Source organism: Coenobita brevimanus, chromosome 28 (genome assembly GCF_032717465.1).
Source record: "Coenobita brevimanus isolate Jiangsu-jjx chromosome 28, ASM3271746v2, whole genome shotgun sequence".
In the NCBI taxonomy this organism is placed as follows: Eukaryota; Metazoa; Arthropoda; class Malacostraca; order Decapoda; family Coenobitidae; genus Coenobita; species Coenobita brevimanus.
The window spans coordinates 10,767,332-11,005,527 of NC_136981.1; the positions used below are offsets into that span (position 1 = coordinate 10,767,332).

The window sequence follows — 238,196 nt, forward strand, 5'->3', positions numbered from 1 at the left end:
CTCCAAAGCCTTCAATACCACTAAGAATATGAACCCCTTACTGTACAACCAAAAAGGTGCCACAGAACATTCTAGCTGATAGGAGCTAGTACAGGAACACATTTTTGGAAGTGATTAACCAGATACCTAACCATCCAGATAACTGATTAACATCGTGAATCCAGTGACATACCTCTTTAGCATATTCTTGCTACTAACAAACAATTTTATTCTTTTTGGGAAAGTACCCTTGTTGTGAAAGAGATAAAGAAACTATCTTACTCCTCCAGTTCAAGAAGTCTCTCCTAAGCCGAAAAAAAAGAAGCAACAATAAACTGCAAAAATGTCATCAGATTGAAGAGGTTAACCAGGAGGCTCAGCAGGTAGAATTTACATGTAATTCTCATCTAAAATTACAGTATTTATATAAGTTTGTGCCTGTTTTCTCCTTGTTTGCAGTCTGTCCAGCTTCTTTATACTGTACAGTATTTCTATACTTCTGCTCTCAATTCAGTACTGAAGTGTAGAGCATGAAATAGAAATAAATTACTGGGATGCTGTATATTATATACCATTGCCCAGCATTAGGGTTTCCACACCTTGAAGCAGGTAGTACAGTAAGGTGCTTTTTTTTTTTTTTTTTTTTTTTTTTTTTTTTGAACCTCAACCTTTGTCATCAAGAGACTGGGCCCAATTTATTCCTGAAGCATATGATTACTGATAGGTAAATTATTATTTTTTTTTACACACATGTGTTTCCTGAGCTGTGAATATATTGTGTTCAGAAGTAAAGGTGTGTGATTATCCCAAATTTCAATGGTGCCATCACAAGCAGCAGTCAAAACACCTCCTCAGAGAATATCAGTCTGGTTCAAACTTGGAATGCCAGTTAATGCATCCCCATGGCTGTATATGTATGTAACAAAACTCAAACCCTGACAAACATTTTTCATATAACTTTACATATGCAGCCACTGGTGTCCAATAGCTTTATATCATGTTTGGTCCATATTAATATCCTCACAGGGGGTGTTTAAGCCAGAACCTGTGATGAGAAAACCATTGCAGGCGATGGTGAAGCTGCCATGCCTCCAGCAGGGCACCAGCGATTATAGAGAGCAAGAGTGTAACTTCTGTGTCAGTGCAGCAGGCGTCATTTTGTTTAATTTATAGAGGGTTTGTATGCATATGCCTTAGTCATCTAATGGTGGCTCTCCACATTGCTCGATCTCTAGCAGCTTTTTTATTCCATAACCGGAATAAAACTGAAGTTCCCACCCCCGCGGGAAGTCCAGGGAGGGGAGTCACAACACTCACTCCAGGAAGGACCCACGGCCCAACACCCACCCCAGGAGGAGACCACGGTGAGGTGCACAGGGAGAGCACAAGGCCTGGGTGGGATGGGCCTAGGTTGCCCACAACCCTGTGCCCCTCTTCCCCTCAACCCGGCCACCAGCAGGAATGCCGTCCTGGCAGACTACATCGCAGCCGGGCCAGCCCTCGCCAGGATCGAGGTGGGACTTGTCCTAGTACAGTTCCAAGCAGCACTGCAGTGATGGCCATGGTATGCACCAGGAAGGAAGAGACAGCCACTGTACACACTTCGACTGCAGCCGATCCTGGGAGCAGCACAGCGGTGACGGCCACTGTACACACAGGGAAGGAAGTGACGGCCACTGTGCGCCCTTCGTCTGCCACCTCCCTAGGGAGCAGCCCCACGGTGGCGGCCACTGTACGCACCGGAAAGGGAGAGACAGCCACTCTCCGCTCTTCGGATGTTGTCTCTAGGGCCTGTGGAACAGCAGTGACGGCCACTGTACCATCAGGAAGGAAGGGACAGCCACTGTACGCCCTTCGTCCACTGCCCTTGAGACTACCGCCTTGGAGGAAGTCCCTGGCTCGGCCCACCACCCATCCAGAGGCCGAGTGGGATGCTCTTCTCTCTCTCCCCACAGGTGCAGCCCCCCAGAGGAGTTGCAGCTAGAGGAGCTGTGGTGAGGGCCCATCATGAGCCTGGAGATCTGTGCCCTGCAGCCAGCTCCTGGACAACGGCCTCTGCTGACAGACTCCACAAGGAAGGGACACCACAGGCAGCTCCTGACGGAGGCTCAACCCTGTGAAGACCGCAGCCCCCAGACACCCAGGGGCACCCCTAGGACTCCGGGGTGTGACCTTCCCAGCCCCACCAGCAGGAAGCCCTCCTCCAGGAGCAGGCAGAGGCAAGCACACCTGCCTGCCCTGTTCAGCCCCAGTCCAGAGGTCCGCCGTCCCCATCGAGGCCCCACCAGGGAAGGGCTTCCCGCCACGCCAACCAGCAGCCCTATCTGGATGACACCGCCTCTGGCAGCAGTCCCATGCCTCCTAAGGGAAGGCACACCTGATGAGCTACCTCCCACGCCTGGGCACCACCTATAAGCAGGCCAGACCCACAGCAGCCCTGGCCAGAGCCTACCAGCCTAATTGTGTTCCCCCTTATCCTGTCTGTATACACTATTGTCATTGTACTGTACTGATTGTAGCTAACATAATATACGTGTAAAGTTGGTCAGCCGAGTTTTTATGCCCTGTTCCTCTTGTGTATTCTAGTTCCAGTCTCGAAAGAGAACCCCGGTTCAGTAGCTAGTGTTCTAAGGATGAGAGGTCGACCTAAGAACACCTAGCATAACAAAAATAACAGGTGGAGTTGAATCACAGGCCCCACCTGCACAGCCTCGAGCCCAGATAAGGGGTACAGGGACAACCTATCATCCCCATCCTAGCCCACAACTGACAGAGCTTGCCCCACAATTCCCCTCCTGTCCACGACTAACTAGCAGTGACAAGTATTTTCAACCAAATACCCTTGCTGGTGCCAATGCCTGTGTCGTAGTAGAGTATGATGTGTGATGTGTAAAGTTCATATCATGCAGTGTACAGTGGACATGTTGAAAAATATGAACAGGAAAGTATGTTAGACTGCTCTGTGTAAGTGGCAATTAAAAAGCAGTATAGTGCCCCAGGAGGCCCCCTGACACCCCCACAAGGAGCCCATAGAGGAGCAACGACTAACTTGCCTAATCCCGGGCTCCTACGCTCCTCATGGGGCGGCATAGGATTGGATGATGGATGGACGGATGGACTTTCCTTTTCAGGTTGCTTTACGTTGAGTAACAAGCCTAATGGTTTCCTGTAAGCCAGGAAATCATTTATAACGCCGTACCTTCTCGCTGATGTGGTCAGCCGGAGATAGTCTGTTATTGATAATCACACCTAGGTCTTTCTCTCCTTCTGATGTGTATAGGGTTTTATTTCCTAACTTATAATCCCAATCAGGTCTTTTTCCACTTTTACCAAACTTGATCACATGACACTTGTCCATATTGAATTCTATTTGCCATGTACTACTTCATTCATGAAGTTTATTTAATTCTTCTTGTAGCTCTTTACAAGAGTCTGTGTTAGTAATTCTCCTTTATATTTTTGCATCATCTGCAAACATATTCAGATAGCTCTCATTTCCAGTGTTACTGTTTATATCATTTATATACACTAAAAACATGATTGGTGCCAGCACTGAACCCTGTGGTACTCCACTAGTCACTTCTTTCCATGATGAGTAGTTTCCTCTTAGTACTGTCCTCATTTCTCTTTTTATGAGAAAGTCTTGCATCCAACAAAACAGTTTGCCTCGAATTCCTCCTTGATGGTACAGTTTCCATAAAAGTCTTTGGTGTGGTACTGTGTCAAAAGCTTTCTTGAAATCTAAATAGATACTGTGTGTGTGTGTGTGTGTGTGTGTGTGTGTGTGTGTGTGTGTAAATATATATCCTTAACATACCAACTATGCTAGAAAGCCAGAGAGATTGGAAGAAAGAGAGGAAAGAGGAATGGAAGGATTGAAGAGGAGGCAGGAGGAGAGAGAGGGTGGAGGGGAGGAAGGGGGTCATGGAGGGGAGGGAGAAGGTAAGGGGGCAAAGAGGGATGAGGGATGGAGGGGGAGGGAGGAGGTAAGGGGAGAAGGAGGGAGGGGGGAGGGAGGAGGGAAAGAGGGGGAGAGGTGATGGAGGAAGCGTGCTTTTCAGGGAGGAGTGGAGAGAAAGACAATAGGTGGAAAGACAAGAAGAGGAAAGAAGGGTAAGGAAATAGAGGAAGAGAAAAAAGTGAGAGGGAGGGGGAGTAGAGGAAAGGAGAGAAGAAAGAAGGGATGTGAAAGGAGGGAGGTGGGGGAAACACACGAGTTAGTGGAGGGGGGGGAGAACGAGCGGGGGGAGGGTGGGAACAAGTGGGAGGAAAGAATTTGGGAGGAGGTGGAATTCTCCGGCTTTTGCTCAGTCAGCGTTGAGCTTTGACTGGTGAAGGTTGTCTACTACTTTGGTAAGATAATTTTCCTTTTCCTTTCCATTAAATTACTCTTTATGGAGACAACGATTTTTAGTTTGTACTGTAAACACTTCTGAGTAGTTTCAAAGCTTACTGAGATCACTGAAATCGTAATAGCGGACAGTAGAGGGGTAATAAAGCTGTATGTGAAGAGGGTGAACGTGTAGTTTGGGGGTGAGATTGTGTGTGAGTTTGGGGTCGGTGTGAAATTCAGGTACTGGGTATGGATTTTTTCAGTGTTTATGGATGTATATATACAGTATATATTTTGGATAGCTTATAAGGATTTTTTTTTTTTTTTTCCAGCATGATGTCGGGGTGTATAATTTGACCCCACTTCCCAGTTTCCAGGCAGTTCTCTGTTGAGGGCTACCACCACGGCTATCACAACTACCACCACCACCACCACCACAACTAGCTCAACCACAACCATCACTTTGGAGGGAGCATAACAGAATTCTAATTCGGTGAGTATGCTTAAGACTTTTCAGTTTTTTCTATTACCTCCGCCAACAATGTTGGTAATTCACCTATGTTTGTTTATCCAGACAAAAGTTCTGTCCAAAAGTTCTCGATGAATTCAATGAAACTGTGGAAGGGTGGGCCGTGGGCCAAGAAAGGATTGATTAAATTTTGGGGCGGATCCCGAGTCGGATCCGGACCCATGGCATTGGCGGAGGTATGCGCACTTGAGTGCTTTCTAGTTATTATTATTATATTTGCTTGCCTCTTGCACATGGCTTTTCTGGTAGGTTTAGGTATTTTTTCACAAATTCAAAAAATCATATGGTATGGCAAATCTCGCCTTTTCAGTTAGTTTATGGCCAAGTGTAGCCAGACTGAGAATTCTGACTAGTAACCAGTGAAAGATCCCCAACCCCTTTTTCAGTTCGCTAATGGCAGTGTAGTCAGACAGGGAGGGTAAGTGACTATAGGTATTTCACAATAACATGGCCCAGATTTTCATTCTTTCGTAACCTGTTTCACATAGCTCTTTGGCAGGACAATGGTATGGCTCTACATTCTTCACATAACACTTTATGACCATCATATTCTAGTATTATGTATTACAACTTGACATTCAGGAGGGAGAGAGAGCTTTGTTAGGCCAAGTTAGAGTAAAAGCAGTAAGGTAACCAAGGACTCGTTCCCAACTCTTAACTACGGTGCATCAAAGTCCATGCCATCAGATCATCGTATTTTTTATGGGAGTGACCCATTGGCAGAAAAACCGGCTATCGGGTATCAAAAAACTACTGCTCCCCCTTTAAAAGCTTAGCTGTATCAGAAACATATTAATGATGCTCTTCACTTTAACTTGGTCCAAAATATCTCTGCATCTTGAATTTTGAATTGAAACAGTAGATGAAAACTAGAATGATCACGAAGTAATGTGGAATGAATAACTGGTTGTAGCATTATCTTGTTCTGCCACTGAACAGTGTGAGGTGGACTTGATAAGGTAAAATCTAGGACAAGCAGAAGGCAGAAGTATTAGTGCTATCCACTGTATAACAGCATACTCTAATTGTAACTAATTTGTCTTACATTTCCACAGTCATTGCAGTGGTGTTCCTATGGTGGACTTGGGTTCGTGTGGGTGAAAACTAAGTATCACGAGAGCCTTGCTCCAGAGAGAGGGCGGCCTGATTCTGGTTCGAGGAGCGATGGGAGACTCCATGGAGAACTCTAGTGAGGGACCTCGTAGCAGAAGTCAGTTCGGATAAGTACAGTACTGTAATGCATTTTTTACCTGATAACTTCCCTTATTTTCAGCTGTTAGTGTAGTCAGGTAATAATGAAAGGCTAAATAGACCAAGAACTCATTCCAACATTATAGCCAAGAATGAGATGGAGGAATGGAGTGGACGGGTGGGAGAAGGGATGTGAATTGGAGAGGTCAGCCAAATGGTTGATGTAGAGGCAATTTGTTTGCCACCCCCCTACGGGATTAGGTATCTGGCGATAGAGAAATAACTGGATATGTAGGGGTGTTAGTTATGTCCAGGGAAAAGACAGGTTATGGTAACCAAGGAGTCATTCCTGCCTCTGTAATATGAAGTTTGTAAAATTTTGTGTAGTCAATTGCATACTGAAGTTGTGGGAGTAGACCAGTTCCATTATCTGAACCTCCTTTCCCACCCTAGGGCAGGGTGAGGAGTAGCAACAACCAGACAGCCCAAATTTGCCCAGTCAGTGGGCCACGCTTCCATTTACTCGTCATTCAAGCTCTCGGAATCCTGGCTCTGATACGCCAAAAAAGTTTCACCACATTCTGTAGCTTCACATAAACGTATCCGATAATCAGTCCGAATGCTGTCATGTTAAAAAGGGTGCCAAATCCCTGATCATGAACTTCTCAACATTAATCCAGACGGCTCGATCTTTTGTCAGTACCTGGCCTCAGACTTCCTTACATCTTTCTCACTCATCCAATATATCCCTCTACCTTCTCCTTGGCCTACCTCACCTCCTCCCTCCTTCAAATTAGCCCAGATATATCTTTTTCACCACTGTTAGCCTTTCTCTCCATGTGACCATACCATCTCTGTACACTTTCATCGATTCTAGTATCCACAGACTTCTAGTGGTAAGACAATTTTTCTGTTAAGAAATTGAAATGAGAATTTTTTTTAGGCTTAATTTGCTGTGGATTTGTGCTTTTGTATTTTAATATATCTTAATGCCAGAATGTTACCACCTTGCCTATACACCTTTGCCATAGCACATCTTTGAGTAGCCTAATTATATTTCATTTACATACAGATGACAGTTAACAGGATATACCTAGACCACGCAAGAAATATTACACTGTTGTGGTTGAAACTTTGACCTAATTGTTTTATCCAGTGTGGGTGAGAGCAGAGGTAAAATAAATATGTAGGTGCAGTAAAACAGAAATTTAATGTGGTCCATTTCACTAGACATGTGAAGAGGATGGAGGATAACTGGAGGATGAGAGGTGTGAACGTTTGAGAATAGATCGAGAGGAAGGGGTACATTGAGATGGTTTGGGAATGGGGAGAGGTTGGAGGCTGACAAATGGTTGCAGGGTGTGAGTGGAGTGAATGGTGAGGGTGCTGAGGGTAGAGTTGAAAAGAACGGGTAGACCGAGAAGGGGTAGACTGGGATGGTTTGACAGGATGGATGGAACCTGAAGTTCTGTGATAAGAAGGTAGGTTGAGATGGTTTGGCAATGTGGAGAAGATGGAGGATAACTGAGTGCAGAGGGTGAGATGTGTGAACGTTGAGGGTAGAGTTGTACGAGGACTGAAAGACCTGGGATGGTCATAGTGAGATCTGAGGGATATGGGGCTGAACAGACAAGTTGCTGCAGACATAAGCAACTTGAAGAGCTGCCATTAGGTGAACTAGGCCGATGTATGCAAGCATCTTGGAGCCTTTATAAATGAAAGAATGAAGGAAATGTTGGCTAACTCTCCCTCTTTCTGAACCGTGCCTCATCCCATCCATAGGCAGGTAAAGAGGCTGAGATGATGTAGATTTAACTACTCCCCTTATTGTGTGTTTTCTCTATCCTTGCTCTCTGCACCCTGCCTCACCCCATCATTAGGTGGAAAAGATCAGGCTAAAGGAAAATTAAGATTTTCACTAGATAACTCACATTTTGCATTAGCTTAACTTGAATAGGGAAGTAACATTATACTGTTTAAGAAAGAATTGCACTGGTTACTATGCGAATTTAGGTATGAATATTTTTCACATAAACTTGACTAGAGCCCTTAACTCGGTTGTGGGTTCATGCTTAACGACACGTGAATCTGAGAGGCTTGAGGCTGAAATTACCCTTCTGCAGTCCACCATCCTCCTTTTGAGAGAGATACATGCCTGTATGGCAAGAATATTGACTTAAGCCTAGAGATGGATGGGTTATTATATAGCCTTCAGTTATGTCCCACCGTATATGATTTAACTAGTGTTGAGGTAGCAGTGTCATTGTAGCTAAAGGGTTAATGAATTCTAAAGCATATTTGTACTTCAGGGCAGTTGGAGGGAAGGGGCAGCTTGATAGCAGAGAAGGCCACCCTTGCTTGGTGTCACCACCACCACCACCACCACCACCCACCTTTGATATTGGGGAGCAACTCAGCTGGATACTAAAATGGTGAGTACTCTAATGTATAATAGCTGCTTAATCATTTAGATGCTAATCTGTTGAAATATCCATTGATAGGCCTATAGTGGAGTGTATTGTACATCAACCTGTATACTTTTCGTTAATTTATGCAATGTTAATAGCTTTTGCTAACTGCCAGTTGGTTGCAAGTCTTTCCCCAGTAGGTGCTTTTATAGTTGGAATGTGCCAAAGCCTATAGTTAATTAGTTCAGGAAGCTAAATTTGAAATAGCATTGCTGAAGTCTACGTACTCACACTTGCCAAATGGAAACATGTATAGCTGTGTGTAGTACAGTAGTTAAATGAGAAGGCTAACAACCATATAATATCTGGAAATTATCATTATCACCCGTTCTACCTTGTATATGTTGCATACTTAATTTTTCTGTGAACTTTTAATAAGTTTTGGAGATTTGGAACAGGTTATAGCCATTATTACCCATCACTAAAGGAAATATCTCCAAAGCTGGGTAAAACCATTGGGTGTTGGCAGGAGTGAATTACAACAAGTGACATGATTCCAGGGGTTGAACCAGTCGGCCTCAGACCCTTGCATTTGAAAGGGACTGCAGTGTCGTGATAGTAAAGCCTTGTCCTCCATGTGATTTTTTGATTTTCCATGTTGCAATGGTACCTTTAGCTGCTTGTCTCGGATTTAAATTGTATCAATGCTAATTTCGGACTGTGCTCTCATCATACACCCTTAAATTGGAAAACACAGCCTTCATTAACCCTATAAGAGTCATAGGTCCTCCCTAGATGTAAAATGCATGGTGGTAGCAAGAATTAAAAAAAAAAAATTAAACCACTAAGGAAGAGCTACTATGGATGCTAAGGAATTAGAAGTATATCTGCTTGAATTCATCCCTTGGCCAATTTGAAATTTGAACAAGGTAGATTGCAGGCTTAAGTTGCCCCTCTTCTGCAGTCCACCATCCTCCTTTCAGGGGATAGGGTAGTAGTTAAGGTATGTTCCTATAACCAGGCAGTTAAGAAGCTGCTATATCAGGCGCAACAGAAAAAGATAATAATAATAATCTATCTATCTATAGCCCGACGCCCTAAACCCGCAAAGGGGGGCCGCAGACAAAACGCCTCCAAGTCGCTCTGTCACCCACCATTTGACTACCCTCCCCCCAACTCACTCCCCCTCCCTCATATACCTCTCAACTCCATCCCTCCACCTCATCCTCGGTCTACCTCTCCGTCTCCCTCCCTCCACCTCACCTACAAACACCCTCTTAGTCAGTCTTTCATTCTCCATTCTCTTAACATGTCCAAACCACGTCAGTGTATTTCTCCTAATCTTTTCAACCACATCCACATCTACCCCACAGCGTTCCTTCACTTCTTCATTCGTCAACCTGTCCCTCCACATCACTCCACATGCTCCTCTCAAGTAACTCATTTCCACTGCTCTCACTCTTGACTTCTTCCCCTCTTGCAAGGTCCATGCCTCGCTTCCATACGTCAGGGTAGGGATCACAATACTATCATGCAGTGACTTCTTAACTTCCACACTCACCTCCCTATTTCTCATCACTGCTTTCAGTGTACCAACAACCTTCCTTCCCTGCTGTACCCTTTCACGCACTTCATCCCCCAAAGTTCCATCCTTACTCATCACACTACCCAAGTACTTGAATGCACTCACATTCTCCATATCCTCACCATCCAATTTCACTGCACACTGTGTGACTTCATTCCTCTCAAACACCATAACTTTACCTTTGTTTACATTAACTTTCAGATTCCTCCTCCTACACACTGTCCCAAATTCGTTCACCAAACCTTGCAACTCTCATTCATCTTCACTCAACAGTACTGTATCATCAGCAAACAGCAACACCGAAAGCTTCCAAATCTCACCCTCATTCATTAGAGCCACCCCCACATCCACTGCCCTACCCTGCACCTCCTTTACAACCCCATCCATGTATATATTAAACAGCCATGGAGACATCACACAACCCTGTTTCAGTCCCACATTGAGATCAAAGAACTCACTCAGCACACCATCCACTCGCACAGTAGCCCTAGCTCCCTCGTACATACTCTTCACAGCACTCAACAATTTCCCCTCCACTCCATATATTCTTAATACCTTCCACCTACCATGCCTATCTATTGTCATAAGCTTTCTCCAAGTCCATGAAGGCAGCATACACTTTCCTTCCCTTCTCTAGATACTTCTCCACTAAACATCTTAGAACAAATATCTGATCTCCACACCCTTTTCCCTTCCTAAATCCCCCTTGTTCATCTCCAACTAGCTCCTCTGTCATATGTCTAACCCTATCAATGAGTATTCTACCATATATTTTACCAGTCACACTAAGTAGGCAAATACCCCTATGGTTACCACATACTTCTCTCTCCCCTATTCCTTTGTATAAAGGAACAATTATACCTGATTTCCAGTCCTCTGGAACCCTTCCCTCTTCCCAAGCCAATCTACACAACTTCCATATCCACTCCACAACAATCTCACCCCCATACCTAAGCATTTCACCACACACTCCATCAATTCCTGGGGCCTTTCCCAACCTGATCTTCTTCACTGCTTCCACTACTTCCTAACTACTGATCTCTTCCTTCCTCCTCTCATCTCTTCTTCTCCCAGCCATTCCCCAACCACTTATACTCGCACTGCTCTTACTCTCTACATTCAACAAATCCTCAGTGCTCCTTCCATCTCCTCAGTTTCTCTCTCTTCTCCACCAACAATCTATTATTCCTATTTTTCACTCCCCTACTATTTCCCCTTTCCTTTGCCTTACTTTCTTTACCTCCTTCCAAAACAATTTCTTACTCTCCCTCCATTTCACACTCAGATTCCTCCCAAACTCTTCATCCACTTCCTTTTTACTCTCCTTCACCAGTCTCTTAACCTCCCTTCTCCTGCTCACGTATACCTCTCTCTTCTCTCTCTCATCTTCTCCCCTACCTCTACTCGCTAACCATTCACTATATGCCTTCTTCTTTTGTTCCACAGCTCGTTTCACCTCATCATTCCACCATGCTGTCCCTTGCACACCCTTGCATCTCCTCCTCACTCCACAAACCGCCTCACACGCTGCGCCTATGTCTTCCGTGAATATCTTACATACGTCTTCCACCCCTTCCATCTGCTCTAGCTCATACCTTCCCAATCTTTCTTCCACTATGCTCTTATACTGTCATTTTCTCACTATCTTGCAATTTCTCCACTCTTCTCACAGGAGTTGCTTCCTCCTGTCTTCCCTTTCGTCTCCTCAACCACTTCCTTTGCAGCTCTACCTTGGCCATCACTAAGTGATGGTCCGAGACTCCATTCCCCCACCCTCTCCATACTCTTGCATCCAACACTTGTCTTCTCATTCGCTCATCCACACACACGTAGTCTATCATTGCCCTTCGTTCAACAAGTTCACCATCCATCCTCCTCATTACTCTCCATGTATACCGGTGGATCATCTTATGCCGAAAGTAGGTGTTGGCTATTGCCAACCCCTTACAAGCACAGATGTCCACCAAAGCACTTCCATTCCCATCTACGTCAGCTGGCACACCCCACTGACCAACCACTCCATCCACTCGTACATTCCCAACTTTCCCATTCATGTCTCCAATCAACAGCACTCTCTCGCTCCTCTCAAACTTGTCCATACACGCTTCTGCACTCACCCAAAACTCATCTTTCACTCTTGCCACTCGATCCTCTGTCGGGGCATACACACATACAATCGCCCACGCTTGTATACCTACTTTAATCCTCACCCATACAATCCTTGCACCCACTGTTCCATACTCTCTTATATTCTCCTTCCACTTCTTGCTTATCATCAGACATACTCCCTCTCTTGCCCTCTCATTTTCATTGACTCTCGCACATATACCTAAACCATATTCCCATTCTCTCACCCTTTCACCTTGCCATTTAGTTTGTCAATCCACATATATCCACTTTTGCATCCTCAAGCACCTGAACAATCTGTCTGTCACTTCATCATTCACTCCTCTCACATTCCACGTTCCCACCCTAAGAATGTCCTTTGTTCGTTCCTTAGTCGTCAATGTATGGTCCGTCCGGGTCCGAGGCGCTTTATTCGCTTTTTTAGTTAGTTCTTTTTACGGGGTGGGGCACTAACCCACCACCAACCCTTTTAGTCGCCTCGTACGACAAGCAGGGATACTGGGGGAGTATTCTTGAAACCCCCCCCTACCCCCAGGGGGGGGTAATAATAATAATAAAAAAAAGCGTTCTTCCCATGACTGCTTCTCCTTCTGCCTGTGACCATCTGCCAGTGAGAGTCTTTTAAATGCAGTGTCCGGCATCTTTCAGCGAATGGCTCTTGACTTTGTTCAGTTTTTGTTTGGAAAGATTTATTTTTCTGCTGTTATAGGTTTTTCATGTAGTCCAGACTTCAATGTACTGTATCGGATTACTTCCGTAGATATAGACAGATAAAGCACACAGGGAGTATGATGGATTATCTTTAGATGTATTAGCGATGTTTACAGTGTTGGCCATCCGCAAAAATCTGGCCATCGTCTGTCGTCGTCGTTTAGTGGATTAATGTGCTCCCATTGGCTGGTGTTTGGAGTTGACGTGGGATTATTTGCTACTGTATTTACTGTAGATGCCTGGCGGGCTAGTGGGTTAGGGTGGTCCAACTGGATGTTCTTTGGAATAGTAGATCTTTTTTAGGTACGGAATTTAAGTTTCTGATCTTGTGTTTAGATGATCCAGTTAGCAGGTTGTGTGTGTGTGTGTGTGTGTGTGTGTGTGTGTGTGTGTGTGTGTGTGTGTGTGTGTGTGTGTGTGTGTGTGTGTGTGTGTGTGTGTGTGTGTGTGTGCGTGCGTGTGCGTGTGTGTGCGTGTGCGTGCGTGTGTGTGTGTGTGTGTGCGTGTGTGTGTGTGTGTGTGTGTGTGTGTGTGTGTGTGTGTGTGTGTGTGTGTGAGTGTGTGTGAGTGCGTGTGTGTATGTTTAGATTAGGTTAGTGTGTTTAGGTGTCTGAGTGCCTGGTGGTCTGGTGGGTCTGGGTGCCTGGTGGTCTGGTGGGTCTGGGTGCCTGGTGGTCTGGAGGTCTGGTGGGTCTGGGTGCCTGGAGGTCTGGTGGGTCTGGGTGCCTGGTGGTCTGGTGGGTCTGGGTGCCTGGAGGTCTGGTGGGTCTGGGTGCCTGGTGGTCTGGTGGGTCTGGGTGCCTGGTGGTCTGGTGGGTCTGGGTGCCTGGTGGTCTGGTGGGTCTGGGTGCCTGGAGGTCTGGTGGGTCTGGGTGCCTGGTGGGTGCCTGGAGGTCTGGTGGGTCTGGGTGCCTGGTGGGTGCCTGGAGGTCTGGTGGGTCTGGGTGCCTTTCAGTACAGTGAATGATGGTGGAGCGCGATGCCTTCATTTGGTAGCACAAATGACTGAATGGCTGCACCCATGCACAAACATCCCTCACTTCCCTCCCTATCCTCCCCAGAGAATGGAGGACAGCATAAGGGAAATGTCAGTGTGCAGTCCGCCAGGTTCACATTTCAGATAAACCCGGGGTCACAACAACAAAACCTACATATACACCAGCAACACTTTACATATTAAAAGGCTGAGTTATCACTACAATGGAAAAGACCATTTCTTTTTTTATGCGATGAAGAAAAAGCTCACATGATTTTTCCTTTCCATTAAAAAAAATATATATATATATAAGAGACAAAATTCAAGATCCATTCATTCTGAGAAGCCTGGACACACTGCATTTAAGACTGGAGATCATAGGTAGTAAAAATACAGACAGAGGAAGACAGTTCCAGATCTGACTTGTTGCACACTTGAAGGACTTGGAGTAATGGTTAACTCTTGCATTAGAGAGCTGCTCAGAAAAAGGATGAAAGTTTGCTGCTAGACAGGGGCTATGCTCCTGCTGTAGCAGTGGAGGGATACAAGTAAACAGTTCAGAGGAGCAGTGACCACTGAAGTAACAACAGAAAATGAGATAAAGGAGCAACAGTGCGGCGAAGAGACAGAGGTTGAAGGGAGCCAGTATGAGTAGGAGAGTTAATGAGACGAAAAGCCTCTGACTCCACCTTGTTGAGAAGAGTTGTATGTGGGGAGCCTCTCCACACATAAGAGTTGTTCTCTAAATGGGCGAATAAAACCCGTGTATAAACAACTATGCATGGGTAAAGAAGACACAGAATTGTCTTCACCACCTGGGATGAACTCCTAGAGTAGGGTCTCATCTTTGAATTCCTCACAGCAATCACAAACCTGAGGCACAGAGCACCATCACTGATGGCAGAAACCAGCTCAGAGGCATGATGTTTTTTAGCAGAAAAATGTGCAATAACAGCAGAAGTGCAGATTTTCATTTTGCAGTGATAACAAAAACCAGTTACCGATATCATAAAAATATGAAATATTACTCACTTGTGGTTCATTAGGGGAGTTGAGGTTCATAATTGCATACTGTAGAGTACTGGAGTCTAGTGTTGGCAGCCATCCTGTGTTGCTCTCTTACATGTGAATGCAACCACTCTCGGATAACACTACACACACATTTCCATCTCGGTGTAATCTAAAAGGAAAAACATTACATCATAATATAAACATCTGCAGAAGCAAAGTGGGATTCTATATTGTAATATTAAGGAAGTAACTCACTGTGCAAAAATCTGTGGGACTAACTAATAGCCTTTCCATCACAAAACGTTTGGAAATACTGGTACCTTTATCTTTGATTTCATACTGAGCCCACAATGACTAATTCTGACCAAAAAGCTGAAAAAATGATTTCGCATGCCACAATTTCCAACAATTACGGTCAAAAATTTTTTTTTTTTTTTTTTTTAGTAATTTTTGGACAATCCCAGGATTTATCCCGGCCTAATGCATAAAGAATTTGGCTGATATCTATTACCGTTCCTGTGAAAGAAACAAATATATGATTTTTGCACTGTACTGTATTTTCGTGTTAAAATTTCCAACAATTTCGTGTCATCCCGTTGAGCACAACAGCCATTTTTTTTTTTTTTCTGACTCTCTGGACTTACCCTAACCTAACGCAAAAAGAATTAACAATTACTGTACTCATGTAATAAACAAACAAATGCACACTGACACACATTCACAGCTTGCCTTTGTTTAGATTCACTGCCCCAACAACAGTGTACAAGCTTGAGGCTAGATTATTCAGTCCTGTCATTATTTGATAACCATCCACTCGCCAATGAGCATCATCTACTTTTTTCTTTAGTTTAAGGAAGATGGAACCAAAGACCAAAAGCATTCAATCCCAATCATCCCTGAGATTTAATACCTTCTCTCCAATCATATATTTTTCACTTAGCTCTTCTAAGGGAAGAATACTGTATTGTCATATACCGTTAGAAGTGTTATGATTTGCCGGCCAAAGCTGTCCTTTTGCCATCCACCATCCTCCTTTTGGGGGTCAGGGAGAGTACTATGGGACCGTGCTCGGATGTTTCGGTCATGGACGTTTGAGACACGGACGTGTGAGCCATGGCCACCACCCTAGGACGGAAGGTAGGGCACAGGTTAGGTTAGGTAAGGTTCACAACACTTCACACCTAAAACGTCCTGTGACCCAAAGCCTAAACGTCCGTGCCCGAAACGTCCTACCGTAGCTACATTCCATGGGACATATTATATATAACCATGTTGATCCATTTCACAGTAATACGTTACCACCAAGAACGCGTTCCTCTACTGCATGTATAATGAAAGTACAGCCTAACAGGGCCTCAAGCTTGCCAGCCTAGTGTAAGTCTGGCTTTTGTATAATCCACATCTCAAAACAGCACACAATACAAAGATAAAATAACACCAGTATATTCACCAGAACTTCTACAACTGACATACGTACTCACACCGATTTTAAAGGTACAAAAAGTGGGAAACGAGTCGGTAAATAAGATAACATGCTTCACTGCAAATATGGCGCCGGGGAAGGAAGCCAAGGAAAATGAGTGCGAGTTTAAGAAAATCTTCAATCATTTAATTATTAATTGATGATAAAGACAAGTTGTTACGTTATTCGGGAAAATTCTGTCATCTTTTCAGCTAATTTCTTATGCAAAATATTATTGACAAAGTGAAGGGGTAGCTTTATAAACGCGAAAGTACTTGACCCACCGCCGACCACTGAGCTGTATAACATGGAGGGGATGTTTCCGCGGCGACCGTGTAACTTACGGTCGCCATATTGAAACACCAGCACTCGTCGCCTTCACCATAGTTCTTGCTTTCTCTGTCTAAGTGGTGCTTGTGTGTATACATATATACATATATATATATATATATATATATATATATATATATATATATATAAATTCAAAAACATATATAGACTGAATTTTTTCTGCCTAGCTCTACGAATTATATGGGGTACATTTAGCCGAGAGTATGAGTAAAACAACGTCATAGGTTGCTGCAATGCTGAACATTCCTTTTTTTCTTTTTAAGTTTTCTTTATGACTTTAACCTAATGTCTATTTCATTATGATAAAGAAAAAATTGTGGTTGATGGAAAGAGCACATATATGAACGTGTATATTCCGCCATCATAGAGTATATAAGCACATTATATAAAAGTGTTATTATATATCCATCTGTCTGTCTGTAGCCATCTATCTGTCTATCCATATATCTATCAACATCTGTCTGTCTATCTATCTATCTAGATATATCTGTCCGTCTATATAGATCTGTCTATCTACCAATATGTATTTCAGTCTATCTAGGTATATCTATCTATATGTATTTCTCTCTCTCTCTCTCTCTCTCTCTCTCTCTCTCTCTCTCTCTCTCTTTCTTTCTCTCTCTCTCTCTCTCACACACACACACACACACACACACACACACACACACATATATATATATATATATATATATATATATATATATATATGAAATACCCAACCCAAGGGGAGACCACAGGGAGGCGCGCGGACAGGTTGACGAAATACCCACCCCAAGGAGAGACCACAGGGAGGCGTGTAAGGGGCCCAGACAAGACGGGCCTGCATCCTCTGCCACCATGCGTCCCTCTTCCCCTCAACGGAGCCAGCGGGAAGTACGCCACCCCGCCGCATGACTCTCCAGCCAGACCAGCACTCGCCAGGATCGGGGTGGGACTTGTGTACTCCAGGTCCCAAGTAGGACCACGGCAACACCCATCTTGCTTGTCGGGGAGGGACCATCCACCGTAATTCCCTCACCTACAAACCCAGGCAGGACTGCAACAACCCCCATCTTGCTTGTTGGGGAGGGAACATCCACTGTACTTCCCTCACACGCAGACCCCGCTGGGAGCAGGACTGCAGCAACACCCACCATGCTTGCTGGGGAGAGGACGTCCACCATACTCCTCTCACCTGCCTTCCCAGGGCAAAGCAGAACCCCGGCAGTGCCCACCATGCTCGTTGGGAAGGGAACGTCCACCGTACTTCCCTCGACTGCAGCCGCTATCAGAAGCAGGACCCTGGCAACGCCCACCGTGCTTGCCAGGGAGAGGACGTCCACTGTACTTCTCTCACCCGCAGTTCCAGGGACTAATAGAACTGCGGCGGTGCCCACCGTGCCCCTTAGGGAGGGAACGTCCACCATACTTCCCTCATCTGCTACCTCTGCCGCTCCCTTTGAGGCCAATGCCCCTTGCTCACCTCACTCCTCCAGAGGCTGAGTGGGACGCCCCTCTCGCTCCCCCCACACCCCAAGGGGCAGAGCTCGCTCCCCAGCAGAGTCCCTGTTGGAGAGTGTCTGGAGTGGCCCCATCGTGAGCCTGTGAGTGTGCTCACTACAGCCAGTGCCCCAACGTCACCAGCCGCTGCCGGACTCCCTGAGGAATAGACACCGCAGGCAGCCCCTGATGGCCTCTCAATGCCAGCGAGACCGCAGCCGAAGGACCACCCAGGACTCCCGGCCGGGACCTGCCCAGACCAACCGGCGAGCTGTTCTTCTCAAAGTGCAGGCGCAGAGCAGCGTGCCTGCTCGCTCTGTTTGGCCCCAGTCCCGAGGGGCGCCACACTTACCGAGGCCCCACCAGAGAAAGGCCTCCCTCTGTTCCACCCCACAGCCCACACCGGACGATCCAGCACACGACAAGGGACCTGCACCTCTCTCAAGAGCGCACACCTGACGAGACGCCTCCCACACTTAGGCGACACCTGCAACTACATGGTCTCATGTAGTCCAACTCTTATCCTTGTGTACTAATACTGTGTTTAGTCTGTTTCATTGTACTGTGTCCTGTACTTGTATCTTTTTGTGGTAATATACACGTAAGATTGGTATAGCCTGTGTCTGAGCCCTGTTCCTTTGGTTGCATGCTCTAGACCCGGTCTTGGAAAGAACCCAAGTCAATTACTCGTATTCAGAGAGCAAGAAGTTGAGCTCAGAGTACGCAGCATAACAATATATATATATATATATATATATTGTTATGCTGGTGTTTTTAAGGCGACTTCTCGTCCTAAAAACACTAGCGACTGAAGCGGGGTCCTCTTTCTAGACCGGAAGTAAAGCACCCACAAAGGAACAGGACATAAAAACCAGGCAGTACACCTTAACACATCTATTACCTTAATTCTAACTGTTACAATACAACACAGAGTGATATTTGAGCTACAGGGGAACAGGGACACAGAGTTAACATTCAGCACCACAAAATATAGTTACACTTAGTACACACTACAATGCTCATACAGGGATATCTTGAATTATATATGTTATTGTCTAGGTGTCACTTTTAGGCAGGATATACACCGAACTGATCACAAAGGGGATAAGCAAGACTGGGAGTCTGTAGGGGAAATATTACTATAAATAAGGTAGGGTGCAGATAGCGACACTTGACACAGTCACCTGGTCACGGCGACACTCACACTCAGGCTTTTGACCAGCCCGCGCACCCTAGCCTTATGCGTTCACAGAAAGTTCTTTTATTAGGGGGACTTGGATAATTACTCTAAGGTTCATTCTCTGTCCTGCCGACACTGAGTTCTTTTGGGCTATTGGTAACTGCACTGTTCTTCACTTAGTCACTGTTCACTGTTCTTTTCCCCGATTTGTTCTCGACACAAGGGGAGTCACTATTTACCTGTATCTTCTGGGTAATGTTCACTCCGTGACAAGGGCGTGAGGGTAGAGCCCTAGGGGGACCCGGCCTGCAGAGGGCAAGGGATTAACCGTAGGGGAGTCACTGCCCGGGTCACACTCCTCAGTGGGGTGCAGGGAGGCCCTCCCGTCTGGGGGCCTCGACCTGAGAGGTGGCCCTCTAGTTGGGGCCTCGTCGGTGTGGTGCAGGGAGGCCCTCCTGTCTGGGGGCCTCGACCTGAGAGGTGGCCCTCGGGACTGGGGCTGAACAGCCTGAGCAGTCAGGCCTGTCGTCTCTGGCTCCATGGAGTGAGGGAGCCGGGATTGCCTTCGTTGGGAGCCGGTGGGTCTGGCCTGGGTGTCCCGGGACTGCGGATGCCTAGGGGGAGAGGCGCCGACAGGGCTGGGCTGTGGCAGCTTCTCCTTCGGGACTCGGGCAGGAACAAGGATCTCCCAGGCGTGGGAGGTAGGTCTGATATCGGGCCTTGCCACCACCCTAGTGTCACCTCCAGGGCTATATTCCCGGGTGGTGACGAAGGGCTCCCACAGGGGGAAGAGGCTGGAGAAGGACTCTCGTCACTCGTGTCCTCTCTGGTACATCCTGAGGCCGGAGCCTTGGGTCGCCTTACCCTGGTACGTACGTTGGCTGTGGCTGAGAGCTTACCCGGCGTACAAGGAGCAACTGAAGGGCGTACAAGGCCGCTCCTTCCCCGCCACGTATAGAGACAGTCGGTGCGGTGTTGCTCCCGTAGTAGGGGACAAGCCGGAGTGAGGGGCACAGAGGCCACACTCTCTCCAGTACGTACTGAGGCTACCTTCAGGGGCTTCTCTACCCTGATACGTGCCACGGCCAGAGCCGGATGCCTACCCATCTTACAGAGAGCAACTGAAGGGCGTACAAGGCCGCTCCTTCCCCGCCACGTATAGAGACCGTCAGCGCGGTGTTGCTCCCGTAGTAGGGAAAAGCTACACGTACGATAGCAGGGGCTCTTTACCCTGGTACGTACTCTGGCTGTAGCCGGGAGCTGATATTTCCGACCAGAAGCAACTGAAGGGCGTACAAGGCCGCTCCTTCCCCACCACGTATAGAGACCGTCGGCACGGTGTTGCTCCTGTAGGGTAGAACAGCAGGAGAGGGATGCACTGGGGCAACTCTCTCTCTGGGGTGTACTAAGGCCAGAGCCTTGGGTTGCCTTACCCTCGTACACTTCATTAGGCCGTAGCCTTGGGCCTCCTGCCCTAGAGGGTATAACAATTGCCGTCAATACGGTGTTACTTGGGACTGAAGCTAGTTCAGTCCCACCCCTTTTCTGACGACGGTTGTTCCGCCCGCAAGGTAGTTGCCTTTCCCTGGTCACCTGGTGTTGGGGCAGTTGCGGGGAACAAGGGCCCAGGACCGTAGTGTCCTGGTGACCCTCTTGACTGGGGTCACTAACCCCACCGTTGTGTCCTCCTGGGGTGGTGGTGCGGTGGAGGCCCGGTGGTGGGGTGGATGGTGGTGAGGTGGGAGGTCCGGCGGCGGGTACGGCGGGCATTTTATATATATATATATATCCCATTGGAACCCGGTGTCCGGAATATTGGACAGAACTGGGATTTTTCAAGTCTTTATAAAGTAGGGAACCCCCGGGTAGGGACCTATGAGCTTCGCGACTATGAGCCGATAGGCGGAGGGCGGTACGCTTCGTACCCACCCAGCGCCATGCCTCGCCCAGCACCCCTGGGATCCAATGGGATATAATCAGTGACACTGAAGTCTATATCTATATTACAACTCTCTCTCTCTCTCTCTCTCTCTCTCTCTCTCTCTCTCTCTCTCTCTCTCTCTCTCTCTCTCTCGTCGTTGAACACGCTTTTACCTTTAGTCTATTTCCTTTATTTTTCAGCTACTTTTTTTCCCTCTTTATTATCCTTTAGTTTCTTTCTTTGTCTTTCTTTTTACGCCTTTTCCTTTATTTTCTTCCTTGTCCTTAATTATTAAGATTTTCCATTATTTTCTGCCCTTTTTCATTACTTCCACGCTTTTCTTCCCCTTATTGTAACTTTTTTTATTTGTCTGCTTTATTCTATTTTATCCTCATCTCCTTTTTCCTTTTTTTTCCTTGGTTTTCCTCTGTTTCTTAAAGGGAAAAGGATATACGTGAAATCTTCTCAAGTGCGTTCTCGTTAGTGATATGAGAAGCGTCGTTGCGTCACCTCCCAAGCGATTTATCTTACCTCACCTCATCAGTAGGTATGGAACAGGTAAATCGATTCACGCCAGGACTAATGTATGCCACGAATCACTTAGCGGGCTCGGTAATCTATTTTTCTATCAATCAATCTATTCATCTCTCTATAACCCACTAACATTACTGTATGCTACTATAGGCTACAAGACTAAGGCATACTTTAATACTGTACGGTACTAATGAACAGTATAGTAATACGCAACACTAATGCACACTTAAATACTGTACGCCACAAATTTACACTTATGCCAGATAAACCGCACTATGGCCGACCGTAGAGTATTATAAGGCCTCGATGCCTCGCTCGCTTGGCAGTTAGTTACACGCACGCCTCGGAGGTGCACTCTTCCCTGCGTTCACATCTTACGGCTGTGTGTGAATCTTGCTTGAAAGATTACTTAGTACTCTAACGTCTCGCTTCAACAGAAATAGCAAAAATGGACCTTCCAAGATTGTTCTTGCTGACTGCGTTGGCGATGTGTTGCTATCCTTGCAATATCCTCAGCAGAGTTGTACCACATCGTCTCCACGTCAACCACCTTCACGCCAAGAAGAGTTAGTGAAAGAACAGAGTTGAGCACCACCACTCCTCCTCTAAACCTCACCTTCACTTCCTAACTGAGACTCGTGTCTGAGGCGACTGATAGTGAACCCTTCTCTGTATCCTCCTACTTTCTCTATACTCGTTCCAAAACAAAAGGTGGCTGTTGCGTATATGTACACAACGACATATTTTGCTCTCGTGTTCCTGAACTTGAATCTTCTGAATTTTGTACTCTGTGGCTTCAGCTTTCCTGTCATTCTCTGACTAAATATATCTGTGCTGTTTACTTATCCCCTAATTCTAATGACCATGAAAAATTCTTCGACTATCTTACTTCTCAGATGGAACACGTCCTATCCATTTCTCCTTTCTCTGAAATCTCCATTCTAGGAGATTTCAATGTTCACCTCCACCTTTGGCTCTCCTCTCCTTTTACTGATCCACCTGGTGAACAAGACTACATTTTTTTCTGTCCTTAATGACCTAGATCAGCTTGTTCAACACTCTATTTGTATCCCTGACCGCTTTGGAGAGAGTTCCAAAATACTTGATCTCTTCCTTACAACTAATCCTTCTGCTTACAGTTAATCTTTCCTCTCCGTTGGGCTCCTCTGATCATAGCCTTATCACCTTAACCTGTCTTATAGCTCCAGTAAGGCATGTTGACCCTCTCAACAACCGTCGGTTGTGGCATTTTGGAGTGGCTGATTGGGAGGCAATGACTGATTATGTGTGTGTGGATGAAAGGAAGTGGAAGGATGAGAAGGTGTGTGATGGATGCAAGAGTATATAAATGTTGGGGGAGTGGACTTTCAGACCACCAGTTGGTGGTGGTCAGAATTAAAGTCCAAATAAAATGGAAAAATAGATGAAGGGAAGGACGGGGGGAAGTAGTACATACTGTACAAGGAGGGTGGAAAAGTTACAAGAGGATGGAAAAAGGGCAGAATATAAGAGGGACATGGAGGAGCGATTGGGTAAGTATAGATTGGAGCAGATGGGGGACGTGGAAGGTGTGTGTAAGGTATTCACGGAAGAAATCTGTGCAGCATGTGAGGTGGTGTGTGGGGTGAAGAGAAGACGATAGGGGGTGCAGGGAACAGCATGGTGGACTGAAGAGGTGAGAGAGGCTGTGGCACAAAAGAAGAAAGCATACAGTGAATGGATGAGAAACAAGGGCGTGGAAGAAGTTGAGAGACGGAAGAGAGAGTTATATGTAGAGAGGAAGAGAGAGGTGAAAAGATAAGTGAGAGAGAGTAAGAAGAGAATGGATAAGGAATTTGGAAGGAATTTGAGTGTAAAGTGGAGGGAATGTAAGAAAATGTTCTGGAAAGAGGTAAAGAGAATTAGACAGGGTACCAAAGAAGTTAGTTGGGGAGTGAAAGATATGAATGGTAGATTACTAGTGGAGAAGGGAGAAAAAGTGAGCAGATGAAGAGAACACTTCAATGAACTGTTGAACACAGAGAACGAAAGTAATGCAAGTATAAGTGGCAGGGGAATGGCTGGGAGAAGGAGGGATGTGAGAAGAGAGGAAACAGTAGGATGGAAGTTGTGGAACCAATGAAGAAAGTTAAAATGGGGAAATACCCAGGAGCTGATGGAGTGTGGTGAAATTCTGAGGCATGGAGGAGAGACAGTAGTAGAATGGATGTGGAAGATGTGCAGATTGGCCTGGGAGGAAGGTAGTCCCGGAAGATTGGAAGTCAGGTATAATTGTTCCATTGTAAAAAAAAGGAAAAGGGGAAAAAGAAGTATGTGGTAATCATAAGGGCATTGCCTTCTTAGTGTAGCAGGGAAAGTATATGGTAAGATACTTACTGACAGAGTTAGGGAAATAACAGAGGAATTAGTTGGAGAATAACAGGGAGGTTTTAGGAAGGGAAGAGGTTGTGTAGATCAGATATTCATTCTTAGATCCTTAGTGGAAAAGTTTCTAGAGAAGGGAAAGAAGTTGTATGCAGCCTTCATGGATTTGGAGAAAGCATATGACAGGGTGGATAGACAAGGATTGTGGAAAGTACGCCGTGAAGAGTATGTATGAGGGTGCCAAGGCTGCAGTGTGTGTGGATGGTGAACTGAGTGAATTTTTGTATTTGAAGGTTGGATTGAAACAAGGATGTGTCATGTCTCCATGGTTGTTCAATCTGTATATGGATGGGGTTATAAAAGAGATACAAGGTAGGACAGTGGATGTTGGAGTGGCTCTAGTGAGAGAGGGCAGTGTTTGGAAACTCCCTGTACTGTTGTTTGCAGATGATACTGTGTTGTTAAGTGAAGACGAAAGGGAGCTGCAAGGCTTGGTGGATGAGGTTGGGAGAGTGTGTAAGAAACGGAATCTAAAGGTGAATGTAGAGAAGAGTAAAGTTATGATCTTCGAGAGAAGTGAAGTTAGTGAATATACAGTGAGACTGGATGGGGAGGAAATGGAGAATGTGAGTGCATTTAAGTACTTGGGGAGTGTGATGAGTAAGGATGGAAGTCTAGAGGGTGAAGTGCTTGAAAGGGTGCAGCAGGGAAGAAAGGTTGCTGGCTCCTTGAAAGCAGTGATAAGAAACAGGGAAGTGAGCATGGAAGTGAAAAAGCTATTACACGATAATATTGTTATACCAACTCTAACGTATGGAAGTGAAGCTTGGACGTTGCTGGAGGGATAGAAATCAAGAGTAAGAGCAGTGGAAATGAGTTATTTGAGAGAAGCAAGTGGAGTCACATGGAGAGACAGGCTGACAAATGAGGAAGTGAAGGAGCATTGTGGTGTGGATGAGGATGTGATAGGAAGAGTTAAGAGAAACACATTAAGGGGTTTGACGATGTGGAGAGGATGGAGAGTGACAAACTGATGAGGAGAGTGTATGTGAGTGAGGTGGAGAGAGGGAGAGGGAGGGGGAGGCCGAGGATGAGATGGAGGGATGGAGTGGAGAGGTATATGAGAGAGAGGGGTGTGAGCTGAGAACAGGGCAGTGAAATGGAGGGGGACAGAGCGACATGGAAGTGATTTGTTTGTGGCCACCCCTTACGGGGTTAAGGCGTCTGGCAATAGATAAATAGATAGATAGATGATTGGGAGGCCCTTAGGCAGTATTTCTTTGAGTTTTCCTGGAATTATTATTGTTTCCATGGCCGAAAATCATGTGAGTGAACCTTGTGCATTACAGAGGTTATTCTCTCGGGCACTGAAGCATACGTTCCTTTCTCATCCTCTGACTAAGGCAAAAAAACATTTGTTTAATCACGCTTGTTCTAATGCTGTCCACAACAAGGAGAAGGCCTACAAAAGGTGCTGGAGTCAACCCACTCCTGAATCTCATCTCTTTTGTGTTTCTATCCGAATCGTGCTAAGTCTGTTTTTTGCTCTGCTAAAATAATTTCATTCGTACTAAATGCACTGAACTCTCCAACTAGAATTCTTCCCCCCTCCCTCTGGCATCTTGCCAGAACAGCCTTACCTTAACATCCTTCCCTCCTCTTCCACTCTAACGGTTCTACAGCTATTTCTTCTACTGATAAAACAGTACTCTTTGCTCAGACGTTCACCTCCAATTCCGCCTTAGACGATTCCGGTGCTGTTCTTCCATCACTTCCCCCCCTCTGACGTCCTCATGGCTGACATTAAGATTTTTTCCACTGATGTATTTTCCGCCATCACAGGCCTCAATACTAACAAGGCATATGGACCTGATTAGATCCCTGCTGTTGTCCTCGAGCACTGTACATCTGTGCTTGCACCCTGCCTAGGTAAACTCTTTCGCCTTTGTCTATCAACTTGTAGCCTACCTTTCCTTCTTGCTGGAAGTTTGCTCTCATTCAGCCTGTCTCAAAGAAGGGTGACCATTCCCAACCCTCTAACTATTGTCCAATTGCTCTAACATCCTGTGTCTCAAAAGTTTTCGAGTCTATTCTTAACAGAAAAATTTTAAAGCATCTTACCTATCACAAATTTCTTTCTGATCGCCCGTATGGGTTCCGTCAGGGACGCTCCACCGGCGATCTTTTCACCTACCTTTCAGACTCCTGGTCATCCTCCTTTCGGAACTTTCACGAAAGCTTTGCCATCGCACTTGACATCTCATAGGCTATTGATCGAGGCTGGCATAAATCTTTCATTTCCAAACTGCCCTCTTATGGTTTCTATCCTTCCATCTGTGTCTTCATCTCTAGCTTCCTTTCTGGTCGTCCTATAGTTGTTGTAGGCGGCCACCGTTCTTCTCCTAGAGCTATCAATAGTAGTGTTCCTCAGGGCTCTGTCCTATCACCAACTCTTCCTTTTATTCATCAATGACCTTCTAGGCTGTACATCTAACCCTGTCCACTCATGTGCTGATGACTCCATCCTTCACCTTTCCATTTATTTCCCACAGCGTCCATCTCAGCAGTTACTTCGTCAAACAAGGGATGAGGCTATGGCACACCTAATGTCTGACTTGGCTCATACCTCTGACTGGGGTAAAAGTAATCTTGTTGTTTTTAATGCATCAAAGACTCAATTCTTACGTCTATCAAACAGACAACATTTTCCACAGGAGTACCTTCAATTTTTTTTATATTATCCAGCTTAATCCTGCATCATCTTTAAGTATATCTGGGGTTTCATTCTCTCGAGATTTATCTTGGAAAGAATACATTACCTCTGTTGTAAATTCTGCTTCCAAGGAAATAGGTATGCCAAGCCGACTCCGTACCCTGGTTTTATTCGTCCCTATATATAGTACAACTGTCATGTGTGGGGAGGCTCCCCACATATAGATCTTCTCAACAAGGCGGAGTCAAAGACTTTTCGTTTCATGAACTCTCCTCCCCTTACTGGCTCCCTTCAACCTCTGTCTCTGCCGCACTGTTGCACCTTTACCTCTTTTCTATCGCTGCTTGGTCACGGCTCCTCTGAACTGTCTGCTTGCGTCCCTCCATTACTACGACAGGCGTGTAACATCCGTCTAGCAACAAACTCTCATCCCTTTTCTGTCCAACTCTCTAATGCAAGAGTCCGCAACTCCCAGTCCTTCATACATCCAACAGGTCAACCCTGAAACTTCTCCCTCTGTCTGTAATTCCTACTTCCTATGATCTCCAGTCTTTCAAACGCAGTGTGTTCAGGCATCTCGAAATGTACGGCTCTTGAATTTGGCTCCTGTTATTTTGTTTTGTTTTTTCTTGGAGGGAATTGTTTGCCGGCTCCTGGCCTTTGGTTCCTTCTTTCTTGCATTAAAAAAAATCTGTTCGTACGTATGCATATTTGTCCGTATTAGATGTGTACGTGAGTGGTTGTGTTGCACCGATAGTATACGTTAGATCTGGTTAGGTTAGACTAGATTAGGTTCAGTTCAGGCGGGTTGGTAGCTCTGTGAATGAAGTCATGCTATATTTGTCATACGTGTCAATTTTTCAACACAAAGAAAAACAGAGAGAGAGAGAGAGAGATTAGAGCTGTATCTTTCTCTAACGTTTAGGGCTACACATAACCCATCCCGAGAGAAAGTAAACAAAGAATTCAAGCCGTAACGTCGTATCTCCTCAACTTAACATTTCCGCTTCTGATAATGGATCCTCTCTCTTTCTGTGTGTGTGTGTGTGTGTGTGTGTGTGTGTGTGTGTGTGTGTGTGTGTGTTAAAACTATAAAAATAACATACAAAAGAATAATTGAACATGCAGATTAAGTCGCTGACAAAGAGGTGTTACGGAGAAGGTGAAGATAACAATGGGCCTTATTACGATGAATATTACTTTGAATCTTACACCTCAGTATTCTCTTATTATCTTGAATATTACTTTGAATATTACAGCTCCCACCCTCCCACTCACTTCACCTACCCTGCCCCTCCACACCCACTCATCCACTCAACCCTGCCCCTCCACACCCACTCATCCACTCAACCCTGCCCCTCCACACCCACTCAGCCACTCAATCCTGCCCCTCCACACCCACTCATCCACTCAACCCTGCCCCTCCACACCCACTCAGCCACTCAATCCTGCCCCTCCACACCCACTCATCCACTCAACCCTGCTCCTTCACACCCACTCATCCACCCAACCCTGCCCCTCCACACCCACTCATCCACTCAACCCTGCCCCTCCACACCCACTCATCCACTCAACCCTGCTCCTCCACACCCACTCATCCACTCAACCCTGCCCCTCCACACCCACTCATCCACTCAACCCTGCCCCTCCACACCCACTCATCCACTCAACCCTGCCCACCCATCCCACCAGTCTGACCACCCATCAGACCCGTCGTAGCTGATGATATGATTGTAGTAGTTAAAAAAAACAAATTACTACGGTATATACATGTCTACCATGTTTCCACCCTGCTGACTTAATTATTTATAACAAGCAGGGGTCCGGGCCAAAAAGGCAAACACTCTAATCCTATTTGTTCTGGTTTAATCTTTCTTTCTTCTCCAGAAAGACCAGGTACCTCTAATGCTTTTGAAGAGGGATTATGAGAGGTCCAGGAGCACTGTATTTCAACTTTTGCAGACTAATTCACAGTATTTGTGCGCACTTGTTTACTTTTACCGGTGACCTCAAAAGACCTCTGACTGGTGATCTCAAATGACCTCGGAGGTCAACCTCACATAGCCTATGTCGGAACTGGAGGTCATCTGAGTCTCCATGTCAAGAATTGGGCTGCTGGGTCCAGTCGTTTGAGAGTGTATTACTGGTGACCTCAAATGACCTCCAACCAGTGACTTCAAATGACCTTGGAGGTCAACCTCACATTGGTTTGGTCGTGGTTGAAGGGCAAACAAACAAACAACGCTACTCTTTTATATACATACATTAGTTCTAAACTTGGCCATCACGAGTGCCACTTTAGCAACTGCAACGCACACATCTAAATTCACCCAAAGTTACACTTGTCAGAACTGTTTAGAGAGTTCTGTATGCATCCCCCTCGATTTCCAAAGAGGACAGACAGACAGACAGACAGATAGACAAACGCAAACCTTTTCTTTTATATCTATCTGTCTATCTATATATAATCATCAGCATTGTTATTTTTCTTTGCAGCCAGATACAATAACAATAGAGAAAGAGTATTGGACGAGGTATACTCCCGCCTTGACCAAAACGGGGATGGAGCCGTAGAGGCGAGTGAAATTAGGGGCTACTGTGACACCTCCACCCACCCCGGGGTTAAGATGGGGGAGATCACGGAGGCTGAACTACTTGAGAGGATTATTGAGCTGTTGGAGAGCAGCGGCAAGACGGATGGCAAGGTACGTGAGGGTTGTGTTTGTGTTTTGCTGTGTATGTGTGTTGTGAGTGTATTGTGTGTGTGTGTGTGTGTGTGTGTGTGTGTGTGTGTGTGATCTTTTGTTGCTAGAATGGATAGCAAGGAACATTTTTGGGTTAATATGAACAGCAAGGAACGTTTTGGGGTTAGAATGGGTGGCAAGGAATTTTGGGAGTTAGAATGGACAGCGAGGAACGTTTTTGGGTTACGGTGGGTGGCAAGGAACGTTTTGTGGATAGACAGGCTGGCAAGTTTTTTTTTTTTTTTTTTTTTTTTTTTTTGAAAGTATGGCCTTGTTTTTTAATGGATGGCAAAGTAGATACCGGTACTTTTTATTGAATTCACTGCTTAGAATATATTTTTAAAGTTTCACCCCAATGCTTTTTTCTTATCACGATCATGCTCCTTTCAAACGGATTTATTTAGCTCAGCAAAGATTTTTTCACACATGCAGGGTTAGATGTAGCCTTCAGTAACCATTTTACCGAATATTTACCTCTTTACCGTATATTGACCTCTGCCATATAGTTACCCCTTTACCGTATATTTACCTCTTTACCTTATGTTTACCTCTTTACCTTATATTTACCTCTTTACCTTATATTTACCTCTTTACCTTATATTTACCTCTTTACCTTATATTTACCTCTTTACCTTATATTTACCTCTTTACCTTATATTTACCTCTTTACCGTATATTGACCTCTGCCATATAGTTACCCCTTTACAGTATATTTACCTCTTTACCTTATGTTTACCTCTTTACCTTATATTTACCTCTTTACCTTATATTTACCTCTTTACCGTATATTTACCTCTACTGTATATTTACCTCTTTACCTTATATTTACCTCTTTACCTTATATTTACCTCTACTGTATATTTACCTCTTTACCTTATATTTACCTCTTTACCTTATATTTACCTCTTTACCTTATATTTACCTCTTTACCTTATATTTACCTCTACTGTATATTTACCTCTTTACCTTATATTTACCTCTTTACCTTATATTTACCTCTTTACCTTATATTTACCTCTTTACCATATATTTACCTCTACTGTATATTTACCTCTTTACCTTATATTTACCTCTTTACCTTATATTTACCTCTTTACCTTATATTTTCCTCTTTACCTTATATTTACCTCTTTACCATATATTTACCTCTACTGTATATTTACCTCTTTACCTTATATTTACCTCTTTACAGCATTGTATTTTCCTTCTCCTCCTTTTCAATGAACTAAAATCGTTTAGAGGACCACGAATTCCACCAGTAGGCTATTTGAGCAAAGTTTCCATAGAGCGTAAAAAAAAAAAAAAAAAAAAACAGCACCAGTTTTATGAGAGAGAGAGAGAGAGAGAGAGAGAGAGAGAGAGAGAGAGAGAGAGAGAGAGAGAGAGAATCATTCTGAATTTTTGCATGTAGGTAGTAGAGGCCAAGACGAACAGATTCGAGCTGATTGAAGCAGAGATGAGCCATTCTGACCGAGCCGAGCCATATTGACACTTATTCTGTCTATATCTGTGAAGTGAGATGCAGCATACACTTACACAAGACTTGTTTAAATCTGTTAACTGAAACATGGCACACACTTACACACGCCTTTTATATAAATCTGTTACGTGAAACGCAGCATGTGCTTACCCAAGACTTTTATATAATCTTAAGTGAAACACAGCATGCGTTTACCCAAGACTTTTATCTAAATCCATTAAGTGAAACACGGTATATACTTATCCAAGACTTTTATGTAAGTCTGCCAAGTGAAATGCGGCATTGGGAGTGTTGAGAGAAATACTCCGAGATAGAATGGCCATGTGGAGAGGATGGTGAATGAGGGACTGAGTAGAAGAGTATACAGTAGATAGACAGAAGGTAGGTAGACAGATAGGGTGATAGAAATGTAGCACTTACCCAAGAATTTTATAGTTTTTGTAAAATAAAAGTCATATAATTGAATAACCCTTTTACTACTTGCTAGATTGAGTGAATTGACCAATACTACGCTTATTCTAATCTGGCAAAGATCTCTAACCCCATTCAGTGCAGTTGATGGCTAAGTGTGGGCAGATTGGAGGATCAGTCTAACTAGTGACCAAGGAGACTCATTCTTAACTCATAACCAGGGGTGTTCGAATTTCGTGGAACTAAGACGTAATATTCGGAAGTGGACCAGTTTCATCAGATGATATTAAAGAAGCCATGTTAGCCAGAAGGAAAACTTGTATGTCATCGGGGTGAAGGGACTGACAATAATTCTGTTTTGGAAAAATTTGAATAATAATAACAATAATAGTCGAGATTAAGGCACTGGCTGGTGATGATGATGATAGCTATAGTAACAGTAACACTACTACTACTCCTACTACTACTACTACTGTTACTACTACTACTACTACTACTACTGTTACTACTACTACTACTACAACTACTGATGATAATAATAATAATAATAATAATAATAATGATGATAATAATAATAATAATAATGATAATAATAATAATAATAATGATAATAATAATAATAATAATAATAATAATAATAATAATAATAACTATAATAATAATAATAATAATAATAATAATAATAATAACTATAATAATAATAATACTGTAATAATAATAATAATAATAATAATAATAATAATAATAACGACCATTAACAACAGTAAAAATATTAATAGTAAAGAATCTATAACAATGGATATAGTTGAGATGATGGCCTTTGATGATGATGATGATGATGATAAAAACAACAATAAGAATAACAACAACAACAACAACAGCAATAATCTATATTATAATGATCCGATTTCTGTATGTTTGTTTGTTATCGTAATAGCAAAAATGGCGCATGTAGCGCAGAGGTTTCTTAGAGCAAGGTATCGTTAAAATGCCCTAACTTGAATAAAACAATTTCCAGTCCAATCGGGCCACCTGTTCCCGAGTTATGGCTCATTTCTGAAGATAGGAAGTAAGTTGACATCGAGTGGAAGGCCGCCGAAGGCGGCCTTTAAGCAAGTAATAGTAAAAGTAATAATAATAATAACTAGAACGGCAGTCAGTAGAGCACATACCTCCGCCAAAGCCCAACATGCAGTTCCTATTAAAAGCATATTTAAATCCGCTAGATCCGGAATTTTAAATGGATCCGCGCCAAACTATACACAATCGTAGTTACCAACATCCTAAATATACCTGATTGTTTTCAAGATCCATGCAGTATTCACTGAAAAATTTAAGAAAATGTCGAAAAACGCCCTATCTCGCAATGTTCAAGTGGAAAAAAAAATAAAATCCTGGATCCGCACCTTTACCCGGATCCGCACCAAAATTGAATGGATTCTATTCTGGGCCAAGGCCCATTCTTCCACCAAATTTCGTGGAAATCCGTCCAGTAGTTTTTGTGTGATCTTGCTCACAAACCAACCAACCAACCAACCAACAAACGGACAAAGGTGAAAACGTAACCTCCTTGGCGGAGGAAATAATATAATAATAATAATAATAATAATAATAATGATGATGATGATACTACTACTACTACTACTACTACTACTACTACTACTACTAATAATAATAATAATAATAATAACAACAACAATAATAATAATGATAATAATAATAATAATAATAACAACAACAACAACAATAATAATAATAATAAACACTTTCCTCTGCAGGTAACTAGAGAAGAATTTCACAAGTTCTACGCCGGCCTCACCAGATCCATACGGGACAACAAGTACTTCATCTCTGTAGTCACGGATATGTGGACAAACGCACCAAGAACGCTGGACAAATCGAATAACGACAGCAGGTTGAATCGCATAACAGAAACAGGTTGATGGAAAATCAGTATACAGTAATTGCATAAGGAGAAGCAGTGTAATTGCATAAGGAAAACCAGCATCATAATAACAACAAAAATAATAATAATAATAATAACAATAAACTTTATTCCAGACTCTGATATTACATTCTATTGAAGATAACATGGGTGCACATTAATTTTCTTACTAATTATACACCTAAATACTAATTAAATACTGAATATAGATACACTGCATATAAAGTACAGTATTGTACTGAGGACATTTTATACTCTACCAGTATTCAGTAACTCTACCCAGTTTTTTCCGAGTTTAGAGTGGAAGCTTATGCTGCAAGAGAGCATTTCTTTGATGATGCAATTTCCAGTTGACTCAGTGCGACAGATAAAGTTATAGCCTATGCAAGATTTCTCAGTTCTCCCTCACAGGTCCAGAGATTAATGAAAGTGAAAAGAATACTGGTGCTGTAAAAGAATACTGGTGCTGTCATACTTGAAAAGGCCCAAGAAACGTTTCAGAGTACTGTGATAAGTAGACTGACGGCTACCTGCACCAGAGATGAGCGGTGTACACAGGGGAGCAGTCTGTGCGGAGGAGGTTGATCTTGACTTCCCAGCTGAACGTGACATTTGCGCAGTATCACACTGTCCTGCGCAAATAGCTGCTTACACTGTGTCCCTATATCAGCATCATCCGAAAGGTCTTCGGAAATCAGGCGACCGAGATATTTTACATGGTCAGTCTTATTTAATGGCTCATCTAATAGTCTGAATATTGGTATCATCATTCCTTTCAGTAACTCTCCCTTACAAATCATTATTGCACTTCTGTCACAGTTGAACTTGATATCACGACTGGGCCCAAATGCTTCACATATTTTAATCAGTTTACTAAACCCAGCAGTAGAGGGAGCCATGACACATAAAGCATTTTCGTACATGATGTGATTAACCAGTTTATCATTAATAAAACATCCAATCTTCTGAGATTTCAAGGATGGGATCAAGTTAATCTGGTATGGTGACAATATCCCACCCCGTCGTACGCCATTGATGACTAGAAAATAGGAAGAGTAAATATTACTCCACCGAACACACATTTTCTGTCTAGCGTACCAGAAAGGAAGTATTCTCAAGATATAACTTGGGATATTTCCTCTACTTAGTTTATCAAATAGAATAAAATGATCCACTCTACCAAAGTTTTACATGGATTCAGGACACAAAGGAAGACACTGCCACCGGTCATATGGTAGGACTCAATTAAATCCTTCAAAACATACAGTAGATGTAATGACCCGTGCCATACTGTTAAAATCAAACTGCTTATCAGGAGTGGATAGATATTCCTTCATCCGAGTCAACAAAATTCTAACTCGCTACTAACAATACTAGCAAGAGCAATTGGTATATAATTAATTGTCCTTGCTAGCTATTTTACCAGATTTATTCTTTATCACAGCCGCAAGTATGACGGATAACAATGAATCGGGAAGGAATCCATGTATCAAGACATGTAATGCATGCAGACAACAAGGAGTACAGCGGAGGTGAAGCATACTTTAGATGTTCAGCATAAATGCTATCTTCGCCACAAGCTTTGTTTAGTATGGGATCAGAAATAGCATTCTTGACCTCAGTTGGGCTTACCCTCAAGTTGTTATTATATGGCAGGTTGGCTGTTAGGCAGTGGCGTACCTGAGGGGGTCGGGGGGGGGGGTGGCTGTTTGAAACCGCCCCCCGGGCCCCTAACTGAGGGGGGGGCCAAAAAAGCCTTAAAAATTTATAAGCTTTTTTATTAACATTTAAAAATATATATATTTATCATCCCAACAATCCCGGCTGAGATATTAGATAAGTTTTGAGAATGAGGGGGGCTAGGTACGCCCCGGCTGTTGGGTAATTTACTGCCTCATTTCCCAGACAGTTAAAAAGAGACTGAACGCGGTCTTTCCATAGCTCGGCAGTATCACGTTCACTAGAAACATCGTCCACGGAAGTGGGAAATGGAGAATGAGAATCACTGATACTTTTCACTTTGTTCCAAAATCCCGTAGAATCAGAGTCAGTTTTTTTTTTTTTTTTTTTTTTTTTTTTTTCAAGAGCTTCACTGTGAAGAACATCTTCATGTCTCTTAATAAACCGTATGGCGTATTTACAACGTACCTTTGTGAGTTTATAATGATTAAAAATAGGGCCTTGTCTTGGCCTACCAGCGGCATCCCAAACAGTGTTGACATCACGGGAGGTCTGATACAGGTCACCCACACACTCCGACCAGCCAGGTTTACAGTAGTTTCTACTACTGTTGTGGCTGGACAGAACATCGTAACCGGCCTGCCTCAAACATGATAAAATATTGTCATACAGTCTCCCTGTGGTAAAGTATATGATGATTGTCCTCACAGTGCATGTCAGTGCAGTGTGCTGCTGTTTCATATAGCAGATTATTAGTTAGGGTACTACATCTGTGAAGTTCCTGATCAGTCAACCTGTCGTACGTAGTCCTGGGAGAAATTTCCTGACCCATGGAGTTCAATTCAGTTTCTTTTTTTCTATTGAAGAATTAATGAAAATGGGTATGTGGTCCTCATCAGAAATATTATAATTAATGTTAGCCTCAGTAATGGCATCATGGCAATGTGAGCAACACACAACATGGTCCAGCCAAGACATGCACCCCAACCACTGCACACAAAGGTGTAAGAGGCACAGGGCAGAGGTAAATGAGAGGAAAATAAGAGATTGTTCGCTGTACAGAAATCAATCATTTGTCGGGCAAAAGGGGAGTTTTGGATAGTGCCTAAATTAGAACTTCAGTTTCCTATGAGGACAAAGCAAGAGGTATCAATGTCATTAAGTGTAAGCATTCAGGGCACCTAAACAGTTCATGTAATGATCCTCATTTTCATTACACTGGTAGGGAAGGTAGACACGATAATTACCATTACTTTGTCAGCAAGATTTACTTCAATGGCAACACACCATAAAATGACAACACCCCCTTGACGATGACCCCACAAGAGGCCATCCTCAAGGTCAATGGTTGAGACATTAACTCCATGGAAATCTTCATGTAAATTACTAGTACATGAGAGATCCTGTTTGGCTAACCAGTCTCTTGTATGCAAATGATGTCCTTACAGTTCAGAAGTAGGTAATTTCTTGTCTCTGGTAGACCTTTACAGTTACACCTATCCACTAAAAGGTTATCCTTGGTATTTTGCATGAGATCCATTGACTATTGGTAGCACCCACACTGCAACCTTTTCTACCAGAATTACTAGACATAATTTCAGATGTTTTCTTTCTTTCTCTCCAACACTTGACAAGAGCCCCTTTGGGCCACACAGACTCCCTCATGAACACATTTGTGTTGGAACATTCACACGTTACCAAAAAGGGAACCCGCATTCCTTTGCTCACCTTTTCAACAGTTACCTTTATATTAATCTTTTCTCAAGATGGACCTTCATAACTGCATAAGGAGAAGCAGTATTAATGCATATGGAAAACTGGTGTAACAGCATGAGGAAAATTGGTATAATCGCATAAGGAAAAGCAGTATAATCGCATATGGGAAACCAGTATGACTGCTTAAAGAAAGCCCGTATAACTGCATAAGGAAAAGCAGTATAACTGCATAAGGAAAACTGGTATAATCGCATAAGGAAAACAGACTGAATCCCATATGACGAAAGGGTTGAGTCTTAAGAAATCTGGGCCCAGTTAGGGTGAAAGGACTAGAGTGTTTATCTATGTATTCTGTTTAACACGTAGAATGGAAATTATTCTGTAGGACTCTTAATCTCGTCAGTTTGTTTTCAGCTGAGGGAACTGGGTCAATACAATGAAAACAATGGCGTGGTTGCGTGAAATACGATTCGCCTTAGTTCTGAGGCAGGAATCAGTCTCCATGGTTACTAGTGAAAGCATCCCTACAGTCCATCTACACAGGGCCGTCAACTGAACTGAAAGGGGTTTGTGTGGCGGATGAAACAGATTGACTATAATTATGCACCTACTCAATTATATCACCCACTCACTCTCTCTATCTACATTTATCTGTTTATCTGTCTGTCTTTATCTCTGTCTAAGTCTGTCTTTCCATGTATATCTCTTTCTGTCTCTATATCTCTTTATCTCCGTCTATATCTGTCTATCTTAATCTCTATCTATTTATCCATCTATGAGTTTGGTATACAGTATTATTGTTTTGCACGTCACAACCTCACACTGTGATGTAACTTTTAGTGTTATTCTACTTCCATACGTTTATCCCGATTTTCAGATGATTATGTTCAAATTATGGACGATTTCTTGCGCTAAATGTGGCTTGAAAATAATTAAAGAGGTCCCCCAATAACAAAAAATTAATAAAAAGAAAATCTGTCCTAAGCTTACCTAAAAGTTTTCAAAATATCGAAAAAAAAAAAAAAATCAAAATGACGTGACTGTGGTATAGTTATTTTTTTGTTTTTGTTTTATAGGTACAATTGAGTGGTACATCATATCACCCCTCCCACTCTCTGCATTTCTCGTGTGTTGTGGGTACGGCTCAGTCAGCGGTTTATATCCCTCCTTCATCATGTATTTCCCACTCCCATCGCCTCAACTGCTCCCACACCAGCACACTGAGCCGTCCCCACAACACAAAATCATATCCCCAGATGAGTCTCTGACGAAGCGCTGTTTACAGACTCTCTTAGACGCTGTGGGATTAAATCAGTAAGGCTTAGGTGCTGTGGGGCCTGCTTAATCGAGTGGAATACATGCTTACATGAGAGGTCCTGTTCCGAAATGCAACGTCGGGAATATATCGGTAAGGGAGAGGTGCTATAGAGTCTACCGAGTGGAATACGTGAGAGATGGGGGGGGGAGGGGTCGGGAGTCTTGCATACTTTATTTGGGGGATCACAGGCCAAAAAAAAAAAGTTTAAGAAGCACTGATTTAATACCAGGGCACAAGGAAGAAACATTGCCACTCAGCTACAGTATACAGACACACACACCAGTCATCACCATCATCATCATCACCATCATCATCATCAGGTGCTGGAGAGGGGTGCCTTCATGTGGTGGCACTGATATGATTGGGTGGCTCCGGTGCCTGGTTATACAAACGTTCCTCAGTTCATTCCCTATCAACCAAAGGAAGGATAGTGGACTGCAGGCTTTGGGAAACTTCAGCCTGCAGTTCACTGGATTCATATTCAGTTACATCTGAGGTTGCAGCTACTACTACCACCACCACCACCACTACTACTACTGCTGCTACTACTACTACCACTACTAATTATTATTATTATTATCATCCAGATTTTTTTTCCCGCCGCCTTTGGATGGGATGAGGTAGGGTTCATAAAACAAGGAAAGAAGAAGCACGGTAGAGGGAGCAGTGGGCCAGACACAGGAGTAATTCACGCACCACTGAAACCGCTGACATCCTGCCCTCACCTCCCAGACCTAACCACCTGCACACCAGTTATACGAGGCAACGGCAGGCCAGTGTAGGCAAAATCATCACTGTTTTATGCCTGTTTTCTGTTATTTGAGAGGAGCGTATAGAGTTATGTGGAGAGACAGACAGACAGACATGTGAGGAAGTTCAGAAATGCTGTGGTGTTGATGTGGATTTGCTGGAAAGTGTTGGATGTACCCTGAGATGGTCTGGCCATGTAGAGAGAATGGAATGTGAGACACTGACTAGAAAAATATATATGGAGTGGAGAGGAAGAGGGGGACCCAGACTGAGAATCAGGTGGAGGGATGGGGTGGAGAGGCATGGATAAGGGTGATGTGAGATGGAGGGAGGGCAGTCTGATGGCAAAGGACAATGCAGCATGGAGGAAATTTATTTATGGCCACTACCTTTGAGATAAAGGTGTCTGGCTTTACATAGATAGATAGACAGATAAAAAGAGAGTCCTTGCAAAGACCCCATGTTAGTAACGGTGGTAGAATCAGCACTTGAGTGGGTCTGCGAACACCACACAATTTCTGCAGCCACTATACCGAATAATGGAGTCTTAGCGCCAGGTATCTAAGTCCAATATGGCACTAATTCAAAGCAAAGACTAGCAATGGGACAAACGAGGAAGCAGATGTAGGAGTGGCTTTGGAGTAGAAATGGTCTTGGCGTGGAAGTGGTCTTGGCGTTACTGTGACTTGATGATGAAGTGATTTGACTGGGTAGTTGGTTGAAAGGCTTGGCTCAGCAAAGAAGGAAGGGTTGACGTCTTTTAAACTATACAAGCCATGATACCCAGTGTTAACCTGACAAGAGTAGATGGAAAATAAAGGCCGGAAGAAACAAGTAAATATCAAGAAGAGAGGGAAGACGGAAAAGAAGAGAGGACGGTAAGTAAAGAAAGACTGGAGACAGAAAGACCTCTCTTCGTCGTCGCTCATGACAAGCAGGGATACTGAGGAGGTATTCTTTCCCCCCCTCCCTCCCTCCCCAGGGGGTACTTTTCTTAACCAGATATTGCCACTGTACCCAAAAGTCTTTGTCGTAGCTACTCCGTCTGAACTGGGAAGCTACTCCGTCTTTCAGTACTATTCAGTCTGATGACATTTTTAAATTCTAGCTGCCACCTAAAGATTTAATTCAACTCAAGATAGACCTCTAGCAGTGAAAGGGTTAATGAAGGCTAGATCTAACTCTTCCAGCTGGAAAAGTCTCTCTAAAGCTAAACAGTACAGTACATAAGCGTACATTACACTCATAAATGCTGACTGTAGATGAAAAGTCTAGCGATAAAGATTACAGAACCATAACTCTTGTCGTAGCTCTCACTGACAGGAAAAAAAAAAAAAAAAAAAAAACTATGCGGGAAGATTGAGAGTGTGAAGGCAGCAGGTGTTTGGACGCAGCAACTCCATGAACCGTATTTATAAACCATCGTGACCCTAACTCGTGTATCAGGCTGCTTGTCTATAATTCTATCATAACTTTTACAGTTACCAAACACGTCACAGTCAAACTAGAGCGAATATGAACGAGAAAAAAGACAAAACTATCTGTGATAACAGTAGTTACCTGCCATTTATAGATATCGTGCACTTAGTCATGTATCAGATTGTTTTAAATTTATCTTCGCTCGTACGAAACACTTTACAGTCCACTAAGAGTGAAATATTACTTAACTGCTATGGAGAGTAGGTAGTCATACAGTTTCTCGTAAAAACTGGTTAGGACACTTAATAAATACTGCCGTAGGTACTTGTTGCAACTGTTCAGGATGATGTAACAGCTTAGGGTGATACGGCAGTAGGTGTGGGTTATAACAACTCAGGATGACATACAAGGTCTAAGGAGAATCCAGCAGATAAAAAATGTACGTGAAGTAATAGAGTTGTCGTATAAAGGTGTGGCGTCTCAGGTCACACTGTCTCTCCTCCGCCCTCTGCTCAGTCAGTCATGAGTAAGTTGACGATGGTTCTAGTCGTTGATCGTTTGTTTCCCCAAAACACCACTTCTCAAGAATTCAGTGGCGCTTAAAACCTCAAAATGTCATAACTTTCAACTCGTAAGTAGGACTGTAACAGAAAAGTGGTTCTTTTAAACCCTATAATTGTCCCTCACAATATCATAAACGAAATCATAAGCTTTCGAGAATAGTTTTGAATTGTTTCATAAATGACTTCACAGGTAGACTGCTTTTTTCTCGTCCGCTGAGGGACTGTACTCGTATTCTCGTAAATCTAGTAGGCTTACTGGATGGAATGTGTCATGAATGTATTGAGAGTTATTGAAAGGATTAACCAATGAAAATATTATTTGGTAAACCCATGAATTCACTTATATCGGCGTATTTTGGGATGACTTAATACGTGTGGTAAGTGTTATGAGGGATGATGAGATTGTAGCTTTGGGAGGGGATTTAAATATTCATGTGGGTGATGCAGCTCAAGAATATGAAGAGGTACTTGGGGGATGGACATATGGCACGAGGTATGTGGAAGGGGAAGGGATACTCGAGTTTGGGGAGACAATGAACATGACTGTGTGCAACACGCATTTTAGGAAGAGAGAGTTTAGGTTGAGTACATACTACTCTGGGGGAAATAGTAGCCAGATTGACTATTTCCTGATCAGGAGGGCTTATAGGAGGTTAGTGAGGAATGTTAAAGTTACAGGGAGAGAGGAGTGTGTGCAGCAACACAAATTACTGATCTGTGACATGCTGCTTAAAGAGCAGGTGATGAAGAAGAGGACCTATGCGCCCAGGAGGAAAATATGGAAGTTGAAAACCAAGCAGTAAGAGATGCCTTCTATAGCGAGATGAGAAGAGTGATGACTTAACGGGGAACTGTTGACAGAAGTGTTAATGAACCATACAGAGCTCTCAAGAACAATCTCCTGAAAATGGCTGATTCAGTGTGTGGATGGACAAGGGGTCCTAAGACATGAGGTAACACGGTGGTGAGATGAGGGTGTGGAAGCCACAGTTAAGGGGAAAAGAAGACTTCAGGGAATGGAAAAGGGGTAGTAACAGAGAGAAATACTTGGCTGCAAAGCGTAGGGCTAGAAAAGAGGTATATAGGGCAAAATCTGAGTCTCAGAGACTTACTGGATATCTCAAATAGCGCTGAAAGGAAGAATATGGTATTAAAAATGGCAAATCAGATGAAGAGGAAAAATAGGGATATTACAGGTGAGCAATATCTGAAGAATGATGAAGGAAGATAATGGTGGATAGTGAGTATATTAAAGACACCTGGAGGGAGCATTATAACTGACTGCTGAGTGAGAGTTTGACTGGAACAGGGAAGGTTTGGAATCAGTAGATCCAGAGTTTGGCCCTTGGCCTTTGATTGATGCTGCTACTGTGACTGTGAGCAGGACAATAGGCAGGATGTAGTTGGGGAAGGCGGCAGGTGTGTCTGGATTGACTTTTGACATGCTGAAGGCCTCAGGAGATATAAAACTGGGTTCAGTCATTGATTTCATAAATTCGATTATGTACGAGTGTGTTGTCCCATATGATTAGCTGAAGAGTGTGATTGTAAGTGTGTACAAGGGGAAGGGCGATACCGTAGAAAGAGGAAATTATCGAGGCATAAAACTTTTGAACCACATAATGAATGTAATGGAGAGAGTCCTAGACCTAGAACGTATGATAAGCGAAAGAGTGAATATTGATGAGATGCAGTTTGGGTTTATGTCAGGCAAAGGGACTACTAATGCCATGTTCATTGTACGACAGCTTCAGGAAAAATATATAGGAGAGAAAAGGGAGCTTAACTTTGATTTGTTGATTTGGAGAAGGCCTTTGACAGAGTCCCGAGGAAGGTGGTGAGGTGGACAGTGAGAAAGCTTGGGATCGGGGAGTGGCTGGTTATATTGGTTATGGCTATGTATGGGGGTACTCGTGACCAGGTGGGAGTAAACAGAGATTTGAGTGACGAGTTTGCCATGAATGTTTGCAAGCATCAGGGGTCAGTCTTGAGTCTCTTATTGTTTGTCATGGTGCTTGAATTTCTCACACGTGACTTCAGACATGGATTCTCGTGGGAGGTATTGTATGCTGATGACTTGATGTTGATTACTGAGAATGAAAGGGAGGCGGAGGTACATATTTAGGAAATGGAGAGACAGAATGGGGCACAAGGGTTGGAGTGTTAAATGTGGATAAAACAAAAGTGGTGATATGTAGGGCGCTGGCTGTACTATCAAAGCAGAGGGAGAGTGGCCATGTGCTTTTGCCACAAGGACGTGGGAAGTAACTCCTTCTTGTGCACTGTTTGTGATAAGTGGGTGCATAACAGGTGTGGAGGTATTAGAGGTGACTGTTGATAATGCTGAATTCGTGTGTGTGTGGTATGTTGGGGGGAAGATTTAATAATTGTCAGGAGTGAAAGGATTGATTTTGTTGGAGAGTCTCTTGAGTGTGTAGAACAGTTTTGTTATCTGGGGGACATGTTACGTGCTGAAGGTGGGGCTACAGCTAGCTCTGTGACTAGGGTAAGGAGTGTTTGGAGGAAGTTCAGGTAGCTGTTGCCTCTCAAAACTTACAGGTCTCTCCCTCCGTGCTGAGGGATCCTTGTATGCGGCATGTGTTAGGGATGTAATGCTGTTTGGTAGTCAGACCTGGACAGTAATGGAAGGGGATATTCGTAAGCTCAAACGCACAGAAATGATAATGAGTAGGTGGATGTCTAGTGTGTGCATGAATGCGAGATCTGGGGGAGCTAGGACTGTATTTGAAGAGTTGAGAGGAAAGATGGGACTGGAATGTTTTGATGTTGTGATGAGAGGGGTGGATTGAGATGGTTTGGGCATATTGAGAGGATGGAGGATGACAACTGGGTGCTAAAGGTGACAAGTGTGAACGTCAGGGGTAGCAGACCAAAAAAGACCTGGGACGAAATCATAAAGTGTGACATCAGGGATAAGGGATTAAATAGGGAGCATGCCAGAGATCGAGCAGCGTGGAGAGTTGCCATTAGGTGACGAAGGCCGACGTATGCAAGCATGTTGGCGCCTTTATAAACGATACGACGATTATAAATGGAACGATGTTCATCGCATAAAGGTGTATTAACGTATCATTACTGTACTATGACAAAACTACTCCCATAATATTACAATACTACTACAATCATACCATAATACACGATAATAATTCAGTTTTAGTTGTCCTAAACGAATCAATGGTAATATTTTCACATCTGATTATTACACGGACTCAGTACACACCATGTTATGACGGCACTGCAGCGAATAATCATATAGGAAATGTTTATTATACAACAAAGGACTGATGTATCTTATCATACATTGCCAGTATATCCAATTCATTGTATATCACACAACTATCGTTTCTTCATTCTGCTTACTTATGTGGTTGGTGGTAAAGCCAGTGTCATAAGTAATTAGAGCCAGTGTCATCATACCGTATCATCTCTCTCTCTCTCTCTCTCTCTCCATATATATTTATATCTACAGTATCTCTCTCTCTCTCTCTCTCTCTCTCTCTCTCTCTCTCTCTCTCTCTCCATATATATTTATATCTACAGTATCTCTCTCTCTCTCTCTCTCTCTCTCTCTCTCTCTCTCTCTCTCTCTCTCTCTCTCCATATATATTTATATCTACAGTATCTCTCTCTCTCTCTCTCTCTCTCTCTCTCTCTCTCTCTCTCTCTCTCTCTCTCTCTCTATCCATCCATCCGTCCATCTATCCATCTATCTATCTATCTATCTATCTATATATCTATCTATCTATCTATCTATCTATCTATATATATATATATATATATATATATATATTTATATATAAAACTACTATTATTATTATGTAATTCTTGCCATTGCCTTTCGCTACTTACTTCACACATGTGGTGGGTGGCATAGCCAGTGACAATAGCATGTCATTATAGCCAATATCATTACATCGTCCTGACTGCATATCACTTAGTACTGTTGTACCCGTATATTATGAATGTGCAAAATACTCGTACGTATTACTGAAGATATTGTGCTTAGCATGACATAATTCTGTTCCACTAACATTTGATGAAAAGACATTGCAAAAATATTAAGGCATTTAACACATATAGCAGTATAGCCATATTATAAAGCAATAGCGCATATCAGCAAATTGTGGAGAATCAGCGAACTGATTATCACTACCTTATTGTAAACCAGACTTAATGATTATCTAGACGGCAGGGTCTGAAGCACTAGTACCTGAGTTCTCTTGTTTATACTCTCATTGGTCGTTTATCATAATTCACTGTGTACGGTATGGAATTGTTTTTATATCTGTCTGTCCGGGTTTTTGTGGGTTTTAAGATGTGATTTGGTGTGGGTGTGGTGGAGGGGGCGAAAATGAGCGTGAGTGAGGAATCTGAGGTCGAAGTTTGTGGTATGTTTTTTTAAGGACGGCCTCAAAGATGGAAATTTCAAGTGTGGCTGAGTCATGTTGGAAAGCAGTGTATGTGTGTGGCCGAGGATTATTTTGCACGTCTTTTTTGTACACTTCTTACACCTGCGTCTGTGTAGCTGTAAGCGGTGACGCCCAGGCTGGGCATTCGTAAGGCAGCCTTGGGAAGAATACTATCATGTTATAATGTTATACACATTGTTTGTGTTCAGCTGGGGGTTATTTTGAATACCTGTATATTCCCGTGTTATTTGTCTACATTTAGAGGTACCTTTTAAATTATAACAGCAAGAAATGTAGCGGTATTTTGCAGATTTTTTGCAAAAGTTTTGGAAATATTTCACAATATTTGTATTTTTATGTATCATGATAATGATTTAAGACTAAAACTCTGACCTTACTTTGAAAAAGCACAAATTAAAAAAAAATGATCACAATATATATCAAATCTATAACACACACTGAGCATTAAAAAGGCAAACTTACTATTTTGGTTTTATGTATCTATTCCATTCCTGAGATGTCCAAATTTGGGAACCCTGAGCTAGTCTAAACAAAACGTAATGTCTGCTACTGATCCTGTTACCGTTTTACCATCGGGCGTTGTGTTGCAGTGCAGGTGTGGGTGTGGCTGTTAACCTGTGTGGCGTTGTGTGCGGGTCAGGACAGGCCGTTGGTGCAGGTGAATGAAGGTTTGATCCGCGGCCTCAACACCACTGCCTTCGACCGCACCTACCTCGAGTTCCTCAGCATCCCCTACGCTCGCCCACCCGTTGGACCTTTACGATTCAAGGTTCGTATATTTGCGACATAGGAGAGTAATGTGAGTAGTTTTGGAAATTGTATAACATCTCATCCAAAATTATATATTCTGCGTCTCAGTATCGTTTTCCATATTACTAATACAAACTCTGTCGATACTGAAGTGGATACAAAGTACATTTAAGGGAAAGTAAATGTGTAATATGCAAAATAAATCCCCAAGGAAGAAGTGTTACATCTTCAGTGCCATTTAGAGTACGATCTATAACCTGTAATATTGAAAAATTAGGTATCATATCAACATACAGTAGTGTCCAACATAGCATCCTGAATAACGTCCTGTCGGGCGTGTATTGATGAGTGACGTATATAGTGATTTAAGAAAGTACTGAGTTATCTTCCGGATGTCATTCACTGCTTCCAATACTTTTATATGCCGTAGATTCCTTTAACTTTTCTTCGATCTGTCTTAAATTATGAGGCTTGTAATTCGTTCACCTTAACTTGCCTAACTTTCATCATTTTCCAGTTTATTTCACGTAGCTTAGTGGGAGAAAAAGACAATGCTATGGCACTACATCCTTTCCATAGCACTTCTTCGTGACTAGCATCATATTCCAGTGCTATTATTTTCCTACTGTTCAACTTTCAAGATGTATAGATAACAGTTTTATTCCAAGCTGGGGTAAAATGAGAATAGTAACCAAGGAGACTCATTCCTACCCCATAACTGAGACTCACTGAATTTAAATACAACTATGATTTAATATTCAAGTTACAGTAACAAAAAGTGGGCCAGTTCCGTCAAGTGAAAAAACAAACCTACACCGCCCCCTGTTCTGGCAACTCTCCTATACTCTGCTCACTTTAACTAGGCGTAAGATTAACACTAGAGCATCGTGCTAGTCATGAATAAGTGCCATGGAAAGGATGTAGAGCCCTAGTATTGTCTTATTCTGCCACTGAACTTCGTGAAATATCCTACAAAAGGACGAAAATATGGTCTAAGTTAAGGGAAAATTGACATAGGCATAAAAATAGCATCTCCCCATCTTGAATGCTGTGCTGTAGAAAGAATATGATGCTAGTCACGAAGCAGTGCCATGAAAGTGACGTATAGCTGTAGTACTGTCTTATTCTGTCACTGATCTGCGGGAATTAAGCTGCAAAAGGGCGGGAAATCATCACAAAGTTAAGGTGAAATTACTGCTGACACCTCGCCTGGCAGGACCCGCAGCCAGTTGATCCGTGGGAGGGTGAGCTGGACGCCTCTCAGCTGCCGCCCTCATGTGACCAGCGGCTACAAGGAACCGAGGACTGCCTTTTCCTCAACATCTACACCCCGGAGGTTAGTCCACGTGTATTGTTTCTTTTGCTCATATTGTAAGTGGTACAGGACGCTTCGTAGCACCTATTGCTTTGCGATTCATCTTGCACATTACATTTTAACATTCTTGCATCGTATTACCGGCACAGCTTGTATCAGTGACATAGAAAAGAAAATGTCTGATACGTAAAATAAACCCCCGAGGAAGAGATGACACGATTCACCCTACGCCATCTCAAATATTACTCTTTATAATTCAAACTTCCTGTACACTTCTTCGTTAGCGATTTTTTCCTGCATATTACATCTAACATTTTGTAGGTTATTGCTGGAACTTATGTCGATATTAAAACCAGGTAACTGAGAGTGAATATGAAGAAGCAGCGGATAAAATAAATCGCTAAGGAAGAGGTGTTCAAGTCCTGCCACACCACCTAAAATACGGCCCATATTCTGATGCTGAGAGAGAGAGAGAGAGAGAGAGAGAGAGAGAGAGATTATGCGTCAGAATATGGCTTTTAATGCAGTCACTCGATACAGGTAGGAGTACCTCCTTACCTTACTGGGTTTTCTAACAGGCTGGCACCAAAGAAAACGAGTTCTGTGGGAAGATAACTATTTCACACCACTCATAAACGGTATTTATTTATTTACTTGGTACGAATTTATATGTAGTACGAGAGTATATTGGTTTTCAAGCAGTAATATAGGCATTATAAGCATTGTTTCACTCACTAACTCATCACCATACCTGATCTTTTTTTGCCACATTACCTGATCATCATTTCTGACTGTTTCTTCCTCTAATGCTATGTAAAGTTTGTCGTCCACATTGTCATTGATTGGGGAATCACTCTGGCCCTGAATTTCGTACCGTGGCATGACATGGCTTTACTGGCCAGGTCACTGATAACAGGTGAATTGCTGAGACAATGGCTTGCAGGGGGGTGAGAGGAGGTCATGCTGGGTAAGACATTGTCCCTGCCTGGCATCTTGTAGAGGAAGGTGTCACGTGTATACGTACCAAAAATCATCCGCGAAAATTGAAAATTGTACAAATTAGGGACCTTGCAATTGATTTGCGTTTATGTACGTCGACGGGATTGGCAGTGACAAAACGTGTGGACGTTAAAGAACGTTGACGGGACGCCGCGGGTTAACGATTTATTTTCCAAACAATTCATTAATATCCCCCGGTTTGCTTCTCATGTCTTTTCCATATCGACACAGACTGCATGAATAACAAACAAAAATATAGTAACGGAGCAGAATCAGAAGTAAATCAGTAAGGAGGAGGTGTTAATGCGAAACCTGTTGGTATCTAGACAACATAAATCACACGCAAGGCAACGTTTAGCTGTAATATGCAAGATGAATCGCTAACAAAAAGGCGCTATGGTCTTCTTTGCCAATTATAATACGGCCTACTTCGGAAATAAGCGTGGCGAGTCCCTAATTCCGATGTGCATTACGAAACAAGAGTAAACAGATAAGGTAAATGAGGAAAACTAAGCTACCCTTGTCTCACAGGACGCCCCCACCATGCCTGAGCCACTGTCAAAACCTTCACAGCAAAACAAGAAGCAGTGTCAAGGCACAGCAAACCCGTCCCCAGCGGTCATTTTAGTGTTGAGGTATAAACACAACAGGATAACTAGTCAAAGATGTCACATATCAAATTTGGAGTAAATTTGGTGAAAACTGGCAGTTTTACGCCCATCTGAAATTTTAGGCCCGACCCACCGGACACTGACCCCCCTACCGCTAACTTGGTGGTGATCCCTCTGATGTAATGAGGCATGTTATAGGATGCAAATCTGAAAGATGCATCATTAGATTTTGGTTTCATGTCGATGTGACGAATTTGAAAGGAGTTATGGCAAAAACGATTTTTACCAGTCCCCCCCTTTTCTTTTTTTTCTTTTTTTTACGTTTTTTGGCGGTCTATTGCCTGGGTCTTGGCCCAATTTGGCCTAAAATTTAATCAGGTGATCAGGTCATAGCCCAGCATCCCTGTAATTTTAGTCAAAATCGCAACGGTAGTTTTCGCGTAAGTTGTTAACAGACAGACAGACAGACAAACAAACAAACAGACAAACCGAGTGGAAACAATACCCGTCCCCGAGCCCCTCCGGGGCGGGGACGTGTAATCATAGTAAAAAAAATAATCCTTTTATTAATCACATATCATGACCAATAGACTCGCTAATCGTAAAAGTAGGACAGATTGGTGACGGACAGTCGTTATGATAACTTGTATATTGTAGAGAACAATTGACATGTAATAGTTGACTGTTAGGGAAAATTATTATTTTAAGCCTAAGTATTGGCTATGTTGATGAAAAATTAGTTGCCCTGAAGACAGTAAGAGAAAAAATTTATACCAGTTTTTCTGTACCTTGGCCTAAAATTACCATCTCTATCTTCAATGCTGAGTTGTAACAATACATTAATATTAAAATGTAATCCTAGTCAGAAGAAGTGGAACGGAAAGGAAGTGGAGCCTTAGAGTAGCAGTTTTCGTCCACTGAGGCTTGTGAAAAAGTAACAACAGGACGAGAATCTGTATCATATTAACGTGGAAGAACTACTACAGGATCCCTTACACACACACACGACCCCTTACAGGACGCTCTCAGCACGCCAGATCCCCTGCCCGTGATGGTGTTCATCCACGGCGGGTACTTCTATTCGGGCGGTTCAGAGCTTTATCACGGGTTCCAAGAGCTGGTGGCGAGGGGTGTCATAGCAGTGATGCTCCAGTACCGCCTCGGTGTGCTGGGTTAGTACTGTATTGTGTTGTGTGGCATAGAAGATTTACTGGGTTAATACTGTGTTGTGTTGTACGGCATAGAAGATTGACTGGGTTATAGTAGCCGCAGCGAGAAATGAACGCTGTGGTGGGGCAGCCGGGATGACCTGGGATTCCCCCACTGTAGCCATATCCACATGTCACCGACCATAGAGGTAGGATGTCACCGACCATCGGCCACCGCTGCAGCCCCGCTCCATGATCCTTACCCTGTGTCTCTGGCTTTCTCTTTCTCTCTCGGTTTCTATATAAACTGGTGGATTTCCGAAACTAATTATGAAATTATTATGACTTTTGTTCCACACCACCACTGAGGTAAAAATCAAGGAGAGTTTTCTGTATAAAGGTTTCCCCCCCCTTGTCTGAGGGCAGGTCAGTTCTGGCGAGTGTATAATTATAGGTCAGGCGGAGGTATCGGCAAGGCCGCACTCCCCCTCTCATATGCCACATTTAGGAGGGGGGGGAAACCTTTATACAGAAAACTCTCCTTGATTTTTACCTCAGTGGTGGTGTGGAACAAAAGTCATAATAATTTCATAATTAGTTTCGGAAATCCACCAGTTTATATAGAAACCGAGAGAGAAAGAGAAAGCCAGAGACACAGGGTAAGGATCATGGAGCGGGGCTGCAGCGGTGGCCGATGGTCGGTGACATCCTACCTCTATGGTCGGTGACATGTGGATATGGCTACAGTGGGGGAATCCCAGGTCATCCCGGCTGCCCCACCACAGCGTTCATTTCTCGCTGCGGCTACTATAGTACTGTATTGTGTGTCATAGAAGATTGACTGCGTTCGTACTGTATTGTGTTGTGTGTCATAGAAGACTGACTGGGTTAGTACTGTACTGTATTGTGTTGTCATAGAAGATTGACTGGGTTAGTACTGTACTGTGTTGTGATGTCATAGGAGGTTTACTGGATTAATAGTGTATTGTGTTGTATGGCATACAAGGTTTACTGGGTTAGTAGTGTATTGTGTTGTGTCATACAAGGTTTACTGGGTTAGTACTGTATTGTGTTGTATGGCATACAAGGTTTACTGGGTTAGTACTGTATTGTGTTGTATGGCATACAAGGTTTACTGGGTTAGTACTGTATTGTGTTGTATGGCATACAAGATTTACGAGCACTGACACCGCTTCCTACCTGTCTGTCTATTTACAGTATCTCTCTGCCAGTTTATCTGACCCATCTATCTGTCTCTTTATCTACCGTATCTGCCTATTAATCTGACCTATCTGTCTTTATCTGTCTACATATTTGGCCTGTCTGTCTGTCTCTTTGTATTCCTGTGTATCTGATCAATCTGTCTGTCCGTCTTTAGCCAGATGCTTTAATCCCGGGAGGGTAGGCAAAAAATTAATTGACTGCTTGTAACTCTTACCTCCACCAGTAGGCTGCTCTCCCTCCAGCTCACGCCACCCTCATTTATATACCTCTCCACCCTTTCCCTTCACCTCATCCTCGGTCTCCCTCTTCTCCATCTACTCTCATAAACTCTCTTATTCAGTCTCTTATTCTTCATTCTCACCCCTTTACCAAACTACATATGCTAGTCACGAAGAAGTGGTATTGTATTATCAGCATTAAAATACTCCCCTGGCTCCTTTCCTCTCTCTCTCTCTCTCTCTCTCTCTCTCTCTCTCTCTCTCTCTCTCTCTCTCTCTCTCTCTCTCTCTCCACGCTTTATTTTGTATCTCAGTATACCCTTCTGTGTTACTGATGCAAACTGTCACACGTGCATAATACTGAATAAATCGCTAAAGAAGTGCTACGAGGTCTCCAATGCCACCTAGAATGCTTGACATCCATTCACTCTTCCAAGGTATAGTTTAAATTTCTATGCTTGTTTTATATGCCATTTTCTGTTTATCTGTTTGCCTATTGGCAAGCTCCATGCTGCCCTTATTGCTAGTCGTGTTTTCTTTCGTTCTTTCTTGTAGTCTTGTATTCGTGCTTAATTATGGCAGGCACTTCTACCCTTCAGAAATAACCGATTCACACCAAACCTGGATGCATATTACCAGCCTATGACCTACTTATGTACGCAAGGTTTTGGTTGCTAGGCAACTACTCGTTGCCTAGCAACGGCCGAAAAACCGCTTTTTCATACTTTTCACGTTTTGAGCTGTAGAAGCATTATCAATGGGAGTAGAAACCTCTGACTTCTTTAGGCGTAATCTTGAAGTCATTCCCTATCAGAAGTGTGCCATCCATTTTTCCCCTCTCTCCTCTAGTTTTTGAGTGGCAACCCTGCGCAGATTGGTCTCAGCGTCCCTAGCAATCTCGTTTAATTACGGCAGGCACTTCTACCCTACAGAATTATCTGAATCAGACCAAACCCGGCCGCAATGACCAGCCTATGACCTAGCCCTGTCCGCAAGGTTTTGGTTGCTAGGTAACTACTCGCTGCCTTGCAACGGCCTGTTTAGCCCCTCCGTGGCCATGGGTTCGAAAATTGTTAGGCCCCGGCACCATTTGTAATTTTTTTTCAAATTCCGAATATCGATTTTTTTTTTTTTTTTTACCAAACTGAAGAGAAACGTCCGGCGCACCTGTCAATGCAATTATTAGCTTCCTAAACCCATTATGTGCTTCGCAATGAAGCACGAAAAATTTCGCAAAACGATCGTGTACACTCTGATGAAAACTAAGCAGAGTGAAATAAAACAACACATTAAGAAATATCCACATTTTAATCCCCCAAAAATTTTTAGTGGTGCTGATATGGTTTGAAGTGACAAGATGTGTTTATTATGAACCAAATCAGTACATAATATGGGATGTTTCGTAAGAAAAATAAGAATTTTTCACATTTTTTGATGTTTATTATCTATGCAAGTATCGAGTTATTTGTCTGGGTGATTTAGTTTGTGTCCAAAGAGAGGCGAGAGATGGTATTTTTAGACTCTAGCCAGATAAGGGTCTTCCTTTGTGTATACAGGTTGAACCGCAGTGGCGCACTTAGAGCTGGCCATCGCCACCTACCAGCTTGTTTATCTACATTTATTTACCTAGCCATTTGTCTTCTCATGTATCTAGTTATCGACCTATCTATGCCAGTCTATCTATCTATCTATTTGTCTGTCTGTCTATCTACCTATCTACTTTATCTGCCAATCTATGTCGATCTATCTACCCATCTGCATATACTAACCACCTCACACGCTGCCGTCTCCCCCAAGGGTTCCTGTCGACGGAAGACGATGCAGCGCCCGGCAACCAAGGACTCAAGGACCAGACGCTCGCCCTCCAGTGGATTAACAGCAACATTGCGGCGTTTGGCGGGGATGTGGACAGGTGGGAAGGGCACACACACACACACACACACACACACACACAGACTTGGTAAAATTTCACTACATATTATTTTACCGTATATTTCACTGCATCTGCCTAACACCCATGGCATGTCCGTCGCTTTCATCAGACTCTCTTTCTCCCGTCCTCTCCCTCTCTTCTTTCTTTCTTTCTCTCTTCCTTCTACTCTTCTCTCTTTGCATTTTCTTCCTATCCTCTTCTTCATATTTCTTCTTCTTCTTCCTTTCTTCTTCTTCTTCTTCTCCTCCTCCTCTTCTTCCTTTCTTCTTCTTCTTCTCCTCCTCCTCTTCTTTCTTCTTCGTCATCATCATCATCATCACTACCTCCTCCTCCTTTTGCTTGTCTTTCTCCTCCTCCTCCTCCTCCTCCTCCTCCTCTTCTTCTTCTTTCTTCTTCTTCTTCCTCTCCTCCTAACGTTTCTGTTTCGTCATGTTTTTTCTCTCTCGTCTTCACTGTCTATTCTGTTCCTCATAGGGAGGTGAGGAGATTTTGAGTCAGGTGGACGAAGTCGATGGTCATTATTTTTGTATGAAATGTTTTGTGTGTCTGTCTGTGTCGAAAACTCAAATCTCAGTAAGAATTAAGAGTAGAAGGAAAAGTTATAAATAAAAGTTGTTTAGAGTCACAACTTGAGTGCACACGTCACTCAGCCAGCATTGCCAGTCATACAGGATGGATACATAATAGTCAAGTTTTCATCTAACAGTATTATTACAGTCTACCTGGCTCACACAGGACGGAGAGTCTTGTCGTAACACATTTTCCTTAGCCATTTATTCTGAACATTGCTCTTCAGTATCCTCCTGTATGTTACTGATGCAAACCATGTCGACACCAAAACAATATAAACAACACAGAAGACAATGTTAAGGTGTGAGAAGCAACATGAATCGCTAAGGAAAAGGCGCTACGAAGCCTTCCCATATTATAAGTGGCATTGCAGGCTTCTTAGTTCCTTTACCTTTGCGATTTATGCCCATGACACCTTTACATCCTTGTCTACGATATTTTTAAATTTTGCGTCAATAATGGAGAAGGGGATTACAGGAGGGAAATGAGGGTGCAGAATAAATCGCAAAGGAAAATATGTTAGGAAATCTTAAAAACCCCGCCCCTCCCACAGAATCACGGTGTTTGGTGAGAGTGCTGGCGCCATCTCCATCCACTACCAGATGATGGCACCCTCGGCGGCAGGTGGGTCTGGGGGTGGTCTGTGTTGTGGGAACGGCTCATTCTGCTGGTGTGGGCGTATATACTATCACCTTCAATAATACACACTGCTTCATATACGAGTACAAAGGCTCATTCTGCTGGTGTGGGGGTATATATCACCATCCTCAACCCCACACACTGCCCGTAAACAGCGCTCCACCACAAACCCACCTGAAGGGTATTTTAGGTGTTGTGGGAACGGCTCAATCTGCTGGTGTGGGCGTAGGTGGCAATGGGAGTAGGAAAGGAAGAAATAATCAGGCTATTCATTGTTAGCATTGACTAAGCCGTACCCGTAACACACAAGAGTAGAACAGAAGCGTTATACATGTGCCATCCCGTAGTGCGCATCTCAGTCCTCGTGTGTTGCGGGTACGGCCATCAGAATTACCCGCGCCTACCTTGCATCATTTTCCACTATCCATTCACCGTAACTTGACTGAAATATTCATCCTTGTGCAGCTTATTTCATGTAGTCGAGTGGCAGACAAAGACAACCCATACTACGGCTCTACCTCCTAGCACTTCTTCGTGACCAGCACCATATTCTAGCATTAATTTATCGCTACAGTTCAGCATTCAAGATGGAGAGTTGTAAATTTGCTATCTATCTATCTATCTATAGCCAGATGCTTTAATCCCATACGGGGTGGCCACAAACAAATCGCCTTCATGTTGTCCTGTCCCCTGCCATTTCATTGCCCTCCCCCCCAGCTCACACACCCCGTCTTTCATATACCTGTCCACTCCATCCCTCCACCTCATCCTCGGTCTTCCTCTCGTACTTCCTAACTCCACCTCACTCATACACTCTCCTTGTTAGTCTCTCTCCATCCTTTCCACCTAATTAAACAGAACAGATGATAGAGTCTGTTCCTTTACGTCTATCGATTACGTGGTTTATAAGTATTGTCTGCGCGCCCACATCAGCAGACTGAGCCATCCCCGCAGCACACACGGTAACTATACGTGACATGGGAGGCTTCGTTGCACCAATTCCTTAGCGATTTATTTTCCATATGACACCGTAGCATTGTCATTTATACCTTTGAAATCGGGTTAACATCGCGATACTTTCCATCAACAAAATACACCAGGATACTGAAGGGTAACGTGCAGATTAAATCGCTAAGGAAGAGGTGTAACGAAATCTCCAGTGCCAATACGAACCTAATCCAGACAAAAATCACCTCATCGAGAGAGAGAGAGAGAGAGAGAGAGAGAGAGAGAGAGAGAGAGAGAGAGAGAGAGAGAGAGAGAGAGGACGGTATTTAGGCATAGAAGCACAACCTCTGACCAATTTTCTTTAATTTTTAAGTTTCATATTTTAAGTGGCATTGGAGGCTTCGTAACACATCTTCGTTTTCGATTTATTTTGCACAGTATTCCATGATATTCTCTTGTGTCCAGCTCATCATCTTTATAATATTAACCTAGTCTGCGTCGAAAATACATGCGAGGAGGTTAAGGTGTAATATGCATAATAAGTCACTATAGAAGAGGTGTTACGGAATCTCCAAACTCACTTAGAATACGACCCAAACTTTATACAACTCCTTCTTTAATATCGTTCTGTACGTTATTTGCGCAGAGTATGACGATATTGGATAGATTTGCGTAACATATTAGAGGACAGACAGGCGGCGGCTGAATCGGTAAAGAGGTGGCATGCAGTCCTTATGGACCCAGGTCCGAATCCCGGCTAGGACAGGGAACAGTTTAAGGATTTGAATTTCATAAAACGCAGACTTTACTGACCTACCAAAAGACCAGCCGACATGCCGTAGAAGTACCTCCGCTAATACCAATACATCAGTCCTGTATGAGACAGCTCTGGCATGTATTCAATATGGACGGTGGGTGTTAGCGCCGAAGTGGTGACATGTGGAGATGTTTGGTATGCATGACGACTGCTGGGCCTTGGGAGCAGGCTGTGAAGCCTATGCACAGAGTCGGACACAAAATATTTAAATAAATCGCTTAGGAAAAGGTGTCAGGGAGCTGCCTTAACCAAGGAAGCTGTATTCTCGCCAGCTTATGAGACTGTAACGAATTTATAGTGAATATTGCAGCTCAGCAATCTCTGTGATGCCATTTACCAGTATGTCTTTTTAGTACTGACATACTGTATATTACATAAATAACGCACACGAAACTGTTAACTTGCCACATACCGAAGGAAGGACTGATAAAGAATTTGTACGGAGACAGGAAATGGCTGTATGGCATTAAGTCGGTGTTGACAAATAAGGCGTCGGCACAGGCGATGGTGATAGGGTTGGACCTGATAGATAAGGCGGTGGTAGTGTAGGCATCGATAAAGCTGGCGTTGATAGAGTCGGCGTTGAAAGAATCGGTGTTGATAAAGTCGGCGTTGGCAGTCAGCGTTGACAGATTCGGTGCTGACAGTCGGCACTGACAAAGACGGCGTTGTCATTCAACGCTGACAGAGTCGGTGTTGACAGAGTCGGCGGTGGCAAAGTCAAAGTTGATACTGTTTGTGGCGTCGATAGATTCGGCAACGATACAGTCGGCGTTGACAGGGTTGGCATGGACAGATACGGCGGGCTTAACCCTTCCAGGAAGGGAGGAAAGGTCGACATCAGTGGGAGGTCTGTAAACTATCCGCACCATGAAGGAGAATGTCCAACGTGACAGGAGCAGAGGGAAAAGAAAGGCCGGAAGAAATGTGGATATATTAGGACGAGAGTGTGTACAGAAGAGATGAAAAGGACAACAAGGAGAGAGAGACTGGAGACAAAAGGACCCTTTCATTCACCTCATACAACAAGCAGGGATACTGGGGAAATATTCTCACCCCCTCCCCTCTCAGGAGGGTTGTCATGCACCGAAATATGCTGGTCATGAAAAGCAGCTAAAATTCTACCAAAACTGAGGATACAGGTCTAAGTCTATTCATCTCTCTCTCTCTCTCTCTCTCTCTCTCTCTCTCTCTCTCTCTCTCTCTCTCTCATACTTAATCATTTTTGCCCAGGTCTGTTCAGCGGTGCCATCATGGAAAGCGGCACGGGTATTATCCCTTGGTCCCAGGGCAGAGACTTTCTATGGACGGCACAGACGATAGCTGAGAGGTAAGGCCGCGGATGTCACGAACTTTATGTAGCCAAAGTTTTGTCAAAGATTACCGCTTATATTTTTGTGTTACTTATACATTTGTTTCGTTTATACTTTTGTTTATACGCTTATTTTGTTTATACTTTTGTTGTTTATACCGTTGTTTATGATTTCACCCTCACGCATACAACTACCAAATATTTTCAAACCTAGAGTGAATATTTGGGGTTTTATGTCCCCTCAAAGTTACAAAATATTAAGTAACACAATACGAAAAACAACACACTTTCTGACAACAATAAACTGCTTTTAAACCTTATTATTTATTTCTCATTTTTATTGTGCTGTGACGACTCAAAGGTGAAGGTCTGGACTGACAAACTTTACTGCACATAAGGATCCTGTGCTAAGTGGCTTTGGAGATTTCGTAACACTTTTTCTTTAGCAATTTGATCTAGAGAAGGGGAGGGGGACAGGGAAACCAAGGATGAGCTGGAGGGGTGAGGTGGAGAGGTGTATGAGTGAGGGTGGTGTGAGTTGGAGATGGGACAGAGTGACACGGAGGCGATTTGTTTGTGACCACATCTTCCGGGATTAATGATTCTGGGTTTAGATAGATAGATAGATAGGTAGGTAGATAGATGGACAGACAGACAGATAGACAAACAGACAGACAGATAGACAGAGAAAAATAGACAGACAGATAGAAAGACAGCTTAGAGTCTGGGCATAAACAGAGCATCTCTTCCCTTAATATACGTAAGGTGTACTGTATGTTGCTTTTAAAACGGTATAAATAAACACAGGAGAGCGTCTGGGTGTATATGCTAAATAAGTCACCAAGAAAAGGGTGTTAGGAGCCTCAGTGATATACAGGATGGTTCATATATAGCGCTTCTCTTTCACTTCCTTGGATAATTTCTCGTGTGTTGTGGGGACGGCTCTATCTGCTTTATCAATGTCTATCCTGCTTCATATCTTAATTTCCTACCCCCACTGGCAAACCCACGACCACACCGGCAGACTGAGCCATGCGGAAAATGAATCACAGAGGAGGTGTGAAGAAACTTCCTTACTTTTGGTATTAAAATGATATAGATAACATACAAAATAATATTGGGGTAATAGTGAAAATAAATCGCTAACAAAAAGGTCCATCCTCCCCTCTTATTTTTTTTTCTACAGTACGTACAAAAAAGCAGAATTATTGAAAAAAAAAAAAATCATGTTCGGAAATCCCTTATCATGTGATTTTGACCCTAATGATGGCCTTCGTATGGTGGTTAATGGTTGTGAATATCAAAGGCGCAGCAGGCATAATGAATCGCTAAGAGGAAGGTGTTACGAAGCCTACAATGCCACTTAGGGCCGTATCTTGTTTACCAGTTTATATTTGCTGCCTTTATATTTTCCGTGATATTTTTGTGGCGTATAATATAAACAGTATACACGTGAAGAGCGATTAGATAGTATACATTCTCTCTCTCTCTCTCTCTCTCTCTCTCTCTCTCTCTCTCTCTCTCCCCACCAGGTTGAACTGCCCGACGGAGCCCAGTGATGCCCTAGTGGAGTGTCTGCAGGGGAAGAACCAACACCTCCTGGACGCGGAGTTTTGGACGTTCACTGTTAGTAGGTGAAGGGGGCGCTGGTGGGGGTCAGGGGAGTAGGTCAGCCTGGTCTATCATCGCTTAAATTAGGCTGGTCTGTGTTAGGTTAGGGCGGGTCAGGTTAGGTTGGTCTGTGTTGGGTTAGTCTGGTCTGTGCTGGGTTAGGCTCGGTTGGTCAGCGGTACACTAGGTTGAGTTTAATCGATCTGGGTTGAGTTAGGTTGCGTTAGTCTGAGTTTGGTAAGATTTGGTTGGTCTGTGTTAGAGGGTTTTATTGTGAGTAGCTTGAATTCATAGTACCTCTCCTGTAACAATTTATTCTACACATTACACCTCAGTATCATCTTGTATGCTAGTAATGCAATCTAATGAAATAAATACCATACTAGAGAATGTTTGTATATAACAGACAAAATACGGAGCTTAGGAAAAGGCACTACAAAGCTCCAATGCTGCTTGAAAGTGCAAAACAAATTGGATTTTCTTTCCCAGCCAAAAACAACACTGATTTCACTTCCCAGGAGTTAGGTTGATGTTACATATTCCAGTGTTACTCTATCGTTGCAGCTGAGCACTGAAAATGGAGAGATGACAGTTTTAGGCCACGTCAGAGTCAACAGAGTATAGTATAGCTTGGTGTGTTTGGTTAGACTAGTTCACATTCAGTTACGTTGATCTGTATTATGGTCGGTCCGTAAATACACATAAAACTGCAAACCAATTCTGATTTTTTCCCTCCCAGGAGTGGAATTTGCAGCCCATGTACTTCGCCCCTCGTGTGGACGGTGTTTACGTCCCTGACCATACCGCAAGGCTGCTCCAGGAGGGCCGCTACCACCACGTGCCTACCATCATGGGAGTCAACAGGGACGAAGGGGCCGTGGAGTCGACTCGTATGCACTCTGTTGCTTTTTAAAAATCTATTTACTGAATTTATTTCCTTAGTTGGAGGGATGAAGTGGGGAGGTATATGAGAAAGGGATGTGTAAGTCGGAGGGAGGGCAGAGAAAGCCAGGGGACAGGGCGACATGAGGGTGATTTGTTTGTGGCCACCCCTTATGGGACTAAGGCATCTGACTATAGACAGATACAGGCAGATATCGACAGATAAGACAAATAGATGGACTCATGGATAGATAAACAGGCACATATACAGATAGACTGCGTGAATGTTACCTGACAATATATGATAAGCAGAACAATCTGTTGTTATATTCAGCTCTTATTTGACTCAGTCGGTGTAGTGCTGCTCTCGGGTGACTGCTCCTTCCTCTCTTCCTTCCAATTCCGACTTACTTTCCTTCATTCTCTCCTCTTCCTTGTGTCTATGGCTGACCCTACACTAAGCGACATGACAAATTGTTTCCAGTACACCAGGAAACTATTTACTACGCTGGGTGGTAACCATATAACCAACTTATGGTGCCTGGTGGTTTAGTGGGTAATTAGGGCGCTCCAGTCAGATTGAGCCTGTGTAGGTTTATATCCAAGGGATGGTTTGGATTTATTGCTCACGTAATACCACTCAGGGATGAGTGAGGCTGGTCACTCCCATCTTAAATGTCAGGACCGACTTGCCTAGCCCCGGGCTCTTACGCTTCTCACAGGGCAACACAGGATTAGATGATGCAGATGTCGATGCAGCTAATTTCAAGTAGCTCAGTGAGAAAAAAAAAAAAAAAAAAAAAAACGGCTCTTCATCCTTTCTGTGGCACTTCATCGCAGGTGTCACCGCATTCTAGTGCTGAAGTATTGTTACATCTCAGTATTCAAGATGGAGAGATTGCAATTTTAGACCAAGTCAGACTGAAGAAGAGTATAATTCCTTTCACCCTCACCAGCGATGTTTGCCTTCCCGTCCCTGGTCGACAAGCTACTGACCAACTTCACACACTACGGGCCCATCAGCCTGGCCTTGTACCCTGACGAGGACCCCATCAACACCGCCACCAATCTCTACGATTACTACGTCGGCGGGCTGAACTTGGACAGGGAGCACTACGATAACCTAACTCGGGTATGTATGATCCCCGTGTTCTGACTGCCATATGAGAGACTTTGTAGCACATCTTCAGCGGTTTAGTTTTCCTCAATACAACTTAACGTCCTCTTGTATGCTACTTATATGGTTTTCATACCGATATATCTATAAAAACCAAAACCTAACTCGGATATGTATGATGCCCGTTTTCTGTTCGGCATAGGAGGCTTCGTAGCGTGACATTTATATTCTCGTATATGGTGTTTAAGGAGGATATGAAGAACACACAAGAGAATATAAATGTGTAACGTGCAAAATAAATCTCTAAGGAAGATGGAGTTGCGAAATCTCTAAAGCTGCTCGACATGTGATACTGTTCCCTCCGTACATTACTTTGCTCCCAGTAACTCTTGAAATAAAATAAATACTCGATCGTATATTACTTACAGCATTTCAGCGGCAACATATTTTGTATCAGTGACATGCAACACGATATTAAACGCTAACGAAGAGAAAAAAATCTGAGGAAGAGGTGTTGCAAAATATATGAAGCCAGCGAGAAAATAGGGCCCAGTGTTTGTCCCTGTAAAAATGAATCGTCAAGGAAGAAGGATTATGATAGATCACTAAGCCAAGAAGAGTATAACCTGATGTTTATACTCGTACTTCTCAAAATAAATCGTTGAAGAACAGGTGTTACAATTATCCTAAGCAACGAAATAAATAAATAAACAGTGTGGAAAGCTACACTGTTTCCTCCGTTTCTTTCGTCTTTCTTCCAAATAGTTTTAAATATTCGGGGCCATTCCTTTATCTCCTTGGCAATTCGCTTCAAACTTGGCACAGCTGTTCCTTGAGCCGGTAGCGCCAGACACATTTATATCGTATTTATTCACCTTTTTTATCTAGACATTTTGAAGGGATTTATGGAGTCAAACTTCAAACCATATAAACACGGAAATTTTGAGAGCTTTTTGTCCGTGTACGTTCATTAATCATCCATGGAATTGGCACAGAAGCACGTCATTGTGGTGTAGTTGAGTGGAGGCCATCTTGCATTCCCTTGGGTCTGTTGGCAATCTAATGTTTGTTTGTGTTTTTCAGCTGTTTTCGCACGCCAAGTTCCAGGTGTATGAAGACTGGACGCTGCAGTTGATGAGCGACCAGGTATATATATTTTTCATTTTAATCTCTTCCTCCTTCTTCTCTTCCTCCTCCTTTTTTTTCTTCTTCTTTCTTTTCCTCTTCTTCGTCTCCTTCTCCTCCTTTCTTTTTCTTCCTCTCATTTTGTTCTTTATCTGCTTTCTTTTTCTTTTCTCCTCCAACTTCTTATTTTCTCTTCATTTCCTTTTCTTTACTTTTTGTCTTTTTCTCCTCCTCCTCCTCCTCATTCTTCGTCTTCTCCTCCTCTTTTCCTTTCTTCTTCTCTTCCTTTTCTTCTTCTTCTTCTCCTCCTCTTTTCTTTTCTATTCCTCTCCTTTCCTTCTTCTTCTCCTCTTTTCTTTTCTTCGTCATCTTCTTCTTCTGCTCTTGCTCCTCCTCCTCCTCTTCCTCCCTTTTTCTTCTTCTCTTTCCTCTTCTTTCCCTCCTCGTGCTCCTCCTCCTCATTTATTTTCTTTTTCTTTTCTCTTCTCTCATGTCCATAATCCTTAAGTTTCACCTGTATATAAGAATGCTTGGATTTACTGTCATCTTTCATATAACTGCCAAACCCCACAATCTAATCAAAGCATGAATTACACGTGAGATGGTTGTAGTAGTAGTAGTAGTAGTGGTAGTAGTGGTAGTAGTAGTAGTAGTAGTAGCAATCCCAGGCTCAGCTGAATGCGAACCCTGTGGACTGCAGGCTAAAGATCCCCTTCTCTTGCAGCCCACCATCCGCATTTCGGGGGATAGGGAAGTAAATGAGAGGCGTCTGCATAGCCAGGTAGTTGAGCCTCCCGGTGATATCAGTGCCATCACGTGAAGGCGTCCCTCTCCAGTGCCTGTATGTGACTGTATATGTGGACGTTCTGGCCAATACACCTATAATACACCCACTATAATACACCCACTATAATACAACTAAAAATACACCTACTATAATACACCTACTATAATACACCCACTATAATACACTCACTATAATACACCCACTATAATACACCCACTATAATACACTCACTATAATACAACTACAAATACACCTACTATAATACACCCACTATAATACACCTACTATAATACACCCACTATAATACACCCACTATAATACACCTACTATAATACACCCACTATAATACACCCACTATAATACACCCACTATAATACACTCACTATAATACACCCATTATAATACACCCACTATAATACAACTAAAAATACACCTACTATAATACACTCACTATAATACACCCACTATAATACACTCACTATAATACACCCACTATAATACAACTAAAAATACACCTACTATAATACACCTACTATAATACACCCACTATAATACACTCACTATAATACACCCACTATAATGCGCCGACTATAATACACCCACTATAATACAACTACAAATACACCTACTATAATACACCCACTATAATACACCTACTATAATACACCCACTATAATACACCCACTATAATACGCCTACTATAATACATCTACTATAATACACTCACTATAATACACCCACTATAATACACTCACTATAATACACCCACTATAATACACCCACTATAATACACCCACTATAATACACCCACTATAATACACCCACTATAATACACCCACTATAATACAACTACAAATACACCTACTATAATACACCCACTATAATACACCTACTATAATACACCCACTATAATACACCCACTATAATACACTCACTATAATACACCCACTATAATACACCCACTATAATACACCCACTATAATACACCCACTGTAATTAAGCTTTTCTCATTTCACTCTAACTTGGCTCAAAATTGCCACCACCCCATCTTGAACTCTGAACTGCAGCAATACAACTCTAGAAAATGAAACTAGTCACGAAGAAGTGCTATGGAAAGGATATAAGGTCGCAGTATCATATTCTGCCAGAGATACGAAAATGAGGTTAAAAAAAAAAAAGGACAATAATCTGAGCCAATTTAAAATGCAAAGACTATAGTTCGTATCTTAAGTGGCACAGGAGATTTCGTGGCAACTCTTCCTTGGCGATTCATTTTGCATTTTACACCTCGGCGTTCATTTGTATACTATTCGTATCGCTCTAATATCGACATAATTTTTGCATCAGTAACATACAAGAGGATACTGAGGTGTAATAAGCAGAATAAACCGCCAAGAAGAACGTGTTACGAAATCTTCAAAGCCACCGCAACCTGGCCCACTGTTTAGTCCTTCTGCAGATTATTTCCCATAGTTCAGTAGCACTTCTTCGTGACTAGCATCGTGTTCCAGGGTTAATCTGCTGCTACAACTCAGCACTGGAGATATATGGCAATTTTAGGCCAATTTAAAGTGGGGAGGATGGAGAATGAGAGACTAACTAGAAGAGTGTATGTAAGTGAGGTGCATGGGGAGAGGGGCAGAGGGAGACCAAGGATGCGAAGGACGGATGTAGGAGAGAGATATAAGTGAGAGGGGGATGTGAACTGGAAGGAGGGCAGGCAGACGACATAGCACAGGGCGACGTGAAGGCGATTTGTTTGTGACCACTTCTTACGGGATTGAAACGTCTGGCAATATATAAATAAATTGACAAATAGATAAACAGGCAGACAGACAGATAAACAGAGAGAGAGAGAGAGAGAGAGAGAGAGTAGAAACAATATAAAATAGGAAGGTAATGTCTTTCTTACTTCGTGTCCAGGTGCCCGTCTACGCCTACGAGCTGCATCACCGCGGCGAACACAGCTTTACCGAAATCTACCTCACCGACGGCTTGGATCTCCCCGAAGCGGACAGCTGTGCGTCACATGTATAATAACAATCAGGGGAGAAGGAGACGCTGATCATTCTTTTTCACTCTTAATTTGGCGTAGCTTTTCGTCCTCCTGCAGCTTATTTCACGTAGCTTAGTGGCAAAAAAAGAATATTACGGATCTACATTCATAGCGTTTCTCCATGACATGCATCACATTCTAGTGTTACTCTCTTGGCAGTTTTAGGCCAAGTGAAAGCGAAATGAGTATTTGCCCCTCTTACTCTAGATATGCCAAAAAAAACTGTCATCTCTCAATTGTCAGTAGATTAACACTAGAATATGACACTACTCACGAAGAAGTGCTGTTGAAAGGTTGCAGTCATAGCATTGCCCTTTTCTGCACTGAGCTACGTGAAATAAATTACAAAAGGACAAAAATATGGGCCAAGTTAGCGTAAAAAGAGTATAGGAATGTGTATGTGAGGGGGGTGGAGGGAGAGAGGGGGTGGGGGAGACAGGATGAGATGAGGGATGGGGTGGAGACAGAATGATATGAAAGCAATACGTTTATGGCCAATCCTTCTAGGATTAATGAAGGCGTCTGGGTGCAGACTGATAGACAGACAGATCAACAGAACTGGGTATTTAGGAGTTTTTAGATGTCACTGGTGGTAAAATATCTATACAATATGTTTGAAAGCGACTAAAAGTGCCTGTGTCCGCCATCACATCACGTTTGTTTATGCACCGCGGGCAGTGACGTTACTTCTGTGCTAGCGAGGCAGATAAGTGACGTCACAACTACATCATCCAGTCAGAGCTTGAGGTCTTGTAAGCTTTTTTTATTATTTTACTTTATTCCCCCTCCTATCATCAGCTTCCATATTTTGGTGAATCTGGAAGAAAACTGGCTTTCGATTGCATATCATATCCCATGGAATGTGAATACTTGCATGTAGCCTACTGAACAATACCCAACCCTTGCTGAATGCCACATTCTGAAGGTCACGCGGGGCTTTTTAAGATCATATCCCGTGCTAAGAGATCTTTGTATGCGGCATGTGTTAGGAGTGTGATGTTATATGTCAGTGAGAACTGGGCAGTAAAAGAAGAGGATAGTCGTAGGTTGAAACGCACAGAAGTGACAATGATGAGGTGGATGTGCAGTGGGTCCTTGAATGCGAGGTCTGGGAGGGGGGGCCTAGGTTTACTATGGAGGAGTTGAGAGGAAGGATGGGACTGGAGTGTATTGATGTGATGAGGACGGGTCGATTGAGATGGTTTGGACATGAGAGGGTGGAGGATGACTACTGGGTGCAGAAAGTGAGAAATGTGAACGTTGAGGGTGGGGATGCGAGAGGCAGACCGAAAAAGACCTAGGAAGAGGTCATAGAGTGTGACCTCAAGGATAAGGGACTAAATAGGGAGGCTGCCAGAGATCGAGCAGTATGGAGAATCATCATTAGGTGACCACGGCCGACGCATGCATGAATGTTGGAACCTGTCATACGAAACGACAATTATTGTTGTTGTTGTTGTTATCATTATTACTATTATTATTATTATTATTATTATTATTATTATTGTTGTTGTTGTTGTTGTTGTTGTTGTTATTACTACTCGTACTATCATCAACTCTGGGAAGCAGAATGGTATCATCCTCGGCAATTCGTCCTATGCCGTTGCGCGAAATTCTGTGTGTGTGTGTGTGTGTGTGTGTGTGTGTGTGTGTGTGTGTGTGTGTGTGCCTTAGCTTCTCCTGGGCTGTGTGATGGATTGAAATGAAACTTCCCAGGCGAGTTTGTGTGGTTACTTCGAAGATTTTCCACTATATATAATTTTCCAACCATGATTGTAGGGGGTCAGCCCCCTTCATCGAACTAAAAATTCTCGAAAGTAGTGAAAGGAGGGCAGAGATATGGCCTTGATATCTTAGTACATGTTGCACAGTGGACTCTTATCGGTGATGCGAGATTTGGGGAGCGCGACCCCCCTCCCCCGTGATTCTTTGGGGGTCAACTACCTCCCCCCAAAAATGAATAAATAAATAAATAATCAGAAACAGGGGAAAGTGAGCACATGGATTTTTACGAAACATCTCACGTCAGTTCGTCTGCTTCCTCTATATAAAACTTTCCACCATCATTTTTAAGAGAGTCAGACCCTCCAAACACTAGTTATAAAGGATACAAAACAAGGGAGTGGAATCAGATATGGTTTTGAGAGTATATGTTGTAGAATGTAGTGTATGGTGATATCATGGCATGGTATGGTAGGGTAGGGTAACGGTATAGTACGGTGATTATACAGAATGAGGAAGTATGGTGATGGTATGGAATGGTATGGTATGATGGTGCTGTATGGTGTGATAATGAAATGGTATGTATGAACAGTATGGTTTGATGGTGAAGGTTTGGTATGGTATGATAATGGTATAGTATGGTGGTGACGGTATGGTATGGTATGATAATGGTATGGTGGTGATGGTATGGTATGGTATGATAATGGTATGGTGGTGATGGTATGTTATGGTATGATGGTATGGTGGTGATGGTATGTTATGGTATGATGATGGTATGGTGGTGATGGTATGGTATGGTATGATAATGGTATGGTGGTGATGGTATGTTATGGTATGATGATGGTATGGTGGTGATGGTATGTTATGGTATGATAATGGTATGGTGGTGATGGTATGTTATGGTATGATAATGGTATGGTGGTGATGGTATGTTATGGTATGATGATGGTATGGTGGTGATGGTATGTTATGGTATGATAATGGTATGGTGGTGATGGTATGTTATGATATGATAATGGTATGGTGGTGATGGTATGTTATGGTATGTTATTGTGTGTTATGGTATGGTGGTGATGGTATGTTATGGTAGGACAATGGTATGGTATGATGATGGCCTAGTATGATATAATGATGCATGTATGGTGTGGTGATGGTAAGATATGGTGCGGTATGGTATGGTGGTAACGGAATAGTATGAAGACTTGATATGGTATGGTATGGTGCTGTCCACAGCTGTATGCCATGGTGATGATGTCCAGTACCTCTTCAACCCTTTCCTCTCCAACTTAACCCAACCCGAGGACGTCATCGTGTCGGACATCTTTTTAACCACTTGGACAAACTTCGCCAAGACCAGGTCAGTTTTAGCATTTTCTTTGTCATCATTCTTCCTGTTATTATTATTATTATTATTATTATTATTATCATTATTATTATTATTATTATTATTATTATTATTATTATTATTATTATTATTATTATTATTATTACTACTACTACTACTACAACTACTATTATTTCTAGGATTATTGTTACACTGAGGTGTATACATGTGGTAGGTGGGGGCGCTTACCATCCATTCACTCGATGTGGTGCTGCTCTCGGATGTCTGCCCTTTCCTCTCCTCCATCCTTCTTTCCTTCCATCCTCTTCTGTCTTTCCTTCATTCTTTCCTCATCCTTCTGCCTACGGGTGACTTTACATTCCCTCTTCTGTCTTTATTTCCTTCATTCTTTCCTCTCTCTCCTGCCTGTGGATGACTCTACACTGAGTGACGGCCAAATGATTTCCTGTACACCAGGAAACCATTTATTAAACTGGGTGGTAACCATATAACCAAACTGTGGCGCCTGGTGGCTTATTGGGTAATTACGGCGCTCCAATCGGATTGAGCAGGTGAAGGTTTATATCCAAGGGGTGGATGGGGTTTATCGCTCACGTAATGCCACTCAGGGATGAGTGAGGCTGGTCACTCTCATCTTAAATGTTAGGACCAACTTGCCCAGCCCCGGGCTCCTACGCTCCTCATGGGGCAACGCTGGACTGGATGATGAATGAATGAAAAATGAATGAGATGTATACATTTCACCCCCACACATCCTACATTTTAAATTTACATCACTAACACCACAACTGTTTCGACCTTCTTCTAATTCGGCTTCCCCTTCCCCTCCCCCTGCAGGAACCCCACGCCTGATGCTTCCCTGGGCTTCGAGTGGAGTCTGAGTGATTCCAGCAGCCTGCAGTACCTCAAGATCCTGCCCCAGCCCTACATGGAGAGCGATCAGAGAGCAGACGTCCGTGCCATGTGGGAAACCTTACCACTTAGGATCAACGACTTACTCAACCACTAGCGCCTTGTTCTTATCATTTAGCGCTACTACCACTACTACTACTACTACTACTACTATCATTGTTTTTGCGCTATTTAGATAATATTCACAGCTACCTGGCGCCATATCCTGAAGGCCACGGGTGTGAAATCTCAATATTTTTTGAAAGTTTTGTTACTATTTAGCAACGTTTTGGAGGACTATGTAATACTTTTAGTAGTTTCTGACATTTTTTGTACCTAATGGCAGCGTAGCGGCCTCTGGTTTGGCAGTACCTAACATCCTCAATACAATGACGTCTTAACCCCATGCCTTGATGGAGGAGGATCAGAGGGCAGACTTCCGTGCCCTGTGTGACACCTTGGTTCGTATTTTCGTCGGATAAGGAAGTCCCTAACACCTCTTCCTTACCGATTTATTTTTGGATAAGATTGCTTAATATCGTTTTGTGCGTAATTTATGCAGAGCATGGTGATATTAGAATGATTTAAGTAACACAGAAGAGGACGGCAAGATGTAGTAATAAAAATAAAGCATCTAGCCAAGTAGCCTACAATATGGGCCCTTGCCTTTAGGATCAACGGCCTCCCCAGTGCATAGTGTTGTCAGTACTTATACCACACATCTTATGACACATTTTGGTATAACACTGTACTCTTTCATGCAGTTCAAGAAACACACGTTTTACTAAACAAAAGGCTAATAAAAATTACTAATTTATCCAGTTAATGCATGTAGAACCTTACCTACAGTATTTATCTCTGACACATTCATCTGTCTATTACATATGTATGTATCTATCTATATGTATGTGTCTGACTGTCTGTATGTATACTGTATATATTCCAGGGAAGCAATTATTACGTTGGGTGTCAGCCATCAAGTCAAATGGATGTCTGGTGGTGTAGTGGGCTAAGACACTCCTCTGATGTGACCCATAAGGGCTTTTCCTCCGAGGGCTGGTTGGTGTTTTGTCCAATAGAACGGCACTCGGGAATGACCAACTGTTCACTCTTGCCATAAACGTCTGGCCTACGCAGCCAAGCCTTGAGCCTGTATGCTGACGATGGGACAACAAAGGCGTGAAGGAAATACAGACATTCTTAACACATTATAACTGCAGACTCACTAATACAGATACTCTTATCACTTATTAAAACCAAGCAGACTCGCTAACCACCATGCTATATCTTTCTACTTTGCCTTATATACATTACGGATGCAAATATTTTTTATAAGAATAATATAACAAAGTCTAACCCGTAGTTTTATAAGGCTTCATAATACTTAGCTGTAATACCGAAAACATTTAAAGAGGAATATACAAAACACTACTAAGATGAATTACATACTTGTTATACCAAGAGTACTTACAAACACTAATTAGAGTTTCTTTGTACATACACTAAAATAACGAAATGCTGTGTTGTTGTTGTTGTTGTTGTTGCTCCAGGCTCATAGGGGGAGGGGGAAGGAGTTGAGGGAGGGAGTTGAGGTATGCTTGTATAACGGGGCAGTGGAGCCTCCCGGTTATGTCAGTGCCACCACATGAAGGCGTCTCATTCCAGCACAATAACATGGTATAAGGCTTTACAGTAGGACCCTATGCTGAGTGCGATAGTTGATTTCACCCTTAAAACCTCTTTCTTAGTGATTTATTCTGCATATTACAGGGACTCCAATATTCTCTTGTATATCATTAATCCAAACTAAAACGGAGGGGAGAGGAGGCCGAACCAAGGAAGAGACAGAGGGATGGAGTGGCGAGAAGAGATAGAGGGATGGAGTGGCGAGAAGAGACAGAGGGATGGAGTGGCGAGAAGAGATAGAGGGATGGAGTGGCGAGAAGAGACAGAGGGATGGAGTGGCGAGAAGAGATAGAGGGATGGAGTGGCGAGAAGAGACAGAGGGATGGAGTGGCGAGAAGAGATAGAGGGATGGAGTGGCGAGAAGAGATAGAGGGATGGAGTGGCGAGAAGAGATAGAGGGATGGAGTGGCGAGAAGAGATAGAGGGATGGAGTGGCGAGAAGAGATAGAGGGATGGAGTGGCGAGAAGAGATAGAGGGATGGAGTGGCGAGAAGAGATAGAGGGATGGAGTGGCGAGAAGAGACAGAGGGATGGAGTGGCGAGAAGAGATAGAGGGATGGAGTGGCGAGAAGAGATAGAGGGATGGAGTGGCGAGAAGAGATAGAGGGATGGAGTGGCGAGAAGAGATAGAGGGATGGAGTGGCGAGAAGAGAAAGGGGGATGGAGTGGCGAGAAGAGATAGAGGGATGGAGTGGCGAGAAGAGATAGAGGGATGGAGTGGCGAGAAGAGATAGAGGGATGGAGTGGCGAGAAGAGATAGAGGGATGGAGTGGCGAGAAGAGATAGAGGGATGGAGTGGCGAGAAGAGATAGAGGGATGGAGTGGCGAGAAGAGATAGAGGGATGGAGTGGCGAGAAGAGATAGAGGGATGGAGTGGCGAGAAGAGATAGAGGGATGGAGTGGCGAGAAGAGATAGAGGGATGGAGTGGCGAGAAGAGATAGAGGGATGGAGTGGCGAGAAGAGACAGAGGGATGGAGTGGCGAGAAGAGATAGAGGGATGGAGTGGCGAGAAGAGATAGAGGGATGGAGTGGCGAGAAGAGATAGAGGGATGGAGTGGCGAGAAGAGACAGAGGGATGGAGTGGCGAGAAGAGATAGAGGGATGGAGTGGCGAGAAGAGACAGAGGGATGGAGTGGCGAGAAGAGAAAGGGGGTGGGGACTGTAAGATGGGCAGGCAAATGGCAGAGGACAGGGCGACGTGGTGGCGATTTGTTTGTGGACACCTTTTACAGGATTACAGCGTCTGTTAGTAAGTAGATAGATAGAATAGATAAATACAAGAAAATCTTAAGACGAAATGTGCAAAATAAATCGCTAAGGTAGAGGTGCTACAAAGCCTTCTGTGAAAAGGCTCTTGGCTCTACATCCATAAACTTTTCTTTAGCAAACACTGTCTTTGTTTATGCCTTTGGCTCGTATTCTGAGTGGCACTGAGAGCTTCCTAGCGTCTCTGCCTTGGCGATTTAGTCTTCTGTTTGCATATTTCACCATTGCATCCTCTTTAACGTTATTTTTTACCGCTTAAATATCAACATAGTGTGTACCATTATTAAACAGTAGGTTAACGATCAATAATGTGCAGAACAAATCGTTAATGAACAGGTGTTACGAGATTTTAGACTACGACTCTATATATCTTAGACTACGACTACGACTCATATATATATATATATATATATATATATATATATATATATATATATATATATATATATATATATATATATATATATATATGAACTCACACAGCTACCAACACTACAGGATGATATTTGAGAGAATAATGTGAAAAATATGACAAAAATACTATTACTACTACTACTACAACTATTATTACTACCACCGTCAATACTACTACTACTACTATTGTACTACCACCACCAATACTACAACTACTACTACTATACTACCACCACCAGTACTACTGTACTACCACTACTACTGCTACCACCACCGATACTATTACCACCACCACCACCACCACCACCACCACCAGTATTACTGCTTTCACCACCATCACCAATACTACTACTACTACTACTACTACCACCATTACCACCACCAATACTACTACTACTACTATCACCAATACTACTATATTATTACTACTGCTACTCCCACGATCACCGATACTACCACTACTACTACTACAGCTGCCAGTCACTTGAATAACATAAGTTGTAGCCCTACATTCACTATAACTTGGCCTAAAATTACCATCTCGCCATCTTGAATGCCGAGATGTAACAAAAAGATAAGCCCTAGAATACGATGCTAGTCACGAAGAAGTGCTCCGGCATTGCTGTACGTCCGCAACACTGTCCATTGCCACTGAGCTACCTGAAATAAGCCACAAAAGGACGAAAGTCTGGAGCAACTTAAGGTGAAAAGAACAAGTGAAATATATGTGGGTTGCTCGGATGGCCAACACTGGGTTTGGAAAGCAATTATTCCTCTTCCTCCCATCTTCTCCTGTCATCTTTTATTACTTGGGAAGCTCACCATCCACTCACTCGATGTAGTGCTGTTTTGGGTGTCTCCCCTTTCCTTTCTTCCTCTTCTTTCTTTCCTTCATTCCTTCCTCTTCCTTCTGCCTACGGGTAACTTTACACTCCCTCTTCTGTCTTTCTTTCCTGCTTTCCTTCCTCTTCCTTCTGCCTATGCGTGACTCTACACTGAGTGACAAGCCGCTGGGTGGTAACCATATAACCAAATTATGGCGCGTGGTGCAGGTTTAGTGGGTTATTAAGGCGCTCTAATCGGATTGAGCCTTTGTAGGTTTATATCCAAGGGGTACACGACAGCGCACTGGGACTCGGAGCAACAACGGCATAAGTCCACCCGGGCCACGCACCCCTATGACCCGGAGCTCGTCTGCCGCCTCCATAGCAGGAATACTAGACTTCCTTCCGGGCGAGCCTTCCCCAACCAGCTTCGGGGTGGAGCTGTTTCTCCAGCTTTCGCCAGCACCACTGAGATGGCCTGTAGCCGCTCACCCCTCCATAAGGAGACGGCCTGTATTCACGAGACGGCCTGTAGCCGCTCAACCCTCCTGAAGGAGACAGCCTGTAACCGCTCTGAGTGCAAAAAGGAGACAGCCTGTAGCCGCTCCCACCTTCGTCAGGAGACGGACTGTAGCTGCTCTGAAAGTGTCTTCCTCGAGACGGCCTGTAGCTGCTCAACCCTCCTGAAGGAGATCGCCTGTAGCCACTCTGAGGGCAATAAGGGGACGGCCTGTAGCCGCTTCCGCCTTCGTCGGGAGACGGCCTGTAGCCACTCACCCCTCCTGAAGGAGACGGCCTGTAGCTGCTCTAAGGGGAATCAGGAGACGGCCCGTAGCCGCTCCGACGGTGCTTTTCTCGAGACGGCCTGTAGCCGATCAACCCTCCTGAAGGAGACGGCCTGTAGCCACTCTGAGGGGACTCAGGAGACAGTCTGTAGCCGCTCCTGCCTTCGTCAGGAGACGGCCTGCAGCCGCTCCAAAGGTGCTCTTCTCGAGACGGCCTGTAGCCACTCAACTCTCCTGAAGGAGATGGCCTGTAGCCACTCTGAGGGGAATCAGGAGACGGCCTGTAGCCACTCCTACCTTTGTCAGGAGACGGCCTGTAGCCGCGCCGAAGGTGCCCTCGGGTCTGCTGTAGCTGCTCCCTCCCCCAGGCCACGGCCAGTAGTCGGGCCTTGGCGACGGCCGGTAGCCACGCCCCTAAAAGGCTATGGCCAGTAGCCAGGCCCTGCGACAGGAGATGGCCTGTAGCCGCTCCTCTGTCGGAAGCTGACACCTGTTCCCCGACCCATGACCCGGAGGGAGTCTGGGGCCTAGAGGAGTACTGGAGAGGCCTCTTGGTCTCCCTCGGCCTCTGCCCTCCTACAGCCGGCTCTGTAGGAGGCCCACCTGATGGATCCCGACGTAGACTGGTGCCGCGGCCCCTTCCTGACGGCGCCGCCAAGCACCAGGGACCGCAGCCCTCAGGAACCCCAGACCGCCCCCAGGACTCCCGAGCGGGAACTCCCCACACCTTGACATCAGAGATCTTCGTCCTCCGTCAGGAGCCTGAATGAAAGGTTCAGGCAGTTATTCGGTCACAGCCCTCAGGGCCGTACTCCCGCCCCCAGCCCCGAGAGCGCAGGGCCCTTCGCCACCCACAGCCCCGGACGAGAGAGGACGCCCCTGCGCGTGATCCCGTGGCCTCTGGATATAGAGGTCCCCGGCGGAACCCAGCCCCATCAGTAGCGGAGCTGTGACACCTCTGCCGCCCTTGTACCTGACCGCCACGACGCCCGGACCCGAAAGGAGTGACAGTGATAGTACAGTGTCTGTGACCTAGTAACATAGAGGCAGAACAGTGAACTAACCCTCTATTGGAAGTCAGTGATAATACCAAAGTGGTGGAGTGAGTAACAGTGACAGTGTAACCGCAAATACGGCCACCCAGTGAGAGTCGGGTCTACCAGAGTGAATACGCTACCACCAGAAAATACCTTCTGATACTAAGACCATATCCAGACCCCAGTGCCAAAGAAACACTTACCAGCAAGGAACAATATTAGCGACTTCACAAATATAGAAAACCCGGACTTCCTATAATTAATAATACTCTGCCTCAAGTGCTATTCACTGTGATCCGAGTAGTATCCTGCGCGATACTGATAACCCATATCTAGACATGAGTTGTAATTGTCTAGTGTATCTGTATCAGTGACATCTACTTCCCCTGTCCAACTTAGTAATACACGTGTAAGGTTGTTGCCTTGAGTTTTTGTGTCCTGCCTCTCTCCTATTTGTCTAAGCTCCGGTCTAGAAAGAGAGCCCAGCTACACACAAGGCGTTAGAGGGACGGGAAGCCGACCCTAAAACACCTAGCATCCCCACTCATTCAGTCGCCCACTCTCCACTTACACATGCACTCATATATTCGCCTGCTTATACACGCTCGCTCTCTTTCACTCGTTCATTTACTCATCCACACATTCACCACTACTTCACTTATGCAAACTCACTGACTGTCACTCACTTATCCCCACTCACTCACTCGCGAACTCACGCACTCACTTTCAGTCTTGTACCGTTTAAAAACGTGGGCCGAAATACCTATTGGTTTAATGACTGCTACTGCGTCTGGAAAACTTATTGCATTGGTTAGTTGCAGTCATTTTCCGATCATATTCATTAGACAAGAAACCCCAAAACTTTACATATCCATTGATCAGTTGTCTTATCTACAAAATGTTCGCATTACGCCAACTTTTGATATACTGCACTGTATAATTATCCAACCTACACATGCATAATGATTGCAAGTTGGTAGAATGCATGGATATGATCATGTGGATAGCTAAATAGATTTCCTAAAATCTTTATTTATTTACCTATCTGTCATCCATCCCTGTTTTTTGCCCATCATACGTAGCATTCTCCTGAGCAGTGCAGTTCTAAGCATAAAGGAACATCAGTTATGCGAACGAAAGCATTTATAAATAATATATTGAAAATTAATACCAAAACACAAACATGCTTCAGTGTTCTTATCAAATAGACGTACGAAACGAAAAACTTTATTATTCAGGACATAGCTGTTGTGAAATAATATAGTTGATGATTTGAAGCAAGAGTGACGTGTACTTGTTGTGGTAGTTCAGTGGACACTCAGGCCGCCGTAAGCATGAATCTGTGGTGCTCTCTCGCCCTGTTTCTCGCTGTATTATCCCTCGCAGCCTCCCAAAGCCCCCACAAGAGGTTCGAATACAAGTACAGCTTCAAGGGGCCCTACCTGGCACAAAAAGACAATCAGGTTCCCTTCTGGCAGTACAGCGGCAGTGAGTAGCAGCGGCCTAAACATATGTCCACAGTCGGCGTCATATTTACGACAATTTACAGAGATTTAGTTTAGTATTTTATCTCAGTACACTAGTCTGGTATGCAGTGTGAAAGCTGCGTGTAGTGGTAAGGGGCAGGAGGGGTGGTAGTGTGGTATGGAAATTGCCCGGCAGTGAGGGGTCAGTCACTGTTGGATTTGGAGCTAAGAATGAAAATGCAATATAAACAGCCTAACCTAATTGATTTAACTCATGCAGTAATATCCCATGACCTTTTTATCATATTCAGATTAGATGAGATCTGGTAGTAAAGGAATTGGAACAAATTACCTTAAACAGCCCTGTTATGAGAAGTCAAGAAAATAAAATTATGTGATATCTAGATTTGGTATTGTAATGGGGTCTGTAAATGTCCGTGTTGGCCAGAGGCAAAGTGGGGATCCTTTGTTTGGTTCAGTGATAACCTGTGTGCCGGTAGAGCATGAGGGCCTGAGATCAAATTTGGGCAAGACCAGTGAATAATCTGACAAGTTTCCTTTCAGTTATTACAGTACTATTATAGTTTCAGGCAGAAACACAATTACAAGATACTGATCTGTTTTTTTTGTTATTTCAGACAGTTCTAGAACACGTTTCTTCTGTGGCATTTTCGTCACAGATTATTTTTATTTTGCTTTGAGGGTTAGGTTAGGTTATCATCAAGAGTAAAATAAATATAATTTGCAACAAAAATGCCATTGAAGAAAAGTTTCTTAGAACTGTCTAAAATGCTGAAAAAAACGCATCGGAATCTTGTACAGTAATTGTATTTTTGGCTAAAACTACAGTGTTATCCAAGATTCTCTCAAAAATATCTCATCAACTTGAAGCCTTCATAATTTATATTGAATAAATGGAAAACCCCGTAGGAGAAGAAGGAAAAGAAATTTTTCGTACATCACCTCATTTACTTTTCATTTCAGCTTTGGTTTATGTGAAGGATTTTCTTGTTTTTAATATTTTTGATGGTATTTTCTATTCAAAATGCCCAATGTTGCTGTTGTTCTCCTGACTCCCCCTTTTCTCATGGCAAAATAAGGCATTTCCAACAAAATTGACCATTACAAAGGAAAATTTGATCAAAAAATGAAAAATCGTATCAGTAAAACCAGGGAATACCAAAGCAGGTACCTATATGGAGGGTGCCACCCCCCTAGTTCCCTCATAATAACTGTCCAGACTGCCACAAAACCTAACCTAGAATTCCAGTCAAACCTAGGGACCCGCTTCAGCTTCAGCGTGCTTGTCCAGTTCAGCAGGGTTAGTGACACTCGCTGGATAGGGTGTGTGTGATTCAGACTGTTCCGGTAGTCCTTACTATTGGGAATTTTTTTACATCACCACATTCAATAAAGTGCATCTTCATTGTATCAACACACTGTTTCCCTTTGGATGCTTTGCATCTCTAGGTATAACCAAGTGTTGGAATTCCCATGTGTTTACGAAAAATCAAAAGGTTTGCCGTGTTACAGTAGTTTGATGTGTTGACAAGAATGGCTTCGTGGAATGTGGGAAGTTTAAGGGGTAGAGTGGGGGAAGTGGTTGAGGTAATGAGTAGGAGGTGGGTGGATGTGGGATGTGTGCCGGAAGTCTCCAGGACCGGGTGACCGGGTATAGCTGGATCAGCCAGAAAGATTGTTGGGAGGGATTGTTGCTATATGTTGTTTTGGCAGGGTAGGATAGATGGATATGGGGGTGTTAGTTAAGGAGAAATGGTTGGAATACACCCATACCCTGATATCCTGCAGTGTTGTGTAGCAGTGGGTGTGTTCGGTCAGCAAGCATGTCAGGTATCGAAGCAGTTTTCCCCATAAGATACTGAAGAAAAACCAGAGATGTGTTCCAGACCTAAACCCTAACTCTCGTGTATCCTAATCAATAGAGACTGACACAGAAACACCATAGGTACCGTAATGTTATTATCCTCATAAACAATAGGCCTAATATTGCTAAAAAATGGCACATCAAACATCACATGGAGGAGGGTGGGGTGGTGGGACATGTGATGTTCAACACCATTTCAGGGCAACTTAACATCCAGGCAGGCTGCTTGACAGTGTGCCAAGCAGGGGTGGGGGAGGGCTGGGGTATGGGGAGTCAAGCAGGGGTGGGGATGGTGAAGGGTGGGGGCACAGAAAAGGAGGCAAGAAAGCCAAACATCCCTACTACCCGGCTCCCCCATCCAAGTCTCACTCGCTCACCACTCACTCACTCACTCTGACACACACACACACACACAGGAGGCAAGTGGGAGTAGGGGAGGGTGGGGGGATGGAGAGGCAGGCAACCAGGGGTGAGGGAAGGCAGGGGAACAGGGAGTGAGACATGCCTGGCAGTGCTGAGTGTCGTGGGGGATGGAGGAGGGACGGGGGGAGAAGAGAGGGGATGGAGGGAGGAAGGGAGGGCCGGGAAAGCCTCATTTCAAATCTGGGAAGTGACGAGGTGTCGGACTGGGAAGGTGGGGTGTCGGACTAGCAAGGCAATGGACATTCAAATTGTTTGGATTGTGGGAATGTCCCCTTATTTCTTGTGTTCTGTCCAGCAAAACGTCAGTTATCGATGCGCAGGATAACGGGGTATAGGTGTATGTCATGAATGTTATGAGAGTAAGTGATAGGATAATAGTTATGAAGATTCTGTTCGGTGGGATGGTGTTTGCAATTGTATTGGCACATGCTTCACAGGCAGGCTTGGATGAAGTAGAGAAGGATAGATTTTGGGATTGCTTAATATATGTTGTAAATGGTATGGGGGATTATGAGAGTGCAGTACCGTATTAGGGGGGGATTTAAATGGTCATGTAGGTGAAGCATCTCAAGGATATGAAGGAGTACAGGGGGGATGTGCATATGGTACAAGAAATGAGGAAGGGGAAAGGATACTTGAGTTTGAGGAGGCAGTGAACATGATTGTGTGCAACACATATTTTAGGAAAAGAGAGCGTAAGTTGATTACATACGAGTCTGGCGGAAATAGCAGCCAGATAGACTATTTCCTGGTCAGGAGGGCCAGTAGGAGGTTAGTGAGGGATGTTAAAGTTTATAGGGAACGAGGAGTGTGTGCAGCAACACAAGTTATTGAAATGTGACATGATGCTTCAGGAGTTGGTGATGAAAAAGAGGACCTAGGCTGTGCACCTAGGAGGAAAATATGGAAGTTGAAAAACAAAGCATTAAGGTATGCCTTCAATAGGGAGATGAGGAGAGTGATGGCTAAACAGGGAGATGTGGATGGAAGTGTTAATGAACAGTACAGAGCCCTCAAGTCCAACCTCTTGATAGTTACCGATTCAGTATGTGGATGGACAAGAGGCCCACCAAGACTGAGTGACTTGGTGATGGAATGAGGATGTAGAGACAGGAGTTAAGGAGAAAAGAAGGCTTTTCTGGGAAGTGAAGAAAAGTGGTAACAAAGAGGAATACTTGGCTGCCAAGCGTAGGGCTAGAAGAGAGGTTTACAGGGTGAAGTCCGAGTCACAGAGACTTTTACTTGTTAACCTAAATCGTGTGGAAGAGAAGAATATGAATTTTAAGGTGGAAGATCACATGAAGAGGGAGAACAGGGATATTGTATGTGAGAAGTGTGTGAAGAGTGATAAAAGAAGAGTTGTGGTGAAGAGTGGGGATATTAAAGATGCATGGAGAGAGCATTACATTCGGTTGTTGAATGAGTAGTTTGACCAGGACAGGGAAAGTTCGGAGCCAGCAGATCCAATCTTTTGCCCTTGGCCTCTGATTGACACTGTTACTGTGAGCAGGGCAGTAGGCAAAATGCAGATGGGGAAGGCAGCAGGTGTGTCTGGGTTGACTGCTGAAATGTTGAAAGCCCCAGGAGATGTAGGTGTGATGTTAGTCACTGACCTGATAAATACGATTATATGAGTGTGTTGTCCCAGATGATTGGCTGAAGAGTGTAATTGTAAATGTGTACAAGGGAAAGGGTGATGCCCTGGAAAGAGGAAATTTTAGAGGTATAGAGCTTTTAGACCTGATAATGAAGGTAATGGAGAGAGTTCTAGAAGGTATGATTAGAGAAAGAGTGAATATTGATGAGATGCAGTTTGGGTTTATGCCAGGTAGGGGGACCACTGATGCCATATTTATTGTTTGACAGCTTGAGGAAAAATGTATAGGAAAGAAAAGGGAACTGTGCTTTGTTTTTGTTGATTTGAAGAAAGCTTTTGACAGAGTCCTCAGAGAGGTGGTGAAGTAGGCAACGAGAAAGCTTGGCATCGAGGATTGGCTGGATAGGGTCATTTTGGCAATGTATGTGGGTGCTCACACTCAGGTAAGGGCAAATGGAGATTTGAGTGATGAGTTTTCTGTAAATGTTGGTGTGCATCAGGGGTCAGTCTTGAGCCCTTTGTTGTTTATCATAGTACCAAACTTGAAGTCCTCTCACATGACTTCATTAATGGACTCCCTTGGGAGATGTTGTATCCTGATGATTTGGTGTTGGTTGCAGAGACTGAAAGGGAGGCAGAGGAAAGATTTAGGAAGTGGAGAGATGGTATGGGGCACAAGGGTTTAAGAGTAAATGCAGATGAAACGAAAGATTTGTATCTAGGGCTGGGGGCGGTAGCTACTGTCAAAGAAGAGGGAGAGTGGCCATGTGCGATTTGCCACAGGGGTGTGGTAAGTAATCCCATCTTGCGCAGTGTGTGTGATAAATGGGTGCATAAGAGATGTACTGGTATTAGAGGTAGACTGCGAGATAATGCTGATTTCGTGTGTGCAGTATGTACGGAAGAGTGTTTGGAGATTGCCAAGCGGGAGGGATTGAACATCTGGTGAGTCTCTTGAGTATGTGGAAGAGATTCGTTCTTTGGGAGACATGTGCTAGAAGTGGAGCTGGAGCCAGCTCTGTGGCTAGAGTGAAAAGTGGTTGGAAGAAGTTCAGGGAGGTGTTACCTCTTCTGACATTGAGAGGGGTCTCCCTACGTGCTAAGAGATCTTTGTATGCGGCATGTGTTAGGAATGTAATGCTGTATGGTAGTGAAACCTAGGCAGTAAAAAAAGAGGGTATTCACAGGCTCAGACGTACTGAAATGGCAATGATTAGGCAGATGTGCAGTGCGTCCTTGAGTCAAGGCCTGGGAGGGTATGGTTTACGATAGAAGAGTTGAGTGGAATGATGGAACTGGAGTGTTTTGGTGTTGTGATGAGGAGAGGTAGATTGAGATTGTTTGGGCATGTGGAAAAGATTGGGGATGATAACTGGGTGCAGAAAGTGAGAAGTGTTAATGTTGGCAGTAGGGTAGTGAGAGGTTGACCGAAAAAGACCTGGGACTGGGCCATTGAGTGTGACCTCAGGGTTAAGGGACTAAATAGGGAAGCTGCAAGAGATCAAGCAGCATGGAGAGCCACTATTAGGTGACCAAGGCCGACGCATGCAAGCATGTTGGAGCCTTCAAAAACGAAAACGTTGAACTGTATCCCACTTGCACAGGAGCTTGCCATTCACACAACACTTCTTGTTGCAGGTAAATGGGTTTGTGCCCAGGGTGTTTCATGGTTATTGCTGATTGATCAACCAGTCAACTGTGGCATTAGAATTTGAGGGGACCTCTTTGGTGCACAAAAAACACAGATTTTCAGGGTTTTTGTTATTCCACTTCTGTTCTTACAGATTGATAGGGAGTGTAATGAAGTATATATATATGTTCCTAAATTTTTAGGTCATTATTTGCTTTAATTTAGGTGCTATGGATATCTAAAGTTACAGTGCCATGGCACTAATCTTGAAAAAAATTGGCAATCATTTTATTGGAAACCGATTTTAGGGTTGTGAGATGAAAGAGGTATAGTACAACAGTCCTGTATGAGACAGCCCTAGCATGTATTCAGTATGGATGGTGGGTGTTAGCGCCGAAGTGGTGACATGTGGAGATGTAGGAGGACTACTGGGCCTTGGGATAGGTCACTGCCCCCAAGCAATAGGCCCTGAAGCCTTTGGCCAGAGTCGGACACTTTAAAAAAAAAAAAAAAAAAAAATGCTGTTGTATGATAAGGTAAGTTAGATGCCTCCATTTGCCTTACAAATGAACTGTCTATCTATCTGTCTATTGCCAGACGCCTTAATCCCATAAGGGGTGGCCACAAACCAGGGTTGGCATTGATTAAATCAAATTGATTTCATCATGTGATTAAATCATTAATTTGTTTGCTAAAAAAAATTCATGATTTTTTTTTTTTTTTTTTTTTTTTTTGAATCTAAAAGTTAACAAAAATAAAATATGAAGGTTTATAAAAGTTGTGTATTAAGTCAGCAGATTTTGAAGAATGGTGCTATTAGAAATTGCTACACTGTATGACAAAAAGTACTTTTACATTGGTGTAACTAAGTGTTGAATTATCCCCTAACAGTCAGGTGACGTTACATAACGTCCGAGCGTGAGGAGGCGGGTGACGTTACGTAACGTCCAGCCATTTTCGGTCCTAATTTATTGGTGAAATTGGGTGATGAGGCATCCTTGTCACCTATTGTCCTGCCATCTACTCTCGCAAGCCATGAAACAAGTAAAATAGAAAATATATATATATATATATATATATATATATATATATATATACAGTATAATGTTTTCGTTTCGTTTTCGTTTTTAAAGGCTCCAACATGCTTGCATGTGTCGGCCTTGGTCACCTAATGGCGGCTCTCCACGCTGCACGATCCATTGCAGCCTCCCTGTTCAGTCCCTTAACCCTAAGGTCACACTTAATGACCTCGTCCCATGTCTTTCTCGGTCTACCCCTCATAACCCCACCCCCAATATTAACACTTCTCACCTTCCTCACCCAATTATCATCCCCCATATTGTGTATATCCACAGTATTAAGAATATATGGAAAGTATTAAGAATATATGGAGTAGATGGGAAGTTGTTGAATGCTGTGAAGAGTATGTATGATGGTGCTAAGGCTGCAGTGTGTGTGGATGGTGAACTGAGTGAATTTTTCTCTTTGAAGGTTGGGTTGAAACAGGGATGTGTCATGTCTCCATGGTTGTTCAATCTGTACATGGATGGGGTAATAAAAGAGGTACAAGGTAGGGTAGTGGATGTTGGAGTGGCCCTTGTGAGAGAGGGTAGTGTTTGGAAACTCCCTGTACTGTTGTTTGCAGATGATACTATGTTGTTGAGTGAAGACGAAGGAGAGCTGCAAGGCTTGGTGGATGAGTTTGGGAGAGTTTGTAAGAAACGGAATCTAAAGGTGAATGTAGGGAAGAGTAAAGTGTTGGTCTTTGAGAGAGGTGAAGTCAGTGAATGTACAGTGAGACTGGATGGTGAGGAATTGGAAAATGTGAGTATGTTTAAGTACTTGGGTAGTGTGATGAGTAAGGATGGAGGTTTGGAGGGTGAAGTGCTTGAAAGAGTACAGCAGAGAAGAAAGGTTGCTGGTTCCTTGAAAGCAGTGATAAGAAACAGGGAAGTGAGCATGGAAGTGAAAAAGTTACTACATGACAGTATTGTGATACCAACTCTAACATATGGAAGTGAAGCTTGGATGTTGCTGGAAGGACACAAGTCAAGAGTGAGAGCAGTGGAAATGAGTTATTTAACCCCCCCCATCCCAACGTTTTCTGGGCAGTGGTACGCCCCAGTCCCGACATTTTTGGACTTTTTTTTTTTTTTTTTTTTTTGCTCAAACATCCGCTTTTGGTGGGAAACATCAAAAATTCATAGAGAAATCGCTCACCTGAGGTTTAAAATACTCGATCCAAGTTGGAGTACCTCCTTACCTTACAGGGTTTTCTATCAGGCTGGCTGCAAAGAAAACAAGTTCTATGGGAGGATAACTATTCCACACCACTCATAAACGGTATTTATTTATTTATTTGGTACGAATTTATATGTAGTACGAGAGTATATTGGTTTTCAAACGGTAATATAGGCATTATAAGCATTGTTTCACTCACTAACTCATCACCATTCCTGACCTTTTTTTGCCACATTACCTGATCATCATTTCTGACTGTTTCTTCCTCTAATGTTTGTCCTCCACATTGTCATCGATTGGGGAATCACTCTGGCCCTGAATTTCGTACCGTGGCATGACATGGCTTTACTGACCAGGTCACTGATAACAGGTGAATTCATGAGAAAAGGGCATGCAGGGGGGGGGGGAGGTCATGCTGGGTAAGGCATTGTCCCTGCCTGGCATCTTGTAGAGGAAGGTGTCCCGTGTATATGTGCCAAAAATCACTTGCGAAAATTGAAAATTGTGCAAATTAGGGACTTGCAATGTTGCCGCGTTAATTTACGTCTCCAGGATATGAGTGCACATCATGTGAGGACGTGAATTCACGTCTCCGGGACGGGGCGGGTTAAGAGGAGCCTGTGGAGTCACATGGAGAGACAGGCTGACAAATGAGAATATAAAGGAGAGTTGTGGTGTGGATGTGGATGTGATAGGAAGCATTAGGAGGAATACACTGAGGTGGTTTGGCCATGTGGAGAGGATGGAGAGTGAAAGACTGACAAAGAGAGTGTATGTGAGTGAGGTGGAGGGGGGAAGAGGGAGGGGGAGGCCGAGGATGAGATGGAGGGATGGGGTGGAGAGGTATATGAGCGAGGGGGGGGTGAGTTGGGAGCGTGGCAGTGAAATGGCGGGGGACAGGGCGACGTGGAGGCGATTTGTTTGTGGCCACCCTGAACGGGATTGAGGCGTCTGGCAATAGATAGATAGATAGTGTATATATATATATATATATATATATATTGATAGATAGATAGATAGATTTATAGATATATAAGTTGTAGTGTTATATTTGTTCAAGTAAAATACAGGTAGTATATACGTACAGTATGTAAGATATATTGCTATAAGTGTTCAAGTAAAATAGAAAACACATACATAAGATTTTGAAGACAATGAATAGTGTAAAGAATGCATAAATGATAAATATAGTGTTCAGTGGTGAAGGAAAAGCAAATGAGTGAATAGTTTGCTAGCCTCGCCCCAGGCGCGCTTGGTAATAAGCTGCCTGCCCGCTCTCCTCCCTCACTCCTCCCCCCCCTCCTCCCACAGCCAACAGAGATGTATTACCACGCATGTAACATCTCTTTCTTGCCTTCGTTTTTCATCCGTTTTCATTGATTTATGCATATTTAGGCTTATTCCTTGTTACTTTATTTTCTGAAAATATGCCACCCCACACGGTGGTATAATTGATAAGTTGCCCGCCCATAAGGGGTTATTTGTACATCTGAAATAATGAGCCATAACTCAAAAACCAAAGCCATAAGACTAGGTAGGCTATGCCTGGTCGCTTAAGGCCATGTCATAACAATATCAGCTTAAGATTTTTCTGTGTGGTAATATAATCAGCTTTGGAAAATGCTGTCTTGGTTACCACTGGCAACTCAGCCTTAACCAGTAGCGTACAGACAGGACTTGAACAGGTATATATCTGGATTCTGGGCAGTGGCTTTCAGCCTGAACCATCAGTGGATAGACAGGACATGAAGTTCACAGTATTCAGTATATATACTGCTTTTGAAATATTAACTATATAATAAACAGAAAAATCAAATAAATAATGTAAAAATCAGATAAATTGAATAAATAAAAAATTCAATGATTTTTTTTTATTTTTTTGAAGAACAAAAGAAGAAGGCATATAGTGAATGGTTAGCGAGTAGAGGTAGAGGAGAAGATGAGAGAGAGAGAAGAAAGAGGTATATGTGAGCAGGAGAAGGGAGGTTAAGAGACTGGCAAAGGAGAGTAAGAAGAAAGTGGATGAAGAGTTTGGGAGGAATCTGAGTGTGAAATGGAGGGAGAGTAAGAAATTGTTTTGGAAAGAGATAAAGAAAGTAAGGGAGTGTGAAAGGGGAAATAGTAGGGGAGTGAAAGATAGGAATAATAGATTGTTGGTGGAGAAGAGAGAGAAATTGAGGAGGCAGAAGGAGCACTTTGAGGATTTGTTGAATGTAGAGAGTGAGAGCAGTGCGAGTATAAGTGGTTGGGGAATGGCTGGGAGAAGAAGAGATGAGAGGAGGGAGGAAGAGATCAGTAGGGTGGAAGTAGTGGAAGCAGTGAAGAACATCAAGTTGGGAAAGGCCCCAGGAATTGATGGAGTGTGTGGTGAAATGCTTAGGTATGGGGGTGAGATTGTTGTGGAGTCGATATGGAAGTTGTGTAGATTGGCTTGGGAAGAGGGAAGGGTTCCAGAGGACTGGAAATCAGGTATAATAGTTCCTTTATACAAAGGAAAAGGGGAGAGAGAAGTATGTGGTAACCATAGGGGTATTTGCCTTCTTAGTGTGACTGGTAAAATATATGGTAGAATACTCATTGATAGGGTTAGGCATATGACAGGAGCTAGTTGGAGAAGAACAAGGGGGATTTAGAAAGGGAAAAGGGTGTGTAGATCAGATATTTGTTCTAAGATGTTTAGTGGAGAAGTATCTAGAGAAGGGAAAGAAAGTGTATGCTGCCTTCATGGAATTGGAGAAAGCTTATGACAGAATAGATAGGCAAGGTAGGTGGAAGGTATTAAGAATATATGGAGTGGAGGGGAAATTGTTGAGTGCTGTGAAGAGTATGTACGAATGAGCTAGGGCTACGGTGCGAGTGGATGGTGCGCTGAGTGAGTTCTTTGATCTCAGTGTGGGACTGAAACAGAGTTGTGTGATGTCTCCATGGCTGTTGTAAAGGAAATGCAAGGTAGGGCAGTGGATGTGGGGGTGGCTCTAATGAATGAGGGTGAGAATTTGAGGATTCCAGTGTTGCTGTTTGCTGATGATACAGTACTGTTGAGTGAAGATGAAAGGGAGTTGCAAGGTTTGGTGAATGAATTTGGGACAGTGTGTAGGAGGAGGAAGCTGAAAGTTAATGTAAACAAAAGTAAAGTTATGGTGTTTGAGAGGAATGAGGTCACAGAATGTACAGTGAGGTTGGATGGTGAGGATATGGAGAATGTGAGTGCATTCAAGTACTTGGGTAGTGTGATGAGTAAGGATGGAACTTTGGGAGATGAAGTGGGGGAAAGGGTACAGCAGGGAAGGAAGGTTGTTAGTTCACTGAAAGCAGTGATGAGAAATAGGGAGGTGAGTATGGAAGTTAAGAAGTCACTGCATGATAGTATTGTGATCCCTACCCTGACGTATGGAAGCGAGGTGTGGACCTTGCAAGAGGGGAACAAGTCAAGAGTGAGAGCAGTGGAAATGAGTTACTTGAGAGGAGCATGTGGAGTGACATGGAGGGACAGGTTGACAAATGAAAAAGTGAAGGAATGTTGTGGGGTGGATGTGGATGTGGTTGAGAAGATTAGGAGAAATACACTGAGGTGGTTTGGACATGTGGAGAGAATGGAGAATGAAAGACTGAGTATGAGGGTGTATGTAGGTGAGGTGGAGGGAGGGGTAGACCGAGGATGAGGTGGAGGGATGGAGTTGAGAGGTATATGAGGGAGGGGAGGTGAGTTGGGGGGAGGGTAGTCAAATGGTTGGTGACAGAGTGACTTGGAGGCATTATGTCAGCGGCCACCCTTTGCGGAATTAGGGTGTCGGGCTATAGATAGATAGATAGAAAAAAAATCACCAACCCTGCCACAAACAAATCGCCTTCATGTCGCCCTGTCCCCCGCCATTTCACTGCCCTGCTCCCAACTCACACCTCCCTCTCTCATATACCTCTCCACTCCATCCCTCCATCTCATCCTTGGCCTCCCCCTCACCACCTCACTCACATACACTCTCATCAGTCTCTCACTCTCCATCCTCTCCACATGGCCAAACCACCTCAGTGTGTTTCTCTTAACACTTTCTATCTCATACACATCCACACCGCAACGTTCCTTCACTTCATCATTTGTTAGTCTGTCTCTCCATGTGACTCCACATGCTCCTCTCAAATAACTCATTTCCACTGCTCTCACTCTAGATTTCTGTCCCCTCAGCAGTGTCCAAGCTTCACTTCCATAGGTTAGAGTTGATATGACAATACTGTCATGCAGTAACTTTTTCACTTCCATGCTCACTTCCCTGTTTCTTGTCACTGCTTTCAAGGAACCAGCAACCTATCTTCCCTGATGTACCCTTTCAAGCACTTCATCCTCTAAACTTCCATCCGTACTCATCACACTACCCAAGTACGGTACTTAAACGCACTCAGATTTTCCATTTCCTCCTCATCCAGCCTCACTGTACATTCACTGGCTTCATTTCTCTCGAAGACCATAACTTTACTCTTCCCTACATTCACCTTTAGATTCCATTTCTTACACACTTTCCCAAACTCATCCACAAGCCTTGCAGCTCCCCTTCGTCTTCACTTAACAACACTACTGTATCATCTGCAAACAACAATACAGTAAGTTTCCAAACACTGCCCTCTCTCATTAGGGCCACTCCAACATCCACTGCCCTACTTTGTATCTCTTTTATAACCCCATACATATACACATTGAACAACCATGGAGACATGACACATCCCTGTTTCAGTCCAACCTTCAGATAGAAAAATTCACTCAGTTCACTATCCACATGCACTGCAGCCTTAGCACCCTCATACATACTCTTCACAGCATCCAACAACTTCCCATCTACTCCATATATTCTTAATACAGTACTTTCCACAATCCTTGTCTATCCACCCTGTCATATGCTTTCTCCAAATCCATGAAGGCCACATAGCCTACAACTTCTTTCCTGTCTCCAGAAACTTTTCCACCAAAGATCTAAGAATGAATATCTGATCTACACAACCATTTCCCTTCCTAAAATCTTCATGTTCTTCTCCAAATAATTCCCCCGTTATTTCCCTAACTCTGTCAATAAATATCCTACCATATACTTTTCCTATTACACTAAGAAGAAGGTGCTCCTTTGATTACCACACACTTCTTATTCCCTTTTTCCTTTGTACAGGGGAATGATTATACCTGACTTCCAATCCTCTGGAACTCAACCTTCCTCCCAGGCCAATCTGCACATCTTCCACATCCATTCTGCTACTATCTCTACCCCATGCTTCATCATTTCACCACACACTCCATCAATTCCTGGGGTTTTCCCCATTTTGACTTTCTTCATTGCTTCCACAACTTCCATCCTACTGATTTCTTCCTCTCTTCTCACATCCCTCCTTTTCCCAGCCATTTCCCAGCCACATAACGGTATACTCGCATTACTTTCATTCTCTATGTTCAACAATTCCTTAAAGAGTTCTCTCCATCTGCTCACTTTTTCTTACTTGACCTCTAGTAATTTACCATTTTTATCTTTCACTCCCCGAGTAACTTCTTTGGCACCCTGTTTAACTCTCATTGCCTCTTTCCAGAACATTTTCTTACATTCCCTCCACTTTACTTTCAAATTACTTCCAAATTCCTTGTCCACTCTCTTCGTACTCTCTTACCACTGACCATAATTCACGCCAAAGGAAAGCGCAGACACTATAATTCATGGCTCAGCTTCCTTGCTGTAAGTATTGTAGACTACTGTACCATTTAAAAACTGGGCATCCTATAATGTAACTTGCAGTTCTGAGGTTAAGGGTGAAGCTTGGGCATAGTCGGCTATTTGATCAGCTCATTTATTGGGGACAGCACAGTAGGAAAGGATTTTTCTTTTTCCATCCCTTTAGTTTAGTTTTGACTTTTCTTTCTGATGGTTTTTATTGTTGCATAAATGTTTGGTCATTTTCTTTTTTTCTTTCTTTCTTTTTTTTTTTTTTTTTTTTTTTTTTTTTTTTTAAGCAAATGCCATTTTGCCATTTTCACCTCCTTTCTACAGAATAAACAGGCATTCATGATAAAAGTGACCATAAAAATCAATCAGAACACATGAAAAAACCATCAGGAAAATGTGAGAATACAGTACCAAAAAGGAGTACCTAAGTGGGGGTTTGCCTCCACACACCCCCTAGTTTATTTAACATCCAGACTGTCACAAAATTTAACCTTGAAAGGCACATACCTTGGGAAGCCACTACTGCTTCAGTGTGCTTGTCCATTCCAGCTGTGCCTAAGATGGGGATATTTCTCTCTCTCTCTCTCTCTCTCTCTCTCAGTTCAGTATATCTTCTCCATTCGGTAACGATTGGAAGAGACTGAATGAAAGGGTAATGTTACTATAGCTAGGTACACAAGACATAGATTTACTGTACAGTTCTGAAAAAAGAAAAGAAATTGCAGAAACATCTCCATTGCCATCATGAGAGAATGATTAAGAAATCAGATTTCTTAGTCATTGGGTTAAAGCACCAGATACAGATATGAACTGTTAAGAAAGAAGAACAGAGCCAAAATCAAGATCCATTCATTTTGAGATGCCTGGGCACATTACAGTAAGTCCCATTATTCGGCAGCTGATTATTCGGTAGATCCGACATTTCGGCAGTTTTGAGAAATAGTCCCATTTACGAAAATCTCTGATTGTTCGGCAAAGTCCGGAATCATCTCAGCAGTCCAGGAAGTGTTATCTGTGACTTGTAGGCCTAATGTTTCATTACACTTCTGTATGTTCACTAATTTCTATATTTATTCAGACTCAGGTATAGTATTATATTGATTACAATATTGGATAGTATCATACAGTACAAGTAACCACCCCCTCCAAAGTAGCGAGGGTTACGTTCCAAGCCCCCTCGCTAATTCTTGAAATTCGTTCATTCTTGACGCATTCCAGAAAGTGTCATTTACTGGTAATTGCGTAGCCCATGAACCACTGATACTGTAATGCATTACCCATAAATAATGGTGCTTGTTAAATTAGTTTCCCCATTGTTTTTAGCTGTACGGCTGTGACAGCTCTAGTATTTTTATTCCTCAGCATAATGGAGGAAGGGACTGTCCTGTTTAACTAAACCTAATCTAACCGAGTTTAACTGTACCTAATAATTTAACCAAACCTAACCTAACCTAAAGTCAGAAAAATACTTAAAAATAAACTGGAGGAATATGAACTGCTAAGGTCTCTCTGATGAAGGTTAAACGTACATTAAGCGCTCATTCTTTTGTTCGTTTTTGTGTTTAATGTGAAAGAGAGTACTGATGCAAACAGTAATATATCCCATTAACCCCTTAATAACCTCCGGCACTGAACAACCCTTTACAGTACCGATGTCAGTGATATCAAGTCAGTGTGAGCTATAAAGAAAATTGAACAATTATGGGGAGGGAACGAAGGTCACTGGTACGTTTACACGACTCTATGCTAAGATTCCAAACAGTCAGGCGGTCGGTTAATCTCAGATGTTTTCGCCCATTTGGTAAATGCCCCGTAACTTTATAAGTTTTTCCGTGACTCACAGCGAATCATAGCATGGGTTTGGAAAGCTAAATAACATTGCTAGGTGAGCCAGACGATTATCTTCACGTCTTTAAGAAAAACAAATTGATAGAAGAATGAAAGAAACGCTCTACGTACTCAGAGGGATTAAATTTCTTCCATTTTCTTAAAGATGTGAAGATAATCATCTGGCGCACCTAACAATGTGTTATTTAGTTTCCTAAACCCATGCTATGATTCACGGGAGAAGTTACAAAGTTACTGTGCATTTACCAAATGGGCGAAAACATCTGAGGTTAACTGACCCTCTGACTGCTTGGAATCGTATCGTAGAGTCGTGTAAACATGTCAGTGACCTTCGTTCCCTTCCCATAATTGTTCACAGTTTTTCACTGTAATGGGTTGTTCAATGCCGGTGGTTATTAAGGGGTTAATGGAATACACTACTGTTTCCATCAATACTCTCCCTTTCACATGTAAACAAAAAAAACGAAGAAAAGAATGAATGCTAAATGTACGATTAACTTTCATCAGAAAGACCTTACCAATTCATATTCCTTCACTTTATTTTATGCAATTTTCAGAATATTTTATTTTATGTTTGGAAAAAATACTGTATACAGCACTCACTCCAAACATATATGTCATAACATAAGTAGTGATGAGTTCACCAATACAAGTGATGTACTGAGCTGGTAGGTAATATTATGTATCATTTCGGCCATCCAGGAAGTGTTATCTGACTTGTATGCCTACTATGTCATTACATTTGTATATGTTCACTAATTTATATATATATATATATATATATATATATATATATATATATATATATACTGTATATATATATATATATATATATATATATATATATATATATATTTCAGATTCAGGTACAGTACTGTATTGATTGCAGTATTGTACAGTATACTCTCTCCAAACAGTTGTAATACCATAAGTGGTGATGACAGTGTTCACCAATATATTTAAGGTACTGAGTGGGTAGGCTTTTGATTATTCAGTAAATCCAACATCGCGGCATCATCCTGGTCCCATAGATGCCGAATAATGGGACTTTTACTGTATTTTGAAAGACTGGAGGTCATAGGCAGCAGAAAGTACAGACAGAGGAGGACAGTCCAGAGTTGACTTGTTGCACATGAAGGACTTGGGGTAATGATTTTAACTCACGCATTTGAGAGTTGGACAGAAGAGATGAGAGTTTGCTGCTAGGTGAGTGCTATGTGCCCACCATAGTGATGGAGGATGCAGGCAGACAGTTCAGAGGAGTAGTGAACTTTGAAGTAGTGATAGAAAAAGAGATGAATATGCAATAACGCGGCAAAATAACAGGTTGAAGTGAGCCAGTTAGAGGAGAAAAGTTACTGAGACAAAAATCCTTTGACTCCACTTTGTTGAGAAGAGCCGTATGTGGGGAGCCTTCCCGCACATGAGAGTGGTACTCTGTGCAGCGGCAAATAAAACCTCTGTAGAAAGTCAACAGTGTCCAGGGGTAAAGAAGGCACAGAATCACTTTAGCACACCTAATCTCTTAGAGGCAGAATTTTAAAGAGAGATGGTATGATCTTTCCAAGATAAATCCCGAGAGAATGAAACCCCAAGTACCATAGTCTGTGTTGAAAGGTGATGCAGGATTTAATTGGATATTGTTAAAAATTAGAGGATACTTCTGCGGAAGATTTTGACAGGTCGAAAGATGTCCCAACCAAGTTTTTGATGCATTAAAAACAAGATTACAGTACTTTTACCGCAGTCAGATATATGAGCCAAGTCAGACATTACCTGTGCCATAACCTCATCCTTTGTTTGTTGAAGTTACTGCTGAGATGGATGTTGCAAGAAGCAAATGGAAAGGTGAAGGATGGAGTCATCAGTTTACTGTATAAATGGATTAGGTTAGATGTACAACTTCGGTCATTGATGAATAGAAGGAAGAGAGTTGGTGATCGGACAGAGCCATGAGTAACACCATCATTGTTAGCTCTAGGTGGAGAACAGTGGCTGTCTGCAACAGCAGTTATAGAACAACCAGAAAGGAAGCTAGAGATGAAGGCACAGATAGAAAGATAGAAACCGTAAGAGTGCAGTTTGGAAATTAAAGATTTGTGCTAGACTTGATCAAAAGCCTTTGAGATGTCAAGTGCAGTGGTAAAGCTTTTGCCAAGTCAAAAAAGGAGGATGAGCAGGAGTCTGAAAAGAAGGTAAGAAGATTGCCAGAGGAGTGTTCCAGGGAGAACCGATACTAACAGTTGGAAAGTAGGTTATGAAAGGAAAGGTGCTTTAAAAAATTTTTTTGGTAAGAATAGCCTCATTAAAAAACTTTAGAAATACAGGATGTTAAAGCAGTTGGTGAACAGAGGGCTGGGAATGGTCACTCTTCTTTGGGACATGCTAAATGAAAGCAAACTTCCAGCAAGAAGGAAAGGTACAAGTGGACAGACAAAGGCAAAAGAGTTTACCTAGGCAGTGTGTAAGTACAGTTCTTGAGGACAGTAGGAGGGGCCCCATCAGGCCCTTACGTCTTGTTAAGTATTGAGGGCAGAAAGTATATACAATACACCAATTAGAGAAATTTAATGTCATTCAAGAGAAAGTCAGAGAAGTGATAGAGGAACAGCACCAGAATCATCAAGGAGGAATTGGATTGCGAAAATACAGTGTAACATGAGAAGATACTAATGTAGGTGCAGGAGAGGGATGTGGTGGCATTGACATAACGATGTGGTTCCACTTCCTGGTTGTACAAACATTCCTCCACTCTTTCCCAAGCACGTGAAAGGAGGATGGTGAATTTTAGAATGGCAGCTCCAGCCTGCTGTTTATCAGGTTCACATCCAGTTAAGACTGGGGCCACAACGATGACAACAGTAATAAGATAATAATGTACCAGATACAGAAGGAAACTGTTAAGGATGAGATATGAGTTGGCATGATTTAAATTGAGCTATTAAAAGAAGTTGTTTTAAAACATGACTTAAATCAACAATTTTTGACGTTAAAGGTGTTGTCACACAGTTTTATATATTTACTTATTTATTTTGAAGAAAAAAAATGCAAGGAAAAATGTATTTTATGTATTTAACCTTTTTTTGGGCTGATTCTTTGTAAGAGTTTACCTCCACAGTCATTGTTCGATGTAAATTGTACCTCATATGATGCTTGCAGCTTGGCCTGTGCAGACCTTCAGTGTGCCTTGTATGAGGTCTGCAGCTTGGCAAGAGTTCATAAAATGAGGATAGTTCATTGTAACACCTAACCATAACTTATCAGTAATGGTTGTACAGTCACAGGAAGAAGCTTTCTTTAATTAAATGATTTAGAAATGTGTCGAAAATTAAGCAAAATTCCTGTACTGTGTCATACAGTATATTTAGTGATATTTTTTTCTTGCATTTTTTGGTCTTCAAGAATAATGTCAATTAATATTATTTTATAATTTTCACTCTAGTTTTAAAAATGAATGGGAAGTTATACAAAATCAACAGATTTGGCAGTACAGCACAGTACTGGGTATAAAGTTAATTATTGCTTATTAGACCAGGAATAATATTTGATATTCCATGTTTACAGCAGCAGAGTGTAGTAATTACTGTACAATATATATTTGTTCTGTTCCTGTCAATGCATATTCATTACATATCATCATCATCATCATCATCAAACCCAGTGTTACCCCATGAGCATAGGAGCCTGGGGTAGGCAAGTTGGTCCAGACATTTAAGATGAGAGTGACCAGTCCCACTCATTGCTCAGTGGCATTACATGAGCAACAAACCCCAACCATCCCTTGGATATAAATCTGCACAGGCTCAGTCCAATAGGATCACCTTAATTGTCCACTAAACCACCAGGCATCATAATTTGGCTATATGGTTACCACCCAGTGCAGTAAATGGTTTCATGGTGTACAGGAAACCATTTGGCTTGTTACTCAGTGTAGAGTCACCCATAAATGGAAGGGAGAGGAAAGAATGATGGAAAGACAGAAGAGGAAGGATGGAAAGAAGGAAGGAAGAGAGGAAAGGGCAGGCACGTTTGAGATTTGTTAAACCTTATCAGGTATATACTGTATACTTTACAGTGTTGTGTGTCATAATGTGAATAAGCATAGCAGCTTTATTTAGCTACTGGCATATTTTTATGGTTTTCCAGGTGTATGGTATTTGATTTATATTTTCATACATTTGTGGCTTTACAAGTTTATGATAGTTATAACATGACATGCTGTAAGTCAGTGTCTTGTCATAAATAAGTTATGACATTATTTCTCAATCCTAATGCAGCCTCTGATGCCTACCTGTTCAGTGACCAATGACCATTGGGTGGTAGCAGTACAGTACTATCACTAACTCTCACTAACACTGGTTTCTCCTCTCATCAGATGCTATAGCAAGTGAGGAGAGTGTGCGCATCACACCATCGCTGCGCAGCCAGAAGGGTCAGATCTGGACCAAAAACCCGACAAACTTTGAGTGGTGGGAGGTTGAGTTTGTCTTTAGAGTTACCGGCCGGGGTAGAATTGGTGCTGATGGATTGGTGAGTGGGTGCATTTTAATGCTTGATCGCAGACTTGAAAATTATTTTTTGATGTTTGAATAGCGTATCTTTCTTGCTGGAATATCACTTAAGGTAATTTTCACTTGACATAGCACTCATCTGCATTATTAAATGAGGAATTACAGTACTGATAACCCCTGCCAGGCTGATTCTTTGTATGGTCATTTACTTCCCCTGAATCAAAGCTTTATAACCAGTGTAAATTGTACCTTATGTGAGGCTTGCAGCATGGCCTGCACAGGCTGTAATTGTACTTCATAATGAGGTCTGCAGCTTTGCAAGGGTTAATGTATGTTTTGACCAAGTCAGGTATTGGTCACACCAAAATTAACACAGGCAGCCATTTGAAGTCAGGGATATGTTCCAAAGTATCAGAACATTTTTAAGTACAGTTTTTACTGGAAATTTGGGAAAACAGGCAGATCAGCCTTATAGGTATCAGTGGAACTTTGGAGGGCAATTTTTCTCTTGTATACTTTGGACTTACCCCCAAATATGAAATAAATAATAGGCTGCTTGTAATTAGACTTAATGTATGTCCAAAAAATGAAACAAAAAATGTTGTGAGAGATCAATCATTCTTACCCCTAGGCTATATGGTTCACGGATAAACCCGGCGTGGAGGGTCCAGTGTTTGGCAGTTCGGACAAATGGAATGGCCTGGGTGTGTTCTTTGATTCTTTCGACAATGATAACAAACGTAACAACCCTTACATCATGGCCATGGTCAATGATGGCACCAAGATTTACGACCACGAACAGTAAGTATGCTGCAATGTCATATACAAGAGGGAACCATTTTGTCCATATATTTACACACACACACACACACACACACACACACACACACACACTTAACTTGCTTTTACTTGGACTGTAAGTTAAGGTATTGGTAGTAGTAGTAGTGTAGTATTATGTGCAAACCCAGCATAAGGTCATCTGACTGTGAACACAGACTGCATGCTGAAGTTGCCCCCCCTCTTGCAGTCCACTGAGGAGCATTTGTATAACCAGGCAACAGGGCTGTCCAGCTGTGTTAATGTCACTGTCCATAGGTGCCCATTATCATCACCAAATTGGGTTAGTAGTGGAGTAACCCAGTCTATCTGGCTGAGCAGACCCATCAATCACAGGCAAGCAGTAGCTCTTGCAGGACTTAGTGTGCAATGAACCAATGTTCCCTTGTGTCAGGGAATGGTGTGAAGGTATAGTTCCTGGATAGACGTTGCATTGTCGTCTCTCCACCCAGTTAGCAGGGGCACTGTATCAGACTCCATTGAACCCTGTAATTTGGTTATATGGTTACCATGTAGCATTGTAAACGGTTTCCAGGTTACAGGAAACCATTACACTTGTCATTCAGTTTAGAGCTGCCAGAAATGAAAGAAGAGTTCTGTAACGTGACTGGAAGGAAAGGGAGAAGTAAGAAGAGAAGTCAGACAAAGAAGAGTTCTGTAATGTGACTGGAAGGAAAGGGAGACGTAAGAAGAGAAGTCAGACAATGATAAAATGAGAAAGGGGAAGGAAGAAATAGGCAGTGCTACATCAAGTGAGTGGAGTATGGGTGCCACCACATACTGCAGAAGGGGAACTCCAGCTTGCCTGTCCATTAGATACATGTTCTGATGAACCTGGAGCCACAGTAACCCCTATATACTGTAGTTGCACAGCTTGATACACTGCCATTATCTCCCCTCCACAGTGATGGTCTGAGTCAGCAGTTGGGTGGCTGTCTCAGAGATTTCCGCAACAAACCCTTCCCTGTGCGTGCCAAGCTTGAGTACTACAAGAATGTCCTCACTGTAAGTGTACACATGTGCATATTCCACCTATGTATGTGTTTTTTTGTTTGTACAGTGTCTCAAAATGTTCAGGGAATTCATAAAGATATGGTGGTAGAGAAAGTGAGATTGAAGGCACAGTTGGTAGAGAAAAACTTGGATGTAGTGAAAGGGAGAGGGTGGGGGTTCTTGTTTCAAAACATAAAAATTTGCAGAGGTCTCATCAGTTCTGTGACCCTCATATAGGTACTGTTGTGTTTATTTAGACTTAAGATCTTTAGTTACCATTTGCACATAAAATAGTTGCATATTATTCATTTTGGCTGTGTATCATTATGGGGTCTGTTTAGAAAGTATCAGACCATAGGCTTTAAAAAATTAAATGGCTAACCTGTTTAGTTAGGACACCAATCCCTCTCAAAGCAGGCTCCTTCTGACTTGAATCATGTAACCTAGTGATCTTTCAAATGCCTGAAACATTTTGCAAAGTTGGTTTCCACTGTCTCCTGCAGTTGCTTCGTTGCATTCATCATGATTTCTTCTCTCGTCTCTAATCGGGAACCCTTCAGCGGAGTTTTGAGCTTGAGGAATAACCAAATCTTACACAGAGCCACGTCTGGTGAGTAGGGAGCCTGCCAGACCTGCGGGTTGTTGTGCTTGGCCCCAAAATTCCTGAATCAGCTGAGAAGAATGGGCAGGGGCGTTGCCATGGTGCTGCTTCCAACTTGCCGCTTTCCAAAGGTCAGGTCTTTTCCGGTGAACTGTGTCATGAAGGCGACGGATAATGTCAGGGTAGTAATGTTTGTTGACAGTGATGCAGAACATTGGTTGTCGAAAAAAAATGTCAACATGCAAGTGCATTCCACCTTGTGGCGGGCCTGTCATATATTTATTTATTTATTTATTATTCTTTTTGGCTGAGGCAACCCTGCTTGCTTTCACTGGGACAGCTGTGCATTGGTTTCTGGGTTGTGCCTATACACACATGTCTCACCTCCAGTGATAAGAGTCTTCAGAAAGTGTGCTTCGTGATTTGCACACTCCAACATGTCTTAAGCAACATTCATCTCAGAGAAGAGGTCATGACAAATGCGATGAAGCACCTGCAGGAGATACCAAAAACCGATTTAGAAAAATGTTCCAGGCAGTCGAAAGAACGTTGGGATACGTGTGTCAAGGCAGAAGGGGCCTACTTTGAGGGGGGATTAGTGTCCTAGATCAACAGGTTAGCTATTTATTTTTTTAGAGCCTAAGATTGGATACTTTCTGAACAGACCTCATATTCCATTAGGTGGTGAAGGCTGTCTCAGCACTTTAGCTATAGGTTGTTCCTTTGCCTGAGCCTTGTTATGTTGTGCTGTTCTGGAAGGTCATGTACTAGGTGACATTTAAGGTTTTATAGCTTGGTGATTTATTTTGCATATTAAACATCAGTATTGTCTTGTATGTTATTGATTCAGGCTGTGACAATATTGAAATGATATAAATAACATACAAGAGCATGCTGAGGTGTAGGATGCAGATAATCACCATGGAGAAGGTGGTACAAAGCTGCCCATACCACTTCATTACAGGAGTTAAAAAAAAAAAATGTTCATGAATATGTGCCCAGGTCAGAACACAGAACATAGAGTATGACTACACAAAGATGAAGGAAGAGGGTGAGGAGGAGGATCTCAATCAAGAGGCTTCCCAAACCACCACCACACCACCACCACAGCAACGGACACAAGCTGGCAGTACCACAGGGACCGAAACAACTTCCAGCGAATTTACAAATGATATTTTGGAATTTGGGCATGTCATGTTAGAGGCAGCACATGATGTAGCACAGGAGGAGCCGACAGGAGGGTGGGGTTGGTTTAGTTCTGAGCCTACACATGCTCCAAAGCCCTCCCAGGATGCCCCAGATGCCACTGAGGGTAAGAAGAAAAGGAAGAGGAGCAAGAAGCAGAGGAAGGACCGGAGGCGGGGAGGAAAGACTAAGAAGTCAAAGAAAAATAAGAGGAAGGTTAAAGTGACACCGGTAGGACCATACTTGGTGTGGAGTAACCCGAGTGGAAAATATTAACACAAGCGATGAAATAACACATACTTAAAGTTTGAGGTTTGGGCAGATATTGAACTTTTAACCAGAGTGGGGATTGAACTAAGATTAACTGTAACCCGAGTGCAAAATACTCTGTGACTGAAATCAGAACTGAAGTTTAACAAGTGTAGAATGCACTAAACTCTTTTGAGCATTTTGTGCCCTACCTTCATACCACCACCCCAATTGCCGCCTCACCTGTAGCCCTTCTTGTTAACATTGTGTGATCCACCTGTTTTACAGTAAGGAGAGTGTTTTTAGTGGCTCTGTTGATGTATTGACACTTTTTTCTTAGTAAATTATTCAGCACATTGCACCTTAATATCGTCTTGTATGTTACAGATCCAAAGTACATCAGTATTAGACAAATTTTGCTAATATACAGGAGAAATATTAAGGTGTAATATGCAGGATAAATCACTGAGGAAGAGGTACTATAAAACTTCCTATGCCACTAACAATGCAACCAGTCCTGTGAGTTTTGACTTATTCATTGTATGATTTTAGTTTCCTCCATGAGTGCATCTCTTCAGAACTGGATCTCTCCAGGAGGAAAGGGTCAGCCATGCTGGTATAAAAAAGATTACTAAGGGAACTGGCAATTTACTGGATAGAACATAGGGGGCCTTATTTTGATGGGATTAGAAGGCTCTCTGGCACGTCTTCCTTTTGAGTTGTACTATTCATTCGTTCGTTTAAAGATTTCCTACACCTGTAGTGCAGGCTGGGCCATACATTAGCCCGGTCAGTGGTGTGTGGGCTGACTTAAAAAATAGTAACGGGGAAGACAGGGCTTGGGGACTGCCCAGCTCACACACCCTGTCTTCTGGCTGGCTTTGTGGTGCATGCGTGTGTGTACTATACAATATTTGAGCCGATAAAAAGTAAAGCACAGTACAGTATGTGAATACTTGGTTCTCTAATATATACTGAACAAGGGTATGTATATAATGAACCTGTGTTCATAAATTGAAGCAGCTATCACATGCTGGATTTAATTGAATTGAATTTAAGGGCCCACTGTTCTCCCTAATTATAGCTTATTTGTTCTAATCTGGCAAACATCCCTAACTCATTTCAACTCAGATGATGGCCAGTTATAGTCAGATTAGAGGATTGTTTAGACTAGTAACCAAGGTGACTTATTTATACCTCATTATAGAGGCTCATTAAATTTCATACTTAGTATTCCAGTTGTGAGAGTGGCCCACTTCCATAAAATCAGAATATTATTCAAGACTAACTTTTCTCCCTCCACCTTGTGACTGTCTTCCTTCCCCCACAGCTGATGATCCACAGTGGCATGACCAATAACGACAAGGACTACGAGATCTGTATGAGGGCCGAAAACGTCTTCCTCCCCGCCAGTGGACACTTTGGTGTTACCGCCGCAACAGGAGGACTTGCTGATGACCATGATGTGAGTAGATGAGAGAGAAAGAGAGTGGGAGAATGAGTGAGAGAGAGAGAGAGTTGGTGTGTGTGTGTTTATGTGTGTGTGTGTGTTTGTGTTTGTGTGTGTGTGTTTGTGTGTTTTCCCACCTATTCATCACTATCTTTTCTTAGGTGCTGAAATTCCTGGTGTCGTCTCTGCGTTCACCAGAAGACATGGCAGCCCTGCAAATCAATCAGGAGGAGGAGGAACGCTTCAGAAAGGAATTTCAGGAGTACCAGGAGAAGACCAAGAGGGCACGTGATGAGTAAGTTAGGGGGGAAGGGAAAGACCTTATGGCAAAGACTTCTGTACCCAGCCTACTCATATCTTGTATTTATTCACTTTAGAGGCAAATTAAACCCCACCCCCTGATGTATCAGTATCTTTTCAAAGACTGTGCCTGCTTCAACAGAAGATGCTGAAGAGGGACACCTTCATGTCATGGCATGGATAAGTCGACAGGTCCATTATCCAGTTAAACAAATTTCCCGCAACTCACTTCCTGTCCCCTGGTAGGGGGACAGTGGCCTCCAGAAGGGCAACTTAAACCTTTAGTCCACTAGATTCATGTTTTGGAGGAACCTGTCACCACAACAGTAACTTCAAGCAACAGGTTTTGGGTATATTTTACCATTTTGGGTGCAAGTACTGATAAACATCCTGCTTATCCAGTTCTGAGTACCATCATCATGCCCTCTGTAGTAATAACAATGTTTACTGAAAAAAAATTTGAAGTGTGTGTTTAGAGTCGTAGTTAAAGATATGTACACTATCATCAATGAGGCCTACGGTCACCATGTAGCTAGGAGTTGACAGAAGTCCTCTCCAGCAGAGGTGTGCATAGTAGTTTGGCTCTGACCGGATTCAATCCTTTTTCAGCATATGAATTTCTTTTTTTTCCCAGCATCTTCCAGCAACTGTTGGGAGTGACTAGCTAGCTTTGGTTCTCGTCTTATCTTCCAGCCCATAGAAAACATCAGCATCAGTTGTACCATGGCCAGCATCAGAATGGGAATACCAAAGAAACACCATGGCATAATTTTAAAGTATGTGTATTATTAAGCCAGCGTAGACAATGATGGTAGTTAGTAAGAACATTGGATTAATGGAAAGTTTATCAACTCATGGAACCAAAACTGTATGAAATATATCCCAAAACTTTCCGTTAAAGTTGGTTTAACCTGTAATTTGAAAATGATACATTACTGAACAGGGTTTATCTTGCCTCTGAAAGTGAATAAATAGCAAAAATGAAAAAGAGACCTGGATTATAAATTTATTGGTTGTATGTTGTAGTCTGAGAGAAACTTGGAACATTATTAAAAGAGATTGGCAGCCTTATTGACCATTGTGTAGTTGATAGGCAGCAGTCCTAAGCCTTCATCTGGAGATGCCATGACAGAGTTAGAGAAGAGGCCTGGTGGTGTGTTAGAATGTCCTAGTTGGAGTGATAAATTTGCATACTGTACAGTTGAGCCCCAAGAGGTGACTGGATGTTTTCAGTCATATATTGCCATTAAGGGAAGTTGGGTTGTCATATACCTTGAAATCCTGAAATGTATTGGGCTTTGGTAGCCTATCCATAGTTCCCTACACCTCAAAATGGATTATATGGGATTGGCTATTATTGTTCTGCCTTTTCTTCCTCTTCCATTCCTTCCTCCCACCCTCTTTTTCCCCTCTTCTCCCTCTCTCTTCCCTCCCATCTTTTCTCTCCTCCCTCCCCCATCATCTTTCCTTTCTCCGATCTTCTCTCTTCTCCGTACCCTCTCTTGTCTTCTCTCCTCTTTTCTCCATTCCCTCTCCTGTCATCTCTCTTCTCTTTTCTCCATTCCCTATCCCGTCATCTCTCTTCTCGTTTCTCCATTCTCTATCCTGTCATCTCTCTTCTCTTTTCTCCATTCCCTCTCCTATCTTCCTTCTCGTCCTTCCATCCTCTCTTTCCACTTTCCTCCTTCTGTTCTCTCTTCCATCCTTTCTCCTCCCTCCCTTCCCTTCTCCTTCCTGTCTTCAATAACACTAATAGGTTTTGACAATAAGGTGTGCAATGTGTTCATGTGAGCAGAACATATTTCAGTGAGTAACTTTTCATGAAAATGAAATTAATCACAGGTGTTATTTAAATTCAGTGCTTTCCACCGCTGTTGCACCTTTTGCATTAGTTGAAGTAATTTTTTGGTTTTGTTTTCTTTCTTTTCTTTCTATAGTGGTAGGTGGGGGTGCTCACCACCCACTCATTCAGTGTAGTGTTGCTTTGGGGTGTCTGCCCTTTCCTATCTTCCATCCTTCCTCTTCTGTTCTTCTTTCCTTCACTCTTTCATCTTTCTTCTGCCTATGGCTGACTTTACACTCCCTCTTCTGTCTTTCTTTCCTTCATTCTTTCCTCTTCCTTTTGCCTATGGGTAACTCTACACTGAGTGACAAGCCAAATGGTTTCCTGTACACCAGGAAACCATTTACTATGCTGGGTGGTAACCATTTAACCAAATTATGGTGCCTGGTGGTTAGTGGGTAATTAAGGTGCTCCAATCAAGTTGAGCCTGGTTGGGGTTTCTTGGTCACGTACTGCCACTCAGGGATGAGTGAGGCTGGTCACTCTCATCTTAAATGTCAGGACCAACTTGCCTAGCCCTGGGCTCTCATGCTCCTCATGGGGCAACATAGGATTGGATGGTGGATGGATGAATTGTTTTCTTTCTTCAAAAATCAAAAAAGCATGTTGTGACTTGACTCATGGCAGAGCTATAATTAGTATGCTTTGTGTATGGCATCAGCGGCACCAAGCATTTCCAGGTGAAATTGTTTCTTCTTAGCTAATTTTCGTTAAATGGCAAATAATGTTTTTAAGGATGCTTCCCCCCCCCCCCACGAATCACATTATTTCGTATCCTGTCCACCCTCTGTACTCCACATACATTCCACAGCAGTCCCATCTCCACTGCTCTTACTCTTGACTTTATTCTTACTCTTGACTTTTCATTTTCGTGCCACACCATAGTCTTACACCCATATGTTAAAGTTGGCACTAACACTCCCTCATGTAAGCCTCGTGCAGCTGCAACACTCAAGCCCGTTTCTTATCAAGGCCTTCATTGCACCAGCTACTTTTCTTCCTTGTGTCACTCTACTTTTAACTTCTTTTGCACATTTTCCTCTCTTTTCTATCACTGCACCCAAGTATTTGAACTCTCTCACCAATTCCAGTCTCTCTCCATTCACTGTGACGTCACACTGGGAGTCACGTCTCTCAATAATCATCACCCTACTCCTCTCTACATTTACTCTCAAGGCACGACGCTCACAGACATCAGCAAAACTCTGCACTAGCCCACCAAGTTCTTGTCCGGTACTTGCAAGCAGTACTGCATCATCAGCATACAACAAATTTGAGATATTCCATCTGTCACCATTCATTACCAGCGCCATCCCTTTCTCCATTACTCATGTTTTTACTTCTCTCATCACCCCGTCTGTATGTACCGTAAATCGGATTTTGGGGTGTTGCTGTTTGCTGATGATACAGTATTGTTGAGTGAAGATGAATGGGAGTTGCAAGGTTTGGTGAATGAATTTGGGACAGTGTGTAGGAGGAGGAAGCTGAAAGTTAATGTAAACAAAAGTAAAGTTATGGTGTTTGAGAGGAATGAAGTCACAGAGTGTGCAGTGAGGTTGGATGGTGAGGATATGGAGAATGTGAGTGCATTCAAGTACTTGGGTAGTGTGATGAGTAAGGATGGAACTTTGGGGGATGAAGTACGTGAAAGGGTACAGCAGGGAAGAAAGGTTGTTGGTACACTGAAAGCAGTGATGAGAAATAGGGAGGTGAGTATGGAAGTTAAGAAGTCACTGCATGATGGTATTGTGATCCCTACCCTGACGTATGGAAGCGAGGCGTGGACCTTGCAAGAGGGGAACAAGTCAAGAGTGAGAGCAGTGGAAATGAGTTACTTGAGAGGAGCATGTGGAGTGACATGGAGGGACAGGTTGACAAATGAAAAAGTGAAGGAACGTTGTGGGGTAGATGTGGATGTGGTTGAAAAGATTAGGAGAAATACACTGAGGTGGTTTGGACATGTGGAGAGGATGGAGAATGAAAGACTGACTAAGAGGGTGTATGTAGGTGAGGTGGAGGGAGGGAGAGGGAGGGGTAGACCGAGGATGAGGTGGAGGGATGGAGTTGAGAGGTATATGAGGGAGGGGGGGGTGAGTTGGGGGGAGGGGAGTCAAATGGTGGGTGACAGAGTGACTTGGAGGCGTTTTGTCTGCGGCCACCCTTTGCAGGATTAGGGCGTTGGGCTATAGATAGAAGATAGATAGATAGAGCTTTTTTGTTATCGTTGTAGCGAATTATCGTATACCGGTTCAACGGATAACGAATAGTGACTGTATTAGGGGATACGTAAATCACTTCATTTCAGTATTAAGGCTGTAGTGGATCCTGTACAGCATTGGTTCCCAAATCCTGGGTCATGACCCAAATTAGGGTCACAAGGATGTTCCTGAGGGTGTTAAATTACAGAGTTAATGAAACTTTTCTCTTCAGTTATTCAGGTCTCGGGAGCAGAATGTAATCTTTATATTAATGAACTAGGTGGTAAGTGGTTGCAACCATCATCCACGCTCATGATGCTGTGCTGCCTGTTTCTTTGTTCACCTGTTTCATTCAACCTCATTGTTTGCCCATTTCTCTTCCTGCTTCTCCTGTTCCTTCCTGTCACTTTATTACTCTTCTTTTCACCCCAAGTAGTAGGTGACAAGGAAACCATTTACAGTGCTGGGTGGTAACCATATAACGGAGCGATGTGGAGTCTCCTATGGTGCCCTTGTTAACTGGATGGAGAGACAAATGTGGAATCCATCCAGGAACCAAACCTCGCTTTACCTCACATCTTGTTGTGGCAAGGTGCTATGACTGGAGAGAAACATCAGTTCACTGCATGGGACAGCCCTGCAGGTCTTGCCCATGGTTGATGGGTCTTCTCAGCCAGACAGAGCAGGGGAAATCAGCATTGTCTTTCCCACCCATCCACTGGCCTGAGGAGCAAACTTTAGCTGTGTATGAATGTTCTCATTCACTTCCTTAAACAGTAAATGCCTTCTTACCCCTCAGATACATTGCTCAAAACCCAGATGCTGAGAGGAAAGAAGAGGAATATGAGTCATGGGAGCAGAGAGAGCTTAAGCAGATCTTCCTGGGCCAGAGTCAGGTGAGAGAGAGAGAGAGAGAGAGAGCATAAACAGTCCCGTACAGTATATGTATGTAAGTATGTACTCCAGCTAACTATTTGTTAAGTACAGTATGCATGTTTATAACATATAGAGAACAGTATGTGTGTTTAGACATGTATGCCTTTTTTCTGTAAAGTGACGAAAATTGCCTGTTTATTAACCCCAGGAATCCAGGTGATGTTCTTTATGTATATAATTCTTTCACCAGACTATTTGAGTTCAAGGCTTTATATAACTGATGCATGACAAGTCTGTCCTTATCAAATTATAGTCATCAGAAGATTGTATGAAGTTCAGTAAGTGAAAAAGACAATCCTGAGCTCAATGGAATAAAATTTGCCATTTAATACCTATGAAGGTGGTTTGTTGGTGCTTTTGCATGGAAAAATTATGTACACCAGCTAATAAATTATGTCTTGTGTGCACAGATCCACGAGGTGGTACGTCAGCTCCATATGAAAATGGACGAGATCATCGGGCGGCAGGAGCGCACCCTCGGCCTGGTCTCAGCAGTGCACTCTGGCATGGGTCAGTTGGGCTTATATATGTTGTCCTGTTGTGCCTGTTTCTGCCATCAGTTCCTCTTTTGTACTCCCATTTCTACCCCAGTTCCTCCCACTGTTTGTCCTTTTTATCTTTTTCCTTCTTTTCTCTGTTTTCCCTTCCTCCGATATACATTTTGTCGTTGGTTAATCTACTTTGTTATACTGTATAATGGTAATGTAATCCAGTCTCTGCCATCTCATCCCCTTTCCTCATTTTCTTTCTTCCCTCTGTTGTATGTTCCAGCATGGGTCAGTCTTTTTCTGTTTTCTTGTACAGTATTGTAATTTCTGCTGCTCATTCCAGTCTTTCATACCCTGATCTCTCCTCTCCCATCTTGTATTTTTATTCTTCTTTCCTCCATCAGTTGTATACTGAGTTACATGGAAGATGTCAATACATCCCAAATGTAGGCCAGCTTTCCCACATGACAGGTTTTGCCACCATATACTATCTCAGTACCCAATCCCAGAGGTCTCCTTGTAGGACCTCACCCCCCATCATCCTAGTTTTTTCTCTGGACATTCTCCCACCACTTTCATGCTTGTGACCTTCCTTAGCAAGTCCAGCTTCCCTCTCCTCTTCATAAAATGAGAACTGCCTATACCTTATCTTTTCTATAGGTGGTGGTCAGGTAGCCACTTCAGGACAGGTTCCACCCCCACCCCCACCTGTTGCAGGTGGAATGCCAGGCGACACCATTAGACGCCATGAGGTTGATTCCATCATCAACAATCAGCGTGATATTGTGCAAACAGCCAGGGATATTAAGTAAGTCACAATTGTACTTATTTTCAGTACGACAACTGAGGCCCTTGAAGCTGCAGCAGGTTATTCACCCACACTTGTGGGATACAGAGTCATTTCATCATCCAGGTTACCACAGTTATCAGTTTATCTCCTGTAGGTGTTAACCATGGGTACTCATTTCATCTACCAGCCCCCAGAGTGTAAATGGACACCCAAGCTGAGTGGTGTCAGCTTTCCTCACAAGGATGTAAAAGCTGATGTTGTTTTGGGTTGGCAGTTTCATTTCTAGCAATGTTAATCACTCATTCACTGCTGTGGTGGTAAATCAGGCTGGCAGGTAGTGGTGGAATTATTTAATAGGCAATTTGAGTGTAATTTGCTGTGGACTAAGTAGGTAATGTAACTCACTCACTCTCTATCATGCCAGAAACTTTGTAAGTGAGATCCACCAAAAGAGCAACCAACTGCTAAGCCAGGGCCAGAAACCCCAGGGCAGTGCGCAGCCTGTGGGTTATGACCTTCACGTCACCCTCAATGAGATGAAAGAGGGGCTAAATATTGTTAAGGTACGTTGTTGATCTTGTTCATAATGAGAGCTGAAGAGTGTGCTTTGATGGTATGGTCATATGGAGAGAATGGATATAGATAGTGGCACAGTGTTATTAAAGTCCACTACTTGTGATTGTCATTGTTGATAATAGTGTGTAAAGGAATGTGTGAAGAGAATATGGCCTTACAGAGGGAATGGATGTAAAAATATAAGGTGCATTGTTGGTCATTGTCTTTGTTGATAATAGGACAGAATAAAATGTGTTTTAATGGTATGGTCATGTAGAAAGAGAGAATATAGAAAGGGTGGTGAATATCCTCAGTGAGATGAAAGAGGGGCTAATTATCAAGTTGCATTGTTGATCACTGACTTTGTTGATAGTAGGGAGTGGAAAGCATCAAAAAGGAAGTAGAAAGGAGAAGGTTGAGATGCATTAGAAATGTCAAGAGGATGGACTGGGGATTTGGGTGAGGAGGTGCTGTTTAGAAGTACAGTGGCCTCGCGTCCAACACACGTTTCTTTAGTACCGTTCCTAATCACATTAGTACAGTAGACATTCAAAATTATCAGTAAAAAAATAATAAATTAGTTTAATATGGAAAATTTGTGTTGTTACAGTTTGCTACCACTGATGTGCATGAAATCTGAGTTACTGTGTTTCTTTTTTGTACTACCTGCCCTTAATCATCATGCCAAAATACAATTTTGTATGTTTGCCTATCACTTTCAACATCAGTGGGATGATAATCATCATCACTTTCACTTATATGATTCACATCACTCACAATGCTAGGTAATCCATATTTTTTTCTAGGTGTAAGAGTTTTCTTTTCCCAGTGTGGAAGGGAAAGGCTTTGTACATATGCACTTGAATCAGAGGTGCCAGGCTCATCCTCACCACGAATATTAGTGGGACCTTTGCCTTTAAACAATAACGTCTTTGCCTTAGGCCTTTTGCTAGCCTTCATAAACTCACCTTCAACTACATTCACAAAAATTTTCTGGCAAAGAAATGCAATAGATCCAGAGAAATAGGCACATTCTGCAGCAGATCAAGAGGGGTATATCCAGTCTGTGAGCAACCTCACACAACACTGAGCAGAGGAAAACAAGTGAGCACGCATGCACTAGCTTGGCAGGCATAGTTCAGCCCACTTTTGCTTGTCATCCAACAAAAATGACGACTCCCAAAGTATTTCCTTAGAGATTACATCAGATGACGGGCAAACTCGTCATACTAACGTCAGAGGTTGACATATGCATGACAGGCCAGCCCGTCATCGGTACGTCTAAGGGCTAATACCAAAAACTGATGAACAAGGGCTGTGTACATGAATGCATTGTCATGGTGAAGCACCCATTTGTTTGTGTGCCACTTATCTAGACGTTTTTGCCTCACGTCACCTGACAGAATGCTTTGGCAAGTTCCATACAATAGGCCAACAATGTCACAAACATTGTGGATTGCCCTTCTGTGATCATCGAGGATGGTTACACGAATATTGGCCACATTGTCAGGAGTTGAACTGTTGGAAGGGCGACCAGAATGTGCATCATCATCTGTTGACATTCGTCTGTTTTTAAAACGCTTAAACCAGTCACAGGTTTGTGTAACCCCCAGAGCTTTGTCACCAAATGCTTGTTTTAATATTTTATGAGTTTCTGCCGCAATCTTCCCATTTCACATAAAAATTGATGCACACACGTTCTTCTTTCACCTCCATTTTTGACATCACAAAGTTCGCAGACTAACCTAAACACAGTGATAAAAAACACACATGCAGCAAACGCATCCACCCTGCGCAATGCCACTTGACACACTAACAGACAAAGAGTGCATGCACTACCACATAGCATCCATACACACCCTGCGACAAGCGGTTTCCATCCAGCTTTCAGATATTGGGAACTTTTGGTACCACCTTGTATGATGGTGTGATGAACATATCATCACAAGTATTTACTATATGAACACGGAGGAAAGTGGTGTGGTCTAATCAAGATTATATACGTAAAAACACACATGAGAGATCTCACTTTGGCACAGGACAACACTCCTAGCCACAGGCCTACCCACACCACAGCAGAAACAGAGGGAATGGTTCTGCTATCTTTTCTCAATTTTTTTTATATGTGTGTGAGCCAAACCATCTCAGTAGTTCCACCCCAGCACCAAACCCATACTTGTACTCTCCTGGTGGTGTCCCTCGCATAATGTAGAACGCCACAAAGCAAATGTACAAACTGTTATAAATTAAACAGTAGCTAGCTGTAGCTGTAGCTAGCTCTGTGGCTAGGGTGAGAAGTGGTTGAAAGAAGTTCAGGGAGCTCTTGCCTCTCCTGACATTGAGAGGACTCTCCCTATGTGTTAAGGGGTCTTTGTATGCAGCATGTGTTAGGAGTGTAATGCTGTATGGTAGTGAGACCTGGGTAGTGAAGGAGGAAGATATTCGCCGGCTCAGACATACAGAAATGACAGTGATTAGGTGGATGTGCAGTGCGTCCCTGTGTCCAAGGCCTGGAGGGGCTGGGTTTATGATGGAAGAGTTGAGAGGTAGGATGGGACTGGAGTGTATTGGTGTTGTGATGAGGAGAGGTAGATTGAGATGGTTTGGACATGTGGAGAGGATGGGGGATGATAACTGGGTGAGGAAGGTGAGAAGTGTTAATATTGGGGGTGGGGTTATTAGGAGTAGACCAAGAAAGACATGGGACGAGGTCATCAAGTGTGATCTCAGGGTTAAGGGATTGAACAGGGAGGCTGCAATGGATCATGCAGCGTGGAGAGCCGCCATTAGGTGACCAAGGCCGACACATGCAAGCATGTTGGAGCCTTTAAAAACGAAAACGAAAATGAATAGTGTGTATATAGCCCATTACTGTACTGTACAGTATATTAGCACATTATAGTAGAATTAACTCCAAGAACAAAATTCATTGTTATGGTCAGTCACATCACAGAGGTTAAGAAAATATGGCCCCACTTTATTCTCCCACAAAATGAGCTGCATTTAAAAACAGCATCCTTGCATCCCTAACAGATGTAGCTTGCACCCAAAGGGTATGAGTGCCCCCAGTTAAGAACCCCTCCTTTAGTGGGATATGAATTATGATAGTAATAAATGATCTAACTACAGTATTATGAATACTGCTGTACATTAATTTCTTACTTAAATGTAGATCTGTTCTTAAAAATTACCATATTAAATGAAAATTGTGTTGAACTTAGGGGTATATTGGAGCAAGAAATATAATATGCTTGGTTATTTAAAAATAATTATCCAGGCTGCTAAGTATCAAAATGTTTGTATGTGACTGGTTTGATGTAAAATTGAAATCTGGACCGACCCATGTTGATAGAGTATTTTTTACTTAGAATTTCCATATCATTTTGCAAAGTTATGTTCATTATTTCCAGAACATCTATTATATATTTATTTCACCAGGCACTTCTTTGATAACTCCACATTTTATACTTCATCAATATGTCACAATCTTGAGCCATTTCCCTTCTCTAACTCCATTCCCAAAACTGAAAATAAGTGTATTTACAGTACAAGCAATCTTTGACACAAGTTAGTGTACAGTAAAAGTCCTCTTATTCGGCATCTGGTCATACATTATTTCTGGTCTTTCGGTGGTTTTCATAAATAATTCCATTATGAAAGTTCTCTGCTCTTCTGGAACATATACTGAGCTGATTGGCCAATTTGGTGCTGTTGGTGCTAGATCTAGCACTTTTCATCATAATTTAGCACCAGTGATCTTAGATTTTCTTCTGTATCTAGTGCATTTTGAAATCTGATTTAGTGTGAAAGTTTGAACAGTTCACCTATAGTTTAGCGCATTTTAAAGTTGAGCTTCGCACTTTTGAAGATTTCTGCTTGCCTACATTGCATGCGCTGTCAGCCATTATGACTCGTGAGTGTCTGGCTTTGTGAGCGGGACCTTTCGAAAGTTTGGAAACTTTGTTGTGCTGTTTTACGGTTATCTTCTCATTCTCTTGTTGCGCTGTGACCTCTGCTAGTGGAAAACCTACTGGTGTTGTGAAAAAATGCACCCATAAGGTAATGACTATCACCAAGAAGATTGAAGTATTGAAAAAATTGGAGGCTGGTGTTCCTAGGAAGAAGATAATGGAAGATTTCAGTGTGAGCTTTTCCACTATATATGACCTTAAGAAACAGAAGGCCAGTTTAGTGCCTAGGGTAGACGAGTAATACTTGCTAGACACTGTGATTGCATTGGGGTGACCGACCATGATTGCAAGAAACTTTTTGGCAGGTTTTCCCTGTCATACGGCAGTTTCTGCTCTTTCAGCATCTGCTTGGACCCGAAGATGCCTAATGAGAGGATTCGTACTGTATACAGTAAATTTGACCCCTAGATTCCACCCACCCCAGTTGTATATTAGTAGGAAGTATGATGATGATGATGATACTTCCCCTCAGCGTGATGTGGGAGCAACAATACAGAGAATATCAAGTGGAGGAGGGGCAGGAGGCTGTCCCAACATCAGCTGTGTTTCCACGACGCTCTTCATTACTTTTATGGTTCTCCAGGTGGTACTTCTCATAGGATATATCATGTACAGGTAAGTATGGTGGTGGTAGGGTGTGGTGTACTGGTGATGGCAGTAGTGTTGTATGTTGTGGTTTAGTGATGGTAGTGTGGTATGGTATGGTTTAGTGTTGGTAATTTGGTATAGTGTGTAGTGATGGGGTGGTATGGTGTGGTTTAGTGTTGGTAATGATAGTGTGGTATCAATGTGGTGTAGGGATGGTGATGATGGTGTGGTATGGCAGGATCTCTCTCTTTCTCTCTCTCTCTCTCTCTCTCTCTCATGGCTCCCTTCTGAGCCTCATTTACCTCCGTGGCCCCTCTCATAGCTGCTGTTAGTCGGAAAAAATGGTATAGTTCAGTGATCCCTTGGTTATCATGCATAATTGGTAGTGTGCCTAGTGCGTGACAACAAAATTGCACGATAACTAGGGCTTGGAATCTATAGGATTTATCCTAATTGGTACTGGGCATCCCACTTGTAAACCCAGATTTTCCCTTTTACAACAGTTTACTCCTATTGAATGCATACATTCTGTTATGGTGAGTATCAGAAACACACATAGGCATGGTTAGGTTAGTAGAAAATGATGAAAAGGACAAAATAAGGAAGAAGCACATACCATGTAGAGACCTGAGATTTACTTGAGGTAAGAGGCTTTGAGGCTTTGGGGTGGAGAGTTAGTGGTCTCCACCACATGGGATTAGCTCAAATAGGCCCCATCTTTGAGTCCCTCAGAGCCACCAGAAACCACAGATTTTGTACCACCATTGTCATCAAAAACCAGCTGATGTGGGCAATAATTTTTTTTTTTTTTTTTTTTTTTTTAGCCCCCCCAAAGAAAAAGAAAAAAAAATAGCAGGAGTGCAGATTTTCATCTGACATTGATAACAAAAACATCTGTAACCAAGTGTGCGATGACCAAGGGTTCACTACCATTTGCATTGTAAAGTGTTTTGGTTGCACCACATAAAGACAAAGTGTTTCAAATAGCTAACAGAAATGATCATTTATATGTAGACACAGTTGTGTAGTAGCGAACAATATTCTATAAAGACATAAAATGTCTGGTAGCAGCATAAGGCCCCCTAACACAAAATGTTGTAATTATTGGTACTGTACCTACAGGTATTTCTAAGTAACAAACAGCATTTTATATGAACTTAAATGTACAGTAGCAGCATAAGATCTGTAACAAAAAATATTCAGAAACTTATTTTAAAGCAGCAAAGAAAATTCATTGGCATGAAATATATAGTAGCAGCATAAGTTCTGCTGACAAAAATAATTTGATAATTGTCAGCAAGCAGCATTCTGTATAGACACAAAATGTTTAGTCACAGCATGAGACCTGCTAACAAATATATTCTAATAATCATTACTGTACCATACTTTACTTCTGAGTAGCAAAGAAGAGTCATAATGACACAGATGTATAGTAGCAACATAAAGCCTTCTAACACAAGATACTGTATTGTAATAGTCACTATTTATGCTACTTAAATTACTGCAGGGAATAAAATGTGAAGACTGAAAAATGGATCATGTGCCTGGCAGCTAAGTTTGGTTGGCCTCCTCAGAAACTAACTGTGGCCCCTTGATGTTTTATTTTTTTCATGTGGCCCACTAGAAATATGACATGGCTCCCCGGGGGGCCATATGGCTTACGTTAAGCACCACTGTGGTACTGTAAAATGTGGTGTGATGGTTGTGGTGGTGATGGTGGTGGGTAATATGAAAGTATGGATGATGAGGTGTCTGAATAGTTATATGTATGAATAATGGAACTTTATATCACTTCCCCAAGCTTGTGATATGTCAGGGATTGTTCCTAAATATCACCATCATTTTACACAACTGGTGCTGTAACTGAGGGGTAACTGATCATGCAGCTTTATAGGTACCAGTGGAAATTTAATAGGTACATTTTTTTTTTTTTTTTTTTTTTTTTTTTTTTTCCCCCAGGACCCTACCTCACCCCACCCTTAAGTGTTGAGAGGTGTAGATAACAGTGATATTTTGGGATTTACTGTGGTACATAATTATAACAATATGGACATTGGACATGAAAATAAGGAAAGACGTATCAAGGACTTCCTAGCTTAGGAGGCTTTGTAGCACATCTCCCATACCAGTGTATTTCTGCATATGGCATAGTAACACCCTTAGTTTGATTACTTTTTTTTTATGCCATCGGGGTTTTATTGAACTTCGAAGATATATATATATATATATATATATATATATATATATATATATATATACACAGTAAAAGTCCCATTATTCGGCATCTGTGGGACTGGGATGATGCCGAGAAGTTGGATTTGCCCATTCAGTACCTTAAATATATTGGTGAACACTGTCGTCACCACTTACAGTATTACAACTGTGTTTGGAGAGAGTACTGTATACTGTACAATACTGCAATCAATACAGTACTGTACCTGAAACTGAAATATGTATATAAATTAGTGAACATATACAAGTGTAATGACACAGTAGGCCTACAAGTCAGATAACACTTCCTGGATGGCCGAAATGATACGGAATATTACCTGTCAGCTCAGTTCATCACTTGTATTGGTGAACTCATCACTACTTATATTATTACAAATATGTTTGGAGTGAATACTGTATATAGTACTTTTTCCAAACAAAATAAAATAGTTGGAAAATTGCATAAAATAAAGTGAAGGAATAAGAATTGGTAAGGTTTTTCTGATGAATGTTAAACGTACATTTAGCACTCATCCTTTTGTTCGTTTTTTGTTTACATGTGAAAGGGAGAGTATTGATGGAAACAGTAATGTATTCCATTAACCCCTTAATAACCTCCAGCATTGAACAACCCTTTACAGTACCAATGTCAGTGATGTCGAGTTAATGAGCTATGAAAAAACTGTGAAGAATTATGGGAAGGAAACAAAGGTCACTGGTATGTTTACACGACTCTACGCTACGATTCCAAGCAGTCAGGGGGTCGGTTAATCTCAGATGTTTTCGCCCATTTGGTAAAAGCACCGTAACCTTGTAATTTCTCCCGTGAATCATAGCGAATCATAGCATGGGTTTAGGATGCAAAATAACACATTGTTAGGTGCGCCAGACGATTATCTTCGCATCTTTAAGAAATGGAAGAAATTTAATCCCTCTCTGAGTACATAGAGTAAGTTTCTTCCATTCTTCTGAAATCAATTGATTTTTCTTTAAGATGTGAAGATAATTGTCTGGCTCACCTAGCAATGTGTCATTTAGCTTTCTAAACCCATGCTATGATTCGTTATGAGTCACGGAAAAATTGATAAAGTTACGGTGCATTTACCAAATGGGCGAAAACATCTGTTATTAACCGACCGCCTGACTGCTTGGAATCGTAGCGCAGAGTCGTGTAAACATACCAGTGACCTTAGTTCCCTCGCAATAATTGTTCAGTTTTCTTTATAGCTCACACTAACTTGACATCACCGACATCGGTACCGTAAAAGGTTGTTCAGTGCCAGAGGTTATTAAGGGGTTAATGGGATATATTACTGCTTGCATCAATACTCTCTCTTTCACATTAAACACAAAAACGAACAAAAGAATGAGCGCTAAATGTACTTTTAACTTTCATCAGAGAGACCTCAGCAATTCATATTCCTCCAGTTTATTTTTAAGTATTTTTCTGACTTCAGGTTTGGTTAAATTATTAGGTACAGTTAAACTCGGTTAGGTTAGGTTTAGCTAAACAGGACTGTCCCTTCGACTATTATGCTGAGGAATAGAAATACTAGAGCTGTCACAGCCGTACAGCTAAAAACAACGGGGAAACTGATTTAACAAGCAACATTTATTTATGGGTAATGCATTACAGTATCAGTGGTTCATGGGCTACGCAATTAGCGGAAAAATGTCATTTTCAGGAAGGCGTGAAGAATGAAAGAATTTCAAGAATTAGCGAGGGGGCTTGGAATGTAACCCTTGCTAATTTGGTGGAGGTGGAACTGTATTGTATGATACTGTGCAGTATTGTAATCAATACAGTACTATACCTGAATCTGAAAAAATATAGAAATTAGTGAACATACAGAAGTGTAATGAAACATTAGGCCTACAAGTCACAGATATCACTTCCTGGACTGCCGAGATGATTCCGGACATCTGCCGAACAGTCAAAGATTTTTGTAAATGGGACCAATTCTCAGAACTGCCGTAATGTCGGATCTACTGAATAATCAGCTGCCGAATAATAGGACTTTTACTGTATATATATGTATATATATATACACAGGTAATCCCTTAATTCACGCGAGGGTTATGTTCCCAGACCCTTCGCGTATGTGGTAAATTCGCGTATACGATCTGCCCATTTGTGCACGTAATTACGCATGTGTATTAAGTGTATTACATCTGAATAATACTGTATTGTTTATGCACTATATACACCTAATAAACTAGCATAAAGTATGAAAAACAACAAAAATGTAAGAAATTTACCACTGAAAGCTGAGAAGCACAGGTGCAGGTGGAGACACTATCAGTCTGGTGCACAAGCCCTCACTGCCTCCCGGATGCTGCATTCTCTGCCTTCTTTATTGTACGAACAGTTGACTCATTCACTCCAAACATAAGGTTCCAAGACAATTCACAGGCGTAGGTGGAGTCACTTTAGCACAGTCTGATGCACTGGCCCTCACTGCCTCCCGTATGCTATGTTCTGCCTTCTTTATTTACGAAGAGTTGACTCATTCACCCCAAACATATGATTCCGAGACAATTCACTGTCAATACACTGTCAAAACATGGACGATTCCCCATCAGGACAATTCGCACCCTGGACAATTCCCTGTCATTCTATAAACATACTTATTATTGATTAATTAATACTTTAATAACTAATTTTCAGGGGGATTTTATAACTCATATAAGTAAAAAACTAGTGTACTTTACTTGCTAAATAAACTGGTATGTAAATAAATGACGGGGAATCGTCCTGACGGCGAATTGTCACCGACATTCCTTCCCTAAGTTTGCCCATCACTTTAACTTTCTCTGTCAGCGACATCACTTTACGAGTCCATTTTGGTGTGTTACCACATGCATCACTAGCACTACGCTTAGGCCCCATGTTGGCAGACAAGGCAAGCATTCACTGGAAGGCAGAAAAATAAGCCACAAATAACGGCTCGCGAGTCATGCACGGTTTGACTGTCGGATTCAAACTGACTGTGTGGTGAGTGGTAGACTGACCTTCCACACACACACACACACACACACACACACATGTATGCACACGGGCAGCAGGTAGGAATGTTTATATTTTATTTATTTCTCGTATATTGTATTTATTTCTCGTATATTAAAGTTATTTATTTGAATACTATAATTTTGTTTTAATTATTGTACGAAAAATTTGTGGATAACTGAAATCGCGTTAAAAAAGTTCGCGTGAATTAAGGGATTACTTATATATATATATATATATACAGCATATATATACAGTATATATGTACAGTCGTCAGCATAAATTCGCTGCAAGTCTACTAGTGTGATGCGAGTCCTTTTCTCTGGCAACGGTGTAAAGGGATGAGTTGCTACATACACTTTTATACACTTTAACGATGTGTTTTTCAAAAGTGGTGCTAGAGACTGTCTAGAGTACAATTCTCTGTATACCGTAATTGAGTAGCGTAAAAAAACTGCAAGAGTTGACAATGTTATGGAACGACGTATGAGCGTAATACTCTGGTATTCTTCATTATAACAGTGTGTAAGCTCTCTTCCCGTCTCTCCCCCCTTACTCCTCCTGATGTCCCCTCCACCCCTCCCTCTTCCTCCAACCCCCCACTCACTTTCATGCCTCTCCACTGTCTCCTCTCCCCACCCTCTCCACCTTTATTCATTTATCCACGACGCTAACCCGACTGGCGCATCGCAATTCTCTCGACTGTTTTCTAAACCCAGTCTGCCTTATTCCCAGTTGCTTGCAGTACCATCAACTATATCCAAGGTTTATTATCAATATTCCTTCCTGTTCTAGTCCCATTCTTACCCTCCTTGTCTCCTTCCCACTCCTCTCCAGTTGTCTTTCTGTTCTCCACCCTTTGTCACTACCAACAGCCGGAAGATATAGGAACATTGAGGTCTCGTTCTTGTGATATATTCCCTGTTAGTATTTGTTTAAGTGAGCCTGGAAGTCTGTGCCTATTATGTCATTAGGCGAAATTAAACAAACATTTGTGCCCACTCCTCCTACTTCTCGCCCTCTCTCTCCCCTAGGAAAATGTTCCCATTCTCCTCATACTGTTCACTGAATCACGAAGCAGTATCAGAAACAACTAAAGTTTCGAACTGCTGCATCATGTGTGGAGTAACGAGTGGGAGAAAGAGACTGTTGCATGGCATAAAACTCTCGAATGTTGAGGAGCAAAAAGGTTACAGGAATAGACAAGAAATAGAGAAGAGTGCGGTTTATTACGTAGATTAGCGTTGTGGGTGATATAAGGTAAACAAGGCGGAGAGAGAGAGGAGTGGAGATGAAGGATAGCGGGAGAGGGAAGGAGGAGGGGAGGGTGGGGAGGGACAAGGGATGGATACGAGGGAGAGAACAGGAGTTTCACCATTCGACAACATTCGTCTGTCGTCTTTTGCACATTTTTACGCTTATCAGATATAAAGAATATTGTATTCTGGGTGATTTATAATACTAATTCTTACAAACACGCCTTTAAAGCTTATAAAAGCCTGTGTGGCAACTAGTTCCCATACACCGTTGCCAGACAAAACGACCCACATCACACGAGCGGGCTTGCAGCGAATTTGTGCTGACGACTGTATATATATATATATATATATATATATATATATATATATGTATGTATATATATATACATATATATATATATATATATATATATATATATATATATACATATATATATATATATATATATATATATATATATATATATATATATATATATATATATATATATATATATATATATATATATATACATATTACATACATCCCTTATTTATCTCTGAACTGCAAGACATCTCCTCCAAGCTAAATAAAACTGTCTAGAGGTAGCAGAATTAATAGAAAAAAAGTCATCAGAGTGAAGTATATGATGCTTACATGTGTTATTTGTACCATCTGTTAAGTGCTGGAGAGGAACATCATCATGTGGTGAGACAGATATGACTGGGCAGTTCCACTGCCTAGTTATATAGATGACCCACAGCTCCCTCCCTATTCCCTGAAAGGAAGATGACAGACTGCAGGGAAAGAACATCTTCAACCTGCAGGTCACCTGGTTCAGGTTTCATATGTGCCTGGGACCCCAAAAGCAACAACTGTCTTTTTCAGTATCTAAGGGGGATAAATTATAAACAAGAGAATGTGAAGACCTTGTATGTAATAAAAATCTTGAAGAAAAAGGTGTAAGAAAGCCTCCTAAGCTGACAATAATATGGGCCACTGTACTGTACTCTCTCCACTTTAACTTGGCTTAAAATTGCTGACTGTATATTGAAAGATGAGTTGTAACAATAGATTAAAATTAGAATCTTTTACTAGTCTAAAAAAGAATGCAGTGGAAATCATGTAGAGCTAAAGCATTGTCTTTCTGCAACTGAGCTACATGAAATTAGATGCAAAATGATGAAAATATGGGCCATCTTAAGGTGTAAGAATATAGTATCCTTTTATTGACTCAGTGCAAGGTATGGAGGGGGGGAGGAGGAAGGCTGCCTGGTGCGATGGATGAACTCCCGGCGTGAACACTCAGACTAGCCCACGGTCTGTCCGGTAGAAACACGTATGAATGAACTAATGTGTGACCTGGGGTCATATCCTAATTGACTTTAGGGATATAGTTATACCTCTTCCTTAACAGTGTTTTGCTTACTACACCTGAATACCCTCTTGCCTGATACTGATGCACACCCTGTTGATATTAACATGAAATAAGTAACATACAAGGGAATGTCAAGGTATACAGGCAGACCCTGAGATACAGTAAACCGTATACAGTATACAATACCCTGGCATAGTGATGGGGGTAGAAATACCACCCTACCCCGCCAAAAGATGACCAAACCCCGGTATAATGATGGGTTTTGTCTTTCTTTAAAGTGATTTTGATTATATTTTGGACTTAAATTTTTTGTTTAGGTTGATTGTAAAGTGTTTTTAGACTTGAATTAATATGTTTTAGTCATAGATGAGGTGAACATTGTCATTTTGGGGTACAGTTTACTAAGTTTGGTTTTTCCAGACTTATTTTTGATGACTTTCAGATTTTATTTTTGGGTTTAGGTGAGTTATAAACTGCTTTTAGGCTTAGTTTAGCTTGATTTAAAGCTATTTGGGGGTTGAGGTGAGCTAGAAACTTGTTTATGGACTCATTTGGGTGGGTTGAGGACTTGGTTGGGGGGGGGGGAATCAAGGCTCAAAAATGCATCCCTGTACTTTATATGTTAAATCTACCCTGAGGTACAATACCCCACTTAGCATTGGGTTTTTACTTAACTAATTGCATCGTTAAACTGGGGTATACCTGTAATATCCTAAGTAAATTATTAGGGAAGAGCTGCTACAAAGCCTTCTGTCCTACCCAAAAGATGGCCCTTGTTCTGACCCTTACATGATGCTTTCTTGACCTTGTCCTCACCCTCCATGCAGAGTACCCTTTATATATATATATATATTAGTTGCACATATTCATTTATTCCCTTTCTTTTCTCTATCTAAGGCTCCTACTTTCCCGTATTCTTATTCTGTTCTATTTTTGTTAGAGTCCTGTAGTAGGGTCTGGTCTAGAAACCCCTTGAGTCACTGGAATACTACGAGTACGGTATTGTTTCGGTTCTGCTGATGGATCGTTTTGAAATTAGCTAATTGCAGCCCCTAGAGGCTCCAGGATAATTACAGGAGCCTTCCTGGGACTCCCTAGATGATTCCCAGAGGCACCCTAGTTTAGGGTCCTGTGTCAGATTCCCAACCCCATTTTAGTTCAGTTGATGGTGAAGTGTAATGAGAATAAATAGGCAGTTTGGCTAGTAACCAAGTAGGCTTAATCCTACTGTATAAGAAGAGCCCATCAGATTTTGTGCAACCATGACTTAGTATTTAAATTATGGGAGTGGCCTAGTTGTGTCAGGTAAAAGCAGACCAGCTCTAGTAACCAAGGAGCTGCATTCCTCAGTCATACCAAAGGCTTATAAAATTTTATGCAACCACAACTTAATGTTCAATTTGTGGAAGTGACCCAGTTCTCTCAGTTGAAAGGAAGTTATCGAGGCAACAGATAGTGAAGAATAGTCCTACCACCAGAGAAACACCCTTAAAACCTTGAATCTGGTGACATCTTTATCATTGCTTCTTGCTACCTCCAGGTGATTTTATTCAGTGTCAGAAAGATCTCTTGTACTGAAAGGATTAGTTAATACTCGGTAAGTATCATCATCATCAGCCTGAGTTTGTCCTCTGCAGAACAAAGGCCTCTCCAGTCATTTTCCACTCTTACCTGGTGGTTGTTATCTTGATCTTTCTAAGTCCAGTGAATATTCGATTTTCATCATGTCGTTCTTTTGCCTTCCATTTACTCTTATCACATCTCTGGGTTGAAACTCTGTAATCCTGGTTGTACATCTGTTATCTCGCTTAAGAATGATTGCTTTTTGAGTGTTGTGATTATATCCTCTACTTTTACATGTTCTCATAGCCAGGAGGCTCTCATTATATCTTTCTTGTTCAAATGTTCTTTCATTTGTTGCATAGAGTTGTCTGATGGCAGAAAGGATGAAATAGAACCTGGGTCATCAGGTTGAAGGGCTTATGAAAGTAGTTGAGCATTATTATGAATCAGTATAGTTTTGCCGCAATAATTGTCAGAAAAAAAAAAAAAAGGAAAAAGAAACCAAATGAAATGTTACTGAGATACAGTATTGTCGATGAGAATTGTGATGAAAAACCAGACCATATATGATAGTTTTGTTTTCACTAGGTGGAACTGGGCCACTCCCACAAATTTAATATGGGGTTATGGTTTCAGTGAGTGTTCGTTTGTAAGGTATGGAATATCCTTGACAACTAGTCATATCAGCTCTCCAATTTGGTTACACTTAACCTTTAACTGAGCTTAAATAATTAATTAAATATTTTGGCTCATTTGATGGAAAACAGCTGAAGGGAGGTTAATGATCTTCATCTTGTTAGCTTAAATGCATTAGTCTGAGTTCTCCCCCCCCCCCTTCTCTGCAGTATTGACTGAGCTCTAAACTAATGTGTTTTTTTTTTAGCATTAAACACTATTGGCTGTGTTATCTAAACTTAGTGCATGAAGGTATAACTATAATCATTTGTGGATCACCTCTAATCCCTGAAATTGGAGTGGCATCATTGGTAGTGTATTCTTGCTGCTACTAGCTTATTATATTTAGCTCAGGAGAGACTTTGAATTAGAGAGGTTAGGTGCAGCTGGGATAAGTGCCTTCAGTATGGGAGGCTTTTCTAGAAGAGAAATGATAATTGCCTTCAGTATGGGAGGCTTTTCTAGAAGTGAAAAAGACTTTATTGTGGTAGGTGGGGGCACTCATCATCCACTCACTTGATGTAGTGCTGCTCTTGGGTGTCTGCCCTTTCCTCTCCTCCATCCTTCTTTCCTTCCATCCTTTTCTGCCTTTCTTTCCTTCTGTCCTTCCTTCCTCGTCCTTCTGCCTACTGGTGATTTTACATTCCCTCTTCTGTCTTTCGCTCCTTCATTCTTTCTTCTTCCTTCTGCCTGTGGGTGACTCTACACTGAGTGACAAGCCAAATGGTTTCCTGTACACCAAGAAACCATTTACTATGCCGGGTGGTAAGCATATAACTAAATTTTGGTGCCTGGTGGTTTAGTGGGTAATTATTGCGCCCCAATCAGATTGAGCCGGTGTCAGGATGGTTGGGGTTTATTACTTACGTAATGCCACTCAGGGATGAGTGAGGCTGGTCACTCTCATCTTAAATGTCAGGACCAACTGCCTAGCCCTAGGCTCCTATACTCCTCATGGGACAATGTAGGATTGGATGATGGATAGATTGATGGATGGAAAAAGACTTTCTGATGGCAGCAAGAAAATGGACTTCATAAATTCAAATGGTTAATTGTTTGTTATGATCAGCCTATGTCCCTTATATTAGTGTGGTTAGCACTGATACAGAGTGGTCAAAAAAGGTGTATCATCATTGCCTGCTACTGAAATTATCATAAATATGCTGGTGTATGTCCACACCTTTTCACCCTCCATTTTAATAATATAGCCCTTAGAGTAACACTATTGCTGAAGCCCCTTGAATCTGGTGACATAGTTTTAGTTTCTTCTTGCTATTCAATCAGTTATATTAAGCATAGTGTAGATTTTCATTGGAAGGGTGTAGATAATAGTTGTAATAAGCCCCTTAATATATAAGGGTCCTTTTGTAAGTTAAAGAAAATCATCTGGTGGCAGCAATAATAAGCTAACAAAGACACCACTCAAATTCTGAGAGTTAAAACCTGTGAAAGTTGCATCACATGTATATTTTGATTGTGTTAGAGTGTGGTTTATCTGTACATATAGATATTGTCACAGTTTTTAGGGTGTATGCATGCAAACTATTACATTAATGCGTAATCTCATATGACTCACATTCATCTGAATTTAATTGTCTGACATTAGGTGAAATATAATACTAGAGTTGTCCTGACCATGACAATTTTAATGGTGACAGTATTAACACTCAGACTTATGTGACTGAGACTGCTAATTAGTTGTTAGTTTTCCGATTATCATGTTTACTCTTTTTTTTCATACTTTCTGGACTCCATCTCACCCCAGCTGTGAGTGAGGAAAAAAAAGGCATGATGATGATGAAGATATTATTATTATTATTATTATTCATCTGGACCCCCTTTCCCACCCTAGGGCAAGGTGAGAAGTAGCAGCATCCAGACAGCCCAAATTTGTCCAGTCTGGTGGGCCACGCATCCTTTCACTCACCATGCAAACCCCTGGAATCCTGGCTATATCTGATACTCCAAAATTATTCACCATGTACTGTAGCTTCATATAAACATATCCAATAGAGTCCGTCTGGGCTCTGTCACATTAAAAAAGGGTGCCAAATCCCTGATCATGCACTTTTCCTCACAATATTCATCCAGCCAGCTCGATCTCTTGTTAATTCCCTAACCTCACCGACTTCCAAACCTCTTTTCCTCACACACACATCCACCATATCCCTCCACCTTTTCCTTGGCCTACCGCACCTCCTCCCTCCCTCAAATTCACTCAGATATACCTTTTTTACCACTATTGTTATCCATTCTCTCCACATGATCATACCTTCTTAGTACACTCTCTTCTTTTTTGGTGTCCACAGACTTCCTCACTCCACATCTTTCACGAATCACATTATTTCGAATCCTGTCCACTCTCTGTACACCACATACATTCCTCAGCAGTCCCATCTCCACTGCTTTCACTCTTGGCTTTACATTTTCATGCCACACCATAGTTTCACATCTGTATGTTAAAGTTAGCACTAACATCCCTTCATATAAACCTCGTGCAGCTGCAACAGTCAAGCCTCTGTTTCTTATCAAGGCCTTCATTGCACCAGCTGCTTTCCTTCATTGTGTCACTCTACTTTTTACTTCTTTTGCACATTTTCCTCTCTCTTCTATCACTGTACCCAGGTATTTGAACTCTCACCAATTCCTGTCTCTCTCCATTCACTGTAACGTTGCACTGGGAGTCACCTTCTCTCTCATTAATCATCACTTCACTCTTTTCTACATTTACTGTCAAGGCACAATGCTCACAGACGTCAGCAAACCTCTGCACTAGTCTACCGAGTTCTTGTCTGGTATTTGCAAGTGGTGCTGCATCATCAGCATACAACAAATTTGAGATGTTCCATCCATCACCATTCATTACCAGTGCCATCCCCCTTTCCATTACTCGTGTTTTTACTTTTCTCATCGCCCCATCCATATATATTGTATATTGAACAACCAGGGGAACATCACACAGCCTTGTCGCACGCCCACACTGATCATGAACGATTCACATAAATTCCCATTTACTCTTTCACATGCTTCACTACCATCATAAAAACTGTTGATGGGACCTAGCAGCATACCATCTAAACCATACATGCACAAAACGTTCCACAATCCTTCTCTGTCTACTTTGTCGTATGCTTTCTCCACATCCTTGAATGCCATAAGCACCTTATAGTCCTTCTCACAAGCCTTCTCCACTATCTGTGTCACTACAAATTTTTGATCCACACATCCTCTGCCACTCTTAAAGCTACCCTGTTCATCACACACCAGGACTTCTGATATCTCTCTTATTTTTTCTGTAATAATTCTTCCATATACCTTCCCCACCACATTCAGTAAACTTCATCCATCCATCATCTAATCGTGTGTTGCTCCCTAAGGAGTGTAGGAGCCTGGGGCTGGCAGGTAGGTCCTGACATTTAAGGTGAGAGTGACCAGCCTCACTCATCCCTGAGTAGCATTACGTGAGCAGTAAACCCCAACCACCCCTTTGATATAAACCTGCACTGGCTCAATCCGATTGGAGTGTCTTAATTACCCACTAAATCACCAGGTGCTATAATTTGGTTATATGGTTACCACCCAGCATAGTAAATGAGATCCTGGAGTACAGAAAACCAATTGACTTGTCACCTAGTGTAGAGTCACCCATAGACAGAAGGAAGAGGAAGGAATGAAGGAGAGAAAGACAAGAGGAAGGAAGGAAGAGAGAAAAAGGCAGGAACCCGAGAGTTGCACTACATCGAGTGAGTGAATGGTGAGCACCCTTACCTACCACAATAAACTTATACCACGATAATTCTTTCACTCAGTTCGCACACCTTTATTTTTGTACAGGGGTACAGTCACAGCCTTTTTCCACTCTGCTGGCACAGTTTCACTCATCCTTGCTGTCTTACATATCTCCAACAAGGACTTTATTCCACCCTCTCCACTACACTTAAGCATCTTTGCATGCACTTCTTTAACCCCAGCAGCTTTACCATTTTTCAGTCGTTTCACAGCATTCCTTACCTGTGCAAGTGTCATGTTTCCCATCATTGCGTTCCTTCTCTGCACACCCCCAAAATCAGTCATGTTTACATCCACTCTGCTCGCTCTATTCCCATTCATCAGGCTTAAAAGTATTCTTTCCAACTGGTCCTTACTTCATCCCCAGGGGTTAATAATCTACCACTTACATCCTTCACACTTTCACATTTCTTTCCTCTGTCACTTCTACATTTCTGCACCTCTTTGCAGAATAACTGCCAATTTTCAGAGTAATTTGCATTCATTTTTCTTCCTAGATCATATTTTACCTCCTCCTTTTTCCTCTCCACTAGTCTCTTTACATGCTTCTTGCTCTCAGTATATCCAGTTCTTATTTCAACTGAACCCCTGTCCTGTAACCACTCTAGCCACTTCTTCCTCTTTTCCTCCATTGCTGTCTTAACCTCTTCATCCCACCATGCCGTACCTTTTCTTCTTTGTTGTTACTCTTGCCACACAACACACCGCGTTAGCGTTCCTGAATAAGCAGTCCCTAAATGCATACCAGAGGCTGTCCAGATCCATTTAATTCCATTTCACTGATTCTAACTCCTCCCTTACTTTGGTTCTGTAGTCATCTGCCATTTCTTTGATCCTGTAGTCATCTGCCATTTCTTTGATCCTCAGCTTCTCGACTTTCAGTCTTTCTCCCTGACTGCTCCTCTCTCTCCTGGTCCACCTCACTCCTCTCAGCTTGATCTTGCATACCACCATCATATGATCTGACAGACCTCCACATTGCCCTCTCATGGCCCTCGTATCAGCAACCATTCCCAGCATTGACCTCTCTATGAGCACATAATCATTCGGGCTCCTTTCAACACGATCCCCGTTCCCTCTGTACCATATATATTTATGTGCATCTTCATGTTTGAAATACGAGTTACAAATGTATAACCTCCTTTCTTGACACATCCTTCAGTCGCTTCCCATTATCATTTTCTCCTGGCACTCCATTGCAACTCATTATGTCATTCTCAGGACCAGTGCCTACTCTTCCATTCATATTGCCCATTATGATCACTTTACAGCTCCTGGGCATTTCTCCCACTGCTTCATCCAGCTCATCCCAAAACCTGTCTTTTTCTCTCTCTCACTCCTGTCATCACACGGTGCATTTGCTACAATCACAGCCACTTTCACCTTCTCAAACTTGAACTTGACATACATACATCTTGAGCTGACACATTTGTAATCTCTCATTCCACTCTGCTACACTTCATTCATCAACAAAGCAACTCCTTCCTTGCATCTTTCTCGCCCATTGTTGCCCGACCTCACACACTTTACACCCTCCCACTCTTCACTTCACACCTTTTCATGTTTGTGTCACCCAGTGCCATCACAGCATATCTTGCACTTTTGAACACATTCACCACTTCCACCCTCTTGCTCTCCTCGTTTGCACCTATCACGTTCCACACGACCATGCAAATCTGCCCATTTGGTTGGGGCCCTGGGCAGGTATTGGGCCCTCTGAGGCTTTCTGAAACATTTGCCATGATTAAAGGAATCTTAGGGACACAACCTAGCCCAAAACTCCGGTTATATGGTTACCACTCAGCATAGTAAATGGTTTCCTAGGTATAGGAAACCATTTGGCTTGTCACTTGGTATAGAGACCATAAGGCATCCCTACAGTGAGTGAGTGGATGATGGGTGCCCCCATCTGCCTCATACTGTATTATTATTATTATTATTATTATTATGAGAGGTGGAAGATTGTCTGGTGTTGATAGAGGAAGGGCGAGAGAAGGTGTGGCCTTGGTAGTGAGTCCGGAAGTACAGCAGTGTATGATTGAATGGAAGGAGGTGTCATTGAGACTGATGTGGGTGAAAGCGAAATTCGAGTTGTGGGTGTTTGTGAGTGCATATGGGCCTTGTAGTGAAAGGGATGAAGAAGAGAGGGAGTCTTTCTGGAATGATGTTGATGAGTGTCTGCAGAGTTTTGGAGCGAATGTGAATGTGGTAATGATGGGAGATCTGAATGCTAGAGTGGGAAATGTAGCAGTTGAAGGCGTAGTTGATATGCATGGTGTGCCTGGAAGAAATGAAAATGGGGAACGAATGATAGGGATGTGTGTTGAGCGAGGGATGGTGACTGGAAATACGCTGTTTGAGAAGAAAGATATTTATAAGTATACATGGGTGAGACAGGAGGGTGGAAGGGTTGTTGAATGAGCTTTGATGGACTATGTGGTTGTGTCTAGGAATGTAATAGGAAGATTATTGGATGTGAGAGTTCTGAGAGGGGAGGGTGGAGGTATGTCTGACCACCACCTGGTGGAGGGAAAGTTAAGAGTAGGTATGAGATGGGTGAGAGCTAGGAGGGGTAGGTGTGGCAGGGAGGTTTTGAAAGTGAGTGAGTTGGATAAAAGAGAGAGAATGATAGAGTATCAGGAGAAATTGAAAGATGAGTGGAATGCAGTGGAAGATCAGGAAAATGGCAGTGTGGAGGAGGAATGGCAGTTGTTTAAGAGTGCTGTGGAGGGGCATGCAGAAGAGGTGTGTGGTGTGAGACGTGTGGGTGGTGGTGTAAGAAAATGAAGTGAATGGTGGTGCGAGGAAGTAAGTATGGCTGTGGCAGAGAAGAGACGTGCATATGAAGTGTGGCTGCAGAGGAAGGATGAGGTGTCATATGAGATGTATAAGGAAAGGAGGAATAGGGCGAGAAGAGCTGTGCGTGATGCTAAAGTGGCAGCAGATGAGAGGTGCGGTAGGCGGCTGACTGAGAATTTTCAACAGAATAAGAAAATGTTTTGGAAGGAGGTGAAAAGGGTGCGAAAGGGAGAGTCGGGGAAGGAAGAGCGAATAAAAGCAGAGGATGGAAGGATGTTAATTGAGACTGATGCAGTAAGGAAGAAATGGGCAGAGTATTTTGAAAGATTGTTAAATGTAGAGGAGGAAAGGGTAGCTGAGATTGTGGCAGATGGAAGGTTGCAAGGAATAAATGTGTTGGGAGAGTTGAATGATTCTTTGATCACGAAGGAGGAAGTGGAGAAGGCAGTAAAGGAGATGAAAACAGGGAAAGCTGCAGGTATGGATGGGTGTGCTGTTGAATGCCTGAAGAGTGGTGGAGTGACTATTGTTGACTGGTTAGTAAGATTGTTGAATGTGTGCTTTGTGAAAGGTATGGTGCCAGTTGACTGGGCAAGTGCTTGTGTGGTCCCGTTGTATAAAGGCAAGGGTGATAAGCATGAATGTACTAGCTTTAGTGGTATGAGTCTGTTGAGTGTTGTAGGTAAGGTGTATGGTAGAGTGTTAATTATGAGAGTTAGAGAGGGTACAGAGGGAGTAATTGGTGATGAGCAGTGTGGCTTTAGGAGAGGGAGGGGATGCGTGGATCAGGTGTTTGCTGTGAGGCAAGTGTGTGAAAAGTATTTAGCGAAATGCAAGGATGTGTTTTGGGCATTCATGGATTTAGAGAAAGCGTATGACAGAATTGATAGGGAGGCTTTGTGGACTGTTTTAAGATTGTATGGACTTGATGGTAGGTTACTAAAAGGGGTGAAAAGTTTTTATGTAAACAGTAGAGCGTGTGTAAGAGTGGGAAATGCTGTGAGTGATTGGTTTCCCGTGAGAGTGGGACTGCGACAGGGATGTGTGATGTCGCCTTGGTTGTTTAATATTTATATTGATGGTGTTGTAAGAGAGGTGAATGCAAGTGTTTTAGGTGGAGGTCTGAGTCTGGTCATTGTCGATGGTGGAGAGTGGAATCTTAAGCAGCTGCTGTTTGCAGATGATACTGCACTGGTGGCTGATTCAGAGGAGAGATTGAGACAGTTGGTAGAGGAGTTTGGAAGGGTGCGTGAAAGGAGGAAATTGAAAGTAAATGAGAATAAGAGTACAGTGATGAAGTGTACGAGGTTGGTAGATGGTAGGGGGATGAATATAGTTTTGAATGGTGAGTTGCTTGAGGAGGTGGAGTGTTTTAAATATTTAGGGTCGCATGTTGCTATGGATGGAAGAATAGATGCAGAAGTGAAGTTTAGAATAAATGAAGTAGGAAAGGTGCTGGGAGGAATGAAAAAAGTGTTTAGATGTCGTTCGCTTAGAATGGATGTAAAGAGAAGTCGTTCGCTTAGAATGGATGTAAAGAGAAGGCTGTATGAGGGTGTTGTGGTACCGACTGTGTTATATGGGGCTGAAACATGGAATATGGGTGTAGCAGAGAGGAAAAGTTTGAATGTTGCTATGGATGGAAGAATAGATGCAGAAGTGAAGTTTAGAATAAATGAAGTAGGAAAGGTGCTGGGAGGAATGAAAAAAGTGTTTAGATGTCGTTCGCTTAGAATGGATGTAAAGAGAAGTCGTTCGCTTAGAATGGATGTAAAGAGAAGGCTGTATGAGGGTGTTGTGGTACCGACTGTGTTATATGGGGCTGAAACATGGAATATGGGTGTAGCAGAGAGGAAAAGTTTGAATGTAATGGAGATGAGGTGTCTGAGGAGTATGTGTGGAGTGACGCGTATGGATCGAGTGCGAAATGATGAAGTGCGAAGGAGAACTGGAGTTGTTCGGGAGATGGCTGGTAGAGTTGAGCAGAGGGTGTTGCGATGGTTTGGGCATATGGAGAGAATGGATAATGAGCGATTGGTGAAAAAGATAACTAGATTTGATGTGAGAGGTGTAAGGCTGAGAGGAAGACCACGAATAGGATGGATGGACAGTGTGAAGAGAACGCTGGATGCGAGAGGGATGTCTGTTGAGCAAGGAAGAGTGGCTCTGCATGACAGAAATAAATGGGGAGAAATTATGAATGAATAAATGATGATGCAGCCCTGAGGGGATATTCTCCTGCATTTGGTCTGATTAGCCAGTCAGGTCAGTTGCGAGTAAGGGGATGGGTCTGTTATGATGTGGCAGGGGTAAACCAGCTCTGCTGTCGGGCCCTGCTGCGGATGTCACTGATTGCACTGCGCAGTTGACCCATGTGTGGTGTGGTGCGGTGAGGATCTGTCCCTTCTCCCCTTTGGGGCTAAGATGCGATTGACTTTGGGGCTAAGATGCGATTGACTTTGGGGCTAAGATGCGATTGACTGTGTTTGAATGGATGAGTAAATGGGGAATGTGTCATCCTGTCTCAGCTACCTCCCTTTCCATGGGGGAAGCAGCCTAAGTATATAGATAGATAGATTATTATTATTATTATTTTGTGGTAGGTGGGGGCTCTCACCATCCACGCATTCGATGTAGTGGTGCTCAGGCATCTGCCCTTTCCTATCCTCCATCCTTCTTTTCTTCCATCCTCTTCTGTCTTTCTTTCCTTCATTCTTTCCTCGTCTTTCTGCCTACGAGTGACTTTACACCCCCTCTTCTGTCTTTCTTTTCTTCATTCTTTCCTCTTCCTTCTGCCTGTGGGTGACTCTACACTGAGTTTGCTGTACAGCAGGAAACCATTGATTACACTCGATGGAAACCATATAACCAAATTTTGGCGCCTGGTGGTTTAGTGGGTAATTGCGGCACTCTAATCGAATTGAGCCAGTGAAGGTTTACATCCAAGGGGTTGTTGGGGTTTATTGCTCACATAATGCCACTGAGGGATGAGTGAGGCTGGTCGCTCTTATCTTAAATTTCAGGACCGACTTGCATAGCTCCGGGCTCCTACACTCCTCATGGGGCAACGTAGATTGGATAATTGATGGATGGAATAATATTATTATTATCTATCTATCTATCTATCTACAGCCCGACGCCCGAATCCCGCAAAGGGTGGCCGCAGACAAAACACCTCCAAGTCGCTCTGTCACCCACCATTTGACTACCCTCCCCCCCAATTCACCCCCCCCCCTCATATACCTCTCAACTCCATCCCTCCACCTCATCCTCGGTCTACCTCTCCCCCTCCCTCCCTCCACCTCACCTACATACATCCTCTTAGTCAGTCTTTCATTCTCCGTTCTCTTCACATGTCCAAACCACCTCAGTGTATTTCTCCTAATCTTCTCAACCACATCCACATCCACCCCACAGCATTCCTTCACTTCGTCATTCGTCAACCTCTCCCTCCACGTCACTCTACATGCTCCTCTCAAGTAACTCATTTCCACTGCTCTTACTCTTGACTTGTTCCCCTCTTGCAAGGTCCATGCCTCGCTTCCATACGTCAGGGTAGGGATCACAATACCATCATGCAGTGACTTCTTAACTTCCACACTCACCTCCTTATTTCTCATCACTGCTTTCGGTGTACCAACAACCTTCCTTCCCTGCTGTACCCTTTCACGCATTTCATCCCCCAAAGTTCCATCCTTACTCATCACACTACCCAAGTACTTGAATGCACTCACATTCTCCATATCCTCACCATCCAACCTCACTGCACACTGTGACTTCATTCCTCTCAAACACCATAACTTTACTTTTGTTTACATTAACTTTCAGCTTCCTCCTCCTACACACTGTCCCAAATTCATTCACCAAACCTTGCAACTCCCATTCATCTTCACTCAACAGTACTGTATCATCAGCAAACAGCAACACCGGAAACTTCCAAATCTCACCCTCATTCATTAGAGCCACCCCTACATCCACTGCCCTACCCTGCACCTCCTTTACAACCCCATCCATGTATATATTAAACAGCCATGGAGACATCACACAACCCTGTTTCAGTCCCACATTGAGATCAAAGAACTCAATCAGCTCACCATCCACTCGCACCGTAGCCCTAGCTCCCTCGTACATACTCTTCACAGCACTCAACAGTTTCCCCTCCACTCCATATATTCTTAATACCTTCCACATACCTTGCCTATCTATTCTGTCATAAGCTTTCTCCAAGTCCATGAAGGCAGCATACACTTTCCTTCCCTTCTCTAGATACTTCTCCACTAAACATCTTAGAACAAATATCTGATCTACACACCCTTTTCCCTTCCTAAATCCCCCTTGTTCTTCTCCAACTAGCTCCTCTGTCATATGCCTAACCCTATCAATAGTATTCTACCATATATTTTACCAGTCACACTAAGTAGGCAAATACCCCTATGGTTACCACATACTTCTCTCTCCCCTTTTCCTTTGTATAAAGGAACAATTATACCTGATTTCCAGTCCTCTGGAACCCTTCCCTCTTCCGAAGCCAATCTACACAACTTCCATATTCACTCCACAACAATCTCACCCCCATACCTCAGCATTTCACCACACACTCCATCAATTCCTGGGGCCTTTCCCAACTTAATCTTCTTCATCGCTTCCACTACTTCCGCCCTACTGATCTCTTCCTCCCTCCTCTCATCTCTTCTTCTCCCAGCCATTCCTCAACCACTTATACTCGCACTGCTCTCACTCTACATTCAACAAATCCTCAAAGTGCTCCTTCCACCTCCTCAGTTTCTCTCTCTTCTCCACCAACAGTCTATTATTCCTATCTTTCACTCCCCTACTATTTCCCCTTTCACACTGCCTTACTTTCTTTACCTCCTTCCAAAACAATTTCTTACTCTCCCTCCATTTCACACTCAGATTCCTCCCAAACTCTTCATCCACTTTCTTTTTACTCTCCTTCACCAGTCTCTTAACTTCCCATCTCCTGCTCACATATATATCTCTCTTCTCTCTCTCATCTTCTCCCTTACCTCTACTCACTAACCATTCACTATATGCCTTCTTCTTTTGTTCCACAGCTCGTTTCACCTCATCATTCCACCATGCTGTCCCTTGCACACCCTTGCATCTCCTCCTCACTCCACAAACCGCCTCACATGCTGCGCCTATCTCTTCCATGAATATCTTACATACGTCTTCCACCCCTTCCATCTGCTCTAGCTCATACCTTCCCAATCTTTCTTCCACTATGCTCTTATACTCTGTCATTTTCTCACTATCTTATTATTATTATTATTATTATTATTATTGTTGACTAAATGATGAATGAATGAATGAATTATTAGTAGTAGTGCTATTACTAATATTACATGGTGTTACTAATATTCCTTCTCTTCTCTCCAACAGAGACAGCAAAGAGGCGCAAGCAAAGAAATTCTACTAATATCGCACAACACAAACCACACCATCATCGCTCGTGAGCTCCAGGGTTGTGTTGTAAGTGATTTGAGAGATTTTGTAACACGTTTTCCCTAATGATTTATTCTGTGCATTGCACCTAAATATCCTCTTTTATGCTGTTGATGCAAACTGTCTCAGTATTAAAAGTACAGTACCATAGAGAATGTTAACGTGTGTGGTGCAAAATACATGCTGTATTTCCGGCCATATAATGCACACTTATTCCCCAAAAAATTGGCTGTAAAAAATCACCTTGTGCATTGTACCATGAAGGTCATGGTTTGGGATAGGCCAACAGGTTGTGGTGACTGGTATCCACAAAACCCTGTTCACGAGAATAGCGAAAATATCAGTGAAATATGAGAGCCAAGGCCATGAACAGTCAGAAGCAAATCATTTGATGGCCTTACTGATGATTAATTAAGATTTCAATAGTGCAGTCTTAGATGAATGTGCATTATCATTAATACATATAGCTAAACAGTGAACTAAGCATTCTGTGGGCTAGATATGCACACATATGGAGCGATTGCACCACACAAGGCACATTGGTAGATTGTAAACGAAAACAGCTGATTAGCTGTTAGCAAATGCAAGGTGGCAGTGACAGATTTGTATATTTGTGTATTAATTCTTTAATTTAATACAAAATTATTTTCACCACAACCTATTGGTGGATGTTGAATATGAATACTGTAATTAGAAAATTAAATTGAGTACCTTTTTTTATTCCTCAAGTACCCCTGGCCAAGTCAAAGGTTCACATTATTTGGCAGGCAATATGATAACTAAGGAAGAGGTGTTATGAAACCGTCTGTGCCACGTAGAATACAACCCTGAGACTCTCATTAAAACCATTTTGTACTTCCCCTGCCACTCTCCCTAGAACTTTGGTATGCTTTAAAAATTTTTAAAAAAATCCTACGTTCTCCTGAACCATTGTAAGCTCCAGAGTCCATCATATGCTCTTCTGAACCTTTGGACACTTCTAAACCGGTGTACCCTCTTTGAAAACTTTTGTATGGTCTCCGAAACTCTCATACAATCTTCTGAGCCTTTGTACACTCCAGCCACTTTTGTATGCTCTTCTGGAAACCTTTGAATGTTCTCCTAGACCCTTCATATACCCTCTGAGATTTCTCCCCAACCCTCCGAAGCTCAGCGGTTCTCCTACATCACATCATCACTTTGATGTGAGTTCCCACTGTCCATATTAAATACAAGCTAAGGCTGTCTACGTTTAGGACTGGTGTGGTGGTATTACTGTAAGTGGATTATTTTTTGCTTTTTGATAAGCCATATTTGTAACTGTTTATCTTTGTCATTGTCAAGGAAAAGTTATGTTTTATGTTAATGTTTCTTAAGATATTTTCTGGAGAAGTATGGTAATATAACCAGTTTTATATTCAGTTCTGCTTTTATGTTTGCCTTCCATCCTTATTCCCCCCCCCCCCAATTTGTTTTTTTATTAAATCCTTTTCAGTTCAGTGATGTTAGTTTATTCTTGTTACCTCCAGACACTTTTATTCACTTCAGGAGAGGCTTCTTGAACTGGAGAGGTCATGCCTGGCCTTCATTTAGTTACTTCTGACACTGGTTGGGCTCTCCCTCAAGCTAAAAGTAAAATCATCTGGTAGCAGCAAGAATAGAATTTAAAAGTATGTAATAGTACTAAATGGGTTGAGGTGTGAATACAGGCAGTCCATATTGTTCAGTTGCCTGTTTGAACATCTATTTTTACTTTTAAGTTCTCAGTAAATTGTAGAAAAATTGCCTCTTTAAGTCCCATTCATTGCTGTCTATGAAGTTGATTTGCCAGCTTCCTTCAGTTTACAATATCAGTTGTATTTAAAAAGGTTAATACTTCAAAACTGATCCCATACTTATGATGTGGACTGCCTGTAAAATTCATTATTGTAATCAATTCTCTTTGTACCTTTTCCTTTCCCTTTATTTTATAGGTATGCAAGTAATCTCCATATCATAAAGTATTTAGTTCTGCTGTAAGGTTTTTCTCACAGGATCCAGTCTACCCCTCAGTGATTGTCGATTGTATTCTGAGTGGCATTGGAGACTTCATAGCACCTTCCTGAGCAATTTATTCCACACATTGTATCTCAGTATCTTCTGTTGTAATATTGATGCCAACTATGTCAATATTAAAACTATATTAATAGCATACAAGAGAATGTTAGGTGTAGTGAGCAAACTACATCATGAGAGAGGTGCTGCAAAGGCTCTGCTGCCACCTAAGGCCAAGTGAAAGACAGGGTTACGATGATGATGGTGATGTTTAGTTCATGTTTTGTTTTCATGTGATACGGGGTCATATTCTGATTGGCCTTGGAGATTATGTAGCATCTTTTCTTTGAAATTTGATCTGCATATTACACCTCAGTATCCCCATTTATGTTGTTGATGCAGGCTGTGTCATCATAGATAACACAAGAGAATATTACGCTGTAATATGCAAAATAAATTGTTAAGAAAGGAGTGCCACAGAACCTCCCATGCCACTTAGAATTTCTGCCACAAATGTACATTAAATGATATTAGCACTGTGTCACACCTTAAGTTTGTTAAACATAACATGTGAAAGTTGAACTGTCCAAGACATGAATTACCTGAGAATAGCCACTTGTTATTATATTCCACTTTTCTGTGAGGAAAGAGGGTCAGCTTGTTCAGCTTTGCTAGTGTGCTGTCTTCCTTGAGCTTGTTTCTTTTCATGTCCTAAGATGCCTATGTTACATGGTGTGGATGATTATGATTAGTACTTTATTTTATTATTATTATTATTGTTATTATTATTATTATTGTTATTATTATTATTATTATTATTACTTGTATTATCATCATATTTTAAGGGAATACTATAGCCTGACCTTGGGTGCTCCGACTTAAAAGAAGTAATATGGGTTTGATTTTTAAAGTTAGGCCATGTCCACACCAAAACCCTACTGGCATGGGAATAGTTCTGTATCACTGACTCATAGAAATTCTCACCTGCACTACCCCATGGAAGTGCAAAACTCCCACTCACATCAGCAGGCATTTGGTGTGGACACAGACTGAGTGCCACATTGTTTTGGTAGCCTTACACGTCACAGCCAATCCTTCAAGGAGCCAAACTAACAACAGATCACTTCAGTATTGTATGTGCCCTGATGCTTCCTATCAATACTGCCAGTTCTTTATGTTTGCCACCACAGTTATTTTAGCAAAGTTGATTTCCATTTTGTGGTGTCCATGGTACAGTATTTAAAAAGTCACTCAGATTTTAACCCTCCACTTTATATTAGATAGGTTGTTTAAAATTTTGCTCATATTCTTGAGCCCTGTGTTGTATAGGGTCCCTTTATTTCACATCATTTATAAAGGCCCAAACATGCCTGGCTTTATAAACTATACAAAATGAAGTGACCCTACACAACATCAGGGTTCACATATGAGCAGCTTTTTCAGCACCCTGTATATAAGCAGAATAGAAGGTGAATCAGCTAACAGAAACTTCCCAAAATATATATTTGCTGTTGCTGTGAACATTATGGAGATTATTTACAGACATTTTACCACATACAACCCCTGTCAGGTGCATAAAATTGTCAGGAGCCAGGAAGAATGATATTACTTAATGTCTGCCATTGTTGTGAAATGTATGGATAGGTTATTTTGAAACCCTTTTGCCGGTTTACCACTAAATGACTTGAGTGAGGAAGATGTCCGTTATCGTGATCTGAAGATTGCAGGACTTTTAGTGGTTATTTGTTGATATTATGAGTATGATATGATTGTTGTTGTTATAATTTCATTATTATTATTATTATCTATTATTATTATTATTAGGTGGAGATAATTATTTTCTCAACATTTCCTTTTTAATGCATGCCTGAGTCTTCAGTGTACAGTATCTTGAGATTTGTATACCTGTATGTATGTTTCCGTGTGGTTTGTACTCTGTCAGTGGAGGCTTTCTGCCACCTCCTCCTTACCAGTTCATTTGTGCATGGGATCATTCTGTCATTTTATACAAACTATATCATTAGAGTATTTAACAGGTGCAAAAGGTATACCAGAGAATATTATTGTGTTGTTGCAACCCCAGGCTTCTCTAATCTTGAACATGGTAGACTGCAGGGTGAAATAGCCACCTTTCTGTCATGCATCACCTTTTTGGAGGATAAAAAGAGGGGAATAAGGGATGTTTATATAACTGGGCAATGGCCTGCTAGTTATATTGATGCCATCACATGAAGGCATCCCTCTCCAGCACCTTATTAATGTGAAATAAGGTAGATAAAAATCACTAAGGAAGAGGTGCATAAGAGCCACCTTAGCTGACAAGAATACAAGGTTATGTCTCCTTTTATTACCTGAAGCAGTAAGTCTTGGCTTGTACAGCCCCTCAGTAATAATGTATATTTTTTTTAGTCTTTTATAATGAGTCAGGATATTTGCACAAAAACAGTAGCACATGTGACTAAGCTGTTGTCTGTTTATGGCACATTTATATATTGCTAACAGTAAATCAGTGTTCTAAATTTACACATTATTATTATTATTATTATTATTATTATTATTATTTATTATTATTATTATTATTATTATGATTATTATTATTATTATTAATATCATCATCGTCATCGTCATCATCATCAACTGTTGTTGTTATAGACTAGTGAAGTGGAAGGGGAGAGAGTGGAGGGGGAGATTGTGGATGTGATAGAGGTATGGAGTGGATAGAAACAGTATATAAGTGAGAGTGGTGTGAGTTGGAGAAAGAGGGTAGCCTGATGGCAGAGGACAGGGTAACATGGAGGCTCTTCATTTTTGGCCACCTCTTCCAGGATTATGGTCTCTGGCTGAAGATAGGTAGTTTTTTTTTTTTCCAGTTTTCCCAAAATTACAGTACCAATTATATGGAAAAAATTGTAGTAATTCATAGCATCCCAGACTTAAAACAAGAATTGCTAGCACAGTACTGTTACATAGTTTATTAACAATTTTTAAAAAGTTTCCTTTGATTTTCCCTTATGAGTTTTTAAAATATCTGTTTTTTAATGTATTCTTGGTTCTAGGTTAACCTACTGATTGCCAGGTTGTTATGAGCAGAATATATTACTGAGGAGTTGTTACAAAATCACTGAAGCCAACTAAAAATAAAGCTCTGTAACTTAGTTGTGCTACCTCCATATGAGCTTGTTCATCTAAGGGAAGATTTCTAAAAGTGACTAATATTGATGGAGGTGTCAAGAGCAGAGGGAAAATTAGACCATGGTGTTGAGGGGGGGTTGAGAGAATGTGTAGATGCTTTTTTTATGTCTTTCCCTAATTTGCTGAACTGGAGATTTTTTACTAATGCTTTTTTTTTCTTTTTTTTCTGAGATGTTTTATTTATGGTAAGACTCCTGTATTTCATTCCTTTATTGAGCTGTTGAGATGGTGAAGAAAAGCTGCTGGTGTTGGGGGTCCCAGGCTTATCTGGTTGTGAACCTGGTGGACTGCAGGCTGAAGTTTCCCTTCTCCAACACTCCACCATCCTCCCCTTGGGGAATAGGAACATAGGGACATTTTTATAAACAGGCAGTGGAGCCACCTGATTCTTTATGTGCTGCTGAAGGAAGGCATCCCTCTCCAGCACCAGGAAATAAGTAATCTGGTTAAATTTTGTTGTTGTTGTATCAGGGCTGTTGTTTTTATGTGTGTTAAGACCCCTTAATATTATCCCTTAGTACAGTATAATATTCAGTTTTAGACGAGGCTTAGATGAAATACTTTGTGGCTGGTAATCCTTTTTTATTTTTCATGATAGTTTTAGCATAACATTGATTACTAGAGGCATATTTGACATTGTCATCTACCCAGTACTGAATGACAAGAACCTAGCCTTGGGCCCCTACACCTAAGAGGGATAATATTGAATTGGCTGTTACTGTTTTTATATTTTAACATTTTTATTGTCATGAGTTGTGTATAATAATTACTGGTAGTCACAAGAATGTTGCAGTTAGTTTACACTTTTATTATCAGTTTTATTTATGGAAGTGAAACCACAACTGATGTGTAAAAATATGTATTTATTGTGTGAGCCACAAAAGTATTACTGATATTTATTTTAGTAATGATTTAGCATGGAAGATAGAACCATAAATACTTTATTACAGTTGTTTTTTTTATATTACCCACAAAAGTTTTTATGACATTTTTCTCTTTAAGTAATGGTTGGTCTAAATCACAAATATCATGATAGTTTTTTTTTTTTTTTAATTGCCATAATGATAATTGTTTATCATTATTGGTGTCGGTATGTTTGCTGCATATATTGTTGGTATTTTTCTATCGGCTCATGGTGATGTGGCCGCATTCTAGTTGTCCTAGGAGGCTCCATACCACTTCTTTTTTACTGATTTGTTGTACAAGTTATGCCTTGGTATTTTGAAAATTTCATCGACACATTATCAGCTGGTTTACCAGTTTCTCTTGTTTATAGTACCAGTTGTGTGGAGGAAGTTAATATTTTGCATCCCACCCCTAGCTTAGCCTGTACTAATATGCCATTTTTAGGGGAAAAAAAAAAAAAAAAAAAAATCTATGGTGATAATATGAAAGAGGAATTAGAGAGCCTCCTAAGGTCAAAGGACATGGCCATAGGTGTCTTAACAGAGCTGTGAGCTTACTAACAGTTTAGGTGGTGGTGTGTGTGCTGGTGCAAGTTAGACTGTACATATTTATGCCTGGTGGTCTAGTGGCTAGAACACCCAGATAGGATGACAGCCTTCCACAGGTTCATTCACCAAGAGTTCATGTACTGTACACTTTATCATGTACTGTAATATGTACTGTAATGCATTGAAGGGAAATAGGCTGGTCATATACCTTTAAAATGGACTATGGTAGCTGAGCCTCAGGTCCCTATACCTCAAAGGAGGTAATAAGGGATTGGCTGTTACCATTTTTATTTTCCTCATTTGTTTACTTGTTTCTTCTCTTTTTTGTACTGTATTTGGCAATGTTTGTATCTACTCCACTGCAGTTTGTCTTTCCACTGCTGCCATATTTCACATAGCCTTCCTGTATTCTTTTTTTTTCTGATGGTTGTTACTAGTACAGTAAATTACTGTAGTTTAGATGTCCTTCATATTACAACACATTTCAGGAAATCTTTTTAATATCTTTTGGTGCTTAATTTTATTATATCAAGGTGCATTTGCTGTTGCAAAGCTTAGTTGGGTATACAGTAGTCTGTCTGTCTCTTTGGTCTCCATTTGTTATATTTTTATTTTTTAAATAACGTCTTTAACCCAAACTTTCACTATAATATATTTTTGCTTAGCTGCCCTTCTTCCACTTACCATTTATCAGGCAGCTTTTATTTATTCGCCTTTCTTTCCTGTTGTTGGTCCTGTCTATTATTTACAGTAGTTGTGGTACAGTAGTGTCCTGATGAAATGTGACAGTAACTGGATAGAGTGTCTTAAACCTGTTGAGCCCAGGGATGTCCTCTTTATTTTATTTTTTCCATCTCCTGACAGTTAGTTTCAGCTTAGCTTAGACTTTCTGAAGTAGGGGTTAGATATTGCTTTAATAAAACAGTAGGATAGATCTTTCCCAGGTTGAATAAAATCACAGTGAGAATGAAAAGGACATCACTTTGACTCGAGAGGTATGCAGTGTAGAAACTTTCATAGATCTTGCTTCTGTACCTGTTATTGTTCTTGAATTATACGTACATATATGTATATATATATATATATATCCCATTCGATCCTAGGGGTGCTGGGCGAGGCACTGCACTGGGAGGTTACTAAGCGTACCGCCCCCTGCCTATCGGCTCATAGTTGCAAAGCTCATAGGTCCCTACACCGGGGTTCCCTACTTTATAAAGACTTGAAAAATCCCAGTTCTGTCCAGTACTCGGGACACTGGGCTCCAATGGGTTAAAGAGACTGATGGGTTTGGCAGTCATTAACCCATTGGATCCCAGGGGTGCTGGGCGAGGCACTGCACTGGGAGAGTACTAAGCGTACTGCCCCCCACCTATCGGCTCATAGTCGCGAAGCTCATAGGTCCCTACCCAGGGGTTCCCTACTGTATAAAGACTTGAAAAATCCCAGTTCTGTCCAGTACTCGGGACACTGGGTTCCAATGGGATATACAGTATATATATATATATATATATATATACAGTATATATATATATATATATATATATATATGTACACACAGTATATACACACACAGATCGTCCCCCACTTACGAATGGGTTATGTTCTGCGACACTGCTCATAAGTCGAAAATGCATTTAATATATCTAACCAGCTGAACATCATAGCGTAGCCAAGCCTACCAAGCCTTTTAAACTTGCTTAGAACACTTGCATTAGCCTTCAGTTGGGCTAAATCACTAACACAAAGCCGATTTTATAATAAAGTGTTGAATATCAGATGTAAATCCATGTAATTTATTGAATATTTTACTGAAAATATAAATTCGTAAGTGCAAAAATTTGTAAGTCAACCATTCGTAAGTGGGGGGGTCCTGTATTTTATATATATATATGTATATATAAATCTTCAGTTTCTCTCAATCCATTTCTCTTAGTTTGTCTTTCTTTCACCTTCCCAGCACTGTTTGAAATTCCTAAATTTGTTGCCTTGTATTCTTCGATGTTCCTTTTTTCTCCTCACCCTTCCCAAACCCATTTCCCTTAAGTTTGTAATTTATTTCACCATTTGTTCCCGTGGGAGTTGTTGTATGCTGATGATTTGGTGTTGATTGCAGAGAATGAAAGGGAGGCGGAGGAAAGGTTTAGGAAGTGGAGAGATGGTATGGGGCAAAAGGGTTTAAGGGTAAATGCAGATAAAACAAAAGTGATGATATCTAGGGTTGGTGGCGGTACTGTCAAAGACGAGGGGGAGTGGCCATGTGCAGTTTGCCACAAGGGCGTGGGAAGTAATTCCATCTTGTGCGGTGTGTGTGATAAATGGGTGCATAAGAGATGTAGTGGTATCAGAGGTAGACTGCGAGATAATGCTGATTTTATGTGTACGGCGTGCCGGGGTGAGCAGGTGGAGATCGTCAGTCGTGAAAGAATTGAACTTGCTGGTGAATCTCTTGAGTGTGTGGAAGAGTTTTGTTATTTAGGAGACATGTTGTGTGCTGGAGGTGGGGCTGGAGCTAGCTCTGTGGCTAGGGTGAGAAGTGGTTGGAAGAAGTTCAGGGAGCTCTTGCCTCTCCTGACATTGAGGGGCTCTCCCTACGTGCTAAGGGGTCTTTGTATGCAGCGTGTGTTAGGAGTGTAATGCTGTATGGCAGTGAGACCTGGGCAGTGAAGGAGGAAGACATTCGCCGGCTCAGACGTACAGAAATGACAATGATTAGGTGGATGTGCAGTGCGTCCCTGCGTCCAAGGCCTGGAGGGGCTGGGTTTACAATGGAAGAGTTGAGAGGTAGGATGGGACTGGAGTGTATTGGTGTTGTGATGAGGAGAGGTAGATTGAGGTGGTTTGGACATGTGGAGAGGATGGGGAATGATAGTTGGGTGAGGAAGGTGAGAAGTGTTAATATTGGGGGTGGGGTTATGAGGGGTAGACCGAGAAAGACATGGGACGAGGTCATTAAGTGTGACCTTAGGGTTAAGGGACTGAACAGGGAGGCTGCAATGGATCGTGCAGCATGGAGAGCCGCCATTAGGTGACCAAGGCCGACACATGCAAGCATGTTGGAGCCTTTAAAAACGAAAACGAAAATGAAAACGATTTGTTCAACTAATCATATTCTTGTAGTGGGACATAGAGTTAAAATGTCAGTCTTCTGTCCTTTCCATTTTGTACTCTCTTTCCCTCCATACTTTATTTTCCTACATTGTCTCTAGCTTGTCTCCATCTTTGCTTCCTGTGCTTCCCCCCTTTCCATCTTTCTCTGCTCTTTCCTCATTTTCCCTCTACCTTCCACCTTTACGTCATTCCCTATTTCTCCTTCCTATTTTCCTCTGCCTTCCACCTTTCTTCCTCCTCTCTTTTTTCTACCTCCCTTTGCGCTTTCTCCCTCATCTCTCCCCCTCCCCTCCTGCTGTCTTCTACCTCCTTCCACCGCCAGTCTACCAGTGTGTGCGTGTGTATGTTTGTGTGTGTGACTAACCTCTTGCCTGCCATGTGTAATAGTGGAGTCAGTGTTCATGTATTTTGTTATGATGTATTGATAAAATAATGAACTTTTGTAGCACTGCGTTTAATTTACCCATAACTTCAGGGTGTGACGGAAAGAGACAGTGGTACATAGGAGACAGAACCAGGGAGTAGTTACAGGGAGTACAGCAGTGGTTGGAGAGGCTTGTAGTATGGTGGTGGTGTTAAGAGTAGTAACAGTGGTGGTGGTAGTGGTGGTGCTGGTGGTAGTAGTAGTAGTAGTAATAGTAGTACTGTAGAAATAGTAGTACTGTAGTAATAGTACTGTAATGTAGTAGTAATACTGTAGTAGTAGTAGTAACCTAGTAGTAGTAATGGTGTAGTAGTAGTAATTCCAGGCTCATTTGGACATGAGCCCAGTGGGCTGCAGTCTGAAGTTGCTGCCCTTCTGCACTCCACCAGCCTCCTTTTGGAGAATAGGGAGGTAGTTGAGGAATATTTGTATAATCAGGTAGCAGAGCTGACCAGTTGCATTATGTCAGTGCCACTGCAAGGTGTCCCTCTACAGCATCATAGACTTGGAGGTGTTCCTGGTGCAGCCGCTGTGGATTAAATGTGAGAAAAAACATTGAATGATACTGGGGGTTAACTCAGTGCACCTGAGGATATATTTTTTTCATTTGTTTTTGCTGCCTTGTAGTGATTTAATTAAGCTAGACTCTCCAAACTGGATGGGTTAGATACTTTATAGCTCTAATAAACCTTTTCAGAAAAAGGAGTCCTGTTCTAAGCTCAGTCCAATTGTCTGGTAGCAGGAAAAAAAAAAAAAAAAAAAAAAATCACGGGTTCAAGAGGTTAATAGATTCAGAGTACAGCATAACGTTACACAGTATTTTGTTCCAGATTAGTCATACCAGTCAAATACATTACATTGGTAAGCAGAGTAGATATATTCATTCACACATTTATGGTATCAAATTTTTCAGTTCCATCCCATAGGCTGTGCTGTGCAATATGGTATTCAAAAGCAAGTTATTTACTAGGTTGTGCAAGAGCAATTTCCAAAATTGAAGATAAGGAATGAAACCGTGCCATGTCCATCTAGTAAAATTTAACTGTCAGTTCATTATATCAACCCCTTCAGGTTTCATAGAACTAATAACAGGTGAAATAGTATTACAGACTGAAATAAATAATGATTGCTCAGTACTGTGATAATAGATTTTTATTTTACATAGCCTAACACATTGTAATATATAACTTCTTAACAGTTACTGCATTATCATCTTTAATCTGTATTAATAGGTGCAGAAGGGGGACACTTTTGGGCTGTGGCTCAAAGTGCTTTGCAAACATCCCTTATCTCCCTCCCTGTTCTCTGAAATGGGGATGGTGGACTGGAGGAGGAGAGCAACTTCAGCCTGCATTCAACTGGGTTCACGTCCAAATGAGTTGGGTGACCTTATCATTGTCATTACCATCATTAATTACATGAAGGTATGTGCACTGCAGTTAACTTGCTATTGTATAAATGGTATGTGTAACAAGGTTAACAGATAATACATGAATGGATATATATATATATATATATATCACAAATTAACAGATGATGGTACAGATAGACGGTCAATCAAGAAAAATACTGTGCAGGAGGCGTGAATGTTGTGCAAGTATATTAATCTATTTCCCATTGTCATGTGTGTTAAGTAACAATACTTCCAATGGATTAATAAGAAAATGCTGCCAGTGCAGTACATACTGGTAATACATGAAGTTAAGATTCAGTATTGTTGTTGGGCAGGACCAGCAGGCATTTTGCAGTATCATCGCTTGTGGTGTCAAATTACAGTATTTCATGTGAACAGTTATAATTTTTTTGATTGCATGAACATTCACACTGCACAGTTTGTGTTTTACCTTCTTTCCGATGCTGAAACCAAATTTATGAGCAAACTTATAATCATGTGGATAACTTAGGTAGAAGGGAGAGAGGATATAGCTTGAATTTCATAATTTGGGCAATCCAGAGCCATCTTCAGAAAGAATTTTCCTAGAATGTTAGAAAAAATAAAGAATTTGTGCTCTTTCCTGTCTCCCTCCCACCCAACTTATTCACTTGTTACAGTGGATCAGCCACATTTTACATCTACCTCTTTTTAACTATAGTATCTTTTACCAGAAGCACCAACAGTTTTGGATTTTGCGATCTCTTTTTTTTTTCTTTTTTTTTTTCAGCAAAACCTAATCTTGCTTATGAAAGGAAATTATCATGAATTTGCTGTTGGCAGGAAGGACGAAGAAAGGAACATGTAGAAGCTTCTCTTATCATTTGTTCTAGTAACAGAAATCTGATGTAGCCTGTGAGATGAATTAATCATAAAAGGTAACATGAAATTAAACAACCTAGGAACACCTATCACTCTGTATTAATGGCTTCACACCAAACCTGTAATAAAATCCTTAAAAGATCCCACCATAACAATGCTGATATATCCTCTAAACACATCACAACCACAACACTAACAAGCAGACAATAACTGGTCACATAAAACTCTTCATGACATCATTAACACATGTTTGTTCTAACCTGAAAAAGATCTCTGCTCCCTTTTTAGAGTAACTAATGACCAGGTGTGGTCAGATTAAAGATTTGATATATTTAGTAATTGAGGAGATTCATTTGTACCTCATAATTGTGGCTTATCAAATTTCTTGCAATCATGCCTTTGTTTTCAACTTAAGGAAGTGGCCCAGCTTCATCAGGTGAAAACAAACTTATTATAACATACAGTACAAGCTGACTAGAACAGATAACATGTAAGCATTTAAACACTTAGGCCTATATTTCCGGCAGCTTTGAAGACTCTGTGGCACCTCTTCCTTACCAGTTTTTTTCTGCATATGGCACATTAATAATCTCAAGTATATTATTAATTGAGTACACCGCTTCCCGTTTGATCAGCGAAGTTAAGCAACGTTGGGTCTGGTTAGTACTTGGATGGGTGACCGCCTGGGAACACCAGATGCTGTTGGCATCCCTACGTCAAGTGGGGTTGGTGGAGGATTAGTGCCCCTCCCTGTAAAACAATTAACTCTAAGCCCTTGGCCACCCTGTCTGGGATACATGGCGTCTGGCAATGAATGAAATGATGAATATTATTAATGAACACCATTGTTATTGTTGTTGTGGACTCAGGCTCATCTTGATGTGAACTGGTGGACTGCGGGCTTTGTCCTTCTGCAGTCCATCATTTTCCTTTCTAAGAATATGGAGAGAGTTGAGGGATATTTGTATAACCATGCAGTGGAGTTACCTGTTATGATGTTGATATAAGAATATTAAGGTGTAATAAATAAAATAAATCTAAAGAAGTGGTGCTAGAAAGCCTCCTAAGCTTGCAGGAATACAGGTCTTAAACTAGATAAGATTCATATCTAATCTCTGTAGTCATGGAAACAGGTTAAACCTTTCCGTGAGATTTTTTGTATTATTCTTGTTCCTAGACTCTAATTCAGTTCAGGAGAGACGTCCCATAGTAAAAGGGTTAAAACCAATTTCCATTAACCCTTTTAAGTACAATGTCTCATATTTCATATATGCTACACTCAGGGCAGACTTTGCAGAGTGGAGGGGTTAACCACACTATACCTATATCAACCCCTCTGCTGCCATGAAATCTACTTAGGATGATTTAAGATAATTTTATAAAGCAGAGAGAAAACATAGGAGCCACAGGGCTGAAAGAACTATCTTGAACAACACTATTTGCTGCTGTGAAAAAAGCTGGATCTAGACATTTTACTCAGGATGATGTACCATGTTGTAAGTAGCATAGGAGGCTTTGTAGCAGCTCATCCTTAACAGTTTATTTTGTACATCAAATGTTTGGTCATGTGGAGAGGATAGACGGTGAGAGACTGACAAGGAGAGAGTATATGAGTGAGGTGGAGGGGGGGGAGAGGAATGGGGAGGCCAAGGATGAGATGGAGGGATGGAGCAGAGAGGTATAGGAGAGATGGGGGGTGTAAGCTGGGAGCAGGGCAGTGAAATGGCGGAGGACAGGGCGACATGGAGGAGATTTGTTTGTGACCACCCCCTGCAGAATTAAGGCATCTGGCAATAGATAGATAGTCATGTTAACATTCTGTTGTATGGGACTATTCAAATCATTTTAATATCAGTATACTGTCCTGTAGTTTGTATTAGTAACATAATGGAATATACTGAGCTGTAATGTAAGGATGCGATACTAAGAAGCCTCCTATGTCACACAGAATAGCACCCCATGAGAGTAAGTTGTTCCAATAAAAAGAGGTTCCAACAGTCACAGGATTATAAACTATACTGATTAAACATTTTGCTACTCCAGTTATAATTAGGTATTATGTTTAAGCTGAAACATTATTATTTATTTTGTGAATGATCGGAAACTCTCCTGAGAAACCTTCTCACTGTGAATGCAATTACTGCAAGTTTTTCCTTTGGGATAGATGGTGGTCTTACTCATCTGAAAAATCTTAGCAGTCAAAGGTTGAAAACTGTTTTGATAAAGCTTTTTGTTCTGTTACTATGAATGCATTTTTTTTTTTTTTTTTTTAACCCAGGATAATATATGATGATTCTGTTTAACTAGAAGCGATCCTCATGGTAAAAATCCCAAGTACAGTATATTCTGACACAAACTCCTCTAGCAAAGCATCTGTAAAAATTTAGTGAGAGTAATGTGTACATCCATCTTTGATTTTCCCTGGAATGATTATTGCTTCCATGGCCGTGAGCCATCTGAGTGTGCCTTGCGCATTACGGAGGTTATTCTCTCGGGCATGGAAGCATACATTCCTTTCTCACATCCTTTGACTGACGCAAGAAAGCCTTGGTTTAATCACGCTTGTTCTAATGCTGTCCGCAATAAAGAGAGGGCCTACAAAAGGTACCGGAGCCAACCCACCCCTGAATCACATCATCTTTACATTTCTGCCCGTAATCGTGCTAAGTCTGTTCTTCGCTCTGCAAAAAATAATTTCATCCATACTAAATGCTCTCAACTCTCCAACTCGAATTCTTTCCGCTCCTTCTGGCACCTTGCCAAAAATCTTTCTAACAACTTTACCTCATCATCCTTCCCTCCTCTTTTCTACTCTGATGGTTCTGTAGCTATTTCTTCTACTGATAAAGCAGATCTCTTCGCACAGACTTTCTCCTCCAATTCCACCTTAGACGATTCCGGTGCTGTTCCTCCATCACTTCCCCCCTCTGACTTCCTCATGGCTGACATGAAAATTTCTTCAGTTAATGTATTTTCTGCCATCACTGGCCTCAGTACTAACAAGGCATATGGGCCTGATGGGGTCCCTCCTGTTGTTCTCAAGAACTTTGCTTCTGTGCTTACACCCTGCCTAGGCAAACTCTTTCGCCTTTGTCTGTCAACTTGTACCTTTCCTTCTTGCTGGAAGTTTGCTCTCATTCAGCCAGTCCCAAAGAAGGGTGACCACTCCCAACCCTCCAACTATCGTCCAATTGCTTTAACGTCCTGTATTTCAAAAGTTTTCGAGTTAATTCTTAATAGAAAAATTTTAAGGCATCTTTCCTATCACAACCTTCTTTCCGATCATCAGTATGGGTTCCGTCAGGGACGCTCCACTGGCGATCTTCTCTCCTACCTTTCAGACTCCTGGTCATCCTCCTTTCGGGACTTTGGCGAAAGCTTTGCCATTGCACTTGACATCTCAAGGCTCTCGATCGAGTCTGGCATAAATCTTTAATTTCCAAACTGCCCTCCTACGGTTTCTATCCTTCTATCTGTGCCTTCATCGCTAGCTTCCTTTCTGGTCGTTCTATAGCTGCTGTTGTAGACGGCCATCGTTCTTCTCCTAGATCTATCAACAGTGGTGTTCCTCAGGGCTCTGTCCTATCACCAACTCTCTTCCTTTTTATTCATCAATGATCTTCTAAGCTGTACATCTAACCCTATCCACTCATACGCTGATGACTCCACCCTTCACCTTTCCATTCGGTTCCTGCAACGCCCATCTCAACAGTTACTTCAACAAACAAGGGATGAGGCTATGGCACACCTAATGTCTGACTTGGCTCGTATCTCTGACTGGGGTAAAAATAATATGGTTGTCTTTAATGCATCTAAGACTCAGTTCTTACACCTATCAACCCGACAAAATCTTCCACAGGTATACTCACTAATGTTTAATAATATTCAGCTTAATCCTGCATCATCCTTGAACATGCTTGGGGTTTCATTTACTTAGGACTTATCTTGGAAAGATCATATTATATCTCATGTAAAATCTTCTTCCAAGAGATTGGGTGTGCTAAGCCGACTCCGCTCTTTCTTTACCCCTGCACAATTGTTGACTCTATACAGGGGTTTTATCCGCCCCTGTGTGGGGTACAACTCTCATGTGTGGGGAGGCTCCCCACATACAGCTCTTCTCAATAGGGTGGAGTCAAAGGCTTTTCGTCTCATTAACTCTCTTCCTCTTACTGACTCCCTTCAACCTCTGTCTCTTCGCCGCACTGTTGCATCTTTATCTCTTTTCTATCGCTACTTTAATGGTCACTGCTCCTCTGAACTGTCTGCTTGCATTCCTCCACCTCTACGACGGGCGCATAGCACCCGTCTGGCAGCAAACTCTCATCCCTTTTCTGTCCAACTTTCTAATGCAAGAGTTAACCGTTACTCCCAGTCTTTCATTTATGCAACAGGTCGGCTCTGGAACTGTCTCCCTCTGTCTGTATTTCCTGCTGCCTATGATCTCCAGACTTTCAAACGCAGTGTGTCCAGGCATCTCAAAATGATCGGATCTTGAATTTGGCTCTATATTGTATTTTGTTTTTCTCTTGGAGGAAACTGTTACTGCGGGCTCATGGCCTTTGGTTCCTTCTTCCTCGCATTAAAAAAAAAAATATATATATATATATCTTGTCCATGCTACACTTCATAATTTTCTGTGATAGTGAAACGAGTACTAAATGAAGGTGCTTGTACACACCATGCTGAGCTGGCAGTATGGGCTGATGGTGAGCATTTGGGGGAGTGAGGGAGGTGATGGTAATGGAAATGGTAACATTCTAAGTGTTTGTGGAGATTTCCTAACACCTTCTTAGTGATTTATACTGCACATTACATCTCCTCCATGTATTTTATGATGCAAACTATGTCAGCATTAAAATGATAAACAGTTAATAACATGCAAAAGCATGTTAAGGTATAATATGCACTATAAATCCCTGAGGAAGAAGTGCTATGAAGTCTACCACCTGTAATATGGCCCACAGTCTCTTGGATTACACCTTGCAAGGTGTAGTGGGCCAAGGTTAGCCTATTATGGTCCAAAATATTTAAGGATATAGTGAGCACCTGGAGTAATGATGGATCCTGAGACTTTCGTTTTCCTTAAATTTGTGTGTCCCAATTAAAATCGGGAGGGGATAGTCAGGGTGTGGCAGGGGTCAAAGTGAGGATGGGATGTGGAACATTGTTCAAGGTGAATATTATTGTCATGGTTGGCAGGGAACAGGGTGTGACAGGGGTGAGAGTATAGCAGGGTAAAGATGGGGGACAACAGACAGGGTAACAATTAGGGCATGGCTAGAAGAGGTCAGGGTGTGGCTGGGTAAGGAAGGGGGACAGTGGGCTGGGTGTTGATTAAGGCATGGCTGGTAGAGGTCAGAGTGTGGCTGGAGTCAGCTCATGGCATGGGTGTGGCCGACGGATGGTGGGCAGTGTGACAACAAGGGCATGTGTGGCAGGGTCCCACGTGGCCACACCCCGCCGCTGGTCAACAGGGCGGGGAAGTGGTAGGGCCAGGTGGTGGGCTGGGGAGGAGAGGGTGAGGGCTGAACGTGTGACCTCCAGAGTGACATCACTTAACAGGTCACCCGGCAGCTCCACTCGCACCACTAGGTCTTCCTCACACCCATCCATACTCATCTAGTGGATAAAAAATTAAATGAAAATGGAGGAGTATGTGTAGGAGGACAGTTTGAGGTAGCAAGATAAGGAGTTTTACTTATTTAATGTACAAATATTTATGTAGAAGTGTTTGTTAAGATGAATACTCACTGGTAGGTAGACATGAGATGCTGTTACTCTTTGCCTGAAAGTGATTTCATAGTGAGGCTGAGGGCGAGGGTCAGGTGGTTCCCCCTCCTGGTCCTCCCATCCCTCCTCTTCCCCTGCTTCCTCCTTGTCCCCCCATCCCATCCTGTTGACGCAATGCGGGGCCGACCCAGTGGTGTCACCTGGGGCTCTTCTAGGAGGGCAACTGTGACCCAGATCTGCAGGGGTTATGCCTAGGGCAAGAGGCAGGGTGATTAGCAGGCTATTTGAGAGTCCAACTTTTGATTGCTAATTGACATCGAAAGTCATATTCTTGTCTGCTGGCAAGGCTTCTAACGCCTACAGTATTACCTATTACACTTTAGTTTTTTCATTTGCTTTTATGTCTTCATTGTTTTTGTTGTTGAGTAACCCCAGTCTGTCTGGCTGATCAGATTCTTCAACCACAGACAGGCCACCACCCCTACTGGGCCATTTCCTACAGTAAACTTATGTTACCTTGTGGCAGACAATGCCTCACCAGAGTGAGATGAGGGGATGACTGTGGAGGTTTGGTTCCTGGATGGACTCCATAGTTACGTTTCTCCACCCAGTTAGCAGGGGGATCATAGTAGGGTCCTTATAACCCAATTACTTGGTTACATGCTTACCACCCGATGTTGTAGATGATTTCATGGGCTACAGAAAACAATTAGGCCTGTCACTCAGTGTTGAGCCACCTGAAGTGAAAAGAAGAGTACAGTAATAAACAATGACAGGAAGAATGGGAGAAATAAGAAGAGATGAGAGTAAGCACAGAGAGGGACTGAGAAAGGTGAAGGAAGAGAGAATTTTGACATCCAATATGCACAAGCAATCTGGTAATGAAGGTTGGGTGCTACCTGTGTTAATTACCTGTTGTGGTAATTACTTTTAATTGTTAATTATTTGTTAATTATCTGAGTTTTGTGTTGATTACTTGTTTTATGTTAGTTATATATTAATTACTTGTCCAATGTGTTAATTTTTATGTCATCTTAATTACTGGTCTTGTGTTAATTATTAGTTAAGTACTTGTGTTGTTAATTACCTATTTACCTGTGTTGTATTAACTTTTGTGTTAACTGCCAGAGTTGTTGGTAATTGCCTCCTTTTTTGTTAATTACCAGTTGTGTTAATTATCTATGTTGTGTTAATTACCAGTTCTGTGGTAATTATCTATGTTGTGTTAGTTACCTGTGTTATTAATTACTCATGTTTTACTTACCACCTCTGTGTTGCGTCTCGTCATCGCTGTCGTCCGAGGGAGGATAAAGTAGAGTTGCCAATGCCCTCACATCCACCCTCTTCATCACCACACCCACTGTTGGCAAAGCTGTGTCTTGATGCTGCTGCTGCTGGTGCTGATATTGATGATGATGATGATGATTTTTGCCCGCATCACAAGGTACCAAGTATGAGAGATTGCATGCTCAGTTAGGTAGGTTGACGTAGAAAATCTTGAAATATAGTCTACTTTCACTACACAGCCTATCCAAACTATCAATCCTATAACACAGTCACCATCACATCCATTCCTTTCTCCCTCACACCCATTTCTTTACACCCATTGAGACTTATATAACACTCATTTTCACACAGTATACTTTCCTGCCTCAGCCCCTCTGCCCACCAACATTCCACACCCAATACGTTACCCCTCTGTTGTGGTTTTATGGTAAGAGGCCACGTGGGCTTGTTATTACCACCTTTTTCCCCCACATGTGATAATTTAGATGTCAGTCTCTGCCAGACTCGTGGTGGTTGTCACTCTCAAAACAGTTATACAGATTGTACTCTGTATACCTTTACAATAGTATTTCAATCAATAAATCAAACTAAAACATAAAGCTGACAAACAATCAGTTTATGCACTACTGCCTATTTAATTCCATTTTTTCTTGTATCTTTGTAATGAAACTGAAATCTACCCCCCCCGAGACACCAAGGGAGGGGTGTCACAACACCCACCCCAGGAAGGACCCACAGCCCCACACCTACCCCAGGAAGAGACCATGGGGACACATGTAGAGAGCACCGGGCCCAAGCAAGAGGGGCCTAGGTGTCCCACAGCCCTGCACCCCTCTTCCCCTCAACACATCCACCAGCAGAACAGTCCCGGCCAACGACATCTCAGCCGGGCCAGCCCTTGCCAGGATCGGAGTGGGACTTGTCTCCAGACAGTCCCAAGCAGCACCGCGATGATGGCCACTGTATGCACCGGGGAAGGGACGGCCACTGTATGCCCTTCAGATGTTGTCCCCTGCAGCCTCGCGGTGATGGCCACTGTGTGCATTGGGCAGGACGTGATGGCCACTGCACGCATGTCGGCTGCAGCCACCCCTGGAACCAGCCCCTTGGTGACAGCCACTGTCCACTTCGGGCAGGACATGACTGCCACTGTATGCACGTCGGCTGGTAAGCCAGGCAGAGATAGAACCACGGTGATGGCCACTGTATGCACTGGGGAAGGGATGGCCACTGTACACACTTTGTCTGCCTCCTCCTTAGGGAACAGCACCGCGGTGATGGCCACTGTATGTACAAGGGAAGGGACGGCCACTGTACGCTCTTCAGCTCTTGTCTCTAGGGCTTGTGGAACCACAGTGATGGCCACTGTACGCATTGGGGAAGGGATGGCCACTGTACGCCATTTAGTAGTTGTCTCTAGGGTTTGTGGAACCACGGTGATGGCCACTGTATGCACTGGGGAAGGGATGGCCACTGTACGCCCTTCATCCACAGCCCTTGAGACTATCCCTTCGGAGGAAGTCTGTGGCTCGGCCCACCACCCATCCGGAGGCTGAGTGGGATGTCTCTCTCTCTCTCTCTCTCCTCACAGGTGCAGCCCCCCCAGGGGAGTTGCAGTTCAAGGAGTGGTGGCGAGGACCTCTCCTGGACCTGGGGATCCACGTCCTACATGCTGCCCCTGGACGACGCCCGCCGCTGACAGACGCCACTAAGAAGGGACGCCGCAGGCAGCTCCTGACGGCTGCCTGACCCAGCGGTGACCACAGACCTCAGTCACCCAGGGATGCCCCCAGGACCCCAGGGCAGGACCTCCCGAGTCCCAACTGCAGACAGCCCTCCGCCAGGAGCAGGTGAAGGCAGGCACGCCTGTTGGCCCTGTTTGGCCTCAGTCCAGAGGGCCACACCACAGGTCGAGGCCCCCTCAGGAAACGGCCTCCCTGTATGCCAACAAGCAGCCCCACCTGGACGACTTCACCCCTGGCAGTAGTTCCATGTTCCCTTTGGAAGGGCACACATGACGACCTGCCTCCCATGCCCGGGCGCCACCTGTGATCAGCCAAGGCCCCAGCAGCCCAAGAAGGAACCTGACAGTGTCTATATTTCCCTGTATTGTGTGTTATTGTTGTATGATGAAGCCTGACAGTGACTATACTTATCTGCACCATATATGATTGTGTATATTGATGCCTGACAGTGACCATACTTGCCCGTACTGTATATTATTGTTGTATATTGGGAGGATTACAATTAAGGCAATATATGTGTAAGGTTGGCCTGCCATGTTATGCCCTGTTCCTCTTGGAGTGTATTCTAGTTCTGATCTCGAAAGAGGACCCCTCTCAATAGATATAATCACGGCACACGACTGAGGTTGTTATTATCGTACCCTAGCAACCTACCCTCGACAGTGCGTCCAATTTCGTTTATAAGACGCATGTGATTCATGTATAATATGTTCGTGTATAATTGTAATGCTAGGTGTTTTAGGGTCGGCTTCCCGTCCCTCTAACGCCTAGTGTGTAGCTGGGTTCTCTTTCTAGACCGGAACTCAGACAAATAAAAGAGAGGCAGGACACAAAAACTCAAGGCACCTTACATGTTTATTGCTAAATTCTATAGTGGAACGGGCAGATGTCAGAAGAGTAATTATGCTGAACAATTATAATCCTAAGGCCTAGATTATGGGTGTTAGTATGGGTATCGCACAGGATACTACTTGGGACAAGATCTCCTAAGGTGAATAGCACTACGATCAGGAGTCTTAGGGCAGTGAAACTAAACACTATTACTTGGGGAAGTCTAGGTTTTGTGTATTGGTTGGAGTTCGTGGCACTGTTTTCACTGTTGGCTGTCTAACTGGTTCGTCAGTCATGTTGTTAATTATGGTTCTTACACTGGGGCCTCCGTATGATCTTAAGGTGAGGCAATGTCACTATATGGTAGCGTGTTCACTTAGACAGACATTTATTTTACTGCCCTGCCATATTCTCTGTTTCACTGTTGTCTTATGTATTCCATCTCCCATTTATACTACTGTACTATTGATGCTTTTCTCACTGACTTCCCATATTCTGATAACTTACTGTTCTGCCCTTACTTCACTATATCACTGACATTGTTCTTTAATCGTCACTCACTTTCGGGACTGGACGTAATGGCGGTCAGGTACAAGGGTGGCGTGGACGACTCAGCCTCACTACTGACGGGGCTGAGTTCTGCCACGGGCCTCCGTATTCAGGGGCCATGGGATCATGCGCAGGGGCGTCCTCTCTCGTCCGGGGCTGCTGGTGGCGAAGGGTCCCGCACTTTCAGGGCATGGGGCGGGAGTCTGGCCCTCAGGGCTGGGGTCAAACAGCTGCCTGAACCTCTCGCTCAGGCACCTGATGGAAAACGAAGATCTCCGGCATCAGGGTGGAGGTCCTGGGGGTGGTCTGGAGGTCCCGTGGGCTGCAATCTTTGGCGGTTGGGGATGCCGACAGGAGTGGGCTGTGGCGTTGGCATACATCGGGGTCCATCAGGCGAGTCCTCTCAGGAACTGGCTGCAGTGAGAAGAGCCTGGTGGTAGTTACAGGGACTCTCCAATACTCCTCCAGGCTGGGGTCTTCCTCTGGGTTGTAGTTTCCTGGGTAAGAGTCAGCACCTGACAGAGGAGCGTCTACTGGCCGTCTCCTGCCGTAGCGCCCGGCTACTGGCCGTGGCCTTCTAGGGGCACAGCTACCGGCCGCTGCAATGTCCTGGCTACTGGCCGTGGCCTGGGGAAGGGAGTGGCTACAGGCCGACGCAAGGGCACCTTCGGAGCGGCTACTAGCCGTCTCCTGATGAAAGCGGGAGCGGCTACCGGCCATCTCCTTATTCCGTCCAGAACAGCTACCGGCCATCTCCTCATTCCCTCCGGAGCGGCTACCGGCCATCTCCTGCAGGAGTGTTGAGCGGCTACAGGCCGTCTCTTGAGGGGCATCTTCAGAGCAGCTACCGGCCGTCTCCTCATGACCTCTGGAGCGGCTACAGGCCGTCTTCTGTAGGAGGGTCGAGCGACTACTGGCCATCTCTTGAGGGGCACCTTCAGAGCGGCTACCGGCTGTCTCCTCATTACCTCCAGAGCGGCTGCAGGCCGTCTCCTGTAGGAGGGTTGAGCGGCTACAGGCCGTCTCGTTTAGGGCACCTTCAGAGCGGCTTCTGGCCATCTCCTGTCGAAGGCAGGAGCGGCTACCGGTCGTCTCCTCGTTACCTCCAGAGTGGCTGCAGGCCGTCTCCTGTAGGAGGGTTGAGCGGCTACCGGCCGTCTCAGGGGTGCTGACTGGAGCTAGAGTAATAGCCCCACCCCGTGGTTGTTGGTGGTTGGCACGCCCGGAAGGTAGTCTCGCTTTCCTGCAATGGTGGCGGTGGGCGAGCTCCTGGTCATAGGGGCGCACGACCTGGGCAGACTTGTGTCCCTGTCGCCTGGAGTTCAGTTGCGCTGTATTTGCTCCTCCGTAGGCTTCTTCTGGGGGTGTTGTGTTGCCCTCTGTGAGACTGCACAGCATTTTAATAATAACATTCGTGTATAATAATATAATTCGTGTATAATATGATACGAAATCGGATGAAACTTTGCATGGTAGGTTGCCAGGGTACGGTAATGACAACCTCAGAGTCGTGCGCCGCGACTTCAGTGTTACAGGGGCGACTTCAGTGTTATAGGGCGAGAAGTCGAGCTACACCCAGCATAACAGAAGCCATTGTAAAGTACGAAATTTTATACAGTATAGCTTGTGAACTGAACTGAATTGAAATGTATATTGTAAAAGGTATAGTGTTTATGAATCTAACTCCTTCACATTGACTCAATACATGGCATAATGGCATACTGGTATTTAATCTTGTTTTTACCACAACAAAATTGTAAAATAGTGGTAAAGCTTTGTTGTCAAAAAAAAAAAAAAACTAAAGCTTACATTAATCACTATGCTACCAATAACAAGAAATAGCAATTGTCTTACCGAGCTGAACTAGAGTGTAGCGTCCTCGTAACCATGGCAACCAAGTTTATCTAGATTTAATTAGCCATCGAAAATATTAGTAGATACCAACGATGCACATATAGTAAGAATTGGATAAATTAAGATGAGAGAAACCCACAGGATAAAAACAAAAGTGATGGAATTTTTATGCAACTCATAGTAATTGTTGGATAATGCTCATATGAAAGAGTTCCCGACTTCCCGCTCTTTTATGAGACAAGTGAGCCGAGCATTGCATCATTTGTTTCAACTTGCCTATTATTTAGTTGACAATATTGTCGCCTAAGGTTATAATACAAAACACCTGATTATATTTGGTAGACAACGGCTGCAATGCAATATGATTGTATGTATAGTTTGGCACAAAAGTGGGAGTTACATTCGCGAACCAAAAATGTACCACATCCTTCAATAATTTTTAGGTATCAGTTTACCTGCAAACATACTTTTCGGAAGTTAATTATTGATGTTTAAGGCTATTTACACTTTCAAAAACAAAATTAATGCTGTCACTTATTTAAAATCTCATGATCTGACTACTGAAACCAGATATTTGGTCTGGTGGCTGCCATATGGATGTGGTAACAGTGTGTTGTTGTCGCCAGCAGGTCGAGGTTCCAACACACCCCAATAGCGGTACCATGGCGGACCAGGAGGGAGAAAAGCTGTCCAAAAAGTGAGTTGTTGTGGCTTTATATCATTTGGTCTTCTATCAAAAGAATCAGGTGTAGAGTGATAACGGTGTTTGGAAACTAATGTGTGGCTTAAAAGGTCTCTTAGATGTGTAGATATTCCCAAATTTGGAGACATGTTGAGGTTGTTGACCACATGGCTTGTTTTTTGCCGCTCTTAGCCATTGCCCTTGACAACTGACGTTGCCACGATATGTATATGAAGGAAGGACTTTTGGAAGGGAAGAAGACAGAAAAGGGTGGATGGGAGGGGAAGAGGGAATGGTTGTAACGGTGACTCCCAAGATTGATGGGAATTTTTGCAGCTGACGGTAGACCTCTGAAGTACTGCCTTGCGTCTACTTTGGCTGCTACAGAGCGAGCGAAAAATTGCCCACCCAAGTAGGCGCTGGATCAGTTGACCAGAAACAAATCCAATCATTCAACTGGCATAGGCAGTGCTCTTTGCTGCACGTACATTAAATGAGGATGTCATCAACAGCCCCGTATCAGATGTCATGGGTGCTTTTGCAGACAGAAATGCAGCTTTGAAGAGAGAAATTGGACACCAACAACCGAGATGGCTTACAGGGTCAAAAATTATGTGGAGGCTATTGTCCCAGTGTGTATGGTAGCTACTGATTATACAGTATGTATATGTAGGGTATATACAGTATATGTTACATTATGTGTATTCTTCATTGATTAATTGACTTTTATAATGATTTTGGGTAATTTTTGTTTGTATTGCCTCATCCCATTTAATGTTTTCATTTACTCTGGGTTTCAAAAAAAAATTTCAGTGAAGTTTTACGTCTGCATAGGCAGAAAAAAAAAAAAAAAAAAAAAAAAAAAGCCCACAGTTCGCACAGGAAGTTGTGGTTCTAAAGGTGTTTACTGACCATATTATTACTCGATGGGTAAAGTGAGAGTGGCCTAAAGTTGTCTTTTGAGAGTTCCTAATGTCAGCTGGCAGTTTATCTAAGATGGCAGTGAACCAGGGCTGGTATAAGAGTTTTAATTTAATACAGTATCATTGTTGTGTTGCTGTACATTGTATGACTTGTTGACATTCTGCTACTTTAAGGGCTTAATGTATGACATATGTCACAGGTATTGTGCTTCTTTAGTTGCATATTATCTGATTTCTGTTGCATGTATTCTGTCAGTGTTGATATTTATTGTCTATATTATGACAGTCTGAAATGGTTGGGAAAGGTCACAAAAGTATCCCTCCGTGTGATGGTGTGAAGGGTCTGGGTAAAATCACATGATTAACCTTTCTTATAACATTGTGAAGAGATTGAGTAGTATCCCTTCTCATAACATTGTGAAGGGATTGAGTAGTTGCATGAGTTGTCCTCCTGAAGGCAGTATGAAAGGGTTGAGTAAAAGCACATCAATTATCCTCGTGAATACAGTGTGAAAGGGTTGAGTAAAATCACTAGGATTATCCTTCTGACAACAGTGTGAAGGGGTTGAGTAAGATCACGTGTTATCCTCCTGATGACAATGTGAAGGAGTTGAGTAGTCGCATGAGTAACCCACCATGGCCAGTAGATATAACCCCATAGAATTTACATCATAACATTGACATTCAAAGAAATTAGTTTCTGAAAGGACTTAATTGCCATAACCCTTTCAGATGAAGGGGGATTCCAGTATAAGTATAAACTCACATTGTGTCAAACCCAGTGAAGGGTAAGGTTTACTGTATAGTACCGGTATGTGGACAGTTTTAAGTTAATGCATGTTGGATGTTTGTATTATCTCATTGTGGAAGTCACACTGTAACACTCAGGTATGTTGGGTGGTGTGATCATGTAAATCAGATATGATCTCAGATGCCAGCATTACCTAGAACCCCATTGAGTCTGTCAGGAACCATAGGATGAGAATCAAATATTTCACTTTGGTCGTATAAAATCAGTGCAATACTTGGAGCACACTACATCATGGATAAGGGATTCAACAGAGTTGCTGCCAGACGATGTTGCTTGGAGAGCTGCTATCAGTTGAACAAACTGAAACATACAGGTGTGTACAATGCATTTTCAAAATAGGGATGCAGCAAGGATTTTTAAAATGGAGTGGCAAAGGGCTGGCCAGGTCTTATTATGGGGCAGCTCCCCCTTTTCTGGGAACAGGAGGTATTCACTAGCGCAGACTTTACTGATCTACCAGAAGACCTGTCAAAATGTAAAAATACAGTAAACCCTCATTATACGATGGGGTTCCGTTCCTGAAAACCCCATCGTATAGTGATCCCATTATAACATGGAGTCAATGGGGATACGTTCCCAGACGTGCCTAAACTCTCACATACACACGCCTTAGCACTCACATACATGAAATATCCTTATGTTTAAACATTTAAAGTAACACATTAATAGTGAATAAGGAGAAAAAAGCATGAAAACTACAGTATACAGTAGATCTTACCTTTACTGAAGCAAGCAACGGTTGTTTATGTGGTTCCTAGACAATTCGCCATGAAGTCGACAATTTGTCATCATAATATGGACGTTCCCCGTCAGGACAATTCCCCGTCATTCTATAAATATACTTATTACTGATTAACTGATACTTTAATAACTAATTCTCAGGGGGATCTATCAAAGTCTATTTTCATTCAATAGCATTGGCTTTGGATATCATTTGTAAGTTGCACTTTTAGACAATATTTAACTTGTTTCTACCTTGCTGTAGTTGACTTTGAATTATGTTCTAGCATCACCCACAGCTGTTTTCATTAATTTCCATTGTTACTACAACATCCTGGGTATATTTTAAAATGACTTTGAAGAGGTACAAGTACAGTACTAAAAAACTGGTGTACTTCCTAAATAAACTGATATGAAAATAAAGGACGGGGAGTCATCCTGACGACGAAAAGTCCCGATGGTGAATTGTCTTGTTATTGTTGTGATGGCGAATTGACTTGATGGCGAAATATCCCGAAACATTTATATAGACGTAACATGAAGATTATTTGTATAATTCCAAAGTATGTCTATCGTTCACTTAAGGTAATTAGGCATTTATATAAATGCCAATGTCTCGTATGTAGCCTTATGCTAAGATGAAGGATCGATCATAAATCAGCTGATTCACATTTCAATATATTATTTTTCATTTAATGCCCATGATTTGATGCCATATTTTACATTTACTATATAAACAATAAACCACCATCACTTTTATAACTTACATAATTAAAAAACTAGTGTACTTGCTAAATAAACTGATACGTAAATAAATGATGGGGAATCGTCCTGACGGCGAATTGTCCCGACTCGGCCTCACAGCCCTCACTCATCAATGTCAGAACTGCCTGGCTGGGGAGGGCTAGCTAATGAGGCTGGACCGGTGGACAAGTGTGTGTGGTCTAATGCCGACAGTGTGAGGACGTTTTTGTTGCGTTTGCACATTCGCTGTTCACTGAGCCGCGGATGATCCGTCGTTGTTGGAAATCGTTCCCATTGTATAGTGGGCATAGGGTACTAAAATTTTGACATTGTATAAGCGAAATATCGTATAATGAGGGTTTCCTGTACCCAAAGTGGTGACATGTGGAGGTGTATGGTATGTAGGAGGACTACTGGGCCTTGGGAGCAGCCTGTGAAGTCTATGCCCAAAAGTGGGTGCTGGATTTGTCAGTGCCACCCTTTGATTTTACCACTATCAAAATTACAGGCAGTTTTTTTTTTTTTTTTTTTTTTTTTTTTTTACATTGTAGTGGACACCTGTTGTAATGAAGGTTGTAAGTAGTGACATATTACAGGTGAGATGTGATGAGTGTGCGAGTGTTGACAGAGGCATGGAAGGTGGGGGTGCGATTACTAGCTGGGGGTGAGGGCCTCCACATCACCCCCACAATTCACCACCGTGCCCTGGGAGCCACATCAAAGAGGTGGGTGAAGCAGCAGCAGCAGCAGCAGCAGCAGCCATTAAGCCCATGCTTTTGGTTAAGTGTAGTTGTATATTAAAAGAATTGATTTATGGTAATAACTCAGTTTGCAACAGCTTTGAACCAGGATGTTGATGACTGTCATAGTATGGAGAAAACAAAATAACCATACTGTATCATATCAGTGTTCCTGACAGTGTGTTGAGTTTGTTCCCTCCTGGGTATTTCTTGTTGGATGGCCATGATATATACTTTAAGATATCATATTTTGCAGTCATTTACACTAATAGGTCTAGTAAGATATTGAACTACTTCAGTACTGTAGCATTATGGATTTTATTCCCTTAGTGGAATTTACAAATTGTCCCATGAGTAAAGTGGTTATCTTTTTTTAGAGAGGTTGGATAAAGCAGGAGAGACTGTTAGTCATGCTCTTACCTAAATACTGTGCTGTAATGGCTTCTGAGAGATGCTAATGAGTGTTCTGGATTGTTACTTTCCTGTACAGCCGAGTAGTTGAATTGGTCAGGTGGGTTAATGTGGTATGAAATGTGTTGCTGCTTGTTTGTTGTTGACATTGCTGCTTCACCCATCCTCCATATTATTATTATTATTATTATTATTATTATTATTGTTGTTGTTATAATAATAATATAGTGGTAGGTGGGAGCACACACCATCCACTCACTCAATGTAGTGCTGCTTTCAGGTGCTTGTCTTTTCCTTTCTTTCTTCTTTCCTTCCTTCCTCTTCTGTGTTTCTTTCCTTCATTCTTTCCTCTTTCTTCTGTCTACGGGTGACTCTACACTGAGTGACAAGCCAGATGGTTTCTCTGTACACCAGGAAACCATTTACTACACATGGTGGTAGCCATATACGATAACCAAATTTTGGCAACTGATGGTTCAGTGGGTAATTAGGGCACTCCAGTCGGATTGATCAGGTGCAGTTTATATCCAAGGGCTGGTTGAGGTTTATTGCACATAGCATGACCTCTGTCGTTCTTTCCTTCATTCTTTCCTACTCCTTCTGTCTACAGGTGGCTCTACGTTGAGCGAGCCAAATGGTTTCCTGTTCACCAGGAAACCATTTACTACTCTGAATGGGAACCATATAACCAAATTATGGCACCTGATGATTTAGAGGGCAATTAAGGCACTCCAGTCAGATTGAGCCAGTGCAGGTTTATATCCAAGGGGATGTTGGGGTTTATTGCTCACATAATGCCACTTAGAGATGAGTGAGGCTGGTCAATCTCATCTTAAATGTCAGGATCAACTTGTCTAGCCCCGGGCTCCTGCGTTCCTCATGGGGCAACACAGGATTTGATGATGTGTGAGTGAATGAATTATTATTATTATTGTTGTTATTATTATTATTATTGTTCTATTATTATTGTTCTATTATTATTATTATTATTATTATTATTATTATTCATCCATACATCCAATCCTATGTCACCCCATAGGGGAGTGTAGGAACCTGGGGTTAGGCAAGTTGGTCCTGACATTTAAGATGAGAGTGACCAGCCTCATTCATCCCTGAGTGGCATTACGTGACCAATAAACCCCAACCACCCCTTGGATATAAACCTATGCAAGCTCAGTCCAATTGGAGCACCTTAATTACCCACTAAACCACAGGTGCCATAATTTTGTTATATGGTTACCACCGAGCATAGTAAATGGTTTCCTAGTGTACAGGAAACCATTTGGCTTGTAACTCAGTGTAGTCACCCATAGGCAGAAGGAAGAGGAAAGAATGAAGAAAAGAAAGACAGATGAGGGAGTGTAAAGTCACCCTTAGGCAGAAGAAAGAGGAGAGAATGAAGGAAAGAAAGACAGAAGAGTAAGGAAGAGAGGAAAGGGAAGACACCCAAAGCAGCACTACATAAAGTGAGTGGATGGTGAGCTCCCCCACCTACCACTATTATTATTATCATCATCATTATCTGGACCTCCTTTCCCACCTTAGGGCAGGGTGAGGAGTAGCAATGTCCAGACAGCCCAGATTTGCCCAGTCCAATGGGCCACCTGTCCATTCGCTCACCATTCAGGTCCTCAGAATCCAGGCTTTATCTGATAAGCCAAAAACATTCACCATGTTCTGTAGCTTCACATACATATTATTATTATTATTATTATTATTATTACACTCAACCCTCGGCTATCGCGGGTTCCGATATAGCGTATCTCGCTATCACGCCTATATAAAAAACTACCCAAACACCTTTATCACGCACTAAATGCCCGCTATCATGCACCGGAAATGCTTGAAATTTTCAAGAAGGCCGGGCTCCGGTGCTTCGCCCAGCCAACAAAAGCTTCACTCCGTGATAGGTCGTGTGACGTCAGCACCAGCCAAGCGCTGATTGGCCGCCCAACCGAGTCTCCTGCCCGCCAAACCATTCAAGTACGCACCCTCAGACCGTGAACAGTGACAGCGAGAACAATAACCTTTTTAATGATATGACCATGGCCAACGTACCCCCTCCCTGTCCCACTACCATCACCCAACATAATGCTGCGGCACCTGGTAGGGAAATAAAAGAAAAGGAAGAACCTAAGTAATGCAGATAAACTGGAAATGTGAAACTTATAGACAGTGGAGAGACCAAGCGAAGTGTGGGGAAGAAATATAACATCAGTGAATCAACTGTGAGGGGTATTTATAAGAATCATGATCGAGTATAAGTGGCTGGGGAATGGATGGGAGAAGGAGGGAGGTGAGAAGACAGGAAGAAATCAGAAGGATAGAAGTTGTGGAAGCAATGAAGAAAGTTAAATCGGGGAAAGCCCAGGAATTGATTGAGTGTGTGGTGAAATGCTGAAGCATGGGGGAGAGATAGTAGTAGAATGGATGTGGAAGATGTGCAGATTGGCCTGGGAGGAAGGTAGAGTCCCGGAGGATTGGAAGTCAGGTATAATTATTCCCTTGTACAAAGGAAAAGGGGAAAAAGAAGTGTGTGGTAATCATAGGGGCATTTGTCTTCTTAGTATAATAGGAAAAGTGTATGGTAGGATACTTATAGACAGAGTTAGAGAAAGAACAGAGAAATTAGTTGGAGAAGAACAGGGAGGCTTTAGGAAGGGAAGAGGTTGTGTAGATCAGATATTCATTCTTAGATCTTTAGTGGAAAAGTTTCTAGAGAAGGGAAAGAAGTTGTATGCGGCTTTCATGGATTTGGAGAAAGCATATGACAGGGTGGATAGACAAGGATTGTGGAAAGTGTTAAGAATATATGGAGTAGATGAGAAGTTGTTGAATGCTGTGAAGAGTATGTACGATGGTGTGAAGGCTGCAGTGTGTGTGGATGGTGAACTAAGGGCCGATTCCACAGTTGTTTGTAGTGGTTTGCAAGCACCCAAACGAAAGAAACTGAACTGTGTAAATGACTTATGACTGAATTATATGATGATTATGGTGACTAAACTATGTAGCAATCTTAATTATCTAACCCATTTGACAGGGGTAGTGAAAGTGGATACTGAACTTTTTGGAAAAAATGTAGTTATAAGTGTGGTTGGGGAGGAAGCAAACAAACGAAAACTACTGTGGAATCGCCCCTAAGTGAATTTTTCTCTTTGAAAGTTGGTTTGAAACAGGGATGTGTCATGTCTCCATGGTTGTTCAATCTGTACATGGATGGGGTAATAAAAGAAGTACAAGGTAGGGTAGTGGATGTTGGAGTGGCCCTGGTGAGAGAGGATAGTGTTTGGAAACTCCCTGTACTGTTGTTTGCAGATGATACTGTGTTGTTGAGTGAAGACGAAGGGGAGCTGCAAGGCTTGGTGGATGAGTTTGAGAGTGTGTGTAAGAAACGGAACCTAAAGGTGAATGTAGGGAAGAGTAAAGTGATGGTCTTTGAGAGAGGTGAAGTTAGTGAATGTACAGCGAGGTTAGATGGTGAGGAATTGGAAAATATGAGTACGTTTAAGTATTTGGGTAGTGTGATGAGTAAGGATGGAGGTTTGGAGGGTGAAGTGCTTGAAAGGGTACAGCAGGGAAGAAAGGTTGCTGGTTCCTTGAAAGCAGTGATAAGAAACAGGGAAGTGAGCATGGAAGTGAAAAAGTTACTACATGACAGTATTGTGATACCAACTCTAACGTACAGAAGTGAAGCTTGGACATTGTTGGAAGGACACAAGTCAAGAGTGAGAGCAGTGGAAATGAGTTATTTAAGAGGAGCCTGTGGAGTCACGTGGAGAGACAGGCTGACGAATGAGGATATAAAGGAGCGTTGTGGTGTGGATATGGATGTGATAGGAAGCGTTATGAGGAACACACTGAGGTGGTTTGGCCATGTGGAGAGGATGGAGGGTGAAAGACTGACGAAGAGAGTGGATGTGAGTGAGGTGGAGGGGGGAAGAGGGAGGGGGAGGCCGAGGATGAGATGGAGGGATGGGGTGGAGAGGTATATGAGAGAGGGGGGTGTGAGTTGGGAGCAGGGGAGTGAAATGGCGGGGGACAGGGCGACTTGGAGGCGATTTGTTTGTGGCCACCCCAAATGGGATTGAGGCGTCTGGCAATAGATAGATAGATAGATGATCACATCATAAAAAATGCTCATTTTTGGACTATTGTATGTTAATATGTGGTACAAAATGGGTATCTTAGGGGTAAAGATTGAGGTCATAGCACCAATTAGAATTATTTCCATAAGTTCTTCAATTCGGCTATCACGGTTTCGGCTATAGCGCAGCCATAGCAGGACCAATTGGGAGTGATAGCCGAGGGTTGAGTGTATTTGGTAATTGTATGCTTTAAGCAGCAATAAGACATTCCAGTTCAATTCATATTACTCCAGTTTGTTTTCTGTATTATTCTGACTATTTTCAGGGTGGTAAATTTCCTTTTCTTGCTGAAAAATTCCCCCTGTTGTTATCATCACATTCTTTAACCCCTAATGTCCTTATCGCATCAATTGATGCGATTTGAGTTTTATGCCAAAATGCCTAATCGCATCAAGTGAGCAGGGCCTGTAAAAACCTGCGGAGTGCTTCCACTGCCTCGATTATGACGTACTTGGCTTCAGGCCAATGAGAAATCACTCCTGAGGTAGCATGAGGGGGGATCGAACCAACCTGGGCGGCGGGGGGAGGCACCCCCCTCTGGGCTGCCTCTATGCCACCCTCTACCCCACCCCCTCACTCCCTCCTTGTCCCCCATCACCCTCCCACCCCTCCATGCACCTGCATCTCTCCTCCCACCATCACCTGTGTCCCTTCCCACCCACTCTCTCTCCTCCTCCTATGCTGGTAGCCTTGTGTCCCCTCTGAACCCCACTTCATCCCTCCTTCCTTGTCCCTCACTAGCCTCCCACCCCCTACAGACCCCCGAGAGGTATCATTCTGCCAAGATGTTACAGAACACACTGAAGTGCTTTCTTTTCATGCGAAAAGTTGGTTATTTTTCCAACCCCCATATCTATAGGCCTACTCCCCACAGCCTAGTATCTCCCCACACCTACATACACCTGTTTTCATGGTTGGTGTGACAAAACATTTTGAAATGACCTGTTTCAACAAGAATATGTAGTTATCAAAATTTATACGTTTTAGATTGTTTTTGAGGGGTAACTATTATAACCTTTTTTTAAATTTGACGTGCGATTGTGCAGTAACCATTTGGCCTACTGGGGTGCAGATTGCGCTGTCAGGTGTGTAAATTCTTTCTCTAGCCAGAACACAATTTGCTCTTAGTGAAAGTCACCAAAACATCCCCGAATTGCGGTTGTGGGAGGTACCCTCCTGAAATAATTGCGGTCTTTAGGGGTTAACTCCTAAAGTACTAATAGGATCGATTGATCCTTTTCCAGTATTTCGCTTGATGCCTAATAGGATTGATAGAGGAGCCTTTGAAAAAAACTGTGGACACTAGGCATCGGCCTGATTGTGACGTACTGTATATTGATGCAGACCAATGAGAACAAAGTCCTGAGTAGGGAGGGGGGAGGATCCGGGCCCCTACCCATGGTGGGGGGGGGAGTGATTCCCCCACTGCCCTCTTGCTACCTACCTCAACCCCAAACCTTTTGATCCTTCTCCCCCTCCCTCGCATGTGACTGGATTCACAGCTCCTACCAACTCTGTAAAGCTGATTTTTCCATGCCACACTCCCCCCACCATCCTCCCTCCACCTTCCTCCCATATTCTACCCCCTCCACTCCTTCATACTCCCTCCACCTCCAGCTGCTTTCTTGCTGTGGCTACGTGGTAAACATTTGACATATGAGAATGATATATACATTTTCTGGTGTGTAAAGTCAAGATCTTCTATTCTATTTACTAAAATTAATGTTGGTGCAATTTTTTTCTTCCTACATGCAAGGGTTCCCAGCCTCAATTTTTGACAGTCTTTGACAGGCTATACCTCAGTACTGTAGCCAGTTGGTCTAGAATGCTCTGGGTTGCGGCATAAGGTGTGTAAATTCAAGATCTAAACCTTGGGCATAACACTTTTTACTTCAGTAAGAGTAAAAAAAAATCGGCTCCATATACAGATTTTCATGCCAGTACGGTAGAAACAATCCAGGCCTTAGCTGTAACTTTAATTGTTTGTTTCCGGTGCAGTGGAAGAAGCTTACTCAACTTACTCTAGGGTGGATTTTGTTTCCCAGTTTCCCAACCGTAGGTTAGGTTAGGTTAAATTATTAGGTTCAGTTAAGCTAGGTTAGGTTAGGTTTAATTACACACTTAGGTTATGACAGTCCATTCTTCCATTATGCCAACAGATCAACAGCAGAACAGCTAAAAACAACAGGGAAACAGATTTAACAAGGAACGGTTATTTACCACCTCAGAAATAATCAGAAAAATATAACAGATTATCAGGAAGAACAAGAACTGATTTGGTAAGGTGCTTCTACTGCTTAAAGCAAAGCATATGTTTACCATATTATCATTACAGTAATCCCTCATTAATCCAGACATAATAGAGCCAAAGGCATGTCTGGGTAGTGGCAACATCTGGCTAGTGAACACTATTCCCCTACCTTACCGAGACCCTACGAATACCCATCCTCCAGCCTATACCTAGCCTATTTGTATAGTACCTCTGCTTAATTTGGCAATGTTTTCTGGTCATTCAGGCATATTTAGACATCAAAACACACATACGAGTATCCAAAGTAATGGTAAACACCAAGAAAGCCATGCAGAAAAAACACTGAAATCCAAAAAACACCCTGCCTATACACTACTGTATTGTATGTACAGTTCCCTCCTTCTTTTGGCAGTGTTTTCCAGTCATTCTGCGATATTTTGATATAAAAACATACTTATGATTATCCAGCATAATTTTCAACACCAAGAAAACCTTATTAAAAAAAAAAAAAAAAAACTTTACACTCCTGTATGTACAGTGCCCCTCCTTATTTTGACAGTGTTTTCCAGTCATTCTGCCATATTTGGACATCAAAACATACATAGGATTATCCAGCATAATTTTCAACACCAAGAAAACCTTGCAAAAAAAAAAAACACAAGACCAAAAAACACCCCACCTATACACTACTGAATGTACAGTATCCCTCCTATTTTTGGCACTGATTTCAGGTCTTTCTGCCATATTTTGACTTTAAAACATGCATGGGAATATCCTAAAGAAATTTTTACACTAAGACATTATGAAAGAAACCTAAAGTTACCTGCCAGAAAACATTTGGTTGGGGTACTGGTACTTACCACCGAGAGCATCGCAGACAGGCTTCTTAACCCACACACCTCCACCAGGTGTAGAGATATCCCATGTGGTTTAGTGGCAAACATTTGTGCTTAGCAAATGTCCCAGAACTCCTCCTCCTCCTCCTGAACCTGCTGGAGCTGGGCGATAGCTGGTAACCTATGGTGCAGTGATGGTCCCTACTCACCTCAGGAGACTCTGAAGACAGCTGCAAACTTACGTCCAATGGAAACTCAGTGGCTGTCGACATGCTCGGTTGCAGGTCCGATGGTGAAGGCAGGAAACGAGCTGGTGGTGGTGGTGTGGTGAGAATGGGCTGGCACTCATGGGGGTCACAGGCTTGAAGAAGGAGTTGATCATGGTCTGACGACAGGACCGATGACTCTGCTGGAGGATGACAGCTTCCCGCACCCCCCTGCAGCTCCATCACCAAGCTGAGTGGCACCAACTCCCTGTCACAGTGCAGGTGCTCAGCATACTCCAGCACCCCCTCCAGGTAACCATGGAGGACACTGAGATGAGGGAGGTGAAGGAGTTGTGGAAGGCTACAAGTCAGGGTCCTCATCCTTGTCCTCGTTGGTCTCGCTGTCCTCTTTCGTGCCTGCAGAGGCAGCAGCGGCAATCTCCTCATCAGACATGGTCTGATAACCAGGATCGCCACTCGTCATCGTCCAGTCAATCCCTCACATCATCTACGTCCACCTGCTGTCGTACTGTTCAGATGCAGCTGTGGAAATCATCCATGTCAAACCCCTCAAAGTCGTGCTTGGTTTTGATTCCGTGGAGGAGATGAGACCAGCCGTTTTTGAGGGTTTTCACGGAGACTTCCACAGGTTCACCCAGTTGAACACTGCAGACTTCAGGTAGTAATGCCGAAGATTCTGCAAGGTGTGCTCCCTATGTGTGTCCTCAACCACATCCTCGTCCTCCAGCACCACCACCACCTCGTTTAGGAACCTCCGGTGTTACAGTCTTTTTGCATTCACAGTAACATCCTGGTTCATTGGTCAAATCAGAGCAGTCGTTTTAGGTGGCAGAATCATGCACCTAATCTGCTTGTCATAAGCAGCCAAATCCTTCTCAGACAGATGTGCGGGGGCATTGTCCTTCACCTGGTCACAAGCGATACCAAGGACCTCAGTTTGATGACGGATAACCTCCTTGACGAAGTGTTTGTGGAACCAATCTTTGAAGGTCTTAGCAGTAAACCAGGCCTTCAAAGAATGGTACCGCTATCCATCAACCCACACAGACAACATGATTGTATAGCACACCCAACAACAACGGGTTTGAGGCTGTGCGTCTCAGCACTGGCACAGCACAAAACAGAGACACGTTGTTTGGACAACTTACGACCGGGCACAGTCTTCTCCCTTTCCTCAGCCAGGGTGTTGGTGGGCACGGAACGGTAGAACAGACCAGTTTCGTCAGCGTTACATACTTGACCATGGGCAAAGCCCTCGTCCTTGATCACGAGCTGCACTTTGTGGCGAAAGGAGTCTACCTCCACCACTGCCGCATCCAAGGCCTCGCCATGTACCTTACAGTCAGTAGTCCATGGCGAAGCTTGAAGCGAAAGAGCCATCCCTCGGACGCCTTGAAGTCATGCACGTTGTGCAGGCATGCAAACTTCTTGGCTGCAGCCTTCACCTCTGTCCCACGCACTAGCACACCAGCATCACGTTGCTGGCAGAACCACATCAATGTCGACTGGTCGATAGTGGCGTGCCGGACCTGGGCCATCACCTTTCTGTGGCCCTGACATGTGCTTTCGCCAAAGTCCTGTCCATACTGCATGAGCTTGTCACGTGACTTCTTGATATTAAACAGTGTTGAATGGGCTAGATCATATTTGCAAAATTCCTGTGGTCCAGCCCACGTCAACCATGCCCAGTATCTCACGTTTCTTCTCCAGAGTCAGAACCTTCTTCTTCCACTTATCAGGTGGTGGTGGGGCCATCACCACACACACAAGAATTCAGCAAGGGGGGAGGCCACAACCTGATGAAGATAGGGGACCACCACCGCATTCACAGCCATTCTTGCAAGTGAAGCACTCAGGCGAAACAAAGGCTGGAACTGAGAAGCAGGCTTGTGTTGTCTGGTAAGCAGTACAGCGCTGTCATATCGCACCCCACAGTTGCGTCCGAGCACAGAGGAAGCAAAATGCAGCAAACTGACATCTGCATGTAAGGTTCACTTGCGTTTGCCCAGGCAAGGGTTAGCACATGATAGCAATGGTGGATGACCAGTACATCACCACCTCAGGCAGTGTATGAATGATGTGGCCTGCCAGACGACTGACCATTCGGTACTGTAGGGAGGCGGACAGGTGTGCATGATGGGGGATTTCACACTAATCCCAGAGGCCGGGGGAATCCTGCCATTCAGTGTAGAGGTGGATGGGCACTTTTACCATACATTTACTGTACACGGTTTGTGGTCTGTGTTACGTGCATGGTGGCCACCAGGAACCCTCAGCCAGGAACAATGCTCGCCCTGTTGTTTCAAAACTAACCATAGGATTTTCTCAAAAATATGATCAGTTTCTTTCCCAGGCAAAATTATGTGCGTTTTCATATTAACTGTGGTAGGTGGGGGCATTCACCATCCACTCACTCAGTGTAGTGTTTCTGTCGGGTGTCTGCCCTTTCCTCTCCTCCATCCTTCTTTCCTTCCATCCTCTTCTGCCTTCCTTTCCTTCAGTCTTTCCTTGTCCTTTTGCCTATGAGTAACTTTACACTCCCTTTTCTGTTTTTCTTTCCTTCATTCTTTCCTCTTCCTTCTGCCTGTGGGTAACTCTACACTAAGTGACAAGCCAAATAGTTTCCTGTACACCGGAAAACCATTTACTACTCTGGGTGGTAACCATATAACCAAATTGTGGCGCCTGGTGGTTTAGTGGGTAATTATTGCGCTCCAGTCGGATTGAGCCGGTGAAGGTTTATATCCAAGGGATGGTTGGGGTTGATTGCTCACGTAATGCCACTCGGGGATGAGTGAGGCTGGTCACTCTCATCTTAAATGTCGGGACCAACTGCCTAGCCCCGGGCTTCTACGCTCCTCGTGGGGCAATGTAGGATTGGATGATGATGATGATGATGATGATTCTTTCCCAGGCAGAATTATGTACGTTTTCATATCCTAACCAAACCTAACCTACCCAATTAGGGCTGCTTACCTAAGGTTGCTGGCAGTGGTACTGAAACGAATACCCATACTGGACGAAAGTGTACTGTACAGTACATTCCCACATACAGTTCTGTGTACAGTACTATCGTATGCATTTGTACAGAAGTTACTGTACTGATATTGTAATCATATCATGGAAAGGAATCTCCTCTCTCTCTCTGTGCGTGTGTCCTGCTGTCCGCGCGACATTGGACGTTCAATAGGTGGACAGCCATTGTCACCAAAAATGTACTTGTGGCTTGTGGTCTGTATTCAGTGGTGCTGGCAGTTGGGAAAGACTTAGCATGGTGGCCACGCAATACTGGACATTTGGTGGGGATGCATACAGACGTCTTAACACCGCTTGTGGGTTTCAGTCATATTACACGGGTGCTGGAGGTTCCTTGGAAGTGATCAGACGAGCATGTGACTCTGACCATTCAGTACAGGGATGGATGGACATTTTAGTTCCGGTTGTGGGTTACGGACTACTACCCGCTCACGGCTCGAGCCCAGCTGCCATGATACTGAATGTTTGAACATGTCGGCTGGATTCTGAAGTCTTGGGGACTTTTATGTCCGAATAATAGCAAGTAAATTTGGATAAATGTTTAATAGAGCCAAGGTCCAGCGTCCGGATAATGAACACGTCCGGGTAAATGAGGGACCACTGTATTATTATTATAATGGTAGGTGGGGATCCTCACCATCCACTTACCCGATGTAGTGCTACTCTTGGGTGGCTGCCCTTTCCTCTCTTCCTGCCTTCTTTCCTTCCTTCCTCTTATGTCCTTCCCGTTTTTCTTTCCTCTTCCTTCTGTCTGTGGGTGACTCTGCCATGAGTGACAGTCCAGATGGTTTGCTGGAGACCAGGAAATGATTTACTATGCTAGGTGGTAACCATGTAACCAGACTATGGTGCCTGGTGTTTTAGTGGGTAATTATGGTGTTCCAATCAGATTGAGCCTGTGTAGGTTTATATCCAAGGAGTGGTTGGGGTTTATTGCTCACATAATGCCATTCAGGGATGAGTGAGGCTGGTCACTCTCATCTTAAATGTCAGGACAAACTTGTCCAGCCCCTGGCAGCTACGCTTCTCAGGGGGCAGCGTAGGATTGGATGATGAATGAATTTATTATTATTATTATTATTATTATTATTATTATTATATTATTATTACTATTGATATCCTCATCATCATAGCTGTTATGTTTCTTCTATGGTACAGAGGTGAGAAAAATGAAGACAATAATGGGGTGTGTGCCTCTGTGTACTGTGATGATAGTTTGTTTTACTTTTATACTTTCCCATCTCCTGCATTTGTATATTGTCCTCACTGTTGATGATGTCAAGCGTAGGACTAGAAAAGAGGTATACAGGGTAAAATCTGAGTCTCAGAGACTTACTGGATAACCTGAGCTAGTTGAGAGGAAGAATATGACTTTTAAGGTGGTTAATCAGATGAAGAGAGAAAACAGGATAGATGAAGAGAGAAAATAGGGATAACTTAGGTGAGCAGTGTGTGAAGAATGATGAAGGAATGGTAGTGGTGAACAGTAGGGATATGAAAGATGCTTTGAGGGAGCTTTATATGTGGTTGCTGAATGAGGAGTTTGACTGGAATAGGGAAGGTTTGTTGTCAGCAGATCCAGTGTTTGGCCCTTGGCCTTTGATTGGTGCTGCTACTGTGAGTAGGACAATAGGCAGGTTGCAGATGGGGTAGGCAGCAGGTGTGTCTGGGTTGACTACTGAAATGCTGATGGCCTCAAGAGATAAAGGAGTGGGGTTAGTTACTGATTTGATAAATACGATTGTGTATGAGAGTATAGGTGGTGGCAACCATCATTCACTCACTTGATGTAGTGCTGCCTACTTCTTCCTTAGCCTTTATCATTCTTTTTCTGTGCCTGCCCTCCTCTCTTCCTATTTCTCCCATCTTTCCTGTCACTTCTTATTGCTTTTCTTCCCTTTACAGGTGGCTTTACATTGAGTGACAAGCCAAATGGTTTCCTGTAAGCCAAGAAACCATTTACAACGCTGGGTGGTAACCATATAACCAAACCATACATGCTGCCTACGTGTCAACAAGTGGGTTGGTGGAGGGTTAATGCCCCTCCCCGTAAAACAACTCAAAGTCAAGTGGCCACCCCTTATGGGATTCTGGCATCTGGCAATAGATAGATAGATAGTATTGTCCTATACCCAAATTTTTTTAATCGAGGCAAAGATGCACTTGACAGGTTAGTGATGATTGGCTGAATTCAGCATGTCCGAATAACATTGCTGTATTTCAAATAATTACCAGAAATTAACAATTACTGGTAATTATTTGAAATACAACGATGTTATTTTTTATTTTTTTATTTATTTTTTTTATGCGAGGAAGAAGGAACCAAAGGCCATGAGCCCGCAGTAAGAGTTCCCTCCAAGAGAAAAACAAAATACAAGAGAGAGCCAAATTCAAGATCCATTCATTTCGAGATGCCTGGACACACTGCGTTTGAAAGACTGGAAATCATAGGCAGCAGGAAATACAGACAGAGGGAGACAGTTCCAGAGTTGACCTGTTGCATAAGTGAAGGACTGGGAGTAACGGTTAACTCTTGGATTTGAGAGTTGGACAGAAAAGGGATGAGAGTTTGCTACCAGACGGGTGCTACGCGCCCGTCGTAGAGGTGGAGGAATGCATGCAGACAGTTCAGAGGAGCAGTGACCATTAAAGTAGCGATAGAAAAGAGATAAAGATCCAACAGTGCGGCAAAGAGACAGAGGTTGAAGGGAGTCAGTAAGAGGAGGAGAGTTAAAGAGATGAAAAGCCTTTGACTCCACCCTATTGAGAAGAGCTGTATGTGGGGAGCCTTCCCACACATGAGAGTTGTACTCCACGCAGGGGCGGATAAAACCCCTGTATAGAGTCAACAATTGTGCTGGGGTAAAGAAAGAACGGAGTCAGCTTAGCACACCCAATCTCTTGGAAGCAGATTTTACAAGAGATGTAATATGATCTTTCCAAGATAAGTCCCGAATAAATGAAACCCCAAGCATGTTCAAGGATGATGCAGGATTAAGCTAAATATTATTAAACATTAGTGGGTATACCTGTGGAAGATTTTGACTGGTTGATAGGTGTAAGAACTGAGTCTTAGGTGCATTAAAAACAACAAGATTATTTTTACCCGTCAGAGATACGAGTCAAGTCAGACATTAGGTGTGCCATAGCCTCATCCCTTGTTTGTTGAAGTAACTGCTGAGATGGGCGTTGTGGGAACCGAATGGAAAGGTGAAGGGTGGAGTCATCAGCGTATGAGTGGATAGGGTTAGATGTACGGCTTAGAAGGTCATTGATGAATAAAAGGAAGAGAGTTGGTGATAGGACAGAGCCCTGAGGAACATCACTGTTGATAGATCTAGGAGAAGAACGATGGCCATCTACAACAGCGGCTATAGAACAACCAGAAAGGAAGCTAGCGATGAAGGCACAGATAGAAGGATAGAAACCGTAAGAGGGTAGTTTGGAAATTAAAGATTTATGCCAGACTCGATCGAAAGCCTTTGAGATGTCAAGTGCAATGGCAAAGCTTTCGCCAAAGTCCCGAAAGGAGGATGACCAGGAGGATGAAAGGTAGGTGAGAAGATCGCCAGTGGAGCGTCCCTGCGGAACCCGTACTGACGATCAGAAAGAAGGTTGTGATAGGAAAGATGCCTTAAAATTTTTCTGTTGAGAATTGACTCGAAAACTTTTGAAATACAGGACGTTAAAGCAATTGGACGATAGTTGGAGGGTTGGGAGTGGTCACCCTTCTTTGGGACTGGCTGAATTAGAGCAAACTTCCAGCAAGAAGGAAAGGTATATGTTGACAGACAAAGGCGAAAGAGTTTGCCTAGGTAGGGTGTAAGCACAGAAGCACAGTTCTTGAGAACAACAGGAGGGACTCCATCAGGCCCATATGCCTTGATAGTATTGAGGCCAGTGATGGCAACAAATACATCAGCTGAAGAAATTTTAGTGTCAGCCATGAAGAAGTCAGAGGCGGGAAGTGATAGAGGAACAGCACCGGAATCGTCTAAGGTGGAATTGGAGGAGAAAGTCTCTGCGAAGAGATCTGCTTTATCAGTAGAAGAAATAGCTACAGAACCATCAGAGTAGAAAAGAGAAGGGAAGGATGATGAGGTAAAGCTGTTTGAAAGGTTTTTGGCAAGGTGCCAGAAGGAGCGGGAAGAATTCGAGTTGGAGCGTTGAGAGCATTTAGTATGGATAAAATTATTTTTAGCAGAGTGAAGAACAGACTTAGCACGATTACTGGCAGAAATGTAATGATGATGTGATTCAGAGGTGGGTTGGCTCCGGTACCTTTTGTAGGCCCTCTCCTTGTTGCGGACAGCATTAGAACAAGTGTGATTAAACCAAGGCTTTCTTGCGTTAGTCAAAGGATATGAGAAAGGAATGTATGCTTCCATGCCCGAGAGAATAACCTCTGTAATGCGCAAGGCACACTCAGATGGCTCCCGGCCATGGAAGCAATAATCATACAAGCTGCTTTAGGTCATTAAGGATAGGAGAGATGTAGGCTTGTTCACCAGGTGGATCAGTGAAAGGAGAGGAGAGCCAAAGTTGGTGGTGAACATTGAAATCTTCTAGAATGGACATACTGTATTGCATTCAGTCAATCATCACCAACCTGTTGAGTGCTTTTTTGCCTCGATAAAGAAAAACTGAGTGTAGATGACTGGCTGAAAAGTGCATTTGTAAATGTGTTCAAGGGGAAGGGTGATGACCTGAAAAGAGGAAATTATAGAGGCATAAGACTTTTGGACCAGATAATGAAGGAAATTGAGAGTCCTAGAAGGTATGATTAGGAAAGTGAATACTGATGTGATGCAGTTTGAATTTATGCCAGGCAGAGGGACCATGATGTCATATTAATGTCTGCCAGCTTCAGGAAAAATACATGGGAAAGAAAAGAGATCTGTATTTTGTTTTTGTTGATTTGGAGGTCTTTGATGGAGTCCCTAGGGGGGTGGTGATTTGGGCAATGAATAAGCTTGGAAATGAGGAACGGCTTGTGAGAGTGGTTACGGCTGTATATGTGGGTGCTTCCATCCAGGTGAGAGTGAATAGAGATTTGAGTGATGAATTTTCTGTAAATGGTGTGCATCAGGGGTCAGTCTTGAGCCCCTTATTGTTTATCGAGGTGCATGAAGCCCATTCACGTGACTTGAGAAATGGACATCCATGGGAGACGTTGTCTGCTGATAATTTGGTGTTGACTGCAGAGAATGAAAGGGAGGCTTGGGAAAGATTTAGGAAGTGAAGAGATGGTATGGGGCACAAGGGTTTGAGAGTAAATGCAGATAAAACAAGAAGCGGTGCCAAGGCACAGCTAACTCGTCCCTGGCAGTCATTTTTATGCTGACGTATAAACGCAACAGGATATCTAGTCAAAGATGTCCCACATCAAATTTGGAGTAAATCGGGTGAAAATTGACGATTTTATGCCCATTTCAAATTTTAGGCCCGACCCACCTGACATTGACCCCATACCACTAACTGGGGGTGACCTCCCTGATGTATAGGATGAAGATTTGAAAGATGCTCCTTTAGGTTTTGGTTTCATGTCTATATGACATTTGAAAGGAGTTAGGGTGTTTTTTTTTTTGGGGGGGGGCCTACAGCCTGGGCCATGGCCCAATATGGCCTAAAATTTAATCAGGTGATCAGAAGGTCATAGCCCATCATCCCTGTAATTTTAGTCAGAATTGCACCAATAGTTTTTGCGTAAAGTTGTTAACAGACAGACAAACAGTGAAAACAATACTCGTCCCCAAGCTCCTTCGGGTTGAGGAAGGGTAACAAAGATGATGGCATCTAGAGTTGGTGGCAGTACTGTTAAAGAAGATGGAGAATGGCCATGTATGGTTTGCCACAAGGATGTGGGAAGTAATTCCATCTTGTACTGTGTTTGTGATGTGTGGGTGCATAAGAGATGTAGTGGTATTAGAGGTAGACTGTGAGATAATACTGATTTCATGTGTGTGGTGTGTTGGGGAGTGCATGTGGCATGATAGGAATGATCTTACTGGTGAGTCTGTTGAGTGTATGGAAAAGTTTTGTTCTGTGGGAGACATGTTATGTGCAGGAGTTGAGCCTGGAGTTAGTTCTGTGGCTAAAGTGAGGAATGTTTAAAGAAGTTCAGGGAGGATTTGCTTCTGACATTGAGAGGGCCCTTCCCCTGTGCTAAGGGATCTTTGTATGTGGCATTTGTTAGGAGTGTACTGCTGTATGGCAATAAGACCTAGGCAGTAAAGAGATATTCGCAGGCTCAGATGTACAGAAATGAGTATGATTAGGTGGATTTGCAGTGCACCCTTGAATGCAAGGCATGGGGGGCTAAGAGTACAATGGAAGAGTTAATTGAAAGGATAGAACTAGAGAGTATTGGTGTTGTGATGAGGAAAAGTAGATTGAGATGGTTTGGGCATGTGGAGAGGATGGGGGATGACAGTTGGCTGCAGAAAGTGACAAGTGTAAACGTTGGGGGTAGGGATGTGAAAGGCAGATGGAAGAAGACCTGGGACGAGGTCATACAGTGTGACCTCAGGGATAAGGGACCGAATAGGGAGACTGCCAGAGACTGAGCACCATGGAGTGCCTCCATTAGGTGACCAAGGCTGACACATGCAAGCATGTTGGAGCCTTTTTAAATGAAATGAAACAAAACAAACCAACCTCCTATTAGCCCTCCTGACCAGGAAATAGTCAGTCTAGCCACTATTTCCCCCAGACTCGTATGTAATCAACGTACTCTCATTTTCTAAAATGCATGTTTCACACATGCCAACACCTACTTTCGTCATAAGATGATCCACCGGTATACATGGAGAGTAATGAGGAGGATGGATGGTGAACTTGTTGAACGAAAGGCAATGATAGACTACGTGTGTGTGGATGAGCGAATGAGAAGACAAGTGTTGGATGCAAGAGTGTGGAGAGGGTGGGGGAATGGAGTCTCGGACCATCACTTAGTGATGGCCAAGGTAGAACTGCAAAGAAAGTGGTTGACGAGACGAAGGGGAAGACAGGAGGAAGCAGCTCCTGTGAGAAGAGTGGAGAAATTGCAAGATAGTGAGAAAAGGACAGAGTATAAGAGCATAGTGGAAGAAAGATTGGGAAGGTATGAGCTAGAGCAGATGGAAAGGGTGGAAGACTTATGTAAGATATTCACGGAAGAGATAAGCGCAGCGTGTGAGGCGGTTTGTGGAGTGAGGAGGAGATGCAAGGGTGTGCAAGGGACAGCATGGTAGAATGATGATGTGAAACGAGTTGTGGAACAAAAGAAGAAGGCATATGGTGAATGGTTGGCGAGTAGAGGTAGGGGAGAAGATGAGAGAGAAGAGAGAGGTATATGTGAGCAGGAGAAGGGAGGTTAAGAGACTGGTGAAGGAGAGTAAGAAGAAAGTGGATGAAGAGTTTGGGAGGAATCTGAGTGTGAAATGGAGGGAGAGTAAGAAATTGTTTTGGAAGGAGGTAAAGAAAGTAAGGCAGTGTGAAAGGGGAAATAGTAGGGGAGTGAAAGATAGGAATAATAGATTGTTGGTGGAGAAGAGAGAGAAATTGAGGAGATGGAAGGAGCACTTTGAGGATTTGTTGAATGTAGAGAGTGAGAGCAGTGTGAGTATAAGTGGTTGGGGAATGGCTGGGAGAAGAAGAGATGAGAGGAGGGAGGAAGAGATCAGTAGGTCAGAAGTAATGGAAGCGATGAAGAAGATTAAGCTGGGAAAGGCCCCAGGAATTGATGGAGTGTGTGGTGAAATGCTTAGGTATGGGGGTGAGATTGTTGTGGAGTGGATATGGAAGTTGTGTAGATTGGCTTGGGAAGAGGGAAGGGTTCCAGAGGACTGGAAATCAGGTATAATTGTTCCTCTGTACAAAGGAAAAGGGGAGAGAGAAGTATGTGGTAACCATAGGGGTATTTGCCTTCTTAGTGTGACTGGTAAAATATATGGTAGAATACTCATTGATAGGGTTAGGCATATGACAGAGGAGCTAGTTGGAGAAGAACAAGGGGGATTTAGGAAGGGAAAAGGGTGTGTAGATCAGATATTTGTTCTAAGATGTTTAGTGGAGAAGTATCTAGAGAAGGGAAGGAAAGTGTATGCTGCCTTCATGGACTTGGAGAAAGCTTATGACAGAATAGATAGGCAAGGTATGTGGAAGGTATTAAGAATATATGGAGTGGAGGGGATATTGTTGAGTGCTGTGAAGAGTATGTACGAGGGAGCTAGGGCTACGGTGCGAGTGGATGGTGAGCTGAGTGAGTTCTTTGATCTCAATGTGGGACTGAAACAGGGGTGTGTGATGTCTCCATGGCTGTTTAATATATATATGGATGGGGTTGTAAAGGAGGTGCAAGGTAGGGCAGTGGATGTGGGGGTGGCCCTAATGAATGAGGGTGAGATTTGGAAGCTTCCGGTGTTGCTGTTTGCTGATGATACAGTATTGTTGAGTGAAGATGAATGGGAGTTGCAAGGTTTGGTGAATGAATTTGGGACAGTATGTAGGAGGAGGAAGCTGAAAGTTAATGCAAACAAAAGTAAAGTTATGGTGTTTGAGAGGAATGAAGTCACAGAGTGTGCAGTGAGGTTGGATGGTGAGGATATGGAGAATGTGAGTGCATTCAAGTACTTGGGTAGTGTGATGAGTAAGGATGGAACTTTGGGGGATGAAGTACGTGAAAGGGTACAGCAGGGAAGAAAGGTTGTTGGTACACTGAAAGCAGTGATGAGAAATAGGGAGGTGAGTATGGAAGTTAAGAAGTCACTGCATGATGGTATTGTGATCCCTACCCTGACGTATGGAAGCGAGGCGTGGACCTTGCAAGAGGGGAACAAGTCAAGAGTGAGAGCAGTGGACATGAGTTACTTGAGAGGAGCATGTGGAGTGACGTGGAGGGACAGGTTGACAAATGAAGAAGTGAAGGAACGATGTGGGGTAGATGTGGATGTGGTTGAAAAGATTAGGAGAAATACACTGAGGTGGTTTGGACATGTGGAGAGAATGGAGAATGAAAGACTGACTAAGAGGGTGTATGTAGGTAAGGTGGAGGGAGGGAGAGGGAGGGGTAGACCGAGGATGAGGTGGAGGGATGGAGTTGAGAGGTATATGAGGGAGGGGGGGGTGAGTTGGGGGGAGGGGAGTCAAATGGTGGGTGATAGAGTGACTTGGAGGCGTTTTGTCTGCGGCCACCCTTTGCGGGATTAGGGCGTCGGGCTATAGATAGATAGAGATGTTTCACACAATCCTCTTCATTGCCTCCCCATATTCAAGTATCCTTTTCCCATCCATATTCCTCACAATATGCGCATCCCTCATGTACCCCATCATATCCTTGAGGTGCTTCACCCACATGACCATTTAGATCCCCAACCAAAACTACAATCTCATCATCCCCCAAACCACTTACCACATATGTCATGTCATCCCAGAATCTTTATTTTTGTACATCATCCAAGGCAGCTTGTGGAGCATACACAGATATAAATGAAATTAGGAATCTACCCACCAGCATATTCACCTTCATAATAATTTCATTCACTCATTACATTCGTGACTCATTCCGCCCATTTTTCTACAGCCAGCACATTCACACCACCAAATCCATCATCATTTCCTTGCCAAAATAACTTTTACCTATGTCCTTCCTGGCTACCATTCTGGCTGGACCTTCCCAATACCTGACGTCCTGCATACAACCAGCATCCACCCGCCACCAACTTATAGCCTCCACCGCGTCTTCCTCACTAGACTTCAAACTACCCACATTTCATGAAGCCACAATGAACCTCTTGGGTAATTTAATTTCCTCAGGCTTGCTACTTATTGTAACTTTTTCAGTCATAAATTAGTAAATTAAATGAGGAGAGACACCTCAGGCCCCACCCAACCACACAGTCCCGAGTCCAGGCGTAGGACTTGGGACCCATAGTCCACCAGTCGTGGCCAGTGGCTGACTTTTTTTTTTTTTTTTTTTTTTTCCCCAATAGTGATTTGGTATCTAGTGTAATGTAATATAAAGATTAACCAAGTGCTCTTCCTTTAACAGTGAGCTGAAAAGGAGACTGAAGGCAGAAAAGAAGGCGCAGGAGAAGGCTGAGAAGGAGGCCAGCCGGGTGGCACAGCAACAGGAACAGTCAGCCAAACCCAAAAAGGTAAGTGATAGTCCATTCACATTAACTTTATAGAGGTTATCATTTTGTGGCTTATTTTCCATACTCAGTAGCAGAATAGGACAATATTATGGCCCTACATCCTCTCCATAGCACTCATTTATGATTTGTAACAACTATCCACATTTTACTCTACAGTAACTTGTCCCAAATTTTCTTCCTTGTACAGCTTCTTTCATGTATCTCAGCAACAGAATAAGACACTACTACAGCTCTGTATCCATTCCATAGCATCTCTTCGTGCCTAGAACCATAATTTTGTGATAATTTATTGTTACAGCACGGTCCATATCCAGGAAATACAGGGGAGGGGAGGGGAGCTTTATTTAGCAGAACCCACACATATATATGTTGCAGTCAGAACTGGTTTAAACTAGTAAGAACCAGAAGTCACATTTGTTGTACTTAACTAGTATTACCTAGGCAGAACTGGTTGCACCAAAGGAGGCTGGGTAAAACAGGAAATGAAGGACTGGAGTTAGTGATTTTATACCAAGTTTTATCTAAACCCTTCAGTCAAAACTAGTTTCAACAACTGCTCTGTCTGAGACAACTAGGTGTTCTGGTATTTACCTGCCAGACCCCTCAGTGAAAACTAGGTGCTATAAATTATGTTTATCATATTCGTATGATAAGATTAGCGGTATCTTGATCGTATATTTAATCCACTTCGGTATATTGTGAAAAAAGTGTCATGCCCATTAAGGTACTTGATGACCAGCGTAGCTGTCATTAACAGTAGTAACAGTCGGGTCATGTTTGGTTCATATGGTTGGCCGACTCAGTCACTCAGTCACCGTGGGTGTTGTGTGGAGGATGGCTTGTTCGCTGTCAATTAGTGGATTGTGAGCTGTCAGGAGGATAACATTATGCTCCTGACTCCAATGCTGAGATACTCAACAAAATGGCAACCTCCAGCTCACCAGCCTGCTGAACCAGGAACAGAAACTGGATGGAAGAAGTTTTTACAAACCATCCTGTACTGAGTGGGACAAAAGGAAAGCATGACACTACACAATACTTAAGACAAGTATGCTTCACTTCTCCAGGAGGTGAAAGACGCTAAACTGCTGAGAAGAAAATTATACAGTACAGAAGACTAAAGCAGTTTGATGTTATTGAAATTGGTGGTGTTCAGAAACTGATCGCTAAAAGCAACAAAGATGAAGTTCGTTACTAATTGCCTGGTCCTGAGATATTTGAGGTACCGTAATTAAAACATCTCATTTAGCTATCGGTCATGGTGGTCGAGACAAACTGAAATGTGAAATTGCTAGAAAATATGCAAATGTTACAACTGATATGGTTGTGCTGTTCTTGTCCATGTGTGAAGTGTGCCAAAGCAAGAATACAAAAATGAAAAAAGGATTGGTTTCCAAACCTATCTCACATTTCGAGTTAAATAGTCGGTGTCAAGTGGACCTGATAGACATGCAGACACTACTGCATGGAAAATCTATCTATCTATCTATTGCCAGATACCTCAATCCCATTCGGGGTGGCCACAAACAAATTGCCTACGCGTCGCCCTGTCCCCCGCCATTTCACTGCCCTGCTCCCAACTCACATGCCCCTCTCTTATATACCTCTCCACCCCATCCCTCCATCTCATCCTCGGCCTCTGCCTCCCTTTCCCCCCCTCCACCTCACTCACATACTGTACACCCTCCTCGTCAGTCTTTTACCCTCCATCCTCTCCACATGGCCAAACCTCCTCATAATGGTATACCAAGGTCATTTAACAAAATTTGTAATACCTCGTCCTTTGCAGTGTAAACTCGCCGAAGAAGTTGCATATCACCTTGTTGACATTTTTTTTTATGTTTGGAGCACCATGTATTTTGCACAGTGATAACGGGAGAGAATTTGTGAACACTGTCATAACGTCCTTAGCTTCTTTGTGGCTAATTGTGGCTTCTTTGTTGAAAATTGTGCATGGAAAACCAAGACATGGAGTCAAGCGTCTGTGGAAAGGGCAAATCAAGATACTGAAAATATGTTGAGTGGATGGATGAAAGACAATAATACAGTGAAGTGGTCCGAAGGTCTACATTTTGTTCAATTTATGAAGGACAGAGCCAAGCATTCTGGTATAAATCAAAGCCCATACAAAGCAATGTTTGATGTTGAAACAAGGGTTGGCCTGGCAACATGTCTTCCATTAGAATTAAGTAAGAACTTACATAGCGAGGTGGATCTAGAGAAGATCATTGCAAACGTGCATAAGGAAACCGCAAGTGGAACTATTGATGATTTGCAGAGTACTGGTGAATTTAACATAAACATAATATCAGACAGTAAATCTGAAGTAATCTCGTGTTGTGTGTGTGAAAAAGACACGTGGAGCTCATTCCTGTGCAGAATTTGGTATTCATGTAATACGTGGGATACAAATCGAGAGTGGTGAGGAGGGCTTCAGTTCAGAAGTTATGTGTCCTACCTGTAATTCTGAAGCACAAATATCTCATTCGGCAAGTAGCAGGCAGTAGGTTGGAGAAGCAGGCAAAAAGAATGAAAACAGTATCTGATGCCTCTCACCCTCCATCAAGTATTGGGCAAAATGTAACAGTACCAATTCCAAAAGTTGACAGGGGAAAAGGAAATCTTCATAATATTATTGCAGTTTTTATAAGTAGAAGTGAGGATGGAATGTATAAATTAGAAACTAAAGACAGTGTTCTCATGAAATTGTACAGTTGGTCTGAATTTGATACCTGTAAGCAGTCATTCTTGACCTTGACTGATGTCCCTGAAGACAAAGAAGTATCATTAACCCCTAAAGACCTATGCCGCACGATTGTGCTTTTGTTTAATTTGACACGCCAGCCTATCCCACACAATTGATAAAATCACACAAAAAACTTGGGGAGGGTAACTCCGCCCCTTTGGTGACGTATATGGGATCAGACCAGTGACAGCTAGAGTCTGGGGTGGTATGGTGTGATTGGCCCCCTAAGGTGGGGGAGAAGGTGTGTAAATTCAGTCTCTTGAAATGTGGAAGAAAAATTTTACCTTGGTGAAAGTCGAAAAATCGACCCTGTTTTCCGGCTGGAAGGACAGACCTGCTGAGCGAATTGCGTACTTTAGGGGTTAAGAAGTGCTGCTGCTTTGTCAAGTGTGGGAACAGGTCTAGGTTTCCTTAGATGTCATTGTACAAAACATTGTGCAACCAACATATGCCAGTGCAAGAACATAAATTGTTATGTAATTCAAAATGTCACAACAGTATGCCATGCAAAAATAAATAATGCAGTTTATTTTTTCACAGTATTGTTAACTACACAATATTTTTACTTAGCGGAGGGATGGAGTTGAGAGGTATATGAGGGAGGGGGGGGTGAGTTGGGGGGAGGGTAGTCAGATGGTGGGTGACAGCAACTTGGAGGCGTTTTGTCTGCGCCCACCCTTTGCGGGATTAGGGCGTCGGGCTATAGATAGATAGATAGACATGTATGAGGATACACAGGATGGAGATGGTGGATTGTTTGCTCTCTCTGATTAATCTCCTAGCCTACATAGCGTGAGAATAATCAACATGCTGTTAATCATAAGGAGAGTGATTACATGTATTTCCACTTGTATATATAATTAGTGAAGAATAAATGCTAGCTTTACGAATTTGGTAATGAAGAGTTAAATTGGTAATGAAAATTGAGGAGTTTGGTAATGTGGCCGTTGCGACCTGGCAACTCTGTTTCCTCATCAACACTCCCAACAGTTACTGCCTAACTTTGATCGCGAGTACATCCTTATCATAGTGGATGCCACACGCTCTCGTTTTTTGTAAATAAACAGTGAATAAACAGCAATACCTCGACACTAGACCACAAGGGAATTTACAGTGTTGGGCAGTGTTAAGAAATCAGAATTTTGAGTGCAAAGGATTAAGTGTGGAGTGCAAATTGGTGGTTGAAACTGGCGTGGTGCAGTTAAGAACAATGTGCAGTGTTAAACAATTATAACTCACAACACAAAGAATTATGTGCAGCACAACACTGGATTACTGTACGTGCTTCAAGAGCATTTTCACCACTGCCAAAGCCTTAGAGAAGGCAACCACAGATGTGCTAAGTACCCTGGCTGAGGTACAGTCACTTCTAATTCCTCATTCTTTGGTTCCTTTTCATTTATTTCATGCTTTATGTCCATTATTGGTGTGAAAAGGGTCTTAAATAGGTTTAAATAGGTGCTATGCATGTCCAGTACGGAGTTGTATAGGTGTTTTTCTGAGTCAGGCTAGGTTAGGGTCCATAAGTACAAGTCCAGGAGGCTGGGGCACACTTTCCAGACAAGACCACTTTCTGGACATACCTTTGGCTCTGTTACATCGGATAGTGGAGGGATTACTGTACTGTATTGACTGTATTTCCGCCAGGGGAACGTGGCGGTAGATGCCGCGTTTAAAAACGCCTCGTGTGAACGGCCTAAGTGGAAGTGGGTGGGGGTGGAGGTTTTGAAGCAAGAGGCAAACTAGGGCTTCCCAGTATGAGGTGAATGTGGTGGTGCCTCATGCTGCCACTGCCTCAGCCCCGCTTCTTCCTCCTCAGCCTCCCTCAGGAACCCCTCAAAATCTACTGCAGAGATAACTGAAGTGGTGTCATTGTCCTTTGCTGTCTCCATGTCATTGGGTGAGTGCAGCAAGGTTGTGCTCCTACCTAGGCAAAGTAGTGGCTGATCAGTTCCTGGTGACGCTCGTTAACACGCATTATGATTTTCCTTGTAAAATGCTACCGCTTTTTCCATGCAGGTAACAAACTCATTACATCTTTCTTCATTTCTCGCAAAGGCTAGCACTTTTTCCTTCAGAAAGTCCACACCCACCAACACATCACTCAGGTCCTTTATGGATGGCTTGTGTCTCTCCACCACACTCCCTCCTCCTGTCTGACGTTCACTTTCCGTACCTGCCACATGTATATCATCGTCAGTCACTGCATATAACATTGCCTCAAAGGAGTCTGGGTCACTGTTCACCACTGCCATGGTGTCCTGAGCTGTCAACTCGCTACACTCGGGTACTTGGCGGGTAAGAGCCACAACCTCCTCCATTCTTTGCTTCAATTGCTGTGGCTGGTCAGTGACTGGCATGCTGAGGTGAGGCAGGACGAGGCGCCAAGTGTGCACTATGGTGGCCTGGCTCAGGCTACCCCATGCCTGAAGTAACCCCTCAGTGGAATCCTTGACGTTGTACTGGTGCCAGAACTCTGCAACAGTAAGGATTTCCTGCGGGGTTGTAGAGTCATGTTCAGACATGGGAACCTCTTCCTCACAGCCTGCCTTGGTGTCGCTACCATTGCTACCAATAGGCCTCTCAATCCCCTCCAACTCCTCCATCTCTGGCATGTCAATGATCACTACACAAATAAACTTTCCATACATAAACTGACTGTACTGAACTTTCATGTTGGCAATTATTTACTGGTCAAGGGGCTGGAGTAGAGATGTGTTTGGGGGGAAGAACAGCACTTTCACCTGTGGGTGGTGAGAGGTGAGGTGCTGGGGGTGGCATGGCACATTGTCGATTAGGAGAAGCACCTTGAAAGGCACATCCTGCCTTTGGTAGTGCACATTGGCGTCCCTCACAAACAAATCTAACCAGTCTATCACAAAGTTCGTTGTTGCCCAGGCCTTCACCTGCTGCCACCAGTAGACCCCCAACTGGCTCATGTCATTCAGTTTCCTGAAGGCTCGGGGATTTTTTTGCCTTGTAAAAAACAAACGGCATCATCTCGAAGTTCCCTGCAGCATTCGTACACAGGATAACGGTGTACTGGGACTTGTTCACCTTCCTCCTCAGAGCCTATTGTTGCTTCTTGGAGATGTAGGTTGTTGAGGGCTGGAATTTCCACTAGTCCTGTTTCGTCCATATTAACCCGCGCCGTCCTGGCGACGTGAATTAACGCGGCAACATTGCAAGGTCCCTAATTTGCACAATTTTCAATTTTCGCGAGTGATTTCGCGGGTGATTTTTGGCGCGTATACACGGGACACCTTCCTCTGTTCTCTACAGGATGCAAAGCAGGAACAATGCCTTACACCGCATAACCTCTCCCCCACCCCCCCCTGCACACCATTGTCTTGGCAATTCACCTGTTACCAGTGACCTGGCCAATAAAGACATTCAGGGCCAGAGTGATTCCCCAATCAATGACAATGTGGAGGACAAAGTTTACATAGCATTAGAGGAAGAAACAGTTAGAAGAAATGATGATCAGGTAATGTGGGGAAAAAAAGGTCATGAATGGTGATGAGTTAGTGAGTGAAACAATGCTTATAATGCCTATATTACTGTTTGAAAACCAATATACTCTTGTACTACATATAAATTCGTACCAAGTAAATAAATAAATACTGTTTATGAGTGGATAAAATAGTTACCCTCCCATAGAACTCGTTTTCTTTGGTGCCAGCATGTTAGAAAACCCAGTCAGGTAAGGAAGTACTCGTACCTAAATCGGGTATTTTAAACCTCAGGTGAGCGATTTCTCTATGAATTTTCGATGTTTCTCACCAAAAGCGGATGTTTGAGCCAAAAAAAAGGTCCAAAAACGTCGGGATGGGGCGGGTTAAAGATGGTGGTGGAAGTGTAACCACCATCATCAAGCACTGCTTTCAGGATGGTCGGGAAATGAGCAGCATTGTCTGCAGAGGCACGTTCACCAGTAAGACGAACATTCTTCAGACACTTCCACTTAAAAAAACTCTGGAACTATCCGGGGCTGGTTTGAAATGGCTTGGCGGGGGTCACATGGAGGCATCGGCAAGCGACAGTGAGAAAAAGCATAGCCATCTCACGCAGCAATGGGCCGTCCATCACAGTGTTCTTCCTGGCCTGCCACCGAACAAACATTTCGAGGCACCTCTCAGTCCAGGTGAGGGCCTTGTCAGAACACCGAAGACGTCTATCCAATGCCCAAGACCCATAGACCCGTATGCATTTCAACACCTCCTTGTTCTCGTAAATTGTGTGGATAGGTGATTCATTGACACCATAATCAGCTGCTACTCTTGTCTTTTTAAATCCATTATCGATGCGACGAGTAACGTCCATTTTCTGGTCATATTCTTTTTTTTTTTTTTTTTTTTTTTTTGATGAAGTCTTAGGCCAGTTGTGGTCTGGCATTGTATCATGCTGGAAAGGCAAATAAGGGAACAAAAAAGGGGGCCAGGTAGTCCTCAAAAACCGCGCTTGTGGTCACTCTTGCAGCAGGTGGTGCAGGAATAAACTGTGGAAGAAAGTAGTGCTTGCACTTGCTGTCAGGGAAGGGTTATGATTCGCTTCTTGTTGCTTGTCATGCTTACCTGTGAATGGCTGATGGCTGCGGTTTGCAGCATAGACATGCGCCATGGAAATCTTAAAGGATAAGCATCATTTTGGTGCTGAAAGTCCACACTTTAAACATATAACGTTGGTTTCTGCTACTTTCAGTTCTGAGCGGGAGCCATGCAGTAGATTAGAAAACTGTGACTTACAAACATGTGTTTTATGCGACTTGATATACATATATATATATATATATATATATATATATTTATACTGTATATATATATATATATATATTTCAAAGCTGGGAATAGCGCTGCTACTATTTTAATAGCAGTGGTGGTAACGCCATTACTTTTTTTAGCCAGTAGCAGAACTGAGAGCGCTGCTACTTTTTGGCTGGACTCACGCGTTACCGCGCTTCTCGCTACTCACGCGACGAATACAGGTCCGGAGTCAGTGAGTACATACAGATATGCCAACGGTTTGGTTGTATTTATTAATGACGAAAAATAATTTTCATTTTTTCATTCATTGCCAGACGCCATGTATCCCAGACGGGGCGGCCAAGGGCTCAGAGTTAATTGTTTTACAGGGAGGGGCACTAATCCTCCACCAACCCCACTTGACGTAGGGATGCCAACAGCATCTGGTGCTCCCAGGCGGTCACCCATCCAAGTACTAACCAGACCCAACGTTGCTTAACTTCGCTGATCGAACGGGAAGCGGTGTACTCAACATGGTATCGCCGTTGGCACGAAAAATAATACTTTCGTCAATTCTCTCAATGATGTTTGTTCTACATTACATCAGTAATTTAGTAATTATTATTTATTAGTAATGTGCCGTAATTAGACAGGAATTTGCTAGTTAACTCGATCATTTATATTAAGTAACTGGCAGCTTGGTGAGCAACACAGGGACACACACACACACACACCTAACTATCCCCTTCTCTAACTCCCGCTCTCTCTTTCAGACTAATTCTTACTACGTTATTATTTCGTAACAGATGTTACTTTCTGTAATGCTAGGTGTTTTAGGTTCAGCTTCCCATTCCTTAAGCACCCACCGTGCAGCAGGGCTCTCTTTCGAGACTGGGCCTTAGACAAATAAGAGAGAGGCAGGAGACAAAAACTCCAGGCAATAACCTCACATGTGTATTACTCAATCAGACAGGGGAATCAGCAGATGTTACAGACAATATTCTGGGTGATCATAAACTCTTATAACTAGATAGGGTTAATAGTATCTCGCAGGATACTGTTTGGAAATATAGTGAAAACAACTCTTGATGTGGAATATTCTAAATTAGTGTAGTCCAGGGTCTCTAAGTGAGTGGGGATGCTAGAACTATTTCTTACCCCAGGGGGGGGGGGGTAAGGCACTGGGGTCTAACTATGATTATGGTAGTATGAGATAGAGTTCAATGGTCCGTTCGCTTTGTTATTTTCTACTCTTAGATTACTTTTGCTCAATTACTGTCACTCCTCCACTGCTTTGGTATTTATCTTATTACTCTATGGTAGTTCACTGTGTCTATTCTTTCTAACACTTGGATCTATCACTGTCAATTCAATATTCTGCCTCGTCACAGCTCGATCACTAATACTGCACAGTCACAGTCATTATGGTTCATCTGGCGCCAAGGGTGCGGCTGAGGGGCAATGCAGCCCCACTACTGACGGGGCTAGGCACCACCAGGAGTCTCCGTGCTCAGGGGGCACAGGATCACGCCCAGGGGCGTCTGCTCTCATCTGGGGTTGTGGGTGGCGAAGGGGCCCGTGCTCTCAGGGCTGGGGACAGGAGTGCTGCCCTCAGGATTGGGGCCGAACAATTGCCTGAACCGGTCGTTCAGGCTCCTGACGGAGGGGGAGGTCCTTGCCGTCGTGGTGTAGGGAGTTCCCGCCCAGGCATTCTGGGGAGGGTCTGGGGTTCCCGAGGACTGCGGTCCCCAGGGCTGGGCGGCGCCATCTCAGGGGGAACACCTTCGGAGCGGCTACAGGCCGTCTGATGAAGGTGGGAGCGGCTACAGGCCGACTCCTTCAGTAGGGGTTTGGAGCGGCTGTGGCACCGATCTGTATCAGGGTCTGTCAGGTGGGTCTCCTCCAGAGCCAGTCATAGGGAGCAGAGGCCAGGGGAGACTTCAGGGCCTCTCCAATACTCCTTTACGCCCTCTGCGCTGGGGGTCGGGGAACAGGTGTCAAGCTTAGGCGGCGGGGCGTCTCTTGGCCACTTCCTGCCGTAGGGCCCGGCTACTGGCCGTGGCTTCCTGGGGGCACAGCTACAAGCTGCCAAGGCCCGGCTACTGGCCGTGGCTTCCTGGGGGCACAGCTACAAGCTGCCAAGGCCCGGCTACTGGCCATGGTCTGAGAGGGTGAGTGACTGCCAGCAAACCCAGGGACACCTTCGGAGCGGCTACAAGCCGTCTGATGAAGGCGGGAGCGGCTACAGGCCGACTCGGGGAACACCTTCGGAGTGGCTACTGGCTGTCTGATGAAGGCAGGAGCAGCTACCGGCCGTCTCCTTCAGGAGGGGTGAGCGGCTACTGGCCATCTCAGGGGGAACACCTTCGGAGCGGCTACAGGCCGTCTGATGAAGGTGGGAGCGGCTACAGGCCGACTCCTTCAGTAGGGGTTTGGAGCGGCTGCTGGCCGTCTCAAGGAGAACACCTTTGGAGCGGCTACAGGCCGTCTATGAAGGCGGGAGCAGCTACCGGCCGTCTCCTCATTACCCTCAGAGCAGCTACCGGCCGTCTCCTCATTACCTTGAGAGCAGTTACCGGCCGTCTCCTTAGCGAGGGGCAAGCAGGCTACCGACCGTCTCTGGGGGAATGCCTTCGGAGCGGCTACAGGCAGTCTGATGAAGGTGGGAGTGGCTACAGGCCGACTCCTTCAGGAGGGGTTTGGAGCGGCTACCAGCCATCTCCTGATTACCCTCAGGATGGCTACTGGCCGTTTCCTTAGCGAGGGGCGAGCGGCTACTGGCTGTCTCAAGAAGACACCTTCAGAGAGGCTACTGGCCATCTCCTGACGAAGGCAGGAGTGGCTACTGGCCATCTCCTGACGAAGGCAGGAGCGGCTACTGGCCATCTCCTGACGAAGGCGGGAGCGGCTACTGGCCATCTCCTGACGAAGGCGGGAGCGGCTACTGGCCGTCTCCTTTGGGGTGCTGGCAGGAGCTGGATAGGCAGCTCCACCCCTTAGCTTGTTGGTGATGGCTCACTCGTAAGGTAGTGCAGTATTCCTGCTATGGCGACGGCAGGCGGGCTCCGGGTTATAGGGGCGCGCCGCCCGGGCTGACTTAGGCCGTTGTCGCACCGAGTCCCGGCGCGCTGCTGCTGCTCCTCCGTGGGCTCCATGTGGGGGTGTCCGGGAGTTCATGGGGGCACTATGCTGTATTCCTTGTGGGGGTGGCTGGGTGTTCCAGGGGGCACTATGCTGCATTTTACTTTCAGTTAAAAGTAATGGAAAAAAAAACATTGCTACTGTATAAATAGCCTTTAAAAGAAAGCCCCGGTTCATTTTTACTATTGTTTTCGAACATATCTTAAGTATGCATCGTTGAAAATATAATCAGTCTATATAATATGTATCAATGGTAGGCCACATTTTTTTTGCCTTTTATTTACGTATGTTACTTTCAGTAGGTACTGAAAGAACATTTGTTACATTATACAGTAAATAGCTTTTTCCTGTACCTTCGGCTCTAAGCTTCATTTAAGTGACACTGACATAAAATTATATGATTTTTTTTTTCAATGTAAGTATATACTGACATTACTGGTACACAACATAACCATTCAGACTGACTAATATTAACAGTATATAGTGTATTGCTATATCACAGATTTTTGTTAACTTTTCCTTCGTGTACCTTTTTCGTATCCAAAGTAGCGGGAGCGCCGCTACATTTCGTATTAAGTATCGAAGCCAGTAACGCCACTACTTTTTCGAGCTAGTAACGGGAATGGGAGCACCGCTACTTTTTATTAGTAGCATTCCGAGCTTTGTGTGTGTGTGTATATATATATATATAAATATATAGTAGACCCTTGCTTGATACAGCAGTACAGACTCTACAAAGACCACCTAAGTTACGTTGGCCATAACAAACATTATCCATTAAATGGGGCGCTGTGTGTTGCAGTACTTATATTTCCTACCAGTTTTTCTCCAGCATAGCCTGAAATTGCTCAATCCCCATTGTGATTGATTACTTATAATAACAGACTACAGTAATACCTGTGCTGTACTAGTTATGAGGAAGTGCTACGGCAGTGATGTGAAATAAGCTGCAAAAGGGTGATATTGTCAGGCATGTTAATGTAAAATGGGCGTGATTTTCATTTTTATTACTAGAATATGCTGTTGTAATGATTTCAAACTTGAATTCTCACTTGCGGCAACCCTGCCGCTCCTGCTGACTGCAGGCCTGCTACAACTCAGCATGTGAATTGGAACATTGGCAATTTTAGGCCAAGTTAGTGTTAAAAGGATATACAGTAGCCTGTCCATCGTTACTTGGTGGAGATTGTTATCCTTCAGCAGCTTCATTCCCATTGCCCAGTGGCAGAATATGACACATAAACAACAGCTCTTCATCCTTTCCATATATATACATATATATATATATATATTATATATTTCCTGACTAGCACCAGATTCTAGTCTTTTGTTGCAGCACAGTGGCAAACTAGACAATACAGTCAACTCAGTGGTGTTGTGGTGTGGGATGAAAGTCGATGTGTGGAGAAATAGTTTGGGTGATGGTGTGGGGTGATAGTCTGGTGGACGGTTTAATAGGTGATGGTGTGGGGTGATAGTCTGGTGGACGGTTTAATAGGTGATGGTGTGACCTACTTCCGCACATCAGGGGAGTTACAGTAGTGTATTTTTGTGTTTATTACTTCATATATTTATGGCCAGTTTGAGGTGGTTAGGGCAGACTTAGGGATTCTATAGGGATGATTCTGGAGAGGATGTCAGCCATAAGCTATTTTTCCCATAGGCTCTGGTTTCTCCCTTAATTTGGATCTCCATAACCTTGTTCTTGACTAAATTGTTGTTTTAGGCAAGTGGACTGTACTACAAGAGCCCTGATACAGAGCCTCTTTCCCAGGTATCGGAGGAAGATGTGAACCCAAATGAATACCTGAAGATGCGGATACAACAAGTCCAGCAACAGAAAGACAGTGGCGTAACAGTATACCCTCACAAATTCCACGTTTCTACCTCCCTCACTGCCTTCTTGGCCACCTATGAAGGCCTGGGAATGGAGCAAATGGCTGAGGAGGAGGTGACAGTGGCGGGGCGGGTCCATGCCATCCGAGAGAGCAGTCAGAAGCTGCGGTTTTACGACCTTCGGGGTGAGGGGGTCAAACTGCAGGTAAATGTGTCTCCATTGCATTTTTTGTTGATTTATTGTAAAGTGGGTAATTAAACCCTAAAAGACGGGCATTGGAATGTTTTGACACGCTCAGGACAGTGTGATATGGGGGAGTGTTGTTGGGTGGTGCGGGGATGGGGACTGGGTGCGTGGAGGAGGTGGGGGGTGGGAGTGGGGGGTAGGTGATGGGAGGATAGTGGTGGGGGTTGTTGGGGGAATGGAGGGTGGTGGGGGAGTTGTTGGAGGGATTAGGGGTTATGGGGGTGGGGAGGGTAGGGGTGGTGGGAGGGTGGGGGTTAGGGGTGGTATTGAGGGGACCATAGAGGTAGGAGTAGGTAGAGGCAGCATATGGGATTAACCAAGGGTAGGTCAGAGTGAGGCCGACAGACCTGACTCGACCAACATGGCGGCGACCTTTTTGACAGCTGTCTGACTTGGTTCCGCTGACCAGGCGGGAGTGTTTTCTTAATTGCAAACAGAAAAAAATATGTATTATCTTTATTTATTTATTTATCTATTTTTGCATACTAACCTACAAACTATAATTCACTAAAGATACTCACCAGTGAAATGTAATGGATGGGTCAGATTTCTTATCTCCTCTTTCTTTACACCCAAATGCGGCACAGGTGGCGGGCATTTTTGGAGACTTAGGTTATTTGATGGTGAGTTACAACTTAGGACAGAACGTCTCACACCCACAGCTGAACTACAACTTAAACCAGAGGTAGAATGAAGTCTACTTTGTTTCTGGCATTCTCCCTGAGGAATACCAGGTGGACACACAGCTGGAGGCATTAAAGGCTTAATAATCTCATGGCCACACCCACGGAGGTAGGATTAGGACTCTTACCTCTATGGGCACAGCCATAGAGGTAAGAATGCACAGCAATCTTCTTCTTCGTCAGGTAGGTGTTGCCGTGACCTCTTGACTTGACCAATATGGCCGTTTGACAGTTCTCTGGCTTCACCGGAGCCTTCTCACGCCAACTCTACCCTATTCCTACCTCTATGGAGGGGACGGTAGGGGAGTTTGGGGGCGGTGGGTCTTTGGGGTTGGGGTGGTGGGGAGAGTCGGGGTGGGGGGTGAGGGTGGGGTTGGGTGGTGTGTGTGTGTGGTGGTATGGGGGTTGGGTGGGGGGTGAGTGTGGGGTTGGGTGGTGTGTGTGTGTGGTGGTATGGGGGTTGGGTGGGAGGGGGGGATTTGGGGGTGTGGGAGGTGCGTGGCCGCATATGCAGACACCCGTCTTTTTAGCCTTGGACAGCATATGCGGACACCTCTTTTTTAGGAGTTAAGGCACTCCAGCCACTCAGGGATGAGTGAGGCTGGTCACTCTCATCTTAAATGTCAGGACCAACTTGCATAGCCCTGGGCTCTACGTTCCTCATGGGGCAACGCTGGACTGGATGATGATCATGATGATGATGATGTTTTCACCAGACAGTTGAGCCATTCAAAACTCTAATACTAAATTGTATTTGCTTCAAATTATTTGAGTCTTAGTTGTGAGGTAGGAATGAATCTCATTGGTTTATTTTCACCTGACAAGCCATGCTCACTCCCTCAAGCTAAGTTAAAGTTGCATGAAATTTGATGAGGATAGGTAGAAATGAGTCACCTTGATCACTATTGAGTCAGTTCTCCAGCCAAGTTTACTTGGCCATCGTATGAGCAGAAAGGATTAGGAGACTGTGCCAGGTTAGAAACAGTGCACTAAAATGTAATTATTCTGATGTTTTGGGGAAAAAATACAGCGGTGTTGTATTGTGATATCTTGATATGTGGGTGAAATATACAGTACCACCCAAGTAACTTCAAAAGTGTTTTAAAAAGCAACAGTGAAAAAGGATGAGAGGGGAGTTAGTATTTAGCATTGGATTGCGATGATCACAGTGCCCTGTGTGTACTCTATTCAGCTTTGTAACTCTGGTTTAGAACGGTGGGGGTTGAGAGCTGTGTTTCTAGTTACTTCAGAGGGTCTGATCTTGTCTGTTTTGTCTATTTGCATCCATATATCCTCTTGCATATTCCTGAAGCAAACTATGTCTATCTATCTATCTACCTATCTATATATCTATCTGTTGCCTGACGCCTTAATCCTGTAACCTTGCATATTGTCCTGTCCCATGCTGTTTCACTACCCTACTCCCAGCTCACACACACCCTCTCTCATATACTTCTCCACTCCATCTCCATCTCATCCTTGGCCTCCCCCTCCCTCTCCCCTTCTCCACTTCACTCACCTCTGGAAATGTATAGTGGTAAATGGTGGCACCCATCATCCACTCATTTGTTGTAATTCTGTGGTGTTTAGGGGAGAGCCTGAAGAGACAGAGAGGTGTAAAAGGGCAGACTTTGCTAGGGAGTCATGTTGTTTGGGGCACATTATACTCGTATAGTGGAGGTCGGGCTAAGTTAATGAATGATTGAAGAAGTTCAGGGAGCTGTTGGCCCTCCTGACATTGAGAGGGCTCTCCCTCTGTGCTATATGGTCCTTGTATGCAGCATTTGTTAGGAGTGTTATGCTGTACAATATTGAGACGGGTGGTAAAAGAAGAAGCTATTCATAGCCTCAAATGTACAGTGATGATAGATGAATGTGTAGTGCATCCTTGAGTGGCAGGCTTGGGGGCAGTTAGGATTGGGAGTCAGGAGCTGAGAGGAAGGATGGGACTTGAATTTATTGATGTTATGATGAGAAGGGGTAGATTGAGATGGTTTGGTCATGTGGAGAGGATGGAGGATGACAGTTGAGTATGATGGGTAAGAGCTGCAAGTGTTAAGCATTGTGTTGCAAGAGGCAGACTGAAAAGACCTGAAAGAAGGCCATCGAGTGCTGCTTCTGGGATGAGGGACTGAATAGAGAGGCTGCTAGAGATTGAGCAGCTTGGAGACCCACCATTAGGTGACCAAGGTAGATGCAAGCAAGCATGTTGGAGCCTTTATAGATGGGTGAACGAAACGAAACTGGGACTACAACTACACTACTACAACAGCCATCTCCGTTTTCCTTACAAATGTCCGATGAGTTCATCCAGGGCAGTTACAGCAAAAAGTTTTGTCTGTCACAACTCATGTCTACTATCCTACCACTGCCACTTTTACAGGGAGTGGGAAAGTCCATTGAAGGGTCTGATGTCTTGAGCAAGTATTTGAGAAGAATGGAAATCTGAGTTACAAGGCTGCATTCTAGGTAGCATGAGAAGCTTCGGAGCACCTTTCTGCTTATTATACATATTACACCTTAAGTTTACTCTTTTATATAATTTATACATTTCTGTTTTTTGTCAGGTAACTCCAATCTAACTGGTTGAGTAGACCTATCAACCATGGGCAAGCAACTGCCCCTGCAGGGTCATTCCATGCATTGAGCTTGTGCTTTCCTGTGGGAGATAGTGCCTGATTCTTGGATGGACAGTGCATTTGTCGCTCTCCACTCAATTAACAGGGGCACCATAGTAGGCTCCATATCACCCCATTATTTAGTTATATGGTACTAATCTTAAGTGGCGGTTTAGGTGGGGCACGAACCTCTGTACAGTGTTGCCACGTGTTCCATACCCGCTATGTGAACGGCTCTGATATATGTAATAGGCATCACAGTAAGATAAACACATAAGAATATAATGGTAACGTGTTTATTATAATATATGAAAGAACAGTAAACTTATTATGCGTAAAATATTTATACGGCAATACAGAAACGTGGCAGAAATATTTTACAGTGTTGCTTAAAAAAAAAGTAGTCACTTTTATTGGCTGTTACCGTATTTCTGGGGTTGGTAATAATGTCACAATTATGATTATAATATAATGTGCAGGAATATAAGTAAAAACGTCAATTTCTATTTTAAAAAAAGAAAAATTAAACCCTCGTGAGAGGCAACACACACACACAGTCGCACTTGGCCAGAGCTTCGTCTATCCTAGGCCTGTTTGGGGACACTTAAAAAAAGACGCGCCAAGACTTTTACCTCTTGGGTGGTGTGGAAATAAAGTCAAATTTACAATATGTACATTATAACATAAAAGAAAATAACCAAAATGTATCCTAAAATAACACAGACGAGAGAGAGGGAGGGAGGGGAAGGCAGACCAGGGGCAGTGTTGAGTGCAGTTGAGAGAGATGGAGGAAGGGAGGGAACGAAGGAGGGAGAGAGTGATTGAATGACAACAAATCATGGCGCCACAACAGTGAGGTCATCTGGTGCCATATGTAAAAATAATATTTTTAAATATAATTAGATATACTAAAAACAAAATAAAGAAATGAAAGCACAAGTTTGTCACTCATAAAGGAAACTAAATTCCCAAGGGTGACGCACATCTTCCCCCAGGAGAGAGAGAGAGAGAGAGAGAGGCATCGCGGGTATGGAAAACGTGGCAACACTGTACAGGGGCCCCACCCAAACCGCCAGTTAAGAATGGTACCACCATACCCACATTGTAAATGGTTTCCATGGTTACAGGAAACTATTAGACTTCTCATTTCGGTGTAGGCCCACCTGCAGTGGGAAGAAAAGTAGTGAAAATGTGACAGGAAGGCAAGGGAGAAGTAGAAAGAGAGGAGGTCAGACACAAGAATATAATGATAAAGGTGATGGAAGAATTTGGCAACACTGCATCAAGCAAGTGAATGATAGTTGCAGCCACCGACCATTGGATTTGCCAGTAGCTAAGCAGACAATGGGTATGTGCTGTCATAGTGTTGGTCAGTATTTCTGCATGTTCAGGATGTGTAATATCACCAAATAACTGCAGGATAGTGTATGCTAAATCTTCATATCCCACATCATAAATCATGATTGTATTTAGTGGTAGGTGGTGGTGACCGTCTTTCACTCACTCGATGTAGTTCTGCCTACTTCTTCCTTCACTTGTATCATTCTTTTTCAGTGTCTGCCCTCCTTTCTTACTATTTCTGCCATCTTTCCTGTCACTTTTTATTACTCATCAGGTGGCTTTACATTGCGTGACAGCCTAATTGGTTCCTGGCTTACAGTGCTGGGTGGTAACCATATAACTAACTCATACATGTTCTTTACATTCAACAAGTGGGTTGGTGGAGGAGTAGTGCCTCTCCATGTAAAAGAACTAACTCCAAGACAAACAGTTAGTGCCTCTCCACGTAAAATAATTACGTCAACAAGTGGGTTGGCGGAGGTTTAGTGCCCCTCCCAGTAAAATAACTAAAGACAAACAGTTAGTGCCCCTCCCTATAAAACAACTAAAGACAAACGGTTAGTTCCCCTCTCCATAAAATAACTAACTCAAAAGACAAACGGCCACCCCTTACAGGATTATGGGATCTGGCTATAGATAGATGGATAATAATATTGGACTTTATCGTACATTGTTATAAATCGTATTATACATCTGAGACTTACTTTCTTAAAAGTTTGCAGTAGCCGTTGGGTAGTCATTATGTTGTTGGGTTTAGCACTTGGTTTAGCTTATTGTCCATTGAAAATAGCAACTGTGGTATGGCCAGCTTCAGTATGAGGATTTTTTTGGAGGAAGCATAGTCATCTTAAATGTTGGGACAAACTTACCTAGCCCTGGGCTCCTACATTCATGGGACAATGTAGGATTGGATGATGGAAGGATGGATGAAGCATAGCATCATATTTAGTGTAAAAAAAATTTTTGTAAACGCTATGGGAAGGTTGCAGTGATTGAATGATGGTAATAAATGGACTCCTTTGTTGCAGGTGATGGCAAACCTCAGGTTCTATGAGAGCGAGGAAGGCTTTATGCAGGACTGTGACAAAATTCGACGAGGGGACATGATCGGTGTGCGAGGTGTGGCCGTGCGCACCAAGACAGGAGAGCTGTCCATTCGGCCAGTGAAAATCCAGATTCTAGCACCTTGCCTCCACATGCTGCCTCACCTTCACTTTGGTGTGAAGGACCAGGAGACACGTTATCGACAGAGGTACCTTGACTTGATCATTAACTCGGATATACACAAGAAGTTCATAGTGCGTGCCAACATCGTGTCCTATTTGAGACGATTCTTTGATGATCTAGGATTCCTCGAAGTGGAAACGCCAATGATGAGTATGATTGCCGGAGGAGCAACGGCAAAACCTTTCATTACACACCACAATGAGTTGGACCTTGATCTGTTTCTCAGAGTAGCACCTGAATTGTATCTTAAGATGTTAATTGTTGGAGGGATTGACAGAGTTTATGAGATTGGCAAACAGTTCCGCAATGAGGGCATTGATCTGACCCATAATCCTGAATTCACCACACTCGAGTTTTACATGGCCTATGCTGACTACAATGACCTAATGGACATTTCTGAGAAGCTCCTGTCTGGCATGGTGCACAGCATCTTCGGCACATACAAGATAAAGTTCCATCCACAAGGCCCAGATGGAGAGGAGTGGGTGATAGATTTCAAGCCACCTTATAGAAGACTACACATGTTTCCTGAACTTGAGAAGGCCCTAAATGTCAAACTCCCTGCACCGGATCAATTGCATACAGAGGAGGCTCGAAAGGCATTAGATGACCTTTGTGTAAAGCATGGGGTGGAGTGTCCTGCTCCTCGTACAGCTGCTAGACTCCTTGATAAGCTGGTGGGGGAGTTTTTGGAGGAGCAGTGCATCAACCCCACCTTTATCATGGACCATCCACAGATCATGAGCCCCCTTGCTAAGTATCACCGCTCCATCAAGGGACTTACTGAGCGAATTGAGTTGTTTGTGGCCAAGAAGGAGGTCATTAATGCATACACAGAGCTCAATGATCCACTTGACCAACGTGCAAGGTTTATGCAGCAAGCTTTAGACAAGGCCGCAGGTGATGACGAGGCACAGATGATAGACGAGAATTTCTGCACAGCACTGGAATACGGACTTCCCCCCACGGGTGGGTTTGGTATGGGAATTGATCGTCTGGCCATGTTTCTTACAGACTCTTATAATATCAAGGAGGTACTTTTCTTCCCGGCAATGCGGCCAGAACAGGGCAAGGGGGGCCAGACAGATGAGGGGGATAAAGAAAACCAGCGGCCAACATCTTAACAGAGTGCCTGTGTACTGTAGACCTTCCTGTGACCAAAGTAACCGAGGCCTGTATTCTTGGTGGTTAAGAAGCCGTTCTAGCACCTCTTCTTTAATGATTTATTATTACTTTTTTTTTTCTATCAATATATAAATGGCTAAGAAAAGAAATTTAAGCAAATATTTACATACCGTCTCAAAAAATAAAATGAGTAAGGAAGAGGTGGAAGAGAGCCTCCTTTACCAACAAAAATATATCTGAGAGGCAGTATGTTTGGATTAACATTTTTTTTTTTTTTTTTTTACCATTAGTTTTATTGCACTTAATGTACAGAAGTGTTCTAATCACGTTTCTTTGTCTCGGGTTGTAAATAGAAATTTAACATTTGTACCAATTTCATATAAGGCCTGGTGTCTGGTGATCATTTATGTTTTATTGTGTTTAAAAGGTCCTAAATTGCTGCCAGTAAAGTTTAATATTTATTGTCCATTGTGACTGGTTTATCTTCACTCCCAAGTAAGAGTAAGCGTTTGGGGTTGGTAAATATATTTTCATCTTCTTGCAGCTCATTTCACATACTGGTCAGTGGGGTAATCACATCAGTTTTCTGTTTTTTTTTTTTTTTTTTTTTTTTTTGTCTACAAACTACGTGTTATTTCATTTTCTTGCCTCAAGGTGTATGTATAAGTATGAGGATACATTATTGTGATAAGTTTTGCTGTACAAAATAATATCACTGATACATGAGAAAACATGATGGTGTAATTGCCCCACACTTTGGAGTAATTACACCGGTCTGTATAAAATTGTCGTGCCAAAGCTCCGCTTGACAGTGGCATTTAACCCTTAACCCGTGGGTTGTGCAATTACCTTTTTTTTTTTTTTTTTTTTTTTTTTTTTTTTTTAAATCCCACCCGGTGGTGCGCAAAAGAATGTGGGGGGGGGGGATTATACTTTTTTATTATAAAATTGGCATTTCGAGGTAATCGTCTTCGTGGGGCAGGCAATTGGGATGTTCTCTAGGGGATGGCGGGATTTGCAGAGGGGGGGGGGGGAGAGGGTGTGTGGGTGTAGTGGGCGTGATAGGCGGCCGGATCGGGTACGGGTGTTGTCAGAACAGGTGTGGGTGGGAAGGAAGGGTTAAGAGGTAGGTGTACTGGGGGCGTGGTGGCGTCGAGGGTGATGGGGTGTGTTGTGGTGAGGTAGGGGTTGGGGTGGTGGTGACGGGCACGGATGCAGGACTTGAGGGTTGTTAGGGGGGGGCTGGGCATGATGGAAGGCGATTCCAAGAGATGGGGAGGGGAGGTGGTGGATGGTGGGGAGGGTGAGGATGTTGGGGTGCGGGTGAGTGACGGGGGGGGAGGGGGGAGACAGCGGGGGGTGTTGTTTGAGAAGGAAGGGGACAGGTAGCAGGTATAGGAATTTTCCTGAGTCGGGGGGTGGTGGTGTGCATGGCGGCAGGGATCGTCGCATGTGTTGGATACTATATGTGCAGGTGGTGTTGTGGTATTTAATGGTGACTTGGTAGGGGTCGGGGACGTTGACTATTTCATAAGAGCCCGTGTAGCGCGGGGCAAGTTTGTGGGGGGTAGGTAGGGTGGCAACCATGACGAGGTCGCCAGACTTGTAGGGATTAGCCGGTGTGTCGTCTGGGGTTAGGTCTTACGCGGCCTGTAGGTGTTTGAGTTTCTGCTTGAGGTGGATCAGGGGGTTGGAGGAAGCAGGGTTGGTGGGGTGTTAGAGGTGGCGGTGTTGGGTGAGGAATAGGGGCGGCTCACTGAATAATCTTTCATGTGGCATGATGCCGTCGTCACGCGGGTAGGTGTTCATGCCCCATTAAATAATTTTAATGTGCGGGTGCGCACCTGGTTGAGTAGAGTGCGATGGCTGCACTCAGAAATGACGTTTCCTTGTGGCCAGTAGGGGGATGAGTGTGAAATGTTATATCCGAAGATGGTGGATAGTTCTTTCCAGACTTTACCTGTAAACATGGGTGCATTATCAGAGTGGAGGGCTTGGGGAATCCCGAAGTATGGAAACACGTGGCGGATCATTGCGTCTGGAACGGCGAGCGTGGTGTTCTTTTGCCGGACAGACGACTAGGAATTTAGAGTAGGGGTCTACAAACGTGGACATGTGGAGAGAATGGAGAATGAAAGACTGACTAAGAGAGTGTATGTAGGTGAGGTGGAGGGAGGGAGAGGGAGGGGCAGACCGAGGATGAGGTGGAGGGATGGAGTTGAGAGGTATATGAGGGAGGGGGGAGTGAGTTGGGGGGAGGGGAATCAAATGGTGGGTGACAGAGTGACTTGGAGGCGTTTTGTCTGCGGCCACCCTTTGCGGGATTAGGGCGTCGGGCTATAGATAGATAGTCTCTACAAACGTAATGATGTAGCAGTAGCCTGACTTCGGGGGAAGGGGGCCGACCACATCAGTTGATAGCAGCTGCCACGGTTTGCTGGCCACTAGGCGACCCAAGGGGCCTGGTGTACGGGTGGTGTCCTTCCCAAGGGCGAACGCTCAGCATGCTTGGATTACTTGTTGCACTAATTTAGAGGAGTGTGGGGCCCAGGAGATTTCGTTAAATGCCTGTAGCAATTTTTTGGCGCTGAGTGGAGATAGGTGAGGGTGTCTATTGTGGCCTTGGGGTCAAGGGCTATATGGCCGGACTGGATGTACAAGTCGCTGGATCTTTGTAGTTTGGAAAACAAATGGGCTGGCATCCAGTCTGGGCGGTCTTTGGCTTGCCACCGTTGCAGTAGGGTGGGCGCGGACTGGATGGCACTCACGGGGAGTATAGAGAGGGCGTCTGCATACATGTGGAGTTTTCCATGTCGGTACAAGATATCAAAATCGAATTCTTCCAAAGTCTCCCTCCAGCGGATCATCTGTGCATTTTTGGTGTCGGATTGGCAAAGCCATTGTAGTGATTGGTGATGATGGTTACGTATGTGCCCGCCAGGTACGCGTGGAAGTATTCTAGTGCCCAGATGATACCGAGGCACTCCTGTTTCGTGGCTGCGTAGTTTCGTTCAGCGTGGTTGAGGGTACGTCTGGTGCAGGCGATGATGTGCTCCCTGCCGTCTTGTACCTGTGCTAGTACAGTGTCTACGGCCACCAGTGAGACATCAGTGTAGAGGCAGAATGGGATGATATAATCTGGGAATGCCACTACGTGGGCTGTGACGACCTTGTCTTTGAGGGTCTGGAAGGTTTGTACGCGTTCCTTGATCCTAGTGAATGGCTCCCCCTTCTTGGTGAGATCATGCAGCAGTTTGGAGATGGTAGTGAAGCCTTTTACGAAACGCCAGTAATAGGATGCGAGGCCTATGAAGGCGCACGTCATGCATGTCTCGCAGCAGGGGGAGGTTGGCTATGGCTTTAGGTTTCTCTGGGTCCGGTGCAATGCCTTCTTTTGTTATGATGTGTCCTAGGAAGGAGATGGATTGCTGGGTTAGAACACTTTTGGATGGCAGGAGTTTAAGCCCAGCGTGACGTATTTGGGAAAAAACCTGGCGGAGGCAGTTAAGGTGGTCAGGTCTGGTCCTGCTGAATATGACGACGTTGTCTAGGTAGGTGAGGCAGATTTCCCATGTGAGGCCGCTGAGGATGGACTTCATGAGGTGAGAGAATATTGCTGGGGTGTTGCAGAGGCCGAAAGGGAGCACGTTGAATTCATAGTGCTTCCCGTTGCTGGTAAAAAAGGCAATCTTTTGTCAGTCCTCTGAATGCACAGGGACCTGCCAGTAACCCGATTATAAATCTAAGGTGGAGAACCAAGAGGCCCCGTAAAGTGAATCCAGGGAGTCATCGATCCTTGGTAGGGAAGTGGCGTCCTTGATGGTGACATCGTTTAGGCGACGGTAGTCCACACAGAATCTCAGTGTCCCGTCTTTCTTTTTGACGAGGACCACGGGCTGGTGGATGGAGATATTACACCGGCATCTAACATGTCCTGGACCTGCCGGTCTTCCTCGACCCGTTGCGCGGGGTTTTTCCAGTGAGCGGGTTGCCAGACAGGGGGGCCGGCCCATCATGTGTATCTTGTGGGACAGGATGGTGGTGTGGCCGATGTAGGTGGGTCCCGACAAGAAGATGTCCTGAAAGTCCAGGAGGAGGAGTCGCAGATTGGTGGTTTGTTGAGGGGAGAGATGGTAGGGGAGTTAGGGGACGCAGGGCTCTGCCTCTTCCATCTTTCCTAATACTAGACCCTTGGGGAGCGTAAGGGGCGAGGCAGAGAGATTAGCCGTGCAGACTGCAGCGAGGTGCGGGGAGAGGAAGGTGGGGGAAAGGAGGCAGGAGGCGATGGTGCCCGCTGGGGCAGCTAGGGAGAATACTATGTGGGTGCCGGTGGGTCGATGCGAAGGGAGCCATGCCTCGTGGTGGGGGGGAATGGTTACGGTGGAGGATAATGTAGCTGGGAAGGTGGGTGGGAGTGGGGTGTTAGATCCAGTGGAAGGGGGGGGTTTACGGCATGGCACAAGCGCAAAGCTTGATGGGGTGGATCTGGTGCCTTATGGAAATGCAACCGCCTTCCGTGACAGTCGATATTGGCCCAGAGTTTCTGCAACAGATCCAACCCCAAATACCCGTCATAGGCACGGCAGGAGGAGTCAAATATAATAAACTGGTGTTGAGCAGTTGTTTTTTGGTGAGTTTAGACATGAATAGCCCGGGTTTCCCCACGGATGGGCAGGGGGCCATCCCCCACGTCTACCAGGTGGGGAGGAGATGGCCGAAGGCTCTGGCATGACAGGAGTAGAAGTGATGGCATAGGCACAATCTGGCTGCTCCCGTGTCAACCAACAGTCGAGCTTTCACCCCGTTTAACCCCTTAAATGCGGATCGTCACGTTTGCGACGCTCGGCGAAAAGGACATAATGGCGGATCGTCGCGTTTGCGATTCTAGTAAATTTTGAATAACCGCGGGCAAGCAGGCTCCAGCTGGTATTGTCTATCAGTACCACCACCCTCTAGCTACAACTAGCATACTTTACCTTTGTACTACTGACCTCAGTTGTTGCCAAGTATCGCATTTTCCCCCCATCCCCCCACCACCACGGCCCGGCCAGCCTGGCTGTGATACATGGCAGCGCTCTGAGCGCTCAGAACTGTAAATCTGCGCTCTCCTCTCACAAGCAGTTTATGCTACTAGGAAACGCTTGTTTCCCCAGTTGTAACACTAGCTTTTTTTCTCACGGTTTGCCCCTGTTTAGCGTCAGTTTACTGCAGGCTTTCAAAGTGACATTATGGCGAGTTCTAGCTCTTCCCAGTCAGTGCAAGCGGCCGACAGGAACGAGAATAAAGTGGCGGGAGTAAGGCAGAATAAAAAGCGCGCCGTGGTGATCTTTTGGGAAGTAATATGACTGAAAATAATGTAGTATACATGTTTTTAGCTGTGAAAATGGAAATGTTTGTTGAGTGACGGGAAGACCGCCGCCACAGTGCATGTCGGCCGTACGCTTCATTGATTTTAGCCTTATTTTCAGTGCTTATTGTACAAATACGGAATCCTAACTACTTTTACGTTGTAGTATAAAGTTTACTGTGACAGAATGAGGCTGTGGTAGAGGGGAAACCGGGTTGCTGGAGGTGTGAAAGTGAAGATTTGGTTACCCAACTTTGCAAGTCTCCACAAGTCCTTGGGTAGTCCACGAAGGCTCAACACCTGTCTCTGGAGAAAGCTGAATGTAAGTACTATCTGCCATACCAAGTATAATGTTCTAGGGTTAATCTCTGATTTTTGGCGAATATTTTCCTACAGGTACTCAGACCGCGATACAACCCCGCCACTCGGGGGGGAACGACTGTACACGGCCGCGTTTAAGGGGTTAACCTGGCCTTGTTGTAGACCGGGGGGCGATACTTGTGTGATGTGGCCCCCACCAGCGTGGGAAGTCCTAAAAATCCAGTTGGGGTGAGGCGCCTTCCCCCTTGCCGCCTATGTCCGCCTTGTCGGCGTCGGGGGCCTCTATGTGGGGGAGAGGGTTTGTTGGGTGGATCATCCTCGATGACCGACACTTTGCGGCGCCCCTGGTTAGCAGCTCTTTGCCGGGCGGCCTTTAGTTGCTCTCTAATATCGTGTATGGGGCAGTGGTGACTGCATGCCGTGAACTCCCAGGGGTTGATGATGAGACTGGACGTTTCCCTGGGAGTAAGTTGCTTCCTGGTGGGCGTGGCCCGGGGAAGGGCTGGTGGTTCCTGGGGAAGCAGGTTTGGGGTCGGTGTCCAGAGCTTGGGGGGTGGCTTGTGGGTGGGGATTCTGCTCACTGCCCCTATCTGTTGGGGTGTGGAGCTGGCGGCGAGTAGGCGCCTCACCAACTGGATATCTTTGCCAATATCCCCAGTCCCTGACCACATTGGGGACTATTCATAAGAGAGTATTAAACATATGTTGGTCCCAGATTTGTGGGTCTGCCTCCGGGTAGGCAGTGGCGACGAGATGTCGCGTTTGTAAGTTAGTGCGTCTAACTGGGAGAAGGCAACGACTATCCCTAGGGAGGGCGTGATGGCTTGGGTCACAATTTGTTGAAATTGGTCCCAGTTCAGCTCCGGGACTACTTTTGTGGCTATGCTTCAGACAATTTTTCCAAGGTGGGGGATTGTGACTGCTATCTTTTCATGATCGTTCTCAAAGCTTATGTCTAGTATGGCTTTGATCATAGACATATATGTGTGTACAACGTAGAGTTCAGCGTCGAACTATGGAGGTTGAACGTGTGGTTTGGTCGCCATGGTCTCGGAATTTCCGTTCCTTGCCATTTTACCGCCATGTCAAGAACCACCACTAGCCACTAGTGTTATGCAGCGTGTTCTGTGTCCCGACTTCTCGGGTCCAGTCACAGTGCAACTCTGGGTCCTTAATTCCTGACCGGGTCAGATCTAGGAAGGAAGGGAAACAAACACCACGAGTGAACAAATACACCAATATATTAATAGAGAAACAATTACACAATATTCTATGACCAGAGTCGAAATTACACAATGCCTTACACTGATATTGGTCTGAATCACTGTCCACCTAGTTCAGCATCTTTGTCTTGCATCTGGGTTATTTGCTCACAATATCACAGGCAATATTTTGCCAATATAGGTAATAGATCAACACAGAGAGGTTTACATACAACACAACCCAGTATACCCACAGGGACAGCTCTTAAGCCTAGGTGCTCACGTGACACAGATGGGTCCTAGCTAATACATCATTTCCGCGTGACATGTACAGCAGTCCCTAGCTATCTTAGCCTCTACATATGTGTCACTCAGGTCGTGAATATACCGTACGTCACACTGGGGGGAAGTGGGGCTTACTGAGGATAGGGAGGGTTTCTTTCCTTGGGGCCGGGCTGGGGGCAGGGAGGAGAGGAGGAGGAGGATCCTGTACTGAGATATTCCTGTGTTACATGAGTGATATGGGCTCGTCTGTCCTGTCCAAAGGGGGTGGGGTTTCAACCTGGGGCTGGGGTTATACACTCCGCACGTGATTCACAGGGGCTCAACTCGAAAGCAAGGGGAGGGTGCCACGTAAGGGGATAAGGGAGAGGAACATAGGAGAACAGTTCACTGGTAGTTCACTGAAAAAGGGGAGGGGGAGGGCTAATAACACTGGGGAGGTATATAATCTGGGGCCTGTCACTCACAGTTCTGACGGAGAGGAGACCATGGCCCACAGGGTAGAGGGTCTATGCAGGGAGCTCCAGGTGGCGGCCAGGCGTGGGAAGCGGGCTGTCCGGGAAGCTGTGCAGAACAGTGGGGCCAATGGAGTTGTCACCAGTCCGGAAGTAATGGGGCGGCTTTCTCGCCACATAGGCCCTGCAGGAGGCAGGGCTCTCGAGACTGGGCCTGAAGAGGGCCAGAAGTCGGGCTGTACGCCGTTGGCCCTTGGTCGTCTTTGGGGTCAGGGGGAGGGCCTGGTGGAGGCCCGGCCCGAGGGTCAGCCAGGAGGAGGGTGCCGCCGAGGTAGGGCGGCCCATACCCCGGTCCGGGACGGCTGTCAGGGGAGAACTGCAGCCACTTGCATCGGGAGAGGCCCTTCGGCATGATGGCTTGGGTCACGATTTGTTGAAATTGGTCCCATTTCAGCTCCGGGACTACTTTTGTGGCTATGCTTCAGACAGTTTTTCCAAGGTGGGGGATTGTGACTGCTATCTTTTCAAGATCATTATCAAAGCTTATGTCAGGTAGGGCGGCCATCAAGGGAGAACTGCAGCCGCTTGCATCAGGGGAGGCCCTTCGGCCTCGGAGAGCAGCTGGGGAGGCCCACTGGCTCAGGGGACTGCGGCCTCCGCTGCAGGGGGAGGCTGACGAGGTAGGGCTGTGTCCTCTGGTCCTGGCAGAGCCCGTCAGTGTCTGGGGTGGCTCGGGCTGCAGGGACTGGATTCCAGGCCTCGGGGGTGCTTTGTCTGGTCCGGATTCAGGTGGGGAGCCTGTAGGGGGAGAGACTCCAGCTTCCAAGGAGAAAGCTGGAAAGAGTGGCACCTTGCTCTATCACCAAGGCAGTGGGGCACACCAGAGGTGACTACTTTTGTCAGGCAGCCCCGTCGGGAACTGCCTGTGCTCCTACGTGAATCGGTGGTGCAGGAGCACTCCTGTCGTAGGGCTAGGGCCTCCTGCCCAGGAGACATCAGGAGGAAGAGCGGACGTACACTCTCGGCTTTCGCCACAGCTCTGACGGAGTGTGCCCTCCCTTTGTCGGGTTGGGGTCACCTGTCCCAGGGACGTAAGGAGGAACAGTTCGGATGTACTCTCTCAGCTTTCACCACAGCTCTGACAGAGCGTGCCCTCTTTCCGTGTGGGAAGGTCGTGTGCCTGTAACGTCGGAAGAGGTCGGACGTACTCTCGGCTTTCGCCACAGCTCAGACTAAGCGTGCCCTCCTTCAGTCTAGGCAGGGGAATAGCAACCCTAGAAGCTCCTCCTGAGTCCTCAGTTAGGTGTGAAGCCGATTCAGAAGACTTGGCGGCCAAGGGTGTGCCTGGGAACTTGCCACTGCAAGTCCCACCCCAATTGTGGCGAGCATTCCCTGTGCTGGAGAGTAGTGTACTTTTTTTTGTATACTGCCGGGTGGTCTGGCTGTGCAGAAGAGGGGTGCCGGGTCGCGAGGGAGATGTGCCATTGTTGCCTGGACATCCGCCCAGGTAATTCAGCCCCTCCATTGTCTCCTCCTGGGGTGGTGGTGTCGGGCTCATCCCGCCATGCTGGTATTTCAGCAAGATCAAGCTGTGATGAGTGAAATGAACCAGGAGAGAGAGGAGCTGAGGATCAAAGAAATGGCAGATGAATACAGGACCAAGATAGGGGAGAAGGTGAGTTAGTGAAATGAAATGGGTGTGGACAGCATGTGGAATGTATATATGAACTGCTTAGTTAGAAATGCTAAAGCGGTGTGTGATGTGGCAAGAGTAACAACAAAGGAGAAAGGTACGGCATGGTGGGATGATAAGATTAAGAGAGCAGTAGAGGAAAAGACGTGGCTAGAGTGGTTGAACTGAAATAAAAGCTGAATATACTGAGAGCGAGAAGAACACAAAGAGACTCGTGAAGAGGAAAAAGGAGGTAAATAATATCTAGAAAGAAAAATGAAGCAAATTACACTGAAAATAGGAAGTTATTCTAGAAGGAGGTATTGACAGCGGAAAAAATGTGAAAGCATGATGTGTGTAAGTGGTGGAATATTAACCCATGGGGATGAAGTAAGGACCAAATGAAAAGAATATTCTGAAAGCCTGATGAGTGGGAATAGACCCAGTGGGCAAATGTCACATTTTTCACGTGGAAAAGATGTGGGCTGAAGATGTCTAAAAGATGTAGATATCTGATTTTTTTGATAGTTCGTTTCACGAGAATTTAAACACGTGTAATAGAAGTGTTGAAATTCTTCTAAAAAGATGTGGATATCTGATCTTTTATGACAGTTCGTTTAATGAGAATTTAAACACGTGTAATAGACGTGTTGAAATTCACGAGTAATACACAGTAATATCTGGTGGAATACATCACATGCATGCAAATTAGAAAGGCTCTCTAGAAGCCAAATGGATAAAAAAAATAGGGACTCTGTCAAAGGCCTTTTCCAAATGAACTAAAACAAAGTACAGTTCCCTTTTCTTTCCTATATATTTTTCCTGAAGCTGTCGAACAGAAAGGAAGGAAGGAAAGTAGCTGGTGCTATGAAAGCCTTGATAAGAAACAGAATCTTGAGTGCTGCAGCTGGGCGAGGCTTACATGAAGGAGTGTTAGTGCCAACTTTAACTTATGTGAGACTATGGTGTGGCATGAAAATGAAAAGTCAAGAGTAAATGCAGTGGAGGTGGACTGCTGAGGAATATACGTGGAGTACAGAGTGTGAATAGGATATGAAATAATGTGATTTGTGAAAGATGTGGACATCAGAAGAGAAGAGTGCACTAAGATGATGTGGTCATGTGGAGAATGGATAACAACAGAGTTGTGAAAAAGGTACATCTGAGTGAATTTGAAGGAGGGAGGAGGCGAGGTAGGCCAAGGAGAAGATGGAGGGATATGGTGGATTAGTGTGTGAGGAAGAGAGGTATGGAAGTTGGTGAGGCTAGGGGACTGACAACAGATGGAGCTGACTGGATGAATATTGTGAGAAGTGCATGATCAGGGATTTGACACCCTTTTTTAATGTGACGGCATCTGGACTGACTCCATCTGATTCATTTATGTGAAGCTAAAGAATGTGGCGAATGTTTTTGGCATATCAGATAGAGCCAGGATTCCTGGGGCTTGAATGACGAGTGAATGGAAGCGTGACCCATTGGATTGGACAAACTTGGGATGTCTGGACGTTGAAACTCATCACCCTGCCAAACGGTGGGAAAGGAGGTCCGGATGATGATGATGGTGATGATAAATATATTACAGTAATTGCTCGTTTATCCAAACATGACAGAGCCAATGGCATGTCTGGGTAGTGGCAACATCCGGATAATGAACACTATTCCCCCTACTATACTCAGACCCTACAGTACCTCTGCTTACTTTGGCAGTTTTTTCCAGTCATTCAGGGATACTGAGACATCAAACACACAGGAATATCCAAAATAATGCTAAACACCAATTAAAAAAAAAAAAAAAAAAAACACTCTACATATACACTACTGTATGTACAGTACCCCTCCTAATTTTGGCACTGTTTTCAGGTAATCTGCCATATTTGGACATCAAAACACACACAGGAATATCCAAAATAATGCCAAACACCAAGAAAACCATTAAAAAAAAAAAAAGAAATGAAAACCAAAAAACACCCTACCTGTACACTGCGTACATTATGCCTCCTAATTTTGGCACTGTTTGCAGGTCAATCTGCCATATTTAGACATCAAAACACACATTGGAATAGCTGAAGTAATGCTAACACCAAGCAAACCATAAAAAAAAAAAAAAATGAAAACAAAAATACTCCCTACCTATACACTGCTGTATGTACTGTACCCCTCCTAATTTTGGCACTGTTTTCAGATCATTCTGCCATATTGAGACATCAAAACATGCATAAGATTATCCATATTGTTAAGTCTGTGTCCCACACTGGCACGGGCTCCAATAGCAGTTGTTCAGTATGGGAAGGGCATTGCCCAGTCAGTTCCAAGAAGCAGCCTTATGATGTAGAGTACACAAGATCACCTCAGGCATCGTGAAAACACTGGCTTCTTAAGTTCACTGTCTTTATTTTCCAAATAATTTCACTTAATGCTTGCCAACTTCATTATCTTCACAAGCACCGAAGATACACAAACTGACACTGAAGTGAAAATTGACTGAAACTGCTCTAGTCTCTTCCCCATCTTTATATAAGCTTACATCACTCTCGAAGCTTCTAGTACACTCTCGACAGGACAACAGTTAGAACAGTTACCAGCTAGGAGACATAAAAAACATCCAGAGTTCATTACACTACATAACACTCTAGATTATTTAGCATACAAACTGAGACAAAATTACATAATTTAGCAATCACATAAATCAAACATGATTGAGAAAAGAGCATATAAATTACACTCACAAACAGCAGGCAAACTGCCAACTCTGATGTGTAGAGGAACTACGAGAAACATTGGAATTTCCCAGCACAATCTAGCTAGAAATCCAGCTTCTCAACACTACCCTCTCCTTGATCCTTTGTCATCCTGACTAAAAAACACAATATATTCAAACATAATCCTTAATCCAAATAATTATACACAAAGTAATCCTTCAACGTATCAGGTCTTCTCCTATGCCGCTTCTGACAACGTCCTTGCTCCTCCACACAGTATACTCCTCCTGGAAGGTCTTGGTCCTCTTCCTGATTCACTTCTTTCGGGAAACTGTCACCATCCTCTTGCACTTCAGCTCCTTGGTCCTCAACATCCTCGGCTGGAGGAGAGCACGATTCCTCGGAGACGTCCCAGCTGTACTGTCCTGGCCCATGGTACTGCCACATACAATTCACATGTACTACCTTTGGTCAAGACTTTCTGCCTCCCCGAATCCGATACGTTACGTCTGATAGGCAGTCCAACAGTGTAAGGCCTGACTCGTGGACTCTGCAGCTTCAGTGACTGTCCCTTCTTCCGCTGAGGATTGTATAACCAAACTTGGTCACCATCATTGAAGCTCACATCACTTGCCTTGGCATCATATTTGCACTTCATCACTTTGACCGAAAACTTCAGAGCTTCTCGCACCTGATGATGTCCCTCAGCCAACCTTACCAGAACATGCTTTGCATAGCTGGAGGTGTCTGTAGGCAGCTCTTCACCACGAGGTCTTCCCACCAACAAGTCAACAGGTAAGCATAACTCATGGCCCAACATCAGTTTTGCACAAGTGTAGCCGGTAGACTCATGAGATGCAGACCAATACGCCATCAGCAACGCAGGTAATTTCTGGTCCCATTCCATCTGTCCCTCTATGCAGTACTTGGCCAGTTCTTGTTCTAGGATCCAGTTAAATTTCTCCACCATCCCATCTGACTATAGCCTTAGTGGGGTCGTCCTGGTCTTGATCCCCAGTAACTCGCAGCACTCACGGAACTTGGTAAACTTGAAGTTTCTACCCTGGTCTGAATGTAGCTCTTGTGGCATCCCAAAATGACATAAGAACTGGTCAACCAACAACTGAGCAACTGTCACAGTCTCTTGATCAGGGATGATGGCATAGGCTTCTGGTCACTTTGTGAAGTAGTCCATGGCAAAGCATATATAGCAATTTCCTCTTTTGGTGAGGGGTAGAGGTCCAGCAGTGTCCACCATGACTCTTTCCATCAGTGCACCCACTAGTTACAGCTGAGGAGGGGCGCAACCACGTTTCTTGGATCCCTTCTTGGCACAGCATACATCACGGGCCCGACACCACTCTTCAACATCCTGCCACATACCAGTCCAGTAGAACGTCTGTTGCAGCTGACTTAGAGTTTTCTACACTCTCTGGTGCCCACTAGTGATCTGATTATGGGATCATCCAAGATCTTGAACCTCACCTTCTTCGGAACCACCAGTTCCCAATGCTTGCTGAGGCCATCGGGTGTCTCCCACTGATGTTCCAGTAATCTGCTGTTCAAACAAAGAAGGTCCCACTGATTCCAGTAGCTCTTAGTCGCAGGACTGAATGTGGAAACTTCTTCCGAAGATGGTCGCACTGTACTCAGCTGCAGCCACTATAGCACTGGTTGTAAACCTGCATCATCTTCAGGTCTTCTGCATCTGATGCTGGCCCTATAACTGCAGTACGGCAGCATTTCTTGCTATGTATCCCATTCCTGCAGCACTGAGTACCATCACTTCTTCCGTCTTCTCACACACTATTCATCAAGGTTCTCCAGCATTTCCTCAGTGACAGGGTTTCTTGGGAAATACTGGCTGGCTGTTGCCTCTTGTCACCAACCTTCACTAATTTATACTCAGCCTTCTCATTTGGACACTCATAGCTGCAGTGTCCCACCTCCCCACATGTCCAACCCATTTGTTGCAATCATGGATTTCCTTGCACTGTTCGGTTCTTGCTCCTTCTTCCATTCGTAACAATCCACCTTCTTGTGTCCCAGCTTCCAACAGAACCTGCAGCCTCTTTTGTTCTTCTCCTGTTCTCTCTTCCACTTGTTGCAGTCCACTTTCCAATGTCCTAGCTTTTCACAATACCAGCAACTTCCTCTGCTCTTCTGTTCCCTCTTCCACTTGTAGCAGTCCTCTTTCCAATATCCTGGCTTTTCACAGTACCAGCAACTTCCTTCAAAATTTTCTGCTTCATGTAAAGAAAGAGGAGAGAGCGAAGGGAAGAAAGACAGAAGAGGAAGGATGGAAGACAGGAAAGGGCAGACACCCAAAGCAGCACTACATCGAGTGAGTGGATGGTCATGTAGTGCTGCTTTGGGTGTCTGCCCTTTCCTCTCTTCCATCCTTTCTCTTCTGTCTTTCTTACCTTCACTCTTTCCTCTTTCTTCTGCCTATGAATGACTTTACACTCCCTCTTCTGTCTTTCTTTCATTCTTTCCTCTTCCTTCTGCCTATGGGTAACTCCACACTGAGTGATAAGCCAAATGGTTTCTTGTACACCAAGAAACCATTTACTATGCTGCGTGGTAACCATATAACCAAATTATGGCACCTGGTGGTTAAGTGGGTAATTAAGGTGCTCCAATAGGGCTGAGCCTGTGTAGGTTTATATCCAAGCTAAGGGGTGGTTGGGGTTTACTGCTCACATAATGCCACTCAGGGATGAGTGAAGCTGGTCACTCTCATCGTAAATGTCAGGACCAGCTTGACTAGCCCCAGGTTCCTATGTTCCTCATGAGGCGACATAGGACTGGATAATGGAATGGATGTGCCTGCACCTTTCTTGCCTTGAATCTTGCACTACGACCAGCCTGAAAAATGGATGTATTGGGCCTGACATAGGACTTGAACTTGAGAGCCCTGGTTAGTGCTTCTTTCATGCTTCCGGGTTATGCCTGCTTCACTTGCACTTTCAACTCTGCACTGTCAAGAGCATCGATGAACTGGTCCCTCAGAATAGCCAACACGTTAGGTGCTGCGCCAGGGTATGCCTTGTGTGCAATACTCTCCAGGTCATGAGAAAGCTGCTGTAGAGATTCGCCTCGAGCCCATACCTGGCTCCGGAATCTTGCTCTGTAAACCTCAGTCTGGTACATGGTCCCATACCTGTGCTCTAGCACTTCTATTAGGGACTGATAACCATTCCTATCCTCCACTGACATTTGGCCAAGAATCTCCAATGCAGCATCCTTGAGACTTACAGCAAGCTGCATTGCCTTCTGCCTATCATCTCAATCATTCTAATCCGTAAGCAACTCAAACTGCGCATGGTAAGCTTCCCAAGATACTCTACCATCAAATTCCAACCCCCATTATAGCCATGCACTTCAATGGTTTGGGGCCTAAAAACTGGGGCATCATAATTAAGTCCAGGACTTAAATCTCCTACATTTTCAATATTCAACCCCGTAATGCTGCCTTTAGATGCTTGGGATCTGTCAAGATTCACCATACACTGTCCATTCTTTTCATATGCTCCCTGTACACAAGCCTGAGGCTCAGCAGAGTAATATTTCTCCACAGCCTCCATTTTCTCACTAATTATCTTTACATGGTTGACTACATGCTTCAACTGGTCATCTACATGCTGTCTGCACTCCATCACAATTCCCTCATTAATTGTCTTCAGCTGGTTGTCTACATCCTATTTGCACTCTGTCACATTACTGTTTACCTCATACTTCTGCTGCCATAGCTCAGTGTACACTTCCTCCTTTCAATTGTTCCTGTTCTTCCTTCATTTCCCCTGTGAAAGCATCTAGCTGTCCTTGCATCCTCAGTTGTAGTTCCCTCTGTTGCTCCTGTAATGCCTTTTGAAGCTGTTCCCTCTATCCTTGCAATTGTTCTTTGATTTCTTCATTTTGTGCCAGTAATTGTCCTTTGAGTTCTTTCTGTCCTTCATTCTGTGCCTGTAATTGTTCTTCGAGTTCTTTCTGTCCTTCGATCTGTGCCTGTAGTTGTACACTTTGTGCCTGTAATAGCTTCATGATTGCCACCAGGGATACTTGCTCCTCCCACCCAGCTCGAGACCTTGTCTGCACACCCCCTTGCTCCATGTTGAAGATTTGACTCATTGCAGCACTTAATCCACACTCCTGACACCAGCGTTACATCCCCATCCCACCCTGCCACAGGCTTCAACAGCAATAGTTCAGTATAGGAAAGGCATTGCCCAGTCAGTTGTTCTTCCAAGAGGCAGCCTTACAGTGAACAGTACATTAGTTCAGCTCAGGTGTCGTGAAAACACTGGCTTCTTAAGTTCACTGTCTTTATTTTCCAAATAATTACACTTAATGCTTGCCAACTTCACTTCACTATTTTCACAACCACTGAAGATACACAAACTGACACTGAACTATACTCAAACTAAATTGAAAATTGACTGAAGCTGCTCTCTTCTCTTCCCCATCCTTATATAAGCTTACATTACTCTCGAAGCTTCTAGTACACGCTCGACAGGGCAACAGTTAAAACAGTTACCAACTAGGAGACATCAAAAACATCCAGAGCTCACCTTCACTGCATAACACACTAAATTATTTGGCATACAAACTGAGACAAATTTGCATAATTTAACAATCATATAAATCAAACATGATTGAGAAAAGAGCACACAAAAAGTGCATAAAAATTAACGTACAACTTACAAAATAACTACACTCACAAACGGCAGGCTAACTGGCAACTCTGATGTGCAGCAAAACTATGAGAAAAATTGGGAATTCCCCTGCACAATCTAGCTAGGAATCCAGCTTCTCAACAATAATAATGCTAAACATCAAGGAAACAATCCATAAACAACAAAAATTCACATAAAACCTGAAGATGGTCTAAAAGTCAGTTATCTGTGATGAGTGATTACTCCCAGGGCTCAAAAAACGATTCCACAACCAAATATGCCACCAGAAATTGGTTGTATTGGTATAAATGGAATACCATCATCTTCACTGGTGTTTATAAGATAAGCTAATAAAAGTACATAAAACTGATACGTAAAAGTATAGAAATGCTGTGAGAATAAAGTGCTCAGGAGTAAAACTTACCTTCATACAACTTCCCACCATTCCAGTGCAAGATTTTGCCTGCATATTCTAAGAGTTCAGCATGTGTAGAGGCTGAATTTCATGAGCTTTCTTGTCAATTTTGTGGAATTTCAACGGGACCAATAGTAGTCAAATAAATCATAAAAAAATTTAAAAACCCACGAATCAGTGTTATTGCCACGGCGGAGGATAGGGACTGAGAGAGTGAGGGGGGAGCCGGAAGGATATGGAGGAGGGACAGGATGGGGAAAGAAGCAAGACTGTGGGGAGGATATTCACCTTCCTGTCAAGGCAGATGGATGCTTTTACTGTACATTTACTCGAGGCTTGCTGTCTGTTAGACACCCAGTGGCCATGCGGAAAAAACTCCTGGTGACCAGGCGACTCAGGACGTTTGCTAGAGAGGCAGACGGCCCCTGTCACAGAACATGTACTCGTGGCTCCTGGTCTGTGTTACAATCTCAGTGGCAGTTAGGAAAGTTGTAGCCCAGTGGCCCTGCAACTTTGGACATTCGGTGGTGATCCGTAAAGACATTTTGACACCGCTTGTGGGTTACAGTCATATTACTCAGGTGCTGGAGGTTCGCTGGAAGTGATCGGACAAGCACGCGGCTTTCACAATTCAGTACATGGACGGACATATATTTTAACTCTGGCTGTGGGTTACGCCTACTTCCCATACACGGATTAAGCCCAACATCCACGACGTCGAATGTTTGAACATGTTGGCTGGCAGGCCTTAGTTCTCGGGGACTTTTATGTCCGGATAATGGCAAATAAATTCAGATAATGGTTTAATAGAGCCAAGAACCGGCATCCAGATAATAGCAAGTAAATTCAGATAATGGTTTAATACAACCAAGGTCCAGCGTCCAGATAACGAACATGTCCAGATAAATGAGGGACTAGTGTGTATATATCACTCGATGTAGTGTTGCTTTGGGTGTCTGCCCTTTCATCTCTTCCGTCCTCTTCTGTCTCTCTTTCCTTCAGTCTTTCCTCTTCCTTCTGCCTACGGGTGATTTTACACTCCCTCTTCTGTCTTTCTTTCCTTCATTCTTTCCTCTTCCTTCTGCCTATGAGTGACTCTACACTGAGTGAGAAACCAAATGGTTTCCTGTACACCAGGAAACCATTAACTATGTTGGGTGGTAACCATATGACCAAATTATGACACCTGATGGTTTTGTGAGTAATTAAGGTGCTCAAATCAGACTGACCTGGGGGAGGTTTATATCCAAGGGGTGGCTGGGGTTTATTGCTCACATAATACCTCTCAGGGATGAGTGAGGCTGGACACTCTCATCTTAACTGTCAGGACCAACTTGCCTAGCCCCAGGCTCCTACGCTCCTCATGGGACAATGTGAGATTGGATGATGGATGGATGGAGATAATATATATATATATATATATATATAGATATAGATACATACATACATACATACATACATACATACATATATATATATATGTATATATATATACAGATAGACAGATATATATGTATATATCTATCTATCTATCTATCTATATATATATATATAGATAGACAGATATATATGTATATATCTATCTATCTATCTATATATAAATATATATATATACAGAATATATATATATATATATATATATATATATATATATATATATATATATATTATATATATATCTATTTATCTATCTATCTATCTATCTATATTATATATATATATATATATATATATATATATATATATATATATATATATATATATATATATATATTATATATATATATATATATATATATCTATTTATCTATATTATATATATATATATATATATATATATATATATATATATATATATATATATATATATCCCATTGGATCCCAGAGCTGCTGGGAGAGACACTGTTCCAGGAGGGTCCTAAGCGTAACGCCCTCCACCTATCGGCTCATAGACGTGAAGCTCATAGGTCCCTGCCCGGGGGTTCCCTACTTTATTAAGGTTTGCAAATTCCCAGTTCTGTCCAATACTTGGGACACTGGGTTCCAATGGTGTACATATAGTGTATGTATATATATATATATATACAGTAATCACTCTAATATCCGGACGCCCAATATACGAACATCCCCACTAACCGAACCTTATCGTCCTGGGATCAAACATTCCCAAAATGGTCCGAAAATCCAAAAAAATTGGAAAAAAAATCGATTTTTTGCCGTCCATAATTTGAACTTTCCGCGCGCGCCACGTGAGAGCATTGTTTTGGTTCGTCATTCCTCCGACGTCCGATAGAGCGCTGCTGCATCCTCCCCACTTCCCGCCTGTCTCTCACCGCGACAAGACCTACGCTCTTCGCCATGGCTGCCCACGTGCTCACTTTTGTGGTGGTGCCGTACTTGCTGCAAGGCCTCCTGCTGCTCTCTGCCCTACTCTTAGTGTGTGTGATGATGGCCCCGCCTCCTGAGAAAAGGAAGAGAGTGGTGTTGACTCTGGAGAAGAAACGGGAGATATTGGAGAAGGTTGATGCGGGTTGGTCTTCCTCTCGCATTCTCCGCGAGTTCAACCTGGCCCGGTCGACTTTGTTCGATATCAAGCATTCCCGAGACAAGCTCATGCAGTACACGGCTGACTTCTCGTCGAGAAGCAAACGCAACGTGGAGAGGAAGGTTATGTTTACCCCCAAGTATGCAGAGATCAACCGCTCCACGTTGATTTGGTATCGACAGCAACGTGCAGCTGGTGTGATGGTACGTGGAACGGAGCTGAAGGCTGCTGCTGAGAAGTTTGCAAGGCTTCACGACGCCCTAGACTTCAAGGCATCCGAGGGTTGGCTCTTCGCGTTCAAGTTGCGACATGGCCTTACTAACCGTAAAGCACATGGCGAAGCATTGGACGCTAACGAGGATGGAGTGGACGAGTTTCGGCACAAGGTGAAAGGCTTGATCGACAGGGAGGGCCTCACTCTCGGTCAAGTCTATAACACTGACGAAACTGGCCTATTCTATCGCTCGGTGCCAACGAACACTCTCGCCGATGAGACGGAGAAGCGTGTACCTGGCCGCAAGCTTTCTAAGGAACGGATATCTGCTTTGTGTTGTGCCAATGCTAACGGCATGCACCGGCTTAAGCCCGTTATTGTTGGCCGTGCAAAGCAGCCTCGGTGCCTTCGTGGGGTGATGGATGTCCTTCCTGTCGTATGGTACCATTCTTTGAAAGCATGGTTCACAGCTGTGATTTTCAAAGACTGGTTTCACCATCACTTCGTCAAGGAGGTCATACATTACCAGACGAAGACACTGGGAATTCCTCGCGACCAGGTAAAGGCTCTCCTTCTTCTCGACAATGCACCTGCCCACCCGTGCGACAAGGACTTGGTTGCTGAGAATGGCCGTATTAGGTGCATGTTTCTGCCACTTAATACGACTGCTCTCATTCAACCAATGGACCAAGGAGTGATCGTGGCAACAAAGCGCCTGTACCGTCGGAAGTTCCTGGACGAGGTGATGGTGGTTCTCGAGGACGAGGACGAGCGCAGGGAAGGACGTGACACTCGAGGCAAGCGGACTTTGGAAAACCTTCGCTGCTACAACATCAAGTCTGCGCTGTACAACTGGGCTAGTGCATGGAAGGAAGTCCCTGTGAAAACTCTTGAAAATGGTTGGTCTCGTCTGCTTCTCGGAACAGATGTGGAGTACGATTTCCTAGGGTTTGACGTGGATGACTTCCATGCACGGCTACGTACGCACGGCGACGATGTTGATGTGGACGATGTTCGTGAGTGGTTGGACGACGACGAGGGCGATCCTGGGTATCAGACGTTGTCTGATATCGAGATCGCGTCTTCGGTTGCTGGTGTCAGTCCCGAACTTGAAGATTCCGACGACGAAGGCGATGATGATGCAGACTCCGCCCAGCAGGACACTACTCCAGCCATCCCCAAGCTGAGCGCACTCCGGGAACATCTAGAGTTCGTCCTAGACTACCTGGAACACCCGGACTGCGACAGGGAGATGGGGCCCTTGGGACTCGTGGAGGAAGTGCGTGCTTTCCGGCAGCGCATCATCAATCGCCAGAATCGTCGGTCCTTGCGTCAGTCAACGACTGACAGTTTTTTCAGGCCCATGACCCCCGCTGTGCCAAGCCCTGGTTCCACTCCGTTGCCTCCCCAAGACAGGCCCTCATGCTCCGAGCCACAGCCCAGCACATCAGCTACAGTGGAGTCACCGCTCGACGTGAGTTTGCGGCTGTCTTCAGAGTCTTCTGTAGTCGGTACGCCATCACCACTACCCACCGATGCACCCCTTGGACGCCTGCCAGTGATACTCTCGGGCTCTGACAGTGAATAAACAGCAAGAACTTCTCCACTAGGACCACACGGGAATTTTGAGTGTTGTGCAGTGAAAAAAACGGTGTGTTGTGTTAAGGTTTTCAAGTTGGGAGAAAAGACTAAGTAGAAAAGAAATTTAACGTAACTAACCTTCTTTGTTTTGGCTTTGGAAACTTAAAAAAACTTGGGAAAAGTTAATGTGCAACACTTAAATTTAATGGAACATTATTTGGACTAAAGTGAACACTGTGAAAAGAACGGACTTCTGTGTGTTAGTGACTAAGTTCAGTGCAAGACTTCAGGAAGAGTGTAGTGCAAGTGCTTCAGGAAATCGTTCTTACTGTCAGAGTCCGAGAGGAGGCGGTTATTCACCGAGGTGGCCAGGGACTTGCTGTAAGTAGCCAAAATGTTTCATGTTGTACTATTTCCCATACTATATTTACCAGAATGTTTCATATTGTATTTTTCCCATACTATACTTACCAGAAAGTGTCATACTGTACTTCTTTCCATACTAAACTTACCTCATGCATGTGCAGTAGGAATGTGTTTTTCAGAGTTCGGTTAGGTTCGGTTAGGTTAGGTTCGGTTAGAGTCCATAAGTACCAGAATGCTTATTAATGTATGAACATACTTCTAAACCCACATTTTATGTTTCTATTGCATTTATTTCAGTCATTTATGTGCCTTATTGGTGTGATTTGGGTGTTAAATAGGTGCTATGTATGTCCGGAGGGAGTTGTATAGGTGTTTTTCTGTGTTAGGGTCCGTAAGTACAAGTCCATAAGCTGGGGCCCAATATCCGGACAAAACCAATATCCGAACCTACCGATGGCTCTATTGATCCGGATATTGGAGGGGTTACTGTATATATATATATATATATATATATATATATATATATATATATAAGTAATCCCCGTAATATCCGGACGCCCACTTTCCGGACATTGTGGGCCTGGACCTGCGGAACCCAAAAATGGCCAAAAAAAGAAAAAAATTCCCCCAAATCCAAATTTTTTCCCACCCGTACTTTGAAATTGCCATGCGGCGCCGAGCAGCTGCTTACACCACGGACCCTTCACCCTTTCCTTGCTCCCCCCTCCCCTGTCAGGGTTGCCATTTGGTATTTTTCATTACCAAATGTGGGCCAATTTGGTAATAGAAAATTCGTTTGGTAATGAATCAGAATAATGCATAACCAAACGGATTTTTCACATGTATGAGGATACACAGGATGGAGATGGTGGATTGTTTGCTCTCTCTGATTAATCTGTTAGCCTACATAGGGTGAAAATAATCAACATGCTGTTAATTATAAGGAGAGTGATTACATGTATTTCCACTTGTATATATAATCAGTGACGAATAAATGCTAGCTTTACGAATTTGGTAATGAAGAGTTAAATTTGGTAATGAAAATTGAGGAGTTTGGTAATGTGGCCATTGCGATCTGGCAACTCTGTTTCCCCGTCACCAACACTCCCAACAGTTACTGCCTAACTTCGATCGTGAGTAGATGCTTGTCGTAGTGGATGCCACACGTGCTTGTTTTTTGTGAATAAACAGTGAATAAACTGCAATACCTCGATGCTAGACCACATGGGAACTTACAGTGTTGTGCAGTGTTAAGAAATTAGAATTTAGAGTGCAAAGGATTGAGTGTGGAGTGCAAAGTGGCAGTTGAAACTGGCAGTTGAAAATGGCATGGTGCAATTAAGAAGAATGTGCAGTGTTAAACAATTATAACTCACAGTGCAAAGAATTAAGTGCAGCACAACACTGGATTACTATACGTGCTTCAAGAGCAATTGCAAAACAACCAGAGCCTTAGAAAGTTAGAGGAGGCGGCCACAGATGTGCTGTAAGTACAATCCCCTGTACACTGCTAGGCCTAAGTATTTTCCATACTTGTAATTCCTCATTCTCTGGTTCCTTTTCATTTATTTCATGCTTTAAGTCCATTATTGGTGTGAACAGGGTCTTAAATAGGTTTAAATAAGTGCTTTGCATGTCCAGTATGGAGTTATTTAGGTGGCTTTCAAAGTTAGGCTGGGTTAGGGTCCTTAAGTACCAGTCCAGGAGCCAGGGGCCCACATTCCGGACAGGACCACTTTCTGGACATGCCTTTGGCTCTATTACATCGGATAGTGGAGGGATTACTGTATATATACAGTAACCCCTCCAATATCCGGATCAATAGAGCCATCGGTAGGTTCGGATATTGGTTTTGTCCGGATATTGGGCCCCAGCTTATGGACTTGTACTTACGGACCCTAACACAGAGAAACACCTATACAACTCCCTCCGGACATGCATAGCACCTATTTAACACCCAAATCACACCAATAAGGCACATAAATGACTGAAATAAATGCAATAGAAACATAAAATGTGGGTTTAGAAGTATGTTCATACATTAATAAACATTCTGGTACTTATGGACTCTAACCGAACCGAACCTAACCGAACTCTGAAAAACACATTCCTACTGCACATGCATGAGGTAAGTTTAGTATGGAAAGAAGTACAGTATGACACTTTCTGGTAAGTATAGTATGGGAAAAAATACAATATGAAACATTCTGGTAAATATAGTATGGGAAATAGTACAACATGAAACATTTTGGCTACTTACAGCAAGTCCCTGGCCACCTCGATGAATAACCGCCTCCTCTCGGACTCTGACAGTAAGAACGATTTCCTGAAGCACTTGCACTACACTCTTCCTGAAGTCTTGCACTGAACTTAGTCACTAACACACAGAAGTCTGTTCTTTTCACAGTGTTCACTTTAGTCCAAATAATGTTCCATTAAATTTAAGTGTTGCACATTAACTTTTCCCAAGTTTTTTTAAGTTTCCAAAGCCAAAACAAAGAAGGTTAGTTACGTTAAATTTCTTTTCAACTTAGTCTTTTCTCCCAACTTGAAAACCTTAACATAACACACCGTTTTTTTCACTGCACAACACTCAAAATTCCCGTGTGGTCTAGTGGAGAAGTTCTTGCTGTTTATTCACTGTCAGAGCCCGAGAGTATCACTGGCAGGCGTCCAAGGGGTGCATCGGTGGGTAGTGGTGATGGCGTACCGACTACAGAAGACTCTGAAGACAGCCGCAAACTCACGTCGAGCGGTGACTCCACTGTAGCTGATGTGCTGGGCTGTGGCTCGGTGCATGAGGGCCTGTCTTGGGGAGGCAACGGAGTGGAACCAGGGCTTGGCACAGCGGGGGTCACGGGCCTGAAAAAACTGTCAATCGTTGACTGACGCAAGGACCGATGATTCTGGCGATTGATGATGCGCTGCCGGAAAGCACGCACTTCCTCCACGAGTCCCAAGGGCCCCATCTCCCTGTCGCAGTCCGGGTGTTCCAGGTAGTCTAGGACGAACTCTAGATGTTCCCGGAGTGCGCTCAGCTTGGGGATGGCTGGAGTAGTGTCCTGCTGGGCGGAGTCTGCATCATCATCGCCTTCGTCGTCGGAATCTTCAAGTTCGGGACTGACACCAGCAACCGAAGACGCGATCTCGATATCAGACAACGTCTGATACCCAGGATCGCCCTCGTCGTCGTCCAACCACTCACGAACATCGTCCACATCAACATCGTCGCCGTGCGTACGTAGCCGTGCATGGAAGTCATCCACATCAAACCCTAGGAAATCGTACTCCACATCTGTTCCGAGAAGCAGACGAGACCAACCATTTTCAAGAGTTTTCACAGGGACTTCCTTCCATGCACTAGCCCAGTTGTACAGCGCAGACTTGATGTTGTAGCGGCGAAGGTTTTCCAAAGTCCGCTTGCCTTGAGTGTCACGTCCTTCCCTGCGCTCGTCCTCGTCCTCGAGAACCACCATCACCTCGTCCAGGAACTTCCGACGGTACAGGCGCTTTGTTGCCACGATCACTCCTTGGTCCATTGGTTGAATGAGAGCAGTCGTATTAGGTGGCAGAAACATGCACCTAATACGGCCATTCTCAGCAACCAAGTCCTTGTCGCACGGGTGGGCAGGTGCATTGTCGAGGAGAAGGAGAGCCTTTACCTGGTCGCGAGGAATTCCCAGTGTCTTCGTCTGGTAATGTATGACCTCCTTGACGAAGTGATGGTGAAACCAGTCTTTGAAAATCACAGCTGTGAACCATGCTTTCAAAGAATGGTACCATACGACAGGAAGGACATCCATCACCCCACGAAGGCACCGAGGCTGCTTTGCACGGCCAACAATAACGGGCTTAAGCCGGTGCATGCCGTTAGCATTGGCACAACACAAAGCAGATATCCGTTTCTTAGAAAGCTTGCGGCCAGGTACACGCTTCTCCGTCTCATCGGTGAGAGTGTTCGTTGGCACCGAGCGATAGAATAGGCCAGTTTCGTCAGCGTTATAGACTTGACCGAGAGTGAGGCCCTCCCTGTCGATCAAGCCTTTCACCTTGTGCCGAAACTCGTCCACTCCATCCTCGTTAGCGTCCAATGCTTCGCCATGTGCTTTACGGTTAGTAAGGCCATGTCGCAACTTGAACGCGAAGAGCCAACCCTCGGATGCCTTGAAGTCTAGGGCATCGTGAAGCCTTGCAAACTTCTCAGCAGCAGCCTTCAGCTCCGTTCCACGTACCATCACACCAGCTGCACGTTGCTGTCGATACCAAATCAACGTGGAGCGGTCGATCTCTGCATACTTGGGGGTAAACATAACCTTCCTCTCCACGTTGCGTTTGCTTCTCGACGAGAAGTCAGCCGTGTACTGCATGAGCTTGTCTCGGGAACACTTGATATCGAACAAAGTCGACCGGGCCAGGTTGAACTCGCGGAGAATGCGAGAGGAAGACCAACCCGCATCAACCTTCTCCAATATCTCCCGTTTCTTCTCCAGAGTCAACACCACTCTCTTCCTTTTCTCAGGAGGCGGGGCCATCATCACACACACTAAGAGTAGGGCAGAAAGCAGCAGGAGGCCTTGCAGCAAGTACGGCACCACCACAAAAGCGAGCACGTGGGCAGCCATGGCGAAGAGCGTAGGTCTTGTCGCGGTGAGAGACAGGCTGGAAGTGGGGAGGATGCAGCGGCGCTCTATCGGACGTCGGAGGAATGACGAACCAAAACAATGCTCTCACGCGGCGCGCGCGGCAAGTTCAAATTACGGACGGCAAAAAATCGATTTTTTTTTTCCAATTTTTTTGGATTTTCGGACCATTTTGGGAATGTTTGATCCCAGGACGATAAGGTTCGGTTAGTGGGGATGTTCGGATATTGGGCGTCCGGATATTAGAGTGATTACTGTATATACAAGTGGGTTGGCAGACGGTTAGTACCCCTCCCTGGAAAACAACTAACTAAAAATACAAACAAGAAGCCTCGGACCATTATTGACCAACAGGTGATGACCGAACAAAGGACATGGTATGGATTGCGACGTGGAATGTAAGGGGTGCGAATGATTAGGTAAAAAAGAGTGAGATTGTCCAGGTGCTTGAGGAAGCAAAAGTCAATGTATGTGGAATAACTGACACAAAATGGAGAAGAGAGACTGTGAGAGAATGGCAGTATGGATGGGGTATATGTGCGCAGTAGGTGAGAATGAGAGGGCAAAAGAAGGAGTTTGTACTGGTGTGTGCAAGAGATGGAAGGAAAATATAAGTATGAATCTGTTGGCTCAAGGATTGCGTGGATAAGGTTGAAAGTTGGAGTACGAATGTGGGTGACTGTATGTGAGTGTATGTGCCATCACATGATCGTGGAAGTAGGGTGAAAGAAGAGTTCTGGACAAATATGGAAGTGTGCATGGAGAGGTTTGAAAGGAATGACAGTGTTTGTGATTGGAGATATGAATGGAGAAATAGAGAATGTGAAGGTGGATGGAGTAGTTGGAGAGTGGGGTGTGCCTGCAGAAGTGGATGAGAATGGCAGTGCTCTAGTGGACATTTATGCAAGGAGGGTGTTGGTGATAGCCAATGCCCTCTTTAGACACAAAATGATCCACAGCTATACGTGGCAAGTGATGAGAAGGGTGGGTGTTGAACTGAATAAATGGAAGGCAATGATTGATTATGTGTGTGTGGATGAGAGAATGAGAAGGTGTGTAATGGATGCAAGAGCATACAGAGGTGGGAGAGTGGAGTTTCTAACCACACAGGGTGGTAGTGAAAGCAAGGTTCACATGAAATGGAGAAGTTGAACAGGAGGAAGTAGTCCGTACAAGGAGGGTAGAAAGCAGGGTTGGCATTAAAATACCCACCCACTCCCCAAAAATAATAAATAAAAAATTCTTACACTGTTAATTTTTGCATAAAACGTACTCCTATGTTCCTAAGGTTAGGTCAGGTTAGATTAGGGTAGTTAGAATGTAAAATTGGGGGAGACAGGACCCTGGGAGCATGCACATGCCCTCACTCTCTGCAGTCATAATCATACATGCAGACAATATAGAAATTTTCCTAAAAATCATACTAATATTGCTCCAGATACAGTATTGTAGTTATTTATTAATTTTAAATAACTTGCTTACCTGCTTTTTCCCTAATATGAGCTTTCCTCTTGGGACACTTTGGATGTGGGTTCTCACTCTTTCTATTTTAGCACTTATTTGGTTGCAATATTTGCAGGCCACTTTCTGTTTATTATTTTCTAAAACATCAACTTCATCCCACTCAGTTGCTAATTTTATCCCACAACCTGCAGGCATTTTGTTGCTATGGTCCTCTCACTACCAAGGAAAAACAGACTGAGACACTGAATACTAAGTCAGCAGTAGTAAAGCCTCACCTGTCCATTTCCTGTATTAACATATACAGTAACAGTACAGGTTATCAAAGGCTTGGCCCAACTGGACCACAGTGTAGAGTCTCTACACTGTGAACTGGACCAACCTGTATAAACATGTCTAAAACAATTATCTGCTCTCCACATAACACTTCAAACCTTTTATTTAGTTGTAAATTACCTTGTAATTGCTTATTGTAACTAATTTACATATAAATATGAGGAATAACAATAAAACCCAAAAAAGCCCAATACCTTAATAAAGCCCACCCCAAAAAACTGGGTTAGGTTATTAAAAAAAAAAAAAAAAAAAAAGTCTTTTCCAACCCCAGTAGAAAGGTTGCAAGAGGATTTTTTTTTTTTTTTATAAATAACAGAACAGAGGAAGGAAAAACAAATGAGTAAAAAAAAATAATCCATACACCAGATTACTGGTGTTCTCTGTTCATAAAATATCTGTAACAGATTTGAACAGTTGTGGGTTGAAATTTGGAGGGAAACAACTCTGGGGAAGCGAGTTCCAGAGAGATGAAGTTCAGGGAATGAAAGAATTCTGACAGGCAGAAGTTCTGCAATATGGCTGAGTGACATTCCAGTCATGAGCGCTACCAGATGCCCGTGTAGCACGAGGGAAGGCATGGAGAGGTGGCACCATGGACGCAACTTCGTCTGAGCATTTGCCAAAAAAATATCTGTAAAATAATGCAAGGGAGGCAACATTCCTTCTTACTTGCAGGGGAGGTAGTTTATATGTAATGACAGGGTTGTTAATGATTCTAACAGCTTTATTCTGAATTTTGTCTAGTTGTCTTAATGCAACCTCTCCACAACCATTCCACAAGGGTGAGCAATATTCAAGCTGAGAGCGCACGACTCTTATAAATTATAGCTAACTGCTCATCGGCAGTTACAATAATCCAAGTTTCTTTGAGGCGGTTTTAGCAAGTGGTCTGACATGAGAGGTCCAGCTGAGGGCACTGTTAAGTGAGACGCCAAGAATTTCAATACTTTTGGAGATGGGAATATTAGTAGCACTGAAGGTAATGTACGAATCTGGCAATACCTGTCTATTAGTAAACTGTATACAGTATATTTAGTTTTACCAGCATTAAAAGAGACAAGGTTGTTTTGTCCCCATTCAATGATTGTAGATAGATCTTGATTTATGGAGATGGCTGTACTGAGTTGAGAGGTAGAGATATTAGACTTTGTAAATGGATGTCTGGGTGTTAATGAACTATGTAGTGTTTAGTCATCTGCATATGAGTGAATGGGATTGTGGGTGACAGATATCATTAATATGAACCAGAAGAAGGAATTTGAGTGTAAAGTGGAGGGACTGTAAGAAAATGTTCTGGAAAGAGGTGAAAAGAGTAAGACAGGGTGGAAGTGAAGTTAGCAGGGGAGTGAATGATAAAAATGGTAGATTACTAGTGGAGAATTGAGAAAAAGTGAGCAGATGGAGAGAACACTTTAACCCGCCCCATCCCGACGTTTTTGGACCTTTTTTTTTTGGCTCAAATATCCGCTCTTGGTGAGAAACATCGAAAATTCATAGAGAAATCGCTCACCTGAGGTTTAAAATACCTGATTTAGGTACAAGACCTTCCTTACCTGACTGGGTTTTCTAACAGGCTGGCACCAAAGAAAACAAGTTCTATGGGAGGGTAACTATTTTATCCACTCATAAACAGTATTTATTTATTTACTTGGTACAAATTTATATGTAGTACAAGAGTATATTGGTTTTCAAACAGTAATATAGGCATTATAAGCATTGTTTCACTCACTAACTCATCACCATTCATGACCTTTTTTTTCCCACATTACCTGATCATCATTTCTGAATGTTTCTTCCTCTAATGCTATGTAAACATTGTCCTCCACATTGTCATCGATTGGGGAATCACTCTGGCCCTGAATGTCTTTATTGGCCAGGTCACTGGTAACAGGTGAATTGCCGAGACAATGGCGTGCAGGGTTGGGGGGAGAGGTTATGCGGTGTAAGGCATTGTTCCTGCTTGGCATCTTGTAGAGGAATAGAGGAAGGTGTCCCGTGTATACGTGCCAAAAATCACTCGCGAAATCGCTCGCAAAAATGGAAAATTGTGCAAATTAGGGACCTTGCAATGTTGCCGCGTTAATTCACGTCGCCGGGATGGCACAGGTTAAGGAATTGTTGAACATAGAGGATGGAAGTAATGCGAGTATAAGTGGCTGGGGAATGGCTGGGAGAAGGAGAGAGGTGAGAAGACAGGAAGAAATCAGTAGGATAGAAGTTGTGGAAGCAATGAAGAAAGTTAAATCGGGGAAAGCCCCAGGAATTGATGGAGTGTGTGGTGAAATGCTGAAGCATGGGGGAGAGATAGTAGTAGAATGGATGTGGAAGATGTGCAGATTGGCCTGGAAGGAAGGTAGAGTCCCGGAGGATTGGAAGTCAGGTATAATTATTCCCTTGTACAAAGGAAAAGGGGAAAAAGAAGTGTGTGGTAATCATAGGGGCATTTGTCTTCTTAGTATACTGTAATAGGAAAAGTGTATGGTAGGATACTTATTGACAGAGTTAGAGAAAGAACAGAGAAATTAGTGGGAGAAGAAGAGGGAGGCTTTAGGAGGGGAAGAGGTTGTGTAGATCAGATATTCATTCTTAGATCTTTAGTGGAAAAGTTTCTAGAGAAGGGAAAGACGTTGTATGCAGCTTTCATGGATTTGGAGAAAGCATATGACAGGGTGGATAGACAAGGATTGTGGAAAATGTTAAGAATATACGGAGTAGATGGGAAGTTGTTGAATGCTGTGAAGAGTATGTACGATGGTGCGAAGGCTGCAGTGCGTGTGGATGGTGAACTAAGTGAATTTTTCTCTTTGAAAGTTGGGTTGAAACAGGGATGTGTCATGTCTCCATGGTTGTTCAATCTGTACATGGATGGGGTAATAAAAGAGGTACAAGGTAGGGTTGTGGATGTTGGAGTGGCCCTGGTGAGAGAGGATAGTGTTTGGAAACTCCCTGTACTGTTGTTTGCAGATGATACTGTGTTGTTGAGTGAAGACGAAGGGGAGCTGCAAGGCTTGGTGGATGAGTTTGGGAGAATGTGTAAGAAACGGAATCTATAGGTGAATGTAGGGAAGAGTAAAGTGATGGTCTTTGAGAGAGGTGAAATCAGTGAATGTACAGCGAGGTTGGATGGTGAGGAATTGGAAAATGTGAGTATGTTTAAGTACTTGGGTAGTGTGATGAATAAGGATGGAGGTTTGGAGGTTGAAGTGCTTGAAAGGGTACAGCAGGGAAGAAAGGTTGCTGGTTCTTTGAAAGCAGTGATAAGAAACAGGGAAGTGAGCATGGAAGTGAAAAAGTTACTACATGACAGTATTGTGATACCAACTCTAACGTATGGAAGTGAAGCTTGGACATTGTTGGAAGGACACAAGTCAAGAGTGAGAGCAGTGGAAATGAGTTATTTAAGAGGAGCCTGTGGGGTCACATGGAGAGACAGGCTGACGAATGAGGATATAAAGGAGCGTTGTGGTGTGGATGTGGATGTGATAGGAAGCGTTATGAGGAACACACCGAGGTGGTTTTTTTTTATTTTTATTTTTTTTTTTTATTTTTTATGCGAGGAAGAAGGAACCAAAGGCCATGAGCCCGCAGTACTAGTTCCCTCCAAGAGAAAAACAAAATACAATAGAGAGCCAAATTCAAGATCCGATCATTTTGAGATGCCTGGACACACTGCGTTTGAAAGACTGGAGATCATAGGCAGGAGGAAATACAGACAGAGGGAGACAGTTCCAGAGCTGACCTGTTGCATGAATGAAAGACTGGGAGTAACGGTTAACTCTTGCATTAGAGAGTTGGACAGAAAAGAGATGAGAGTTTGCTGCCAGACGGGTGCTACGCGCCCGTCGTAGAGGTGGAGGAATGCAAGCAGACAGTTCAGAGGAGCAGTGACCATTAAAGTAGCGATAGAAAAGAGATAAAGATGCAACAGTGCGGCGAAGAGACAGAGGTTGAAGGGAGTCAGTAAGAGGAGGAGAGTTAATGAGACGAAAAGCCTTTGACTCCACCCTATTGAGAAGAGCTGTATGTGGGGAGCCTCCCCACACATGAGAGTTGTACTCACACAGGGGCGGATAAAACCCCTGTATAGAGTCAACAATTGTGCAGGGGTGAAGAAAGAGCGGAGTCGGCTTAGCACACCCAATCTCTTGGAAGCAGATTTTACAAGAGATGTAATATGATCTTTCCAAGATAAGTCCCGAGTAAATGAAACCCCAAGCATGTTCAAGGATGATGCAGGATTAATCTGAATATTATTAAACATTAGTGGGTATACCTGTGGAAGATTTTGTCGGGTTGATAGGTGTAAGAACTGAGTCTTAGAAGCATTAAAGACAACCATATTATTTTTACCCCAGTCAGAGATATGAGCCAAGTCAGACATTAGGTGTGCCATAGCC

At 43.5% G+C, this 238,196-nt stretch overlaps 4 protein-coding genes and 1 non-coding gene across 7 annotated transcripts; 3 read left to right on the forward strand and 2 right to left on the reverse strand.

The window, feature by feature from the left end:
* The first annotated feature begins 22,225 nt into the window (after positions 1–22,225).
* Positions 22,226–69,469, forward strand: LOC145394686 (cocaine esterase-like). Its single transcript, XM_080268462.1, has 17 exons — positions 22,226–22,343; positions 29,351–29,559; positions 33,268–33,427; positions 33,974–34,153; positions 45,922–46,100; positions 47,298–47,417; positions 50,025–50,178; positions 53,394–53,508; positions 54,653–54,723; positions 57,737–57,833; positions 59,348–59,441; positions 60,166–60,316; positions 61,265–61,440; positions 62,509–62,571; positions 65,261–65,357; positions 68,349–68,472; positions 69,298–69,469. The coding sequence occupies exons 1-17, from the start codon at positions 22,226–22,228 to the stop codon at positions 69,467–69,469; spliced, it is 2,280 nt and encodes a 759-aa protein (XP_080124588.1).
* Positions 69,470–76,698: 7,229 nt separating this feature from the next.
* ergic53 (lectin, mannose binding protein ergic53) lies at positions 76,699–135,779 on the forward strand. The gene is made up of 12 exons (XM_080268510.1): positions 76,699–76,852; positions 96,526–96,680; positions 97,293–97,462; positions 98,404–98,503; positions 101,857–101,991; positions 102,138–102,271; positions 107,117–107,213; positions 107,664–107,763; positions 108,402–108,549; positions 108,956–109,094; positions 113,530–113,672; positions 135,710–135,779. Exons 1-12 carry the CDS (start codon positions 76,699–76,701, stop codon positions 135,744–135,746), a joined length of 1,512 nt encoding a protein of 503 aa, XP_080124636.1. The 3' UTR covers positions 135,747–135,779.
* Positions 135,780–153,575: 17,796 nt separating this feature from the next.
* Positions 153,576–155,299, reverse strand: LOC145394687 (uncharacterized). The gene is made up of 3 exons (XM_080268463.1): positions 155,215–155,299; positions 153,972–154,201; positions 153,576–153,839 (listed from the first exon to the last, which is right to left on the reverse strand). The coding sequence occupies exons 1-3, from the start codon at positions 155,297–155,299 to the stop codon at positions 153,576–153,578; spliced, it is 579 nt and encodes a 192-aa protein (XP_080124589.1).
* Positions 155,300–160,872: 5,573 nt separating this feature from the next.
* LysRS (Lysyl-tRNA synthetase) lies at positions 160,873–206,139 on the forward strand. 3 transcript variants are annotated; one of them, XM_080268619.1, is made up of 6 exons: positions 160,891–160,913; positions 162,884–162,945; positions 164,693–164,821; positions 185,773–185,878; positions 198,282–198,548; positions 204,261–206,139. In XM_080268619.1, exons 3-6 carry the CDS (start codon positions 164,703–164,705, stop codon positions 205,581–205,583), a joined length of 1,815 nt encoding a protein of 604 aa, XP_080124745.1. In that variant the 5' UTR covers positions 160,891–160,913; positions 162,884–162,945; positions 164,693–164,702; the 3' UTR covers positions 205,584–206,139. The 3 variants fall into 3 exon arrangements, with proteins under 3 accessions (XP_080124744.1, XP_080124747.1, XP_080124745.1); XM_080268618.1 differs by lacking the exon at positions 162,884–162,945 and having other exon boundaries at positions 160,873–160,913; XM_080268621.1 differs by lacking the exons at positions 162,884–162,945; positions 164,693–164,821 and having other exon boundaries at positions 160,875–160,913.
* LOC145394849 (5S ribosomal RNA) lies at positions 193,798–193,916 on the reverse strand. The gene has a single exon (XR_013896494.1). It is a non-coding gene; the product is annotated as a 5S ribosomal RNA (ribosomal RNA).
* Positions 206,140–238,196: the final 32,057 nt, after the last annotated feature.

Excerpts from the sequence above, each read along its gene's own strand:
- LOC145394687 (XM_080268463.1), bottom strand. The coding sequence starts at position 155,299 with ATGAAGAGGGTGGATGTGAGGGCATTGGCAACTCTACTTTATCCTCCC. Across the intron at positions 154,202-155,214 it reads CGAGACGCAACACAGAGGTG|GCATAACCCCTGCAGATCTG; the intron begins GTAAGTAAAACA and ends CTCTTGCCCTAG. Across the intron at positions 153,840-153,971 it reads CATCTCATGTCTACCTACCA|ATGAGTATGGATGGGTGTGA; the intron begins GTGAGTATTCAT and ends TTTATCCACTAG.
- LOC145394686 (XM_080268462.1), top strand. The coding sequence starts at position 22,226 with ATGGACCTTCCAAGATTGTTCTTGCTGACTGCGTTGGCGATGTGTTGC. Across the intron at positions 34,154-45,921 it reads CGACCGAGATATTTTACATG|TGCAGGTGTGGGTGTGGCTG; the intron begins GTCAGTCTTATT and ends GTTGTGTTGCAG. Across the intron at positions 54,724-57,736 it reads GATGGCACCCTCGGCGGCAG|GTCTGTTCAGCGGTGCCATC; the intron begins GTGGGTCTGGGG and ends ATTTTTGCCCAG.
- ergic53 (XM_080268510.1), top strand. The coding sequence starts at position 76,699 with ATGAATCTGTGGTGCTCTCTCGCCCTGTTTCTCGCTGTATTATCCCTC. Across the intron at positions 102,272-107,116 it reads ACCAAGAGGGCACGTGATGA|ATACATTGCTCAAAACCCAG; the intron begins GTAAGTTAGGGG and ends CTTACCCCTCAG. Across the intron at positions 107,214-107,663 it reads TCTTCCTGGGCCAGAGTCAG|ATCCACGAGGTGGTACGTCA; the intron begins GTGAGAGAGAGA and ends TTGTGTGCACAG.
- LysRS (XM_080268618.1), top strand. The coding sequence starts at position 164,703 with ATGAGTGTGCGAGTGTTGACAGAGGCATGGAAGGTGGGGGTGCGATTA. Across the intron at positions 185,879-198,281 it reads AGTCAGCCAAACCCAAAAAG|GTATCGGAGGAAGATGTGAA; the intron begins GTAAGTGATAGT and ends CCTCTTTCCCAG. Across the intron at positions 198,549-204,260 it reads GTGAGGGGGTCAAACTGCAG|GTGATGGCAAACCTCAGGTT; the intron begins GTAAATGTGTCT and ends CCTTTGTTGCAG.